Below are 270,988 nucleotides of genomic sequence, written 5' to 3'. Positions count from 1 at the left end.
CAATAGGTCGGAGAGTGCGGCGGATGTAGCGTTTGCCTGTTTACTTAGCCAACACCCCAAATGAGAGAGTTCTCCTAGAGCTTTCGCTGCTGCGTACCAAGGCAGAAAAATGGACGCTGCAACTCTCTTTGCTTTATTCCAATTATAAATTTGGGAATCACAGTTTGGATCAAATTCTGTTTAAGATCTTTTTTGGCAAGCCAATTGTTTTTCATTTTTCCAGTTTATAATTTGGGTTTTGTTGGGGGTTAGTGTAGTCAACTGGCCAAGGCTGCAGGGACCTCCTTTGATCTTCGACGGGATCCCTGCCCACACCCTGTCACCACAAATGAGAAAGACTCCCTTCGGAAGCACTCTGGGAATTGAAGAGGACTTAGATACGATGTTACTAGTGTAATTGCACCAATTTGCAGCATTATATTTCCTATCATGAGGAGAGACATCATTTTTGTTAATATTGTGTGAGCCTGCTGGATGGAATTTGGCTATTTCTGTCCAATCTTTTTGTGTGGGCTGATAGGAGAACCTCACACAGAACATAGCTTTTGCGGAGCCTAGTATGTCCAATTCCTGAGGCTCCTGTGGTGCATGTGGCAATATCCTTGTCCACTCATCCCAGATGTCCACAGGATTGGGTCTTTTACCTGCATAAGGGTAGTCATTAGGTGACAGGGGTATTCCCACCAAGCAAGTGGAGAGCGGATTGTCCACGTTACCCATGGCCAGGCAAAAATTGTCCTGTTGCAGGGACTTTGCAAGTGTGATCCAGACGTTTTCTCTTGGTTGTGGTACCATCCAGCTTCTAGCCATTTGGACCCAAATAGGAAGTATGAAGGTAATGACAGCAGCCATCTGGGAGGACATATCCTGTGTGGTTCTGGTATAATAACAAAAGAAAGTCAATTAATGAAGTTCCACATAAGTTCCCTGTTCCCACTTCTTCCCATCCTTTTAGGATTTTATACAAAGTAAAAACCCATAATTTGTGGGAGAGGGTGGAGGTTCGAGGGAAATGGTAAGAGGGAAAGGAAGGGTAAATTGGAAGGGAAGGTACAGCAGATATATGGTTATCGGGAATGGGGAAGTAGCGGCGGGTTATTAATACTCGGGATACGAGATTGGGTGGCATGGTATTCTTCTTTTTCCGACGCCTCCACGCGACGGAAGAGTCAGGTTGGTGAGGTTCTGGAGCATGTTCTGGCATAGCATCTTCTTCTACAGCGGCGTCCAGGTATGGTTTGACAAACTTCCCAGGAATCCATTTCGGACCCTGCTCTGTAGAAACACATGCATACCCTCTTCCCCAAGTTAACAGCGGATATGGTCCCATGATTTTTCGAGACTCTGGGTCCTTAATAAGGACTGGAGGCCTTTCCTTCAATACCGCGTGGGTGTTATTGTGGAAGTGCCTCAGTATGGGAGGATTTGGCTCCTTTTCCGAGCAATTAAGGTAGTTGTAAACATATATTGCTTTGCACAACCTTTCTACTGGGGTCATCAGCAGGGTATGATCATGTTGCTGTTCTAAGAGCTTTTTGATTTCCTTATGGGTCCTTTCTATAGTTGACTGACCGGTGGGGTTATGTGGAATGCCTGTAATATGGGTAATTCCCCACTGCTGTGCAAACTTTTGGAAGTTTTTAGACATATATCCTGGCCCGTTGTCTGTCTTTATCTTTTTTGGCACGCCAAGAGTAGCGAAAGCCATATAAAAGTGCTTGATTATATCTTTAGTCTTTTCACCTGTATGTAAAGAGGCGAACACCGCTCCAGAAAAGGTATCTATCGACGTGTGAATATATTTTAGACGTCCAAAAGGAGCGTAATGGGTGACATCTGTTTGCCACAACTCTAACGCACCTAGTCCTCAGGGATTAATTCCCGTCGCTACAAATGGAAGGGCAAAGGACTGGCAATTAGGGCATGTGGCAATAATCACTCTGGCTTGTTCCTTGGATATTTTAAATTGTCGAGAAAGTGCCAGTGCATTCTGATGATAAAAGCCATGGCTAAGCCGTGCCTGCTGAAATACATCAGGTAGGTTAGGGGTAGCCTGTGATATTTGTGCTGACATAGCCAGAAGATCTGCTCTCCGATTGCCCTCTGCAATGAAGCCTGGTAAATCCGTGTGTGAACGGACATGCATCACATGGTAAGGTTGGTCTCTGTGGGAGATTAGCCAAATCAATTCAGAGAGCAAGCTGAATAGAATTTTGTTGTCAACTTCTTTTAAAAGTGCGTGTTCTGCTCTTTCTACTATCCCAGCAACATAGGCCGAATCAGTGACCAAATTAAAAGGCTGTTGAAATTTTTTGAATGTTCTCACAACCGCATAGAGTTCTGCAATCTGGGGGGAACCCTTGACTGTTTGGACGTCAGACTCCCACTTCTGACTATCTGGGTCCTTCCAGGTGATCACTGCTTTATGGGATCGACCTGATCCATCCGTGAACACTGTGAGAGCATTTTTAATAGGAATTTTACTTTTCCAGATTTTTGGAGCCAAATGCAATGCATCTTTGAACAATTTATGTTTCGGATAGTGAATTGAGATTTGTCCGGGATAGCTATCAAGGGCAATTTGAATGTTTTCATTTGTTTGTAATATAGTCTCCAATTGATCTAGATTGAATGGAATGTAGATGCACGCCGGATCACACGCTGTGAGGGTTCGGAGGCGAGACCTAGCCTTCATTATTAACTTCGCCATCAACTCGGGTGGAGTTGAGATGGTTTTGTTTGGCTGATGTGGAAGGAACATCCACTCGATGATTATAAGTGGGTCCTTCTGTGTAGAGTCCCATTGAAATAAAAGACCATGGAAATTGGGACACCTACCCAGAATGCAGAAGTTTATGGGAAGGGACCGGACCACTCGGTGCGCCTGACGGGACTTCATCGCATCTGCCACTCGGTCTAAGGCTCTCCAGGCGTCTGATGTCAGTGGACGAGGTGAAGCTAGATCGCCGTCTCCTTTGAGAAGGTTGAAGAGAGGTGCTAGCTCCTCCGTGGTGAGTCCTAGTAGTGGCCGGATCCATGTGATGGTCCCGCAGATCTGTTGGATGTCTCGTAAGGTCCGAGGGAAAGAGTCTGTGGTGTTACGGTCCTTCCAGTTATTAAGTATCCCAAATATTTCCATGATGCAGTCATTTGAATTTTATCTTGGGCTATTTGAAGCCCTGCATTTGTAATAGCCTGTATTGTCTTTGTAAGTGCTGCTTTAAGATAAGTGTCAGTGGCAGCACATATTAAAACATCATCCATATAGTGTAATATGATGGCTTCAGGAAAGGTTTTTCTGACAGGCGAGAGGACCTGTGCAACAAAAGTTTGGCAGATCATAGGAGAATTTTTCATTCCCTGAGGCAAAGTGGTCCACTGATATCTCTTATATGGTTCTCCGCGGTTGATGGATGGTACGGAGAACGCAAACCTGGGAGCATCTCTTGGGAACAGAGGGATTTTAAAAAAGCAGTCTTTAATGTCGACAACTGCAAGCTGCCAATCTCTTGGGAGCATAGAGGGAGAGGGGAGACCAGGCTGAAGGGGACCCATGTCTTCAAGGACCTCATTAACCTTACGCAGGTCCTGGAGCAGGCGCCACCGGTCCTTACCAGGTTTCCTTATTACAAAGACTGGCGTGTTCCAGGGACTGGTGGAAGGTGTTAAATGTCCCAAACGCACCTGCTCCTCAACTAAACTTTGGAGCGCTTTTAATTTTTCTATAGGAAGGGGCCACTGATCCACCCACACCGGCGTACCAGATTTCCACTCTAAAGGTGGGGTGGTGCGCTCTGCAGTGGCCCATACTAAAAATCCCATTTAGGGTCAGGAATATCAAGTCTGGCTCCCCACTGAGATAGAACATCTCTCCCCAACAGCATGATTTCTGATGCAACTACAAAGGGTCTAACTGTGGCAATTTGACCCTGGGGTCCCTCTATGGTTACCAGATGCTTGCTCCTTCTAGAGTTGACAGCTCCTCCCACTCCAGAGATTGTGCCACAAGGGGACACTAACTCCCAGTCGCGGGGCCACTTTGACTGAGGGAGGATGGTGACATCAGCTCCTGTGTCTGCCATCACTTTCAGGGAGATGGACTTTCCCTGAAAAGAAACAACAGATTTAATTAAAGGTCTCTCTTTGCATATGTTTTGTGTTAGAAACACATATGGATGGTGTTCTTCGTTATAGTCCAAGTCCTGAGGGTCTAAAATGTAGAGCAATGCAAAGGGTGATCCTTTGCACAATGAAAAAGGAGGATTAGTGCAGGTGACTGATACTGTAATTTCATTACCTGGGTCTGTGCACACTACCTCAGGTACAATAATCAGTTCCTCTGGGGTGTGTTGGCTGTCTCCTAACAACAGGATGGTCGTAGGTCGTTGATCATACAGCGGCGGCAGGAACCCTGCGGGCACACGTACCAGGTCCTCATCTGGAAACATGATGTGGATGGAGCTGGTGAGGACCCGACGCAGATCTGATTTAGGCAGTTTGTTCTGCGGAAGTAACGGAAGCCATCCCCATGGCTATGCCGGTCTGCAGAAATGTACCGGGTGGGCAATGGTTCTCCTGAATGGTGGGAAGACCTGGGTGCTGTGATGGGCCATTTGTTGTCCTCGCGCGGCCCCTCGTCGCGCTTCGCTGCCCGTTTCCCGGCCGATGGTGTTGATCTTGATGAGGGTTCCTGTAACTGGATCTAGGATACTGGATGTTAATCGGGAAGGGGTGCTCCACCTGCCAATGAGGGCAGTCCGCTCGCATATGACCCAACTGGCCACATTTGAAACATCTGATATTATTCAGATTGACCATTGCTTCTCCAATTCCTTTACTAACGGCTAATGCCACCGTATGTTCAATAGATGCTGCCTTAGAGCATGCCTCTACCATTTGGGAGATGGTAGGTTCAGGGTCTTGAGGCAATGCTCGGAGCACCTTTTTAGTCTCTGTGTTTGCATTGGACATAGCCATTTTACGAAGCAGTTCGTCCCTGGCTTCAATATTGTCTATTTGTCTTTCTATGGCCTCTCTCAGCCGGTCTATGAACCTTATAAAAGTCTCTTCTGGACCTTGTAAAATGGATGCAAAACTTTGGAGAGGGGTATTCCCGTCAGGGATCTTAAGAAGCGCTGTTTTGGCAGCGTCCCTGATTTCATCCAGCAGCGTGTTAGGTAGCAAAATTTGATCTTGTGGGCTGCTGAACTCTCCCTCTCCTGCCAAGGTGTCGACTCCTTCAGCCCCTTCTCACAAAAGTGCTGACAGTTCATACTTTTTGAGAAGCGGTTTTAAAAGCTTCTTCCAGTGAATCTCCCATAAAAGGAGTTCCGTAGGGGAGAAGAGTGCTTTGGCTATGTATCTTAGATCATGCTGGATTAATGTATGTCCCACAACTGTGAGGTCTAATACGTTCTTAAAAAATGGCGAATTGCGCCCATAGTCTTTTACCGCTTTCCTAAGTTCCTTTACCTCCACATAAGGTAGCTGTTCCCACCTAGGCTTCTTCCCCTTTTTTAAAATTACTGGTGCCGCAAACGCTCCTAGATCTCTAGCGAGATCCAGGTCTCCATCCCGAATGGCCTCTTCCCTGATCCGGGCCCAGCCCCCCCCAGGCATGATGATAGGTCGGGGGTCATCACTGTCTTTATCCTCATCGGAGGATGAAGCAGGATGGGCTAGAGCACGGAGCTTCTCTCTTACCAGTGAGTCCCGGTGACGGGAGACTCGGCAGGCCAAGATGGCCCACTTCCGGCAGAGCTTACTTCCGGTTCTGGTAGCGTGGGAACCGGAAGTGGGAGGAGAGGAGGTGTGGCCTGACCCACCCCCCGGGGCGTGGCCTTCCCGTGGTTCTTTCCCACCCACAAGGGGCACACCCACGGGTGTGGTCTGGGAAGCAGGAGGGGAGGGTCCCAACGACATGGGCGTCGACGCAATGATGGAGGAGGGATCCGACGCAGGGGTGGTACCTGACGGGGGAGGGAGTGATGGTGAAGTGGCGGGAACTCGAGTGAGGGGGAAAGCGCCATTTTGTGGTGCTTGACGACCGGCCATGTGGCCGTCGCCATTTTGTGTGATACAATCACTATTTATACAACTGGGATTAAAACTGGGGTCAGGGGTTTTCAGATTGAGGGGAGCGGCAAGAGTCGTTTTGGGGTGGCCAGTCCCAAAACGAAAAGAGGGCAGAGTGGGATGGGAAGCAGCAGGGAGACGGCAGCAACCCTGTACCTCTTGGCAGGGTCTGTCTCCCAACCCACTCTTAGGGGAAGTGGGGTAAGGACTGGGGACGGAGGAACGAGGGGTAGGAGAACCGGGGACCCAACCTTCCCTTTCTGATTTATATAACTTAAAAATAGAATCATATATAGGAAAAAAAGTCCTACTCTAAAATTCCCCTTTACTTGTAAATCATATATATGTTTCCCAACTTTTCCCCAGAATAAAATAGAAGAAGCATCTCCCCAGGCAACATCGGGGAAATGGTCGAAAATAAAATTAACAAAAGCTTTCAACTCCCTCTTTTTAAAGGAAACATTCCCCAGAACAAGGGCAGATTTAACTTGGACATAAAAATCCCGTCTAACTGGAGAGAGGAGATTACCCATTTTCTCTCTCGGTATGAATTCCCCCTTGAAACAAATGAAAATGAAAAAGTAAGAGCCTGGTCAAAAGCAACAGGCAGCGTTGGCTGCACACTCACCACACGCAAAGACACCAGAGGACACAGGCGAGAGGAAAGGTGTTCCGAGGGGGTGGTGGATCTCTGCTGGTCCCGGAGAGTGCAAAGCTTCTCCTGAAGCTACTAGTAAAAATCCACGGGATGTCAGCAGGTCCGGAGCTGACAGTCTTCCGAAACGAAAGCGCAGCCGCTCCAGGGGCTGGTGCCGAATGACGCTTTATATCCTTAGGAAGCCGGGTCACAGATCCGAGGATCCTTTGAAAACGTTCAGGGCTGAATAAGTGAATATTCAGCCTGTTCAGGCGCCAGTTTGTGGCGTCATGGACCTAGGTCCCGCGGGGGAGCCCGCCGGTCGCAGGTCTGCAGGAGCCCCAGATGACTAAAGCTCGAATCCACCAAATAGACGGGTCGGCACACGGAGCGCTGCAGTTCTCAGAGGTTTATTCAAGGCAGGAAAAGGCAGGAAAAGGTAAAAGGAGCAAAGGGAGACAACCTCTTGAGAGGGGAGCTACCCTGAGTGCCTGGACTCCGAGGTCTGAGTGACCAGAGCCCTTGGAGACCCCCCCCCGAAGGAGGGGATAGGGGTTATATCCGAGAGAGAGGAGGTGGGGTCGGGGTACATACCTCCAATGGGGTAAGATCTTGTGGGAGGGATAGGGATAGTACAAACCAATGGGAGATCAGGGAAGGAGTGGTTACAAGGAGGGAACCAATAACAGAACTTAGAACAAAGAACTTTCCAGAACCTGGGATGGTACCATTGCTTAACTGACATTAACTGGGGAGGGTACACCAAATGATGGACATAGGGAACGGCGGGAATCTTATTACCATGCCCCTACACCACAGTAGTTTCCCATGGTAATCCCGGTAGATCTCTTCCGAGACCTCCTCCCACATTTAAAGTCATTTGATACAAAATTGTGAGAAGGAACACATACTTGATCACAGTTTGTTCTCCTTTGAGCAATTTTGTCATTAATACACTTGAAGCTTTCTTAACTTTTTTTAACACATCACTGGTCTTCCAGTCATCACCTAATTTTCTCACCCTGTTGCTGCTACAATTTACCCAGCAGTGAAAAATGTGCTAAGAAAAACTTGAATTATTCTGCTCCAGTCTTTGACAGAAATAAACATGAACATGTCATCAAGAATCAATACTTATCTCTGCAAAGACAATGTATAAATTATTAGATTAAGGAAACAAGTTACATGTTTTAGGGATATTTTTTAAAATTATTTTTTTAGCCATATTAATGAAACTTTGTAATCATTCTAATTGTTCATACATGTAGTATCATTATATATATATAAAATCCCATTTATTTTATTAAAGCAACCTTTTGCTACAATTTGTAAACTCACAAGCAGAGAGAGGATGTTTTGCTCTTAAATGTTTAGAAGTGTTTTTCTAAAAATAATGTTGCTGCTTCAAGGTACAAAATGGACTAAAGCACTGCTTCTATCTGTTTTATGAATCTCTACAATTTTTTTTTAGAAGTCTGTCACACTCTTATGTGTAGAATTAGGCCATTGCACTATCAGTAGCTGCCCTGAAACTGACTCAAATTTAGTCATGTTTTTATCATACTTGTTAAATTAAGGCCAAATTCACAAGTGTTTTTTTTCAGTAGTTTATAAAGAAATCAGCTTTGAAATTTTCACTTCCCTTCTACATAAACTTCAGGAATTTCCAGCTCTTACTGTGCTTACAATTTGTTTCTAGTCTAACTGTAAATATCTTCAAGTTAGGTACCACTAGCTTTGATTTGTTTTAGAATAATGTTAACTCATCATTAGGATTTGGAGTTAATTGTGCTGAAAAGCAGGGACTACAGAACGAACTTGAAAGCACAAGTGATCTGATGGAATTGGTTCTCTTAGGTAAGTGTTTAATTCAAAACCTTGTCTTTTTCCTGGTCCTCCTAGTCCTTCAAGTGAGAAGAGGGTTTGTATTTCTATCTAGCAAGGGTTCACATCTACCCTGCTAAACAGAGCTCAGTACATTGTGGAAACACATGGACTAGCACAAACTCTGCTGGGTTTATACTCCTGGAGGTCACAGTCATCCTACCACAGTTCTGAGCAGTGTGGTTTAATCCCAATGGTATGAAATATATCAACTAGGCATATGTTGGGATGTACCTCCTTCACTCACTCAGCATTTTGCCTGCGCTATACAATATTTGTTCTGTCTCATTTTTCTCAAACATATATGGAAGTATTTTTGAAATAGTAATAGTAATAGTACTTCTCGAGCCATGCAAATTTTCAAGTATAATTTTTTACTTGCCTTTCAATCTTGCCTTTAGCACGATTTCAGAAGAAATACGACATTTGAACTTCTAAGGTTAGGTTATCTGAGTGTTGAATGGATGTAATGTAACAAAGGTAAAACTGTCTGCCTGTAACTTCATGTATATATTTGGTTTATATAGAGAAAACTGGAAAATTTTCCGTATTCTACACTGATAGTATGCATAATATTGGATCTAAAAATTTCTGCTAACAGGACTCATTCTTTAAAATATGAATCTGATTGCAATATCTATTATCTTATGCAAATATTTTTTGAATAACTATTTGTCTTTTTTTCCCACTGCACTGAAGGATGCTAATCTAATACAGAAAAAATATAATATTCTGTGAAATGTCCACCGGCAAGATTTATATGAACAGCAAAACAGTTGAAAATGGTCTCTTATGTATTCTGTACCTTGTTAGATCTTATTTCTGTAACAACATGGTGGACAAAATCTTGATCACAGTGAAGATGATTTGACTTAAGTGGAGGCAAAATTTGCTGCAGGTATCTAGAATGTTCTATCTATTGCCAAACTATGAACAGTATGAGGAAGCTGGTCAGAAGAATTTGAAAATATCTACGAGAGAGAGGAGGAAAAAATGCTGTATTAGGAACTTCTGGTATGGAAAACAGGGCAGGATATGCCTTGGTCTTCTCTTCAGAAGCATCTGAGTAATTTTTCTTGTGAACAACCAGATGATGTTTCTCTCTCGCTGCCCATTCACCATTTAAGGTGAGCAGCAGTTGCTAAAGTAATAAAAATCTCTAGGTTGGCCATTATTTAAAGGATTGATATTTGAAAAATCAAACAAAGAGTAAAACTGTGGAAAGCAGTTCATGCTGTTATAAAAAAAATGTAGGAAGGAGGGAGAGTAAAGAGAAAGCATTTGGTAAAATAACAGTGAACAGTCACCCTTTTCTGCCATGTTGTGCAAAGGTAGAACTGAAATTATTTTATTGGAATTTGCATTTTGACACCTGGAAGGGAAATGATAGCTCCTCAAATTTGTTTCAGATCATGTGGATTTGTATATTTCCTTGGCCATGTTTGGACCTCTACCTTTGGGTGTGTGCCATTTGCTGCATATATACATTTAGCTAAGCTGAGTAGGCACCACTGAGGAGAGAGAAAGCTGGTTCCAGGTAACCTGTTTGTTTGTCAGTGTAGTTAATCCAGGTAAATAACCCCAAAGTTAAACATCTGCACCCTTAATTGGGAATATGTGCAGTTGCATTTCGAAATCTCTGGACAAAAAACACTGCACTCTGTTTATCAGGCAGAAAGAAGTTCTACCTTTTGAAAGTAGTGGCAGATCTTCCAAACAACATTTTCCCATACAATCATATACTAAATAAAGTTTTAACAAAGGTTCTTTTGTGCTTTGGGAACAATCAGTTTGAAGCTTTTAATATTTTTGAAGGTGTTTGGGTTGTTGTTCTTTTCCATTTTCTTGTTCTTTTACTGCTGCCTCAGAGACAGAATTCTGAGGGTTTTGTTCTCATCTCCTGGTCATTAAACTACAGCGTGAGACCTGTCCCACTGAGCTCACACAATACAGGTCAAACTGCTTCTGATATAAGATATACAGCAAACTGTAGCACTGTTTCTGATGTATGAAATTACTGAATAACTTTTGGAGAACTAACACTTCACTTCTACCTTTAAAACAAAGTCAAAATCTTCTGGGTGATGACAATGAATGAATTAACATTTTATGTGTCCACAATCTTTCTTTAGCAGTAATGTGGAACTTCTATTTCAAATTATTTGTATCTCTAGGTCCACTGTTTTAAGGTGCTTTCTTTGTCTTAAGGCTTGGCCAACGTTAATAAAATATAAATATTTATACTGACCTTTGAATTGTTAACTGACTCAAGCAATAGCTTAGCAACTGCAATAACAGAGGAGGTTATCTCTAGCATTCTGTTCTTACCATGCTATTTTGCTGCCAGAAGTGCTATGAAAGGCTTCAGAAAAAATCCAATGGCCAATGGTGCACAGGGACTACAACATTTTTAAAGTTTACTTCTAAACAAACTGGCTTGCAGTGACTCGTGGTGCTGTGCAGTAGTATTCCTATTGTGATTCAGGATAGCCTTGTAACTTGATTTCAGAATTAAACAAACTGATGAAGCTATAACACCATGGGTGTGATATTTTTGATGTTTGCACTAAACCATAAAGCTGCAGACATAATTTTCTCACAGTCTGAGTTAATGGATCTTCATGCTTTAAATGAAACCCTGCATTATATGTGTATGTGTCTTATGACAATATAGATGTGTGTACTTCAGGCAAAGAATAATGCAAATTATTCTCCATTTTAAAGTGGAAGAGACTTTAAAAATAATCTCATTCCAAACCCCCTGCCATGGGCAGGCAGAGACACTTCCCAGTGGACCAGGTTGCTCAGAGCTCCATCTAACCTGGCCTTGAACACTTGCCAGGGATGAGGCATCCACAGCTTCTCTGAGCAACCTGGTCCAGTGCCTCACCACCCTCACAGTAAAGAATCTAATCGTATTCACTTTCACTTTGAAGCCATTCCCCCTTGCCTGTCACTACCTGGCCTTGTAAAAAATCTCCATCTTTCTTGCAGGCTCCCTTTATGTATCAGAAAGCCCCTGTTAGGTGTCCCTGTAGCCTTCTCCACCAGGCTGGACAATCCCAGCTCTCTCAGCCTTGTCTCATAGGAGAGGTGCTCCATCCTTCTAGTCATCTTGGTGGCCTCCTCTGGATTCACCCCAACAGCTCCATGTTCTTCCCATGCTGGGGAAACCGGAGCTGGATGTAATGCACAAGACAGAGTCTCATGAGAGAGGAGTAGAGGTGTATTCCATTAATGCTTTTTTAGTTGATGGAAAAATATAGGCATACTTTCTTTTTTATGGCTTACAGATAAATCTGATAAACACATTCTGTTTTCTAATTAAAAACTCAAAGATGTTTTTTTGACTCCTATGCCTAGGAGGTAGGTATCAGTATCTTGGTAAACTTGAGTTGTGTTTTGTAGAATATTACCTGTGAATCCCCCTTAAAAATTAAACACCAGCACTAATTTAAAATAGTTTTGCACTGTTACACAATCAAGCAGTATCTAGTGCACTAAAAAAGCCTACAACTGTAGCAGCTGTGAAAAAATACATTATTGTGTTTAGCTGGAGATTTGTTTCATTTGCAATATAGAGTTCTGAAGGATAATTTGCGACACTTCTTTTTTTCTGAATGATGTGATGGGTTGTAGTTTGCTGCTAAAGATTTCTTAGGATAATTCTCAGAGGAAGACAGCACAACAATGTGGTGGCAGAATAGTAAAATTATAATTAAGGTAGAGTTTGATTAATACTACTCTAGAATGAAAGCTGTTTTCTTTATTTCTCTCTAGAAGTGGGTTGGCACTTCTGTAGTCAGACTGTAGCACTGATTAATTGACTGCTCTATCCATTTATAAAGTGAAGGAAAGGAAGGGAATAGTAACAACACAGGCCTCCTAGTGCTGGACCTTTTTACACCTCATAGTACTTAATTATTGTCTATTTAATTCAGGTATTTCTAGAGGCCCAACTACTTTGGTCTTTGCGAATTGCCAAGCAGCCTTATGTTACTGCCCTTGGCTGGTACTGCTGGTACTCTGAATATCTGAAAATTAACAAGGCTAGTGCAGGTTCTGAACTAGATTTCAGTTTATGCTTTGCAGCTCCAATTTAGGAACTCTATCAGTGTTCTGGTAAATATGACAGTTTTTTTTTCTCATGTTGCCATATTTAATGTTTTCTGGCCCTGCAAATTTTATCAGTTAATGTCTCTTAAGTGTATGACCTCTACAAAGTGAGTCATGGTGGTTGCAGTAAAGCAAACAGACAAATGTCCAGTCTTCTACCTACAGACTAGAGCCCCTAAAATCATCATTAAAAAAATCAAGAAAGGCTGTTGTGTCCTTCAAAGGCATTTACTCCATCTTGGGCTATGACATGTCATAAATTAATTGCCTGTGCAAATAGTGTATTGATTACTATACTGGGACCACTGCTCACTCAAAAAATAATACTATTATGGTGCTTTCTATGTAAAAATATTTTCCACCTAGAAATGCTATCTTGTAGTCTTAAGCAGAAAGCTGAGGGAAACCGATGTGCCATTAGGGGTGTTGTATGAAATCAGGCTGAAATGTGATGTTTCTTGAAAATTTCTAGTGTTTAAAGATTGAGCCAATTCCAAAAAAAAAGATCAGTGTCAGCTGTACCAAAATTTCAGAAATGTCATTGCTTGCTTTACCAGTTTCTCTCCAAGTTCTCAGGTAATTCACTTGGTACTATTTATATGCAGGGCTGCTACATTTTATTAAAAATTTCTTGTGAGATGAAACTCAAGTTCTTCAGCCCTGAGCTTTATTAAGCTAAGAACAAGCCCGCACTACAAGTAAATTTTTAGCTTTTAATTAAAATTGCTCATTTTCTGCAATAATTCAGGATACCTTTGCTCACCTTCTCATTCAAATAATATCATGTGATATCCTTGTAGACAAACTGACATGGTATGGACAAAGGAAGTGGACAGCAAGGTCCTGAAGGGCTGGACCCATGCACAGGGTTGAGGTCAGTGGCACAAAGTCCAGCTGGAGGCATGTTACTAGTGGTGCACCCCAGGGATCAATACCAGTCCTGCTTAATATCTCCATTAAAGGTCTGAATGATGGGGCAGAGAGAAGCTCAGCAGTATTGCAGATGACACATAGCTCTGAGGAGTGGGTTATGTACCAGATGGATGTGCTGCAAATCAGAGGGAACTTGGCAGGCAGGAGAACTGGGCAGAGAGGACCCTCATGAGGTTCGGCAAGGGGAAATGCAAAAATCCTGCAACCTGGGGAGGAATGACCCCATGCACCAGTACATGCTGGAAGCCCACTGGATGGAAAGCAGCTCTGCAGAGAGGGATACTGGCATCCTTGGTGGCCTACAAGTTGCCCACAAGCCAGCAATGCACCCTTACATCTAAATCAGCCATCTGTGTTCTGGGCTGCATAAAACACCTTTGTCAGTACTGGTGAAACACATCTGGAATGCCATGTCCAGTTCTGGTCTCCCCATGTACAAGTGAGATATGGACTTCCAGGAGCAATTCTAGTACAGGCTGGCAAGGATGGTGAGAGGATAGGAGCACTTCTCATACAAGAAGAGGCTGGAAAAGATGGGACTCTTTGGTCTTGGAGAAGTCTCATCAATGTGTGCAAATATCTGACAGGAAGGCGTTAAGAGGGAGCCCAAAACTTTTCACCCTACTGACAGGACAAGAGAAAATGGGCACAAATTAAAATATATTTTATCACTTGCTCAGGTTTTATACTCCTTGTTGGGCTGAACTATGCACCCACTTCCCCAGTGCTGGTCTGGCTGCCACAGAAGGCTATTCTCTCCACTAGTCACCTCAAGGCATATAACCCAATGATCCACTCATGCGTCCACACAAAGGAATATTTTTCAGTGCCCTTTTTGCTGAGATAAGATTATTTTTTTTTTACAATAATTGGCAATCATTATTTATATACTCCCTGAGATAATTATTCTTTTGGTCATCTCCTCTGATCCTCTGATCCTTTTTCTGTTGCCAGAGGGTTTGAGTCAGTTAGAGTGGTTGAAGATCAGAGAAACTAAACAGCAAGAAAGAACAGTTGGTCACTGAGTAAAATGTCAGGGCTTGAAGACAGATAAGATAATTTTCATTAATATTCAAGTGAAGTAAAATGCTTCAACCTGCAGATATGAATCTTGAAAGCTGCAGCTGCAGATTGTCATATATTGGTCACATTTCCTGTGTCATTTTGCTACTTTACTACCATATTTCTTTTGCCATACTCTGAGCACTTTACTCTCCCCAGTAGTTTAAGTTTTTATCCTAATTTATTAACTTCTAAGACGTCTTAATGAGCTCTGTATTTTTATGGTGCTGTATAGTCCAAATTGGGAAAAATATTTTATTTGAAAATATGCAACAAATGTATTTTAGACATGGGATATGGGGATGTTTGAAACTAACTAAGCACTGGTAATATTTTCCCCAAATGGATAGATTTACTGGCTATTAGATTACATAAATAGATATCAATTCTATAGCAAACAGAATCAAATTAATTTAATTTGCTCAATTCCTGATCTATGAACATGAAGAAAGAAGTTTCAGTTTAGACAGTGTTTATTTTTCTAAGGAAGTGGGGTGGTAGCAAGGTGTAGGTTGTGGCAAGAGAGTAAGAAGAAGATATAAATTAAGTTATTTAACAAGAGATTTATATATATCCCACACACTTGTATGAAAACTCAGCAGAAAGCAAGACTGTTTCTTATATTTCTAAACCAAATCAGAACTAAAATGAACTTTTTGTAGTAGAGTCTTCAGCTGAGGACATGAAGAAAACAAACCATGAAAAAGTAAAGGCATGATTTTTTTACTATAAGTTGTTTTCCAAGTTTAACTTATTAATATTAAATGATCTTTTTTAATCTAATTGTTATTACTTCCACTGTGTTGTGGGTATTTCATGTCATCAGTTCAAGATTATTTTGTCATTAAATAATAATTTTAAAAATCCCCTGTAATTTTGCTTTTCTTTCTAGAAATCAGAGTTTTAGAGCTCTTGAGTGCTGATACATCCAAATTTTGTTGATTTTGAGCTACAGGAGCATTGGACGCTCTTTAAGGCTTCCTTGCTGAACTGCTACCTAAATCTGGGGCTGGTAAAGACAAATTTTCAGGAAAATCTTCAGCTGCAGTATGGCAAAACACTAAATCTCAACACTCAAACTTGGTAGGAAAAGTCAAGATGTGAGCCAAGAATTTCATATAAATATGTGGCTAAAACAGCATATAAATGTGTGGAAATATACTTTTTTAATAAAAAAAAATATATGGAAATATATTAACAAAGAATTATTTTTAACTTATTAGTGTTTCATTAATCTTCATTAATTAGAAGAAGAAGAATTTTTGAAATTTCAAACAGAAAAGAAATGGTGTTTAGGGCATTTTTATTTTTTGTAAGTTTTTATTTTTTATGGAAAGAGGAAAAGCAAGATTTTGGATTAACTGTAAATTGACATTGCTATGTTATTTGATGTAAACAAAAAATATTTACTTTTCACTTAGATAACATTAAGGTTTGATGTTGATATTTAAAACAAAGTTCCAATTGTATTAATTGATCTGGTACTCTCTTTTCCATTAAACAGAATGAATGAAATTTCACTCTTTAAAGTAAATATGCTCCCTTGCATTTCTTTCAATTTTCTGTTTTCCAAAGGTTTAACATTGTCAAAACCTGAAAGCAGAGATAGGGAAAACGTAGCTTTTCCTGATAGGGATGGTAGAACTTTTTTGCAAGTTTGATTTTTTTATATTTCTAAAGTCTGGCACTCTGTTTTTGTACATACAATTTACAGTAGGCTTGAGGAAGAAAATAATTATTTTCAACACCTGACAAAATTATGAAGCTCAGTTTTTGGTTTTTTTTTTTTTTGGTTTTTTTTTTTTTTTTTTTTTGTTCTCAACTGTGTGCTACGGGAAAACCTTACACAGCATAGAGAAAAAAAACAACCTGTATTTTCTTTTCTCAAACTGATGCAGCATTCTGAAATGAAACTGTTAGGAAACATGTGCATGATCTCATTATAACTTTGTGATCATTGCACAAAACAATAACATAATTAATATTTTTAATGAGATCAGAAACATGAATTGCTTTAATGTTTTATTTCTGTTGCTATAGTGATTCTGAGAAAACTCTAATGCAACAACTGAATCAACTTCCTGCCATGGAAGCAATCCAAAAATCAGAACAAAAGCCTTCTACAGACTGGACATGATGTCCTGGATTGTTATCATTCAGCATACATGTCTTAGTAAGCTAGCAACCTTGCCTAGTTCTAGTCCTAGAATGCTGCAGCTTCTTGTCTAGGGGGGAGAGACCAGGTAAGTGTATTCTGGAGGGAATGTGTCCAGATCTTCCATTGAAACTTTCATATTTTCAACAGATTTAGTGGGCAACTGTTTTGACAAAGGGGCATTGCACTCTTCTTCAACAGTTTAATCTTGAAAAATGCAGGGTACCTCTCTGAATATCTTCCTGTAATGAACATTACTGACCTTATTTCCGTTCCCTCTCTCTTCTGGTCTTTGGGCATATGTCCTTTGGCTGCTGCTGAGAGAACAGCTGAGGTGAATGGCACAGGAATACAACATGGCTAGGAAAGGGTAAAGAAAAAGCAAGTTGTTGCCTGCTGTCCTAGTACCCTTGTCCCCCCCAACTGCAGCAGGAAAATTAAGCCAAGCATTCCAGGTCTTAGCCACATGTTTGCCCCATGTTACACCATCTCCTTTTGCTGTTTGCGGGAGCAATTTAAATCTATTCTGCTCATCCTTAGAACAACTACCTTCAATCTTGCCTGGGCTATTGAGAAATCTCGAACCAGTTTGGAGGCAATTTAATGAGGATGCAGTAATAGAATTGATGTCATGGATAGGCAGTTTTTATGTTACTGGTTCTCTAGTAAACTGAGAATTATTTTATTTTTATAAGAGACATACCCATATTTTGGTGAAAAGATTTGCTTTTTAAAAGGTTAGGTGTTGTCTGAAAAATAATTCCTAGAAGTCTACAGCTACAAAGGAAAACTGCAGACATAATGTCTAGTCAATTTCTGTGTTAAAAACAGGTTTGAAACTGTCAAACTATACTGTTATCTTCAATTAAATACCCTCAGTAAAGGGTAAGAGAAACACAGAAAATCACCTGGGTATTGACAGAAGTGTTAGAAAGGTGTTAAATCCATCTTCAGGGAACTTGAAGCTAAATATATCAGTCACAAAATTAAGTGATATAAGTCTGCTGGGGCTTTTTTGCCCCTGGACCTACAGTACCAAGATGGTTTGACATAGGCATAAATATTCTTGGCTGCCTTGATGCTGAGCACTGGCCTTGTGGGTGGCAATGCTCAGAAAGATGCATGTCCCAATAACTGCAGTGCAGGAGGAAGAGGGCAAAATGTGAAAGCATTCTTGCACCCTAGCAAAAGAGAATGGGAACAAAATTCTGAGAATGTGCTCAAAATTTAGATTAAGTTTCGTGTTATTCTGACTAGAATAAAACAGTAGAAGTACTGCAGGGGAAATAATGTGTATTTTGTGGTGTTACAGAAAAGATTTAAACAATCCTTGAGTTCAGCACAGCCTGGAAACGCTTTTTTAGCCTATGCAAGAGATTTCAGTGGGCCTCTCAGCCTAAAGGAATCACTTCATACCACAGAAAGTGAAAGGCATTGATAAGCTCTGGCAATCAATTTAACTACAGCGGTATTTTCCAAAACACTATTCTTAGATCTGATGTGACTGTTTCATGACAAAGGTATTCCAACAAAACAAAATCTTTCTATTCTCAGAAGACCCATTGTTATTTGTTAGTTCTTTATTTTGCCCCTGGTTATTGGCAAGTGTTTGAAAACTCCTTTGTTAAATTGAAGGAGTGTTTCACAAATTTTTTTTTTCAGAAAGAGAAATTGTATGTTTTATATCAATTTTTTCCTACCTTGCCTAGTCCAAGACATACAGAATTGAACAATTACTTTAAAATGAGAAGTAAACAACCACAAAGAAGGTTTCCATGTAAAGAGTGGAAAAACACTGAGCTCTCTGCTTTCATGTTAGCATTTTAAAATACATACTTTAAATCTGTGGAACTATAACTGTTTCTGCATATTCTTCCTACAAAGCAACAAGTGAACTTTCTTTTTTACAGATCTTTGATTCAATATTAAAATCTTAATTTAATATTAAGAAATAATCTTCATTCTGGAGACTCCACACATAAAGTTTTGTAAATGCCATTTCAATCTAGACCATGTTATTTTAACTTTGAAGTTGCAGCAAGTGCTTGCATAGGTATTTTTCTGTAGTGCAAACAGAATTCTGAGAGGAAAAGGTTCCTTTTGTACCCTACAATCTGGTTCAGTGTTGTTTTGTTCACCTATAAATTCCATGTGGCTTGTGGGGAGTGGGGCATTGTTCCCCCAGGAGAATACAAATGTCTGTGTAAATAAGTGGCCAAACTTGTTTCTTGTCACCTGGGTTGCTGCCTTGTTCTTTTGAAAGTATTAAAGTTCTTCTAAAAGTTTTTTATGCTTTTTGATATTCACATATTTTTACTGCAGTTCTCACACATTGTTCATATAAACAATGATTGTTTTGTATTTTTCTCTGTGAGTAGAGAGAATTGATAGACTGTTAGTTTGACCAGTGTAGTTGGAGAGGTGGCAGTTTCACCCTCCAATTCACTGTTACTTTTGCCATTGTATATATAGTGGAGTCAGAAAATAAAGTTTACTTTTTTGAGTTCTTTTTCTTCCCCTTTACATCTAGCATGTATGAGTAATTTCGTGTCATAGTGTAACACTGGGTTGCTGTAAAAGATAAGAACTGTCTTGGCTGTCTCCAATTTTGCCTAGAGGGTGTTGACACACACTGTGGGTGTGTTTGTGCACACTCACCTAAACTGAGTGTATTTTAGCCCACAATGAAATGAAAGTGCACTTTGATGATTGATATTCCTAATAAGTAAGAGCTTTGAGCAGATACAAATGCACTTTTAAACTAGTGCACTTCATTAATTAACAACTTGAACAGTAGGAAGGCTGGCCAGGGAGCAACTGGTCCACTTCCCTGAGCCCTGATTTGGGCTGCTACAGCCTGTTTTGCTGACGATCAAGAACCACATGCTTTGCTGGTTTTCAGTTCATAGTCTTGAGTATAAATTAAGAATTAATCAGAGTAAGTGCAAACTACTTTAGAAGAGTGTTTGTCAAAGTACTGAGAACTTGCAATTACAAAATTCTTATGGAGTCATCAGGCACCTTTGAGAGTATCCTTTAGCTCAGTCTGCCTTTTTTCCTGCTACTTGTTATACTCCACATATGTATGGTGATGGAACAAAGGGGAGCAATTTTCTATGTTATAAGGATACATACTGGGTTTCTCTGGTTGACTTTAAGTACCAGAAAAGCCATTTCAGCCTCTCCTGAGTCTTATTAAAACCTCATGTAAAACTGAGAGTGTGATCATGTAGCCATACAAGCTTTCTTGCCTTAATAAGTGATGCTCTTTCCATGATGAAAAATTGGTGGGATCAGAAGTAGATATTTCTGTTTGCTTGTTCTTAACAGAGACTCATGTGTGATTTGTTCCAGTATCTTTAACTTGGGAAGAAACTTCTGCAGGAATGAAGGAATAGATTTGTACATCTTTCTCCCACATTAAAGGTTGTTGTCTGCAGCCAGACCACCACCAAATGGATAGCAGAGTTTGCTGTGTTAAATATGCCTAAAATATGGGGAGTTGTTAGTGGTCAGTGTGTTGAGGAGTACATTTAGTGCTCATGTAAGGAGTACAGCTTTGAATGCAGCTGCAGCTGGAGCTTCAGGGTAGGCTCTGGGTGTGGGACCCCAAGCCCCAGGCAAGAGACCATGACCTGTGGCCCAGCCAGGTGACTGGATGCTCAGAGACACTTCAGGAGCTGATGACTCCAGACCTCCCACTCTTAGACTATGAGGGTGTAAAAGCCATGGGGTTCCTTTGTTCAGGGTCCTTTCCTGGAGGCACACAGCTTGAACTGTTACTTTGTTATTGCTCCAAGTGTTAATTATTTTAAGGATCTGGACATCAGAGACTCTGCTAAGGGAAACCTGGGGTTCAGCCCATAAGGAATCCTGATCTGACTGGGAGTATGGTGGGTGTAATTGCAAAGGGGCCTTGATCCCAGTTTAGGTGATACCAGAGTGCCTCCTGGATGGTCAGACAGGGAAGTCTCCTTAGCAATTGTCCTCCTTTGACCATCCAACTGTTGACTGAAATTATCTTGTAGCATTAAAAGTTTTAGTGGGTTCTGCAACACTTTACCTGTCATCAGTCACTTTTGCCACATACATAGGCAAGAACTGCTGACTGATTGGAATGGGGTGGAGCAAGTGGATATTTCAGTGAGAAAGATCTGGAGGTATCAAACTAAGAATAAGGTAGTAACAGGTTACTTTGCAGGGTCTTTCCTTTATGTTTAATTCCTTGATATTCTACTTTCCAAAACTGATAAGATTTGCAAGTCCTGATTAGCCCCAGTTAAATGATATTTTGAGGGACAAACAGTGCAGGAGTCACTTGCACATTTTGTGCTAGTGAAGTGCACAGAATTTATCAGCAGGTTACAGACTGCTTTGAGTATTCTCAGTTCAAGCCACTTTGATTTGATTTGGTCAGGAGTTTAATTAATTTTGTCACCATTTTGATGTCTATTTATATATTTACACCATTACTACATGACTAAGATCATGTAACAGCCATAGGAATGTAAGCAAAAACTGTACTTTCTGTGTTGCCCTGCTTTTTGTAGCCCTTGTATCTGCTTTGACGGGGCTATCTGCCAAGCTCTAAATGGCTGGAATAGCCACTGAACTGAAAACTGCTGTCAATGTTTGTCTGAATATGTAAGTACTTGTTGTAAATACCTGTGATGATTGGTTAACTGTAGCACTTCATGCAGGATATGCTAACATTAAGGACACAGTTTACCCTGGAAAGAACTTTTAAAAAAATTAACAACAACAACAGAACAAACGTGTAACTTTGTTTTCTAATGTATTTTTTCTTTAATTACTTTAATATAAATAATAATGTGTTTGTTTTCAACATCTAGGATGAAAGTTTATTTGATTTTTTTTCATGCATTCATTTTTTTGTCTGATTTTTCCCCCATGTACTGTGTGAGTCAGATCTGTTAGTGCAAGGTATGGATTTCTGGCAGTATCTCAAGAAATACATCATGGAATGTCATGGTTTGACACTGGCGTGATGCCAGCGCCTCCATGAAAATGTACTTTTTTAAATAATTGCTGTGAGATGTGATCAGGAACAGAGCAGAGCAGGCCCAAACTTAGTAACAAAGAAAAAAAACTTTATTAAAGTACTACTACTATAAAAACTACAAACACTAAATCCTGGATGAAGACTTTCCAAAACACCCCTCCTCCTCCCACCTAATTTCTAAACAAACTCAACAGTGAGACACCACCCAGGATCCTGATCAAGTTGCTACCCTTCAGATATTCAAATACTCAATCTTTCAAGGGAGACAGGAGTCTCTCTTGTGCCACAGACTCCCCAGGAAACACAATTGCCACCCTTGTGTTTCCATGTCACACATGGCAACCGCCCGGAGAAAATCTGCCATGGTGACACTCTCCTTTCCATGTCACAGCGCTCTCACTACCGTGCATGGACAGACTGCTCATAGGGCTCCTTTAAGGATGCCTTGCCATGGACCGAAAGAGACAACAGTTCAGTTTCTCATTTTGGGACTACAGTCCCCCCCATTTTCTCCTGGGGCTGAGGGTCCAAGAACAGAGGTCTTCTTCTCCTCTTCTTCTTCCTTGAAGATAGAGGGCTTCTCCACACCTTCTCCAACTCTCCTCTGTTCTCTCTACTCCTCTGCTGGTAATCACTGAAACAGGTCTCTTGGCACACCAATGCACCACCCTAAGTGCAGCTTCTGTTAGGAGAATTTGGTTCAGTCTATGGCTAACAAGAAAAGTCCAACCACAAGCCACTCCATCATCTCCTTCCAACTCGAGAATTTCTTCTTCCATCATCTCGGATCCCAGACTGTCTCTCTTCTACTTCAAATCAAGGAGGAGTAATATTTTACAAAGCCCTCATTTCTCAGGAAAGGGTTAAAAGCTCAGACTCTCTGGACGGCTGATATCTCTGCCCAGCAGCCGATTCCCAAGGCTAAGGCTGGGCACCTCCCCCCCCCCCCGCCTTCTCCTCTGCACCGGCAAAGTTACAGGTGCCGTCCGGACTCTCTATCTCTTCCCTCTGGGGGGTGATGACAAAGACATCTCCGCTTCTCTCCACCCTTCCATCCACAGGAGCTGGCTCGGTTCCAGTCCTTCTACCCCTCAGCTCACCTCGACCAGGCCTCATGGCTTCCCCTCCCCCACCCAGCCCCATGGCTGGGCAGGGGAGGTCTGCACAGCACCCTGACCGGAACCAAAAAAAGCGAGCTCTTGGGAGTTCTTGCTTTTAACCCCCTGTGTTCTCAGAGGCGTATCCCTATCTTCAGTGGTCACTTCAGGTGCCAATATCCAAACTTGACCACTGATTGGTTTGACTCAACTTCCTGAAAAAATCACTTCCATGTCAAACCACGACACAGAATCATATGTTTGTTGTTCAACTGATAGCACTCATGTTTTCTACAACCCACGAAATAAATAAGCACCTTTAAAGAATTTTGGTGAAAACTCTTGAGATAGAGTAGATAATAGTTTTAAAGGCAATTTTTTTTGTTTTAGGTGGTTCACAGACTTCTTGTCATCCTATACTTATTTATGCTTCAGAAATATTGCCTGGAAACTAGATAAAAGCAGAACAGCTTGTATAAAAACATGGAGGCACTGAAGTGTAGATCTTATCATTCCAGAATGAGTTTAAACCACAGCCACCCAACAAACAGCTGAATTAAGGTGTGTTCAGCAGTTTAAAGCTATGTATCATATGGATGTCAAAACATCTTTTCATGGCAACTGTTAGAGGTTGTTTCTTCTTTATAAGGAAAGGCACCTGGCAAGAGCAGTACTGAACAATTTAATTACAAAGCCCTTAAAGAAGACAGAAATAAATCTGTAAATGAAGATGTGTTATTTTCAGTTGTGACATTTATTGACACTTGTTTTAATAGAGACTCATCAAGTTGTTTGTTATGAATAGTTCTCATAGCCTTCAGAAGCAGTCTGTAATCAGGGTAGTAATGAGGAGCCCTGACATTTTTTTTTGCATTGTTCTTAAAAGTAGCCCTTGCCCTGTACCCTCTGGGAGTATATGTAGTTTCAATGTGCATAGAAGGAAGAATTATTTATCAAGAGCATGAAGTAAAATTTGCAATCCAACAAATTTTTTCACAAAATTTTCAAGGGAGACCTGAAAACAAACAAATAATTGCTTGCAGTTTTGTTGGATTTTTTAATTAACTGTTTATTGGTGCATTGTATTGTGACCTATTTAGCTCGTAGTATGTTTCTACATAGCTGCCCTTTACTGGTTCAGTATAAATGCTAATTTTCTCTTGTGTATGCACATACTGTCTCTCATGAAATGCTGCTGGGGATATTATTTTTCCAAGAGACCAGTCTGACAGTCTTTTCGACTGAATGGTTGGGGTTTTCTACTGAGCTGTGTCTGGAATTGGATTGCTGTGGAATGTATGCAAAATAATGACAATTTCTCTATAATAATTAATAAAGAGTCCAGCCTAATGTCTGCTCCTGCTTTGTGTGTTCCTGATACAAATAAATGAGGAATTTTTTTAAGGCCTTGTAAAAGCACTAGCCTCTCTTTTGCACCAGCCCCTGATGGCTCACCCTTCAATTACTCAATTGTTTGGGTTATGTTTACTAGTCATTATTGACCTCTTTGTTAACATAGCTACTGTTGACATCACTCCCTAGCCAAGAGAGATAAGGCCTTATGTTCTGTTGCATCATTACAGGGCAGCTGTCCAAGTGCAAATTGTTCATCTATATTTGAAATATTTGTCTTTTGAGCTTCGTAATGAGACTTGTTTACATGGGGGAGGGGAGGGGAAAAATCCTTTTAAATGAATGAAGTAGTCTTGATATTAAACCCCACAATAATTCAGTTAAATAGCAAGGAGAATGTGTTTTCCAGCTGCTGTTTGTAGATCCCTGTTGCTAGGGTGCTTGATATCACAGAGTATAACCCTGTCCCATTGTTATGATCTGCCTATCCTTGCTTTTCTTCACAACAAGGTTAAAGACTATACCCTCATTACTTATCTGATTAGAACCAGCTTAGAAAATTAATGCTAAGAGAAAAAAATCTTATGAAGCTCATGTAATCATCAGGATGTAGGATTTCATTAATGAACTGCTAAACCTGTGAATGACTCATTGGAGAGGTAGACATGAAAACCTGCCTTGCTTGCATTCATTTTATTGACTTTAATTAGGGGAAACATGTCCTTCGGTGTGATAACTTGCTGCTATAAGAACAATGTCTTTGCAGAAAAGGGAAGATTTTGCCCTTTAGAACAAGGCTGGCTTTTTGTGTCTTGCATTAAAAGCATGAGTCATTTAACTATGTAGTCACTGGACAACTGGATCATACATTTCATTGCCTTTATCTATGCTAGTAGCTTGTAGAAGACTGTTCCTTCTCAGTTCACTCAAACATCTCCTTGGTATTGATTAACCAGTGTCAAAATGTGTCATAGGAACTGCAGAAAGCAAGCAAGAGCTTTTCCGGCAAAAATCCTGATACTTTGTGCTCTAAATAAATTAAACAACAAAAAGGAAGAAAGTAACACACCTGTATCTGAAGGAAGGGAAAGCAGAGGTCAGAGAAAATATCACAGGTTTATTCACAAGTTACCAGAATACTCCTTTGGGCTTCTAGTTTTCTCTACTTGGTAATTATGTCCCATTGTCTTCAATGATAAACCTTGTTTACAATTCATGAGCTGAATCAATCCTTCCCTGACCTCATTAGTCCAGCTGTTGGCTGTATTCTAAGCTATGTGGCTGCCTAGTTGCATCTGACATGCTCTTTCTTCTTCTACCACCAGTCAGGACCAGAACAGTTCACAGGGCTTTAAACTCCCAAAGAAATCCAACTGCTGTTCGTAGGGGCTGTAAATCCCCTGGCTTGTTATAATCCCTCAGTGCAGTGACATGCACAGTACTTGAAACTTTGAAGTGACAAGATTGGGGCTGTTATAAAGCTGAGAAATACACATGCAATCAGCCTTTTTAAGATCAGATATTTTGATTAAAAATGCTTTAGTCAGTTTTCTTAGTTTTCATTGCATTGATGCCTTGCCATAAAGAATTTTCATCAATAAATTAGCCTTCTTTGAAAGATACTCTCTTAAAAGGAGATTTTGAACAACATCCAGTTACCTTGCTATGTCTGCTCTGTTTGGGTGTATACTGGCCCCAGATTCATTGTTTGTGATAAGACAATTTCAGGGTTATTCTTGTGTTTTTACATGAGCAGTAAGTGTTCTAGAAATGGCTCTTAAGAATTATTTGTTTATTATGCCTCTTTGGCTATACTTTCTCTTTTTTCTGCTTATGTCAAAACATGGGGGCAGGAATGAGAAACTAAGATTCAGCTTGTCATCTGCTGGTCACCATCATTTGAATTAAGGTGGTTTATTACCTCCATGTGATCACTATAAATCTGACAGATAATATCAGACTGTTATTAAGTTTGTAGTTGTGCATCTGCCATACTGAGCACATTTCGGTCAGAGGGCACCATTGATCCTTTTGATTTTTCGTTTGTTTGGACAACTAAAACCTATTTGAAGAGATGAATAACAGGCTACATCATAATGTGACCTGCACATGAATGACTAAAGAGCACAGACCCAATTGCAGAGGGGACTTGAAAGAAAAACCCTTTAATGGATAAGTACAGGGTCCAGCTTCCATCACTATCAGTGACTTATCAATCTCCTATTATAGATAAACATAAAATGCCTGTAAATGCGCTTCACACATTCTCTTAGCTGTATGTGTGCAATATAAAGGCAAATTTAAAATCTAAGTGACCAGTTCTGAGGAGACAGAATACTAGTCCAGGAGGATCATTCTCTGGTTTGACAGGAATTACTTGAAGATTATCAAGGAACATCAAACTGAGTATTCCACCATGAGGATGCTCTAACTACTCTTAAAGTTCCAGTATTCATGGGCTTTTAAAAAATACTCCTCTGAAAAAGTATAGTTGAAAGAGCCACCATCAAAAACTAAGCAGCTCTGCAAGAAGGCTACCAAAGTTTTAGGTTCCTATAATTTATTAAAATCCTTAGCTTTAAAATGTCCCAATTGCTTACAACCAGTCCAATGTCAAATCATATGGTAACAGAGGGATTAAATTACCAAATTAAATTCCAAAATAGTTCTTGTCTGTACAGATGTGGCTAAAAATAGCTGACATTACCGGTTCTTAGTCTTGTCAGGAATTGTTTGTCAAATTAAGCAAGCTTGTTCTGATATTTTTCCTGACATCCAGCACAAAAATGATAAAGCAGGACCTGTGTAATTCATCTTAGAACAAGTTCACAGGTCTAACAGAGCAAGACATCTTTCTTCAAACAGTGTCTAAAACTTTAGCTATTTGTATTTTAAACAGGAAGAAATGGGTCTTATTTCACACCAATATTTATCCAACTAAACAAGGTGAGAACTTGTACCAGGTTGAAAAGTGAATATATCACATTATTTTTGCTAATTATTTCTTGTGGTGAAAATCCAGCAATCCTGAAAATGGGAATTTACTTTCTTTTCTCCTACGCTCCACACCTGCTGCATTTTTTTCCCAAGGTTTTCCAGACACATTCATGGGCATCCCTCTAGGACTGGCTGGAAAGATTATGCAGATTTCCGTAAGAACGTTATTATAATAATGTCCACTGATAAAGAGTTGTTCTATAAAGAACGGTATAAATCATCTACAAGAGTCTAAAGTCCTCAAGTGGGTTTAACTGAAAAGATATTGTTGTGGCAAAGCACACTCTATTTTTTTCCCATGTGAGATACTTCTTCACTTCCCAGCTCCACTTTTTACTTAAAATTCTTGTTCACACTACCTTTGACAAAATTATTATGATTTGTGCCACACTGCATGTTCTTTGTTCTTAGAAATGACAGAAAAACTTTGTTGAGCTCTGTCAACCCCCTTCAAGTCAATGTATGAGAGAAAAATGCTGCCTTCTCTGCAGCCAGTGTTGTCTTTGTGGGTTTAATGGGTGTTTTTTAATGAGTTCTGTGGGGAAGTAATAAGCATGGGTTTGTATGTTTATTTTGTTACTGAACATTAGTATGCTGAGGGCATGATGCAGCAGATGATATTCTCTGCTTTGTTGCCTTTGGGAAGGACTCAGACTGTCACAGACTGGCAGCCAAACAGTTTATTGGAACAACAGCTTTAGAGTGTGACATAACGGGCTTTCGAATAATTTCTGAGTTGAGTCAAAGGAATAAAAAATGAAGGATTGACCATAAAGAGAGGATTTGCCTGCTGTCAGGTTGCTGAGGGTCTCTGACCTAAATATAAGTGGGACTGTGGCTTTTTCTTTGCAATAGTACAAAAACATCTAAAAAGGGGATTCCACATCCAGTTTAAAGTGCACTTTGGCACTGGTTCTCAAACAGGCTCCATAACCCTGTCTATTCTTACCTAAAATTTCATTTAACTTTATTTTTAAGCTTAGTCTTGTGAATATATTTAGTGTGAGAGAGCAACTGAGGAACTCTACTAGAAATTACATAATTCCTCTGCAAATAATGCAGCAACTATTAACAATATGTCTGTAAAAAATTTCTTGTGACTTTTAAAGAGAAACAGTTGTGGAAATCAAGTTCCTATGAGAAATGCTGAGGTGGTGCTTTGCATTTCTCAGATTCTTCTGTAAAACAACTTTCAACTTCATTGTTAAGATTTGACTATATCATAACTTTTTATTAGCATAATTATGCTAAATAATTAGCATAATTAGCTAAATAGCTAAATATACCAGGAGTTGAACTCCATGATCCTTGTGTGTCCGTCAACTCAGCATATTCTCTGATATAGTTTCCTAGGAGAAAGTAGCATAGATTTTTCTATTGGCAGATAATATGGCACTGGGAGGAAGTGTTTTCAAGAACAGAGCTTTTAGCCATTCTGTGTTCTCACATGAAGATAAAAAACTCTTCTAAAAGTGCTAATTTCCATGCCATTTTTCGTTCTTACTTCAGGCCGGGATTCCTGGTACTCTATTGCCTTGGTGTGCTGATTGCAGCTTTGCTTTCCCTCTGAAATTCAATTTAGAGCTCTGATACTCCTTTTTACCCTAATGTATTCCCATTTGATCCAAAGGAGTGAACTGTTTGGAGGTGATGGGGAAGCTGACCAGTATACTAGGAATGAATTTCAGCAGTAAACTAAATGAGAGAATGTATTTGGGACTACATAGTAGGTAGAACCCATCCTCTTGTTAATGCAGCTTTCCCTTGTTGCTATCAAGGTTTTTTTATGTATTTAAACGATAAGTAAATTTGAAATGTCTTGAAATATTTATATTTCTTCTTCAAGCAGATCTGTAAAGGCACTGTGGCTGGCATCATGCAATAACTGTCTGGGATTTCCAATCTATTCCTGTTCACTATAATGGCCAAGCACACTTCTGGCCACTGGAGAATGGTGTAGCCATTATTGCTGTATTTTGGTCCATGACTTAAACTGGTTTGTTTTTTTCTAATTGTGACACTCCCTCATGTATAGCACAGTTAGATCTTGTCTCCTTTCCTATCTCCAAGGCTGGAGATATGTGCTATTTTTTTATTATATCCTGTTATGTCTAAATTGGCAAATTTCAATGGAGGACCAATAAATTTGACATATAATGTAAGAAAACTCTGTGTGCGACCATACAGAATGGGATGGTGATTTTTATTTTAAAGCTCATCTCACTTAGCTCACTCACTTATATTTCACTCATTCTGTCAAAAGAACCAAGGTGTGTATATTCAATGGTGTGACCAGGATTACTTCTGGCAACATGTCTTGGTTTCTGCTGGGATATAGTTAATTATTTTCCTAGTAGCTGGTACAGGGCTGTGTTTTGAATTCAATTTGAGACTGATGTTGACAACACACCAATGGCTCAGCTGTTGCTCAGCAGTACTTAGCCTGAACCAAGGACTTTTCAGGTGCCTGTGCTCTGCCAGTGAGGAGCTGCACAAGGACATGATAGGGAGCATGGCCAGGACAGCTGACCCGAACTGGCCGAAGGGATATTCCAGACCACAGAACGCCATGTGCAGTATTTAAACTGGCAGAGTTGGCTGGGAGGGGCTGATCACGGCTGGGAGATGGGCTGGGCATCAGTCATTGGGTGGAATGATACTGTGCATCACTTGTTTCTCTTGGATTTTCTTCTCTCTCTTTTTGTTATCTCACTTTTTATTATTAATTACTATTACACTTAAATTGATTTTGATTACTAAACTGTTCTTACCCCATGGGTTTTATCTTTGTTTGATTCTCCTACCTGTCATGGTGTGGGTGTAAGGGGAAGGGGAGTGAATGATTGGCTGCTTGGTGCTCAGTTGCCAGCTGGGATTAAACCGTAACATAGCAGAACAAGAGGCACTAAGTCCTCAGCACACGTCCTGTGTGGTCCTGGATTATTTATTATCAGTAACTATATCCTGGTTCTCCTGAACATACTTTTTGTACCTTTTTAAGTCCATGGTGATTGTTATCATTTGTTTTATTCATCATGTCTTACCTCTGAGTGTTATTAGCATTACTATTTTATTAATTATCCTTTTGCCTCCTTTTCTAACAATAGTTTGTTCTTTGTTAGCCTAATTAGATATCTCTATAAGCTGCATGCTTATGTGCTGACCTGCTGTTCTGCACCAAGATCTAGAGTGTGGGTGAAATGAGAAAGAAGGTGCAGGGCACTTTCTGCAGCTCAGTATAAAAGACCTTACAACAAATGAAATAAATAGCTTAACAAATAAAGCAGCTTAATAAAATAGCTGCTTTAAGAAGACAGAATAAAAAAGGAATATAGGTAGGGAGTAAACTTTTTGTTCCTTCAGATGCTGAGAAGCACACAGCATCAGGTGGACCCTGGGTGGACTTTGGTACAGTATGTTTTACAGATACCATCTGTGGACAGAAGTTCCTCCTCTTTGGTCCTTCAAGATAGTTCATAATGTCTTACAAGTGAGCAGCTTTACTCCTGAAGGTTATTGAGGTGAGAACTTCTGGCTGCACTATTGAACATGGGCAAAGATGTGCAGGTGGAGCAGGAGCTGTCTGCGGGCTTCTCTGCTGCAGCCAGCTGCTGAAGTGACCCTGCAGAGATGAGGACACACTGAAGTGCACAGCACAGCACAGCCTGGGGCCGTGCTGGTGTGCACTGCACAACACAGCACAGCCTGAAGGCCTTGCTGGGTGTGCAGCACAGCACAGTGCACCTCTGTTCCTGCTCATGCAAGCTGCAATGTGGATCACTAGCTCTACCTAAAGCAAGTGGTTTCCCAGGCAGGATAAACGTGCCTACTGATCTAGGTGTCACTAGCACTTGTTGTTTGTTTTTATTTCTCTGTGTTCAGTTATGTATTTGCACTCATACTTGATTCATACCAGTCCCGATATTTCTGTTTCTCTGCAATACTACTTTTGTATGTTGCTTCCGGAAGAATAGTGGAAAATTCTGTCTCTTTCACTCAGTGCTTTTTTCCCCCTTTGAGTCAAAAAAGGTAAGAGATCATGAGCATAGCCTCTGAAGTGTTTTACTTTAAAAAATACCTATTTGTGAAAGTAGTTCTACTTTCAATTAAAAATCACTAGAATCCAAAATAAGAAGCTGCATCCATCAGCATACTCATCCTTCTTACTATCAGAGGAAGCACAAGACTGGTGGCCATGAAACATAGTGCTCTGATTTATTTTATAAAATACTATTCTGTACATGAACTGACAGAGGTGTTCTGAGACAGTCATTATGTAACTTGAGATTTTTTTAGTCACTTCTGGGTATAGTTCAATATATGAAGAATGGCAGGGCAAAATTTAGTGGCTTTATTGCAGACTTATTTTGTTGGGAAAAAAGGTAAAGCATGTTACACATTGTAAACCTTTGCCAAATAATTTTCACAGAGATTTCTCTCTATCATACATGATGCTTTTTTTAACACTTGTATTTCATTTTGGTTTTTTGTTTAGCACTTTTCTGTTTTACCCAACTGGTAGAGCAATAGTGCTTGGAAAACAAAATTTTCCATCTGTACTTAATAAAACAGATCAATATTATTTCAAGCCAATTATTTATGAATCATTAGCTGTAACAATTCACAGAACCAGAGCTTTGGAAACTGAGCTATAGAGCTCTGTTGAGATGGTAGCTGCTAAATCACAGCTTTGAGTACATTGTAGTCAACTGCCTTAGGGACTTTGATGTCCTTAGAAACCTGGAGAAGCTTCCCCTTTGATTCCAGTTATTTTCACATCTCTTTGTCATATGAGACAAAATAATTATTCTGGCTCATATTAGAAGTTCTTCTACTGTAACAAAAGGGTGTAGGAGCATTGAATGAATTTCCAATGTTGAAAGGTTTTTTGTTTGATAATTTAGTACTAATGGGTGGGTTTCTGTTGATGTTTGTGGGCTTTTTTCCCTTGTGGCACATGAAGTATCTTCATTCTGCATCTCTGTGATGCAATCAGAGAACTAGTTACTGTTGTCCTAAATAGGATATACATCCAATACAAAAGTACAAACCTGACAAAATACATCATGTTTGCTCTGAGTAACTCAACTGACATGATTTTAGTGATCATTCAACCATGAGCATTTAAATGTGATCTAAGACTATTCTATAGGAGCCCATTGTAGTTTTGTTTTTTGTCTGACATGACTTGTATGGCTGCTCCGTGTGCACACACAAAAAACACAAACAAAACCAAAGCACTCTCCCCCCACTACCAAAAAAAAAAAGCAAGGACTATACAACAGCATTTGAGGCTTTGAATGCCCTCTAGTAATGCTTGCCTGATTTAACCCCATTTTAATGCATGAGTTCTTTCCCTCCTTATACTAACTTGCTTTTGTTCACTGCAAGATTTTTACACTCCTAGAGCAGAAGTAGCAGAGTGCATTTTCCTATCTCAGATATTCCCATTATTGTCCTGACACAAAAGAATGTACCTGTAGCAGTACTTTGACACGTCAGAGTATAAAATTCACTGTTTGACATGTGGACAAATACACTACTCAGACATTCTGTTACAGTGGTGATAGAAGTGGAGGAAGTCTAATCTAAACACCTGAATACAAGGATAACTTGATCAGCTTCAGCAAAATTTGACAGAGCATGTGTATCGAAGCAGTGTGACCCAACCTCGCGCCGCGGGAAATAACGCATTCTGACTCCATGTTGCAGAAGGCTGAATAAATTGCTTTTATTAAGCTAAATTATATTACATTAATACTATACTATACTAGAACTATATCATACTAAAAGATACTAAAGAAAAACCCGTGACTCTCTCCAGACAGTCATGACACAGCTTTGACCCAGTTGGCCAACCAATCCAAACAACCATCACCAGTATCCAATTAACAAATCACTCTTTGGTAAACAATCTCCATAACACATTCCACATGTGCCAAAAAACAGGAGCAGTAAATAGAGATAAGAATTGTTTTCTTCTTTCTCTGGGCTTTCTCATTGCATCTCACAACTTCCCAGGAAAAATCCTGGGAGAGAGAATCATGTCTCTCTCTGTTCAGAGAATGTGAATACCACATACGCACCTATGAGTTTTAGTGTAGAAAGAACAGTTTCCAGTTCCACTGATTATTAGAAAACATTGTTTTATTAATCATAATTATTGACCAAAAATACTCTGATTTTACTCTAGTTCACTGTTTACTTCATATTTTCTAGTTGCTTGGTTTTTATGTGCAATAGATGAAGACCTAAATTAAGAGTGGGATGCAGCTATTCAGATGCTTCTGAGGAATAAGCACCCAGTGGCCAAATATGACATTAGACCTAAATCACAAACGGCTCAGAATTTGAGAACTTTTTTTGTATTTGACCCTTTGCTTCATGTTGAACCACAGTCCTAAGCAGTACTGAAAAGATTATGTTTTGATGTGGTTTGGTTTGGTTTCATTTATTCAGGATTTAATCTGAGTTTTCTCATTTTTTTTTTTAGGTAACAGTAACTGAGAAGGGAATTGCAAATCAAATGCTACCTCCTTTTATGTTAATGATAAAGGTCTTAAATTTAGGGGGGCTAGAACCTCACCTGATTTTAGGTTGAACTTCAATAAATCCATCTATGGTGCCAGTATGTATTCACATTGATCAGATGAGCTCTAACAAAGATCTGTTTGTCTTAACACCAGTAGGAAAAAAAAGGTATCACAAATAAGTCTGTTGGATAGGCTTATGTTATTTTCTCTAGACAAGAAATAAGATGACATGTGGTAGCTGCTTGGATAACAATCACTTAGTTTTAACACAAATCTACATCTCTTACCAATTCATTTCCTAATCAATGAACACTTGTTAACAGTTATCTGTTAAAAAATGTCACAGTAAAAGAATTCTTACTTTCGCACAAAGAAAATACTTGTGGAATCTAGTGCCAGGGGCAGTCACCAACATTTGAGATGAACAAATTGGTGACTTTGAGCAATGCTTCATATATTTTGTTATTTGCTGACACAAAATGATTAAAGCTAAACTGAACAAAAAAATACTCAGCATCTCAGATTCCAGCAGCTAACTGCTGCAAGTACCTCTTCAGAAAGCTTCTGCTCTGTGGTCAATCTTGCTAAAGTTTTCCTCTTTCATTTTGACTTTCCCAGCTCCCGCTGAAGCATTTGAGAATGTCGGTCATGTAAGGCAAAGCAGTGCTGAAAAAGCCTTGTACTACAGAAACAGCATGGCATGGCCATTTCCATATAAATTCCATCAAGCTTTTTTACCATCTTAACTGCAATGCTGAATCTTAGGTATTAGGCTTCACTGAAGCTTACCCGCTCTGTAGTTCTGAGGTCCACTTCCTGGCCATTTCCCATCCTGCCAAAAAAAGAAGTGTGATTTATATGCCCTCCTAAGAGTATTTTAGGGCTTTGAAAAGAGTATACAATGTCAACAAAGATAGAGTGAAAAGGGGACTATACATGATAACTTGAATAAACCACCAAAAAGGGACAACAAAATGTTTTTCAATAATTAACTGAGGAAGAAAGAATTCAGAGAATTACTATGACTTCAGCAAATACTTAAGTCTTTGTCCATTGTATGAAATTATATGGAATATAGATATTTAGAAATGGCTCAGTGGTATTGGCTTCTGAATGTGTTGTCTTTAACTACAAAGTCAGTGGCTTTAACTACAGTGCCACTTCACATAGAGTTAAGATATTCAGTAGATGAAGGACCTGTCTTGTCCTTGCAACCTCTAAGCCTTACATCCCTGAATTCTTCTCTAATAAGACTTTTCTTTCTTTAAGTAATGACTTTGTGTTACAATATTCTATGTTGCCCAGATTCCTTACTGCAAAATGGACTATCCCCAATTTATGTGAGCAAAACAGGTGCAGAGGGAAACTGAGAATGTTGATAGCTTCTCCATGGAAAGCTTGTACAAAGTACACTACTGGAATCCATGTTTCTTAAATCATGATCCATGATCCAAGTGCTGCAAAGTTTATTCTTTCCTATAGCTGTTCTGCATTGCTCTACTTTTTGTTAATTTTAATTTTTTGGAAGGCATTGGGGAAGTGAATGTAATAGAAGTTGGAACAGCATTCCATCTGAGAGAAAGATCAGTTGTGATGAGTTCTCCCAAAAAGGGTTTATGTGCAACAGAGAAGACTGAGTGAGAAAGAAACCTTACAACTTCTGAAACTCTGATTGAAACTTCACTTTTCATTACAATTTTTGATGGAAGGCTTGGCAATGAAAATTTTATCATGATCAGTATTTGCAGGACTATGCTCTGTACTGTTAGAGTGATCAAGTTATTTCATTAATACACGTGTACATCTCCTGCAGTCTGGCTTCCATATCTGCATGATTTTATCAATAATTTATATTTCATTAAAAGTGATGAGCAGTCCTGATTCCTTAAATATAATCAGATTAGCTTCTATACAAAGTTACAGGACTGCATATAGCAAAATACAGAATGTCCTAAATCAAACTTTCTGTGTATGAGAATGGCTCTTTATGCTTAGCTACCAATTTGAACTTCTGCCACATTCTTCATGCAATTAAATAGTCCTTGCAATTTAATATTTTTAGAAATAAATTTGCACTGCTAGTGGGTATCTGGCAGGTAGCTAGTTTTGCCCTCCTGTAAAGTGGCTATGACTATACATGTAGCTGTACATAAATTGACTGTGTGTAACATAGTATGACATATTGACAATATGTATGTTGCACTTAGATATACAAATGACATTATTTATGACTATCGTTATAACTTGGAAAGCTGTACATAATTCTCACAAGATAGAGTAGGCTTGATGTATTTTCAGTTTCTGTGACTATTCCAACTATTCCTTGGTTAAAAACAAGGAAAAATGGAACAACATCTATTTTTCTAAATGAAGTGACTACTAGACATTTAAGAATTATTCCATAATTTTGATGGAAGTTTCAACCAAATTAATGCTCTTTGATTCTCACAGATTTCTAATTAAAACTTACCATATTTGAAATTTACAAGTGAACTAAAGTGACTTTTAATAATAATTATGTGATCTTGGTGATACATTTCCCTACCCAGGCCTGATGGCTCAAGAAATCCTTTTATTTACTCTTTACTAGTTCTGGCTCAAGACAGGATGTGTCTTCTGATTCACTGAGTAACATAAGATTTATGTAATCTAACATTTTGTCACCATTACATCATGTGTCTCTCAATCTGGGAACTAATGCTGCCCACAGAGTTTTCCAACTCTGGTGGAACTGGCTTAATGTATTAGCAAAGAAGCTGTTTAAGCAGGAAAGAATTCTGTGTCTTGTGGAGAACCAGGCAAGGAAGGAAGAAATAGCAAAAAAAAATTTAAATAACAAAACCTTTGAACAAAATTCATATGAGGATAGACATAGAAATAACAGAAATGGGCAGTAAGTATAGAAGCTTGAAAAGAAGCTGTGTCAAATGCAGGGAAGAGATCTGCATCCCTCCCAGAAGACTTTGTCTTGAAACAGGAATGGCATGTTAGTTGATGGAGAGAATGAAGTAGGGAAATATGTGCAGTTTTATTTTGAATAGATTGGTGTTCTTCTTGCAGTGTTAATTAAAATCAGTAATATTCTTGAATTCAACAGGAAACTGGTTGTGCTTTACTTACTGTGTAGCTCTGGAAAGGGAAAATGTAGAGAAAGTTTTTTACTCTCTGTAGAAAGATGTCTGTTGCCATCAGACCAGAGGCAAGAAAGTTCATCCTTAAACTGCAGCTTGTAGGAATTTTGTACTCTGAAAGTCCCAGTGGGACCCAGACTATAGGCAGTTCCTGCCCTCTGCTCCATTCCTAAGTTCTAAGGATACCTACTCCTGTTTCAGTAGCTTGGGAGTATTTAACAAGTGTGTCAGAGACAATGACATTTGATCGGTCATTTAGTCTGTTTAGAAGAGCAAAAGGGAGTTTAAAATGCTAGGTCACACTGAAAAATCATCAGGTCTCATGGGAATGCACACAATTGGCCTGTGCCAAGAAGAAAAGATGGTATCCTTCATCTGCAGCAACAGCCTACGAACACAGCTGTACTGTGTACTAGCCTCCTGGGGAAGTGCAGCTAATCTTAGGATAAGATAGTGAGATCTCCATGTTGTGGTCAAGGGTCTTTTCTCTTGTGAGAGAATAGACTTCCTGAGGAGACTGAGATAATCAAGAGTTGGACTACTCTCCGGATTTTCTGCGAGGCCCTGTTCTGTGGCAGAGCACTACTGTCTCATCAGTGTACAACTGAATAGATTCTTCTCTGGACTGAGAAAAATCACTCTTTGTGCAAGGATGAGAGACGCCTTCTGGGAACTCTCAGGAATTATTTGTAACAATATAATTCTGTTATGTAACATAAGTGTACTGAGTGCTGTAGAAATCCACAACATACATGTTGGCATTCACATTATTTCATTTTCTGAAAAATGTCCAAGGCACATGTAGAACCTAATGACAACATTCTCAACATAAAAATTAAAATAAATGCAGACAAAGAAGAACTGCCAAATTTGCTTTAAAATATGGAAGAAGTTAATTTCCATACAGGATAATGATGAACCCAAAGTTACATTACTTTATTAAGATAGTGTGAAAATATGTTGGGTTGACCTTGGCTAGCCTGCAAGGCACTCACCAATCCCACTTTCACTTCCCTGCCTCAACAGAGATGTGACAGAAGGCTCATGGATCAAGGTATGGGTAAGGATATGACTCAGCAATAATCATATTGGGCCAAAAGACTCAATGTGGGTAAATTAATTAAATTTATTGCAAATCAAAAGTAGGATAATATTAAATAAATATAAAATCTTAAAACACATTCCGCCCACTGGTCTTTCCTTCCAGGGTTCAACTTCACTCTTGATTTCTTTACTTCCTCCTCCTGAACAGTGCAAGGGCATGGGGAACAGGGGTTCAGGTCAGTTCTTAATGCTTTGTCTCTTCCTCCTCATGCTCTTCCCTCAACATTGGGTGCCTCCCTTGGGAGACGGTCTTTCACAAAATTATACAACACAGGTCCTTCCCATGGGCTACACTTCTTCACAAACTGCTCCAGTGTCCCAGGTTGAAACGCAAGATGTTATTCATTTCCCATCTTTGAGTAGTTTCTTCTTATATTTTCTACCTCCTCCTTATCTCTTGTCTTCTTATTCCCCCCCCCCCCCCCCCCCCCACACCCCCCCCGCGCCCCGGGAAGATATCTGTTGTTAATGGCCCATTCAATGTCACTGCATGACTGTTGAAATCACATCATCCCATTGTGGGATGCTCCGCCCAGAGGGAGGAGACAAGCATTTCCTGACTGAATATAATCTGGGCCCCTGAGACCCAAGACAGCTTCCCACTGGGAACAGCTGGAGTTTCTCCACTGCACCGTCAGAGGAAGATTACACCCTTCTACAAGATCTGACAGAACCACATCTGCCACTTTAGGAAGACTGAGGCCATTCCAGTCTGGACTCTCACCACCAGAGTGTCAGGTTGTATTCTGACTCTGTCAGTGGTTGTTTTCTTTCCTTTTGTATTATTGCATGTCTTTAGTTTTGTTTTTTTTTTTTCCTTTCCTAATAAATTGTATTTCTGACTTGAAGTCTCTCACTGGTTTTGCTTTTCAAACCAGAACATCCAGTATGTGTCTTTTCCACAGGGTGCAGTCCTTCAGCAACAGACTGCTCCAGTGTGGGTTCTCAGATGGAGTCACAGGTCCTACCAGAAAACCCGTTTCATCATGGGCTCCTCTCCATGGGGTCACAGGTGTTGTCAGAGCCCAGCTCAAGCATGGGCTTTTTCTTCTTTGGTTCACAGGTTCCTTCAGGGAGCATCCACCTGCTTGGACAGAGGATTCTCCACAGGCTGCAGGGTGGACGTCTGCTCCATAAGCTGCAGGGCCACAGCTGCCTTACCATGGGCTGCACAACAGGCTGCAGGGGAATGTCTCCTCCAGTGTCTGGAGCACCTCCTCCTACTCCTTCTTCCCCTCCAGACCTTGGAAGAGCCTCCTGAAGAGCTGTCTATACCATTCTTACACCCACCGGCTGCTGCTGTGCAGCACTTTTTCCCCCTTGTTAAATAGACTGTCACTGTGTGCTGCCACCAGGCTCAGCTTTGGCCAGCAGCGGGTCCATCAGAGCCAGCTGGAGCTGACTCCTTCTGGCACAGGGGCAGCTTCTGGTGTCTTCTCACAGAAGCCACCCCTTTAGCCTGTTTGCTACCAAAACCTTGTCAAGTAACCCAAATACGGGTAATCAAAAAATGGGCTTTTTTTTTTTTATACTAGAATTTTCTACTTAGAATTTTATACTAGAATTTTCTAAAAATTAGTTTGGGAGGTGTAAAAGACAAACATCTTGAACAACAAACATCAGTCGAAAAAACGAAATAAAGGCTCCAACATTTTGTCTCATCCCTATCCTGGCCACTTGGGAGGGAGGAACCTGGTACACTGTGAACTGAAGGGTGGAAAGGAGGATGATGTGGATTGGCAGCACATATATATGCCCTGAGGTATTACTGATTTATTTCTGTGACTCATTTGTCTTTGCCAAAACTTCATGATGCCACATTTTCAACAGTATGGTTCCCGGACCAGGAAGTAATAAATAATAAATTACTAAATTGCGTTAAATTAAATTGCTAAATTAAATCTCTAAATAAAAATCCTCTCCATCTGAGAATATAGGGTTTTCAAAGTGTGACCAGAAATTAAGAATTGTTAGATTCTTTGATAAAAAGCTAGTCTCCACACTCTAAATTTGGCACAGAACAACAATATCAAGGAGGGGAACCTTCATCTTTATGGGGAACTTAGAAAAAAGATCCCCTGTCCCAGTCTCAGGATCGTTACAAAAGAGAACTGATGGTCATCACCCAGGTCTGAAACACACCAGATGAGTCTGGATAGGCCCTCCAGACAAACTTAGTGGTTCAAGTCAGGGCTGCAATTGATGCCATTTGGGTTTTGCCTTTTTTTATTTATATGTTCTCTGTATTCTTCACACATATATTTGTAACTGTCACCTATTGTATTAGTTTTGTAGTTAGTTTTCACAGTAAATTTCCATGGCCTTTCCTTAAGCAGAAAGAAAAAACAAATTCCAGAGCTCCAAGCCCTGGAGGGTATAAGGCTCCATGCTATCTTGGTTCTTCCTGGGAACCAAAGCTCAGAACAACTCTTTGAGATACATCTCATGGACAAAGTACAACTAGTGCTGAAGGGGGGGCTCCAGAGAAGGGGCTTGGCATTGGGGGGGGGGGGGGGGGGGCGGGGGGCAAATTACATCCCCTCTTGTCCTCCTAATTGGTGTTTTTTATCAATTATACTGATTTCCTAAACCTATAAAAATGTACTCACCTCTGGGAGAGGGTGGGTGGGCTTTTATGGACATCTTTCCATAACTGTCTCTGAAGGCCTTCAAATAAAGATCCCCTTTTATATCACCTCCTTACTAAAATTATCTCAAGTTTCATTTCCAGGCTGGGCAAAAAGCAACATTATCTAGAGGGTATAACACACACTGTGGGATGAAAGGGAGTAGGAAAATAGAATAGAATAGAATAGAATAGAATAGAATAGAATAGAATGTTCATCAAGTCCAGATGCCTGATGTGACAAGGCTGATTCAAAGTTAAAGCTGTTTTTAAGGACATTTTCCATATGTCTTACACACTGACAGGCACAGGGCATTAGCAACCTCTACAGAAGACCTGTTCCAGGGTATGACAATCCTCTTGGTAAAGAAATGTTTCCAGGTATCAAGTCTGAACCTCCCCTGACATTCAGGGAATCTTAGGATTATACAAGACATCTTTTGGCTGGTGTAGGGGACAAAACTAAAGGCAGAGGAAGGGAGGGCTTATCTTGGCTTGGAGAAAATGGGTCATAGAGGGCTAGGAGGACAAAAGCAGTTGCCCATGTGTAAACAGGTTGCTGGGCAGTATGCTTGACTGGCCATGACCCACACCCATGATCACCTGCTGTCCTGCCTTCTTCCTAAATTCCATTTCTAACTATTTTCCTAAATAAGTGGACTCTGTTGCCTGTAGATGTGATTGTATGGACATCTAAGAGTCAGCAACTGAAATCAGACAAGGGATTATAGGGCTTGCAGATCAGCAGAGTCATCAGCTGAAAAGACTGGAGTAAAAACAAGCACCAACAGCTGCACTGCAGATCAGGGGTTATATGTGTCTGTGGTGGAAGAAATTGGACCAAGTGAGAGTGCAAATATCAAGCCAAACTAGGTTGAGAAGAGATTAAGAGTCTTGGGATGGAAGTATATCCCTGGAAGTGAGGCAATTGGAGAAGGTGACTTCCAAAAGGACCAAGAAGTCTATGCCAACTGATGGAGTCTATGCCAATCTGAAGGTCAGCTGAGAGACTGTACATGTCTCTGTGTGTGTGTGTACATGTGTGGGAAGAAGCTGATCCAGGATGGAAGGAGGGCCTGTCTAAGATATTGGGTGGTGATTGCTCAGGAGAGATCCACAATGTGCATGTTTATGTGCTGCTGTGTGTAAGGAAATCTGTACTGGAGTGGGAGTGTGGGGTCTGGGAAATAGTGTGTCCAGATGCCAGTAACTGGGTGACCTGGGATCCACAGCCAGTTACTGGGTGGACTGCATGTCTAAGCCCAGCTACTGAGAGAACCGTGGTGCACGTCAGTGAGGAGGTCTGCACCAGCCCTTGGAGAGGTGTTCATTTGTGAAGGTACAGCAGCTGAGAAGATTAGAGTTCCAGGTACCAGCAGATCACGGTGTGTGTCTGTGGGTGACGAGTGAAAAGCAGCTACATTGGGACTGCAAGTCTTAGGAGCTTGTATGTCCAGGGCACAGCAGTGGGGCACATTGTGGGTCCAGGGAGAGACTGAGTATCTAAGGTCAGATACTGGAGGAATCCACATTATACATAGCATCTATTTCCTAATAATACACTTTCATCCTGATTAGCCAAGGGGCAACAAGATGAGGCCATTGGTGCTGTTCGTGTTTTTGTGAGTGCTGAGTGTTTCTGGCTGTATTGATCTGTGTAGCTATCCATATGTATATGCATGTATGTATTGCAGAAATTAGTTTGTATGCCTGTGCCTACCAAGAACATGCTTAGTTTCACTACTGAGTACCAATATAGGCTGGGGAATGAAGGGATTTTGAGCAGCCCTGGGGAGAAGGACTTGGAGGTGTTTGCAGATTGATTTGCAGACATTGATTTTGCTCTTATGGGAGATTACAATTTCATTTGCCCTACACTACCACAAAAACCTTCGTTAAAGCCAAACTCCAAACTTAACCCTAACATGAAAGGTCCTTTCAAGTCCCTTTATGACATTCTGGGTCATTTCAATAATTGCCTTAAGTTACTGAAATCAGAGTTTATAAGCTAAGTTTATAATAGTTTGTAGACTATTCTGTAACCTGAAGCAAGTATAGGTATATAACCAACTAAAAAATTAGCCATATATATCTCCTGCATTTGAAAAATTGAGACTCCATTGCACATTAGTATTTTACTCTCCCCCCTCACGACTGTGGGTAGGTTATTTTAACTTCATTCCAGCACAGCAGAAATCAATTTAAAATCCACCAAGCTCTGCAGGGTCATTGGACTCTGGTTATAAATTCACAAATGAGGGTGCATAATGGCTGACTAGATTCCTGCTGACTCCTGGACTGTGTCTGTGCTCAAGGCTTTTGGATGGGGTTGCTCTAGAGTAGGTTTGTGTCTGCGCCTCTCTGCTGTGCCGGCCTCAGGCTGCTCCCAGGCGAGAGGCAAGCTAAGGGAAGGTGAGGCTTTTACTGAATGCCCGTTGCACCACACAGCCCAGTCTTTCACACGGTTTTCATTTACGTCGACGATCCCAGCTTCAAGCACAGCCGAGCGGCCATCCAGACCCAAACCTGCCAGAGCGCGGCAGGGCACAGAAGACATTGGTACCTCTCGGTGCATCGGAAAGGGAAGGCACAGGATGCGCGAACAGGGCGAGGCTCAGCCTGCCGTAGCGCACCTGCCGTAGCGCTCCGGGTGGCGGGGCAAACGGGGATAACGGTGATAACAGGAATAACGGGGGAAACGGGGCGGTCGGGAACGCGGCCGTGCCAGCGGGCCATGTAAGGCAGAGCCGGCCGCACAGCCCCTCAGCCGGCGCGCGGGGCCGAGCGCAGCCCCAGCCCGGACGGCGCGCGCCGCCTATGGGCGCTCGCGGCGGACGGGCGGCGCCGCGCGCCCGCCAATGTCCGCGCGGGGTGGGGGCGGTGCCACGGCGGACACTCTCGGCTGCTCTCGAGTGCGTCGGACGGAGCCCGGCCAGCCCTGCCAGACCTGCCGCCCTCCGCAGCCGGCGGTAAGTGTGCGGGCGCCGCTCCCGGGCCGGCCGAGCACTGCTCCAGCGGGGGTGGGTAGGTGGGGGTGTGAGTCGTGTGCCGTGCCCACTCCCTCCTTCCAATCGATCGCAGCTCGGTTGCCGATGGCGCCAGGGGAGGGGGCGGTGGAGGCGGAGGCGCTGTCGGGCGCCTGGCGGCTCCGGTGCCCCCTCCCGGTGCCAGCCTCCACCGGAGGAGCGCCCGAGCCCGGCGCGGCCGCCGCCGTCGTTATGTAACGTCCGCGGGGGGATGCGGGCGGCGGCGCCGCTGCGTCCCTTCTTGGGGTTCACCTCCGTGCTGTCCCCACGATGTTCTGCGCTCCCCTCCGGGAACCGGGAACAAGGGGCCGGCGGGGAGCGGGGCTCGGCGCTGTGCTGCGCGCCTCTAACTGCCATGGGGATGGGCTCTGTCGACGCATCACCCGATCGCCTTCGAGGAGGGACGCGCGGCGGCAGCCAGCGTGGGACCCGGGCGGCTTCCCGGCGCTCGGCGGCAGCAGGTCTGTGGCTGGGCGATGCTGGAGGCTGGCTGCGGGCGGCTGGCGAGCCCCGCACTGCTCCCGGGGGCGGCTCCCGAAGGAGCCACCTTGCGCGTACACATCAAATGCACCGCAGTCAACAACAAAGGCTCGGCCACCCCTGCTGCTGCTGCTTCATGCGCTTGTGTAGCGGCAGCGGCCCCCTTTTATGAAGACCGATGCGGAGAGGCTATTTGCCGTTTCTTTTTTTTTTTTTGTTTTTTCTTGAAATCCCCAAGCGGTAGGTGGAGGGGCTTCGTCTTCGAGAGCCGCTGCTGTATATCGTCCTACACAAAACCAACATCAGGTGTGGGGTAGTTAGTGCCTGCGGGGTAATACCCGTAGGTATACAGCCATGTACTCCGGGGTGGAAAACAAGGACGAGATAAAATCCTGTGTTTTAATCCATAACCCCGGTTAGCTCGTTTAAAAATAAATACAACCCCTCCTCCACCGGATCACCAGCGGTTGCAAATATTTCTCCAGTCCTGGGTAAAAGTTCTTGTACATTGGTGAAATTATTCCAGGGGGAGGTTGGGTGTATGCTACAAGGTGCCAAACGCACATGTGAATAGCATCTTAAACACTGACAGCTTTGAATCATGTAGGAGATGCTGCTGACAACCAGTTTCCCTGTTCATGTTTTGCAGGCTCTAAACGGGCAGGTTTGGGAGGGGACAGGCTTTTTTCGGATTTTACAGAGGGTTGCATAACTCCTCATGTTTATTTGAAAAGAAGAGGACGAGCGAACCCAAGCCCCAGCCTGAAATGAAACGCATGATGTGAAACTGTCTTTTACTTAGCCATCCTACTCTTTTCTCAGTTAGCATCATTAAATAGCATGCTTTAGGTGGGTTGGAAAGGGTTAGGATGATAGTAAAACATAAAGGTTTGGGGTTTTTTCCCCTCTAGTGCTGTGAAAACTTTGGGGAAAACCAAAGAGATACCTATACACTTTCATAGTCTTAGGCTTAAAATAGCATCACTGTTTATCAAACCTATACAACTTATTTTTTAAATGGCCATGGCCATTTTTTTAATCCTTTAGTGATGAGCCACTTCTTTATGTTTTTAGAGACCCTATCCCAAGTCGACCTTTCATCTTCCCAGTCCAAAATAAAATGATATTTTGAATGCCTTTGTACATTTCTGGGTCACAGTTAAATGCTTTTAAATAGTCCATCATTTGTAACTGCTGAAGTGTATGTCCAGTATTAAATTATAGTAGAGTGTAATGCTTAGACAGCATGACATGCAAGGATCAAATTGCAGATAAAATTCACATAGGAATCTTCTGCAATGCTTGCACTTGACCCTTGTAAATCTAAGAAAATATATTTATAAATGGAAATATACATCCAGCAAGTAGTTCTTTCTGAGTCATGTTTAATCTGTGGCTTGACTGTGGTGAAAAAACATGTATTTTTATTTAATTTTTATAGTAGATATATTCATTCCAGTTACTTTCTGGAGGCAGCTGTGTGACTGTAGTGGTTTTGGTATTTGGTATTTTTATATTAATTTGGTATTGGTAGTGATTGGTATTTTTGGTAGAAGCTATTTTTGCTTCTTGTATCTTGAGCTTAATTTGAAAAAATAAAATAAGGGTCTTTCAAGGAGTGAGGCAGTCAATTATGTCAATTTATGTTAAGGTAAGTATTCTCATTATAGGTAAAAGCAATTAATTGTACTCAATATATCTCATAGCACTTCAGAGAATAAGCCATGCAATGTTTGACCTTGATAACTTGCTCTCAGGTGATAAGCTAAATTACAAAATAAAATAATATCAGATGTTTTTCTTGCTTTACACATTTTAATTATGTAAGTCTCCAGTGTGAGGATGTGACCATACTCACAAGCATCTATCTCTATGTTTATATATTATTGTATATATTTCATATATTACAACAAGAACAGTCATTCTGTGGCATAGTCAGTCATTCAATGATGTAATGTCCTTTTTTATTTGTACATGCATACTGCTTGTAGGCTTGCATAAACGGAATAGATTCTCTTCAGCAAGAAGCAAAGTTTGTTTTTGTCTCCCACCTGAAACCCATTCTTATGCTGTGCCTAACTGAAATTAAATGCAGGTATATAATTTCCACACCTACTGTTTATTTGGTGTACTGGCATGGCTACTGTGGGCATAAGTACTTCTAGAGGTCTCTGCCAGTTAGTAGAAAGGAAATATTTTGCTTACTGTTTGTATTGCCACGGTGTCTGTAAGCTGTGGTCGGGGACCTTTACTAATGTGTTATGTCCAGTGTAGTGGAACAAAAACTTGGACATGGCCTCCTAAATATTATGATCCAAAATAAAGAACAAGGAACTGTGAGTGGTGCAAAAGGGAAATCAAGCTGATGTTAAGAAGGATACATTGGTTTGTGTGTGCATTATCCAGCTGTGTACTTTCTCACGTAAGAGCAAAGGGAATTGTAGAACTTAACGTAAGACTGCCACTATTCTCTGAGGGTTATCCTTGGAACATGCGAATGGCTTAGGTTTGGGGGATTTTGAAATGCATCTAACTTGACTAAGTGCTGAAAACTAAAGTAAAAAATCTACATCAACCATCAATCTCCAGACTATCTAATTTTTACAGTTTTTTGAATCTAAGGTAATATTTTACAATTTTGAAATGGAATTTTTATTTCAATTTCTAGTTGTACAGGAAAAAAATGTTTTTTCTGTATTTCATGTTGTTTTTCCTTTTCCTCAGTGTTTTCCTTAAGCTGTTCTAGCTCTTTCTTCATCTCATGCCCCTCATGTGCCTAACCCCCCCAGAAATACATAATAATAATTACACCTTCAGCTGAAAGGCATTTCTGAGTGAATGCATCACTTTGCTGATCCCAAATTGCCCATACATAGAAGTATTGCACGAATTTCCCATTTCATTGTAGACTGTTTTTTGGGATACTTTGTAATAGTGATGAAAAGAACTGTACAGTGAAAGATGTTACTGGTAAAATATCCCATATATAAATATGCTCTCTAAGTACCCAGGAACTGTACATGTGTTACAGGGTAAGTATGCATATCCTGCTCAGGTTTCAGGATGCTTTTCCTGAGTGGGTGTTTATCTCACGTGCTGACAGAGCAGAACAGACTGATTCTGTGCTACTCAGTTTTCTTGGCTCACAGTGGTATGTCCATCAAAACAGTTGGGAAGTTTTTCTTTACTGTTAGTTGTTATAAGTGGTGGGTGGGCAATCCACTTTGCTGCTGCTAAGAGGGATTCTTAACTCTGTCAGGACTCTGAGGCAGCTGTGGAGAAGCTTAGGCTCTTACTCTTGTTAGTTGTCTTAAGGTTCCCTCTTTCTTTTCGTCCTCACCCTTCTCCTGCCTCATAGTGTCCTGAGTTTGTGGTATGAGTTTACCTTGTCCTGGATGGAAACCCAAGAGGTGGCAGCCAAGAGTTTACAGATCAAAAGGTCAATGCATTATGTGGCTGATAAAATTATAAAAATGAATCTGCAGTATTACTATTTTAAACATGAAGTTAATTTTTGCTCAGATGGCTAATCTCAGGAATATGCTTCTGTGTCAGTGTTCATATATTGGGAGCATTTGATAAAACGAGCACAGAGAAACTTGGAAATAAAAAAAAATCAACGTCATAACAGTTTTTGCTCGAATCTCTGAGGGTTGCAGTCCTAGTTCAAATTCTTAGATTGATCAATGCTAAGAAAATTCTTGCAGTTGTAGTGAAAATGCTAGGAGGTGTTGCTTCTTTTTCCATTGTTGATGACACTCTTTAATTGAAAAATCTGTTTCAGCCTGTCTTTTCTGATTTGAGTATTGGAAGTAGTACCCAAATATTTCATCTTAGAAGTGCTTGTAGATGTGAAAGAACTTACTGATTTAGCAAAGGAAGTATTTTCCTTCTTATTTTGGACCAGGCTGTGGGTGGTCACAAAAAAATCTGTACTTAATGGTTAGTTTATTTCGTGGGTTCAGACAAAAGTGAAGTAGCAAATTTTAAGAACATAAGGGATCTTTAGACAGTCTAACCTGATTCATGTATTGGTTATATTGATTTAGTTATCTGAGAGCAATAACCTAGATTTGGTAAAAGTCCGTCTTTCAGAGATACTTGACTAAATATATCTTCTGTATTAAAGGCAGTCTAATGTGCGGACATGAGGATGTGAAATATTTGCAGTTATTCTTGGGAGTAACCTTTAGTACCCAGCATGGTTGATTGTCTCTTCATAAGGAAGTAATATTTCTAATTTGCGCCGGCGTAGCCTGAATTTTCAACTGTTGAGTTTTTTGATATATTTGATAGATAGCAAAAGAGCCATTTGGTAAAGAGCCATTTAGCAGGTGATTCAGTTTCTCTGCAGAGGTGTTTAGATCTCTCAAGAATTCCACCAATGTAATTTGTAAAGTGTCTTATGGTAAAACATCTTGTCTCATGATTTTGCGTCTCTTGTATCATCTTCCTTTCTTTGGTCAGAGGTGGTGCTTTTTGACTACTAAATCTTACAGTGCTTTTGAGTCTCTGTTAGCTCAGTTTTTCTTAGATTTAATTCTGTCCCTGTCAATAGCTGATTCTCTAGATACTTTTACTTTTGGGTGGTACTCAAAGTCCCCCATCTTAATGGAGTTTGAAGTGATCTTTCTGTACAATCTTTGATCTGCTTTCATGGAGAACATCTTCGTTACTCATGGCTTTTCCAGAAATATTTTGAAAGAGTTCTGTAGAAGTTCCATGTAAAGTCTGGTCTGGGTGGGGATGGTGAGAGGATACAATTTACAGTGTATGAAGAAATGAGGCTAAGCAAGTTTTGTAGTGGAACCTGTACTCAACTAATCAACTAATCCAAAAGTGATGACAGGCCCAAGGTGTTATTTGGAGCTGTAAATTAATTGTATGACTAAGTGCTGTGGAGAGCAGCTGTTGTTTTCCACTCTTTTCGAATCTGTAATTCTAAGTCTTTTTTTGATACACCATTGTCTGAGATTGAAAATCAGGATGTTTTCTATTACCATCTGTGTAGCAGTTGTCTTCTGGGCAGTTTTCCTTATCTCCTGTTAATGGGCCCATCAATGTCTCTCCACATGACTCAGAGATAACACCCTCCAAAAACTGTTTCTGTTGTACAGGTGATTAAGGACTCACCTGTACTCACCTACAGGTGATTAATGACATCAGCCCATTGTGATATGCTCTGCCCATGGGGCAGGAGCTAAGCATTCCCACCTTGATATATTCTGGGATTTTTGGGCAGAGAGGCAGCCTTCCCACAGGTTTCCAGGAGGACACAGCTGGGGTTTCCACTGGATGCCTACACCTTTTCTACAGTTCCACTGCTCTAACAGAACCACGTCCGCCACTCCAAGAGGACTGCAGCCACTCCAATTTGGATTGCTACCAACACGCTAGACAAAGGGGTGTCAGGTTGTATTCTGACTTTGTCAGTGGTCTTCCTTTTGTATTATTGCAGGTATTTTGTCTCTTTTCCCCTTTTCCCAATAAATTGTATTTCTGACTTGGAGTCTCTCTGGTTTTGCTTTCAAACCAGAACATAATTTTGGCACCCAACGTGGGGCCTGCAAGGTACTGAGAAAAGTCAGAATTACAATTTTGTATTGCAGAAGGTACCTGTTCACTATGATGCTTAGCAAGCTTACATGGGTCTTATACCTCGTTCTCTATATTTTCCCCAACATAGGGAATTATCTGGTGATTGTAATGATTATGTGTAGACCAGGGTATGGTATGAGAATTGCTTTATTGGTCTATTATGTCTATCGCATTATAACCTCCGAGGCAATGAACATGATTCGGAATATGTACTCAGTTCTGTTTGCTTGTCCTAATCTAGGCTGCTACATCTGGGGCCTCGACAACCACACCCAGCCCCTGGCGGGAGGGGTTAAGATTGGTTTTTTTCCAAACTTTCAGGCTTGACACAGCAGTTTTTGGAAATGTTGAGTTCCCTCTGGATACCATATTGTTATAAGGACAGCATATTGTTGTTGTTAGTTCTGCTTTGTCTTCTCTGCACAGTCTGCAACATGCTTAGAAACAAAACACTACGTAGTGTGATGCAGCGTCTTCTTGAGGAAGAGGAAATGAAAAGCAAAGCAACAGTGTCTGTGTCCACACTGAATGCCACAACAGCATCCATGTCTACGCAGACTGTCACAGAGGAGGAAGGAACTAAATGCAAACCAAAAATATCCATGTCCACACAGACTGTCACAAAGGAGGAAGGAACCAAAAGCAAAACAACCGTGTCTGTGTCTACGCAGACTTTCATGGAGGAAGAAACCAAAAGCAAAACAATGGTGTCTATGTCGATACAGACTGGCACAGAGGAGGAAGGAACCAAAAGCACCATCAGCATTTCCACACAAACCATCACCGAATCAGAGCAGCCTGATCCAATAGCAGTTGCCCCCATTCAGAAGAAGAAATCAAAGAGCAAATCAGTTCGCATAGTGACTGACGAGGACGCGGCAGGACCCTCACACCCAGCGGAAGAGACAGACCTAGAGATCATCACTTGCTCTCTATCCCTGGGTGAGCTGTGTGGCCTGCAGAACGAATTCACCCACCAGACGAATGAGTCCATCCTGATCTGGCTACTCCGCATCTGGAATGCTGCAGCCAATGACACCATTCTGGATGGAAATGAGGCCAGGCAATTGGGATCGTTGTCCCGGGATGTGGTCATTGATCAGGGGATCGGGAGAACCCAAGAAACTCTCAGCCTCTGGCGGAGACTGCTGACAAGTGTGAAGGAGAGATACCTTTGTAAAGAAGACCTCCAGGTGCACCAAGGAAAATGGAAAACCATGGAACAAGGTATCCGATGCCTGAGGGAATTGGCTGTGTTGGAGATAATTTTCTCAGAAGATGAGAGATTTCCCAAGAGTCCAAATTGTGTCCCGTGCACATTGCAAATGTGGTTGAGATTTGCACGGCTTGGACCAGAGATGTACTCCCATTACCTGGCAGCACTGCAATGGAGGGAAGGCGAGGACAGGGTGGGCGTCTTGGCCAATAAACTAAGAATTTACAAGGACACTGTCACCGCCCCATATCGTACCCATGTCTCGTCCGCAGAAACAAAATTGGCTGAGCAAGTCCTGAGCTTGGTTGAAGAGAGCCATCAGAAACTAAAAAAGGAACTCAAGGAAGAAGTCTACCACATCTTGCCAGAACCAACAAGAGTCTCTGCCATTACGAGCCGGTGTTCCCCAGCCAAGGAGAGAGGATACACTCCACGAGGTAACCTCTGGTTTTTCCTTCAGGAGCATGGAGAAGACATGAGGAAGTGGGATGGAATACCCACCTCCTCCTTAGCAGCCCAGGTACGTGAACTGAAAAGAGGAACATCTAACACAGGAAGCTCATGTAGAATCAGTGCTGCTCCAGTCTCTCATACATAGAATTCTAGACAATATAGGAATGATGATATGACTGATCCTCTTGAAGGAACCTCAAAAACCTATTTATAGGAAGAGAGCAACGTGTACCACAACCAGGAATAGAGGGGCCCTGCCTCTAGCCAGGTAGAGGATAGGGACAATCGGATCTATTGGACTGTGTGGATCCGATGGCCTGGCACATCTGACCCACAAAAATACACGGCTTTGGTTGACACCGGTGCCCAATGTACCCTGATGACATCAAGATACGTTGGAGCAGAATCCATTTCTATTTCTGGGGTAACAGGAGGATCCCAGCAGCTGACTGTATTGGAGGCCGAAGTGAGTTTAACTGGGAAAGGGTGGCAGAAACACCTCATCGTGACTGGCCCAGAGGCCCCATGCATCCTTGGCATAGATTATCTCAGAAATGGATATTTCAAAGATCCAAAGGGACATTGCTGGGCTTTTGGGATAGCTGCAGTAGAGACAGAAGACATCAGAAAACTGAATACCTTACCTGGTCTCTCAGACGACCCCTCTGCTGTGGGACTACTGAAAGCAGAAGAACAAGAAGTACCAATCGCCACAGCAACAGGACACCGCCGGCAATACCGTACCAATAGAGACTCTGTGATTCCCATCCATGAAAGGATCCGTAAACTAGAAAGCCAAGGGATGGTCAGCAAGGCTCATTCACCTTTCAACAGCCCTATATGGCCAGTGCGTAAATCCAGTGGGGAATGGAGACTGACGGTAGATTACCGTGTCCTGAATGAAGTTACACCACCACTGAGCATTGCGGTACCAGACATGTTAGAGCTTCAGTACGAGCTGGAGTCCAAGACAGCAAAGTAGTACGCCACCATTGATATTGCCAACGCCTTCTTCTCCAATCCTTTGGCAGCAGAATGCAGACCCTAGTTTGCCTTCACCTGGAAGGGAGTGCAGTATACCAGGAACTGACTGCCCCAGGGGTGGAAGAACAGTCCCACCATTTGCCATGGACTAATACAGACCACACTGGAAAAGAATGAGGCTCCTGAACATCTACAGTATACCGATGACATCATTGTATGGGGGAGCACAGCAGGGGAAGTCTTCAAAAAAGGAGAAAAGATTATCCTGATTCTGCTGAAAGCTGGTTTTGCCATTAAGCGAAGCAAGGTTAAGGGACCAGCTCAAGAAATTCAGTTTCTAGGTCTGAAGTGGCAAGACGGACATCGTCAGATCCTGACAGAAGTAATCAACAAGATCCCTACTATGTCTCCACCTACCAACAAGAAGGAGGCACAAGCTTTCCTAGGCGCCATAGGCTTCTGGAGAATGCACATTCCTGAGTACAGCCAGATTGTGAGCCCTCTCTACCCGGTCACCCGCAAGAGAAACTATTTCCTCTGGGGCCCTGAACAGCAACAAGCCTTCACCCAGATCAAGCAGGAAATCCCTCATGTGGTAGCCCTTGGCCCAGTCGGGATGGGACTGGAGGTGAAGAATATACTCTACTCTGCAGCTGGGAACCATGGCCTGTCCAGGAGCCTTTGGCAGAAGGTGCCTGGGGACACTCGGGGTCGACCGCTGGGATTCTGGAGCTGGAGCTATAAAGGCTCTGAAGGAAATTACACTCCCACAGAAAAGGGAATCTTGGCTGCCTATGAAGGAGTTCAAGCTGCTTCAGAAGTAATTGGCACTGAAATGCAGTTGCATCTGGCACCCCGGTTACCAGTACTGGGGTGGATGTTTAAAGGAAAGGTTCCATCTACACATCATGCCACCAACACCACATGGAGTAAATGGATTGCCCTCATCACCCAGCGCACCCATATTGGAAATCTGAATCGCCCTGGGATTCTGGAAATTATAACAAACTGGCCTGAAGGGGAGACTTTTGGATTATCTTCTGAAGAAGAGGAGCAAGTGGCACGTGCCGAGGAAGCCCCACCATATGATGAGCTACTAGAGACTAATAAACAATATGCCCTTTTCACTGATGGCTCCTGCCGAATTGTAGGCACTAACTGGAAATGGAAAGCTCCAGTGTGGAGCCCCACACAACGAATTGCACAAGCTACTGAGGGACAAGGTGGATCAAGTCAGGTTGCAGAGCTTAAAGCCATCCAGCTGGCTTTGGATATTGCTGAATGAGAGAAGTGGCCAAGGCTCTATCTCTACACCGACTCATGGATGGTAGCTAATGCTCTGTGGGGATGCCTGAGTCACTGGAAAACAGCCAACTGGAAGCGCACAGGGAAACCCATCTGGGCCGCTGAGATTTGGCAGGACATTGCCACCTGAGTAGAGAAGCTGACCGTGAAGATTTGACAGGTGGATGCGCACATACCCAAAATTCGGGCTACTGAAGAGCACCCCAACAACAAGCAGGTGGACCGAGCTGCCAAGGTGAAAATATCACAGGTGGATCTCGACTGGCAGCATAAGGGAGAACTATTCCTAGCTCGTTGGGCCCATGATGCCTCTGGTTACCAGGGGAGAGATGCAACATACCAATGGGCCCATGACCGAGGGGTGGACCTTACTATGGACAACATCTCACAGGTCATCCACAACTGCGAGCCCTGCGCTGCAATCAAGCAGGCCAAGCGGGTGAAGCCTCTGTGGTACGGTGGGTGATGGTTGAAGTACTGGTACGGAAGCCTGGCAAATTGACTACATCATGCTTCCCCAAACCCGCCAAGGCAAACGCTACGTGCTGACCATGGTGGTAGCAACCACTGGATGGATAGAAACCTACCCTGTGCCCCATGCTACTGCCCGAAACACTGTCTTGGGCCTAGAAAAGCAAGTCCTGTGGAGACATGGCACCCCTGAGAGAATTGAGTCAGAAAACGGAACTCACTTCAAGAACAGCCTTATAAACACTTGGCCAGAGAACATGGCATTGAGTGGATATATCATATCCCCTGTCATGCACCAGCTGCCGGGAAAGTTGAACAATGCAACGGACTACTTAAGACCACCCTGAAGGCACTTGGCGTGGGAACTTTCAGAAATTGGGAGTTGAACTTGGCAAAAGCCACCTGGATGGTCAACACCCGAGGGTCCATCAATCAAGCTGGTCCTGCCCAGTCTGAACGCTTGCACACAGTAGATAGAGACAAAGTTCCTGTGATACAATGAAAGGTATTTTAGGGAAGACTGTCTGGATTAATCCCACCTCAGGCAAAGACAAACCCATCCGTGGGGTTGTTTTTGCTCAAGGACCCGGCTACACCTGGTGGGTAATGCAGAAGGATGGGGAAACCCATTGTGCACCACAGGGAAATATAGTCTTAAGTGAGAACTATGTGTAAGGTTTCATCGTGATACAGATGGAACTAGAGTAAGGGGTGGATAATGTCCCAGGTTGAAATGCAAGATGTTTTCTATTACCATCTGTGTAGCAGCTGTCTTCTGGGCAGTTTTCCTTATCTCCTGTTAATGGGCCCATCAATGTCTCCACATGACTCAGAGATAACACCCTCCAAAAACTGTTTCTGTTGTACAGGTGATTAAGGACTCACTGCATGACTCAGAATGACATCAGCCCATTGTGATATGCTCTGCCCATGGGGCAGGAGCTAAGCATTCCCACCTTGATATATTCTGGGATTTTTGGGCAGAGAGGCAGCCTTCCCACAGGTTTCCAGGAGGACACAGCTGGGGTTTCCGCTGGACGCCTACACCTTTTCTACAGGACCCCTGCTCTAACAGAACCACGTCCGCCACTCCAAGAGGACTGCAGCCACTCCAATTTGGATTGCTACCAACACGCTAGACAAAGGGGTGTCAGGTTGTATTCTGACTTTGTCAGTGGTCTTCCTTTTGTATTATTGCAGGTATTTTGTCTCTTTCCCCCTTTTCCCAATAAATTGTATTTCCCAATAAATTGTACTTTGGAGTCTCTCACTGGTTTTGCTCAATCCGGAACAACCATGAAAAAATACCTCATCTAAATACTTGAGTCTCCTCTTTTGTTGTTCTTTAATTGGTGTCATACTCACTTTCTCCTGTGAAGGCGGTTCTAGGCACTGGCTTATGTCCTTGCCTGTGTATGAAATTGCAGAATGTTTGTGTCCAGATTATTCATCTACCAATGACAGCAGCCTGGCAGAGCTTAGGATGAGTACTTAGAAAGTGGAACTCTCAAATGGAGTAGTGGCATAATGAAAAAAAAGCATAATAAGAGTTCACCAGTACATGTATATATTGTGGATGCCTTATTTATGCTTTTACCTTCATAGTTAAAACCTTGTGTAAGTGACACTGTGGTATTACAGGATATTGTGGAGCTAGTTAAAAGTTAGCTAGATAGAGATTTTTTGTGTACTTTTAAGTGTTGTCAGGTGAACCTGTTTTTTAAAAGAAATAAGTTTCAATGGATCTGTTACTGATAAAGGTTTGTGTGTCTGTGTACAAGTGCTTTGTTTATATAAAGAAGTGATATTTATGAAGCAGTTCTTTGAAATGGAGGAATGTAATTTTCTAAGAACTAAACTTAGCTTTGTATCTTGAGTAACATTGTAGATGTAACTAGCTGAATAGCAATAGTTTTTTAGAAATACAACAGTAACAATTATTTGTCAGCAGTCAAAGTAATCTCTTTGCTGGATAATATGTTTTCTAAGTTAGATCCTTTAATGGCATATGTTCACAGTCTGAAATACTGTTTTGCTGAGGAGAAACATTGGACAGGTTAAGTAGATACCTTTTCTGTTACTCTGTGTGTGTTCTGATGAAGGTCTAAATGTATCTGCGTGATCTGGCGAGCCTTGCCCTTGTCCATAGTGCTAAATTCACATATATTGTTAAGAGAACTCCAGGTTCAGCCATGCAATTCCTCATAAAGCCTGCAAAAGGATTTAATTTTCTTTAGGTAAAGATGGGTTAAACTGTAGATAGAGTTATTAGCTTTGCTTGTTTTGCAGAGGTCTCTGCTCATTTGCCTTCTGTGTTGTATGCTAGGGAAAATGGATGGCTGTCATTCACTTCAGCATCACATGTGGAGAAATATAACCAGAGCAGATCTCTGAAGAAAAATGCTTTAACTCTGGTTCCTGCAGGTAGCTGTGAAGGAAGCTTAAGGTAGGCTTTAAGAGCAATCTAAAGCATTGCTTTTTATTAGGAGGATGTTGCATTTCTCCATCTGTCTATCCTTTCCTAAGCTTGAATGTTTATGCAAAAATGTGAGAAAAAGATTCCATCTGCTGTACTTTGTCTCTGCTGTTTTTATTTGGCATAAATAATTAGAGAGAAAATAAATGAGAATTCCCTTTCATTGTAATTTTGTTAAATTTTTATAAGAAGGGAAGATGGATCAAGTACTAAAATAAACCTGATGCAGTCAGACAAATTCAAATGTCTTGCACAGTTTCATAATGAATTATGTGCTCAAATCATATAAACAATGCCTCCTCTGCTCATTGAAAAGTTGCTTTCTTTTTTACTTGGATTGGTTAGAAAGTCTTAAGAAATTTTAGATGGCAACTATTTGTGGTGTATTGGATAAGTTTTACCAACAGTGCAGTAACAGATTCTGATAAAAATCCTGTCCTAAGCACCTACATGCTTACCAGCACTCGGTGGGCAAGAAAAATGAGCAGGAGAATGGAAGGTGAAAACAGGAAATACTGAATATATAAAACTTATTGTCTGGGGCGTATGGTAGAAAAGATTAAGAAATTAGAGAGGTATCAGGGCTAAGATTGAGACCCTGAACAGATAGTGCATTTTAGGTTGTAGGAGCCTGAGGAATTTACACTGCAGACTTTGATTGCTAGCTAGATGATGGCCTTGATGCTCAGTGTAAACATAACTTTGTGTTGTCATGTTGTGGGTTGCACTGGAGGTGGATATTACACCTGAGAAATAAGGCTGGCCTGGGCAAAAGTGAGTGTTACAGGAAAGAGGAGATGCTAGCAGTACCATTATTGCATTGCAGCTGTGCCATTGTGCTGTTAATTTGCAAATTCATCAATCTTAGCAGTCAGAGGTCTGCTTGATTCTTGAATGAGTCTGCTGTTTAAAAATGTGAATTGGAAGTTTCCCTTAATTCACGCTAGAATTTTGACCTCATTTTAGCAAATTCTTGGTGGATAAGTATTCTAAAGAACAAACAGTTTTAAAATACATTTACTTTTCCACTAACATGAATGTATCTGAGGCTGTAATAATGCTGCAATGTTCTAGTCTGTTGTAACTGTCTTAGACAGTTACATTCATATTCATTTCCATGGCAGTTGATGTTGTGAGATGACTTCCATTTAAACTGTTTTTTAACACTGTTTAAAACTTCCTGCAAATGAAAGCTATTAGAGGTGAGCTAGACAAAGCATATGAAAAAGTATATGGTATAGCATAAAAAAATAGGCATTCAGATTTTTGTATGCTGCTGATAAGTGTATCAGTCTTAAGCTGTGCCAAGGGAAATATAGGTTGGATATTAGGAAAAAGTTTTTCACGGAAAGAGTGATAAAGTTCTGGAATGGCCTGCACGAGGAGGTGGTGGAGTCACCATCCCTGGATGTGTTTAAAAAAAGACTGGATGTGGCACTTGGTGCCATGGTTTAGTTGAGATGTTAGGGCATGGGTTGGACTTGATGATCTTGAAGGCCTCTTCCAACCTAGTCATTCTGTGATTCTGTGATGTGTGTGTATATATTTATTTATTTATTTATTTTAGAAAACAGTTTTTTGATGTGGAGATCCTAAAGGGGTTTAATAGATTTCCAGCTAGTGAGAATATATTTTTATTTCCTTTATCAAGTCAGAGAATGCTGGCTCTTAGAGTAGTCATTACAGTAGTGTAGAATATGGGTTCCAGGGTCGTCATGATGTTCTGAATACTGGCAGCAGAACAGACATGTTTCTTCATCCCTCTTCTTTGGTTTCCCTGTCCATGGCATGGCAGTGATGATAATTTGTGTTACAAATACTAAGCTTTCTGCTGAGCAAATAAGCCATGAATTAGTTGTCCGGGATGGGTCAGTGAAGGTGCTGTGGTGAATTCTGACCTGTTAGGACACATGCATAAGAGTTGCATAAGCTTCTTAAATTGTTGGAAAAAATACTCTGGGATTTAGTAAGTCTTCCTTGCTGCTGAGAGTTGGATTACCTATAAGAGCTATTCCCACAAATTTAAATCAGCGCTATACCAGAATTCCTGCAGTTTGTTGACACAACAAGAGGGTGTGGATAAGTGAAAGAGTGCAAATTAATACAAATCCTTCAGTAGAGTTGGCAGTTGGTTAGTACTGAGGCTTTGGGTATTCACACAGCTCTAGAAATTGACAACTGAAATTCACAGAAACATTTACTTTTTGTCCCATCTTTTATGGAAGAATTCAGGTTAAGTGACTTTATCTAGTGGAGGCCTCCCAGCTGTCTGTCTGCAGATGAGTATATATTCTAGTCTCTGGCTAAAAGGAAGTTTGATGATATTAGAAAAGTTTTTCTAATGGGTTAGGCATGTGCTGAGAACACAGATCTGCACTTTCAGTCTATTTAGCATAAGAATGAAGTCAGTGGCTGACATCAGTTAACATGAGTTTGATCCCTGGCTTAATGTATAATGTGCTGTATTATTTGCCTATTGCAGATTGAGGCAAGGAAGAACTGTTTTTTCATGTTACTAAAGGACTCAGACTCTAGCAGTTCATAACACAGCACCTAACTAACTATTCGAAGTATTCTGTGGATTTCTGAAATTCCATTTTTTTGGAGGATAGTTGTTCTTTCAGAAACCTCCTAAACTCTAGCATGTGCTTGTACTTCTTTCTTATCTGGCTGCTTTTGGTGATGCTTGGTTGGAGCATGCAGTATTTGGAAAGGATTGTATTGGTGACTAGTCCCACCTTCTTTCTGCTGGCTCTTGAGATTGGTATTGTCTAATTGTATACATATTAGACTTTTTGGATGGTGATGAAAGGCATTTCTTTGGTTACTATAATTGTAGTCAGCCTGTACACAGCTCATGCTTTTGAACAGTGGCTTAATTTTGTTTTACTGCATTTCATATTTGGTATTCTAGAGTAATCACTTTCTTTTGTCTTTCAATTATCATCTTACTGTGGGCCTGCCCCAAATTACTCCTAATCTTTACTTCTAGCAGAATCTACTAAGCACCTTTTGATTCCTTTGTCCAGGGAAAAAGGGTAAGGAAGACTCAAAACAGCATTTGATCTTGAATTTTTGTCAAATAGGTTATTCTTTATTTCTGTTTGAGAGATAATTTCTTCAACATGACATATCTCCTTCCTTACCTCTAATCACTAAAAAAAGTTAAAGGAGCTGGCCTCATTCAAAGTCTAATTTCATATCCTGTGTTGTGCAGTTCTTTACCTTCTAATTATAGTATGTTAACAAATATGGTTCTCTTCACACTGTGTTATTTGTAGTGTTAAGAAAGAAAAGCTGAAACTGAGACTAGATAATTGTTTCATAAATCCAGGTAGCTTCTTTTTAATATATTTCATGCTATTACATAGGATTTTAACTAGTAAACTGTAATTATGATTCAACAAGGGGTGTCTAGGATAATATTTGGCAAGCACTGCAGAGCCCTGGTTTTAATCTCTCTTTGACTTTTCACTTTAGATGGCAAGGATTTATTTGAAATGAGTCTGTTTTGCATACCAGATTTCACCATTCAAAACTAAAGCCTTTTCTGTAGTGTGTCTGCTCTGCCTGGTCCAGAACTACTCAAAAAGCCCCAATACAGAGTTCATTTATTAATGAGTGAGAGAAGTTAGTATGGAACTATCTTTCTGAAGGCCAAATATGTTCCTTTCAGCATTTTTCCTATAACAAGTTTATAAAGTTTAAATTTTTCAACTACTGAAAGTAAGTAAAATATTATTTCAGTTGATACAGCTATCATATTAAAGACTGTATAAGATAGTAAAACACGATTCTGCTGTCCTGTGCAAAGTTGATTTATGGTTATACACAACAAAGCATTAAGCAAAACTGGCCAGCAAGGTACTGGCACTGGCTAAGGAAAGATTTTGTTCAGAAGATACTTAAAAATGTAGGCATGCAATTATATTTTCCAATTTCAGATGAGACAGTGGCGCAGATGTTTTCTTGTTTATAGCTTGTAAACTGTGCTATTGTTGTATCTTTTAAAGATACTCACTCTGAGTATAGCTTCTTAAGAGAATTGCTAAGAGCAAGCAGGAGCTGTCCTTGAAAATTTCTTGGAAAGTTTATTTGCCACAAGATAAAATTACAAATTGATGCAAACCATACATACCTTACCATTGCAAATTTCCACCTTCTCCTGTCCTGTTTCTTGCATACAAAGATAACTTTGGTTTTTAATATCCTACACAGACTTTGTTTTTTACTGATCTGTACTCTTTCTCTAGCCAGTTAGTATTAACTTGGAAAATTTCTGGCTCTGTATTCCAGCTCCAGTTGATTTGAAATTCTACAAGCTTGGAAGAGACTTCTGCTTTTGGAAGTCAAGCTTCCTTGAATATAGAGGTACATCATAGATCTTCATGATCTGATTTTTAATGAAATACTCTGTTGTATACATTATGTCAATAGTATTTTTTGGTTTTTTCTTATGTTTTTTTACTACTGTTTTGGTGGCAAAAGAATGTAGCCTGATGAAACAGAAAATTTGATATAGACACATTTTGGTAAAAATATATGCATCTTAATGTTTGTAGTAGGTTTCAATTTACTATGCATGCTTTTTGTTTTAGAGTTTCAGTCGTGGGATGCTTTCAGATAAGGTTTTTGAGGTAAAATTCCTCTTTGGACAGTAGGTAGAATGCAAAGGAAATAGAAATGGGAATTGGTTACTGTCATAGGGACATTGTTCCTGTGACAGGTTACTTTTTAGTGAACTTGACATTTTCAAACTCTTTTCCCCACCTCTGTGCTCCATTTTTTATTTCATGGGTACACATACAATTCTCAAGCCACAGTTAGTAAATTTCTGTCGTAATAATTTTAATTTAGCATTTTGATTTGTTGGCCAAAACTTGTGCTGACTGTGTAAGCAAAACAAAAGGATCCCCAGGCTTAAGATATAACAAGGGATTTAAGCATTTACGTGTTTTCAAAAAAGGTAGTAGTGCTTTGGCCATGCTATGTTTGCTCAAGCATGAAGGACAGAGGTCCTTTTAGTATGTTTTTAATTAAAAGATTATTTCTGATCAAAAACCTCGACAATAACTGCTGCGTAGCAAGTCGCTACGGTTAGTTCTGTTACAGTGTGCAGGAAAGGGTATGTCATAGTTGTTTGAGTGACAGAGTTTAAACAATATAGGAAGAGACAGAATTTTAGAACCCTTTCCCTTGCTGAGGCATTTGTACTGATGTATCATATATAAACCAAAAGAACTTCCTATCTGATGAGGAAATAAAACCTTAACTAGAAATACCTCTGAATATGTTAATCACATCCCACATACAGCTGGGGTTTAGAAGAAAGGCTGGGTTAGTATGATGGGCTTTCCAGCCCTTATCTAGCATTTGCCAGATTTCTGATACTGTAACCATCTCTTTATGGGTTAAAAATTTGTAGCAGCACCACCAATGTTATGATGGTGACAGTCTGTGTGCAGCTTGTTGGGGCAGGCAGGCAGTGTGCCCTGTGCCTAGGCTTTTTAGTGACTCTTAATTCTGCCATGCCAAAAGTGCATGGGCAGAAGACAAAGGTTTCTATGACGTGCTTCTGGCACTTCAAGGTTCGGGGTTATTTTGTGAAGGCACCTGAAAATAGTATTCTATTGCTCAGTTTAAGGTTTCATTTAAAAGGCAAACCTATACTATATGTACTTGGAGTAGTCTGAAAGTTCTTGTCTGCAGTAATGACATCCCTTCTCAGTATGCCTCCATAATGGATGTGTTCATTCCAAATGAATTCCACAGCTACAGTTCTCTGGGCATAAACTTGAGAAATAAATAGTCTGGATAACAGGAAAGACTTGTCTTGTTCTTGTTAGCCCTTACATAACGTAAGGGCTATACATAACGTATTCTAACATTGATATTTTTGTTGTGTTTCAAAAATCTTAATTTTTCAGTAGAAAAAAATAAATTTAAAGTTGAAGTCCAGAAAATATAGGGATATTTATTTTTCCTTCATAAATACAAATACATAGTAATGCCTACAGTGTAAAGGGCATACTTCTATTCAAATCAACAGAGTGACTGTGATGATTACCATTTAAGAAAAAAAAAGGAGCAAATATTAAGTGTTGTTTTGATGGCTGATGTAATGATGGTGAAACTAGTTTTGTGTCCCTAGTTTCTTGCTGTACCTTTTTTTTTTAAATGTACTAGATTTTTTTCCCAGATGGGCAGAGAGTTACATAGTTCTCTGTTTAGACTGCTGTTTGATGGTGGAGGGTAGTGAGTTCTTGCTAATTTTATAGACCCTTTATACTTCATATGGACTTCATATGTTGTGACATGGACTCTAGCATGTAGATTGACAGAAAGTAATCAAGTGCATATTAATGCTATAAGTTTACCCTCCTTTTCTTTGTAGCACAATGGCTGAAAAATCAGTGAAACCAGCAAAACGATTATCCTCAGAATCAAACTCCCATGAAGGAGCTACGGCAGGAGAAATAAGTGCTCTGGAAGAGGCCTTTAGAAAATTTGCTGTCCATGGTGATACAAGAGCCACAGGAAAAGAAATGCATGGGAAGAACTGGTCAAAGCTATGTAAGGACTGCCATATCATAGATGGGAAGAATGTGACAACCACAGATGTTGACATCATCTTCAGTAAAATCAAGTAAGTTCATTTTAGCCATAATTTCATTGTCTTCCTGCTCCCCACCCCCCACCCCCCAGTGTTTTGTAGATACCATCTAAATTTATCGTCTGTTGCTTCTGATGTTGTGGGACGCTGTTTGACAAAATCAATCTCTTTCTCGTTCCTTTACAAAATTTTCTTGCTTGGTCTGAAGATACAGCTTTCAGCTTCTGACCTGCTATCTTAAATTGCCTTCAGTTTCACAGGTGTTATACTATACAAAGACTATGATGTGATCAGGATAAATGCAGGCTATTCCAATAAACTGGTCTGCAGTAAGTGCTGTCAGTATTTCCTGAAAGATATCTGAATAAAGTCAGGATGTCAGGATGATCTTGCCAAAGCTTGGCATCAGAGGATGGAGGCTAAGGTGGGATGTGTACTAAAAGTCAGTATTCTAACAGCAATCATGATGTCCAGCACAGCACCATCTCAGGTTTGAAGTGTAGGGCCATGCCAGACTGATGGTGACCCTTGGCTATGATGAACTAGGGTTGTCTTGGTTGTCTAATCTTATTTTTGTGACTGGAGCTTTTGTGAAACTTTCTCCCCAGTTGAAAACCTGGGCAGACTTAGTCAGAAACTTATCAAATCTAAGAGAAGATATTAAAGGAAATATGTTAACAAGGAATTAATCTGTTACGGCATGTTCTGTATGAAGTCCCAAATAATTTTTTTGGTTTTGCTTTATGTGTAGAATTGGATTCTTTTCACCTTTTGTATTCTCCTGGCATCTGATATGATAATCTTGTCTTTTCTGCTTTTTATTACTACACTAACTGTTTAAATTGTCTCACACATCATTGTGTTGAGGGACATGCTTTTTATAGGGGTCCCTTAATTGTACTTGTAGCCTGTAGGAACACTTACTTGGCTTGTGCACTCAACTGTTGTGATGTAATGCTGGGAGAACATGCAAACTGCATTACTTACAAGGTAGTTGGAAAATCTTGCTACAAGTGCTGACCGTTTAGACTGCATCAAACTGGAGAAAGGCAGAGAAGAAAAGACCTTTAATCTTGAAAGTTGTCTGTTTAACTGATATAGTTAGAATGACCTTACTTATTTGATTGATTTCTTTCTTTGTTTCTTTTCTCCTTGGGGAATCTTATCTAGATAACTGAAAACACTACATATGCAAACTCCCACCCTCTTGTCCTTTCATCAGTCCCTACTTGAATGAAGTTAGGTATACTATTAGAGAGATGGCTTATTTGAAATGGATGTTTAGGCTGTAGGGTTTTGTTTCTTTCTTGATCTATGATAATTTTCAAATTTTCTTTGGCTTTCATCAGCTTAACATTTTGTTTTATTATTTCCTGTAGATAAATATAATCTTAGTGCTTCTTTCTCATATCATTTTCTGGGCTCTTTAGTGACAAGATGACCCCATGATATGGCATAAACAGATGTACAGCCTTAGCAGATATAAAGAAGTATCAGGTTTGGTGACTGTTGGGGAAGAAGGAATCCCATCCTGTTGAGCAAGAGTAAATTGTAAGGTGACAGGTACCTGAGCTTCCCGGGGAATGTTAGCAAATCCCCTTGCTGCTGTTGAATGCTCCCAGCTCAGCTTGGGGTTTCTTGTCTTTGTCTCTTGAGGGGGAGAGCTAGCTCAGCAGTTTCTCAGACCTTGCTCCTGTGACTGCTATTAAGTGTTGTCATTTCTCTTGGAAGAGGCATACCATCTTTTCCTCTATCCAGTTATCCTGGTTTAACCTCAGCCAGCAGCCAAGCCGCATGCAGCTGCTTGCTCACTCCCCCACCAGCAGCACTAAGGAGAGAATTTAGAGTAAAAGCTGGAAAACTCATTGGTGAGATAAAGACAGTTTAATAGGAAATGCAAAAGCCATGTGCACAAGCAAAACAAAACAAGGAATCGATTCACTGCTTCCTGTGGGCAGGCAGGTGTTCAGCCATCCCCAGGAGAGCAGGGCCCCATCACATGTAACAAGTTGGGAATACAAACACCATCACTCCAAATATCCCTTCTCTTCTTCCTTCCACTTTATATACTGACCATGATGTCATGTGGTCTGGAATGTCCCTCTGGTCAGTTGGGGTCACCTGTCCTGGCTGGGTCTCCTTCCAACCTCCCAAGCATCCCCACATTCATTGCCAGCGTGGCAGTATGGAAAGCAGAAAAGGCCTTGGCTTTTCTGGATGTGCCGAAGTCCTGCTCAGCAATAACAAAAATATCGCTAAATTATCAACCCTATGCTCAGCACAAATCTAAAATACAGCCCCATACCAGCCACTGTGAAGAAAATGACCTCTACCCTAGCCAAAACCAGCACTCCAGTATTTAATAGCTTAGTAGATAACTGCATCAAATGCAAAAGTATCTTAGTTTTAATTGTTGAATTTTTGTTAATTCCTCAAGCTGTACCTATACTTATATATTTTATATATTCTTCTCTTTTAAAATTATTTTATTTTTAAATTATATTGCTTAAGTGGCATATGGGAGCTGAGATTTGCTGTCTTTATTAGGAAGGTCTATATTTATTAAATGTATACTTTCAGTAGGTACCTTTCCACATTTTCTTAACTGTTGGGCTTTTGTGGATTTTTTACATTTTTATTCTTGAGTGTCAGCAATTCTTTTTAGTCTAGATCACATTTATTTCACATATAATATTTTAGGTTTAAGTTATAAAAAGGGAAGATGTAATGGCTGTAGGAACTCAAGTGTCAGTAATATGCTTTAACTTATGAGGGCTAAGCATAAGCTGGGTATACAGGATTTCTTGAGCATGTTCAGACAGCTATTTTTCGTTGCTTTCTCTTTTACTTCACATTTAACCCTAAGCTTAAGGAAAATGATAGATTTGGTACCTAATCAAAGCAGGCATACTCACATAAGAAACTCACACTAATTTTTATTTTACAAACAGCTTTTTTCCAGCAGAGCTCTGTGTTTTTTTGACAAACCAAGTTTTTCCCCATCTATGTTAAATGTAAAACCTTAACCACTATAGAAGAAACTCCAACTCCCTCTAAAAAAGCAAAGTGCAGCTTCTATGCCTCAATAAGAATTCTCCTTATGGTTACCAGAAGGCTTTTTGCATCACTCTTGGTTTTGGGCTCTTGAGCTAAAGTGTGTCTCACAAGATTAGCCTCAGCCTGGGATTCTTATGATCAGCCAAAGTGATGGTTTGGTGGGATGGGGCTGGTGGATTTTAGCAGTTGTAGGCTAGCCAGGGAACACAACAAACATTAAAAAAAAAATGTTTACCATACCCAACTACAATTGCCATCTAGCTTGTGTTAGAACTTCCAAACATATTTTCTGTTGGTTCTGTTACTGGGAAGCCACTGTACCTAGCAGGGTTGTTTTCTAGCAAGCTATACTTAGAGTTTATGACAATGGCACATGTTGTTCAGACACTAGAAAATAATTAATCTAATATAAATGTTCTTTGGATTTATGAGTTACTGTGTATAAAGCCCACATTTGTTGTCTTGCTAACTTTCCCTGGCTTAATTTATTATTCTAGTAGATACTGGCAAAATAGGTAGGAACTAAACATTGCTGATAGGGTCAAATAACAAGGCAAATTAATAAGAGATATGTTTACCTATAAGCTACTGAAATATAATGTACCTATAAGCTACTGAAATATAATGTTTTATTCGCCTATTGGCAACTTGCTCTGCTCCAGGAGAGGTTTTACCTCAGAAGGAATGAACATTTTTGTAGACTTAACACACCCTCTTCACCTTTGCCAAACCAAGTGAACAAAACTTCAGAAGTTTTAAATAGTCTGTGATACTTCTTGAAAGCTGGGACCTATGTGTCTGTCTTTCAGAGATTAGTTCATTTGAAGTTAAGTTTAATGTTCTTATAAAGGTTGAAGAAATTCTATTGAACCTTTGTTACAAATAAGAAAATAAGTGTAGAATGCATGAGAATGTCAGGTCAGACTGAAATGTAGTTTGTCTGTTTATCTTGCGTAAAAGGTCTACTGAAGGCCTTCATGTGAGCACAACATTTATATGTATTTGAGGATAAGAAGAAGGAATAGTCTAATGCAAAGTATCCACAGTAATAGACATGAAAGAATTATTGCTAGAATTGCATTATTTGGTAAGAAAATATGTAAACTGGGTGATTTCTCCACTGCCCCACCCCAAATATTTTTGTGTAACAGTAATTTGTAGGGTCCCACAAGTCCTTCCAACTTAGTGGATTGTAATACAAGTTTATGTTTGTTAAAATTGTTAGCTCAGAAAATACAAGAAATGAAGCAGCAAAGAATTTTGCAATGGAATTACTTGAAATGGAAAGCTGAAGCTCACATATGAGAGTAGACACATGTATGAATATTTATTATTTGAGCAGAGTTAAAACACTCACATTTATGCCAAATCTTTGGATTGCATTAATGCAGTTGGAATAGTCTGCAGTTTCTCTAAGTAGTCTGCAGTTCTTTTCTTATTTTTTAGGTTATACAGCATACAATAAAGCCATCTCTTATAATGTCATTAAGTTTCCATGAATCCTGTACTTGGAAGAGCAAAAGAAATTGTGAAGATTGAATGACAGAAGTTCTACCATATCTTACAGGATGAAATCTGTTAAAAAATGCAGCAAAGCCAACAGAAGTGTACATAACTGTAAATGTAATTATGCAGTAAGCTTTCTTTTTTCTAGTTTCATGGTCAACATTTTCTTCATGTGTTCTTTGCACTACATAAAACAGTAACACCATTTGCAGGGTAAATTTTAATTTCAAAGCTAGCCTAAAGTTACTTGCTTAAAGTTATGTAAAAATCCCTTCTGCTAACTGGTACCAGGAAAACCTTTTCTCTGTAAATGGCAAAGGAAGCAACCTCTTCTCAGAAATAAATGGCTTATGGGTTTGTTAAAAAAAAAAAAGCCTGAAAATACTTCCTAGGAAGTGATTTTTTAACTGGTCCATAAATTCAGTGCCATACTTAAAGACAAAGAATAAGTTACAGTCATATTCTATAGGAAAGGAAGTTTTCGTAAATTACTGTAGCTGAAGTATTTGTGACAGGACCAACACTAGTGCTCTGACTTTTTTTGTTACGATAATATCTTCGATTTCCCTGTAGCTCAGATTTCTGCTAAAATGCAGGAGTTTAGTATAAATATCTTAGTCATATTAGATCATTCAAAGCATTAATTTTTCCCATACTCTCTGAACCTTATATAGACATCTTTTTTTTATATATTTTTAAATGAAAAGCGATAATGCAATCTGGGCCCACTGAATTTAGAGACATACAATATTCAGGCATGCAATAGTATTTGAAGATTTGTTTAAGTATTTGAAGTATTTGAAGATGGATGTTTTTCATGACGGTGGGAATTCCATGGGCATCTTTTCAGTCACTGAAACACTTGCCTGCTTTCGTAAAAAATTTCTTCATTAACTGTTTCTTTTCTGGTACTCTTCTGAAGTTCTAAAAGTTTGTAGCCTGTGTGTCATGTATTTTGCTTCCAGAGTGCAAGTAGGGATTTAGTCAGTCTTGTTGCCTTGGAGAAAGCAAGGTCATTGGTGACAGAGGAGAAGGGCACTGAAGAGTTCTGCATTTGGTATGAAAAGCAACATGTGGCTGCATTCTTCTTACTCCAGCTAGATGGTGAGACACAACAGTCTAAGAACTTGAGGATTTTTGTATTAAGGAAAGCAGAACACCCAAGAATAATAGATGCTACTGAGCTTTTACCAGCATTCTGGCATGTTGCCTTAGGAATTTAAATTTCTTTGTTTATTGAGGGTCAACAACTGCTCTGGGAAGTTTGATATGTTAGCTATGCTGTACACATACTCCACATGTTGTATGTTGTTAACATGGTCATAGTAATAGCCCCTATATAAATATCTCTGCTCTTATTTTAGAAGTGTTACCACTCAGCACTGCAAGAATATGGTTTAAGCACTGCCATAAAAATGCTAACTCTATGATATTATTAGATAGAAAAATAAAAATATTTCTGTTTACACTGGCATGTTACTATGGTTGCAGGCAGGCCTGGGTGACGTCAGCTCTTGGATCCATTGTGAGCATTTATTTAGGTAGCCATCTCCATGGAAACATTTGTTTGTTTTGATGTTACTATGTGTTAAATTTTAAACAAATTTTTGTGGTTCTATACTGGATTGTTATTGAAGATTAGTTAAGCTACAGAAACTTTGTAAATACACCTTACTCCCTGCCCTCTAAAATATTCTTGGTAAAAGATTAAGTGGAAGCATAACTGTCTTCTGAAATGCCATTAGTAGTTCCTGATATTGCTTTGACATGTTTTATTGTTGCTGAGGAAGCCATGTATTCTAAAGCCCAGAAAACTCTCTTCCATCTTTTTGAGAAAGGAATGTTTTGTTCCCATGGAGAATCTTCACATCACACTTTATTGTGCCCTGACTTTTGAGCAGACTCACCCATGCACTGTCCTCACCGTCTTGCACACTTGGCTGTTTAGCCTAATTCCCACAGCCTGGATCAATCACGTCTCTGCAAGAATGCTTCCACCTGAGAACAACTGGGCCATAATGCAGCAATAGTTCACCGTGGCTGCAAGACTTGAAATGGGCAATGTTTGCTCTGAGAAGCTGGCAAGAAAACTCTTGGCAAGAACGAGTATGTGCTTTCCCCATTTGTCAACTGTAATATATTTGCTGTCTTTTCTTTATATTGAATAAGTATGATGCTTCTTGCTTTCTTTTTGTATTTGAAAGGACTAGTACTTTGACACCTGAGCTCATTCAAATCAAATACCTATCCATGAGGTTTCTCTGAAGTAAATAGTCTTTAATGGAGATTTTTACTGAAGCCTCTTTTAAATTTTTCAAGAATTTAAATAAGTATGAAGTGGTCTTTATATATAAATGAAGTACCTAGGTATTGCAAGCTGTGTTTTACATCCCTACTGGAGACATTCTTTTGATAGTGACATAGAAAAGGATTTTTGTAGTCCTACTTTATGCATGAAGTAGGCATAACAGTTAATTTTTGTACTTTAGTATGCCTGCATCACGAAATAAGTTTTAAGTGACTGTAGAACAATATGCAGAGCAAAATCTTTTCTGGTAAGTCTCAGGCAAATTGTGAAGTAGGTAGAAATTTTTAGGTAGAAATGTAGGTAAGTTTCAACAGAAAGTGTTCTTTTTTGCCACATCTACATTGTAATTGAAATTAAGATCCAATTGCCTTTTTTGCCTAAAGAGCCAAATGTAATGCTGCCATTAGCACTTTATCCTTCAAAAAGCTTTTCATTTAAAAAAACAAAGGAGGTCTTCTCCCTCTCCTGCCAAGAGGCATAAATTCTTAAAGTAAAACTATGATAGCATATGAGAAGGAAGATGGTTTTAAATTCACTTGCTGTAACACAGGCGTGTTTTATGCATGTATAATGGGTAAATTTTATACCTGTAATGATGTTTGCTGATTAGGATTTTAAAAACACCATTTTGCAGGACATCACATGAAAACCTATAGATATGGTGGTGAGTGATTAATTTCCCAGCTGATATGGAATGCTGCATGATGTCATACACAGTACTGTATATAGCAGCTTGCTTGGTATTTGCCACACTTTGTGGCCTATTCCATGTGTGTGCTACACAAACTTCTACTGGCTTAGAGTAGAAGTCAGTTGTTTTGTTTTTAGTGTTTTTTTTTGCAAGTCAGTCTGTTGCACCATATTTTAAAACTACCTGTTTTTCATTTATAAAAGCAGCTATTTGAAATCTGCCTTAGTTTTACTGACTAAATAAACTAAGTAATAGGCAAGTATTTTCCAGATTTTTAAATATCATTTTTGATTTCATGGATTGAAGTGGAAGATGATTAAGATGCAGAGGACAAGGCAGCCTTGTCTGTGGCAACCAGGTGATTGTAAAGTTTAAGATCCTGAGGGGAATGATCAAGATTAACAACAGAATTACAAACCTGAACTTCAGAAGGGCAGATCTTGGCCTCTGCATTTTCTCTCTGAAAACTGCCCTGGAGAGTAGAGGTGTCCAGAAGAGCTGCTTGATCTTCATGGCAGCTTCATCAGAGCACAAGAACATTTCATTCCCATGTGCAGGAAGTCAGGCAAGCATGGCAATGGGGTAGCAAGAGTAAATGTGGAGTTTCTGACTGGGCTGGACCATGAGAAGGAGGTACACAAGAGACGGAAGCAGGGAGAGGCTTTGTGAGAGGAATTAATCCCATGCATGAAGAAACAAAGTGACCAAAGTTGAAGTTCAGGCCAATCAGCATAACCTCAGTACCTGGGGAGGTTATGAAGTAAATCCTTTTGGAAGTCCTTTCTTAAAACACAAAAGACAAGAAGGTGATTTGGAGCAACCAGCATGGATTTTCTTAGGACCAGTTATGCCTGATTGACCTCATTGCTTTCTCTGATGAAATGACTGACACTGTGGGTAAAGGGGTGTAGTTGGTATACATTGATTAAGGCAAGGACTTGACTCCAGTCACATCATCACCAAATTGGTGAGGTATGGGCTGGAGAGTTGGCCAGCAGTCTAGGGGGCAGCTCTGGAGGTGGTGATGGTGTCAGTGTCGTAGTTTAAGAACCCCAGCTAGAATATAAACCCCATGTAGCCACTCTGTTTCTACCACCAGTGGGATGAGGAAGATAATCAGAAGGATAAGAGTGAGAAAACTCATGGGTTGAGTAAAAACAGTTCAATAGGATAAGCAAAAATCACTCTCACAACTAAAGCAAACTAAGGAAGTCATTTACCCCATCCCATGGGCAGGCAGGTATTCAGCCATCCCCCAAAAAGTAGGGCTCCATCATGCAGAATAGTGAATTTGAAAGATGATCACTCTGAATATCCCCCACTTCCCAATGCTTGTATGCTGAGCATGTTGTCATATGATATGGAATATACCATGGGTCAGCTGGGGTCAGCTGTCCTGACTGTATCCCTTCCCAAATCCTTGCATACCCCCAGCCTTCTCGCTGAAGGAGCAGCAGGAGAAGCAGAAAAGGCCCTGAAGCTGTTTCAGTGCTACTCAGCAATAACAAAAACATCTCTATATTATCGACACTGTTTTCAGCACAAATCCAACACACCGCTTCATACTAGTCACTCTGAAGAAAATTTACTCCAGCCAAAACCAGCACAGACGGGACACTTCTGAAGGTGAGGTGACAGTAGTCCTTGCAGTGAGTTTGAGTTGTGTCAGCAAGGAAGGGTAGCTACATACTGGGCTGCATGAGCCAGTGTGTGGTCAGCAGGTCTGGGGAGGTGATCCTTACATTCAGTTTGGACTTGTAAGACTGTATTGGAGTGCTGTGCCCAGTCTGGGGCTCCCCTGTGCAGGAAATAGATTGATTGATAAACTGGAAGAGGCCTGGTGCAGGGCCACCAAGATGGTCAGGGGCCTGGCTGTGGTACATGGTGACATGTGGAATAAATAAAAGTTTCTTTGTGCTCCTGTATAGGCAGTAGAAATTAACTTCTTGTTCTGAAGTTGGACTGGAAATTTTATAGGGAGAAAATGTGTGTGTATGGATCTAATTTACTCTTCAAACTAGATGTGACCTAGAAATCCTTCATCTCAGAAAGAGGTTTAATATATTATACATGTTACAATTAGATATATTCAATCTGCCTATGTGTGTAAAACTACTTTAAAAATTTAGATATAGTCTGCTTGGGATGTGATGTTTGTAAATGGAAGTGTGCTCCATCTGACGTGGTGTTTATCATTCTTCAACCTTTTTGTTTATCTGTCCTTAAAAAAACAACAGTGGCTTGACTTGGAAGAGCCTAATTGATGTATTCTTTCCATTACCGAGATGTTTAGGAGGACTTATTTGTAACTGTATTGAAGCAAGTCTCATTAAAGACTGGACATTAAATCCTCACCAGGATTAGTTAAAATGGTGTTACTTTCTGGCATTATTGAAGTGGAGGTGCTTATTGTTTTCTTTGGTGTGGGTGTGCCCGTGCACGCGCCTAAACCAAAGGAACACGAATGAAATCCAAGTTTTATCTGAAGCTTGATCTCTGTTTCTGACTTTCTGCAGACTTCTAATGCATGTACATGTATTCCCATGAATTTAAAAACAAAGTAAATACAATTTTGGTATGGAGTTCTGCTACAACGCCCCCCACACCCCAAAAGAGGGTAGACTTTCTCTTTGATTGTTTTTTACCTGTTACAGTAATTTTTTTCTTATTTTTACAAAGGTGGTGGATATTACCAGCAGATTGAAAATTTTCAAAACCTTGCTGAGACTATGAATGTTGGTGCCGATTCTGCGGGCTCCCAGAGCTTTTTAATTGCATAAAGAAATCTCCATGGCAACTTTTTCTAGGAGGATGTCCTGTTAGATAGTGAAGTTTTATGGCTGAAGGAGCAAATGTAGGAAAGCATTCCGTTTCAGCGAGGAAAGCTGGCTGCAGCTGACAGTGTAGCCAGAAGTACTGTGGCTAAGGTGTTGCACCCTTCTGGTGAGGAGTAAGAAGAGCAGCTCACCAACTGCCTGTCACCAGTGTTTGTGGCAGTGCAGGCACTCCCAGCACTGATTGCTGGAGAGCCACAGTCAGTTCCTTGGGCAGGCAGGGACTGTTTCTGTACTATCTGGACATTTGTAATTCAGGAAGGAAAACCAACCAGACAATCCTACTGCAGCGTTTTGCATCATTAAGTTTCTGCCTAAGCTGTGGAGCAGCTTTAAATCTTTGTCAGCGGTGGCAAGCGGTGGAAAATACCTTGAGGCAAAGTTGTTTCAGTTGAGCCAAGAATTCATTGTGAAAGCGAGGGCACTCAGTGTCTGTTTGGAATGTGTGATATTCCTGAAGTCCAGTAGGTTTTCTCGGTGTTTTTCCTTCCCAGGAATTGGTTGCGGAGAGCCTTTTGGGAATGGTGCCATGCTGTGTGCAGAGCTGCCCAGCACAAAGTTCCCGCAAGCTTGCCAGGGGCTGTGGTGCTGCAGGAGTGAGCCCTGTGCAGCTTCAGGAGTGTGGTGCTACACTGCCCTGCTCATGGAGCCCTTTGCACTGTGCTGGGTGCAAAGCTTTTGTGACATTTGCTTGGGTTTTGAACTGTGAGCTTTGAGGAAGGGATGGTAATGTGTGCTGACAGAAAATGAGGAACGCTGCCTTGGCAGCACTGAAATGTCTTTCCTTTTCTTTGCCTCTACTTTCTTCTGGAGGGAGAACTCCTGCAAGTGTGGGAAATCTTCCAGTCTCACACTGTCACCTTATTTGCATGACTGTGGCTTCACTAGTTTCATGTAATGCTTCTAGCCTTTTGACACAAGAGTTGATTTTATGCGGTCCTTTGAGTCCATAAAATTCACACAGTCTTCCTGCTGCAAACAAGCCAAGCCAGTGCAGCTGCAGAGCTTTCAGTTAATATATTTTTCCTTGGCAAACTGCTATATACTTCTGTACTGCAGTAGACAAAATGCATGTTCTTGACTTTTGTGCTCTCATTTCCTTTTTACCGTAGTTCATTTCAGTTTCTTAAGGGTTGATATTGCATTTCTGGAACTAGTTCAAATTATTGAAAATAATGAAATGGATTGTGTTGCTTGCTCTGTAAACTGGTCCTTGATTCATCAGTTATCTTGAGGTAGCAGGCAAAAAGTTTGCAGAGTTGCCTTTCTTGAGAAAGGGCAAGGGAGGAATGTGGCATTTGTTAAGGTTTCCAGAGTTTAAAGACAACAGCTTTCACTTCCTGTCTTTGGTATGAGAGCTGCTTCAGACAGAAGTTGGACTATTGGTAATATGGAATTTGGATGAGATGTTGGATTGTTTTGTGTTTTTTTTTACTTACCTGCAGTGTGGTCAGTCCCTGGAATAAGTTGTCTATGGAGTCTGTGGGACTTTGGAGGTGTTCAGGACTTGACTGGAGAAGTTTCTATGTAAGCCTCTTTGAGCCTTGCTGTGAGCAGGGCCTTATACTAGATAAAGACTCATATTCAAAGGTTCTTTCCAACCTAAATTGTTCTGTGACTTAGTAATTTTAAGTTTTGATAATATTTAGGGACAGATAATCCCCCACTCTTTCCAGGCTTGACCAACCACAGTGGTGAAAACCTCTCATGTGTCTAGTTGGAATTTCATATCTTCCAAATCATGCCCATTATTGTTTACTTCTGAACTGCCTCTGTTGAGGACAGGAATAAGATTTGTCTCTCCCTTTTTAATTCTGAGTCTTTATAAACACATTCCTGTCATCTTTTCCATGTATGTCACATGCTCCAAGCCCCTTGTTATCTTAGCAGCACTTCTTTGTAGACACTAAGACAAAATGAGGAAAAATACTGTATTTCTAAGAAAAAATGCACAAAAAAAGAATAAACTGAATTTGAAACACTAAATGATTATGTTAGTGTACTGTCAATATGATGTTTTTAATGGTGTGAAGATGAAACTGATAGCTTTTATATCATTATAATTTTATACAAGAGAAGTTGTTTTTCTTGCAGTTAACAGGTAACACAGTGATACTGTAACACAATAGTAGTTCATTACAGCACAACTGAAAAATTTATGTGAGAAGACAAAATGTGTCTCTGCTTATTGTCTAGAATCTATCTCCGTTATACAGAATCTCCAGATATACTCATTACAATTCCCAGTGCAGTACCAATTAACCCTGGATTTAGCTGCTTTGTCATAATGGAGGTGTTTGTTACTCTCTGTGGGGGGTGGTGTTTGTTAAACTTCTGAATGGAACCGACTATGCTGAGAATGGAGGGTTTATCTGACCCAGACTAGTGTGAGAGTAATAGAAGAAGCTACTGACTAGAGGATCATAGAGTAGAGGGTTGGGCAGTTCTTACTCATCATCATATGCAGTCTGTATTTCACAGAAAAGTGTTAGGTGTTTGCTTCTGCTAGAATAAGCCTCTGTGGTATGGGCTGCTTAAAAAGTGAAGACTGCAGTATTTACCATCAGCTCTCCCATCGCTTTCTGTGCACGGCAGCTACGGTTGCTGCATGCTTAAGATAGTTTGTGTTACTAGGGAAATACAAGGAGTCCTATTTTGATAGTCCTTTATGGGCTGTATCCCTGTGTTGCAATTTGAAACAGGTAGTAAGTAATGTTTCTTCCAAATTTAGGCTGTTTACATTTTCTTCCTGTCATGGATGCTGTATGGAAATAGGTGCCTGGGGCATTTGTAATCCATCAGCCATCACCAGATCAGCATCCATCAAACTGTTTGCATTTGGCATGGTGCCAACAGAAGGTTTTGTAGGTTTCTAAACAGTATGCATTGATTAGTGTTTTCAGCTCTAAGAGAGGATTTCTAGGGAGGATGTTTTATTTGATTTTTTTGGCATCTTTTGAATTTTCAGCAAAAAAATTTAATAGGTGAGCTGGTATTCCTGAAAGAGCCTATAAATAGGAAAAATCAGAAAAAGGGAGTACTTTGGCATTTATCAGTTCTGTCTTTTTTTTAGTCTAAAGAGCTTTATAGGTTGGGAGATAGGTTTCGAGTCTAACAGAACAATATAAGAAGGTACAGAAAGGTAGTTATAGTAAAAGAAAATATGTACCTCACACGATAGCCACTCTGTTAGGTGATTATCCTGTGTATATCCAGAAATAAAGAATTTTTATTCTAGATGTCAGATGAAAATGGTGGTGAACTAACTGAGATTTGAGTTCAGGACATTTTTAATGCTAATTGTTAGAGATGATGGAGTGGTGTGAATGCAAATCTAAAATGAAGGACGATAATCTGATTAAATGTTTTTTTGTTCCCAGTATGTCCTGGTACTAATTTAAAAAGAACAATGAAGAATATTCAATTTAGTAGATCCTTTAGAGAGCCAGTGCATTTGCCATGTGTTTCAGCAGTTCATCCTTTATTAAAAAAACATAAATAGCATGATTTTTTCCCAAGACTTCATAGTAAAATCAAATATAAATTATTTCTTTACCTTTACAGAAAAGCTGGAGCTGTGCTGTCCTCTTCCAGACAGTTTTCTTTTCTTTCATCACTTCACCTCAGCTGAGAGTAATGGGAGAGATTTACATTCTGCTCAAGTGCATGTCATAGCTGGGAAATCTGTTGAACTAAAATGCACAGAACTAGTTTGATCCTGTTTTTTTTTTTTTCCAAGACAACAGGCTGTTGCCTATTGGGACTCCTCTAACCAGATGGAGAAAGCTATAGAGATGGTACTTGGCAGTTAAATAAGCTGCTTGGTTTTCCTGCTTCTGTACTGAATAGGATGAACTCTGTGTGCTTAACATTCTAGTTTTGAGTCTGACTTGCAAATCCAGGTGACTGCAGCTTCAGTCAACATTGGTCATTCTGAACAACTTTGACAATTCCTTTCCTGATGTAGTTTTGTGTTCTTTGCCCAAGAATACACTGTCTCATGCATGCTTGGAATATTGTTCCTTCTATTTCCCTTTTAGATTTTACACTGTGTCACCCAGTCATTGGCTTCCTTGTCTTTGAGTACTAATCTGTGAAAGCCATAGCCCAGATGGACAGTGAAGTGATGGTAACCTGAGGTAAACAGCAGAGGTATATAAGAGCAATCAGACTTAAGGACTACCCATAGAGAGCAGGACTTCTTTAATGTTAGGGGCATTAACTTGATGTTATTTGACATGACATTTGCTCTTTTTGGAAATTTTTCAACTCCATTTGTCAAAACTTTGAGATAAAGAAGATGACACATATTTTCTGGAGACAGTTACCCAAATAACTTAGGCCAAGTGATGATTAGATTTGTATATGTGCTTGCCCCAGGTGTGATCTCCTAATCTTGGAAGAAGTAATTTGCTGAAGAGCACAGCTTCTGCAACATACACAGTTATTTTTAAAGGGGTTACAGTATTGACTAACCTCTCAACAGCATTGTTAATTGCCATATGCTGTTGTGTTTAGAAAAGGAAACATATAGATTGTACCTGGTTTGCATGTACTCAGAAGATTTCTGGCCAGAATTTTTGCTTGTCATCTTTGTTGAGCTCCATTTGAAAATATGGATGTTTTTTGAGCTTTGAAATGTGAGAGGATTTGGCTTCTAATGCCTCTGAAGGGGTGGACACCCTATAAGTACTGCAGGTTAGAAAGACATAAAGACTTAGTAGTTTTTGTAGCTGTAATCTCAGAGCTTTGTTTGTGTAGGTACAGGGTACTCTGTATGTGTAGGATAAGATGTTCAGGAGTGTGTAAAGCTTGCTTTTATTGTGTTCTACCCTGTCAAACTTTGTTAAGTAATTGAAGGAGAGCATTTGCCTGAAACATTTGCTGTTGAATTTCTGCTGGTTTTGCTGTCCTTACTATGAGACATTAAAATAACCATAAATACATCTGTTGAGAACTTAAGCTAGTTTAAATTGACTACTTCAATAAACATTCCTAATGTAGAGGTTCTGTAATAAAAAAGACCAACGTCTAAACCTGCAAAGATGTTTGTCAGTTGTGTGTTTTGGGAGATTTCAGAGTAGACCTGCATAGGCTGGTACATGCAACATAAAACAGAGCTGAACTGTGTATATATACATGGCATTGTGTTAATCTATTGGTTTTGTACCATCCTATTTTCTTGCAAGAGCCAGTTTGCTTTGTGCTTTATAGGTTGCGAGGATATCCTTGACTTGCTTATGAATAGCATCTACCCTATTGGCAGTGGTGATAGAGGGTGAGACCCCTATATGTTGAGTTAGATCCCATGGAAATTCATCGATGATCTACATTCAGAAGATTTTATACCACAAATAAGTTAGTATACACCTGGAAAGTAAGATAGTTTTCTGACATGCACTGGGATAAGAGCACAGAAGTCTAATACTAATTGCACCATTTCCAATTCCACAAGTCCACTATTTAGAAAACTTGCCCTTCTATACAAAATATTGTGGGAATAGATACACTGAATATTCTTGCACCAACATGTCAGTGGATGACAGTTTGGAGCAATACTTTGTTGCTTCTGCTGGTGAAATCAGAGGCTTTGAAGAAAACAGTTTCAGAATCGAGATAGTAATACAAGAAAAATGGACGTGAAGCTTCATTTTCTGAATGTAAGTAACTGAGAGCTGCTGGAAATTGCTAGTGTAAGAATGTACTAATTTGTGTTTGTAGATGAAACTACCCTTTTGTACAAAGCAGAAATCAAGAGAGCAGCAAATCCTACCCAGCATTGGCTCAATACCTTCCTTCAGTAGGTGTTGGTCTAAATAAGTCACAGATTTCCAAAAGAGGATATGCTTGCTCTTTTATAGTCTCCTCTCTGCTTTCACAATTTATTCCAGCATCTTGGAGTCTTCCCAATTGTTCCTGATCATTTTGGTTTGCAACTATGGGGTTGCAACTGTGTGGGTTGCAATTTCCCTTTTGCATGTTTTGAATAGAGAAGTGCGATGTAAATGACGGAATATCTGTATTGGTATCAACTGTCATAATTTTCTGCCTTTCTTTTGGATTGGTTTCAGTTGCACGAGTTAGCACTGTAAAGACTGATATACTGATCTTTAATCCAGGGGAGGTGCTAGATCCCCATAGAGAATTTGGTCACTCTCTGTTTATAGCTTTCACAAAGTGCCAAGACATTATTGGCATTGACTGTTCTGCAGATTCTATGGCACAACTGAGAGTTCCATTTGGAAAATGTGTTCTCTGCTCTGGACACAGAGAGAGAGGATCAGTCTCTCTCACCCAAGGAGTCAAAATGGCTTCTTTTTGAAGCTGGAGGTAGCTTTATTGTATCTACTTGTTTGGCAGGCTTTCTCTTTCTCTGTAGTTGGGGTTTTTTTTTGTGAGGAGATGGATAAAGCTCTGTGCTTTTCCTATGTTGAATTATTTTGGTCTCTGAGCTCACAGACATGCCTTAATTACTTGTGAGGTATACTGGGGCTTCATACAATTGTTCTTGGTTATGATTAGCAGGGGGATTTTCATTCAGATTGAGGGTTGCATTGTCAATTGCAACAACCTTCTGCTGAGATGAAAAGTGCCTAGAGATTGCTTTTGAGGTATATGAAGTAAATGGTCAGATGCATTAGCTATTTTTTCCCTAAGCTAAGGTAGATATCTATTTCCACAAGTTATGGTAAAGATAAAGGCATAGCAGAAGAACTAATTAAAGAATATTCTCTGCATTGGCAGTAGCAGACAAATGGGTTTGGCTTGTGGATCTGTAGTGGAAATGAGATGCTCTCATGTATAAGTGTTACAGGGGCTTTGCGGCTCTATAATTTAGCCTTACCATTTCCCATCTGCACTTTTTAAAAATAGTATTGCTGTCTTCAAATGCTCTCCTACTCTCATTTATAAACTGTTTGAGAGACTGTTTTGGCCAGAGTCTACCTATTCTGTCTTGCATTTTGTTTTGTAAAATGAGAATGTTGCCAAGGCAGACAATTCCATCTCTAATTGCTGTTTCATAAGAAATGAAGATAAGAGTGACATGGGGAGCAGAGCATCATTGTGGATGTTGTCATTTTAACATAGAGTGAGATCTCCTTTGCAAGGAGACATAGAATGGGAAATTCTCCAAGGTTGGGGATTGTATATTTAGAGCTTTGCTGTCACCATCCATTTTTCCCTTTCATATGGGAAGTCAATCATTCAGTCGGGGAGAAATATGAAGTTTCTTCATTATTTCTATTCTATTTCTTGTTTTCTTTGAGAGTGAAAATATCTGGTTTCTGCTCTGTGCATAACTGCACTCTGGAATCTCCTTTCTTGAAGGTTGTGATTTGGTCCTTGACTGTTGGTTATGGCAAGCAGTTTTGTGGCTTTCTCTGCATGTTGACCTATGACTATGGACTAACACTGTAGTTAGTTCCTCTTTTTTCACTTAGTGTGTCATTCTTGATTTCACATTTTTCTGTCTCCAACCATGGTCAATGACTCTTACACACTGAGATCGTGCTGGCATCAGTTAATGCCAGCTGTCTATTTTTAATGCTGCCACCTTCTCATATTGCCAGCAAAAAATGTTAGCAGATACACATACATCTGTGTTTTCTCTCTGTTATCAGGATCACTGAAACAACCTCTCGCACAAACACGTATGTTTTTACTTAGAGAGTTCCCTATCATTGAGCTGTCACTGGATTCAGAAATTGCTTTTGTGGTTAGATGTGATTTGACATGGAAAACAATCCAACTCTGTGAAATCCTTTGAAAAACTGGAATGGTGCTGTTGTAAAACCATGTGACAATGATATTTTCTTAGTGAGACAATCTGATAAAACTCTTTAAATTTTTTTAATTCTTTGTAATTAAACTCTAAAGGAAAATTCCACCTTGAACTAGAGGATTGCTGCTCTGGCTTCCATAGTTGTATTTTAGTTTCAGCAGTGAGTTGCTTACTGCTGAGCTTGTCTGCTGAACTGGCTGCAGCTCCCAAATATATAAGTCTGTGTTGTTTTGTTTAAATTATGTTTCAGAAATAACAAAGCAAAGCTGTTTTTGAAAAATATGTATGTTGCAACTGGGTTCATCGAGTCCATAGAGGGGTGCAGCTGCTGGTGCCAGGCATGATAATACATGAGTTGGGTCTTTGTTTCAGAAAGCTCGAGAATCCATTTATTACCTGTGGGGAGGAGGGGCGGGATGGAGAGGAACGACTGGGCAAAGGCAGAGTCGTGGGGTTTTTATAAAATAACGCAGGGGTGGAGTTAGGGCTCGGGTCAAGGGAGGAGTTATTAGCAACACAAGAGGGGTAGGATCACATTCCTCTCTCTTAGGAACAGGGGCATTTCCACATATGTATAATATTTCTTATGTAAAATATTAAGTGGTATTGTACCCTTCTTACAAAAAACTCATCGAAAACCAGTCTGCAACTGGAAATTTTTACTGGGAGGGTAGGGAGGAATGTCCTGGAGCTGGTTACCTCAGCTGTCAGACAACACTTTCTGAATTTCTTGGCCAAGAAATACAAGTAAACTTGCTGTGTCCTGGAGCAGTATGGTGATTAACAAACAGCTGCCATGCCTGAACAGTGGACTGAATATGTTCTACATGAATTCACAGTTGTGTTGCTCATCCCTTTTCCTTTATTTTTCTTGTCATCAGCCAGGGACTTATTTTCTTTATATTGACCAGTGTAATTTCTTAATTAGGATGGGAGTTTTATCAGAGGCCTCACTGAAACAGTGATCCAGACACCTTTCTCCATAGGAACAAGCAATAAAATGTTCAAGCTGTACTTGTGGTTTTACTTGAGCTTCACAGTAATTTAAAAACATGTCTCCACAATACTCACTCTTTGCCTTGCCACAATTTTGTATTGTACTTTGTGTGCTGCTCTGATCTGGATTGGCTGAATGTAGGAAAAATGGCTAAAAAATTTAGTAGTTATTAAATTCCCATCTGGGAATTAAATATCCCTCATAATATTAGCATTGTAAGGATACACAGCTAGAGTTTTTGCTGAAACATCACAGTATCTGAGGAGGAAAATAAGAAAGAAATTCCAGGAAAGTCAGTAGCACAGAAATGTAGGGTTTTTGTTTTAATGTAATTTTAAGGAAAAACTGAGACAAATTTTTGAGTAATATGTTGCAAGACAGAAGCTTGGATGCTCGCTCTTGTTCCATAATAAAGAGTTGGATTCAGTTATTATTCTGTCCCTTGTGCAGTAGTTTACTTTCAAAGTCCAGTTCAATTCTCAATGAAAACATAATTTAAGCTATAATATCTTGAGAGTTATGGAGTTAAGATCTTACTATGTCCAGTCCTATTTAATAATGCCATTGTTCTTTGTCCTCCTGAGTTTGAATTTTGTCTAAATCAAGTACGATGTCATACCATATAACCATTCAATATCTAGTTCTTAGATATGAAGCTTTTCTGTTCTGGGTCTCAGTAATAAAAACAGCACTGTCTTATGTAACTCTGTTTTCTATTGTAAAAATTCTGCTTTTTATTCCCCTGTCAAATGTCATGTCCTGTTCTTAGTTAACTGATCTCATCAAAAAAGGTAATGTCTTCCGTGAATGTCAATTCAGTCAAAACACTGATACTGTATGTAGAGAGAAAGCAGTAAGGAAGGCTACTGGTTACCAAAAGCCTGAGGGTGCTACTATGAAAGTTCATTAGGTTATGTCCCTTTTCCTATCTCTGAGTGCCATGTATTTATATAAATTCAGGTTAGTAATATAAATGAAGTCCTGAACAATAGCTGGTAATCTGAAAGCTGTCCTTGAGAATATTTTTCTAGTCATACTTATGAACAATTTTGTATATTTTCTATGGATTAACTGCTTGGGATAAAATGCATTCACTTCTGCTTAGAAGATGTTTGGCCATGCAGCGTTGACCTTACTCATGGTCATGGCTTGTCGCAATATTCTAGAACAGTGTTTTTGTTGGATGTCGTTTCATTATACTTTCATTTGTCTCATTTTTAATCAATTGTTTTCACACTAGGTGTGAAATCAAGAGAGAATCAAAATAAACCCAAATGCTGGTTTGTTTTGGCTTTTTTTTTTTTTTTTTTTGTTCTGGAATGTAAATGAGACATGTCAGCTCACATGGGATTGCTGGTGAGCTGTAGAAGGATACCTTATCTGTGTATCCTACTTTTCTTTCCCTGAGTTACCAGACAGTGTGTTCATGTGCACTGCTTTAAGTGGTGGAGAAAGTACAGGTGATGTTGGTTGTTTGCCCTGTCCTCTCAGCTGTAAAGCCTTTGCCCTAAGCCCCTGTACTTCACCAGCAGAAAGAGCTTTTGAAACTGCAGTGGTTGTATCAGCTTTTTCAGCTCTCTGAAGATAAAATGCTAAGTATTATTATATGAAAAAAGCTTCTCACCACTAGCTTGTGGGGTAAGCTCAGCCTGGGGAAGACAGATGAAGTGATCAGCTATTAAGAATGCTTAGTAAATCTTCAACTATTCTTAACTGCTTTAATTTATTTATTTGAGGCTGACTTGATGGGCACTATGACATTATCCTCTTGTATTTTTGTATTTTGGATATGCTCAGCAGTGTCTCTGGCAGCTGGTCACTATATTGGGCTGTTACACTGTGGTTAGTTTCTGCTCCCTTCCCCTATGGTCTGTATGTATGCCTAGCCTAGTGCATATCCTTCAGATGACAAGAACCAAAGAGAACAGCAAATCATTTGAGCCTTCTAGAGAAGAAACAAGCATAGAAGCCTGATTTTGAGGCATTGTCTTTCTGCTTCAGCACTAGTTTGTCCCCTACCATTTGTATCTAAGACCTGTCTGCAGCCTCTTTTTTTAATTGCTCCTAATTTCCTACATCTTTCTGTACTTTGGCCAATATTCGTGCTAGTTTCACTCACCCCTGCCATGTCCTTTAATGTCTTAACTTCCACCCAAATTGTGCTGTCAAATGGTATCAATCTGTCATACACCCAAGGGATGGATTTCTGTGTTACTGAACGACATTATCTGCAAGTTGTATGTCATTTATTGGATTCTTTCACAGGAGTAGACAGCATTCTAAGGAGTGATAAAATTGTCTTCTATCTGTTGTGTGTACAATATGGGTACAGTCCACAGGACTGACAACCAGAAGGTGGATATCTCTCTTCTATAACAAGGAAAAGCTGAAGTACTCCCAGACTACTTGGTAGCACATGTTTGTATCTTTTTCCAAACTCTGGTCCATGCCTGTCATGCCAAATACACTTCCAAACTCCTTTAATGTAAATTGGGGTGTGTGCTTCTTCAGGCCAGTGAGTTTTCCTAATACTTCTTATCAGTAGCTAACCATTACATGAATCTTCATTATTAAATGTTCAAATGTAACATTATTTTTGTTCTCTTAAACTGAAGAAAACCTCAAACAAATGTGAAATAATTGGATTCTGCTACTCTGTTTAGCTAATTTAATCTATTCCTCTAAGCTGTGTATAGCTATCAGACCTACTGTCTGTTTGGACTTTCTCTTTTCCTCATCCTCTGTAAATCCCATTAAATCTCTTTAACCCCTTTAAATCATTCTGGGATTTGCATTCTTTTGGAAGCTTTTACTTAGTAATGTTTTTGCCAAGTCATATTCTTTCTCCAGTCCCCCTTCATTCCCTTCCCAATACTAGTTTATCTGATAGGCTCATAGCTGTTGGGTTTGTCTGTTTTTGAATTTCATATTTTATTTTAAAGGAAACAAATTTTCACTATGAGTGAAGCACATAGGAAGCACATAGGATAGAAAAAAAGTCAAGAGGAGAGAGGTGTTAACTCAAGGATCAGAAAACAGAGTTTTCATAAGAGAGGCCTAAAATTACTTAAGTTGCAAATCAGCTACTGGTTTAGTGAGCCGTTGATGTCCTCTTGCTTCAGATTTTCATAGTTTAGCAGCTGTCCCAGTTTCAGACACTTAGAATAAACTGGGCATACTCTTCTTTACCCTTGTTCATTAATGAGACAAAAAGCACCAGGAGGGAAAACTGACCATTCCAGGTTCTGTTCCTCAGTAAATGACCTGAGGTGTTCTGCCCTTGTGGCCCACTCCCAGAGAGGTTTCTGTTAAGTGAAGACTATTTGCAAAGATATAGTGAGAGAATTTTGTGCTGCATTTTGCATTGTGCTTGTCTTGTTTTTCTTTCCTAGAAAACTGATAATGGCATTCACTTGTGGTCACGGGGTATATGAAGCCATCTAGTTGAGCTGCTGTACTGTGACTTGGCCAGCATGCTATCTGTCTTAGAGAGAGTAATTGTGAAGGTCATCTGGATGTCTTAATTGTCAGTCATACTCTTCCCGTCAAAAGAATCCACTTGTGGTAAATAGCCATGCATTCAAAGGTGCCTGTGTTCCAGAAGTGACTACTACTTCAGCTGAAAATCTCTGTTGTAGCTTCTTCCTAGGATTATTTTTTTGAAAATATCATCAATGCCTCTTTCCTCACAATTTGCCAAATTACTCCTGCTTGCATCAACATACAGATGTCTAATTTCGATATCCCAGTTTTACCCAATTATTGGGCAGAAGTCTGATGCGAGGTGATTTCTGAAGTTTTGTTACCTTAATTTTGTTTTTTGAACCATGTCTCTTTAGAACTGTTAGTTAGTGCAGTGCAAATACCCTGATAGTATTAAAGTAGCTTTCTTTGCTTGTTCATCGATCCTCAGCTGTATTTTTAAAAGTTATACACAAGCCTGTGATTTGGGTTAATTATACATTGTTCAGTTTAATCCAAGAAAATCTTATCTTTTTAATATTTGAGGGGTTTTTTGCACTGTATATCTAAGGGTTTTTTTTATTCTGTTCTTGCATGATACAGCAAATATCAGACCTTCACAGGATATCTCCATTAGATTGCAAGGTTCTACCAGCCTGCTTAGATACCTAGGGACCTACCTTTAGTTTGGGACTTCTTGGCTATGAATTACCGTGCTGATAGCCCACAGAAATTCTGAGCTGTGTAAGAGAGAAAATGAAAATTGTAAACTACCAAAAAAAAAAAAAAACAAAAAACAAAAAAAAAAAAAAAAAAAAAAAAACAAAAACCAAACAGCCCTGCAGCATAATCTGCTTCTTGGTTAAACAGCCTTGGACTTTGTGGTGATAACATTACAGCAGACATTATTGGAAAAAAATACATCTGTTGGATGAGTGTTGTGTTTTGCAGAGACAAGTACAAACCTATTTTGTTTCAAGGAATTTGAATTTGTATGTGGTACCTTATTATTGTCAAGGTGTGCAGTACAAATACCACTAGCAATTGTTATCAACATACATTATGTTTATAGACCACATCATGGAAACTTAGTGTTTTTACAAGTAGCAATGAAGAGAAAGTGTCTGTTCTACTAAACAAAGAGGGGTGAATGCTCTGGGCTGTAACAGCAATAATAATAAAGTTGCTGCTGTAAAGTGGAAAGTAAGAAAAATCTTTGTATGAAAATCAGTAAGTTTCAGCTGTAGTGACTTCTTGGTGTGGTGTGTTAAGATAAAAGAGAAACAGCTGAAGTGTGAAATCAGGGCTGAATGTTATTAGGAAATATGCCTTTAGTTGGCCCTTAGGATAAAATGCCTGACTAATTGTCTTGTTCTCAGTGTTTATGCCTTTATATGATTAATTTGGATAATTTTCAATGTTTGCTTCTGATAATTTAGAAATGTTTCTTAGTATTAGGAAGACGTAGATGTTGGACAATAGTGGCAAATCAGAAATAGCCTGATCAGGCTTATTGTGCCAGTAAGTCAGAAACTGTGACAAATAAGCTGCTCATGCGTTCTCTTGCTAGCATGGTCCTTCATTCTGTTTTCTGAATGAATGAAACGACCTTGGAAGGGAATAAATATAGGAAGTACCTGAAGTCCTGTTCTAATTTACAAGAAAAGATGCTGTTGAGTTTTACTTGGCTGCTCAGTTGATCAGACACCAAAGTCTCTGGTGAATTTAGAATTGCAAACAAAACTCTTTTTGTTAGTTTATGCAAAAATATTTGTTGGGCTCCCACTTCTAGTTAGAGTGTTTTTAGACCCTTGTTGGACCTGCTATATTCCTTAGACCATAGATGACAATTTCCACAGCAGAACAGTCCTGGTTATCGTATCTTGCCACAATCCTGACATGCTAATCTGTCTCACATGCTAACAAAAATAGAACCTTCTCTCAGTAATTCTACATTTTCTTTCCTATCTTCAATGTAAGAAAATAGAAAAGTGTCATGTTGTGATGGGAATTTGGGATGACTTTTTTGTTGGTTGGAGATTACAGCAGGACCTATTAAGTTGTAGACTTTGTTCTATTAACACTGAACTGTTTTAGTGCTCTGGAGATAAAGATCTCTAATACCAGTCAAGGATTTTGTCTATCGGGTATATGGAATGTAATTGTGTAGCTTTTCAGCTGAAATTGTAGACAACTGTTAATCCAAATAGTATTCAAGTCCATGGTATCCATTTGCAGCAGTACGCTTTCACATTTAAGAACTTGGGGCACTGTTAGTAGTAATATTTGCAAATGAAAGCTGCATCGCTTGCTGTTCCTATCTCCTTTAGGCCAGTGTTTGATACTTTGCACTTTGTTTACTGTGCTGATGTCCAGACACAGAACTGATGCACCTGATATAGGTGAACTTGGGCTTCCAAGAGCAAACTGAGTATTTCAAACTTCAGAATCTCCCATTACATAGTAGCCACATGTGGAGAGACTTATCAAGGAGGGGGAAGTGATGGGAAGCTTCCTAAAATTCTTCTGAGTATGTTCATTCTGTTCCCAAGTGTAGGCATAGATACAGGAGACTATCATTATTGTACCATGAACACAGTTTCTGCCACTAAAGGATGATGCATTACAGTAATTCTGTTTGTTGTAAGAAACAGAGCTTAAAATGGAATGATATGTAAGAATGTATCCTTTCTAAACATGAAGGTTTCTTTGTGTCATAATGAAGTATAGGGCTTTAAATTTTTTTGTTATTAATGTCCCTCATATATTTCGTTCTTTTCCTTGAAGTGGCCAACCTTATGACGCCTAGTTTTGTAAAAACATTTTTTCCCTCCTACCTTCCCTTGTTTGTTGCTATTTTCCCTTTTGTCTTATTTTCTGTTCAGTTTTAATTTTCATTCTGATGCCTTGATTTTTAAGTATTTTTTTCAACATACAGTTTTTTAACTTTCTATGATAACTCTCTGGAATGCTAAACCTAAGACATGAGTGTTAAGAACTTAGTGATCACCCTTGGCATACTTAATTATAGACAAGTTGTTTGAACTTGTATCACTTGGAAAATGAAAGTGAATATATTTGTTTTGTTATTCCCAGGGAAATGAGATATTTATAATGAGCTTTTATAAACAAGTTACAAATATACACAAAGAGGCTGATTCTTTGAGGCAGTTGCTTAATAAAAAGGAATTAGTTTATTTGGGGGGTTATAGGTTGGGGTTTTTTTCCTAAGTTCATGAGGTCTGAAAAGCTGGTATAAGGAAGGGATTTCCTGAATGTGAGCAGGGCATTAAAAATGGTGAAAATGAGCTGGGGGTATGACAGCCTTGTGTGTTATGCTGTGTTCATAGTATTATAATTTTTCATACAGTTTGAGTTGGAGGGAGGCTTTTACATGTCATCTAGGTAAACACCACCACCTCACCCTTCTCCCAGTGAGCAGGGACATATTGCATGAGACTGGGTTGCTCATAGCCCCATCCAACCTGACCAGAGGTGGGCCATCTGTCATTTCTCTGGACAACCTCTTGCAGTGTTTCACCACCCTCCTAAAAATGACTTCCTTATATCTAGTCTCTATCTACCCTATTTAATTTATAGCTATTACCTTGTCCTATCACAACAGCTCTGCTAAAAAGCCTTCCCCCATCCTTCCTTGTAAGCCCCCTAAAAGCTGCAGTAAGATCTCCTGGAGCAATGTCTCCACCAGATTGAACAACCCCAACTCTCCCAACTTGTCTTCATGGCAGAGCTGTTCCTTCTCTCTGATCAACTCTGTGGCCCTCCTCTGGACTCGCTCCAACAGGTCAATGTCTTTCCTGTGCTGGGGACCCTAGAGCTGGATGCAGTGCTCCAAGTGGGCTCTCACCATAGCAGAATAGAGAGGCAGAATCCCCTCCCACACCCTGCTCCGGTGCTGCTTTTGGTGCAGCCCAGGATACAGCAGTTGGCTTTCTGGGCTGGGAGTGCATGTTGCTGGCTCATGTCCAATTTTCCATCCAATAGTACTCACAAGTCATTATCCCCTATAGTGTTTTTATTTACCTGGATTGGACAGAGTGTAAATCAAGGTTTGTTGAAAGACTTTTCTTTCCCTCTCTCATTTCTACCTACTCAGTCAGTGGTCTCCTATACATTCAACCCATGACTATACAGACAGAGGAGAGGGGACCATGCTGTTCTAGTTAGTAATCATGATGACAGCAACTGCTCAGAGCTCTTCAAGACCTGTCTCTAGAGAGAGGACATGATTGCTGCTTGATAATTTAGATGCTGCTTGATAATTTAGATGCTGGTACATGGCATACATGTACCATACCTCACATATCAAAAGTGCAAGAACATGTTGTGTTCCTAGGGTTTTCCACGAGACTTGACATATGTTGCAGCTGTAGAGTTTTGGAGTTAATTATGATGCTTTACAAGTGGATTTGATAATATTGTAATAGATGGGGGAGCAAGAGGGAATATTTTTGGAGTGCAGAAAAAGATAACAAATTTCAAAATTAAAGCTGTTTTATTTAGGAAATTTGGGATATAGTTGCAAAAATTCCTTCACTCCCAATCCTATTTTTAGCATAACTCCAATTAATGTTGTTTGCTGATAAAGAATATCAACTAGGATGCACATTTGTTTCTCTTTTGGGGTTCAGCTGCAATAGTACATTGGTCATATATGTGTCCAGTTTGTGGTTTTACCTTAAGCTAAAAGGGAAAAATCCACGCATTTCCTTGCTCCATGTAAGTGATAGGGAAAAGATGAAATGTGAAAGGTAGGTATACCTGTTTCTTAGACCAAATATTCTCTGTTCCTCTTGGCAGCCATATTTATGTATTTTTCCTTTTAATTTGTACAAAAAAAAAGTTTTGCTTTTCTATTTAATAAGTGTGCAACCAGAAATTCTTCATTTGTTAATAAAACCCTGAGATCAGTTCATTTGTTTAGAGTGTGGTGCTAATAGCAACAAGGCCATGGATTTGACCACTTAAGGGTTGAACTCGATGATCCTTGTGGGTCTCTTCCAGCTCAGAATATTCCCTGAAAAATAAACAAGTCAACATGAATTTCTGCTGGTTTTGCTGAAAGTAATCATTCTCTTTCCCATTGCAATGACCCTGACTCATGATCCAAGCTAAACCTATGTGCTACAGAAAACTGCCTTTGGCAAGGCCTGAATGCTAGGCTTGGCATGAATCTGTAGAGAATTTAGGGCCTTAGGGTGTTGTTATGCTGAAGCCTTACAGTGATTGCCAGTGCTTTCTTTTTCTAAAGGAGAGGCAAAACAAAATGAAGTCTTGATCTCTTGTGCTACTTAAAAGTTCTTGGACATGTTTCATCAGAAGAGGGATGTTAATCCTATTAATGAGAATCCTGGAGAAATTCCAGGTAGTGAATTGCAGTTTATTCCACCTGTCTTTCTGAGTAATGAAGTGCTGGATTATATTCTTTATTTCTACTGTCATGATGTTCTTTTACCAGCTAATTCTGTGAGATACTCCAGCACATGCTTTACCTAAAGCAGACAAGTAGTTGCAAAAAACAATGTTTGGTTAAAAAACACAAAAAGTTTATTTTGTGGGGGTTACTGGCATTAGATACATATGTTGGGCTGCATTGAAAATAAAGAATGCTAGTAATGAACAATTACATAAAGGGTTCCCTTAGTGTTGAATTTTGTTGTGAATAACAGATTTTTCTTTGTTTTAAAAGCCTGGGATAAAATTTCATTTTTGTTTAGTTAATTAAGTAGGAGTCACTTTCTAACTGTTGGTTGCTAAACCAGAAATCTCATTTCCCCTTTCCATTAGTGGAGGCGTCCCCCAGCTGAGAGGGATTTGACCACTGAAGGTATCTAAAAGAAGATCAAAGATTAATCCATGATGTATAGCTGAATTGCTCTTCACAATGGTCTTTTAGACACTTGAATTAAAGTCAGATTTCTGTGTACTTCTTTTCTAGCCCAAGATTTCTGTTGCTGGTGCACACTTTCTCTATCCTAGCATCTATTGTTTATTCCTATGTAAACAGCTGTCTCTGTTGAAAGGACTGGTCTGGGTTGTGTGGTGGTGCTTGGTTATTTTTCCCCCTGATTTGCTTGAAATGTCCTCTAAATTGGCATAAAAATAAATGCTCGAGCACCAAACAAAACTTACGTAGTAGCATGTTTCCCAGCAACATGGACTCTCATATATTACTTTAACTTTGAGAATTTTGTAATGTAAACATTTTCTGCTTTTGAAGATAGTACTATTTAAGATTATATCAGCATAAGTATCAAAACATCTTTTTGAAAATTGTTCTATTTGATCTGCTAAACTTTATTTCAAATTATATGGCTACATTTTGAGGTGTAAATTCTTATTCTAAAGATCAGAGAATCTGTAGTTTACTAATACAAGAAAAGATGTGGTTTGTGTCTGCTGTAATTCATAACAACTAAAAATAGTTGGGTTTTGTTTAATGGTGAGTAAACTCACTATTACTGTTGCTTCATACCTGAATTTTAAAATGAGGAACACTAAAACTAGGTTAATATTAGGGAATTGAGCGGAACAGTGCATACTCTGCAACATTATCTCCTGGCTAAACTGAATATTTTAAAATGCTAGAAAACAGATATGCATTAACCTCCTTTTGGTTAAACATATCACTGTAGTGAATGCTTTGTAAGAATTCTATCAACTGATACCTTTGGTGTGATTGACCAAAAAAGATCTGCAGGAATGACAGTATAAACTGGTGTTTGTAAAGTGTGAATTTTGCATTCATCAGAATTCGCACCACACACTTGTACAGCAAAATTTATGATTTTACCAGGCTACTATATTGTGTTTTCCATGTACCTTTAAATGTCTTTTAAAGATGAAGGTCTACAAAGGAAAACAGGTGTTAAATTTAAATGTGTCATTTAAAAACTTGTCAGTCTTCAATTGAGGAGGAATTTCAAGTTTTTAAATGCTTTTCAATAGTTTGCTTTACGCAATAGCAGAATAATTCTTAATATATTTGTGAATATATTAATAGTGGCTTATAAATAATATGAGAACAAGTTATTCAAAGAGGAATAAAAAGTAGTAAATGCAAAGACTCGCCTAACATGCTTTAGATCTTGTTTTATACATGCAGACATTATAAGTGATCAACCAAATGAGACTATATTTAATTTGATGAGCTGCAGGCATTTTGACAGTAGACCCAGTTGCTTTATTTCCTTTTTATTTCTGAACATTCATCAAGGGAAGTCTATGAAGTGCTATCCTACTGATGTACATATAAAAATAAAGTGATATTCCTGGGTTATGTTTTATTTTACACCATAAATGGGCTGCATGGGCCTTCCTGTTGTGTTGCAATTTTCTGTTGTTCACTGTGGTAAACTGAAACCATTCTGCTATTCTTGAAATGCTTTTTGTGCTCTCTTGTAATTTCTTTCAATTGCTGTGTGTTTCAACAGGGGAAAGTCTGTAAGAACTATTACTTTTGAGCAGTTTAAGGAAGCTCTTCAAGACCTCTCCAAGAAGCGATTTAAAGGCAAAAGTGATGAGGAAGCACTTCAAGAAATGTATAAATTAATTGAAGGAAAAGGCCCAGGTTTAACTGGAGTAACGGTATGTTACTGGTCTAATGGACAGATTGTTTCTACCTGTCCTTTGTTCTACTGCAGTGTTGTTTTGTTCACCATTTCCCTCTGCAATCCACAAATCCAATTTCTATGTGAGCCCAAAGGTAGCAATTGTTAAGCAGAATGGGAGCAAAGACTATGCAACAACTGAGTATTGCACTACTGTGTGTTCTTGTGTGGCACTGTCATTGCTCCTTCTAGGAATTGTACTACCACATACTAGCACCTCAGGAATATCCTGAGCTCTTGTGTATGCTTAAAACAATGAAATGTTCATGAAGAGCGGTGTATCAAAATCAAAAAGAGTATAATGACATTAGAGCCACAAAAAAAAGTTGTAAGATGTTTTGTGAAATACCAAAAAGCAAAGGCATCTTAAAATACATTTAATTACACCATGTGAATCCCAGAACACTGGAAATCTGGGAATAATTATCATGTGGTCTGGTCTTTGTTTCTTGCTTGTTCCAAGTCTGTCTGAGCTATAATGTTCTTTCTTTTTAATTTTAAAATACTGGTATTAAGCTTTGTATGTGAAAAGAGAGCTATAAAGCATTAGCTTGTTTGTCCTTTTAGATGCCCAACCTAGGCAAGCTTTTATCCAGTATTTTAGGAGATACTGGAGTGTTTACCATCAGCTTGAATAGTTCTCAGTTTAGTTCATCTGCTTAATATTTGTGATCCTCCTGAATTTTGCCTGTAAAGATGTGAATGAAAATATAATATTTTCAGAAACTGGTTCTTTACAAATTATCAGTGTAAATATCAAGTGGAAAGATCTCTTTTGAGTTATAAAATCCTGCAAAAAGCTGACTTATTTTATTACTCTTCTACTCTCATTTAAAATAAGTGGTAATATTGATACAGACTTACAATTTGCACCTTCCTTTTTGTTCTTTGCTTACCTTAATAAATTTGAGTAACTTCTTCATCTGTTCAGGGATTCTTTCTTCAAATTGTGTACATTCTTCTAGGCCTCACTCCTGATTCCATTTTTGGCATTTCAGCAGGCAGACATTGAAATGAGCAGTGTCTGCTGCTAAGGGAGTAGTTTCTGTGTGGGGTGCATGGATGAGAAGAGTTTTGCAGATGCAAAGTAGTATCGTACAGGTTCAGCAGAGGTAAATGAGTGTGCCAGCAACAGGGGGAGAAGAGTGGTGGGGGAATATGAGCCAGAGATATGAGGCTTGTCTGTTCAATATGTGCCATTCTGGGGAGAGTTGAAGAAGTTAAGGAAGGGGAATCAGAATATCTTCTTCTGCTACCTGGAAAAGTAAAGGGCAGGAGGCAGAGCTTAAAAAGGAGGGAGATTGCAGGCTGGGAGTGTGTGTGTGTATGTAAAACCAAATTTCATGTTTGTTTTCTCATGTGATTTTAGTTCCTGGATGGTAAAAAAAGACCCACAAACTTAGCAATTAAAGGCATTTAAATAAATAAATGAATACATGGCCACTCTCCTCTGTCCTGCAACCCTGGAGTGCAGATATGAATTCTCTATACAAGCTGTTAATGCTTTGTTTACTTTGAGAAGTCAATATTGTGGAAATTTTAAGTCGTGCTTCTTTCTGTATGGTTAGATAAAGCTACATTAAGCTTTTCTTAAAAGTTCTAAAGTAAGTCAGTCATGCCATGTAGAGTGTGCCCTGCTCTGTAAAACTCTGCTATAGGTCATGTATATTTGGTTCAGACAGAAAAAATTATGTCACTACTGACACATTACTCTAAACATATTAGGGAAGGAGTTGAAAGCATGATTAAGTGACGCTTGTGAATAAGAACACTTCAGCATCATGTGTGGAATTTTGTGTCTTAGCTTCCTCTCATGTTCTGTACTGGGTATTCTGGGGAAGTCGGTGGCAGAGGCAGTATGTGTGGACTAAATGGCAGCCTGGGGAAAGCACTTCTTCAGCAGGACAGTTGGAAAGTTTACCTTCACATCAGACAATGAGGATTTTAGTACATGTTGGGATTGAAGTGATAGAAGATTTTTTATCGTCTTCTGTTTATTTTTTCTTCTCCTTCAGAATGTTGTAGAATTACAAAAGTCCCTGCTTGTTGTTGATGTGGTTGAGAAGGCTCAGCAGCCAGACATTGAAACCTAGTGAATTTTAGGCTGCTTTCTAATCTGGGAACAGAACATGTATGATTGACTTTGTCATACAGGAAGAAAAACACGGGAAAGTGATAAGAGTTAATGAAGCCAGTGGCTTTATTAGCTCACTTGATGGTGATCTCTCAATAGAATACACAGTGCAGGTCAGCTTATAAACAGACATGTAAATGAAGTCTAGGGCCTTTAATTTATCCTTATTCCTACACAAAGGTTATAAAGAGTAAAACAGTTTCTTTCTTTTCCTGTACCAAGAGCTGTGTGCCATAACAATACTGAATGCATTTTTACACCTCCTGGAGAACAGATCCTTGCTTTGGTTTTTGTTTGCTGTTAAAATAAAACCAGTTGAACTTTAGTGTATATTATCAGGGTCCTTGATGTAGAAATGCAGAACAATTTCAAGTGCAAGGAATCTGAGATGATCTCATTCAAGCCTTCTGCTCACAAGAGGGCTAACTTAAAGCCAGATCAGGTTGTTCAGGGTTCAATCCAGTGAGATTCACGGTGAGAGGAGTATGGGTGGTAGAGCAGTACAGCAGCAACAGCACTTTAAAAGCTGGATGCCTGGGTGCTCAGGGAGATGCTGATATGGGCAAGATCATATTCTCACCAAAATGTACCTGTTAGAGCAAGAGCAAGGAAGCTAGAGTGCAGCCCACAGAGTGTGGTAAATGAGACAAAACAGTTGTTGCAGCAGAAGAGCAAAGAGGGCTAGGAATTCCACTTTAGACTATGTGGGTCTGCTTGAAGACTATACAGTGGTAGTGGGAAAAAGCTGCAGGAGATACTGTCCAGCATGTGGACTTCCATTAAGATGTAGAAGTCTGCAGAACTGCTGTTAGCACATCAGAGTCCTTGGTTCTATTAAGAGGAAGTCTTATATCCACCTTGAATGCTTCAGAGAGCTCCTGTGTCTTCCCAGAGGTCAGGGCGGTGGTGGTGGGAGATGTGCTGTGTTGAGGTCCTGAGATTCCAGATGGTGGGAGAAGATGAAGAGGAGACTGACGTGGTATTTGTGGAAAACCCAAGCTACACAAGGTGAGGAAGGAGTGACAGCTGGAGACCAAGTGGACAGAGACTATTGAGATAGAAAAGGCTGAAAGCTTGTGACTTCGGGCAACAAAAAGTTACAGATCAGCTCCACCTGCAGTTGTTCAATTTCAGAATACATATAGTATCCTAAGCACTCATGAGGATCAACAAGACCCGTCAGAGTCAGCTGAGCCTGAATTTAGAGTTCACACAAAAAGGGGAAAATGAGTGATAATGTTGACCAGCACTATCTCACACTGTGGGGACAGACAGGTTCTTTTAAGAATCCTTGGTTGAATGAGAGCTGGACACAGATCTGTAGTTATATCAGGCCTTATCATGAGCTGTGTCTTAGTGAAAATATGGAAGGGAGTTGAGTGAACAGTTACAGAAGATTTTGCCATCCCAAATATCTCATGTGCTATTACACTTCCCTGTTCCATAATGGATTACACTATACTCTGACAACGGTGCTGTACAATGAGTCAGGAGTATGGGTACCAGTCACAGAAAATTACTAGAGATTATTCTCGTGGATGATCAAGGCATGTATTTTCTGATGTCACCTGATGTCTCAGGAGTTTTATTGCTTGATAGGTGCCAGGATCTGGGATTGTTGCAGATGCATGGCCAAGATTTGTCCAGCTTCCTCACATGGACCCCTTCTTCCTCTTTCTCTTCCTTGTGGGTACACAGAGTACTTCTCTGGAGGTAACCTGGTGCATATAAAGAGGAACTGCAGAGGTTTAGGGATGAGGGTGATAGGTAAGGAGCTTAGATCTTGTCTTGCCAATCCCGAGAGGAAGAACAGTTGGATAGAAGTAGACTGTATGGCTTCTGTTGAAGATGGGGCTTTGGCTTCTAGAACCAGAGAAATGAGGACTACTCAGCAGGGATGGAATAAGTCTAACAAAGTGGAACAAGAGTATCTTTACACACTAAGCTTACTGATCTGCTGAGGAGATTATTAGACTGGGTATGGAAGGTTGCCATAACCTGAAGATGAAAGATCATAAGGGGCAGAGCAGATATGTTGAGGTGACAAGCCTGACAAGGGAGGTTTTTGCCCTTCTATAAATGCAGCAAGACATGGGTTCTGTCTCTAACGCCAGCACACAAAAGCATATAGTATGGGGAAAGCAGGGCAAATTAGATGCAGAGATGTGAAACACTGGGATTGTGCAGGTATGTTAACAAAGCTCTTCTGACTGGAGTGCTGCACTGGATGAATAAAGGCTCTTCAGGAATTACATGAAAAAATGAGGAAGAGGCATTGTAGTCTATATAAAGACTTATGTTAACAGCATCTAGCTTTGGACCAAGTCTCATTAAAGACTGATTTTAACAGTAAATTGAAGAAAGATTCAGCAACACCCTCACTGAAAAAAACCAAAAAGCTTTGTAATATATTTCCCTTTCTGTTTTGTCACCACCACCAATGAAAAACTCCTCAGAGAAGTGTTGGCACACTGTTTTTGTGGAAGGTCATATTAATCAGGCTGCTAGATCCCATGAGTTGGGATCATGTAGTGACTTGGACTGTTGCAATGCTGAAGAACTGGAGTTGAGGTTGAGATCTTAGAGAGGAGGAAAGGAAGGGGTCTCTTGTAGCTGCCAAATAACAGCTGATTTGCCCTTACGGCTGGACTTTACATGGTCTTCACTTGATGGAGCTAGACCTGGGTCAGGCAGATTTGACAGATTAATGTGAATTTGTTGCTCTAAGTGGTGTCATACAAAAGGCACCTTTTTCTTGTGTTTTCCCTAGCTCTTGCTGGACTCCTTGTAAGTGTACCAGGCTTAGGTACTGTATATAGAATTAGGACTTGCAGTGCTAAATCATCTGAGTGGCACTCCATGGAAAGTTCGAACCAGGATTAGTTAAAATGGTGTTACTTTCTGGCATTATTGAAGTGGAGGTGCTTATTGTTTTCTTTGGTGTGGGTGTGCCCGTGCACGCGCCTAAACCAAAGGAACACGAATGAAATCCAAGTTTTATCTGAAGCTTGATCTCTGTTTCTGACTTTCTGCAGACTTCTAATGCATGTACATGTATTCCCATGAATTTAAAAACAAAGTAAATACAATTTTGGTATGGAGTTCTGCTACAACGCCCCCCACACCCCAAAAGAGGGTAGACTTTCTCTTTGATTGTTTTTTACCTGTTACAGTAATTTTTTTCTTATTTTTACAAAGGTGGTGGATATTACCAGCAGATTGAAAATTTTCAAAACCTTGCTGAGACTATGAATGTTGGTGCCGATTCTGCAGGCTCCCAGAGCTTTTTAATTGCATAAAGAAATCTCCATGGCAACTTTTTCTAGGAGGATGTCCTGTTAGATAGTGAAGTTTTATGGCTGAAGGAGCAAATGTAGGAAAGCATTCCGTTTCAGCGAGGAAAGCTGGCTGCAGCTGACAGTGTAGCCAGAAGTACTGTGGCTAAGGTGTTGCACCCTTCTGGTGAGGAGTAAGAAGAGCAGCTCACCAACTGCCTGTCACCAGTGTTTGTGGCAGTGCAGGCACTCCCAGCACTGATTGCTGGAGAGCCACAGTCAGTTCCTTGGGCAGGCAGGGACTGTTTCTGTACTATCTGGACATTTGTAATTCAGGAAGGAAAACCAACCAGACAATCCTACTGCAGCGTTTTGCATCATTAAGTTTCTGCCTAAGCTGTGGAGCAGCTTTAAATCTTTGTCAGCGGTGGCAAGCGGTGGAAAATACCTTGAGGCAAAGTTGTTTCAGTTGAGCCAAGAATTCATTGTGAAAGCGAGGGCACTCAGTGTCTGTTTGGAATGTGTGATATTCCTGAAGTCCAGTAGGTTTTCTCGGTGTTTTTCCTTCCCAGGAATTGGTTGCGGAGAGCCTTTTGGGAATGGTGCCATGCTGTGTGCAGAGCTGCCCAGCACAAAGTTCCCGCAAGCTTGCCAGGGGCTGTGGTGCTGCAGGAGTGAGCCCTGTGCAGCTTCAGGAGTGTGGTGCTACACTGCCCTGCTCATGGAGCCCTTTGCACTGTGCTGGGTGCAAAGCTTTTGTGACATTTGCTTGGGTTTTGAACTGTGAGCTTTGAGGAAGGGATGGTAATGTGTGCTGACAGAAAATGAGGAACGCTGCCTTGGCAGCACTGAAATGTCTTTCCTTTTCTTTGCCTCTACTTTCTTCTGGAGGGAGAACTCCTGCAAGTGTGGGAAATCTTCCAGTCTCACACTGTCACCTTATTTGCATGACTGTGGCTTCACTAGTTTCATGTAATGCTTCTAGCCTTTTGACACAAGAGTTGATTTTATGCGGTCCTTTGAGTCCATAAAATTCACACAGTCTTCCTGCTGCAAACAAGCCAAGCCAGTGCAGCTGCAGAGCTTTCAGTTAATATATTTTTCCTTGGCAAACTGCTATATACTTCTGTACTGCAGTAGACAAAATGCATGTTCTTGACTTTTGTGCTCTCATTTCCTTTTTACCGTAGTTCATTTCAGTTTCTTAAGGGTTGATATTGCATTTCTGGAACTAGTTCAAATTATTGAAAATAATGAAATGGATTGTGTTGCTTGCTCTGTAAACTGGTCCTTGATTCATCAGTTATCTTGAGGTAGCAGGCAAAAAGTTTGCAGAGTTGCCTTTCTTGAGAAAGGGCAAGGGAGGAATGTGGCATTTGTTAAGGTTTCCAGAGTTTAAAGACAACAGCTTTCACTTCCTGTCTTTGGTATGAGAGCTGCTTCAGACAGAAGTTGGACTATTGGTAATATGGAATTTGGATGAGATGTTGGATTGTTTTGTGGTTTTTTTTACTTACCTGCAGTGTGGTCAGTCCCTGGAATAAGTTGTCTATGGAGTCTGTGGGACTTTGGAGGTGTTCAGGACTTGACTGGAGAAGTTTCTATGTAAGCCTCTTTGAGCCTTGCTGTGAGCAGGGCCTTATACTAGATAAAGACTCATATTCAAAGGTTCTTTCCAACCTAAATTGTTCTGTGACTTAGTAATTTTAAGTTTTGATAATATTTAGGGACAGATAATCCCCCACTCTTTCCAGGCTTGACCAACCACAGTGGTGAAAACCTCTCATGTGTCTAGTTGGAATTTCATATCTTCCAAATCATGCCCATTATTGTTTACTTCTGAACTGCCTCTGTTGAGGACAGGAATAAGATTTGTCTCTCCCTTTTTAATTCTGAGTCTTTATAAACACATTCCTGTCATCTTTTCCATGTATGTCACATGCTCCAAGCCCCTTGTTATCTTAGCAGCACTTCTTTGTAGACACTAAGACAAAATGAGGAAAAATACTGTATTTCTAAGAAAAAATGCACAAAAAAAGAATAAACTGAATTTGAAACACTAAATGATTATGTTAGTGTACTGTCAATATGATGTTTTTAATGGTGTGAAGATGAAACTGATAGCTTTTATATCATTATAATTTTATACAAGAGAAGTTGTTTTTCTTGCAGTTAACAGGTAACACAGTGATACTGTAACACAATAGTAGTTCATTACAGCACAACTGAAAAATTTATGTGAGAAGACAAAATGTGTCTCTGCTTATTGTCTAGAATCTATCTCCGTTATACAGAATCTCCAGATATACTCATTACAATTCCCAGTGCAGTACCAATTAACCCTGGATTTAGCTGCTTTGTCATAATGGAGGTGTTTGTTACTCTCTGTGGGGGGTGGTGTTTGTTAAACTTCTGAATGGAACCGACTATGCTGAGAATGGAGGGTTTATCTGACCCAGACTAGTGTGAGAGTAATAGAAGAAGCTACTGACTAGAGGATCATAGAGTAGAGGGTTGGGCAGTTCTTACTCATCATCATATGCAGTCTGTATTTCACAGAAAAGTGTTAGGTGTTTGCTTCTGCTAGAATAAGCCTCTGTGGTATGGGCTGCTTAAAAAGTGAAGACTGCAGTATTTACCATCAGCTCTCCCATCGCTTTCTGTGCACGGCAGCTACGGTTGCTGCATGCTTAAGATAGTTTGTGTTACTAGGGAAATACAAGGAGTCCTATTTTGATAGTCCTTTATGGGCTGTATCCCTGTGTTGCAATTTGAAACAGGTAGTAAGTAATGTTTCTTCCAAATTTAGGCTGTTTACATTTTCTTCCTGTCATGGATGCTGTATGGAAATAGGTGCCTGGGGCATTTGTAATCCATCAGCCATCACCAGATCAGCATCCATCAAACTGTTTGCATTTGGCATGGTGCCAACAGAAGGTTTTGTAGGTTTCTAAACAGTATGCATTGATTAGTGTTTTCAGCTCTAAGAGAGGATTTCTAGGGAGGATGTTTTATTTGATTTTTTTGGCATCTTTTGAATTTTCAGCAAAAAAATTTAATAGGTGAGCTGGTATTCCTGAAAGAGCCTATAAATAGGAAAAATCAGAAAAAGGGAGTACTTTGGCATTTATCAGTTCTGTCTTTTTTTTAGTCTAAAGAGCTTTATAGGTTGGGAGATAGGTTTCGAGTCTAACAGAACAATATAAGAAGGTACAGAAAGGTAGTTATAGTAAAAGAAAATATGTACCTCACACGATAGCCACTCTGTTAGGTGATTATCCTGTGTATATCCAGAAATAAAGAATTTTTATTCTAGATGTCAGATGAAAATGGTGGTGAACTAACTGAGATTTGAGTTCAGGACATTTTTAATGCTAATTGTTAGAGATGATGGAGTGGTGTGAATGCAAATCTAAAATGAAGGACGATAATCTGATTAAATGTTTTTTTGTTCCCAGTATGTCCTGGTACTAATTTAAAAAGAACAATGAAGAATATTCAATTTAGTAGATCCTTTAGAGAGCCAGTGCATTTGCCATGTGTTTCAGCAGTTCATCCTTTATTAAAAAAACATAAATAGCATGATTTTTTCCCAAGACTTCATAGTAAAATCAAATATAAATTATTTCTTTACCTTTACAGAAAAGCTGGAGCTGTGCTGTCCTCTTCCAGACAGTTTTCTTTTCTTTCATCACTTCACCTCAGCTGAGAGTAATGGGAGAGATTTACATTCTGCTCAAGTGCATGTCATAGCTGGGAAATCTGTTGAACTAAAATGCACAGAACTAGTTTGATCCTGTTTTTTTTTTTTTTCCAAGACAACAGGCTGTTGCCTATTGGGACTCCTCTAACCAGATGGAGAAAGCTATAGAGATGGTACTTGGCAGTTAAATAAGCTGCTTGGTTTTCCTGCTTCTGTACTGAATAGGATGAACTCTGTGTGCTTAACATTCTAGTTTTGAGTCTGACTTGCAAATCCAGGTGACTGCAGCTTCAGTCAACATTGGTCATTCTGAACAACTTTGACAATTCCTTTCCTGATGTAGTTTTGTGTTCTTTGCCCAAGAATACACTGTCTCATGCATGCTTGGAATATTGTTCCTTCTATTTCCCTTTTAGATTTTACACTGTGTCACCCAGTCATTGGCTTCCTTGTCTTTGAGTACTAATCTGTGAAAGCCATAGCCCAGATGGACAGTGAAGTGATGGTAACCTGAGGTAAACAGCAGAGGTATATAAGAGCAATCAGACTTAAGGACTACCCATAGAGAGCAGGACTTCTTTAATGTTAGGGGCATTAACTTGATGTTATTTGACATGACATTTGCTCTTTTTGGAAATTTTTCAACTCCATTTGTCAAAACTTTGAGATAAAGAAGATGACACATATTTTCTGGAGACAGTTACCCAAATAACTTAGGCCAAGTGATGATTAGATTTGTATATGTGCTTGCCCCAGGTGTGATCTCCTAATCTTGGAAGAAGTAATTTGCTGAAGAGCACAGCTTCTGCAACATACACAGTTATTTTTAAAGGGGTTACAGTATTGACTAACCTCTCAACAGCATTGTTAATTGCCATATGCTGTTGTGTTTAGAAAAGGAAACATATAGATTGTACCTGGTTTGCATGTACTCAGAAGATTTCTGGCCAGAATTTTTGCTTGTCATCTTTGTTGAGCTCCATTTGAAAATATGGATGTTTTTTGAGCTTTGAAATGTGAGAGGATTTGGCTTCTAATGCCTCTGAAGGGGTGGACACCCTATAAGTACTGCAGGTTAGAAAGACATAAAGACTTAGTAGTTTTTGTAGCTGTAATCTCAGAGCTTTGTTTGTGTAGGTACAGGGTACTCTGTATGTGTAGGATAAGATGTTCAGGAGTGTGTAAAGCTTGCTTTTATTGTGTTCTACCCTGTCAAACTTTGTTAAGTAATTGAAGGAGAGCATTTGCCTGAAACATTTGCTGTTGAATTTCTGCTGGTTTTGCTGTCCTTACTATGAGACATTAAAATAACCATAAATACATCTGTTGAGAACTTAAGCTAGTTTAAATTGACTACTTCAATAAACATTCCTAATGTAGAGGTTCTGTAATAAAAAAGACCAACGTCTAAACCTGCAAAGATGTTTGTCAGTTGTGTGTTTTGGGAGATTTCAGAGTAGACCTGCATAGGCTGGTACATGCAACATAAAACAGAGCTGAACTGTGTATATATACATGGCATTGTGTTAATCTATTGGTTTTGTACCATCCTATTTTCTTGCAAGAGCCAGTTTGCTTTGTGCTTTATAGGTTGCGAGGATATCCTTGACTTGCTTATGAATAGCATCTACCCTATTGGCAGTGGTGATAGAGGGTGAGACCCCTATATGTTGAGTTAGATCCCATGGAAATTCATCGATGATCTACATTCAGAAGATTTTATACCACAAATAAGTTAGTATACACCTGGAAAGTAAGATAGTTTTCTGACATGCACTGGGATAAGAGCACAGAAGTCTAATACTAATTGCACCATTTCCAATTCCACAAGTCCACTATTTAGAAAACTTGCCCTTCTATACAAAATATTGTGGGAATAGATACACTGAATATTCTTGCACCAACATGTCAGTGGATGACAGTTTGGAGCAATACTTTGTTGCTTCTGCTGGTGAAATCAGAGGCTTTGAAGAAAACAGTTTCAGAATCGAGATAGTAATACAAGAAAAATGGACGTGAAGCTTCATTTTCTGAATGTAAGTAACTGAGAGCTGCTGGAAATTGCTAGTGTAAGAATGTACTAATTTGTGTTTGTAGATGAAACTACCCTTTTGTACAAAGCAGAAATCAAGAGAGCAGCAAATCCTACCCAGCATTGGCTCAATACCTTCCTTCAGTAGGTGTTGGTCTAAATAAGTCACAGGTTTCCAAAAGAGGATATGCTTGCTCTTTTATAGTCTCCTCTCTGCTTTCACAATTTATTCCAGCATCTTGGAGTCTTCCCAATTGTTCCTGATCATTTTGGTTTGCAACTATGGGGTTGCAACTGTGTGGGTTGCAATTTCCCTTTTGCATGTTTTGAATAGAGAAGTGCGATGTAAATGACGGAATATCTGTATTGGTATCAACTGTCATAATTTTCTGCCTTTCTTTTGGATTGGTTTCAGTTGCACGAGTTAGCACTGTAAAGACTGATATACTGATCTTTAATCCAGGGGAGGTGCTAGATCCCCATAGAGAATTTGGTCACTCTCTGTTTATAGCTTTCACAAAGTGCCAAGACATTATTGGCATTGACTGTTCTGCAGATTCTATGGCACAACTGAGAGTTCCATTTGGAAAATGTGTTCTCTGCTCTGGACACAGAGAGAGAGGATCAGTCTCTCTCACCCAAGGAGTCAAAATGGCTTCTTTTTGAAGCTGGAGGTAGCTTTATTGTATCTACTTGTTTGGCAGGCTTTCTCTTTCTCTGTAGTTGGGGTTTTTTTTTGTGAGGAGATGGATAAAGCTCTGTGCTTTTCCTATGTTGAATTATTTTGGTCTCTGAGCTCACAGACATGCCTTAATTACTTGTGAGGTATACTGGGGCTTCATACAATTGTTCTTGGTTATGATTAGCAGGGGGATTTTCATTCAGATTGAGGGTTGCATTGTCAATTGCAACAACCTTCTGCTGAGATGAAAAGTGCCTAGAGATTGCTTTTGAGGTATATGAAGTAAATGGTCAGATGCATTAGCTATTTTTTCCCTAAGCTAAGGTAGATATCTATTTCCACAAGTTATGGTAAAGATAAAGGCATAGCAGAAGAACTAATTAAAGAATATTCTCTGCATTGGCAGTAGCAGACAAATGGGTTTGGCTTGTGGATCTGTAGTGGAAATGAGATGCTCTCATGTATAAGTGTTACAGGGGCTTTGCGGCTCTATAATTTAGCCTTACCATTTCCCATCTGCACTTTTTAAAAATAGTATTGCTGTCTTCAAATGCTCTCCTACTCTCATTTATAAACTGTTTGAGAGACTGTTTTGGCCAGAGTCTACCTATTCTGTCTTGCATTTTGTTTTGTAAAATGAGAATGTTGCCAAGGCAGACAATTCCATCTCTAATTGCTGTTTCATAAGAAATGAAGATAAGAGTGACATGGGGAGCAGAGCATCATTGTGGATGTTGTCATTTTAACATAGAGTGAGATCTCCTTTGCAAGGAGACATAGAATGGGAAATTCTCCAAGGTTGGGGATTGTATATTTAGAGCTTTGCTGTCACCATCCATTTTTCCCTTTCATATGGGAAGTCAATCATTCAGTCGGGGAGAAATATGAAGTTTCTTCATTATTTCTATTCTATTTCTTGTTTTCTTTGAGAGTGAAAATATCTGGTTTCTGCTCTGTGCATAACTGCACTCTGGAATCTCCTTTCTTGAAGGTTGTGATTTGGTCCTTGGCTGTTGGTTATGGCAAGCAGTTTTGTGGCTTTCTCTGCATGTTGACCTATGTCACATGCTCCAAGCCCCTTGTTATCTTAGCAGCACTTCTTTGTAGACACTAAGACAAAATGAGGAAAAATACTGTATTTCTAAGAAAAAATGCACAAAAACAGAATAAACTGAATTTGAAACACTAAATGATTATGTTTGATTTTGTTGTGCAAAGTAAAACTTTCTTCCTAAGACAAAGGGGTTTTTTAAATAAAATATTGAAGTTCACGGGCACCTTCTGTGATATGCAAACTTTGTGGTTAACTGTATGTTCAAATAAGAGATGGAAAATGAAGGCTTCTATGGTCTCAGAGGGAAAAAAAAGTGAGCAAGTTGGCCCAAGGAATTTATTGCCTTTAGAATAATGTAACTAGAGAGATTATATAACTTACTCTCGATAGTAAACAGTTCAAGCAGAATTGCTATATGACAAGGCAGAATCATTTGTATGTGATTCATTGTGAAAAAGATTGCTATTGTGGAAGCTGTTCTCATCCAGCCCTTTGTGCTCTTCACTATATTTCTTCCTACATTTTTCTTCACTTAAAAAGGATCGTCAGCTTTCTCACCCCACACCCCCTTTTTTTATTTGCCTCCCCTTACCCTTATACAATAATGATGGGTTGTAGAGAATGATCTCAAGGCCCCCCTTTCAATTAGTTTTGCCTTTTGCTCAATACGCAATTTAATCTGCATAGTTGATTTTGTTCAGAAACAGAAAAAAAAAATTATAAGAACAGTTGGTTGCACATTCAGTTTATAAAGGCTGTTCACTAAAAATAAGTCATCAGCTCATAGCGGAATCTTTATGGATAAACTTTTCATGTTAAGACACTGAAAGGAATGGTACGGCTAATCCTAGAAATCATATCCAGGCACATGAAGGAGAAGAAAGTCATCAGGAGTAATCAGCATGGCTGATCACCATGGGAGAGTTGTGCTTGACTGACCTGTAAACTTCTACAGTTAAATGACTGCCCAAGTAGATAGAGTAAGAAGAGAGTACTACAGTGTCTACCTAGGCTTCAGTAAGGCCTTTGATGGGGTCTCTTACAAGAGTCTCACAACCTGGTGCTGTAGTGGCTGAATGAGCAGACACTGAAGTGGATTGAAAACAGGCTGAATGGTTGGGCCCTGAGGGTATTGATGAACAGTACAAAGTCTAGTTGGAGACTGAAAAACCTGATGTACCCCAGGAGTCTATATTGAGTTGAGTCCTTTTTAATATCTTCATTAATCATCTTCATGATAGGCTGTGGTATACTCTCAGTTGAGTTTGCTGATGACACAGAGCTGGGAGGAGTGGATGATAGGTCATCCAGATGAGATGGTTGCCATCCAGAGGGACCTGACAGGCTGGAGATCTGGTCTGACAGGAACTTCAGCAAATTCATCAAGCAGTGCAAAGTCCTGCAACTGGTGAGGAAGAGCCCCACTCACCAGTATGTGCAGGGGGCCATGCAGATGGGAAGGAGATTGGTTGAAATGGACCTGGGAGTGTTCATGGACATCAAGCTGAACATGAACTGTAGAGGTGTTCTTGCTGTCTGGGATGTTACTGGTATCTCAGTTGCATTAGAAGTATTGCCAAGCAAACAGGGTGCTCCTTCCCCTTTGCTCAGCACTGGTGAAATCTCATCTGAAGTCCTGCATTCAGCTCTAGGCTCCCTGGAGAAGACTGGTAGCCTACTGGAGAGGGTCCAGAAAAGGACCATAACAATGATGGAGGGACTGGAGCATCTCTCCTATGAGGAAAGGCTGAGGGAGCTGAGACTGTGTAACCTGGAGAAGAGAAGGCTCAAGGGTGAATCCCATATCCACGTATATAAATACCTGAAGGGAGAGTGCAAAGATGATGGAGCAAGGCTCAGTAGTGCTCAGTCATAGGACTTTTCTATGACTCTGTGATATATAGCGCCACTAGCTGCTTCTGGTTGCTCCTGAGCCCAGGATGGTTATGAAGCTGTTGTATATTCTACTCTGTATTTACAAAGACTTTTTTGAATGAAAGCATCTTAGCACAACTTTAAAAAGAAAGGAGTATTTTCTTTTTCATGTGTAGATGTTCATCATAAGAATGATGGAAAAGAAGGAAAAGGAGAAATGAGGTGTTCTGCATATCCTTGTAGTGGCATCTTATCTCTGATCTTTTATGTAGATACATCAGTTCAGGGAGTGAGAGCATAACATACAAGGAATTAACATTGATTGGATTTTTATTGTTGGAAACAAGGTGATCCTCCCGTTTTATAGGAATTTTGCCAACAGCAAATCAACACGATTTCAATTGTAATAATCTGTCATATGTGGGAAGGAGCACATCAGTGACTTGACATACAACTTAGGAAAAGGCTGCAGTTCTTACTTAGTAAAAAACAATTCAGAGAAAAAATGTTCACCTTGCAGCTAATGCCTTTAATGTTCACTTCACATTTTAGGACTCCTGTGATGCAAGAAGTGTTCTGATCCATCTTGGGCTGAAAGACCACCAGATGTGGGATCACTATTGCTCTTGTTCTGGATTTGTGCTGTTCGTTGTACTGTGGTTTTAGGTTTTGCTTAATTGTTTTTGGGGACAAAAATATAGTATTCTTTAACCTGCCAAGTTGTTGCCCATCTTCAGTTTTCTTTGTTGGTTTGAAACGTGTCTACATATTAATAGGAAAAGGAAGGACTTGTGTGGCACGCTGCTGTCTTGTTGTAAAGATGCACCTTATAAGTCATGTGTGTTGAAGTCTTATCAGAATGCAGGTGCCTTGATAAAAACACCACATCTCTCAAGTTTACCACTGGGAATAGTTTTCTGGGAACATCCTTCATTATTGACATGAGCCATTCTATTAATCCTTGTTTTACTGTTTCTTCTTGCATGTTAATACATGTGCATTTCCATCCACTCATACAAGTTTTAGTATGTATGTTACTAAATATGTTACTGTACAAAAATTCTTGTATGTTTTTATTGTAGTTTGTGTATTGAGGAAAACTTCATACATTTCATGCCACACCTTTGAAACAGAGGAGCAGAAGTTGTAGTCTTTCTTTTTCAAAAAGTGATTAAGTTTACCATTACAAATTCTCAGAATAGCAGTCTGTCCTGAGAATGAATTTGGTAAAGGAAAGGGCAGTCAACTAGAGTTTCTGAGACTTCTCTCTGTGGATGTGATGGTAGAGAGTGTATGCACATGCAGATAAAACTGATTTTCTGTAAAGCAATGGTTTTTAAATACAAGGAAAGCAAATATGATTTAAGTTTAATTAACTACATATTGACTATATTGCCCTTGTCTTGCATTTGGAGTTTTCCTGGTTAAAAGGTGCTACCAGGTCAATGTGAACAAGTAAACTATGTATTAGACCAATATTTCTTCCTAAGCATTGTCTTGATACCTATTTTTTCAGTATAGAAAAATAAGCACTTCTGCAAATAGTACTCATAAGACTGCAAGACAGAAGTCCCTAAAGGTCATTTAGCGATGCTGTTTTGAGCAAGGAATGCTCCAGTGTTCATTTTCTTACAGATAGTGACAGGTGGTGCACATAAAAAAAAAACTCAGATTTTGGCACTCTTTGTTCATTTTAGCTCAAAAGTCGTGTGTGTTTTTTCTTCACCTGATTTTAAAATATAAATTTAAGGATCTGCTGCTGCAGAGGCTGCTCCTAGTCAGAGCATGCAGGTTATCATGCTTCTATATTGTAATATGAAATAATTTTTTTTCTGTTTCTATAGTCAAATTTGTTTTGTCTTGATGACAACAAAATTTATTTTTGAAGAGCCTGATATGACTCAGAGGAAGGAAAATCTTTGTTCAATGCCATTTAATAGACTGCTAATTTGCTAATATTAGAAATAACTTTCAGTCCTTCCAGTTTGTTACTTCTCTCATGAATCATGCAATTTAGAATTAAATTGTCTATTGAAGCAATGAATTCTAGTTGTATTAGAGTACTTTTTCTATATTGGTGGAGCCAAGCTTTTATGCTTTCATGCTGACATCATGGATTTTGAAATGGTTCAAAATGTGAAGTCAAGATGAAACTTCTTCATATCGTTGGTGCTTAGAACTTGATTATTAATCAAAAGTATCTCATACTGAAAGTCTCTTCCAAAAGGTTTTGACGTAATTTGTGCTATTTCCTTTTCTGCTATATTATTATTGTCATTGTATGTAATGGCAAGAAACAAACATCTTTTGCATCCTATTGCTGGGAATTAGTAGGTATTTGCATAGTCTTTGTCATTAGCAAAGATTTAAATCTTGGTAGCATGTAAAAGTATCTGTATTAAGAACAGCTGATTTCTGATGTGGTTTTTTGTTTTGTTTCTTTTTTTTTCTTCCAATAGAAAACCGTTGCATCTCCAACTGTTTCACGACTTACAGATACTTCAAAATTCACGGGTTCTCACAAAGAGAGATTTGATGCCAGTGGGAAAGGAAAAGGCAGAGCTGGCCGAGAAGATTTGGTGGATAACTCAGGATATGTATCTGGTTATAAGCATGCAGGCACATACGATTATAAAGTACAAGGAAACAAGTAAGGCTGAGGGTTTACAACACAGAGGGGGATAGAGTATGTATTTGTAAGGATGATGTTATGAATCCCACATGTTTCAGTTATTGTGAATATTGAGACTGTTGTCAAGAAGTTGTCTTCAGGAACTGGAACTGATTTCAACATCTGCTGAGCTACTTGCAGCACAATGCCCTTCATTACATTCCTCATGCATATATTGGCAAAAATAAATAAATATGTAGGTATAAAAAATATATTATTTTGTTGAGCTTTAGGAAAAAAAACCCCAACCAGCAAACAACAAAGCCAAAGTTAAGAACAGTTATACCACACTTTGTCAATTCAAGCAAAAGATCTCAAACATTCCTAGGTTGCCCTGATGATGTCAAAGAGAACCTCTTGAAAAGTGGATCTTCTGTAGCAGTCTTTCTGAACAATATCCCATTACTTATGCAGTTTCATTTCACTATTGTTTTAGTTTTTTTTTTTTCTAAATGTCTTATATGGGATCTAGCACTTTTCTTAAAACATTCAACAATAAACCATTTGGAAATAAGTGGTAGTGAAATACTAGGTTCTAGCCTGTGATTGTCATATACCACTCATTGGAAAACTGAAAAAAAAAGCTATTTCTAGGACAATATAAGCTCTAAAGTATTTTATGTCAACAGAAAGAGTTGGAAAATACCAGCCCTTACTTTCCTCCTGTCTATACTTTGTGCTTGTTCTTGTGTGTACTGTAGCATGGTTCTGACTGGCTGGATTTGGATGGCGCTATTGTACTAACCTGAGAGGTGAGGAACAAGACATTACTAAGAAAGTATAGTTAAGGATTTTCACAGTCTGTTTTCAAATTTGCACTGCCTCACATTGGAAGTGAAGGGGGCATTAAGCTAATAATGCTTTAAAATATTGTTTATGACTTAACACTGCCAGTCAGATTGCTATTAAATGAATGTTGTTTTGCACATATGTTGGCACATAGGCCCTTTAAGGAAAGCTTATGGCCTCTTGGAGTAAGGACATTTACAATTAATACCTATGTAATTAGGTGCAATTTTCCCACAAAGAAAAAAATAAATATAACTGGGCTACATTTTATGATAGATTAATTTGAATCCAAGGGACAAGGGATTTGATTCCCTGTTCACTCTTGTTGCCAGACTTGGGCGTAATAGTACTGCTGGGAACGGCTTTCCAATGTTACCAGGTTTAATGTACAGGCAGCTGAGTGTGACCTAGCTGGTGTCCAGAATGCCAAAAGAAATTAATTGGAATAAAAATAACTTTTTTTTAATATTGGTTGAAAAGGAGAGAAAAGGCTGTTTCAGTTTTCTGCAAGAGCTGAACAAGTACCTTGATGTATTACTCTGTTTCTCTAAAATTATGAAAGATAGGATGTTCAGTATTCGAAACCAGCTCTTTGCAGTTATGCCTTGCTTTCTTTCAAAAAGAGCTTGTGCCCTGATTTTCATGTTCAACTCTTAATAAAGGTTAATAGATGTATTGCTCTCCCCGCACCCGTACCAGCATCCCACTCAGAGTACATTAAACATAGGTGAGCAGCGTGTGCTGTCATGTGCCATGAAGGTGAACAATCTGTATTTGACCAATGTATGGAAAGGGAGCACTGGTTTTTAGCCCTTAAACTGTTCATGTTTTGCCTGCTGACATTGTGTGATAGCCTGTCCTGTAACTTCACCCTCAGTGACCCTTTGAGCCCATTCATCAACCTAAAACCAAAACAACAATAGCAAACAAAAGGCAAGGGCTTCCTTGTGGACTTGGACATGCTTTTGTTTGTTTATAATTCATTTTGGTGTTTGTTTTTAAGCGGGAGGGAAGTTTGCCAAAACAGCACATGCTCTTGTAAAGATTTAAATGGCTTTTCCCATGGATGGCCTTGGTTACCTGGGAAGAGTTTAGCTTTATATAAAGATGCTCAGGATGCTAAGTGTTCAGCTTTGTGAACCCTTTCCAAGAATTACCCAGTGTTCTTGAAGAGTGAAAGGTTATCCATTCCTGTGTTGCACTGGAGACCTGTCACACTCCAAAGCAGAAAATAGAATACTTGATACCAACAGTGGCTAAATTATTCTGGCATGGTAGTAAACTGTCTAAATGTAAAGAGCCTTCTTTGTCACTGGTGCCTGTGCACCTGAAGACGGCTCCAGGGTAGTCCTTGGTTTTTTTTTTAATGAATAAAAAGGCTGAGCCTACAACCCTTGATAAATCATTCAACTGAGTTACATGCAAAATCAGTGAACCCTGTTTTTCTTTTTGACTCTAAGACTTGACTAATAACTCACTGGTAACTGAAAAGTTCTGGACCCAGCCTCACTAAAGGGTGAAGTCCAGCCGACTGCAGAGTCCCAAAGCACACTGTTGACCTGGGTGTTTGTTTCTTGCTAGCTATTGTCTGGCTGGCACATTGGGTGACACCTTGCTTTTAGGTACACAAAGGACAGGCTTTCTCAGGTGCCCAAATACAGAGTTTGTAATGCCAGGATGTTTCCATACAGGAGGAGGTTAGGAAGATTTTAAGATATAATTAGGTTTTAAGCTGTTAGTTCAAAGTGAGAGAGATCAGCACACTCATATGATAGAAGGCATGCAAGGGAATTGAGAGTGCGGACAGATCCAAGCTGACACTGTCTAGAAATTGAGTTATAAGAGACTGATGGAATGAGCTAAGGTTCTGCCAGAGTTTACTTTGCATTGCTTGTGCAGTATAAAATCCCTGTCACGAACCAAAGCACTTTATCTGTACATGATGTAAACTTTGAAATTCTTTCAATGGCATAGTAAGCTAGGGATCAGAACCTAAGAAGATGGTTCAGACAGCAGTATTTTATTTTGAGGAACGCACTTCTTTTTTCTTCTTTGTTTCTTCAGTCTGATAGTTTTAAACCTCAAAGTGATACATGAAAATAAATCATTCTGATGTGACAGTTACAAAGGAAAGTTGTTGCTAGGAAGATAGTACTTAGTAAAGGTTTTTCTCGTTTGCTATGCTTGGTGCGAAAGATAATGGCTATGAAAAAAGCATCTTATGCAGCTGTGTATTATGTGTTCACTACCTACTCAAGCTCTTACTAGTCCACTAATACTGGTAGGAAATTAAAAGCCTAAATACTTGCTTGATTATTAGCTCTTAAGTTCCAGGCCTGCTTGGGAATGAAGCAAAGTACATTTTCTTACTCATCTGCTATTCCCTCAACTCTCAGGACAGTAAGAACAGATTATACCTCAAAGATGACAGGAAGGGATAGCTGAGGAGGTGCCCCATTTTCAGCCCTTAGAGTGTTGTAGAGCATATTGTCTTCTGATGCACCATGCTGCAGACTGTAACTAAATGTCATGTCTGAAGTAAGGACATGGGAACTTAATAAGGTTTACTGTCCTCTCTTTTTTGGGGGGCATCTCAATTCATTCCATCTAAATTTCCAGCTTGATTTTCAGTATCTTCCACTACGTAACGCTGTCTTATGTAGTATCTTCTATAAAACGCTGTTGTTCCTAGTTATCTTTGCTTTCATTACTACAGTAATGCTACCAAAAGAAATGTGATCAGAAAGTTCAGATAGCTTTTAGAAATAACTACCTTAAAGAACAAACTCAAATTTCATTTAAATATGGTGGCAGTACACAATCCTTACCTGCGTGTCTACTGAAGTTTAACCTGACCATCAAAACCTGACAAGACTGAGGACAAGAAATGAGAGTCCTTACTGAGGCAAATGAATAGGCATTACAAATAATTTTCTAAAAATAATGTCGTTTTTTAGTAAAATATGCAGCAGTCAAAAGGGATTTTCTTATTAAGGCATGCTTACTAATTCTGTTTAGTCACTCCATGAGCTTTAGTTGAGAGTTTCCCTGGGAGTTTTGCAGCCATTAGTATGGAAATACCAAAACCAAAAATGATTGGCCTGCTCTTTGTGGTTATCAAAGCTATCACAATAGCATTACTGAGAAGCAGACATTGAAAAACACACATAGTTTCATGGATCCTATATGAACAGTTGTAATTAATTGTAGTCAAATATTTGGAATCCCAAGGGAAATGTTGAGTATTAGACTACAGCAAAAATTTAGCCCCTATTTTTTAAAACCTATAATACTTCTTACCTCCTTTTCATTTAGGGAAGGGAAAGGGAGATTTCAAAACTACTCACGTGTCACAGCTTGTGTTTTTCATCAGCACAGGGGTTGTCTTTCAAAGATATTTTGAATTGAAGTATGTATTTTACTGACCTTACCTAAATTAAAAATTCTGACAATTAAATTTAAAAGTCTGACATTTTTTTAGCATTATACAAAGCTTTGTCCACAAAGTACCATTTTAGTCCTCCATATTTTCCCTCTCAATTGGCTCAATTAATATTTTTTATAGTAGCTAGATTTAGGCAGAATAAAAAGGCAAATGACTACTATGGGTTTGACTTGCAAGTGATAGGTATCCCAGCCATCTGTAACCATCTGTAGAGAAAATCCTCATGTATATTCCTCCAAAACCAACACTTTAAAGTTGTAATTGATAGGTTTTTTCCTCAAGGCTTTTCATAGTTATGAAATGAATTTTAATTCTTTGTGCCTGCATGTATGGTAGTCAAAATATAACCCTGCCTTCAGGGATGCATGTATTCTGGGGGCACGTGCCTGTCATCCATGAATAAGAATTCTCTGTTTGCACTGGCCAAAAGCAAACCTTTTACCTTCATGATAGAGCAAATGTAGCATTGCACTGGTATGTGTCCTCTTAACTGACTGTCAGCCTTGCGTGTATGACAAAATAAGTACACCTTTTTGTATGTTGTTTGTAGGGTGAATATTATGTTCTTGGCTTGTCATTTAGTTGGTATTAAGTAATGTAATGCACAAGACTTGTGTAGGTTTGTGTGTGTGCACACATGCTCTTTGGATCCAGCATAAGTAATTAAACTGTATAAATGTTGATGAAAAAATTAAATTTTATTAGGGCCAAGCTCTAGTCCTGCAGCCAGTGTTGTTCAGCTTGGCTGGTTGGGGGTGTTGTCATTCTCCCTTCATACCATAAAGGTAAAGATCTAAGGAGGCTTTTATGGTTTTACCTGTCTACCCTGTTCTGAGAGAAATCACTCTTCAGCAATTGTAACATAGATTTAGTGTGACAAGAGGAGTTTCTCCATGGTGAGGAAGTAGGAGTGAGTAAGCGTGAAAGCAAGCTTTCCTCTGAGTACTCTTAAGAAACCAGTTAAAACTGTGCACTGCATGGGCCCTGTATTTTCCTTTGCCCCAGCTTTGTGAAGCAAGGTGACACTCACTGTGTAAACACACAGTTGTTCATCACCTGTTAGTAAGTATAAAGCTGTGGTACAATGAGATGGGAACAGGAAACAGGAGTGTCATACATTGCCTATGGACTCATGTCTTGCTTGAACCTTTATACAATTAAATACCAGAAGCATAATGACAGCTTATAAACTTGTGTGAAATTTTAAAGTCTGGAGTACCTCAAGTTAATAGATGTGTACCTCCTGTATTTGGAGTCTTTGCCCATAAAATATCATTTAGCATTCAGTTGCTCATTTTGTGCAACCCCAAAGTGCCCATTTGGCTTACTTAGTATTACCTGGAAATGATGGTCAGGGTTGTTCAAGTCTTCAGAATCCTAGAACTACTAAGAAACCTGTAGTTGAATTCATGCTGGTTCATTAAACTCAAAACCAATGCTTTGAATGATGTCCCAGCTAAGAATAATGCTTCTAGAAGTAAAAGAATATTGCAGATAGAACCTCCATGTCTTAATTGTCCAAGTAATTTATTTTTTTCAGGGAGATATATCTGTTAATATATTTGGTTTTTTTCATGTTTTTCAGTATATTAACCTTGGTATATTGCTTTAAAAACCCTATGGAGAAGGTGGATTTCAAAACAAGTTTAAGATACAACTCTTGACTTAGTTGTCAGAAAATGTTTGAATTGGCTTATTTCATTCAAACTAATTGATCATCCACTCAGGATAGACTTTGGCAGGAATAAGTCTGATCATAAACAAAAGGGGGAAAATTCCAGCATTCTTGACAGACATTTGCAGTTGTGGTAGTCTGAAACAATTTTTTAAAAACAAAGTTATCTTTTGTATTCATGCATATTCACACATGCATGCACACAGACACTGCCTGGGGACATGGATATACAAAATGGATGGCAAAACTACAGAAGAGACCTTTTTTTTTTCTCTTTAAACCTTGCATTTAGAAATTGCCATTGAAATGCCCAACTGACTAACCTGATTTGGAAAAACGGTAAGCTACTACCATATTCCATTGCAACTAAATAGGCAATGGATTAATTTTCAAATACAATAATACAGCATCTCTTTTTTGTGAGTTACTGTAAAGCTTATGGCACTGTACAAAGTGAGTTTTGATGTAAACATTTGGAAAGGCCTCAAAGATAATGCTCATGATAATTTGCCCTTACCTTCAGTTATCTTTATGCAAGGTTTTTTTAGTACTTTGCACATTTTTCAGAAAACATCAGAAACATGAGCAAAGCTACACTCAACTAAATTAAAAATGTGGCCGTAAAAATACACTCAGTTCATCCATATTTGCATTTTGATCAGGAACTACATTATAGATGAACAACAAAATAAGAAAAAAAGATGACAGTCTGAATCCCCACAGTGGTATATTATTTTAAGTTCCAGTTTACATTAGTTGAGTTTCTATATGCTTGCATTTGCTCAAATGCTATTTTTAAACAAAGTAATTAAATAATGTGAAATAATGCAGCCTGGGCTCTATTAAATAGGGTTATATTAATGCAGCTGAAATGCTGTGTATGTCTGTAATATTCAAGCTAAATATGTACTAGATCTTTACAAAGGCTTTGTGTAAAGTCAGTTAACCTACAAACTGATATCCTGTATAAAATTGTGTTGGCAAACTACTTTTGTTAGCATTGTAGTGTGTGAAAAGGTAAGATCATAGGCAAAAACAAGTTATAGGGTGCAAAAAAGAGTGTTTTTAATCTTTGTGCTGAGTTCAGAATATATCGGCTTTGGCAAATTCTTGCAGCAGGGAAAATTTTGTGCAATGCTTATAATACAAAGTAATTGGTCTTTACATTCTGTAAAGCAGAGAAATGGTCAATGTTGGATAAGTATATTGAAGTTTATTCTTAGCAAGGTGTTATATTTCACAGATTCAAATATTAGAGGAGAAATATATATTTATACAGAAGTATAATTTTTGAATGAGATTGATTTTGTTCAGTCGTGAACCTTTTATTTATCCACATTATGCTTTATTCCTTTGCTAGCTTATTTATCAGTCCATGCTGTTCCAACATCCATTTCTAATTCAATTTACATGTTTTGATTCTTCATTTGCACAAATCTGGATTTGCATGCTGTCAGGACCTGATCATAAAGGGTATAGGCCAAACTGTTTTGTCTTTGATTACCTAGAGCACTAATTAAAATTTAATTGTTAAGCAGTTGGGGTATGGAAATAGGTCTTGGCATAGTTTTCCTTGGAGCACTGTATACTATTTTTAAAAACTTCAGTGAAGCTTACTAGGTTTTGTTCTTATTTTCATTTGTCTTTCATCAACCAGGAAGCTGCTGTGTGCTAATAATTACCTGCAATATTTCGAATTGCAGACATTGCAAACATTGACATGCAGCTGTACTAGCCTACTGTGTTCACTGTGAAATTCTCAACATACTAAAAAATATTACATGATCATTTAACCTTACAAGTTTACTTTTTCTCACTAGTTTAACACTGAATCTTCTTTTCATTATTGCAAATGAACAACTTGAGCATAGCATTTCTAAATCTTAACTATAGTAAATAAACATGTCCTAAGCAAAGATTTTTAACCACTTGATGAAGGGGGCCAGACATCATCCAGTGCAAAGCACACTGGGCAAAATCTTATCCCCACTGCAGCCAGTTCCAAAATTCTAGCTGGTGTTAGCAAAAATAGAACCACCATTACCAAGGGGTTAATATGCTTAGTAACCATGACAAGAGGTTATGGGGGAGCACAACAGTAATTCTCTTATTTCCATGTCTTTGTTTCTGTTAATTTAAAACTACTACTCTTCAGTCTTTAAAATAAGTAAAAGAAACTTGAACAGGGATCATATATTGCTAGTTTGTACTATGTTTTTTCATGAAAAGGAAACAAATTTATATATATATATATGCAATATATTTTTACACTGTTTATTAATGCTAGAAAGTATTAAATGTATCACTTTATCTTTGTGAATGTTAAAGTGATGATAATGTTACGGATGTTTTAAACCTTTTGAAGTTGTCTTGTTAAATTCTAAACCCACATTAACAATAGAAAAGCTACTTTGTCTGCAGCATTATTGATGTTTTAGGGGAAAAGTTAAAGAGCAGCAGTTGTTTTCATTAGCACTGTAAAAGCTTAGCTTGACAAGTTATAGTGAAATCTATATTTTAAACACCATTTCATTAAAGCATAGCTTCTCATAAAGTACGTTATTGCTGTTGACTGACTGTATAAAATTGTATTTTTAGTTGGCAAAGTGATCAATAAATGTGTTACTACATCAGTTCTGGGATTTATTGAGTAAATGGTATTTGCTGATAAACTTTGTAAGCAACAGTTATTTTACAGTTTAGATGTTAATTTAGTTGCTGATGAATTTATAAATTACATGAAAATACTCTCTGAACATTCGGCTGTCTGATTCTGAGCAGAATTGATTTCTTCTTTACTGTTTATTTTCCTAGTTTGAAGAATGACTAAAGCTGATCATTAATATTTTGAGGATTCTAGTATGATGCTTGAATAGCCATCATGATGGTGATCCACCAAATGATATCTGTCAGGGATGAAGCCATTTGTTCTTAAATTGCTACCAAAGATAGATTGATCCTCTGTGCAAAAGCCTGAGTTACTTCTTTCAGCTTATTTTAGTGGTGTTGAAAATATTTTACTTTTAAGGAAAGAAAGAAATTTGCTACATAGAACATTGTTTTAATGATGTTACATCCAAAAGCAAATATGGACCTTTTGCTTATAAATAACAACATCACTCATTTTTCCTGTAGCAAAAATACCATAATTTTATTCAAGAAGCAGAAGACTGAAGTATTTAACTCACAACATTGTAATAGCATAATTAATAATGTGACCAAAAAGATGTCAAGAGTGCTGCTCTAGAAATGTAGCAGTGTCAATTGACAATTTGTCAATTGTTAATTGACAAAATGAGCAGCCAATTGCTAATCCAGTGGTTAGCAACTGCAAGGAGACATAACTAAACAGCTTACAGCTACCCTGTCTCTTTGTCAGTTGCTCTCGAACTGGAAATGGTATTCCTTGTTCTCACACACTAGACAACCTTCTTTAGAACAGCCTTTTAAGTGAAATCTAATGTAGCCGTGTCCTGAGATAGCTTTTCTTCCTGCATAGAGGCCATAGACTGTCCCTCCTCTACTCCTTTTAACTCTCAGCATGTATGGTTACTGAAGCTGTAAAAAACATAGTGAAGCAGAATCTATAGGAAAAATCAAATTCTTTACCATTCAAAAAGCCTTTAAGATAGGCTTATTATTCTCTTCTGCCCTATGAGAATATAATACACTAAGATCTGTATTTTCAAAAGAGTTAAGGATTTTTTATTATTTTTCTGTAGGGCCTCTAGAAATGCCCACTCACCCCTACACACCACTTTGACATCATGACTTTAAAATGAAAATAACCCCCTTCTGCTAGGATGTGTTCTCTTTACTCCAGGAATACAATTATTCGGGCTAGTTTTCAGTCTGTGTAGCTACTCTTCCAATAGCTACGCACTCCTGCTCTCGTGTCCATACATCACGTGTATTCTGATCTTTCCTGCTTCTGTCAAGCTGTTCTACCACAGCCAGGACTGCACAGACAGAGGTGTGGAGGCAAAGGCTACGTCTGCCAAATCTGAGACTTCAGGGGACTTAACCTGGTCTTATAATTAGCCTTTTTTTTTTTCATTTCTTCAACTTTCTATATAACTCACTGCATTGATTTATTAATAATGGGAACTACCCCAAGCACATTGAAGGGTCACATACTGATTGATAAGTGTTCATTAAATCCCCTCTCAGTCATCTCCACAGCAATAGTGAATTTGTATGGAAGGAGCTAAAGGCAGGGATGTAGTTGGTCTAGGGAGGAACAAGCACAGGAAAACAGGGGCATAATGGACTAGTCTCTGGTCCATGCAATTATTTGGTGATGTCCTGGATCTCCTATGTGCCAGCTGCCCTGTCTTATTAAATTAAATGTCTAACTATTTTCTTGGATGAGTGGATTCTCTGTTCTGTGTACATATGTGTTTATGGAGTCATACCAGCTGCCAGCTGGAGTCATACCACGGGTCACAACAGCCAGTGTTACCTGTGGTGCCAGCAACTGGAGTGGAGTCTGTGGATGTGAGGAACCCATATGCCTGTGTTGCCAGCAGCTGGGCCAAGTGAGGGCAGGTCTAGCACCATTTGGCTGTCAGCAGATACTGAGCTGAACCTAGACAGCAAGCAGGGGCTTTATTTAGCTCAGTTACCAAAGCATTTATAAGACTGGGCCAGATACATGTATGTCTCTGAGACAGCTGGAAGCACATACCAAAGGGACCAGGCAGTCCGTAACAACTGCTGGGGAGGCTATAATGTCTGATGGTGTGTGTGTCTCTACACAGGAGATGATAGAATTTGTGGGATAGTTACTCAGCTGGCTGTACATCTAATCCCAGTTACTCAAGGGATCCAGTATGTGCTGGTCTGCATTATGTGGGAAGGGAATGATGACATGGGACTGTACCAGCAGATGAAGTGTAGCTGTGATATTCATAGACTTGCAGCATGGGAAAATAGTGATCTAGGCACTAGCCATTGGATAGGCTGTCTGGAGGGAATCTCATTAAATATACACGTTTCCTACTAGCAGCCCTTCATCCTGGTCAGCCATAGACAGGTTGCTGGAACTGATTTTGGTTTTTTGGTGGTGCTGGATTTGTTTTTTTTTTAAGTGTGGAGGATTTCTGTCCATCAACACTACCATCATGAAACAACTTTGCCTTCTTTGCAATGGTACTAACATCTCTTGTTGCCTGTATTGTTACAAAAATGTTGATTTGTTGTGTTTCTTAACTGATAATAGCTCCCATTAAATTGCTCAAATTGAGTCTCAAGGCGTGAGCATGTCTGCTAATTCTTGATAGAAATTAAATTTCTTTACAGTAAAAGAATTCAGGCAACCAATTTTGTTCATTACCCCAGCTAAATTAAATTATTTTTTTAGTATTTCCTTTCAGTAGCATTTTGGTAGGTTTATTCTATTTTAGTGCTACTAATTTGAACTTTTACTACAAAGCAAATTCTTCAAAGGAACATTTCTTATAAGTTTCTTACTGGAAAAAATTCTTGTAGTCATACACTGACATTTATTCAATGAGAGTAGGTTTCATATGTTGACATCACTGGACTAGATGGAGTATAAAATATGAAAAGTATAAATTCAGTTATTTTAATATAAGATTAAAATTTCTTATAGCTTTATATGTTGAACACATACACACACACACACACACACACACAAACACATATTGAAATTGGTATGAAATGTTTCCCTTTATTTGAAACTCCATCTCTGTTCTTAGGTACTGTCAGCAGTATGAAGTGATGTTATATGTTAATTTTGGGATCCTGCTTTAGCTATTTGCCATGACACAGACATCCTGAAGGATGTAATCTTCTTTTACTGAAGTAAATATTTTCTGCCTTAAAACACACCACAGCGTTTTGTCCTATGTGCAATCTTTGCTTATCGCCTTCTCATTCTCATAATCCTCATAAACAGCACTTGACAATGGCTTTCATCTTGAGCTTTGTCTCATTCTGCTCTTCTCAGTTTCTTGTCTGTCTGTTCTGTGATGTCCCACCCTATGGGGAAGGAAGCACCCAAGTCTGGTAAATGTGGTCAAAAGGAATGACAAAAGTGAGAGGGCCCACAAAGTTTCCTTAGTAAATTACAACACTTGCTATGGAAACTGATATGTTAGTCACTGACCTACTCTGTAAGCCAGAAGTGGGGTTTGGGTGATGAGATAGGGTCAGAGGGAAGAGAGAAAGAAAGAGATTAATTAAAGAGGGGAAGAGAAAGAGAGAGGTCATCTGTTTGGCCAATGGGATGGTGTGTGCCTGGGCTTGATCAGTTTTGCCTACCCTGAGGACAGGTTTCTTGCTTTCTATGCAAATTAGTTATCATTTGCACTCTGTTCTTTCAGACCTATCTGGACATAGTTTAGAGAGTCACAGGGGTCTTGGGTGGTTTCATATCCTCCTGCTGGATTGCCCCTTGGTAGACAGTTTATGTCTGATTCTTCACTGATGATGTCTTTTGTTTGCTGTGCCTCTAGGGAGTAGAACAAGGATGTTTGTCCCTGCTCTACCTCCACATGGTCCTGTTCTCCAAGCAAATCTTGTTCCTGGCACAAACCGCCACGGCTGTCCGGTAATTGGTGTTTGAGACATACACATTAGCGCCTTATCGTCTGAGCTTCTACATACTCCTGGGCCGTAGCTTGATCTCATTTGAAATCACCTCAGATAATTTTGGATCAAGTGGTGTTTCTAATTCTTTCTAGAAGTAATATAAGATTGTCTTAAAAAATTCATTTTAACCAAAATTTTTACTTCCTTGCAGAAGGCAGACCATATAACAACTCCTGTTTTAATTACCGAATAAGTAGCCATTTTCCTCAGATATTTTACACCAGCCAGAATGCCATTGTTAAAAAGAATCCAGTAGGTGGTGCACAAGGCATAGTAAAGACAGGCATTGTTCTGGAGACCTAACTGCCACCTAGAAACTGTTTTCAATTAAAAAAAGAAGTCATCACAAAGAATCTAAAGTAATCCCAAAATCAAAGTTAAAACCTTTGATAAAAAACCTCAATGAGAAGTCCAGGATACAAGCAAATTTAACTTTGCCAATGAAAGTCTTCTTGCATTTCTATGAAGATTCAATGACTACATCTGTAAGAAACCCAAATCTTACCGCTAAAAAGACAAAACCTTTTGTCCTAAAGCCTGCACCATATGATATTGCTAGAGTAGAGCAGGGCGAGTTTGAACTACCAAATACCTAATGCATGACATTGAGCTGAAACCCAAAGGTCACATCCATTTCTCCTTTCACACAGGAGGAAGGAAAAGGCTTGTGGATCAGTTCCCTGTTATTTCCACCGCAGGATATGTGTCCCTTATGTCCAGTATTAGCTCAAGATACTCTTCTGTACGGCCCATGTGCATGTCTTCCTCCACAACACTACCTCCAGTTATTAAATTCCCTTATGTTTACCTAAGCCATTACCTCCCTGTGCCCCAGAAGCACTCTCACACACACTGCTTGCTAAGCAAGAGGCAATTTTTGGCCAGCATGCACAAAACTTAGCCAGCCACTCACCACAGGTATACACAAATTAATAAATGACTAAAGACTGCAGCCTTTTTATCTTCATTAAAGACACTATCAGAAATTTCTATGACTGTTCTTGTGTTGGTCATCTCTGTATTGCAACTTCCATTTTATAAATTGGAGACATCAATCATAATTTTTTCTGACTTACAGTCTGTGTCATTTTTCACCACAGTTCTGCATGTGACTCCACTAATCCATATTACACCTTCAGAATAGGATTTAAATTAAAGACAATTATGCATTTGATAATTTTCCAACACTGTCTTCAGAGAAGAAATCAAATTTAAAATACTACACTGTATGTAACTTGCTTGTATCTTAGTTAAAATCATAAAATAACTCAGGCTATAAGGGACTTCTGCATGTCCTCAATTGTCCAACTTATGCTTAAATGAGCTCTCTAACTTCAATGACAACAAAGGTGCTACTCAGTGTTCTGTTGAGTCATTTTTCAAAGTCATCTCTAGGTGCTTGATCAGTGGAAAAATCTTTCTTTTATGTCCAGCTGGAATTGTCTTTGTTCCCCTGGAAATGTTAGCTGCCTCTTGTCATTTTACTGTGTGCATTGGTAAAAATCTGGTTTCACCTTGTCCCCCATATGCCCCCATGTGGAAGACAATAATTAGATTCTCTTCCTGCTCGCTTTTCCCCAATTCTTCTTCGGAGTAAACAAAACCATATCTCTCAGCCTATTCCTAATGTATGTTCTAGCCTATACCATCTTCCCTGGACTCTTATGTTTTATAACCTCTCTTTTACATGGGGAATCCCAAAGTGGAATACAGTACTGCCTCCTAAGTGTTGAGTAAAGGGAAATAATTTCTTCTCTCAGTCTGCTCTTGTTAATAAAGCCCAACTTGCACTACAGTCATGTTCAACTCATTACCCAGGAAAAGCCCAAATTTTCTGCAAAGCTGGTACATAACCTGTCACTTCCTGTACCTGTTGCAGGAATTTATTCTACCCAAGGTACCACTTTGCATTTGTCTCTGCTGAACTCAATTGTCTGTCAACTTCTCAAGCTTGGTTAAGTTCCTTACTAACAGTAAGCCATGTCCAGTTTGTTCTTTGCTATACATTTGTAAACACAAAATTCCTTGCAATTTAGAAATTATCTTGTTGCTTTGGGATTGGAATAGGAAAAGTAATGCAAGTTTATCCAGAATACATTTATTCAGAATAACTTGCTCTATTGACTCACCTTTTTAAAGATATCTATAGAATCACATGATCATATTATAAAACAGTTATAACTGAAGGTGATGGCCCTGAATATAAATTGATGGGCCCACTTTAGACACCTAAGTTTAAGCATGCTGAGGAATGTAATTTTAGTAAATGACAGTGTTTTTTTCTTGTTCCACAATTTTCTGCATGTGCAGAAAAGCAAGTTCCTAAGATGAGCAAGAATAGAGATACTAGAGTTCATGGATTCTCCGTGTGAGCAAGTTCTACATAAAACAGGTGCTGGAGAGGCATTTCAGCTGAATAAACACTAGACAATACAAGTTCTTGTTAGAAGGTTTATATTGCTTAACTTTCTACATGCTATGCATAACTTTACAGAAAGGAGGCTGATAAAAGTATTTCAGACCTTGACAGGTCTGGTAAAAATGATGTAAAGCCTTTAATTTATTTACAAGTAAATAATTGTGAGAGCTTTTAACATGTAAGACCAAAAGCCTGATGAGTTAGCCATCTCCACAAATAAAATCAGATGGCTAAAATAAGTCTGCTAATTTAGACCAGTTAATGGCAGCATGGTTTGCCTGAGAACAGCTCAGAAAGCTGAAATCTGCTAGGTAAGAAGGAGACAACAGAGCACTGCTGAACTGGAAAACACTGGGCAAGCTAAAAATTATATTGTGTCTGTATTTATGTGAGCATACATATAAAAAAAAGGATAAAATTTTTAAAAATTCACAGAAATAACATTAAAAACAAAATACCAAAATTTCTCAAATTGCAATTACTATATTCTAATACTGTATCTTGGCATAACAAAATTATAGTACCAAAGCTAACATTCAAAATGTAAAATAAATTTGGTTTTTATTGACAAAGGAGTGCTTAAAGGCACAATGTGCAGGTACATAAACACAAAGGACCAAGAGAATGGAAATTTAAATGCAACCAAAGAACACTCAAACCAGATATTTCAAAACAGCAGACCCATTCTGAATACATCAGAAATCCTTTCTCCTCTATGCTAACTAGAGATATTCAGTTCCCAAAATGCTTGCAAATCCATTCCAGATTTCCAAACAAGCTAGCAGGTACATAGGATGCTAGTGTTGAAAATTATTGTCTTAATGAATCCACCAATGATGTATGAATGTCAAGAGACTAATTGATGACAGGGGATGCCAACTGAAAATGCGCCTCCAAAAGTGAATTAATGCACAAGAAACTGACAAGACTGTCTCTGCTATATCTGTGCTGCTGAGCATGCTGTAAGACAGCTATTTTTAAATGAGACATGTGATGTACCAGAAACATTCCAGCCACTGAAGCATAAAGCTGTATGTAACCAGTTCATCATGCTGCAAGGCTGCAGTACTATATGTGTAATTATCTTTCCAAAATATTTAGGCAAAATTCAAATGGTGAGTGAAGTCTTATAGGTTTTTTAAGTGTTTCACTACAGGTTTTTACTGAACTCTTCTAACTGTACTATTCACTTTTGAATGAAGCTCAAATTTCCATGACAGCGTTGCAATGTCACCGTTTCATTTAATGCATTTGTACCTTCAACTGTTTGATTCTGTTGCTCAGGAAAACTAATTTTAATGCATTATCTGTAGTAAATTGCACCAAAGATGCATTTCACTCAATTATCACTCACTGGAAATCGTCTACAAAAGGAATTGATAAAATTAGGACTTGTACAAGCGTTCAAGTCAGGAAGTTTGAGTAATGCAACAAAATATTTTGGATTTTATTGATAAACTGTCTTTTAATTCAGTAATGTCATGAATCAATACTGAAGTGGGTAATAAATGTTAATGAAAAAACTAAGTGCACTCATGATAACATTTTAGGACATGAAATCGATGCTAACATAGTAACTGTACACAAAACCATGACAAATTATGTAAATCTAGCCATTTTTAAAAGGAAAGAAGATTTTAATTTTTTTAAACTCCTGTGTCAGGAAAAGGTTACTTTGTGATGGTCATTTTGAAAAAATTCATTATGTTACATAAGTTGCTGAAATTCATCTCCCATTGACAGTACATGTTAGAGCTATAAAGAAAGCATTAGGAACAAACTTGCTGACTTTATGCTAATTATACTTTTAGAATATCTAGGAATATAAAGAAAGCATGACAAATTTAGAGCAGCAACATGCAACAGCAAGGCATATAGAAAATTTAGGTTGGTATTGAACAGTAAGAATTTTTGGCAATAGGCTTTATGGCCAAAATTGATGACTAATGTCAGTAGCATTGGGACTTCATATACAACTAGGAAAGCTTCTGAATGCTATTTGAATATGATGACTGTCCTTTAACTTAGTCTTACACATGAAATGATGTGATTTCATTCACACAAAGGTAAGCATGCAAACTGTGTGCTTTGAAGTTTGGTAACAGGGTAGATTGAACAATGAAGTTTACTTGCAAAAAATAGTACAGAAATAACTTTACAAAAGTCATAGAAAACAGGAAGTTATTTCCACTCCAAAAATATCTCTTGCTATATTATTTAGTCAATTAATAGTGGTAGTTATACCAGTAACTATTAATAGAAGTAGCTATCTTCACTGTGGCCTTTGATATTGGTGATAAAGCAATAAACTACAATATGGATGACAGATGGAAGTTTACAAAGCAATAATATGGCAATTTGTGTTGCAGCTCCAAAGACAATTAAAAGCAGTCCAGCTTCCCAGGGGAAACAGAATCTAGTTTTCTTCCCTGATGCTACTGTGAGCACAAGATAAGACAACATTTCCAAGGAAAAAGAAACAAAGCTCTCTCCTTAAAAACATTTGTGTATACCTGTGAATACCTGTGAATTAATCAAGTCATATCCTCATAGGACAGTAGTATAAAAGCTTAAGTGCAAAATATAGTACTGTTTTGTATTTCCTGAGTTTTACTTCAATGCCTACTTCAAAACAACTGTAGCCTGAACTAATTTTATATTTCCAGAATACAGTCTGGAATAGTAGAAATTTGATATTTTACATAAGCCAGAGTAGCCCAAAGCAAGAGCCTTTTAATTTAGATGATCATAAAGTTAGGAGAGAAACAAGACTGAATTACAAATTCTGTTCTCCTTTAATATTGGCATTCATCAACTTGAGACTGAGACATGTCAAGATGACCTGATCTAAAAGCTCACATACCATGAAAGAGAGGGAGATGACAATCCTTTCCCCCTGTTTTTTCATTCTCTTTTTCATGCTTCCAATCAGAGGTTGCCAATGCACATATTTTTTACCTTGCACAAACTCCTGGGTTCTCTGGATTCCTCTGTGAGCTCACATCATATGTCAACTTGCCAGAAAACAAGTTGATCAGGAAAAAGAAGACTCTCTTCTCTGCTGGATTAATGAACTGAACTGACTTGAAGAATTGCCTGATGAGTGCCAGAGGGACAGCAAAGGAATGCGCAGGACTATGTGGCCAGGAGCCATGGATCAGGGAATGAGGTAGGATCTCTGCCATGACAAGGAGGATACAGGAATAAAAGCTATTCTTTGCTGCATCAGCAAGGCATTAATTTCACTCATTTTTTTCATGAAAATATTGTCATTGTTACAAACCTGGAAAAAAAATATTTTTGTATTACTGCAAAAAGTTATAAAAAGTAGAACTAGCAAGTTTCATTTTAATTACAAAAAAAATCGTAGTGTAATGCATGACAACCAGATTTTAAAGCAGTATGTGAAACCTAAGTGCTATTTCTCCTTTGCCACTTCCAGTCAATTGTTCAAGTTCTCACACCATTTTTTACATTCTATCTTTTGAATATGTCAGGTGTTATATCACTACAGTTAACTGGAAAGGTGATCCGGTTGAAAGATAACCAACTGGGGTATTTTTTGGTGTTCAGATGTATATATAAATTCTTTTAGATTTATTTCAGCCTTCAGCCATACAAACATCTTAGTGTTTGTGATAGGGAATCAGCAGATACATTTGTTTTGTCAACACTTCTGCTCAGCTTCAGTTCACATACAGACTTAATTGCTATCCCACCTGAGTCAGAAAAACTTCAAAAGTAGTAATATAGTAATGCCATTTTTTCAATAAAAAGATTTAGGACCTAAAAATAACTCTAGAACAGAAAGTGGTGACTTTTCCTTGGTCCTAAAACTTAAGACAGGGTTAAGGGGTAAAGGGCTTTTACTTTGGTGTTTAATAAGGATCTTTACAGTGCACCACTTCGCCAAGGTGGAATGTGTCAAAATGCACACCCCCAGTGCATGTATACAGTTTTATAGACCTTGCAAATTAGCACATTTAATAAAGATGCTTCAATGAGAGGCTTGAATGAATAGTGTGATATCTCTCCATCCCGAAGAATTCCCCCCTGGATGGGCCTAATTCTAATTTACAGGATGTATTTTAAAGAGGACCTTGGTTTCTCAAGATAGCATAGGGCCTTCCAGCCTCTAACTGCAAGACCTCTGGGATGTTTGGTCTAACAGAATACCAGAATTATGCTAAGTTACCAGACTTAAAGAATTACAAATATGCATGCTAAGAGTGCCTAAGATACAAAAAAGGTATATAAAATATATATTTAAAAAAAGGTGAAAAATCATCATGGCACCAAAACAACTATACAGGATCCCCATGTAAAGCACCTGGGATTCCCATGATGCTGCCAAGAGTTCTATGATTTGCTGTGTTTGATTTCCTGTGAAATCACATTTGCTATTAAAGAGAAGTTCCCTCAAGTGTTGTCAGTTCAACATGCAGAGGCAGTATGTTCTTCTGCATACTCACTCACTGGTGCAATATAATCTTTGTGAAAAAAAAAGTTTTAAATACTTATCCAAGCTTTAAGTCTACTTCACTCAGACTACTGCCAAAGGTTGGTTTGTTTCGGGTGCTCATTTTGAAATAGACTAAATCCATGCATGCATTCTGAAGTGCCTTCTGAATAGCTACCGGCAAATATGTTTTAGATGCTGATGGATCAAATCCAGAAGTACAGTTATCACCTCAGCATGAAACCTACCCACTTCTTAGGATACATGTCTCAGGAATCACCACCTTATTTATAGTGATATGTTGTAACTGGAATTAAGCACTGAAAGTTGCTAATTTCAAAAATGCAACTATTGCAATGTTGCTCTGCACAGCTGACACCGTCCTAACCTTGTCTTCCATAGGCTTTCAAGACTTTGTGTGTATTGGTTTCATCTTTCTTAACCCTAGCTGTTAAGAAAACTCTAACCAAACAACCAACCAACCATCCTTACCTCCAGACTAACCGATGCATTATGAGAGAGATCTAGGGATTTCAGGTGATTGATTTTTTTCAGACAATTTCAAAAAAGAGTAATTTTTTCCTGTGAGAAAAGAGCAAGGATGGCACATCACCAACTTCAGACAATAGGGCAGGCCAGGTGGGGGCATGACTGGAAACATCCATAACCTCAGCATATTTATAAGAAAGGCAAGTAATATCTTCTACATATTTTAATACTTAATTGGGTTAATACAAAATGCATAATGAAGCTATTCTGCAGTATATCAATAATTCAGTATTAAACAAAAATAGGAAACTTTAATTTCTTGTTGCTGTTTGAGGGGCTTTACTGGTGGTTTCTTAAATGGTAGAACTAGTAATATTAATTATATGGTAACCATTGCAAAAGGATGCTAGAAAAAAATATTGCGTCTTTCAAATGCCACTTAATATGAAACCAGCCCTTGCTCAATACCCTGCATATGCACTCTCCAGGACAAAATAACCTCTATGCTTCCAGCTTTTCTTTGAAAACAAGTATTTATAGCAGGTGCATATTATGCAAATTAAATCACTCTCATATATAGGAAGAATACACAGATCTGAGTTTGATCTTTCTTAGGAAAGAAGCTATGGAACAATAAAAACTCAGTTTCTAAATATATTAGGGTTTTGCCCACAAAGAACATTTTAGATGTGTCATATGAGTCATATATATATATATATATAAATTTTTTTATTTTTTTTAATGTAGAGGTAATTTATGAGAGAGAAAGCAGATTGTGCATTCCCTGGGTTTTGTGGTAGTCCTGGGCATATCTCTGCTGAACTCCATGACAGTATTTCTTTAGGAACAACTGTAAAGAAAAGGTATTAATACAGTGCAGGAGGCATCCAGAGTAAAATCTAACCAGGATACAAGAAGCAAAGAATGTATTTCTAAACTGGGAACTCCTACTCTCAGTCTGTGTATCAGGCATTATCTTTATCCCTCCTCTGATTTAACTCCACATGTAGCATTTTCTTTTCTGAAGAATTTGTAAGCCTTAATGAGCTTAGTTTCCATATCTGAGAATGCTGTTTCCAAGTACCCTGGGATGTTAGAGCGTTACATCATTTTCGAAAACTTCCAGTTTTCAAGCACTGAATTATGAAAAACATTTTGTATTTCATATTATTCAAAGTTCAAGAAATAATTCAAAATTTACTGAAGTATGTCAGTGGCACATCTAAATTAAGTTAGATCTTAAACTCAGCCGCATCCTGGGCTGCATCAAAAGTGGTGTGGCCAGCAGGTAAAGGGAGGTGATTTACGTTTGCTCCAGCCGAGATTCCACATGGAATGCTACATTCAGCTCTGGGGTCCTGTTTACAGTTCCTGTACCAATACCTAAAATATATGTTGGACAGTGTGTCCCTATCCTAGACCAATAGAAAAGTGTCACTATCACATCAAGACATGGAGGACAAGAAGAAGGAAGAAAAGGCAAGGGCATGCCCAGATTCCTCCATCTTTACCCCTGAATTACATTCTAAAAAAACCCCAAAATTCTACTTTTTCACCTTGTGTCAGTTCCCCTATTACACTACTAAAACCCTTTTGGTTTGTAATTCCTCATATAAGGTTGGCAGCCTCTCCCATGGGCTAAAATCGAAGCCACAGGTGTTTTTGACTTCTTGCCAAGGTCCCTGAGCCCCCTGCCAGGGTCTTGAGGGATATGGGGCAGCCAAAGGGATGCTCTGGACTCTGACACATATAAGCAAGACATTTTTTATTATGACGGTGGTGAAACACTGGAATAGGCTGCCCAGAAAGGTGGTAGGTGTCCCACCCCTGGGAACATTTAAGGCCACTTTTGGGCAGGGCTCTGGTCCTGTTGAAGATGTCCCTGTTCATTGCAGGGGATTGGAGTAGATGAGCTTTAAAGGTCATCCTTTAAAGGCCCAACCATCACCATTCTGTGCTTTTATGATCCATAATCTACTAATATAGGTAAAGGTAACGTCAGCTCAACCAAAACAAATAACAGCTGCTGCCACTACCTGCAAGCAGATGATAGGAGTTTGGGAACCAATGGAAATTCCTATGCAGGAATTCCAAGCATTCTGGCATATTTAAAGGAGAAAGATAAGGCAACCTGAGGGGTTTTTACCTGCAGCCTACAGTTGGAAACTTTAAAATCCTGCTCCTCCCACATCAACCTTCCTTCCAGGTATGTTCTCCTGTTTCTTTATTCTGCATTGACTCTGGCAGTAATTTAATAAATTTTCATGGAATAACAGACAATGAAACCAGAATTATGCAAGAACGTTTTGCTGGATTACCAAATTAATTTTAATACTACATGAGATAATAAACACCAGAGATGGTGCAAAGTAGAAAGATACATCACTAGAAATGAGGAAAAGAGAAAGAAGAGCAATAAGGAAAGACAACAAAAACAAAACACCCCTGTATACTAACTACCTTTTAATTTACCATATTAAGAAAGCAAATTTAAGGGCATATTTCTCTCTTCCAGTACTTTTATGTGATACACGTACATCTGAATAAGAACTTACACATTCTGATTTTGGAGAGATTTACATCCCTTGAGCACACAAAACAAACTTCCAGAAATGCAAGATGACAAGGGACTTAATGAATCAGCAAACTATAACTATTCTGGTTATAGTTATATTCTGGTGTGTGGTGTACACAGCAGCTAAAAATCAGTGTGTTCTTGTGGTGTGGTTGGGTTTTTTTTTTTCCTGGTGACTCTTAACCAACAAAACACTATCTGCATTTTCTTCTGGTTGGGAGCACGTTTTACTTCCTGCACTTGTAGGCAAAACACAGAACATTGCTTACGATTAACTACTCAGAAAGGACAGTTATCTGTGGTACCAAAACCCCAAAACTGGGTTTAATGGTCTGCTGACATGAACCACTGCGGTGCCATTTTATCAATGCATGAATTTTTGGTCAGGGGAAAGCGACACCAATTAAATTTTCCCGTATTACATTAACTGCGATCGCTCAAGTTTGCAGCAAGCGGGAGCCGAGGGAGCACTTGAGTAGCACTTACTGGTCTCTGCTTCGGCCCGCTGCGAGGGGCTGTGTGCGGGAACGCCGCATCGGCCACAGCCGCTCCCTCAGTCCCTGCTTCACCTCCCGCCCCTCCCCGGGCACTCCCGGCCGCAGACACCGCCCGGCCCTGCGCATATCCGGCCCTGTGCGGGCAGCGGCACCACGGGGCTAGCGGGCTCCCCTCCTGCCGATGCTGCGCTCCGTGCGGGGCGGGGGAAGCGTGTGGGCTGGGGAGGAGCCCGGCGCTGGGGCCGAGATGGGCAGGACCGGGCCGAGAGCGCTGCCCTGGCTCCGGGCGGGAAACGTGAGCGGCCCGGTCTGCGCCTTTGGAGGTTGTCGGGCCTAGGACGGCGCTTCCAGCTGCACCAGCAAACTGCGGCCGGCCGCCAGCCAGTGCGGCATCCCTGCCCTTGTCCTCCCTTCGGCACACCTGCGTGCTGCACTGCTACCCTTTGTAAACTGTTCACTTGAAATGTTTTGTTTATTGATGATGAGAGGGTAATTACATTCTGGTGTAAAGTTGCATTATGTCAGAAAATAAAATATGTTTTAACTTGATGGACATCCTGAATTTTTTAAACTGCTGTGAGGACATTTTGAGCTGTAACATATTCATCAGCTGTGAATGCAGCCAATCAGTTTTTTATAGTTTCAGTTTAAAACAGCAAACTTAAACCCAGTGTTTCTGAAGAAGTCTGTAATGTCCTCTAAATTGTAACCATGTTGCATTACTATCTTCAGCCTTGAAAGTGTCTCATCTTTTTACCTGACCGTACTGCCAGCCTTTTAAAAAAATGATATAAAGACAAATTCTCTTGAGCACTGATTGTCTGACTGGTTTTATCTCTGTTGATCCTCCCAAAATATTTACATCATGTTGACTATGAATCTGATCTATTTCCTTTCAGTATAAATAGGGAGTATTTCTGTTGATTTAAAGGGAACTGGATTAATGATAAAGAAGAGATAAAAAGCCTGAGTGGTGGTGAATTTCTTAAATAGAAAATGTGAAAAATGCATATTATATGGCTCTACACAGATATTTACTATATGTATTATGCTAGGTTGGAAAGTTATGCTGTAGTAACATTTTAATAATATAGTAAATGTAGTTTTGTAGTTGAAATTAAGCTTCAGTAGTTAAAATAGAAAATATGTGTGTGTGGTATTCTTTTTACTCAAGAGAAGGAGAAGATAATCAAGAAATTCTTCACACAGAGATAACAATTACAAAAACCCCTAAATCTTCCAGAGGAGAGGAATTTATGGCTTTCCTTATCAACAAAAAAACCGAACTTCTCCAAACTCGACTTAGACTTCAAGGCGCCTGGGATTAACAGGAATTCCTCAACAAGTACCAGACGAATTTCTTGTTTTAAATAAAAAATATGCATATCCATGAAGTGATTTGTGTATGCAACAGGTTACCCCTCTTAAGGAGGGAATTCTCTTTTATCGGGGTCCTTCTCCTGGCTCACTTTTGTCCAGAGAGAGGTACCCAGCCCGGGCTGTAACTTTTTGCTGTTATTGTCTCTTTAATTGTCCTAACTCTAATTGTTTAATCTTTATTATTATACTTGTATTAATTTTTTTCCATTTTATTTTTAGTAAACTTTTATAAATTTTTAAAACAAGTGATTGGCGTTTATTACAGAAAAGAAACCAAATCTCCTCACAAGATCTGATCTTCTCACATTATCTTCTGCCTTAAGAACTCCTAAGTGTAAAATCTGTAGAGGTACTGTGAATTGGGACAGAGGACCTGAATGTACGTAGTTATGTTAATATGCAGATGGGTTATTACTATATTCCTCTATAACTTGAAGTATGGGTTATACAGTGTATCTTTGGCTGTTATGGTTTTTACGGGATACTAGGAAGAAGGAAGAAAAGACACTCAAAAGAGCAAAGTAGTTGCAGCATCAATATCAGTCATGGTGTTAAACATCTGACTTGTGTGCTTTTTTTCTCTTAATTCCTATACATTAAATAGCCCCTTTTTTGGATTATACTCATGTCACTCGAAATACCCATCTAGCAAATCCAAACCCATGGAATCCTTGGATATCTTGATTTGGTAGGAACCCAAAATGATCGTAAAGTTCAGCTCCGAACTCCACACAAAGTAGCCTAAAAGCTGAACAGCATGTCAGAGCACTGTCCAAACACTTGCTGAGCACTAACAGGCTGGGGCCATGACCACCTCCCTCAGGAGGCTGTGCCAGTGCTCGGCCACTCTCAGTGACAATCTCTTCTAATAACCAATCTGAACTTCCCCTGACACAGCTTTATGCCATTTCCTTGCATCCTACCTCTTAGCATTCTTTCTGCTTTGTAGGAGATGTTTTTTAAAGATTATTTCCTTAATTTCATTTTTCGTAGTAAACATAATTGTTCCCTATAATACAAGACTTTTTGTAGCTCAAACATCTTACCTTTTTTATTTGATCTGCTTTAGGCTACCTGCCATTCTTTATGTTATCTGTTTAGAGCCTAATTTTGTCACCATTATAATATATGGCTGACTATCCATGTAGACTTTTTGCAGTTCTTGTTCAGTTTTTTTTGAAATTGGATAGTATTTTATTGCTAACAGAATATACTCATCAATGTATTAAAGCCATTATTAGTTACTTTGAAATTAGTGTGCAAGACAAAAGCTCAAAGGTGAAACTTGAAAAGCATCAGGGTCAATGAAATATAATTGCCCTTAAATAACTTCTTAGAGTCAGGTTTTTTTTCATCTTCAAAGCAACCAATCTGACACTTTTTTTTGCTAGTAAGTCTGGGAAGGATTTCTTCTCTTTTCTTATGGTCAAAGAAAACTTTCAGAGTTTGGATGACAGTTTTAGACACTAACTAAGTCAGACAGGAGTCTTTTGGCAGAGATCTGTCGAAGTTTTGTCCAGATTTTAGTCTAATGCTATTCTCAATTCAAGTTCTGTAAGTATTAAAGTGGATGAAAAAGAGTGTATTTTCTATGTACATTGCTCATTCACCCTAAATTTAGGTGTATTTTCCCCCCATTTTATTCTAACCATACACATTTTCCCAAGAATGAGAGGAAAAGGTTCTATAAAATAATGGCTATAAGTGAATATGCCAAGTATACTGGGTATGGTAGTCAGCAGCATTTTCCTCTAAAGGTCTCCTGATTTTCAGCAATACTTGATCATGTAATGTAGCCCATCTGGTTTTTCATCAGTGGAAATGCTAATCTAATAATTTTTTTTTCATGTTCAATGTTTCCATGGTTCATCATAGTAATGGATATGAAAACTAAGAAATGTACAGATCATTAATATTTTAAAAATTATTGTTGTTTAGACATAGAGAGAACAGTAACTTATCTCTACCATTACAGAATTTTGCAATACAAGTTTGTTAAAACAAAAACTACTCTCACAAGTTTAAAATAGTATAGTTAGTTCCCAGAGTGCCTTCAACTGGACATTAGCCAGGGGAAATGAAATGTTACTTTCCCAAAATCTTTTTGACATCCAAATCCCTTACATTCCCATTAAAAACAAACCCCACTCCATATAATGCTACTAAGAAGTCCCTGCAATAAAACAGTCAAAAGAGGATTTTGAGTAGCTGTTGAAAGTTGCTGATAGGAAAAACAAGATTCACAAGAAAATAAAGTGGTTTTATGCAGTTCTTTTTTTTTTGTTTGTTTGTTTTTAGATTGACTCAGAAAAATAAGTCACCTCCATATGTGTAGAAATTGCATTCTGCTCATATACTGAAGGGTTAATGTGTCTAATCCAGTGGGATTTTTTTTCATTAATCATAGTTGTATAAATAATGTAGATTTTAAAAGAAATTAATGCTTGTTGTTCTGTGAAGGAAGCACAGGAGAAAGTATTTTGAAGTTCTGCCAGTATTCAAAAGTTTATCTTTAAATATAGTTTTAAGATTATAATGTCTGGAATTGTTTATATTATCTTTAGTAGGATTTCTACAACAAATACATAGGAGAACTCATTGTTTTAAAATAGACATTGTAATGTATTTCCATGCATTGGGAAGATTTTTTTTTCATAGTGGAAATGTGTTTTTGCAAGCATACACAGTTCTGAACTAAGTGCCAAATGCTAGATTTTTCAGAGCAGTACAGACAGTTTGTCTATAACAGTCAGAAATTTTTATTGCAGGCAACATATTATCAACTTTAAATAAATTATGGCAAAAAAAGGAATAGATTAATTACATTGCCAATGAAGTGACTCAAACACAGCACTAAGTACCCGAATTTTCACCGTCTGAACATCTCATTCTAATGTCAGTTATCTTAGTCCCAAAACAACAATCCGTTGGTTGTGCTCATGTTCCCTCTGCTGAGGACAGCTGCTGTTCATGAAATGCTAATTTCCTATGTGCTTAATTTTTTGTTCAGCTATCAAGAATGATGCATAGCCATTAGAAATTAATCTCTGTCTGTTATTCTAACATTCGTTTGCAGGTCTCATGCAAGTGTATGCAAGAAAATTTCCAAAGGCATTGCTGGAAAGTGGGACCCAATGGAAAATACTTTTTCTTGATGACTGATTTCTTACCTGCTGTTTTTGCCTTTGAAAAATGTGCCCCAAAGATTTTCTTCCTGTAGAAGGCCTACAGGAAAACAATTTCTGAATGGAGTTGTAGTAAAGCTAGAAAATACATTGTATTCAAGATAAAAGACTACATTTTTCTCTTAAGAGTCTAATTTAGGGGGAAAATCAAGAACATCCTCACCTCAGATTTATTGACCAGATGAAAAAGAGAGAATTGGAAGGTACTGGGTAAGGTTAAAAAAGTCTACAAAATGTATTTGAAAAAATCTGTGAATTGAAAATATTAGCATTAAAACAGCTACAAATGTGTTACCTCAGTTTCAAACTCATTAAAATGTTTTTGATCAGACATCTCATGTTCCAGGAAACAATTACCAATATGGATTGGAAAAAGAAAGACAAGAAGATTAAGGACACCTAAAAATATCTGACACTACATAATCATAAAATCATGCTACAAAGTATAGCAACTTTGAGGATTTTGTAAGTGAATGGAATTCACTCTTTTGTCTGTTTCTGAGGTTTGCCATACCAGACTAGGAGCCAGTTCTTGCTTTGTGTGAGGCTGTTTTTTGGATGTCATGGAAGGGATTTCTTGAGGCGATGTGCCCAATCCCCATCCCCCCCGGTTCAAGGCATGGTTGGCTAAAGCAAGTTCCTTAATACCTCATCTGGTCATTTCTGAACATCTCCAAGGATGGACACTCTGCAGCCTCTCTGTGCAACCTTATCCAGTGTTTGACCTCACCATAACAATGAGGTTTTTTTTCTTATGTTTAAATGGTGTTTCCTGAATTTCAGTTTATGCCCATTGCTTGTTGTCCTTCTGCTGGATACCACTGAGAAGAGTCTGGCTTGGTATACAGTGGGATTCTCACTCACCAGTTTTGCAGATGACACCAAGCTGAGTGCTGCAGTTGATGCAGGAGGGGAGGGATCCCATCCAGAGGTACCATGACGGGCTTGAGCAGTAGACCTCTGTGAACCTCATGAAGTTCAACAAGGCCAAGTCCTACACCTTAGTGTGGGTATTCCCCAATATTAACACAGACTGGAGAATGAAGGGATTGAGAGCAGGACTGAGAGCAGAAGAAGGATTTTAGGAAAGATACTGGTAGATGAAAAATAGGACGTGACCCAGCAATGTGCACTTGCAGGCCAGAAAGCCAACCATGTCTTTGTCTGCATCAAAAGCAGCATGGCCAGCAGGTTGAGGGGGTGGTTCTGCCCCTCTGCTCTGGTCTCATAGGATCCCTCTTGAGTACTGCACCCACTTCTGGAGTCCTCAATACAAGAAAGAGATGGATCTATTGGAGCAGGTCCAGAAGAGGGTATGAAAATTATTAGAGGGAGGATGGAACACCTCTCCTGTGGGGAAAAAAAAAAAGGGCTGAAAAAAAGTTGTTCAGCCTGGAGAAGAAAAAGTTCCGGGGAAATCTTTCAACATATAAAGGGGGTAATAAGAAAGACAGAGAAAGACAAGACTTTGAGCAAACAGATCTGGTAAAAGAGACCCTTCCACTGGCAGAGTGGTATCAGATATCTGAAGGTTCCATTCAACCCAAATCATTCTATGGTTCTATGATTCTGCGATTCTATACAGGCAGCCAGTAACAGGACAAGGGGCAATGGCTTTAGACAAAAAGAGGGCATGTTTAGACTAAATGTTAGGAAGAAATTCTTTACTCAAATGGTGGTAAAGCACTAGATTAGGTTGCTCACAGAAGTTCTGAATGCCCCAATGCTGGAAGTGTTGGAGGCCCGATTGGGTGGGCCCCTGCAAAACCCGATCTCGTGGGTGGTATCCCCGCCCAAGGCAGTGGGCTTGGAACCAGGTGATCTTTAAGGTCTCAGCCAACCCAAACCATTCTGTGATTCTATACACCATTCAGATATACATCAACACTTGATAACATCTCCCTTAAGCCTTCTCTGCTAAACTAAATCCCAGCTCTCTTGGTCTTTCCTCATTTAAGTATCAATATATTTTCTTGACTCAACTGATACAAGCCTTCATTTCAATAAAAAGGGATATTTTTGCAGGTCAATGATACAGTGCCAAAAATAACTTAGAGACTTGAGAAGTAATTTTAGAGTTCTAAAATCTTCTTCCAGATGCAAAGCTAAGTGTATAGCTTACTGTGTTGTGTTGGGTGTCTAGAGAGAAATAAATCTGGAATGTTGGGGACTAATTCTCAGTTCAGATCTTTATTCTCCACTGTGGTAAAAATTAGTTAAAAATCAAAGTGGGGCGTTTTTTTTTCCTCTCTTTTTCTATTTTTTAAAATTTCTGTAAGTTTAGTATGCCTTATTCATCTAAAAATCTCTTAAAAATCTGAATTTCATTACTGAAATCTTACAGGAAATTAGAATTCACCAATTTCCATTAAATTCTGACTTCAGTTCTAGTATGTACATATATATTTTATATGTGTAGATGTATGTAAATATAAATCAATAAAATCCTCATATCTTTTCATTGTTATTTTCTCTCGAGTTCTTTGGCAATTTCAGTTGCCTGACAGAGATAATACTTTACTTTGATAACCGCTGATGAAATTCTATATACTTTGATAAATATGAAGTTAGAATTTATTAACTTGCTTAAAGGACTGAATACATTTTGAAGAGTGAAGTGTAAAAAACCAGAAAGGAGTGGTATAACTGGAGTATTTTAACACTTTTTTTTTCTAAATATTTCTGCTAGATAAAATCCAAAGGAGCTGGTTATCCAAATCAGCAGCATACCACAGTTTTTACTCCCTTTTTGAAGTAATTTGACTTAAGCTGTAGGCTAATTAAGGCTATTTATAAGGAACTAAAGCAGGTCATAAGAGATTTTGTGCATATTGCTTCAAGATAGAATGGGAAGGGAAAATATTTCTTACTGAAATTGTGAAATAGATGGTTAGAAACAAGTGTCACCCTAGAATCAGTTACACTAAAAATGCTTGGGTCATTTGGTCCTTGTGGCAAGGATTTTCTGTTGTAAATGTAGGAATCTGGACTTGATAAACACTGTTCTTATCTTGAAAAATTATAGCATTTGAAAGGTAAAGTCATATCTATTAAAATCTTAAATCTCAGTAATAAGGTTTTACAGATATCCTGTGTTGTGGAACAATCAAGAAATCCAAAGTAGGTTCAAATAAATGTTTGTCATTTCTGTTTCTTCATGCAAGTTTCACCATTCTACTCTGCAGAACTGCTGCACCTACCATCTAGCAAACACAGATACAGTGATTTGTGAGTAGTGACAGTCTCATCTTCCATGTGAGAAAGGTGTTTTTCTGCTCAAGTCATATGCTGCCATCCAAGCCAACAGGACACCATGTTTAGCTCAGTGTTGATATCATTACCAGGTGGGTTAATACACTTTGCCTGTCAGCACTGCCTTAACTGAAGCTGTGCAGCATTAAATCTGTAATCTGAACTCTGAGTGGTGTGTTGTGTTCAGTGTCTTTTGTTTTGCAAATGAAATAATTTCATACCACTGCATTTAACCTTATGGTGTTTCTGGTGTTTATTGAGATAATGAATAAAGATCTGGCAGATTGGACCTTTGTGAGGAAATATCTAAATACCCTTAAATGCTGTAGCAAGCAGTGGTGGTTACTCAGCAGAAGCTGCTCTTTTGATCCAGTTAGTTATCAGATAGTGCCATGTCAGGACACTCAGGTGTTTTGTTTTTTTTTTTTTTTTTTTTTTTTTTTTTTTTTTTTTTTTTTTTGTTGTTGTTTTTTTTTGTTTTTTTGTTTTTTTGTCTCAAACAAAACCAAAGTCCTAGTTAAAAACCTGATCAGAGAATGGAAAGTGTATCTTGGAAAATAATAATAATTTTAAAAAATTAAAAATCAGATCCTTATGTGTAAGACTGACCACTGGAAAATTTCTACTTATAGCCAGAAAGAAACCAATTTATGACTGTCATGCAACTAGTAAATTAAGAAATTGATTTCCTTGGGAATACTGTAACATGAGATACTTGAGATCCTGCAGCATTTCAGTGTATAAATTTAGATTCTCAGTGTCCTAAGTCAAGTGGAAATACAGGGATGATAGGCAACAGAGTAGCAGTCAGCGCAGCTGTGCGATGCAGAGTATGGGCATGAAAGCAGTTACAATCACTTGGTATTTTAGAAGCAAACTTTAACAACAGTTCTGAAATTGAACTAAGCTAAAATTCTTTCATTTATACTTTCATACCTGTAATGCATCTGGATCTAAGCTAACAGGCCCTGATAATATTCTTGTAGCAGTTTTCATATGCAATAACTTGTTGAGAATTCATTTCTAGAAAGGATATTGTACTCCAGATCCCTTGCTGGCAGTATAATGTAATTTCTGTATTTTAATAATTTTTCCAGTAGATGGCAGTAGCCGCTTATTGGCTGAAGAATGAACACCATCATAGTGCACTATATGAACATACATCAGTAAAACCCAAATATGTTCCTATGCAGGTACTTAACATACAACTGATCTGTAATTGTGTCTGTTACAAGTGTGTCACCTCTTTGCTGTATCTGAGCATGAAATGTTTTCTCAATATTTTCCTTTTGAGTCTGTTAGTTTGCTTAGTGTGAAAAATGCAGAATGTATGGCTCTACGCAGATATTTACGATATGTATTATGCTAGGTTGGAAAGTTATGCTGTAGTAACATTTTAATAATATAGTAAATGTAGTTTTGTAATTGAAATTAAGCTTCAGTAGTTAAAATAGAAAATATGTGTGTGTGGTATTCTTTTTGCTCAAGAGAAGAAGAAGATAATCAAGAAATTCTTCACACAGAGATAACAATTACAAAAACCCCTAAATCTTCCAGAGGAGAGGAATTTATGGCTTTCCTTATCAACAAAAAACCAAACTTCTCCAAACTCGACTTAGACTTCAAGGCGCCTGGGATTAACAGGAATTCCTCAACAAGTACCGTAAGAACTTCTTGTTTTAAATAAATATATGCATATTCATGAAGTGATTTGTGTATGCAACAGGTTACCCCTCTTAAGGAGGGAATTCTTTTTTATCGGGGTCCTTCTCCTGGCTCACTTTTGTCCAGAGAGAGGTACCCAGCCCGGGCTGTAACTTTTTGCTGTTATTGTCTCTTTAATTGTCCTAACTCTAATTGTTTAATCTTTATTACTATACTTGTATTATTTTTTTCCATTTTATTTTTAGTAAACTTTTATAAATTTTTAAAACGAGTGATTGGCGTTTATAACAAATGGTAGCAGAGGATGGTTCTTAATACCTCGCTGTGGGTGCTGTAGGAGAATTAGAGTGAGAAGACGCGTCCTGCCCTGATTAGGCAGCCTCGCTCTGTTCCCCTGGTGTGACCACAGACCGCAGGTTACGATCCGATGGACAAAAAGAGACAATAAAGCAAAGAAAAGGGAAAGAATTTCTAAACCGCGGTAATTAGCCCCTAAGACCAAAGTGTACACGAAGAACAAAGACCCAAGGACAACGGATAGGTAAGTATTTGTTGGGATGAATGTGTGAATGGGGTGGATAAGGGGGGATGAATGTGTGTGAATGAGAGGCGGGCTGGTTACCCCAGACCTGCTAAGTGAGAGCGGTAGTCTCCTATGCTGCGTTTCCGTCTTTTTCGCGAGAAAAGCGGCCAGTACAGAGACGAAGCGAATGATAAAAGAGTGAGAGAATCCCCCCCAGGGAGGTTGAATTGAATGGGCTGGGTTGAGGGATTAATATTCAAGAGGACCCAGGGTTGCTGCTGGGTTGAGATATTAATCCTCAAGAGCACCCAGGGTTGAATTAAAAGTCTGCTGGGTTGAGATATTAATCTTCAAGAACACCCAGGGTTGTTGCTGGGTTGAGATATTAATATTCAAGAACACCCAGGGTTGAATAAAAGTCTGCTGGGTTGAGATATTAATTTTCGAGAGCACCCAGGACTGAGTAAAATTTTGCCGGAGTGAGGGTACACCCGAGAGAATCTGGGGTTGGTAACAATGCAGCCGGATTGAGGGGTATCCAAGAACACCGGGACTGGCCAGGGACACATAAAGGTGTAATAGGTGTGTTGAAAAATAAAAGGTACCTTGTTGTTGTGGTTGTTTTGTTGTGTGTGTGAGTAAGTGAAAAATAAACTTGAGCGAATGGGGACGAATGAAAGTATACGTAATGCAGATTGTTTATTTTAAGCTTTGTTGTAGTTCCTTGGAGGAAAGTGTGTTGTGTTGAGGGGTGGTGAGAGAAAAAGGAGGTTTTTTTTGAGAGTGTAGTCGAGGAAAAAGTGGTATTTGAGTAGGGGGAGGAAGGTGGAACAGAGGCAGGGGATGAGTAGATAAAATCTTGAAAAATGGGACAGAAATCCAGTAAGAAATTATCAACAGAGATACCCCAAGATAGTCCCCTGGGAGTTATGTTAGTCAACAGGGAAAAAAAAACCCTTGTATAAGAAAAAAAGAACAAAGTAAAGATGATACAATTTTGTATGCCTGAATGGCCAACAAAGGAAATAAGATCTGACCACGTTTATTGGCCTAGATATGGTTCTTTTGAGAAATGGATTTGTCAGGCTTTAAATGTATTTGTAAACTCAAAGGAACCGTTTAATTCAGAAGAAAGAGAATATGCCACGTGTTGGACAGGGGATTTTAGGAAAGTAAAAATCTTTACGGTATCAGAAATCCCCGAAACAAAACAAGAAAAGAAAAGAGGGAAAGAGAAGGGAGGGGAGCAAGAGGAAAAAAGAGGAAAAGAAAAAGAATGGGATCCTTTAGAAATGTTACCTCCTCCCTTCCCATTCGCGCCTGCACCGCCTGCGGCCCCAGCACCGGTTTCGGGTCCCAGCGAGCTGCTCCCCTCAGCTCCGCCGGTCCTGGTGCCGGTGCCTGTCCCGGTGCCTGCGCCCACCCCGGGCTCTGGCTCGCCGCGTGTTCCTGCCCCGGTTCCCGTGCCCGCGGCGGCGGCTCTGCGGGTTCCCGTCCCGCTGCCCGCGGCGGCCCTCCCGGTCCCTGTTTCACCGCCTGCCGCTTCGGTACCGGCCCCCGCCTCGCTGCTCGCGGCTGCCCGACCGGCCCCCTCCCCATCCTGCCCGGTTTGCCCGCGGCTGGTCCGCTGGCCGCGCCCGGCGGGCTCCCGTTAGTCCCGGCTGTCCCGTCTCTGGCCGCTTCTCCCGCAGCGGTTTTCTCGGCCCCATCCCCCGCGGCTTTGCCCATTCCGGCTACACTGGGCGCTGCCGCCGCTGCCCTGCCTCCGCCGGGAGCGGCCGGCTCAGCCGCCGTGAGCCACGTGGAGGCTGACCGCACTGCCGGGCACTTCCCGGACATGCTCCCCCTTCAGCAGCTCCGGCAGCAAACCCCGCCCGTGCTCCGCCTCTGGAGGACCTGGCCTCTATGGTATGTCCTCCTCACACCGCCCTTCCTGCCCGGAGCTCCGTTCCCTTGGAAACCGCAGCTCCGGCTCCAAGGAACTCCCTGTCCCTGGAAGATGCTCCTTATAAAAATACTAGCGGTGCAGTTAAGAGGCAGCTTTCTCCTGGTTTTTCCTCACCACACGAAAATAAAGCTGCAGAAAAACATTGGAATAAAGAAATTGGTCTATTTCCACTAAGAGAGGTCCCGATAGGAGGGGGTGGGATTGGATTTGTGAATGCTCCCCTGACTTCTTCCGAAGTCAGAAATTTTAAAAAAAGAAATCAAAGGGATTTTAGAGGATCCCATCGGCACAGCTGAACAACTTGACCAATTTTTAGGTCCAAACGTTTATACCTGGGAAGAAATGCAGTCTATAATGAAGATACTATTTTCTCAGGAAGAAAGGGAAATTATAAGAGTTGCAGGCATAAAAGCCTGGAATAAAGAACATCCACAGGGGCCCTCTGGAGAAGACATAATGCCAACTGAACCTCCGGGGTGGAGTCAAAATAGTGAGGAGGGGAGAAAACTTATGAATGACTATCGCAATACAATAATCAAGGGAATAAAACGGGCGGCACCTCGAGGGCAAAATGCTAAAAAGGCTTTTGAAGCACAGCAAAAGAAAGAAGAGACTCCAACTGAATGTTTGGACAGACTTGGGAGAAATATAAGGCAACATTCCAGAATGGATCCTGAGATTGATGTGAAAAAAGCTTTGTTAAAGATTAACTTTGTGCTTGGCCAGATAATGGAAAAAAATTGAAGATCAGAATGACAAATTATTAGATGATTTATTAAAGGAGGCTCAGAAAGTCTATGGCCAAAGCCAAACTAAAAGCAAGGATTGTGGCAGTCACCATGTGAGAAAACAATTACAAGAAAAAAATCAAAAACACACAAACACTACTCCTAGATATGACAGTAGTAGAGACAGGGGAACAAAAAAAAAAATAAAACCCCAATACAAACCAAATCTCAGGAGCATTCCAGGAATGTCTGCTTTTACTGTAAGAACAAAGGACATTATAAGAGAGATTGTCCTAAGAGAGCAACAGATCTGAAAATCTTCTGAGAGGTGAGCAAAGAGGAAGAATAGGGGTGTCCAAGGCTCTATTTTCTAGGGGACAGATACCATCTAGAGCCTGTGATAACTTTAAAAGTAGGTCCCCAAGAAGAAGAATTGGAATTTGTAGTAGATACCGGAGGAGAAAGAACCTGTTTGTTAAATATTCCAAAAGGTTATAGTGTACCAACAGAAAACCTAATACATGATTGTCTAGAAATTATCCAGTACCAGAAAAAGAATGTCAGGGTATGCAGTAGTTGATGGGAAAAACATGCAAACCATTGAAAAGGGGAAATTACCTTCAAACTGGTCAGCTCAAACCTGTGAATTATATGCTCTAAAAAGGGCACTGGAATATTTAGCACACAAGAAGGGAACTATATATACTGATTCAAGGTATGCCTTTGGAGTAGTACATACCTTTGGAAAAATTTGGGAAGAAAGAGGATTGCTTAATTCAAGGGGAAAAGGATTAGTACATGAGGGGCTCATTTTAGAGGTTTTAGAAGCATTAAGATTACCAGAAGAAATAGCTGTAGTACATATTAAAAGTCACCAAAAGGGAGTGACTCCAGAAGTAAGAGGAAATAATTTGGCAGACCAGGAAGCTAAGGATGCAGCAGAAAATGGAACTGAAAGAGTTATGCTAATATTAACTCCAAATGAGGAGAAATTGGAAATTCCAAAATTTAGTGAAGCAGAGGAAAAAGAATTAAAAAAATAGGAGGTTTACAAGATGAATCAGGGAAATGGAAACTTCCTGATGGAAGACAATTACTTAATAAAATACTTACTAGAAAGATATTAGAAGACATGCATCAAAAAACTCACTGGGGTACTCAGGCTCTGTGTGATCACTTTCTAAGGAACTATGGGTATATTGGGATTTTTGGGATAGCAAAGAAGGTTACTGAAAAATGTATAACTTGCCAAAGGATAAATCAAAAGGTAATGAGAAAAACCACATTGGGAGGTCGGGAATTAGCTCTAAGGCCATTTCAAAGTATTCAAGTAGATTTTACTGAACTCCCTCAAGATCAAAGATGGAAGTATTTATTAGTAATAACAGACCATCTAACTCATTGGGTGGAAGCAGTTCCCACTGCCACGGCTACAGCCAACGTGGTAAGTAAAACCCTTTTGGAACAGATTATTCCAAGATATGGAATAGTTAATAGGATAGACTCAGACAGAGGAACACATTTTACATCAAAAGTGTTACAACAATTAATTCAGACCTTGGGGATAAAATGGGAATTACACACCCCATGGCATCCACAGAGTTCTGGCCGAGTAGAGAGAATGAACCAAACTTTAAAAAGAACTTTAACTAAATTAATAGTTGAAACCCGAATGTCATGGGTACAATGACTACCTTTAGCCTTACTGAGGATTCGAACACAACCCAGGTCAGACCTGGGAGTGTCACCTTATGAAATGATGTTTGGATTACCTTTTTTGACTACTCTACATGAAAATGCTACCCATGAGGTAGGGGAAGAAAATGTTAAAAAATATGTGACCACCATTGCAAAAACTCTTAAAAATTGGAAGTTAAAAGGAATAATCCCCCAAACCACACCTTTAGACTTTAAAATCCCTAATATTCACCCAGGAGAATGGGTGTTGGTAAAAACATGGAAAGAACAATCTTTAACTCCACAATGGGAAGGTCCTTTTCAGGTATTGCTGACGACCAAGGCTGCGATGCGGACCAGAGAACGAGGGTGGATCCACGCCAGCAGAATCAAAGGACCTGTGGAAGAACCTAAGGAGTGGACAATAACATCTGAACCGGGTGATATAAAATTGACTCTTAAACGGGGAATGGGTGGTAATGAACTGGGAAGACCTGAATGATCCAAGAAATATACACAGGATCACACCTGACTGGGAAGTAAGACCGAGTTACATCAGTAGTTTCAAATACTGCCTGGACAAACTTTGAGGTGCCTCCGGTACCCTCCTTGGGAAGGAATACTGCCACCACAGACAGGAGGATCAGGACTGTTTCGGACAAAAAAAAAAACTCCTGTATTTTGGCCTTAGCCTGTGATTTATACAAAGAGGAGGGCGGATTACAACCTCAATCAGTGCCACGTAATATACCCTGTTTGATTCACCCAAATACTGGGCATGTTAGTTGGGTTAAATGTAAATGTTTGAATTGTGGGAATAATTGGTATTGTAGTTCACACAAGCGACGCCCCCATTGCAAGAAGTGTCGAGTGTCAACTAAATCCCCTATCCAAGCAGAGCTCGAAACAACTGAAATAATAACTTTATTTTGTGGATGGGAATTATTAGTGCCTGTTGAATGGGAAATAGCTGAGGAACAGTGGGAGACCACCGTTAAGGAGTGTCAAAAACTATTTGCCTGGAAATTAGCTAAGAGAAAGTGACAAAAGAAGAGAGGGCAAGACCACATTGGCCTCTATAATCGCCACCAAGAAGATCACATACACCTGCTGTGAGTTGCAACCCCATAGGCATGGGAGGTGGGAGTATAAGCCATACTGGACCTCTCCTTTTTCTGTCACTCATTTTCTGTCTTTTCCCTTTTGGGATATTGACAAAGCCATGCTACAGGTGTTACCAGAAGCTGTATATGGAAAGACACCGAGGCTCCTTTTTTTATCTCGCACACTCATGTCAACAGTCACTGTTATAACCCATCCAAATTAGGAAACTGCATGCACAGTGGACAAAAGTACTGGATTACTGAGAATTTAGGAATAAGTGGTAACAGGGCGAGAAGTGAATGCCCAAAAGGGGAAAAATGGATTTGTTTCACATACGCTATTGGGAATAAAGCACAGGATCTGGTAAAATAGCAATTGATAAACAAAAAAGCTAAGCCAGCACCCCCACCTAAACCTGTACCAATCTCACTTGACAATTTGTATACCAATGCTGAATACTAGCTGGTGGGATAACGTGTTGGAAATAGAATGGTGGAAAAAGCTAGGCTTCTTCCTGTTATGCGCTACAGCTGGTCTAATATTCCTTCCTTGTTTGATCCCCTGTTTCATTCGACTCATCACCAGTGTAGTTCAAGGCATGCAATTAGTGACCATGGATCAAAAATTGAATACAACAAAAACGGTGCAAAAGATTATGGTATTAAAGAAACAAAATAATATAGAAGACCCCTTTCAAGAGGCTAGATTGATTTATGAAGAAAATGAACGAAAAGTGAAGACTAGAAAGCAGTAAATATTGCTCGAGCCAAAATAATTATAAAAAGAAAGAGGAAGGATTGTGAAAAATGCAGAATGTATGGCTCTACGCAGATATTCACGATATGTATTATGCTAGGTTGGAAAGTTATGCTGTAGTAACATTTTAATAATATAGTAAATGTAGTTTTGTAATTGAAATTAAGCTTCAGTAGTTAAAATAGAAAATGTGTGGTATTCTTTTTGCTCAAGAGAAGAAGAAGATAATCAAGAAATTCTTCACACAGAGATAACAATTACAAAAACCCCTAAATCTTCCAGAGGAGAGGAATTTATGGCTTTCCTTATCAACAAAAAACCGAACTTCTCCAAACTCGACTTAGACTTCAAGGCGCCTGGGATTAACAGGAATTCCTCAACAAGTACCGTAAGAACTTCTTGTTTTAAATAAATATATGCATATTCATGAAGTGATTTGTGTATGCAACAGGTTACCCCTCTTAAGGAGGGAATTCTTTTTTATCGGGGTCCTTCTCCTGGCTCACTTTTGTCCAGAGAGAGGTACCCAGCCCGGGCTGTAACTTTTTGCTGTTATTGTCTCTTTAATTGTCCTAACTCTAATTGTTTAATCTTTATTACTATACTTGTATTATTTTTTTCCATTTTATTTTTAGTAAACTTTTATAAATTTTTAAAATGAGTGATTGGCGTTTATAACACTTAGAAATATGTACTAGTACAAAACTAATAAAGTTGTTACAGGGCTACAAAGGGTTAGGGACAAATAAATCTCAAAGTGTGCTTGGTCATTGGATTATGGCTACATTTGAAAACTGTTGTGGGTTACTCTGAGTTGATTAATTTTACAGTGTCTTACATTCAGATTAAAATGCTTTATTGTAAATTATCTGACATTAAATGGTGCTTTTATGATTGAAATTTTACTCAAATAATATTACAGATTTTCTTCTGCCAAAATCAGTATGGATGATTCTGCATTGCAAAATTTGTTTTGTGCTGTTTAAACACTGATCTGAAGAATTTTATGTGGTCATGCTGAATTCATAAGGAGTTCACAAACCAAAGCTCTTGGTGCTTCATCTGCCATATATCATGTTGGATGGAGTCATAATCTGAGAAGCTTGGAGAGAACCTGCATTATTTTAACTGATCTGCAGTTGTATAAACAGTCACCATTATACAGATGAAGGAATACATGGGATTAAATCTCGTTTTGCCAAATATTTCAGAAGTAGAGTTTGGATAAGAATTACAATGATCTGGTGTTTTTATGGAAAGTTTGATGATACCTTAGTAAGTGGACATTAGCAGTCTCAGTAACACAAACACGAGAATGTCAAACACACTGCGTCTCAGAAACCCCTCAAGAAATATGGGGAACTAGAAGACTCTGGAAAACACTGAAGAATCAACCTGAAGCACAAGCAGAGGACAAAATGAATGCATAGGGTCAAATCCAGTAAATAGAAATTAATACAGTGATATTCAACTTCAGTGTAGGAGGGTAGGGAAGTTTAAATAAGTTAATGGAACTAACACATTTTTCCAGCCTTTTTTTGTTTCATGGATTAATTGCCTTGCCTACTACCTTGCTGGCATCATGGCTTCTGTTCAGCTGTACTGCACACAACCTATTGTCAGTTCCCCATTTCTCTAAGTACACACTAGAAGAAACAGTGTCCCACTCTGTCCCAAATCATGATGCTTATCTCTTCCTTTCTGCCGAGTTCACTCTGAATCTCTGAAAAGAGTGTTGTTCAGGTGACAGTTCTAAAGACACACTTACAGAGAAGGGTGAGTGATATCTTTGAAAGCATCAAAGAGCACACGTAATTCTCAGCTTTCCACTAATACACTGTCAATATGTATGTTTACAATATTCACAGGAGCCTCCAGCGTATCAGTGGTCATTAATTTCTCTGGCTTGGCAGTGCTATCAGTTTTTACTGTGAAGCTTAATATCACACCTGGGCAAGTGGCTATGCATGTGAGGAAGGTAATTTTTTAACCTTTTTTCCTGATAACTCTAATGCCATGAAAAAGAAAGGGTGGGGAGCAGGAAGGGGTAATGAATGATGATGCAAAGGCCAACAACTTCTTCACATATATACCAAAGTAGTCACTTGAATCTACATAGTGCTATGAAAGCCTGCGACAAGATTTTTATAAGATAAGTTAATTTTTTGGTATTGCTATCTGATGAATAAAAGACATTTTCATCTTACTGTTTTGAATCACTGATCCCCCTTTTATTTCATCATCATAACATATTCAAAGACACTGAAATAACATGAAAACGTCAACCTTGTTGCAAGATCTGTATTACAAACTATTCATGAATGTGCAGAAAAATAACATTAAATGTAGTAATACTTGTGAAATCTGATTAAACTATAATAAACAGTACACTGAGCCAAGAAGACATGTAGCATTCCTAAGACATATCTTATATGAAAAAAAATGTATACTGATGAAAAGCTGAAATTAGTATCAATATGTGAGTACAATACATGTCTCAGTTTTTGATTTTATCTCATTTTACTTAGTTCTCCTTTCTGAATTACCAGGCTTGCTTTTCTCCTACTCCCTTTGCAAGGTTACTTGCTCTCCTGAGCTTCTGCAAAACACATCCAGCAGCAATCAAAGGGAACATGGTTTTGGTTTTTTTTCGCTTCTGGAATCTTGGTCTTTCAGTCTTGGGGATGTGGCACTGTATTACATCTTGGTCTTTTCTATATATCTCATTATTGTAGGTGAATTTTCCATATGCAGACCAAACACTGGTATACCACAGAGGAAGATTTTTCTCTGTTTATGAACCTTGGGGTATAGAGATTTAAAAAAAACTCAAGCATTTTGACAATCAATAGACTTCTTTGATTTAGAGAATGCCAGCTCTGTAAAATAATTTGTTTTTGATTGAGTCTGAAGCCAGGCTTTACAGGTCATTCTTGAAATGAACAGGGCTAATGCCTTTATTATTGTTCAGCTCTTTATTAAAAAGATTAGCTGGGCAGGGGGCCCGACACGGAGCTCGTCCCTGCTGTTGTAGCTTTCCCAGGTAGCTGGAAGGGAAGGAAGCATGCAGAGTCTGTCGCTGAAGTCCAGAGCAGCAGCTGTCCCTTCTTTCCTTGTGGCACACCAACAGTCGAAGGGTGAGGAGACGTGCAGAGTCTGTTGCTGAAGTCCAGAGCAGCAGCTGTCCCCTCTCCTTCCCTTGTGGCAGCCTTCAGAAGTTCTGTCTTTCCATCTCCACTTCCCACAGCCTACTCTAGTCTAGATGTTTTTAGGTGATGGCGGTGGGCAAAAGTTGATTAGGGGATGTGTTTGTCCTCTTCCTCAGCTAGGGTATTTGTCTAGCCCCCTTCTATTGGATTTAGTTCTTTATTTAGGGGTGTCTTTATCCCCTAAAAATACTCACATGATCCCAAGACCTTTTTTATTTGCATTTTAATCCCAGACTGTCAGCTTGGATGAGAGAGCCAGGTTATCTCCAAGTAGTTTAGAGAAAAAAACAGAGCAATTAGCTAATTAACATTTCAATATTGGTACTCAGCTAGAGCCAGCAGCCATTCCAGTGTTGCCATGGGAACTAAGAAGGTCCTGTCCGAGTCCCCAGGGAACACCTGGGAACTTTGTTCATTACAATCCTGATTCACAAGTTACTCTCCACTTGTGTTGGCAACAACTACCCGTATCTGTCGGGTCTTGATAAGCTTGGAGACAGAGGAGCCCCTTTATCTGGGTTCTTTGCATCTCCTGGTCTTCTCTGGCATTGTCCTTTATGCAAGAAGCTTCAGAGATTTGCATTTTCCTATGCCCTTTGTAGCATGGCAGAGGTTTCTCAAGTAAAAGGTTAAAATTAATTTATTTTGTTAATTCAAGTGAACTCCAAAAATCTCTATTTCATCTGGATGACTATTTCTGAGTCAATGACATATTTCTAGTGAACACTGTATCTTTGAAGTTGTTGTTGGACTAAAAATATGACAGGTCATTGGCTTCTAGACTAGTCCTTCCACACACTTTCTACATAGTTGGCTGTCTGACCTTCCTGACACTGGTAATGTGAATTTCCTGAAACATGAAGAGAACTCAAGCTTTGGCAGACACCAAGAAGTTATCCACTGCCACAACAGACAGACCTTTCCCACCCTAGGTAAGTATTTATCTCATGTGCATACAAGTCTTGATTTCCTGGAAGGAATATTTAGATTACATGTAAACTTTATTGGAATGCACTGTTTTTCTGGAGATGATACATTTCTCTAGGTGTATAAATCCATGCTTTATGTGTAAATCGCTTAGCTGATGAGATAATCAAGTAGGTTACTACTTCTAAGCAAGAGTAGTTGGCTCCTAGTGGTCAGCTAGATCCTATTGCTATTTAAAGTCTCTAAAATCTGTTTACAGAGCTTTTTGTATGAATGCTCCCAATCCTTTTCATTCATACGTTTTATCCTGATCCCATCTGAGCTTGTTTTACTGTGAGCTTTACACTCACTGTGGAGTATGGGAAGAAAGATACTGTTACAGGGAAAACAGAATTTCTTATTTTCCAAAGATTGGCTGTGTGACAAACATTACTTAGTCTGAACTAAAAATTCTGTCCTAGTGCCAGAATGGTATGAGTGCAAAAATGCCATAGAAGTATTTCATCATAGTAATTTGAAAAATTAATTCTGGTCCTTTTTCTTTGCCCTCAGAAAAAAAAAAATCATTCTGTGGCAGCTCTGAGTAGTTTTGTGCTATAAAAAGATGGTTTATTCCTAAATATCACAAGTAAAGTAGACAAGGCAGAAGGACGGCTTGGCTGAACAAGGATCTTCTCTTGAAAATAAGATGGAAAAGGAAGGTTATGTCCAGTGGAAGCAAGGTCAGGTGACTTGGGAAGAATACGGGGATGTTATTTGCCAGAATTAGGAGAAAAATTATTTGGCCAAGGCTCAGTTAGAGATGAAGCTGGCAAGAGCTGTGGAGGAGCAATAAAAAGAGGTTTTTTTTCAAATATGTTAACGGCAAAAGACAATAACCCATTGCAGGATAAGGATGGTCATCTCACAAACAGGGACAAACAGAAGTGTTTAATGCATTCTTTGCCTCTGTCTTCAGCATGGGACAGGAGTTGGACTCAATGACCATGATGGTTCCCTTCCAACTCAGCATATTCTGTGATTCTATGATTCTAAGTTTTTCTGTCATTCTGTGTATCCACCTAGCCCCAATGTGTGGAAACATAATGAACAGCTCTATCAGCAAAAAACACTTTACAGTGTTTTTCAGTTTTTCTCTAATATGTTTTAAGATGAGGAAAGGACATGAACATACCAGAGTTCTATGGGGCATAACTATAAATAATTGTGATTTGTGAGTGATTGAGAGGCAGACAAGGGTCCTGTGATGTATCTGATATAATCTGCTGCTCTTTGCTAAAGCATGTCTCAGTAGATGGAAGCACTCATTATTGAACACTATATATGTGTTAATTGTGCTATTTGCTGTCACATAGTTCTTTAAAAACCTATTCAGACACATTGGGACCAGGGTAATTAAGATTGTATTGTTCCTCGTTCATTGTCATGAACTCTGGAGATGCCCAGGAAACTGATAATTCCTAAGCCAGAGCAGCTGTTTTGTTCCTACGGTCCTTGCAAATGGATCTGGAGCCTTATCTAATCTAGTTTTTTCCTTGACCACAGAGAATTCACATGGGATAGTTCAGAGATGAGCATTGTCTTTCAGGACTGTGCCATTCAGTTTGAAGGCAGATTCAGCAGGTGTTAAACAAGTGAAAACAGCTCAGCTGACAGCAGTTGCAGACTTAATGAAATAACAAGTGGGAAAAAGGAGTATTTCCCTCAGTTAAAACATATGTTTCGCTAATCACTTAACATAACTGTGAGGGTGTGGTATTTTGTCAGCAAAGAAATTAGTGAGACAAGTTTCAGGCAAATGCTGACTCCTGAAGAAGTAGATTTGTCAGGTCATGTTATTAACTTCTATCCTTTCAGGAGTTAAGGAAAATTCCTGCTTTTGTTTCTTCCCCCGTAGAGCAAAAGGTTATTTTATTTAAAAGGAAAAAAAAAAGTTGAATTGATATTCAAATCAACTAGTTAAATAAATCAATTAGTTTGTTAAATCCAAAAGCAGCCAAGGACTTCTGTTTGAGCTATAAATTAGAGCTTTTCTTTCATTGTGAGATTCACATGTTCACAATGCTGCAACACTGATTGGAACTATATTAGGGTTTAAAGAGCGTTTCTCTCCATCTCTATGTGGATGGGAAATGTATGATTTTTAGTTTTGTTTAACAAAATATCTTTCTTTAGCAAAATATTTTTCAGCATGATCATAACTACAGAAATGCTAAACAAACCTGGTATTGGAGCTTTTCATCAGAACTTGAGACTTTGACCATTATTTTTCCATCCTTCAACAAGAGGCAAAGTCTTATGAGCATTTCTCTGTGTCAGATGTCTGGTTTTGAATCAGAACTTTTTGATTTGGTACTCTGAGCAGAAAAGATCCAGCGGTCCAGACATCTCTCCTAGTAGAAACTTGGGATCCTAATGGAAACATTCAACTCACAATGAGATTTGATGAATCATGGTGCTGGAAATTTGATGGTCATTGTAATGAACAAAGTTCCTGATACTCCTGGGCAGGGCCTTCCTAGTTCCCATGGCAACACTGAAACAACTACTAACTGTAGCTGAGTACCAATATTGAAATGCTAATTAGCTAATTGCTCTGTTTGTATTCTCTAAACTACCTGGAGATAACTGTCCTCCCATCACCCCCCATGCTAATAGTCTCTTCTTTCCCCTGCTGTGTCTTAAAAGCCTTTTTAGCATTTTGCCCTCGAGGTGCCGCCCGTTTTATTCCCTTGATTATTGTATTGTGATAGTCATTCATAAGTTTTCTCCCCTCCTCACTATTTTGACTCCACCCCGGAGGTTCAGTTGGCATTATGTCTTCTCCAGAGGGCCCCTGTGGATGTTCTTTATTCCAGGCTTTTATGCCTGCAACTCTTATAATTTCCCTTTCTTCCTGAGAAAATAGTATCTTCATTATAGACTGCATTTCTTCCCAGGTATAAACGTTTGGACCTAAAAATTGGTCAAGTTGTTCAGCTGTGCCGATGGGATCCTCTAAAATCCCTTTGATTTCTTTTTTAAAATTTCTGACTTCGGAAGAAGTCAGGGGAGCATTCACAAATCCAATCCCACCCCCTCCTATCGGGACCTCTCTTAGTGGAAATAGACCAATTTCTTTATTCCAATGTTTTTCTGCAGCTTTATTTTCGTGTGGTGAGGAAAAATCAGGAGAAAGCTGCCTCCTAACTGCACCTCTAGTATTTTTATAAGGAGCATCTTCTCGGGACAGGGAATTCCTTGGAACCGGAGCTGCGGTTTCCAAGGGAACGGAGCTCCGGGCAGGAAGGGCGGTGTGAGGAGGACATACCATAGAGGCCAGGTCCTCCAGAGGCGGAGCACGGGCGGGGTTTGCTGCCGGAGCTGCTGAAGGGGGAAGCATTTCCGGGGGATACCGGATGGGAGTGCGGTCAGCCTCCACGTGGCTCATGGCGGCTGAGCCGGCCGCTCCCGGCGGAGGCAGGGCAGCGGCGGCAGCGCCCAGTGTAGCCAGAATGGGCAAAGCCGCGGGGGATGGGGCCGAGAAAACCGCTGCGGGAGAAGCGGCCAGAGACGGGACAGCCGGGACTAACGGGAGCCCGCCGGGCGCGGCCAGCGGACCAGCCGCGGACAAACCGGGCAGGATGGGGGAGGGGGTCGGTCAGGCAGCCGCGAGCAGCGAGGCGGGGGCCGGTACCGACGCGGCAGGCGGCGAAACAGGGACCAGGGGGGTTGCTGCGGGCAGCGGGCAGCGGGGCGGGAGCCTGCAGAGCCGCCGCCGCGGGCAGCGGGAACCGGGGCAGGAACACGCGGCGAGCCAGAGCCCGGGGTGGGCGCAGGCACCGGGACAGGCACCGGCACCAGGACCGGCGGAGCTGAGGGGAGCAGCTCGCTGGGACCCGAAACCGGTGCTGGGGCCGCAGGCGGTGCAGGCGCGAATGGGAAGGGAGGAGGTAACATTTCTAAAGGATCCCATTCTTTTTCTTTTCCTCTTTTTTCCTCTTGCTCCCCTCCCTTCTCTTTCCCTTTTTTCCTTTCTTGTTTTGTTTCGGGGATTTCTGATACATTAAAGATTTTTATTTTCCTAAAATCCCCTGTCCAACACGTGGCATATTCTCTTACTTCTGAATTAAACGATTCCTTTGAGTTGACAAATACATTTAGAGCCTGACAAATCCATTTCTCAAAAGAACCATATCTAGGCCAATAAACATGGTCAGATCTTATTTCCTTTGTTGGCCATTCAGGCATACAAAATTGTATCATCTTTACTTTGTTCTTTTTTTCTTATACAAGGGTTTTTTTTTCCCTGTTGACTAACATAACTCCCAGGGGACTATCTTGGGGTATCTCTGTTGATAATTTCTTACTGGATTTCTGTCCCATTTTTCAAGATTTTATCTACTCATCCCCTGCCTCTGTTCCACCTTCCTCCCCCTACTCAAATACCACTTTTTCCTCGACTACACTCTCAAAAAAAACCTCCTTTTTCTCTCACCACCCCTCAACACAACACACTTTCCTCCAAGGAACTACAACAAAGCTTAAAATAAACAATCTGCATTACGTATACTTTCATTCGTCCCCATTCGCTCAAGTTTATTTTTCACTTACTCACACACACAACAAAACAACCACAACAACAAGGTACCTTTTATTTTTCAACACACCTATTACACCTTTATGTGTCCCTGGCCAGTCCCGGTGTTCTTGGATACCCCTCAATCCGGCTGCATTGTTACCAACCCCAGATTCTCTCGGGTGTACCCTCACTCCGGCAAAATTTTACTCAGTCCTGGGTGCTCTCGAAAACTAATATCTCAACCCAGCAGACTTTTATTCAACCCTGGGTGCTCTTGAAGATTAATATCTCAACCCAGCAACAACCCTGGGTGCTCTTGAAGATTAATATCTCAACCCAGCCCATTCAATTCAACCTCCCCGGGGGGATTCTCTCACTCTTTTATAATTCGCTTTGTCTCTGTACTGGCTGCTTTTCTCGCGAAAAAGACGGAAACGCAGCATAGGAGACTACCGCACTCACTTAGCAGGTCTGGGGTACCCAGCCCGCCTCTCATTCACACACATTCATCCCCCCTTATCCACCCCATCCCAACAAATACTTACCTATCCCTTGTCCTTGGGTCTTTGTTCTTGGTGTACACTTTGGTCTTAGGGGCTAATTACTGCGGTTTTAGGGAATCCTTTCCCTTTTCTTTGCTTTATTGTCTCTTTTGTCCATCGGATCGTAACCTGCATCTGTCGGCAGCACCAGGGGAGCAGAGCGAGGCTGCCTAATCGGGGCAGGACGCGTCTCCCTCACTCTGACTCTCCTAAGGCACCGGCAGAGAGGTGTTAGTAACCATCCTCTGCTACCATTTGTTATAAACGCCAATCACTTGTTTCAAAAATTTAGAAAGTTTAATAAAAATAAAATAGTTATAAAAAAATAATACAAATGTAGTAATAAAAGTTACACAATTAGAGTTAGGACAATTAATGAGACAATAACAGCAAAGAGTTACAGCCCGGGCTGGGTACCCCTCTCTGGACGAAAGTAAGCCAGGAAAAGGGGGGGACCCTGTTAAAAGAAATTTTACTCCTTAAAAAGGGTAATCTGTTGCATATACAAAACACTTTATGAATATGCATATATTTTATTTAAAACAAGAAATCCATCTGGTACGTGTAAAAAAATTTCTATAATCCCCAGGCGCCTTCCAGTCTAAGTCCAGCTTGAAAAAGTTCGTTTCTGTTGATAAGGAAAACCATAAACTCCTCTCCTCTGGAAAATTTATGGGTTTCTGTAATTATTATCTCTGTGCAAAGAATTTTTTTATTATCTTCTCCTTTTCCCCAGCTAATTAAAAGAATACACACATAATTTCTATTTTAACTGCTAAAGCTTACAAAACTACATTTACTATATTATTAAAATGTTAATACAACATAACTTTCCAACCTAGCATAATACATGTAGTAAATATCTGCGTAGAGCCATATAATATGCATTTTTCACACACATGAACTGCATTTAATCATTGCCAAGTCTGCACAGACCAGCTCTTGATGATCTGAGGGTTTCATTGTTGTATGAATTGTTACAGGGTTCTCTTTTGAGACCACAGTGTATGCTAGTTAAAATATCAACATGAATATGTTCTTACATTCTAGTATCAGAAATATAATTTACTGATGTCTAGTAAGACAATCGACAGTAGATTCAATGATTCAGGCAGTAAAACCTGCTCCAGAGTTTAATTCTTTCAAAAAGAAAATACATAAATATTAGTAACAGGAAACTGTTGTTGTGCAAACACTTCTATAACCTCTGCAACAATTAAGAGGTAAGAAGCACTTAGGATTTTACTCACATGTGCACATAGAGACACAGGCACATCCCCTTGTATAAGAGTCTAAAGGTCCTAAGAATCTTTCCATTTTTGGCTCAATTTGTTTCAGATGCAAGCTTTGAATACCCCACCTAACTTGCGGGAAATCCTTTCTCTGTGTTTACAGATGGGGGGTTTTGTGTTTACATCATCAACAAACCGAGAACAATGGTGACTTTTTTATAATTTGTTTTATCTCTTGGAATTGTTAGAGGTCCCATAGCTCTGCTGTCACTAGGTCAGTTAGATAGTTTAGCTTTTCCCCATTGTGTATACTATGACAGAGCGCCTCTGCTTCCATACTTAAGGTCAGACTTCAAAGGATTCATCCACATCTGAAAGCTGGCTGAAGCATTGCATTTTTATAGAAAAAGTAAAAAAACAATATCCTGTTCTAGACACAGTTTTTCAACTGATATAACTTTACCAGAATACCTTGGCTTGCTCTCCTAAAGTGCATAATAATGGCAGAGGGATGCAGTTTCACTTGCATTTGGTGACAGGGATTCCTGCTATGTGTCCTGCATTAAGTTAAATGACAGGGATATGCTTCTGCATTGCTTAAGACCACAGACACATCCTGAATGCAGCCATCCCTCCTTAGGACCTGTAGTTTCATAAGCAATGACTGGCACAGGGAGCAGGTCTGGTCTGCTCTCAGCTCATTTTTTGAGGTAGCCAGTGAATTTAGGCAATCTTCTTTATGTCAATGTATCTTGATTTGCAAATGATAATGATTTAGACCTCTTTTAACAGCGTATTAACAAATTCCATATAAGATCTAAGTAAGAGTATTGTTCAGTTTCTCTTTCTGTAAAATCTTAGGGTCTAAGTATGCTCATCATAGCAGTTACAGACATTTTTTATCCCAGGTACTTTATGTTAAATGAAATATAGACATAGGCAGAGACAGAAACATATCACTCAGACACTTAGATTCTTTAATGATCACTTTTTAAAACTTTGATTTTTAATTGGATTGTAATATGAATTTGGCTAAAACATGATGTGATGTGTATAGATGATGAATGGGAAAATGCTTGTGTTCAGAAGAGCTTGTCCTTTATACAAGAACATTTACAAGCCATGGCATACATATAACCTTGTGCTGTCACACACACTCAGAGTCTGTCTGAGTGGCCCAGCTAGATGGGCGCGACAGGCGGCAGTAGGCACTCATATGTGATCCCGCAGGTTTCCAGGTGTGCCTCCAAAGGAGTGATGGATCGCAACCACTGAAGAAAGGAGGCTGACTCTCCTCTGGGGTTTATAATTCAGAAATGTATTGAGAGCTCTCTGGAGTCCCAACTGCTTCCAAAGAAAACCAACAGACGAGAGCCCTGAAATGGATTCAGCAACAACTTATAAACGGGGGTGTGGAAAGAGGAAGAGATTATCTAACAACCAGTGGGGAAAACTTGGGGAGTGACTCTTGGGATGAAAGGCAGGGACAATTATGTATCAGAGGAAGCTAGAGGAGGGGCCCCTGGCCCTTACCCAATCACTTGACGCCCTTGATGGAAGCTTACAGATTGTTGGGTTGGGACGCCGGGTAATGGACAAGGCAGCAGGGAGGAGATAAGGGAATGACTCAGCTCTTCTGCTGAGTCAAGGGGCAGACCTAAGAAGGATAGACAAGGGTAATACTGTTAGGATAAAGCAGGGGTACAGGAGTGAACCATTTGTCAAACTCAACTGTACAGAACATGATAACCAAAATACATGAAACACAATGCAACAACCTTGCAAGAAATAATTTGTTCGAGTTTAAAAAAATCATTTATTGCTCAAGCCGATTTTTTTTTTTTATTGCCAGTAATTGTAGGTATAGTGCTAGAACCTAGATCCTGAAACAGAAGTTCCAATTTTTGTTCATTCATGTGTTGGTGAGCAGTATGGTGCAATTCATCCAGGAAAATGGAAAGTGATCTTAAAACTTTCTAAACTATTAGTATCTCATATACTTTCTAGAAAAGTAAAAAAAAAAAAATAGCTGGTCAGCAAATGTGTAAAGATGACCCATGTCTTTTACTTGTACTTCAATTTTGTTATGAGAGAAAAACATAATTTTGTGAGATGATATTTAAAATATATTTAACATAATATACATTATTTCTCCTGCATAAAATAATAACTTAGTAAATGCTGCCACCGAATTTTTTAAACTTGATGTGCTACCTGAGCTATGATTTTGCTTGTGTGTTAGTGCCTGGCAAGCTTTTTTTTGTTGTTGTTATTGATGATGCATTTCGTCTTAGACTTGATATTATGGGGGTTTGAGTATGTCTTAACTGGTTTTGAATCTGGTCTGTTATTTCGAACATGTTATTTTTCCTTTTATGTAACATCTCCTAAGTGTGCTTGATAGATCCAAAATATGGGTCTGGTGTGGTTTTCATGGCGTTTCTGTTGTCTTTTCAATTCTTCATCATAAAGTTTGCAACAATGCTAAACAATAATGAAGAGAGGTAAAACTGTATTAACTTTGTGATTTCCCATGGAAATATTCTGTTATCAGGTGGTTAAAACCCTACAAGTCACTTTACACATCTGAATATGATGATATTGATGGATTGGAATTCCACAGACCTGAAAGTCCATGCTATAGGACTTCACAGGATAATGCCTTCTGAAAAAAAATCAAAATAGGTGTTTGGGTTAGCTGCCTGTTCTTTGAATGTTCTTAGTGTGAATTCCTGCTAATAAACAGCATGTTTAATATGCAGTTAAAACAACAACAGTATCTCTGTTTTCAACTTGTTGTGAATTTTGTATGCTGTACATTATTCTTTTGTGCAACAAGGGCTATCGAGATTTCTCTCCAGTTGGACACAGTGAAATATCCTTTGCTAGATATTCGATCAAAGCTTCCAAGTTTTTTTTTCAATGAGCAGTGGGTCCCTCTTTTCAGATTTTACTCAACAGTTCTGTCAGATTTAATGGTAGGGTGGCTGCTTTAAAATCACTTTTCTCTTTTTGCTTCTCTGTTTATCAGTTTCTTGATTGCAGTCTATTGTTGTGGTCTGCAGTGGTGGTGGGTGTAACCTCCCCCAAGAGTGTCTTGCTACCAACAGTGAGTGTTTTGCTACCAACAGATAGGGGCCATGAGAGCACCAGCATGCACACACACACAGGAAGCAACTCAAAAGTGAAGACATGGGAGGGTCCAGGCATGGACTTCCAATAGGGGTTTATTAGGGTCCAATGCTGAAGGCGTTCAGGGACCAAAGACAGGGAACAAAGGAGGATCCAGGGTATAAATACAGGAAAAGAGAGGATGGAGAAGAGCATCAGCGATCCAATGGTCTGAGGGCTCAGGGGCAGTAAACAGAGAAGGGACTAATAAGAAATGCCAGGGTAGATGGGTGGGGTTACACACCAATGGGATTACAGGGAGTGGAGAACTTACTAGAACATGAACATATTAGGTAAAAGGGGTCAGGAAAACCAACGGTCCAGTGGGGAGGACAAAACTGGGACAAATTAACATAGTACTGCAGAGCACCATGGGGAAAGCTTCTTTCCTCCCCTGAGCAGTCAGGAATGCCCAGAACCTAAGGTGATCTCTCCACAGGATTGCTATTGTCTTCTCCCCAGTAGGCTCACAGGCCTCCACAGTCTATATTTCTCATATTTCCACTAGACTGATGGTTCATGTATTTTACCAATACAAGTAATGTGCTGAGTTAGTGGACTATTAGAACTCCTTTGAAATGCTGTGCCCATGCACTTATCTGCTTTATCTCAATTATGAGTAAGTTAATGCTGACTGAACAACTGGTTATTACCAGTAAATACATGCAACATGACTTCTCTCACTTCTTTTAAGTGCTTGGGTTGTACTGCTTCAAACAGCAAGCAAAGATGAACTTGCAAAATGGTGCTTTCCATGGTGTGCTCAATAAATGGCTTGTTACGTGGGCAATAGTCTCCCCCAGATAACAATGCAGTGCAATGGAACCTGACTTGGATGGTAAAGCAGACCCTTCTGTCTAAAACCCAAAACTTTGGGTATGTCTCCATCGTAGAGGGCAGTTTTACACATAAAGCTGGAGCTAGTTCTGAGTAAGCTGGTGTGTCTACAGAGGGCAGCTCAGTCCCATATGAAAATATGACCTTTGACTGACAGCTCAGACTCCACTCTCTCTCCCTGCTTCACAGTTAGAATAACTGCACAACAACAGAGCTTTACACTGAGGTAGCCACAGTGCTGACCCCTTGGCCAACTAGTTTTATAAATATCTTGGAACGCCTGTTCCCTGTGCTGCAGAGAGGTATTCTATACTGCAATGCTTATATATTGTATCATCTTGGCTTTTTGAGCATATATATCAGAAGGATATGGGATAAAAGTGTAAAACTTCCCTAACTAATCCAAATCTACTTGTAATTTCAGACTTAAAATATTTCCTGGAATGCATCTCTTAAGGAACATGCTGCTTCTTGTCAGTGCTGGTAAATAAGTAATTATTCTTCCCCAGAAACAGCATGGACTCAGCTATCACAATCCTGGATGGGCAGAACCTACCTTAATTTCATTAAGGTTGCAACATGCTATCTTCTCACTGCTCAGCACAGGTCTATTCTCTGCTCTTTGCCCTGAAAATAGTACAGTAGTTGTGCTATACTCTGACAGACATAGCACTTAAAAGATAAAAAGGATTGACCTTGACCTCAAGCCCTTGGAGAGGATTGAGCTTTAAGAAGTTGCCTATGGGAAGGTAAAAGAAGAGTTTTAGCCTATTATCTTATTTTTGAAAATTTTGTTATCAATGTTTCAGGAGACACACTTACTGAATACCCTATTAACTGCTGTGTTTTATGTGCATTTATTTAATAAGCCAAGGGAGCTGATAGGTGCTTTGGTGGTTTTGTGTAACTCTGCTTCTCTATTTTGAATATTTATTTTCACAGTTTGTCCCATTAACAACAAAAGCTCTTTCCCTCTGCCTTTCCCCATCTAAGCTCTTTATAATCAGCACAAATGACTACAGGTTTTTTCCCATTTTTTAGAAAAAAATTACCAACACAGTATTGGCTTACATGAAGTGCATTCCAAAATAAACTGGCAAGGATCTACTTCCATGCTTTTGGCACTTGTTGGATAAAAAAGAAAACAAATTCCATCCAAATCTAGACAAGGTTTTTTAATGCAAAAACTATGTAGCCAGACATATGATAGTAAAATCAACAACAACACAGTGCCTTGCTCCAGTTATAACTTCGTCCACAATAAGAAGTTCAGCAATAGTAAGTTTTCATGGAGATTGTGTGTTTTTATGTGTGTGTCTAAATTGGTATCACCTTGCAGTTGATATCTCTGTCTCTGTGCTCTCAGTTGTGTAGTTGCTCTTCCCAGCTTTTGGCACTACTTCTTTGACCACATGCTAAGATGACTCAATTCACTAACTGAGCAAAAATATGTGTGTTTAGCTTGAATAAGTTCACAGTGTAAGCAGACAAGTGCCAGTGTTAACAGAAGATCAAAACAGTGTGTGATTCGAGAAGGAAAATGGAGGAAAGTGAAAGTGGGATCTCTCAAGTGCTGAAAAAAAATATTAATTTGGCTCCCTGTAATAACACCCCATATTTAGCTATACAAGTAGACTGCAAATACAGTGATGATTCTGCAGAAACAAGAGAGCGCACTCTAATGCACATTTCTCATTTCTTTAACTTGCATGCTTGAGAATTTATAAAACAAATTTGCATAATGGCTCAATCATTATTAGGAACAGGCCAGTTTGAACACAGTTCTTCTGGAGGAAAGTTACACAATAAAAGTTCAGTTATTATAGTTAAAATCCTGTATTTTCATCTACATCTATTATATATGGCATTGCAAGTATTGCATTCACCAATTGGCAATGAACATAGGCATGAATTAAATGCCATTAGGCTGCATATTGCTAAACACTGTTTCGTTTTTTCAGAAAAAAAGGAAGAATGTCTGCTGGGGTTCCATTTCTAAAAATTATCTCCAGAACTTTTGTCTTTAATTTTTTTTTCACAAATCATTTTCATATCTGAAGTAGAAAAATATGTAGACCTTTCTTTGAGCAACCCTACTATAGACAGCAGAATAATGATCAGAAAATTCCATCTAAATTGAGTGTGACTGTTCACTCAAATCTTGCTCAAGTTTTGACTGTCACACAGCTCATGCTAAGGCCATGCTGGGAGCAGTGCCATTAGCTCAGAATGAGGGCAACACGTAGGCGGGGTATGTGTGGCAGAAATGGATAAAAGTAATTGTGCAGCCACTGTCAACCACAGCTTATGATCTCCTGCAGAACCCTTGCATTAGTAGTTTTCTGGAAGTTTCCTCAGAATCCAGTAAAAATGCATGGAAATAGACCAGACTTACAAACTGGAAAGTATAAATACATCCATTTGCCTCACAAAAATTTAAGGTGGATCCAGCAGCAACTGGGCTCCCAAAGTTTTCATGCTTTTTGGTGGAATATAGGGAGTGCCTGCATCATGGGGAAGGAAGAAGGATAAGCATTCTTACCATCAGCTAGGTAACTACTTTCATAGGTGCATGAGTTACAAGTTATGATTTATAGAACATCTGAGTTAGAAACTTCATTAATTAAGTAATGAGTTAGTGAATTTCTGTGTTGGACTATTCTATACAAATGAGATTGAACCCTTGTTGGTCATGTTTATTAGTTTTCTTTCATGGTGAACTTATAAGATAAGGTTTGTTTTACAGAGTATGTTTTCCCCTTACATGTGAGAGATCTGGACAGAAAGTGGCAGATGAGCTAAGTAGAGCTCAGGGACATTTGACCTTACTTTAGAAAGGTCACTGGCAAGTGAGGAACAGCAGACAGATATTACAGAGGGAAGTAAATTTATGTTGAAATGTGCTGGACAGATCTGTTTGAGTCTGACCAAGTTCCACTGTGTACTGGTGTGATCTTGTATCCTGTAGGGCAGATAGCCAGGTAAGACTATATGAAACACTGCTGTTTCCATTGGTGGAATTACAGGTCAAATTCCAGTACTTGTAGGTAAATCCCTTTAGGGACAGCATGTCTGGATATTCGGAAATAAAAGTTTAGCAAAGAATTTTTTTAAGTCATCTTATCTTTAAAACACAAAGATGCACCTCATCCTAGTCTGATTTCACTTTCTGTGTGAGCCCAGATTCTCAGTATCTTAGATCAGAAAAAAATCTCTTGCCAGCAAGACTTTACTTCCTTTATCACCACTTTAATTTGCCATCCCACTGCTTCTCAAGCATAGTCCTTCATGGAGACATCCATCTTCCTTGCAGTGTTAGCAATACAACTGACTGCTGACAATTGTCAGCAATACAACATGTTAATTGTTACAGACAACCTAATGCATACATTCAGCATAAATTACAAGATGACATTTCTAATTTTATTCAGTCTTTTTCTCCCTCTGGCCTAACCTCTTCTAATCCAAGCCATTTTTCATAGTATAAGTGTAGCTGTAGGTGCTTCCCCAAAGCACTATATTCTGACAATTCGGAACACTCAGTGTTGAGTTTTACTTCTTCTTATCCAAACTCATGTACTTCAGGTAGCTAAACTTAACGGTCCCCACCCCCCCCCCCCAAAAAAAAAAAAAAAATCAAACAGTAGAGTGATTATAGCCTGACAATATGTTTTTACTTATACACCTCTATAAGAGAGAAGCTTTAAAGCAGAACAATAATGGTTGGAGTTCAACATCTGCTTATCTCAAGACGGCAAATGAATAAAGAAAATTCTGTCTTGCTGGAATTTGAATAGGGATATGATGATCTACCTAATGGAAGAATCTTGGTTACCAGTCCATTGTGTGCTATCAGATCAGGCAAAGTTTAATCTATTACTTCCTGTCATGAACCAAGTCTGGTATGGGGAAAAGAATTTTTGTCTTGTAGAAAGACAAATAAATGGAAGAACAATCCACTCACCCAAATGTACTTTTGGTATCTATATTTATACCTGGAGTGAATTAGACACCAAAATAAAGACTATTTTGAACTTTTTTTCTGGTCACAGATATGAGCATAATAAAACTAGTGTTAGTGAGTCCAGATGAGGGCCATGAAGGTGATCAGAGGGCTAGAATAGCTCTCCTAAAAAGACACGGTGAGAAAAGAGGGGTTGTTCAGCCCTGAGAAATCTCCAGAGCGAGCTTTGATCAGCCTTTCATTATGTGAAGGGGGCTACAAGGAAGTTGGAGAAGGACTTTTCCCACATATTAGAAAGAAATTATTTCCTGTGAGGGTGGTGAGGCACTGGAATATGTTGCCCAGAGAAGCTGTGATTGCCTCATTTCTGGCAGTGTTCAAGGTCAGGTTGGATGGGATTCTGAGCAATCTGGTCTAGTGAAAGATGTCAATGCCCTTGGCAAGGGGTTGGAATGAGGTGGTGTTTAAGGTCCCTTCCAACTGAAACTGTTCTATGATTCCATATTGCACATGAATTACAATAATAATGTATTGTATACATTTTGCATTCAGAAAGAGGTTATATTCCCATGTTTTACTTGAGAAATTAAAAAGTTTCAGAAATGGATCAATTAAAGGTGCATTTCTTAAGAATGGTCCTACTCCAGCAATGCCCAGACTTGTAAGTTCTCCCACTTCAGCTAAGTTGGTAATCTCTTGAAAATAAATAACAAAAGGTGTCCTTCCTCAATTGTTGTTAATGGAGGTCAGCAGTTTACAGAAATTTTTTAAAAAAAAACAAGATTCTAAATTACCTAATTATAAAGCCTGTCCTCACCTATTGGTTTAAAATCACTTTCATAACTATTATACATATATATAACTTTTCATAACTATTGCAGTGCCATAATTGTACTTGTTATCCAATTGCCATGAAGGCTGTATGACAGGAAAACCAGCAGTTTCAATCAGTCTGAAGTATATTTTGTTCTGGTACAAATATGAACATATATATATATATATGACTAAACGAAGCCAGGTTTATTCATAACAATTCTATTCCTTTTACAGATTTAGAAGTGTCATATGATAATTTGTGCAAATAAAATTGATCACATATTTTATATAGTCATGTACTGTTAAAATATACTCTTATCAAAAGTTTTTAAGAAAAATAAAAATGCACAAACCAGAGAGGGGGATTGCAACACCATGTCGAAACCACCTGGACAAAGGGGGAGGGCTTCATTTGCAAAGTAATAGACATGGCCAGCCCGGAGATGGATCATCGTCAAGGTGGTCAAATGCTGGAAGGACAAACACACGATAAGTATCCGAGATAGAGATAACCAGAACCATCAGGGAGATACATCTGAATACCGAACTCTGGGAACACAATCACAGGTGATCATCACTCTCCGGACAGGTTCTGTTCAGCTTGCCACAGTGAAAGAACTCCACATGAATAGGTGCAGTTCAGAAAAAAAAGAGAGGGACTTTGCCTCAGGCAAGAAAAATCAGATAAAAATCGCTCAGACAGAGCAGTCCACGTGAAGCATAGGGGAACCTCTGCTGCAGTGGTCGAACCTGTGTCTCACCCAGCACTGATACCCAGGCTCGGCACTGGCCCTTTTATATAGTGGCTTTTTCGTTTTCATTCTCTAAATTTCTGTTTGGATCATTTAATAAATTTTCATTTATTAAAGAAAAATCAGATAAAAATCGCTCAGACAGAGCAGTCCACGTGAAGCATAGGGGAACCTCTGCTGCAGTGGTCGAACCTGTGTCTCACCCAGCACTGATACCCAGGCTCGGCACTGGCCCTTTTATATAGTGGCTTTTTCGTTTTTATTCTCTAAATTTCTGTTTGGATCATTTAATAAATTTTCATTTATTAAAGAAAAATCAGATAAAAATCGCTCAGACAGAGCAGTCCACGTGAAGCATAGGGGAACCTCTGCTGCAGTGGTCGAACCTGTGTCTCACCCAGCACTGATACCCAGGCTCGGCACTGGCCCTTTTATATAGTGGCTTTTTAGTTTTTATTCTCTAAATTTCTGTTTGGATCATTTAATAAATTTTCATTAATTAATAAATTGGAGCATTTAATTTATAACAGAAGGAAATTAAATTGTAATATCAAACCATATATTTTTTCCATATATTGTTAGGTTAAAACTTTAACACAACCTGCTATATTGTACTTGAGATTTTATGCCCCCTCTGCATTATTTAGCTCATCAGCTATTTTCAAGTTTCAAAGGATAAGAACAAGATAAGGAAGAGAATGAATAGGATCAATAGAAAGAACAAGGAAGGTCTAAAACCTTCTGTGCAATTGTAAAAGTGAGTGAACACAGTGCATCTTGAAGGGAGCCACACCTAGGTGAGACAAGAGCAGTATTCCAAAATTTCAGAAATTACTTGGACTTTAAAAGAATCATAGAATAATTTGGGATGAAGATGACCTTGAGAATAACCTAGTTCCATCTACCTGCTATGAACAGGGACACCTTCCACTAACCAGGTTGCCTTGAACACTTCCAGGGATAAGGTATTTGCAATTTCTCTGGAAATTTTTTCCAGTTCTTTACCACCCTTCCCAGGAAAGAATTTCTTCCTAATATCCAATCCAAATCTACGTTCCTTCAGTTCATAGACATCACCCATGTCCTGTCATTATCCCCTTGTAAAAAGTCCCCTTCCAGATTTCTTGTAGGCCCCGGTTAGGCACTGGAAGGCTGCCACAAGCTCTCCCTGAAGCCTTCTCTTCTACAGGCTGAATAGTTCAAATTTTCTCAGCCTTTTCTCCTTGGAGAGGTGTTCTGTCCCTGTCATCATCTTCGTGGCCCTCCTCTGGACTCACTCCAATATATCCATGTCTTTTCTCTTCTGAGGGCCCCAGAGCTGAAGGCAGTATTCCAAGTGGGCTACCACAAGAAACTAAAGCAGTGATAGATTTGAATCCCATTGTATTTGGGCCAAATTTTGCCCAGGAACACATTTTGCAAGTCTGTAAAGGAAGTGCAGTTCAGGAGAATGAGAAACTCTAAAACTAGTGACAGGTGTTGAGTTCTATCAAAACTTAGTATAGTAGGAACAAGTCAGAGAAACCAGTTCTTTAGCTGAGTTTGACCCTGTCAATCAGTAAAACATGATAGAAAGGGAGTCTAAAGTCAGCTTATTCTTAAAGGAAAAGGGAAATTGATGTGTACGACTTTTTTGTCCTAAAACTTAATTGAATAGTTTTGCTTTCCCTTCTTCAAATTAGTTTAAACCGTAAAGATAATGCAAGTGGACTACATCAAATTAAAAAAAAATAAAAAAATAAAAAAAAAAAGGAAAGTAATTCAGGTTTGATAAAAAGAATTGAAGTACCTTCACTGTCTTTTGGTAATATAGAAACAAGTTTTTCTTCATGGCAGGAGAATTTTTATGGGTTGATGAGTTTCAAAGTGAACACCAAGCAAAAACCAACACAACAAAAACTAAGGCAAATTTCTACATGCTAAGGTATCTGGCTGCATTTGGAAAAAACCTTAGTTAAAACAATACTTCTAGGATTCTAACTATTTCATGAGTTCTAGTGTAGTAGGCAACCTTCTATGACCTTTCTCTTTTATTTTTCAATAATTACTTCTTCCTAAGATATTGCAAACTACTTTTCTAACTATTTTTACACAAAATAAAGTCCAACATATCAATTCTTTTGAGGTTATTTATATAAAACAAATACAAGGAGCAGAGCAAGTGTGCTTTTCTTCCCTCCAAGCCTTTTTTGATCACCCTTTTTCAGGGTGTAAATACTGCCTTCTATTCCTTTGCCTACAACTAGGTAAAATAAGGAATTACAAAGAAACAGTAAATCTAAATTATATAGAAAAGATTAATAAGTACCATAAGGAAATGCCAGAGCTTGTGGAAAATGTCTGTAAAAAATCGGTTGGAGATTCAGTTCTCTGGTGACTTATCTGTGACTTTCACTTGTGAAAGTAATTGTGAAAGAAAGACTGTCTCTTACACACTTCCATTCCTTTCTGTGTGCAGGCAACCTTCCATGGCAACATTCACAACCTTCTCAGAGCATAGGGACAGTCAGAAAACATGGAAGAGAATCAGTGTAAGCCTCACATCACACATGCTACAAGATGATGGGCAATGCCACTAATTGAGTAGTACATTATTACCCCCCTGCAGCAATGAGGAAATAATGTATTTAAGTTTTGCCCCTGAGGTGTGGCTCTGGGACACATTACCTCATGTGACTCCCACACAGGAGGTAATGTGTGGAAGGTTAAGCACCAGCCTTTGCTTAGGGCTGTGTCCAAGGGTATCTTTTGGAAGGAAATTCAGGCTTTTATTTCTGCTCTTAGCTGTATGCAGTCAGCCAAGAAATGGAGTGGTGGCCCTGTCTTCTGCTGTAAGGGTGCAAAACAAAGCGTGACCAGTATTCCGATATTCCTGAATCAATTTTGCATCATTGTACTAGGTTGTAGGTGAAATGCTGTGGCTTCTGGAGCTCTTAGTTTTGTAAAGATGCAAGATGACATTTTAGTTTCATTGCATATTTTTTGGCTGCTTTGGCCTTTCCAGAGGTGGGCTGAACTTTGAATATAAAAGAGGAAGATAACTGATGTAAAATGATGGTGGTAACCCAGGCTGCAGAAAACTTTCCCTTTCTAAGACATATTCTCTATAGGATTCATAAATAAAAGCATAAAGCATTCATGGTTTGGCTGATGGGCTTTCAATTTTGCTCTGCTTTCTGTATGTATGTGGTTGTGGAGGCTAAATGTAATTAAGTATCTTGACTTTTCCAATATTTTCTCAGATTTTAATTTGGCTGCTAATGTGGATGTTGTAGTATATCTTAGTGCCATTGTATAGTACCGTTAATTAATACATCACATATGGGGGAAGTCCTTCTAGGAGTTTTTGATTGACTCTATATGTGGCCAAATAAAGCTCAAAAATAATGTGAATGCATTCTGCCCATGCTTTTTGTTACTTACAGTATTCAGTAATAATTACTTCTTTGCCATAATTTTCTACAAGGTTTCTGTGGGACCTTTCTATGTTATAGGAATTTTGCTGTGCAAAAATATGTCTGCCTGAAACTAGGAAGCATGTATAGGTATCTGACTTGCTTCAGGACTCATTTTGTCCTGTTTATTCTGTATTTCAAAGCTACTGTATGGCTTGGGACAGGCATTAGGAAGTCTTGTGTCTTAATATCTGCAGTATCACTGGCAATTTGGATGTCCTAAGCTGATGGTCACTGAAAGCAGTGGAGTTAATACCCTGTATTTTTCACTTTGCACATTTCTACCAGGTGTAGTTTTTAAGCTTTGGGGCACATCATAAGTATTTTTCTTGCAAAGTAGGCTGGAGAGGACTTCACATAATATCATGTCTTCTGAAACAAACAATTAAGGAACTTACAGGATATAAATAGATACAATCAATATGAAAATTAGCATCCTAGAACTTCCTGAAAGTCGTTATTAAACCTCCACATGTATTACTTCAGTTAGTTTATTCAGAGAGAGATTTCCAGGTAGGAGCCAAAGGTTATAAAATGGCCCTTTGTTCCCTCTGGTTAATCATAGGCTATGGCTAATAGGACTCCCTGATCCATTGACAACATTAATATTCCAGTGTCCTGAAATACAGAAGATAATGAAGTGGTAAACAATTTTGCACAGTGGTAGGTGATAATACACAAACAGAGACACGTCCCTAATGGGAATATCCATGCCTTGGTCTTTTACAGCAGCTGGAGAGCTATTTCTTATTATTTTGTCTCACTTTGATGTCAGAATAATTATTAAACAAGTAAGTACCCCCATTTGGCAAATGGTCTTTATAGCAAGTCTACCCACAAATATGAAAGGGTGAGAGTGAATGACAAATATATTTATCTTCTGTACCAGTTTGTGCAGATTTGCTCAAATACCAGCAGAAGCCCACACGAAAAGAAACTGTAAATAGTCTGTTAGCAATCCTCTCACAAGAAAGAATGCGAGTGTGTCTATCAAATGGGAGTAATTTTTAGAAGTGACTCACTCCACAAGAGCCTTAGTAACAGATAAATGTGGTTTAACAACAAAGACACTATGGTTTCATGTCCTCCTTTGGCAAGTTACTGACCAGTTACTAATGGGTACTGAAAGAACACATTTCATCTGTCGATCTTTATTCAAGGGTCCTGGTATTAACTTTAAGAAAAGCAGTAATGTGTTTTGTCTGGTTTATGTGTACTTCTGTTCCTGTAGAAATAATGCACTAAAGTGTTTTCCTCCTGGGCACAGTATAAAGACAACCATACATGTTCACAAGTAATTCCCACTTGTTTGTTAATGAGTGGTTCACAGGAGTAGGATATATGGGCACTAGAGATGAAATACAGCACAGGACCCAAATAAATAGACTCTGCTTGTGCTGGTGTACAGTTCTGTCTGCACCCAGCATTGCTGGAAACAGATGTTTTGAGCAGCACAGTGCAGGGATACAGTGAGAGTTCTGAACAGCATTAGCTCATCCAGTTTGTTCGGCCTTGGAAGCCAGAAAGTGACAGTAGCAGCCCTGGAGCTGTGCAAGGTGAAGGCTCACTTCAGGAAGCTGATCCCAGTGAGATGCAGAACACTGGCAGTTGCTTTCGTATTCGATAAACAGATTTAGAAACTACAGCCTGAAACTGTGATCATGTTGAATGGTGCTCTAATGCAAGCAGCTGTGTGGCTTATCTCTCTGACAGTAACCATGTTTTTCCTTTTTCTTTTCACAAATGTAAAAGCACTTGTCAGTATTTCTTTGTTCTGCAGTTTGAGAAAAAGTTTCTCCTTCTCAGTTGCAGATTCTTCCAGCACACCTACAATATGTCAAGACACTTTTACACATTATTTTTAAGGAAAGGTTTGAGTGTACATGAATACCAACATCAAAGTGCTTTAATTTGTCTAGGCTTATTGGAGCCAAAAGACTTGATTTGAAGTAATTCACTCAAAATCTCAGTCCAATTAAAATACTTCCATAATATACATCTAAAGTTGTTTTAAAAGATAGATTGACTTTGTGGTTATTTGAGCTCTTAATCTGTTACAGCAAGAGGTGGGAAACATCACCACTGAAAAAGGTTTAAGTGAATGGTTCTTAGTGCTATTTCATTTCTCTTGCAGCAGACCATGTACACACCTCTCTTTCTTTAGTGACAGTAATTTCTTTTTGTGCTGCTATTTTTCAAAATTCTGACTTGACTATGATGAATAGGACATGTCAAATGAATAGCAGGAGTCTCAGGAGCAACAAAGTTTTTGCTTCTGGAAAAGCAAAAACATAGTGCAGGCTTTGCCTAAGGAAATTTAAGCTAGTTTTAAAAAGAAAACCCCTTAGACTGAAATGGATGGGTGAACAGTGACCAGCAAATATCTGTACTTGGTATTGTTTGTGCTGTAAGACCCCTTTTTATTTGATCAGTGAGTAGTAGAAGAAAGGATAATTTAAATTTTCTAATGTTATTTTTGTAATTTCATTTTTCAGTTTTACAATTTTTAATAATAATATAAAATTCATCCTTTCATTGTCTTGATCCCTTTATAATTGATGCTATCCTGTTTTTGTTTTGTTTTGTTCTTGTCTAGAAATTGTTTACTCAGGTAATTTTTTCTGTCCAAAAAATGTCTACCTGAAAATACCAGATTGGTGGATAGCTGTGGTACTCAGATATGCAGTTTGAACTATTCTGAAAGTGGCAGCTAAAAGGAGTTTAAACAACAATGCTTGCTAAAGATGTGTTCTCATGTCTATGAGTAAACCAGCTGGAAAATCCCAAATGCAAGTAAACCATTCACAAAATACAATGTGTGTGAATGAGATGGCTGAACTATCTTGCTTTCATTAATGGACTCCTAATGGGCTCCTGGGCTACTTTAGATATGAACCACAGCTGTAGAAGAAACAGTCAGCAAAGCCTACTTGTCTAATGCAAACAGAAGCAATTCAGTTCCAGGAGGATGTTAAATAGAGAAGAAAGACTGGATGGAAATACTATAAGCTATTGCTGTTAAGAAATCAAAGACTGGAAAATTCAGTAAGAAGACATTTTCCTATAACATAAAACAGCACATTGATCAACCCTCTTGAAAACAATGAAGTTACAGTAAGCTCAAATTCATATAAAAAAGAAAGAATCAAATATGTACGTACTGACTTTTGAAGAAGACTTTTCTTCCTCTAGAGTATCAGAAGTAGTATGCAACTTCTCCTCGTAGAAGACCAGTTTTGTATTACTGAATCCTGCTTACACCTTTAAAAGGAAGTGTGATTTCTTGGGTGCTAAGAGAGTTTGCATAGATAACAGGATTCATCGAATCTGTCAAGATTTTCACCTCCTCCTTTACATTAATGACAAATAAAGTAAAAGAAAAAAGTAAATAAAGTAAAAATCAACCAAAAAAAGAGATTTCTCTCTCCCATCTAAGTCTGATAATGTGATATGCTCCTTCAGCTGTAATAACTGGACAACAGTATCACAAACCTTACAGTGAAAGGAAGGGAATGGCAAAAAACATTTCTTTCTGTTGTGTCTGCCTCTGTTCTCAGCTTCTGCCTCTAGCATTGCAAAATTTACCATCAATGACCTACTGAGAGACTAGAGAGCCATTCCAGGTACAAGAATCAGTATAAAGGTGCTTCCCAGTGAGATCAAATTATGGACAGTCATCAAGACATAAAGTGTGTGCCAGAACCATGGTCATTAGGCTGCCACACACACTTCTTCCTATTTCAGGCCATTTTCCTGCTGTCCCAAGCAAGTGTTTTTCTTTTGCTCTGTGTTCATCATGTCCCTATTTTTCAACTCAGGTTTTTCCAATTTTCTTCACTACTTACACTGATTATACTGTACCTTCCCTTAATACATGAAAACCAGGTTTCTGACTTTCTCTCATTTGTATCTTTCACTCTTAGAAGTTTTGTAAATGAGCATCCTGTGGCTACATCTTGACAGCAAAAGCTGGGGTCATTCAAGCTAAGAACTACCCTAAAACCTGGGATGTGTGAAAGTGAGAATAATTATATTCAGTTAGTCCCATATATCCAGGCTGACAAAACCTGAAACGCCAGCAAAGCTCTTACTGTACAGTAGTTATTGAATTGTTAAATAATGACACTGTGATCATTTCTGCATCCCTATTTCATAGAGATATCTCACTATTCATAGGTGATGTGCTGTGGTTTTTCAGTGTGTGAAGAGGTGCAAAAGAATAAGCTCAACTTTCCTTAGTAGAGAGGAACATGCAGTGTTGTCTTTTCCTGGGATCTCTTGAGGAAGTTTCATAGACACTTCTCACTCACTGTTAAATCCTCTTTATATTACTAATAGTAATAAACCTTACAGTGAAACAAAAATTTGTCAGAAAATATTGATTTCTTGATGAAGAACATCAGTTGGCTTTTTTTCCTTTGGCACTGAAGAGTCTAATCTCCCTCTACACTCTCGGGATCATGAACTGTTAGTGTAGGTTCTGTGAGTCTGAGGCTTCTGGGCAGCCTGCAGATGGGGTCTACCAGGTTTTGATACCCACACAACATGTTGCCCAGAGAAATTGTTGTTCCTGTCAATTCTGATTATTAATTTGTTAGAAGAAAACAGATAGCTGCTGAGCTTTAAATTCCTTGAGAAGCTGGAAGGCACCTGAGCCACTTTCCTTACAGCTTCAGGTTCTGTGAATACAAGTAACTGAAGAGAACATCAGACCTTTTTCAACCAAATGTAAATAAGAATAAGCAAACTTTGCTTTTCAGGGAACTTGACAACTCCTTGTACTTCACACCTGCTTCAGAACAGAGTGTGTTTCAATAGTCTGGGCAGCAACATTTTGAAATTAACTTATTCTGTATTATGCTAAGTATTAGCTCACTTATTTCTTCACATGGTAAGTGATATGTGTTGAGGGATCAACATTTGGAATTAATATAACAGGAGTTTGTTTTCCAAACATTACTGTTCCTATTGATCAGTGAAATTTCATTTATTTTCCTGTGTATTACAATCAATAACAGGAAAACTTCATTTTCCACTATATCTAGGGGAATAATACTGGAACACTTTGAGTCTTAATAAATTTCAATTGCCAAGAATGAACTCAGTACAAAGCAATCAGCTTCCAACCAAGTTATCCCACAATGGTTACAAACAAGTGGTGAAAATGAAAAAGGAATCTGGGTCCTACTCAGGTGTAAGTTTGTAATCAGAATCTATCTTATTAATAGATAGACACCAAAAAGCTAACACTCATGGCAGGAAAAGGATAAAAAACAATTAATTCTGTTTTCAAAAATTTTTTAGGGCAATTCAATAGAATGATTATTTTATATATGCTGACCATTTCCATCTTTGTTATTTATAGTTAAATATGACATGGATTATTTTTTAAGGGAAATTCAAAGGTAACCACTAGAGAAAAGCCCTAATTTCTAGATACATTTATGATCCCAAGCAAAAGATTGCCAAAGGCTACAAGCAAAAATACTGCTGTCTGCCTTCACAGAGTCCCAAGTGCAGAATTTGCTTTCCTGCCATGAGCTATCAATCTGCTTTCAAATGTACTTTCTATAAAAAGTATTTTAATGGTCATGTTGGAATACATGTGTGTGTATATATATATATACAGTATAAAATTAAGTGCAATAAAACACTTTTTCTGAGGAAGTGTCATAACAGTAAAGTCTGATTTTTCTTTTGATTGGGAGCTTTCAGTTTCTGCTAAAATATTTCAAATATGCTAGGTAACAATATAGCTTCAAAGGGATAACATGTAGGAGGAAAAAGAAGTCATACAGGTAAACAGATCTTTTTGCTTAGTGTGTATTCCCCACTCCTCTGTGATATCTTTGGTGGGGTAGTTACTGTATTCAATTTCCTAAAGCAATATTATTTACAAAGACCCCCAAGAGGGAGAAGAATGACCAAGATTACATTAGGCTTTGTGTTTGATATATGGGAAGTTACTCAAAGCTGCAAGGAAGAACAACATGTAGAAGTGGCTTTGTTGTTGTTGCACTTGTTACATTGCCAAAATTTGAGTTTACTGAGGACTTCGGTTTAGTTTGCAAACTAAAGCAATGTCTTATTTGATCTAAAATAGGATCATATTCTCATCGGTTCAAAAGAAAATACAAGTATTTTAGCTTTGCAAATAGTGCTTTCTATTTCAAGTTTTCAACTCTACTTAAATTGCAGTAACTTCCAATTTAATACGCTTTAAAATATCCAAGTGACATTACGTTACAGAAACTAGTCAGGGAAAGACATAACTGTGAGGAACCACTCAGAAAATTCTGAAGCAAATCTTGTCATCTTCTTGACAGGTTTTATATAATCATTTCTTGGCAACTCAAAAACCACCCCCCAAATGAAACAACCCTGGCAAGCATGTAACAGAAATTAGAATTATTTTTAAAAATAGGAAAAGGAGAAGAAAAAGAGAAACTACAATCTTATTTGGAATTTTTTGTTCGCTATCTTTGACTTCAGTCCACATTCTTCTCACATAATAAGAGTATCATTGAGATAGCTGAATTATGAAAATAGACCACTTAACCCTACTTTTAACATTAAGAGGCATCTCCAAAAAGAAGTTAATTTTTATTTTGGAATATCCTGAGTTTCCCTATGGACTGCCTGTGTCTTTCCATTGATTAGGGAATGCTGAACTGAGTATGGTCTTAACTTTAGTGAGATATATAACATAAGGTTAAATTAAATTGTATCCCACTCCAAAATATTGATGTAGTAATTCAGAATGAAGCCACACTGAGGAATCTGGGAAGCATGGAAAAATATTTGCATCTAAAAAAAAGGTTCAAAGCATTGTATAGTTTAAGAGAAAAGTGAGTAAGAGTGTATATGCTAAAGACACATGGTAGAATAACACAGGAAACAAGACAGCGAAATCTTTTGTTCTTCCTATCAATAACAGGAACAAGGAAATATTCTGTGAAATTGTAGAATAATAAACTCAAAACTCATGAACAGGAAAAAAATCACTCAGTCCATAACTACAATCCTAATAATTAGAGGTAGGAGCATCAAAGGCGTTAGTCAGTTCATGTAGGCATGGTTCACATTATTTCAAGTAAATAATAAAATCACTGAATGTTCTGTAAATATAAATCTTGCATTTTAATTTTTTTTACAACTCTCCAGGCTTTAATGTCTCCTAATTTTATTAAAAATTCTTCTTGCTTATGTAAAGTTTAATCATTCAAAATATTGTCTAGACTCAACCCTACTGAGAATTTTAATTTTTTTTAAACTGTAGTGCTCATACACTACTGCTTTCTATTTCAGAAACTTTCTGACCTTTCAGAAACCGCCCATGTAATGAGAAACTGACACTGTTTAGCTTCTTTTTCTTTTGTTAGATTATTTTCTAGGTCATGAAGCTTCATGTTAAGTGCTACTGATAAGCACCACTGCTAGAGCTAAATGAGATATAAACATAAGAATATAAGAAAGGTCACCCTGATTCAGACCAGTCGCCTAGTTCTCTTACAGTGGCAAGTACCTATTGCTTAGTGAGGAGTTCAAGAATGGGATAATTATGCTCCTGGTATTTCTTGTTGGAAAGAAACTGTGTGTTTATTCCTAGAGTTTTGTTTGAAGGTTGTTTTCCAATTCCTATTACAATTTTGAGCAGCCAGCAGGTTTTGAAGGTGCTTTGATAGTAGTTGACTGGGATTGACTTCTTTCTCTGTAGCTTATAGTCTAGAGAATATTAAAAGAATTTTAATTATGTACTTCCACTGAAATACATTTGGGCCTCTTTCTCTTTCCTCTCTCCCACAGCCTACAAGTCATTATAAACATACTTCCATTGATATAACTGAAAAGTAAATATGATTTTAGGAATAGTACCCCATATTAATACTATCAGCTAAATCATGATAAACCTATTTATATATAAAGAGAGCAAAATTTAATCTACCATAATTTATTATGTGAGACAAATAAAACACATTTGTTCAAGAGAAAAATAATAAACAGAGATGTTTACTAATATTTCTTGTATATCTACCACTATTGATAATCCAGAGTATTCAATCTTATCTAAAGACTGTATATACCAGAATAAATAAAGAGATGATATGGCAAGCAGTTTAATTCATCCTTAGATTTGGTGATCAGCCTATAGTAGTCAAGGATGCTGTGCCCTTATGCACTATATTTTGTAACTAGTAATTCATCCAAATTAATTAACACATATTATTTGATGTAGAAGAGAGATGCGTTTTTATCTTACACTACTTTCATTTTGATATCTGCTTTTTAATGCCACTAAGGTTCTATCTAAGGACTCTAGCAAAGGAACACAACATACACATTAGGACATCATAATTTCTCTGAGGAAGTTGAGATGTCTGTTCATTTAGGGCCAAAAAATCAAATAGTGTCCTTTGATTAACAAATATGTCATCCTTGAGGTTTCAAAAATATTTAGCTGAAGAGTGAGAACTTTAGTATGCAGCTGGTATGCGCATCTATATGGGACAACAGTTCATAGTGCATTAAAGATCCTAAGCTTGCTTACTTGATTGCTTTAGAAGGTACCTGTTGCCTCAACATGGTTGTGGTTATTTTCACCCCTGCTTTGACATGGAGGAGTGGGATAAAGATAGTTGTCAGTGGCACAGAACATGATGATGCAAGGTGATGCAAACTGATTGAGAATAAACCAAGATTTATTGCCTGACCTAATAGATGGACTGTCATAGTTGTTGTACAAGGCAGTAGGGAAGTAAAAACTTGTAGCTTGTGCGGTTTCCTCAGATACAGAATACTGCACTGTTGAGTGGCATTCTCCCTGTCTTTTTGCCTCTCTCAAATGAGTAGTTAAAAAAAAGGTAAAACTGGGCATGTAAAAATAGATTAAGGAAATTTTAAATTTGTTTAAGAGGAGAAGTAAGTAAATCACATAGAATACTGAGATCATAGTTTCAAATGTTTTAAAATTATTTTACTGAATATCAATAAGGAGCATTAGCTGTACTCAGTGATTCCTCTTTTCACAGCAAAAGTTAAGTGAAACAAATAAGCAGAAGAAAAAATGAAAAGTTTAATTATGCACTATTTCCTACTCTGTCTTAATATTTATATTAATATCAAGAACAGTAAGTCTATAAATGTATCTGGATCTCTAAAATAATGTTTGATGCTTACTTTGATAGATACTTATGAGCTCTAGGATTCAGAGAAGGAAAAATTAAGATACATTTATGAGACAAGAGGCACAGGGAAAAGTAGAATTTTTTTTATGCCCAAGTGTGATCCTGGTTTCCCACTCTTGCAGAGAATATGCTTAGGACATGTAAATATTTACCTCAGCTTGATGCAGGTACACCACATTCTCAGTGTTCATCTTGTCAAGGTGCTAAGCTGTTTTTTGTAGACTGCAAGGATCTGTGGGGACAATTATTGAAAAAGCAGAAGGAGAGTCATGCTGGAAGAAGACCCAAAGAGAAATACCTCAACCCTACAATTTGCAGCCCATCTTGTTTCATATTTTCATTAGTGCTTTTGACATCCACAACTGATTGCTGATAATGCAAAGTTTGGAGTCCCCATCCATATAAAGGAAGACTCTATTGAAAGGACATGGTGATACGGAGGACTCAGGTAATTTTAATATAATGAAAAGAAAGATATACAATAGCAATACAATAATCAACTAGCTATAGGTTCATTCATTGGAATTCATGGAAAAGAGTAGGACTTGCCTATATTACTGGATTTCGGGGTGAGCATTGTGATTAGTTCTGGGATGTAGCCATTGAAAACAAATACCATTCACTTGTGCTTCAGGCCATATTTCTGTGATGAGGAAGTACTGCTGCCAGCCTACAAAGCTTAGCAAAACTTCAGTTGTGTGTGTCCTGGTTGACTCTGTTCAAGAAGGATTAATTAATACTTCTTTTCAAGTGTATTTTTACCCTTTTAAAGGCTAAAAGCAACAGAAGAAGAAACAGTAATAAAGGACAATACTCATACAAGAATAAATAAGTTATGAACTTTCTGATTAAGTTTATGCTAGAAATTATATTAATATGCTTAACCAGCAGAAATTATTTGAGATAAAGTTTTCAAGACAATGTGTGGTAAATGTATGCAGGAAGTATGCAACATGGTGCCTGTAGTCCCAGGAGACTGGATTTAGTGACCAGGGCAGTCCTCATAGTCTCATCTTGTACTGCTCTTCATAGCATTATCATGTATGTCTCTTCAGTATTACCTGCATTTCTATGGGGTTTCTTTTCACATTTTAAGATGAGAGTACAGTTCATATAACCTGATGGTGTCCTGAACCAAGATTAAGCTAGTGAGGGCCTTTCAGAACAATTACCTCTGATTTTAGTGTCATCTCACTTCAGCACTGCAGTGAGAAATGGCTTATCAAAAGGTCCAAAAAGGAAATAGAAGGAAAAGTGTGAGAATGTGCACCCAGGGGCCAAGTTATAGGATTGAATTCTTAGTCCCAGGAAAAAAGTTTCCAGCAGCTCCCAAAACTGGATGCATGCCTGTGTCATCATATCAAACAGAGTCAACAAGGTGGTACAACAGGAAAAATTTAGAAAGATTTCCCAAAGTATGTTTTTACTACGTGGATTCTTATTTTCATGTAGGAGATGAAACTAATACTTCTTCTCTGCAACCGTTCAGCTTATTTTTCTGTATTTCCAATAATGACACTTTGTAGGAAACAGCAGTTTAGAACATGTTAGTCTGACAAAGCCTGGATCCACTGCCTAATTTTTTGTGCAGCTTCATGAGAGTAACATTCTCATAATTTCCTTTCTTGTTTTCACTTTAAAGTTATCATGTTTTGATTCTAAACAGTGTTCTTGTGTCCTGGCTTGTAAAATAAGCATGTATTCTATTTTTGCCATCTGTTGGGAGTTAGGCAGTTTTTCTTATCTCTTTCAAGAACAATGACACTGCCAGGAAGATAATCTCCTGTTAATGGGCTATTGAATTACTCACTGTGGCTGGTAAGACTAGTTACATCATCCCATTGTGAGATGCTCCACCCAGAGGGAGGAGCCAAGCATCCCTGCCACCATAAAACAAGCATTTCTGAGACAACAGACAGCCTTCTTCGCCGGATTTCCCAGAGGAATCAGGAACCAGGCCCAGCTGCTCCTTCGCCGCATCTTCAGAAAGGACCTACACTCTTCTGCAGATTGCCGCTCCAGGAGGAGCAGCCACCATCTGGCTGGACTACTATCAACACCCTGACTTCTCAGGGTGTCAGGTTTTTCTCACTCTGCCAGTGGTTTTTTTTTTTTTGCTTGTGCTAAATTGCATTGTTATTTAGTTTTTTTCCTTCCTAGTAAAAAACTGTTATTCCCATTCCCATATCTTTGCCTGAGAGCCCTTTTAATTCTGAAAGTGTGATAATTTGGAAGGAGGGGGTTTACCTTTTCCATTTCACAGGAGGCTTTTGACTTCCTTCACAGACTCCTGTCTTTTCAAACCAATACAGATTTTGGCGCCCAACGTAGGGCTCGAGGGCATTGAGAAAAAAAGGGATTAACAGTTCTTAGGTAATTTAATTTTTAAGTACCACCATGTGGTCTATTTTTTCCTGGTTTGGGTGGCATGTGGTCGCAAGTGTATACTTCCCATTTACAGGCCCTTATCTAAATATGGGTCCTATAACTAAGGCTACTGTGTCTGTTATCAAGTTTGTCCTCTGGGTGAAGGATTCATGGATCTTTAATTTCCTCTGGATGGCAGGCACATGGATTCAGAGCTATCACACACTAACTGCATGTTTTTGGAGTTACTTTAATAATGGTACCTACTGTGAGGAAATGACACGGGGGGAAACTTTCTCCCAACCTTTTAACCATCTTTTTGGGTCTGCTCCACCAGTTTTCGAAGGGTTAAGATCCACTCTAAGTGCTAATGATATCATACAATGGGTGGTGTTGCTGATATGCCTGTTATGTTTAGCACTCAGAGATAAGAGAAGATTAACCTGGATAACTACCCTGACACCTACACCAGAGACTAAAGATGCTGCTGCAGAGACTGACACTACCCCAGAGACTGGAGATGCTGCTGCTCCAGAGCCTGACCCTGCCCCAGAGCCTGCCTCAGAAACGAACCACCCAGATTGGGTGAGGGTGCTGGTTAAGGAGATGCAGGAGATGCAAGAGATGCTGAAGGAGTGCATTTCACCAGCTGGTGAGAAACCCGCCCTTTGCCTTGAAGAGGGACAGTCTAATAGTACAGCTGTGGAACCCACAAATGTTACAACTGTCCAGGTTCCAGCTGAACCACAAAGGCAGTCACAGCCAGCAGCAGTTGCCCTGGTAGAAACAAGGAGGTCTAAGATGAAAGCAGAGCACCCAGATAGGGGAGGGCCCTCACAACCCACAGGGGAGCCAGAGGTTGCAATCATCACCGAGTCCCTGACGTACGAAAGTCTCCGTAATCTGCACAAAGACATTGTGCGACGAGGGCGTGAGGCTTATACTACCTGGTTACTCCGGGTCTGGGACCTTATGGGTACAGGCGTGCAGCTGGACGGTGGTGAGGCAAGGAACTTGGGACCCTTAACCCAGGACTCAGGTATGAATCAGATTTTTGTAAGGGAGCCAGGATCCCTTTCTCTCTGGGAGCGGCTTTTAATGAGTGTCAGAGAGAGGTTTGTCCACAGGGAGAGAATGCAGGAGCACCACCATAGAATGCGCTGGAAGACCCTGGAGGAAGGGATCCAACAGCTGAGGGAAGTGGCAGTATTAGAGGTACTCTTTGGGAGGGATGGACAACATAATAATGACCCCGACAAGGTCAGGTGCACAGGGCAAATGCTGTGGAGTCTGGCAAATCTTGGGCCATCTCAGTACACCACTTTCATTGCAACAATTGATGCTGACACTAACCGAGAGACAGTGGGCTCTGTTGCCAACAAACTTAGGAATTATGAGAGTATGATTAATGGCCCAATGCAGGCTCATATCTCAGCTGTGATTAAGGAGTTCAAAGAAGAGATGAGGGAGGAAATGAGGAAGGTTAATGCAGCACCCATACGAGTCACAGGCCCCAAAGTCAGACCCCAACATTCCCCAGCTAGAGAGAGAGGGTACACCCCAAGGGCTAATCTGTGGTTCTTCCTGCATGACCACGGGGAAGACATGGGGAGGTGGGATGGGAAACCCACTTCTGTCCTGGCAGCACGGGTCCGTCAACTCAAGGAGGGAAACTCTAACCAGGGGAGTTCCACCAAGGTGAAGGTAGCCTCAACCTCCCATGACCAATCTTTTGGGTACGATCTGTCAGATCCCCTTGAAGGGACCTCTAGTATGTATACCCAAGAGAGGAATAATAACCAGTGTTAGAGGGGCCCTGCCTCTAGCCAGGGAGAGGCACGGGAAAACCGGATCTTCTGGACGGTGTGGATCCGATGGCCTGGCACATCAGAGCCACAAAAATACGATGCCTTAGTTGATACTGGTGCACAGTGTACCCTGATACCATCGGGACATGTGGGGGCAGAGCCTGTTTCCATTGCTGGTGTGACAGGGGGATCACAGCAATTGACCCTGGTGGAAGCCGAGGTGAGCCTGACTGGGAAGGAGTGGCAGAAACATCCTATTGTGACTGGCCCAGAGGCCCCGTGTATTCTGGGCATAGACTTCCTTCGGAACGGCTATTACAAAGACCCGAAGGGACTCAGGTGGGCTTTTGGCATAGCTGCTGTAAAGGCAGAGGACATCAAGCAATTGAACACCTTGCCTGGACTGTCAGAAAACCCGTCTGCAGTAGGACTCCTGAAGGTAGAAGAGCAACTCGTGCCAATTGCGACCTCAACAGTGCACCGCCGGCAGTATCAGACGGATCGAGATGCCGTGATCCCCATCCACAGGATGATTCGTGAGCTGGAGAGCCAAGGGGTGGTTAGCAAAACCCACTCACCCTTCAACAGCCACATCTGGCCTGTGCGCAAATCTGACGGAGAATGGAGATTGACTGTGGACTATCGTGGCTTAAATGAAGTGACTCCACCGCTGAGCGCCGCTGTACCGGATATGCTGGAACTCCAGTACGAGCTGGAGTCCAAGGCAGCGAAGTGGTATGCCACTATTGATATTGCTAATGCGTTTTTTTCCATTCCTCTGGCAGCAGAATGCAGGCCTCAGTTTGCTTTCACCTGGAGGGGCGTGCAGTACTCCTGGAACTGACTACCCCAGGGGTGGAAACACAGTCCCACTATCTGCCATGGACTGATCCAGACTGCAGTAGAAAAGGGTGAGGCTCCAGAACACCTCCAGTACATCGATGATATCATTGTGTGGGGGAGCACAGCGGCAGAAGTGTTTGAGAGAGGTAAGAGGATCATCCAGATACTGCTAGAAGCTGGCTTCGCCATCAAGAAAAGCAAAGTCAAGGGACCTGCCCGAGAAATCCAGTTCCTGGGAGTGAAATGGCAAGACGGACAGCGCCAGATTCCCACTGAGGTCATCAACAAGATCACCGCTATGTCCCCACCAACCAGCAAGAAGGAAACACAAGCTTTCCTAGGTGCCATAGGTTTTTGGAGGATGCACATTCCCGAGTATAGCCAGATTGTGAGCCCTCTTTACCTGGTTACCCGCAAAAAGAACGATTTCCACTGGGGCCCTGAGCAGCAACAAGCCTTCACCCAGATCAAGCAGGAGATCGCTCATGCTGTAGCCCTTGGCCCAGTCAGAACGGGACCAGAGGTCAAGAATGTGCTCTACTCTGCAGCCAGGAACAATGGCCTGTCCTGGAGCCTTTGGCAGAAGGTGCCTGGTGAGACTCGAGGTCGACCATTGGGATTCTGGAGCCGAAGTTTCAAAGGGTCCCAAGCCAACTACACCCCAACAGAGAAGGAAATCTTGGCTGCCTATGAAGGAGTTCAAGCCGCCTTGGAGGTGATTGGCACGGAAGCACAACTCCTCCTGGCACCCCGACTACCAGTGCTGGGGTGGATGTTCAAAGGAAAGGTTCCTACTACCCACCACGCCACCGACACCACATGGAGCAAATGGATTGCTCTCATCACACAGCGCGCCCGTATTGGAAACCCGAATCGCCCTGGGATTTTAGAGATAATTACGAACTGGCCAGAAGGTGAAAACTTTAGTCTCACTGATGATGAGGAGCAGGTACAAGCAACAAGAGCTGATGAAGCTCCACCCTATAACCAACTACCAGCAGAGGAAACACGTTATGCTCTTTTCACTGACGGTTCTTGTCGCATCGTAGGGATGAACCGGAAGTGGAAAGCAGCCGTATGGAGCCCCACACGACAAGTTGCACAAGCTACTGAAGGAGAAGGTGGATCGAGCCAACTTGCTGAACTCAAGGCCGTTCAGCTGGCCCTGGACATTGCTGAAAGGGAGAGGTGGCCAAAGCTCTACCTTTATACTGATTCATGGATGGTAGCCAATGCTCTATGGGGCTGGCTGGGAAGGTGGAGGAAAGCCAACTGGCAACGTAAAGGAAAACCAATCTGGGCTGCTGATATATGGAAAGACATTGCCTCTCGGGTGGAGAAACTAACAGTGAAAGTCCGTCATGTAGATGCCCATGTCCCCAAAAGTCGGGCTAATGAGGAACACCGAAACAACGAGCAGGTAGATCAGGCAGCGAGAATAGAAGTGTCAAAGATAGACTTAGATTGGCACCATAAGGGGGAGTTGTTCCTGGCTTGATGGGCTCACGATGCCTTGGGTCATCAGGGCAGAGATGCCACCTACAAGTGGGCACGAGACCGAGGGGTGGATCTAACCATGGACAGTATTTCTCAGGTTATCCACGACTGTGAGACATGTGCTGCCATCAAACAGGCCAAGCGGGTAAAGCCCCTGTGGTATGGGGGGCGGTGGTCCAAGTACAAGTATGGGGAGGCCTGGCAGATTGACTACATCACACTGCCCCAGACATGCCAAGGCAAGCGCTACGTGCTGACCATGGCGGAAGCCACCACTGGATGGCTAGAGACCTACCCTGTACCTCATGCCACTGCCTGGAACACCATCTTAGGCCTGGAAAAGCAAGTCCTGTGGAGACATGGCACACCTGAGAGAATTGAATCTGACAACGGCACCCATTTCAAGAACGGCCTTATCAACACCTGGGCCAGAGAACATGGTATCGAATGGATATATCATATCCCCTATCATGCTCCAGCTGCCGGCAAAGTTGAACGGTGCAACGGACTCCTTAAAACTACCCTGAAGGCACTTGGTGGGGGAACATTTAGAAACTGGGAAAATAACCTGGCAAAAGCAACCTGGATGGTCAACACCCGAGGATCCATCAATCGAGCTGGCCCTGCCCAGTCTGAACCCTTGCACACAGTAGATGGAGATAAAGTCCCTGTGGTACATATGAAGGGTATTTTAGGGAAAACTGTTTGGATTAATCCCACCTCAGGCAGAGACAAACCCATCCGTGGGATTGTTTTTGCTCAAGGACCTGGTTACACTTGGTGGGTAATGCAGAAAGATGGGGAAACCCGTTGTGTACCACAGGGAAACCTGGTCTTAAGTGAGAACTGAGTATAAGATTTCATTGTGACACAGATGGAAATAGAATAAGGGGTGGATAATGTCCTGGCTTGTAAAATAAGCATGTATTCTATTTTTGCCATCTGTTGGGAGTTAGGCAGTTTTTCTTATCTCTTTCAAGAACAATGACACTGCCAGGAAGATAATCTCCTGTTAATGGGCTATTGAATTACTCACTGTGGCTGGTAAGACTAGTTACATCATCCCATTGTGAGATGCTCCACCCAGAGGGAGGAGCCAAGCATCCCTGCCACCATAAAACAAGCATTTCTGAGACAACAGACAGCCTTCTTCGCCGGATTTCCCAGAGGAATCAGGAACCAGGCCCAGCTGCTCCTTCGCCGCATCTTCAGAAAGGACCTACACTCTTTTGCAGATTGCCGCTCCAGGAGGAGCAGCCACCATCTGGCTGGACTACTATCAACACCCTGACTTCTCAGGGTGTCAGGTTTTTCTCACTCTGCCAGTGGTTTTTTTTTTGCTTGTGCTAAATTGCATTGTTATTTAGTTTTTTTCCTTCCTAGTAAAAAACTGTTATTCCCATTCCCATATCTTTGCCTGAGAGCCCTTTTAATTCTGAAAGTGTGATAATTTGGAAGGAGGGGGTTTACCTTTTCCATTTCACAGGAGGCTTTTGCCTTCCTTCACATACTCCTGTCTCTTCAAACCAAGACATCTTGAAAATTCACTACTAATATATCTAATCAAGGCTTCCAGATGCCAGAAAATTTGTCATAGCAGAGTGATATAGTTAATTATAAAATATAATAGTGTCAAATTATTTTGCATATTTGGACAACATCCCTCTTGCTTGTTTACTTACCCATTTACTGACCTTAGTCAGTTAGTTTATGGCTGCTATTTTGGTAATGTGGAAGTGCGTGCTATGTATACTCTGCACCTTGTGGCCTTTGGAACTTCAGTGAGATAAGCAGCAATCCAGTTCAGATTCTCTCAATTCAAAGTGGAGTGCCCTTTGACTTCATAGAATCTCTGTCAATTTTTACACCAGTAGCGACAGAACGTCTCTTCTCATTCTGCACCGCTACTGTCCAGTGGACTACAAAACAAGTACAGCATTCCTTCTAAATTGATATTTGAAATAACACTGGCAAACTTATTCAAATTGATTGTAACTTTTAGTGAAGATTTGTGTAATAATGTGAGAACTGTTTTTAATAACCCAAACTGGAGGAAAGGGGTTTTTTTCTCAAAAATTTATGTTTCAGCAATTGCTTTTGCTTTGGTGCAGAATAAAATAAAATCAGAACCATGTTAAAATCTTCTGAGTCATGATCAGGGCATTCACCTGAAATATATGAAATCCAAGTTTATGTCTTAGCACTAAACTAGGCAGATTCTTGATGTTGTCAGCTCTGAAGTTTCTCCTTCCTCTGTGACTTTAGCCAGGAATACCATTCTGATCCTGTGAAGACTTCCAAAGATTCATAAAAATATGCATGTTCCACTTAAATGTTTGGATTTTAGTTAGCTGGAATTAACTAATAAAAATCCCCACTATATCTAATGTATCGTTCTTAAATAACAGCAGGTTTTAAAGAACATGTCGACAACAAAGTAGTATCACCTGCCATTTGTGTCTTTTTTGTTGATAAAATTGCCATAATCAATACCTTAAGCCATAAATTGTGTTGGCAGATTTTTTTTTTTTTTGCATCGTTATTAATTTAATTATTTGACTCTTTGGTTTATGTGATTTAAGTTCAAAGGAATTGCTAATTATTATAAGATTATTGCCTCTCCTCAGCCAAGGTTCACTTTTCCCTTTATCACAATTTAGATAAAGAAAAAACATATGAAATTTTGCACTCACAAAATCTCAGCTGCCTTGAGACGTAGAAATATTTTAGAGGAAAATCCTTTATGTGCAGTGAAAGAGAGGAGACTTAGGTTGGGCATTTGACGTTGGGAAGCATCCTAAAGGAAGGAATAGATTTAAACTATCATCAGATCCAAGATGCTTAAGGAAACTCTGTCCTCCCATGTTACTGAGTGCCCTCAAGCCCAGGTAGACCACCATCTGCTGAAATTAGCTTTGGATTGCAAGAAGGAGATAAGTTTATTCATGTGTCTAGTTTTCACATACTGGTTAAATTGTCCACGTCCACCCCATGGCCTCGCAGTTGAAACAAGCATGAATCACTACAGGACAGTGGCTGCTGCCAGATAAGCAGACCTCAGCACATAATTCATGGAATGCAGGGACAGCAGGGCGGCCTTTGGCGAGGCTGGCAGGGTGTCTCCACCTGCAGGTGTCACAGGTGATTTTGAACAATCAATGTGCCTGACGAAACAGGAGCACTGGGGATGGTGTATTGAATCTGGAGCAGCTTTAGGTGAAATCAGCTGAGCTTTTTCACGTGAACATGCACATATTTAACTAGGCAGGGGAGCATGAATGATGGATTGCACAGAGGCATGGTAAATGAAGAATCAAGAAAAGTAAAGATTCCCTCTCCATAGATCAGCCAAAAATTAGGACCAAGAAACATCAGAGCCTACTTATAAACATAAGAAATAAGTGTAAAATTATCATGCTTGCAATTGAAATTATCTACTTAGCTGCCTTTGTTATTTAAGAGTCTTTCTGATTTTCCTAAGAAATTAATCTGTTTTGCTTTTCCTCTCAGGTTAAGCTACAGGAAGCTGAATACTTGTACACAGAAACAATGCCGAGATGCACCTTTATTTTCCTTTTCCCCCCACTGGATCTCTGAAGTCTGTGGTTATCATTTCTGTCCCAGTCTTCCCCCAGATTTTTTAGCATAAAACAAAATGTTGATTTTTAAAGATCAGCTAATACAATCTCATTATGGCTTGTGTATTGTGTCTAGTATAAACATTTTTGTTGGTCAGGATGATGTGAGTACCCGGAAGGGATATATGTGGTGAAAAATGACAAAGCTGAATTAGAATGGATAGAGAGAGGATAATATCTTAAGTATTGGGTTGATACATCATACACAAATTGCATTTTGAGTGTTCCTTAGATCTCACTATTAGGGATTTTTGGTGAGTATTGACAGAAGGTATGCATGGAAAGGGAAGACAGCAGAGACATGGAGGGCAAAGAACAGAGAAATACACGTGGGATACCAATAACATGGGAATGAGGTGAGTACAAGACGGAAAGTGTGGAAGATGCAAACTGTCACAGGTGGAAATCTCTGTGGCTGTCTTTGACTAGTAGCAAGCCCAGAAGAGTCCTGATAAACAATAGAAGAATTTTCCTTGAAATTGGAACTGAAATAAAGAGTACTTTTAATACACATAGCATTTTGTAAAAATATGTGGGTTTTTTTCCTGAACATAGATGATAAAAAGTATCTGGTATCTGGTGATATGTAAGAACTACTTTTTCTGTCCCATTCCCTTTTCACTGTGCATGGCACTGAGAGCTCACACAATCCCTTATGGGAGGGCATAATAATAATCCCTTATGTGGGGGACTCTCCTTAGTGAAAGTCATAGGCTGTGTCAGTTTGTCATTTGTACTGTCCCACTCCTGCTAGATTAGCTTCTAATCTGATATAAATAGGGGGATTAATTAAAAACAGTAATAGCAACAACAACACAACCTCCCAATCTGCCTAATATATCTTCCAATTTCAAAAATATTTGAGTCTAAATATGAAGGTTCTGGGAAAAATCCCTTTCATTTGCTATCCTTAAAGTGAGTCTTGTCTTGAAATGAGTCATGAAGAATTCAGCTATTTCCTCTTCCACCCTACTTCCTAGAAAAATCTATTTCCAACTATCTGTCTGATTAATTCATTCTCACCCTAGTCTTCATCTTATTCACCTTAACTGGTAGTAATGTGTGTGGGCTGAATTAATATACTTTCTAATGTAATTTCAGAGGTTCATATTTATAATGTTGTAACACAGTGCTCTGCAACATCACTTAGTCCAGCACTATTTGCCCAACTCCTTGCAGCATAAACTTGCACAGCAGCGCTCATTTCACTTGGAGAGCGGTTGGCAAAATGTCAGCTGTTGAATGAAGTAAATTCACTATAAATTTGTGTGGTTCTGCATTCATCTGCCTTAATTTTCACAAAATTGTGCAGTTTTATTGGTACAATGCCATTCACAATAATTACTGTTCTATTTAACTTTGTATACAGTTGGCATTATGGCATAAAAATATATACTGGAACTATATTCAATTCAAATATTAACCTGCTTACGCATTTAATAGACATTAATATAAAAAGAGTGCATTTTCTTGAGGAAAGACAGGAGCGATAATAAGTGATTTATGATGGTTTATATTGCATCAGGAGATTTTTCATGCTTCACTTGCCAAATATTTGCTATTTATTATTTTATTTTTCCTTTCATGAGATTTGTCAGTTTGACAGGGATGTGCTTCTTAATTTCATATCTCCTTAAGCAGTTTTTTGGCAAATGCTAATATTAAAAGTTAATTGTAGCTTCTACATCTAAATTAGCATAACTGAAATGCTGTGTGTGCTTTCTGAAGAAAACTGATACAATTTTAGGGATTTTTTAACTGAAATTGTCTTTTACCTCAGCTTTGAAAAAATTGCCAAGAAAGAATCTTTACAGGACACAGGTCATGTGAAGAGTATATAAGATACTTGTGTAACACTTAGATACTCATAATTCTTTTATTTAAGCCATTATGTACACAATGTTTCCAGAAATGACAATGCTGGAGTTCAGCCATTTGCCCAAAAAAAAATTAAAAAAAAGAAGGCTCAGGACACAACACCATTATTTTTTTTCAGTAAGCAGAAATTTTCCTTGTGCAATCTTTCTGGAAGTCAGGAAGTATCAGCTGTTGTGTGATATGATATCTTTATTGCAAGCACAATACTCAACCAATGTTTTTTGTTACTGATACAGAGTCTGGTTATTGGAAACTATGTAAGAGCTTCCATAAAGAACACACAAGCAAATGGACTCTGATAATAAATACATATATGCAAATGTATTCTTGTACAAGTACATATTTTGTACATGAGCTCATGTGTACTCAGTACTCATGTGGACTCTTGGTTTATTGTACATGTATTGGAGTATCTATTGGAAATTCACGATTGTCAGTCCCTTCCTCTGTTCTCCCTCTGTCCTGCTGAAATATTAATGAATCACACAACAATTCCCTGATATCTACAGTCATTTGATACCCTGTCAACTAAAAAAAATCCATAAGCAGTCACAAGTACACTTTGAACTATTAACTTGTTGTTCTTAAAAGAAATACAGTGTTGGCATTTTAACAGTGTTATGAAAAAATGTTTCCAGGTGTTCCCCAGAGAGGCTGACAGGCCCTTCCTAGTTCCCATGGGAACACTGGAATGACTGCTGGCTACCGATATTGAAATGTTAATTAGTTAATTGCTCTGTTTGTTTTCTCTAAACTACCCAAAAGTAACTTGCCTCCCCCCCACCACACTGACATTCTGGGATTGACATGCAAATAAGAAAACCCCCTGGGATCATGGGAGTATTTTTTGAGGGTAAAGACACCCCTAAATAAAAAACTAAACACAGTAGAGGGGGATAGACAAATGCCCTAGCCGAGGAAGAGGGAAACACAACCCGTGATCAACTTCTGTCTGTCACCATAACCTGAAAACGACGAGACTGGGGTGGGCTGGGGCAAGTGAAAATGGAAGAGACAGAGAGCTCTGGTGCTGCCACCAGGGAAGATGTAGGGACAGCTGTTGTTGTGGACTTCAGCAACAGACTCTACACTCCTTACCCTTTGGCCACTGGTTATGGCACAGGGTAGAAGAAGCACAGCCGCTGTTCTGGACTTCAGTAACACATCCTGTATGCCTCCTTCCTTTTGGCTACCTGGAAGAACTATAACAACGGGGGTGAGCTCCACTTGGGACCCCTGCTCAGCTGATCTTTTAAATAAAAGAGCTGAACATTAATAAAGGCATAAGCCCTGTTCATTTCAAACAGTGTTTTAAACCTTGGTTTTAGAAGATGGTTCTGACAACTTTTTTTTCCCTAATACCGGTTTCCTCCACCAGCAAACTCAGAATTGTCATGTAACTTTGGTTACTGTTGTCATGGGTAGAACATTGCCTACAGGCAATCAGAGGCATGATCTCAACTGCTGCTCCTCCAAGCCTTTTCTTATCTCTATAAAAGATCCGCTGGAGAAGGTTTTCTCATTTTTCTAGCTCTGCTGCAGGTATTCTTGATCTATGACACATTTAATAGTAACCATCTGGACAACATGGCTAGCTTCAGCACTTTCAATAGAAAGATTTTTTCTAATCAGTCAGCAGTTTTTGGAACTGGAAACGAGAGGAATCGTGAATATAAGATGGAATACTGGCAGTTGTGGTGCCCTTTTATTAGCTGCAGCTGAAATGTTTAATTGTGGTATGAGGATACTTGGAACAAGTTGTGTCAGTAAAAACACTGCCGACAGTTTGTCTCTACTGAAGTTCGTAGTTCTCCTAATAGCAGCAAACAGAATTCATGTTAATGACTAGGAACTAATACTCTCCATGGGGGTCAGCAACAGGTTACACAAGTGATCAGCAGCTACCTACTTCCACCTACAGTTTTCTCTCTCCACTGGCAATCCACAAAAATGTTACTTAGGCATTGGCTACAGCCACTTGTAGAACAGTCACAGAACTTAGAAGCAAATTCTAAACAACATTTGGGTGCCCAAGTCATGCTCTGAAAAAGATTAAAAAAAAATGTAGATGGAATTTGTTGTTAGACACTGAAGAATTCTTCAGGTCTTTGTCTACAACATTTACTGAACGTGAAGGAGGTATTTTCCTATCTGTCATGCTTCCTAAAAAGACTTGCCAATTCTGTCTTCTGATTTACTCCCACTTTAAAAACTTCCCACATAATTTCCTTTCACTTAAATAATGAAGAAGGAAAGAAAGTCCCCAAGATGTTTCATTGTTTGAAGACAGTTGGTCCAATTTGGGGCCTGCATTTGCTTTGAGGTAATAATGACAATAACATTCCATGGAAATTTATAGATTTAATTAACTAGCTAATTTATTTATAGAGTGTCTGTGCAGGACAGATGACTATGAAAAAGTGTGTAGGTTTTCTCCTTAGTGATTGAAATAATAAAAATAATTTCTCTGTCTTCCAATAATTTTAAAGGAGTTAAAGGAGTCCTGTTCATTTTTTACCCCTAATAAAACCAGCTGTTATGTTAGAAAAATAAAAAGGAAGTGTTTTTCCACAGAAAGTCACAGAAGGAGCAGACTGCACACAGATTATTTTGGAGTACACAAGAATGGAGAGGAGTTGCTGCTGCTGTTGGTGAGGTGTGTGGAAAGGCGCCCTCAGCTCTGCCTGTCGGAACAGAATGCTTTGCTGTCCTTTTACTGCAAGCTGATGATTATCATGGGTCGTCTGCCTGCCGCACCATGGACCCATGATAACATGGACCATCCAAGATAGCAGGCAAATGTTATCTGTAGGCTTTAAGGGGAGAGTAGAACCTCCTAAAAGGTCTCAAGGTGTAAACATTAAAAACAAGCAAACAAACAAACACAAATAGCGTTTTTAACGCAGCACATCTTCACAAACAGCTGCAAGCAAACCTAAGTGGAAAGCCTAATGTTGCCTGCTGGTGTCCTTTCCCCGAGCACCGTGGGAAGAGGTGCTCTCTGGTGGACAGAAGGAAAAGCTGGTCTGAGAAACATGCTGCTGTGCCCTCGGTGAGCTAGATCGACCTCAGAAGGGTACTCGAGTCTGAGAAACATAAAAGAGTGCGTTTTCTCTGTGACAATCTGTCGGGAGAGTGGGGCTTGGAGAGGGAAGCTGATACAAAAGCATCCAAAGTACCCGAACGGAGACCTGTGGACGTCCCGCGCACCCGGCTCCGGTGTGGGCGCGGACACCGGGCTCCCCATGGACATGCTCGCGGGAGGGTCCCAGCCCCGGTTCCGAGCACCAGCAGCTCCGGGCCGCTGCTGTTCGCTGCCCAGCTGCCCACGGCCGCACGGACACAGCCCAGAGCCTGCGGCCGGCCCCGCGGCCAAACGGAGCTGAGCGGAGCTGCCCGGCGACCCCCGGGCGCTCTGTCAGCCAGGGCGTCGCCGTCCCCGCACGGCAGCCTCTGAGAGAGCGGCGGGAGGCTCCGCCTCCGCCCGATCGGGAACAGCCTGATAAAAGCAGGTGCGGGCGAGCAGCGGGACCCCAGCTCGAAGCATCTGCTTGTGCACGGAGCCCCTGACCTGTCCTTCGCCACCCCGCGCAAGGCGACGCCTGGGGCAGCCGGGGCGGGACAGAAGGGGACCCTGCCGCCACCGGCCGCGCGCGCCGCTGTCCCGCCGTCCTGAGCCGTCGGGCTCGTCTCTGCGAAAGGACAAGGACCTCGCCCCCAAGGACCTCCGAAGAGGCGGGATCTCTCCGGGAAGGGGAAGCAGGATTTCGTAGTGTGCCTTGAAGATGAGGCAGGTATCTGTAGTGGTGCTCCTCCTGGGGCTGATGGCTCTCCCAGCGGCGCTGGGACAGAGAAGCTCGGAAAGCCATAAGAATAGCAACCAAAGCTTTGCCATCGTCTCTTTCAAATGGGATCACGTCAAGGAGCCGTATATCATTGCACTCTGGATACTCGTGGCCAGCTTGGCCAAAATCGGTGAGTCTGGAGTTACATATTAATACATGTCCTCTCCCTTTCCCTTCCCCTTGCCCTTCTCCCACCCAACGTAAATGAAGAAAGCTTATCGTAGGTCCGCTGACCCGTTTTCAGGGGGTTTACTGTACTCTGTCCTGATTTCATAATACTGCCCTACACGGTGCTTAGCAGTGTGATTCTCACTAGCCTCGAGGGATTACCTAGTTCATTTTCACCGCCCACGACTCTGGCTTCTGCATCTGACTCCTTGTAAACCCCTTCAATTCCTTGAGACCTTGCATTCCTCTTGCTCCCAGGAAAAACTTTTTGCAAAAGTGAAACAGAAATCGGGCCTTACTGCTTACACATCTCTTGCACTTCATGATATGCTTTTCTCCTGATTATGGTCGTTAGCTATATCAGTTGGTAACATCAAAAATAACCAGTGCAAACTGCACATATGAGCTTAGTGTTCTCTGTTTTGAAGTGCATTGCTGGATTAGTGAAAGAGTTTCCTTTATAGAGAAAGGTAACACGTATTATCAGACCATCTGATGTAGCTGAAAAAAATGTAAGCTTTAGACCACCCAGAATTTTCTTCAAGAAATTGGAATAAGTGAAAAGCCAGGACTTAGCCTAACTTCAGTGTGGTTTAAATGAATTTATATGAATGGTGCAACTCTTGTGTTCTGAACTTTGTGACTTTTCCAAAAGCGATCTTGTATCAGTAATGCAGTTTGCTGAATGAGAAAAGTCACTGTTTGATTAGAATGTGTTTTACTTGATTGATGCTATTACTTTCAGACCTTTTGCCTCTGGATATCTAAAAACACCTCTCCAGTTTGGCTGATACTGTAAATGCCATTTTCATTTAAAATAAATATTTTCTATAATCAGTGTCATCTCAGAAGGTCAGCTGAAAATCCTACTGAGGACTTTTCTAAACTTGTACTGTTAATACTTATTTGGTATACCAGAATCACATTTCATAGATTTTTCATGCCACAGAGGATGAAAGACGTAAAAAGGTATACTTAGGTATATCCTGTCTAGCACATAAGAGAAGCATAGTAAGACCTGAATGGAAAATGCTGTCTCCAAACCCAAAAAAAGCATTTTAAAGAGTAGTGTGTTACAAGTTGGGGTGATATTGTACATAATTTTCCAGCAGTATTCGCATCTTGGCTTTTACTTGATTAACCATAGATATATAACTAAATTCCTTTATCTGAACCTGTCTGACTGCACTCTGCAAATAGTTTGTTTTCAGACAGCTGCTGCATCACCTAGATTACATAAGAGGCAATTATGTTTTAATTGACTTTTATTGATTAATTCTAGCAATTAGAAAGCTGGGGAAACCATATACAGGAAACAACTGACAACACTGAGTACCTATAAAATTGTGCTGAACAAAGTGATAAACAGGCTACTCGTTTGAACCTTCTTTTTGAGACGCTCTTCTAAGTAAGCATAGTTATTAAGGCCTCGTGCTATTTAGGCTTTGCTGTTCGGTACATGTGGCCCAGTTGTACAGTGTAATATTAGTGGTGCACAACCATATCAGTTTGTCTCTAAAGCCACTGATCCCAAGAACAGGACAGTTAAGATTGCACTGTATTTAAATTGCAATGGCCTGGATTGAGATTAGTTGAGATTAATATGAGCCATTTTACCATGAAGTCCTTGATATAAACTCTTGATAAAGCACTTACTGTCATGAGCTGAGTGGTGCTGATACTGTTTTTAAATTCTTTGTACTGCTTTCACAGCTGCACAGAGCATGTCACTCAGTAGTAGATCATACCTATCATCAGCTCCATCACTTTTCTTCCCCAAAGCTCTCAAGCTTTGTTTGTTTCTCTCTTTACATTTGTATTTTTGAACCTACACTTCTCTGGGCATAGTTTCTGAAGAAGCAATGGATAACTGCTGTATTCCCCTGGGAGCCTACGAATGTCTATGCTTTCCCCACCAGTCACAAACAACACACAGAAAAGCAAGAATGTACACTCACTGTTCAACACCTTCTTAATGAAATCACGAAGGTGTTCATGTAAGCAAGAAAGGGAAAAAATAACTTTTCAGCCTTCTGTCTGCCTTAGTGTGTCAAGGGTTCTGGAAAGTAGGTCAGAAATCTATGAGATGATTTTGAATTGCAAAAGTCCTGTGCTGGATCAAAGAAAGTTTACATTTTCAAAAAGCAGACAGAAAAGAACCGAGAAAGAAAATATAGAACATCTGTCCTTGGGTTTCTTTACTACCTGAAGCAGGTCAGTTGTAGTGAAGTGAAAGTGCTGGTTTTGCTGTGGGTTTTTCAGCAGGGAAGGAGCTGATCTTACACATGCAAGCTCACTTCTCCATGGCTACAGGGATTGGGAGTTATTTTACTGATGGATGATAGACAATTGGGTCAGCAGAAAGTGTTCTAGGAATTGCAGCTGGTACCTGGGGATAAAGGTATATGAGAATACTTTGCTTTCTCTTGAATTAGAATAACATTAGTGGTTTTGTGTTTATTTGAGGTTTTGTTTTTTTTTGGGGGGGTTTAGATTTGTTTTGTTTCATTTCCGTGGAAGTTCAGGGTTTTTGTAAAAAACAAGTTTCAGTTCATGATGTTATATGACTGGGGAAGCATTTTGCATTAGGAGATTTTTTCAGATTTTCTGGGGCTTGATGTTCATGTTGTGTACAAGGTATTCTGCAACATAAACTATTATATGTTACATTTCATAAGTATCCCAAATACATGAGGAAGTGCCTAGTGTTTTGGGCTTTTGGAGAAGGAAATGGCTCTTTTAGTTTGGTTTAGTTATTGGTTAACTCTAAATATTGCTACAAATGAAAAGAGTCTTCACACAATTGGCTTTCATGCATTATAGAAAATAAAAAAATTGTGCCTTCCACAAAACTTCTGATGCATCTTGGTCTACTGTTTAACATATTCTAATTTATTTGATTTGACCCTCTTCATCGGAAGCATTCCAACTCTTCATTCTTCCACTTCAAGTGAAACATTCTTAAGGTTCACAATGTTCTGCTTTGGCTAATGATCTTTATTTCCTCTTTTGGTAGGCTGTCTTATCACTACAGAGGAGTATCCTTGTGGGATAGGGCCAATAAACTACTTACATTTGTAAATCTAAGTCAGAAAGTCATCTTATCTACATAAAGAAGGTACATGAGGTACAGCTGAGGCCCCTCCTAGTGGACTTCAGGAGTCCACGTCCTGGTATCTCAGTGCTCCAGATGAAATAAGCAATACCACTGAAAAAGAATAACCTCCTAATGCACACATGTATGCCTTTATAGCTACAGACAATACTGACATTTCCTGCTGCTCTAGGCAAAGGATGTACCATTTTTAAGCAACATGCTTACACAATATAGGTCTGGTTTATGATGAAAGACACTTGTATGCTGACCAGACTCTCACATTCTTTCTAAGCTCACTTGGCCATGTGCTGTGCCTCTTCTTTATATGTCTATCATGGATAATATCTTGGAAATAAACTTTGAATAAATAGATGCATGGAAGACTCAAACAATATTTCAGCAGGAAAGTCTCTACAGAAAGAGGAAGAAACAGGTGGAAGATCAGAAAATTTTGGAAACAAGTAGAAGAAGGGAAGGAATAATGAGCTCAGAAGCTAAAAATGGCTCAGAGAAGATTTTTTTTAACACTGACCGTTGTATACAATTTTGTCACGGTATTTCTCAGGCTATGTCAATGCAAAAAAAAAATGTATGCTTTCTACTTGGGGGATCTCTAGTACATGTTTCTATACGTGTTCAGAATCCCAGGAAACAGAGAGAGATTGTATTTATATCTTCATTTGAGGTTATATTGGGTAAATTGTGAAATTCCTTCTTGCAGGTTAAATCCCTTTCTCTACTCCAATATTCTTATAACATTTTTTCAACATTTTTACAGAAGAATAGGTAATTGTCCCAAAGTAAAAAAAAAGTCCTACAAAGTAGCCTTTCTGTCTATCTGGCCTGCTGGATTTGCTCAGTGTATGCAGATAAGCAACTGGAAGAAATGGTGGGAGAATGACTATGAACAGGAACGAGGAAGGGTACATAGCCTTTTCATTATCTGAGTCAAACCTCTTACCACTGTTTTCGTTGGCATAGGTTATGCTGAGGTTTTGGGGTTTTTTATTAATTTCTGTGTAGTTGCATATAAATTCTAATTCTAAAGGCTTTTATATAAGAAATTAAAAAGTGGGAGTGAAATTTCAGTCCAGGGCAGCTGGTAAATCTGTCCTCAGGAATGCCACAATGCTTTGGAGGAGGGGGGACGAAATTATTTAGTAACAGTGAACAAACACTTAGGAGAAGGCTGGTGAAGATACTGTGTCAGATGGACTTGTTGAGTCCACCAGCTCTTGAGACCCCATGAGGACACGAGCTGCAGAGCACAGTGCATCTCTAAACCCGGAGATATAGGTCCCCACAAACAGTGTAGTTTCTGCATGCCTGGGCTCCTTCACAGTGTCTCAAACTACCCTGAGAAAGGAGCTCTTTAGAGTATTGTGTTAACACAAACAATTGCTGTGGAGAATTTTGAGCATGTCAGGGATGGGCTAGAGACTGTGAAATGCAGGTCTAACCACCCATCTAATTTAGACTCCTGGGGCAATATTTTCTTTGAAGAAATCGATAACCCCCCTTCCAAAGCAAACTGTCAAAACAAAAGCCCATTTGACTCCAAAGTTTCTCCTCCTGGCACTCTAGCTACTGAAAAGTGTCAGTTACACAGAGAAAGTGATTTAGGGTATTGTTTTAATAAAATAAAAAAATGTGAGACTAGCTCTTCTGTTGGCAATTCTTCAGTAAATGACATAGTTAGAAAAAATGTTGAAGTGTGCTTAGCAGAATTTTACTGGGTGTATTGAACTGAAAATGGAGTCAGAGATTCAAAGGTGATGATATCACCAGATCCTGCAAAGTTTAAACTACCAGCCTCCTCATGATTGTAGATCTTGTTAAAAGTTGCTTTCATTAGCAAGTGATAATATGGAAAAATTCTTTACATTGTGACTTAAGAAGTCTGGAGTTGGCTATCTTCCCCCATATCCTGACAAAGATAAGAAGGGGAAAATGCTTCTTTTACCTTTATTGTGAAGTCAGTAGAAGCTGAAACAGGTTAGCACACTTAGAACAGAGGCATATGCATTTTCTCCCCAGATAGTCATAGAAACACTATAAAATTGTGCTGGCAACTGTTATATATCTGCAGTGTCTTCATTTCTGTATGATGCTATATTTCCTTTTCCAAAGTGTTGTTTAAAATACCTGTGAGCTAGGAATGTTAAGTTCTGTAAAATCTCTATCTTTTAAAGAATTACCTTTTGTATCTAATATTTTATAAGTTTTAGGCATCTGAAAAGAGTATTTCCAAAACTGAATAATAGCTTTGCATTTCCAATGGTAGGAACAACTGTATGAACCATATTTTTATTAAATTTATCATCTGTGACTGCCTATTTCCACATTTTATTTCCATTTTATTCTTGTGCCTTAGTCATAATTTTCCTATACTTCCTGTCTCCCTGTAACACACATCTACTTCCCCCTCCCCCTCCAAGTCTTGCAAGTCTCAAGTCTTAATTATTTAGAGCAAGGAAGAAGATATCAGGATAGTATAATTTGACAAGATTCAGATTACATGCCCTGGCAAATAGCAAATGTACAATGGCAACTTGTGTGAATTACATAAGAAAACAATGGCATTTTGAGAATGGCCCTGAATTGAATGCAGTTCAGGCATGCATACCTAAGGAAGGATCTCTGCCATCAATTACTTTCAGGCACCTGTGTGCAAAGTGCTCGGCGTTCTCTGCAGAACAATGGAATCCTTTTAATACTGTAGTCTTAGGATTGCTGAAACCATTGATTTACTGTCTTCAGAGCTCAAGCCACTTACTACCAAGAGCGATCCCTCAAGTGACTGTAAATCTCTTATGTGGTAATGCAGCAGACCACAGCCCCACAAGAAATAAGACCAAGCAGCAAATCCTTCTAGATGTACAGAGGTTCTTCAAGTGAAAGGCTCTGAGGTCCCCCTTTGTTTTTGTGGACCTTTGTGTGTTAGAGATGCTTAGCAGGGAAGCTAGTACTGGAAATCCTGAATTATTACTTTGTTTGACACGTACAACTAGAAAACTGTCAAAAATCAGTAGTTTTACTACAAGTTTGCTTTAAGAAATCTTTGGAATCCAACTAAAAGAGTTTTCCTCCTCTATTTACCAGAGTTTTAATTGCTCTGAATTAAAAGGCTAGTGGATTACTTAGTTCTTCTGTATCTTTTGTATGGCTTGCTCTATTCCAAGATGAAATGTTGACTCCAAAGTCATAGAAGAATATTTGTTATCTGAATATTCTTTTTTCTTTCAGGAAAATGTCTCTGATTTTTCTCTTCTCTCTGCAGCAGTGAAATTAGACTAATAGCCTGAAGAACTAGAATCTCTAATTGATATTCATTTTGTTGTCAAGTGGCAACCATTTAAAAGGAGAGACCATTAAAAGTCTTGGTAAACCACAGAGCATGGTGGATTGACTATGTTGCAGTACTTTATTTCCTTTTGTAAAGCAATTTGCAGAGTATTTACCCCTGTGGAAAGAGTGACTTGATACCTATTGGCTGCTATGTAAAGCACTGTAAAGTCATAAATACTGAAACTACAGGCTGACATGGAAGAGCTGATCAAGATGGAATGCAAGACATCAAATGGAAACGCTTTTAATTAAGGCACGAATATTTAATGTTCATTCATGGAAGAAGAAAACTGGAAGGTATTCTGAAAGGCCTGCACAATAACAGGGGTTTTAAGTACTTGGATCTGGAGAGTTTTCTCCTTCCATTAAATGAAAATAAAAGCAGTAATTCTGGATTCATTAAAATGTGCCTAGGAGAGAAGTTCAGCTTTTATCTATTGTAAGAAAAAATGCCTTGTTTTTTACCAAAGCCAAGTATAAAATAGCAGTAGTCACACACCAGGAAAGGAAATATCAGTGTAGAATGGCGATTGATTTTTCAAAAACATATAGTTATGTTTATTTCTGCTTCAATTACAATTTTTTAAAAAGCGGGGGGGGGGGGAAGTTTGAAGTAGTATCTTTAAGGATTCAGCCAGTTTCATAAGTTAAGCTTTGAGGAAAATATTAAATATTAAGAAACCAGTAAAGGTCTTGAGACAGTGAGATTTCACAATGAAAATCTTCTAGGTGCAAATAGATTGTAAACTGATGGAGAGACTTGCTAGCTCCTTTATTAAAATTAAATTATTCCAGGGACTAGGTGATACCAGTTAGTATAAGATAGCTTTATGTTGATGTTATGTTAATGTTAATATTGATACATTAACAGTTGTACTGGAGGTAGAGTTGTTATGTGATCATACATAAAACTAAATATAGGTATAGTTTGGAGATACTACAATCCTACTCCAGTGAAATACCAAACTGGTGAATATCTAGATGTAAATTTTCAGACCTTGTCAGCTTAGATATGTGCTTAGGAAATTCAGTTAATAAATGCTACTTAGTGGTTTAAGTGGTTAAAATATTCATTCCAGAATGACTGAAGCAGTCTCTGAATGCTTGCTCTTCTGTCTATGCACAGTCTAGAGTCTGAAGTGCTCTAAGACATGGTTTTAATTAAATATCCAGATTTCTGACTCTAAGCTATTCCATCCTATTTAGTTCTGGGAATGAATTTGGGACAGCAGTGAGCTGGGGAAAAACGTTGGATACTGGGTTTTCTATTGAGTTCACAGAATCGTAAAATAATAGTGTCACAGGCTTGTTGAGGTTGGAAGGTGCAACATCTGGTCCTATGCTCCAGCTCACCCAGGGTGACCTACAGCTCATTGCCACAATCATGTCCAGACAACTTTTGATTCTTTACAAGGATGGAGAATCCACCTTTCTGGGCAACCTTTGCCAGTGTTTGGCCACCCTCACACCTCTGCCAAGCTGCTCTGCAGCTGGGTGGCCCCCTACAAATACTGGTGTCCGGGGTTGTTCCTCATCAGTTGCAGGACTCTGCACTTCTCTTTGCCAAACTTTACAAGGTTCCTGTCAGCTCATTTCTACAGCATGTCAAGATTCCTCTGCATAGCAGCCCCAACCCTCTGGCCTATCAGCCACTCCTCCAAATTTGTGTCATCAGCCAAATTGCTGATGGTACTTTCTGCCCCATCATTCAGATCATTAATGAAGATGTTAAACAGACTGGACTCAGTATAGACCCCCCCGGGGTTCGCCTCTAGTTGCCAGCTTCCGACTATAGTTTGCACCACTGATCACCACCCTCAAGGTCTGTCCATTCATCCAGTTTTCAATCCACCCCACAGCAGCCCATCCAGCCCCTACAGCAACAGCCTGAGGCTGTTCTGGGAGGCAGCGTCAAAGGCCTTATTGATGGCTCATTAGAAACTCGTCAGACACTGCTCTCCCCTCATCTTCCACGTGCATCACTTTATTGTTATCAGGTTAGTCAAGCACTTTCATGTAGTGAACCATGCTGACTTCTCCTGAGAAATTTCTTGTCCCTCATAAGTCTGTTTACCGAATTAGTTGCTCTAGCGGTTAGATCTACAGAACCTTGGATTAGCAGTGGTCATACATAGGTGGACCTTTATCTACATCTTACCTGGTCAAAGAAAGCAACATTTTTGTATGCAGTTGGTACACTTTGGTTAGCTGGTACAAAATTGCACACTACAAAGAAGAGAAGAATACAAGGTGGTCATATAGCGGCCACATGGTCATGCCATCATGAATTAAATAAAGGAATGACAAAGTACCAGCATATTTTATCTCTCCTCTAAGCTAGGTACTCTCATCAGAGTGGCTTCAATTTTCTGTTATGAATGGCTTTCACTCATGTCACTCACCCATCTGCCTTCTCTTACCTGATACAGTGTGAGTTGCATCTCTTATTTTAGCCAAAGCTTTCTACAGGATGAACTGATATTCTAATGAATAGTATTGCTTGATGGGAACATGCAGTGACATCTGTTAACTGGTAGTACCAAGCTCAAGCAGCTGCTAAATGAGTCAGCAGGAACACGTGTAAACTCGGAGGTGGTGTTTGTAGTGTACCCTGTTTCCTACAAACCCATCTCCTGCACACAAGCTGTATGCCAGAAAAGCACACCTGTGTGGTTCTTCTCTGTACTATGCAGCTCTCTACTATGCAGCTACTTCTGTGTCTTCCACTTGCAGCCCTGGTACTTTGCAACCTCGTCTCAGTTTGTCCTTTTTTAATGGGCTTTTCTCAAGAAGACTGCCTTTGTCCTTCTGAAAAAAAGAACCCTAAATTATGGCCATAATGGTCTTCTATTCCTTCCCAAAATTATACTCATTTAGCTAACTTCATTTCACTTCACAAAGAACTGTGTAAACTCTGAGTTTGGATAGGATGACATTTCAACTATTCAACTGGTATTTTGTCTAGAAACATTACTGAATTGTAGATAAAGATATTTTGAACTCATTTACTTGGTCAGATCAGCTGCTGTGGATGATCATTAGTGGAGGATAGTGTAATTTTTTTTCTAAGTAGAACTACTGCTTAAATGCTGTGTTTATGCTCGTGTTTCTCCATTGTTTCTCTTGCCACCATAGAAGCCATGCAGAAAAGAAATCACAAATAACTTTATTGGCAAAAAACTATTTGAACTTGCGTGCACAATCTTTCTGGTGTAAGGAGCTGAGAAAGATAGTCTACATCTAAAACAATGAACACTTTTGAACTGAGCAGTGTCCTGATCAAGAATGAAAAAGTATGATAAGAGGTATGAGAAGAAGGGCAGAATGGAAGCCTACAGATGAGGATGTTATTATATAAGCATTGGAAACATTGGAATTTTATTGTGAAAGAACAAGAAAAAGAGCAGAAAGAATCTCCATATTTACATTCAAAACATAACAAACACATAAATGTATTCATTAATTTCTCAATTCCTGTTACTTTATTATCACAAAGATAAGCATTTTACTGTCATTAAAGGTTTTCTGTTAAAATATTTTCTATTCATTTAAAGGATTTTGTCATAAACTACTGCCTGACAGATTCAATCAAGATGTCTGTTAATCATGTCTTATCATGAGTTAGCAGTGTAAGATTTTTCGGACTTTGCTCTGTAGAGCTTCAAGAGGATTGCTTTTGCTCTTGGGCAATCTGTCCTCAGGAGGACTCATCATGAGTCCTGAGGACAGATCTTCATGTTATCCTGTGGTGTACAGTGTATTTGCTGTACAGGCAGCATTTCTTAGAGAAGATGAATAGGAATCAACTCACTGAGCATTATTTTCAGCTCACTGTCATGCTAAGTATTCTTTCAAATGAGGGAGCCACCCTTCTTCCTGCTCCCAGAAATTCTATAAATCTTCTGGGATATTTGAAGCTGGATCTGCCAATTGCCGCATGGAGAAAATCTTATGATTCAAGGCAAGAATAAAAGATAGATTAGTAGCTCATTCAGGCTAGATATCTAAATGGTTGTGTAGCATCTATAACAGAGACTGAATCTTTTACCAGTGAAAACTTATATTACTTAAGCAGTAGAAGTGCCTGGAAAAGGAAGGCGGGTTTTGTTAATTTCTCCATGACAAAATTTAGGAAAAAAGTCAATACTCCTCCAAAATTTTTGCTAGAAATCAAGAACATAAGTTCAGAAAATTCAATTTTTTTTCGATATGATAGATACAGCACCAAAGTCAGTGAAAAGTAAAATTTTGTAATTCACCTTCTCCCTCCTCTGCTCAAGTTAATTCAATCAATTTTCAGACATTCTCTGATCTGAGGGTGAGGTTATTACAATATACATGAGCTTAAAAAAAGGACTGTCACATTTACCATGGACTTAAGGAGAGCAGCAATTACTTAGTACATAATACATTAATCTTATTTGAACCTTATGTTCCCTAGCCTTTCAGTAAACAGAATAATATCTTGTTTTCACGTCTTGAATATTTGTACTGAAGAAAATGATAATTAAGAGATAAGCTAAATTTTTTTTAACAAAAATTATTACTTTCGAGCACTCAATAAGGCATCTTAATTCTTTAGCCTTTCTTAAGGAATACAGCACAGTTGACCTTACTAAAGACCATAATTTTTAAGGCATGTTCATTTGAATAATGCTGTTTGGTGTTTGAAAGTATGAGGATGTAAAAACAGCAGGAGGAAATATGAAGTTTCCTTCTGTTTATTGTGATTTATGAGTAAAGATTAAAAGCAGTCCAAGATAAACCTGCCACTGCAAGTGGAAATTCAGCTTATATGTGGGTACTGAAGGGCTTGTGTCAGGAAAGACCTATGCAAATGTAAAGGAGAATGGTCTTACATTTTCCTCTTGCTGCCTGGTCTAGCATGTGTTGTCTGTTGCATTTTGGAGGACCCCAATGTGTTGAAAGTCAGTAGAATCTTGTTGATATGCCCTCATGTGATAAATGCTTTCTGATTATAGGGAGATGAAGAAGTACCACTGCCAATGGTAGGGTTTCTGCTGTAGTGCCTAAAACACAGAATTCTGGATCCAGCCAGGGCAGGATTAATTTTTGCAGTAGCCAGGAGGGGCATGGCTAGGAGGTGATTCTGTACCCTTTAAGTAATTTTCTGGGGAGGATGGGAGGGTTCCCACTCTGGGTTGGGTTGTGAGGCAGAGGCGGGTCAGGGTATTGCCAGAGGTTTTCTGAGGGGTGGACAATAATGTGTGAATCAGTCACCTTTTTTCTTTTACTGCTCTGGTATTGGTATTGCTCCTTAATTTATTTTATTGTTGCTTCCTGGGCTGCATTAAAAGCAGCATGGCCAGCAGGTCAAAGTGGGATGATTCTCCCTCTGCTATGCCCTGGTGAGAGCAGCTGTGTCCGCCTCTGGGGTCCTCAGCAAAGGAAGGAAAGGGACTTGTTGGAGCAGGTCCTGAGGAAGCCACCCAGATGACCAGAAGGTGGGAGCACCTCTCCTATTAAGACAAGCTGAGAACATTCAGGCTGTTTAAGAAGAGAAGCCTCTGGGGAGACCTCATTGTTGTCTCTCAGTATACTTAAAGGGCGCCTAAAACAAGGACTGGGGCAGACTTTTTAGCAGGCCTGCTGGGATAGAACTAGAACTAATGGTTGTTAACTAAAAGATTCAGGATACATAGAAGGAAGAAATTTTTTATGACGAGGGTGGTGAAACACTGGAGCAGATTACCCAGAAAGATGATAGATGCTCAGTCTCTGGAAATATTCAAAGCCAGGTAGGATGGGTCTTTGAGCAACCTGGTCTAGTTGAAGGTGTCCCTGCTTGTTGCAGGGGGATTGGAGTAGATGACCTTCAAAGGGCTCTTCAAATTGTAACTACTTTAGGATTCAACTGAAGTTTAATTCTTATGTGGTAATAAAAGTAAAAAAGAGGCACTACTCTGGATAGTTTAGTAATATTTCTTTCATACTGAATTCTTACTGCTCCCAAAATTTAATTTCTGCACTGATATTTTTAAGAATATATGCAAAATCTTTCCCATGTTGGAAGGCTTCTAACTATATGAAGCACATTCTTCTACAATGAAAAGAATGTTATGTTGATATGACTTTGTACTATATATCATACAATAGGACAATAGGATCATGCTTAGTCTGGTTTCTACCTTTCTTTTTTCTTGTAATAAAGAGTCATCTTAAGTACCCAAAATATTTGAGTTGTGAGCTGGCCTTCAAATACAGCTTTAGCCAGTTGTTTTGTTCCCTTCCTTTTTATTTCTCCACTGTGGAAAGTAATGTTAAAATAATCTCCTTTTGAACTTCTTTTTGCACACTATCCTTTCTCATTTTGCCTGTGTGTGCATTACAAAACACAAATGCATGACTAAAAAAACCAGCTGTCTTACCACCTTCCTAGTGCATTTCAAAACATCAAAGCTATTTTCCATGTACTACATTTTGCAGTATAAGGACCATAATTAAAATACAGTTCTTCCCGCTGCTACCATTGTGTACATCACCTCTCAAATGAGATAATGAAGGTATGAGAGTTAACGTGTTACTTAACTGGAGAAGCTGTAGGGACAAAAATCAAAAGTCAAGTCAAAAGCTAAAGCACGTTGAATGATAGCAGTATCTCAGAGCCATTTGCAGGATAAAATCAGAGTGATATAAACTAAAATGCATCTTACCCTTAAGTCCCAGGGAAAATAAATTATGTATCTAGATTTCTGAGCAAATTTGCTTTCTTATGTGCAGGAATGAGTGCATTCAGTAACAAAACATGCCGCATTTTTTGTTTTCTGTTGCCTAACCCAGAAACTTACAGGCTGATTGGTGAAAATGGTCTTTTCTTAATAGAGTACTGTGTAACTATTGTAGCATGAGAATTGTTGCCTCTTTCTTTCCCACAAATCACCTTGCTCAGTTCTTTACCATATTCTTTCTGCCTAGTACTACTAATGCTAAAAGAGCTAGTCTGTCATGAAATAAATTCTGTAATGTATTCTCCATAATAGTATATGGAGATACAGGTAAGTGACATGTTATGTCTAGGGCATTCTTAAAGGCAGAAGTTTTTACTTGCTTCTCCATTTTCTGACAAACATCTGGGATCATAAACCATTCACTGATATATTTCCAAACCCCTAAAAAATTAGAGAACCATGGAATCATAGAATGGTTTGGGTTGGAAGGGACCTTAAAGATCATTTTGTCCCAACTCTCCTGCATGGGCAAACACATCTTCCCCTTGACCAGGTTACCCACAGCAGCATCCAGCCTGGTCTTGAACATCTCTAGGGATCAGGAGTCCACAATCTCTCTAGAAACCTATTCCAGTGCCTCACCACCCTTACAGCAAAGAATTTCTTCCTAGTATCTACCCTCCTTCAGTTTAAGGTAATTTTCCCCTTGTCCTTTCAATATGTGTCCATAGGAAAAGTCCCTCACCAGCCTTTTTGCAGTCCCCCTTTAGCTACTGTAAGGTTGCTATAAGGTCTTTCTGTAGCCTTCCCTTCTCCAGGCTGAACAACTCCAACTCTCCCATTCTGTCTTCATAGCAGAAGTGCTCCAGTCCTGTGATCAACTTAGTTGCCTCCTCGGAACCTGCTGTAACAGGTCCATGCCTTTCCTCTGGTGACCTCACAGCTGGATGCCGAACTCCAGGTGGGGTCTCACCAGAGCAGAGTGGAGGAGCAGAATATCCTCCCTTGCCCTGCTGTCCATGCTGCTTTGGATGCAGCCTGGGATAGAAGCAGATTTCTAGACTGTGAGTGCACACTGCTGAATTGTGTTGAGCTTGGGAAGAGACTTCATCTGTTGTCATTCTGGACACCTTATGTCAAGATGGAGTGTTTATCTTAAAAGTATTTCTAACTTTTTGGTTAAAAATCTCACCTAGAAAATCTGAGATGACCAAATTTCTGGCACATATAAACAATACATTTGAGTCTCTGAAATTATATACAAGAGTTGTAGTCCACCATGGAACTCTTCTCTTCTCAAGCTGCTGGAGACTCTCTTCTCCAACATATCACTGGCAAAACTTTGAAGCTTTTAAGGGAATACAGTAGTAGCTACTTGACATATGTGTGTTTGCTTGGTAGGGGTTTTTTTTTTTTTTTTGTCCATGGGCATCACTAGTGAATTTGAATACCATAATGCTTATTTAATTTACTGCTGTAATCAGGAATACTTCCACTGTAATTCCATTCTATTCCACTTGTATTAATTAAAATCTTAGCAGGGTGGAATGCAAGGGACAGGAAGCAAGCCAGTCTGCCAGTGCCTGAAAAAAAGTACTTTCCTACCTCATGACTTGCAGCAGCCTTCATAGCTATTTGCCCTAGCACTTAGGGTTTAATTTTGTCCCTCATGCCCTTCCTATCTGCAACAATCCTTACTAAGACTTGCTGGAAGCAGTACAGGGGAAGAAGAGAAAGTCCCTACCATATAAGGATGTTTTCAGAGTTTCAGCCTACTATTAGTATTCATTAAGTTATTTCTTCTTCATCTTCTTTTTCTTCATTTACTGTAGACCTCAACAAGGGAGAACTGATTCTGGTTTTCATTCAGGCTTTGGTAATTCCTTACATAATTTATCATACAACAGAACAACTGCTTACTATATTACTAGTAACCCATTTCCATGTAGTTTTTTATCTGTATGAACAGATGCCAAAACATTCCCATGAGGATGTCTTAGTTTCAATTAATTTACCATATAAAAATGAAGGTTGAAAGGAAAAAAAAATTAAAATTCATAGTGAGAAACTCACCTCTTGGCATTTTTTTATTTAACCCATGTTACTGGAAAATAGTTTGGTATTTTAAATCTAAAAAAATGCTTCCAATATCTGTAGATAACTTTCAGTGAATCTTTGAAGACAATTTTAAAGCCGGAGCAGTTGCAGTATATTGCAACTTAATTATAATACCCTTACATAGCAGGTGAAGCAGTTTTATGATTCTTTTACTGTCCTGTTTTATATCCTCTACTATACTTCAAGGTTTTTCTAATGCGTACTTTGCTCTCATTTTGAAATATTATTTTTGACTGTTCCCATTTTTCTTTCAGTGCTGTTCAGTTCCATAAGGGCCAAATACTGCCACACTTTCAGTGCAGTGGGACTGCCCCTTCAAAAAAGAACTATTTAGCATAATTATGATAAACTGTTCCTGACTGTTTAAACTTAATAATGTTCTAAGTGCTTATAGAGGTAATAGTTGCTTACTCACACACTTCTTTGAGTTTGGCTTGAGGCTATCTTACTATGTTATGACCTATCAGTTGGGAACCTTGACCTGTATGTTGGTTACATTTTTAATTGCTAACATATTTTGTTAATTGTTCACCTACAGAGAACAGCTACCTAAAATTTCCTCCTTAATGAGCTCATTACAATGCTGTACACTTTGTAAATGGTGACCATTACATGTGTGACAAATAAAGAGAGCTTTCTTGAGCTGGATTAAACCAAACTCAAACCAGTCCCTCCATATGAAGGACTTTTGTGCCTTGCTTAGGAAAAATATGTCCAAGATTAAGTATAAATAAGTATTAATAAGAATGCTCACATAGTATATTTTTAGGCAGTACCAAGATCCAATCTAAAAGTGGCTTTTACCTCTTGTTGTACAATATATGTATATTACATCTCTGAGTTTCTTCAGATATGAAATAACTCCCAAGTTTTTTCAATAAATCTCTCTCTTTTTTTTCTAGATTGGGTAAAAGCATAAGGTACTGATTAATAAAATAATTTCATGTCTGTCTAAGGATTATTGATAGAAGAAATCCTTACAATCTTTTTTCTTAAGAGATTTTTGCCTGTTGTATATAAACAATTCAAAATGGTAACATCAATTCACAACACTTGTTTTGTTGTTACAAGGTCCACAGAACAGAATCCAAAGGACTATAAAATATGCTTATCAGTCCCCTGAGCAGGAAAAAAAATCTGAGCACACTTTGTTCATAAATATTAGGAAGGCAAATATAGAATAATAATGATCAGCTTCAGTTCTGACAAGCCTGCCCAAACACTTCCTGGACAAACTAGAAATGCAGTTCCCTAATGCTTTTAATCCTTGCTTCAACTGAACCACTCTTAGAACACAATGGATTTTTTCCCCTTTAATTTAAGCCTAAATTATTCTGCAGATAAGACAGGGTAAAATAGTTTCTGTGTGGATAAAGAAAAGATGAGATAAAAGTATGGAATTATAAGAGGATTATTTTTCAGCCACAGGAAGTCACTAGAGTTTAGGTCTTGGACAGGTGTTAGGCAGGGCTTTGATTTTGCTCTTTTTTTGATTTACCACTACACAGATCTGGGCCTTCCTGCTGAACGTTTCTGATGACACATTTCTGCAGGCATTATCAGTATTCATGTAGATCTGGCTATTGTACAAGGAAAAATACATACTCCTGAGTACTAGGGGAAGTGATGTAATACAGTAATACCAAGGGCAGTTTCACTCAGATGCCATGACAGGAATTGACATGAGAATGGGAAGGGGAAGAGAGGTACACCTGTACAAAGTGAATACAGGGTGACTGTGAGTCACCAGTGTGATAAAGAATCCAGGATGTAGCTGAACTATAGATTGTGATAGAAAATTATTAATGCTGTTGGACCTGCTTCTACTATGACTCATGCAGAATGCAATCTATATTTCTGATGGCTCTGAATCCACAAAGGTGAACTCAGATTGAAATAGACAGAGCTGAAGACTGAATTAGGGATTATTATTAGGGCAAACCAGCCATTTAAGAAAATTGATATCACTTCCACTAAAGAAAATGGACATAAAATATCTGTGAATGAGTTCAGGCTAGAAATCAGAATGAAGTCTCTGTGATGAGGGCTGGTGGTGTACTTTCACATATTATTGCTGGAGCAATAATCCTCTGAGATGAGGATCATTAAATATGATGGTGTGATAATTAAGGTCTGGATAAGCAGCCAAATAGCCCTTCTAGTATTTATGGTTCTTGATGAGAATTCCCAGATACTCTGTGCAGGCTACATAAGCAGCTGTAATTAGTTGAAAGGTGTGCCTATGGCTATGCAGGCAAGAAATGCTGTGTTTGCTGAAGTAGGAAACTCAGGAAGTCAAGTCATGAAAGACATGTTAACAAAGAGATCCAGTACAACTGAGGTCTGTGCACAGAAGGATGCAAAACCAGTGCATCTGTGAAAACAGTAAAAATTACAAGGATAGAGCAGAAAATTGAAGACCTGAGAGTATAAAGAAGTCAAGTATAGCATGTGCAGGAAGTTTATTGGGGAACTAGTAGGTAGGTATGACTTTTGAGAAGTAAAGGGTGACATAATAAAAGATAGGAGAATTATAAACAAGTAAAACTTCTTAAACAGGAAATGGTATCAAAAACCTTCTCTTAGTAAAAAGTGGCGTAAGTAGAGATTAGATTTAACAGCAAAACTTCTGGAGACATTTGAGATTAAAGTGGTAGTATAAATAAATTTGCACAATAAACAAAAGAGAAAGTAACTGTAGCATTGAAGACAGCTAATAAAAACTGCCAACATGATTAAAAATTAAACCAAAAACAGTCATTATTGTTAAGCAATTTTCTAAACCGTTGCAATGGGGAAGTTTGCTAAGGATTTTGTGCTGTCCATTTTATAAGGAAAATTCACTGTTAGACTGGACGAGGTGATGTGCAGACTGGGACTGACATACATTGCCTTCAGTATCATGAGAGGACCACAGCACACACCAGAGGAAGCTAATTAAACTCAGTGATTATATGAGACCCTTGGTAAACCAAGAGTGAGAAGTAATTTTAAAACAGTGACTGCTTAGCTGCTTTTTAGATGTCAGGGCTCCTACTTAAACAGCTTAATGGTAAACAATCTCCTAACAATCTAATCTAATCTGGTCAAATCTGATTTGATCTAATCTAATCTAATTAGTCTGTTAAAGGACTTTGCAGACTAAAAAAAAGAAACATACAAAATACACAATTGTCTCTGTCCCAGCATCTACACACAGTTCCTACACCATGAATGCTGCAATCTCTTGCAGGGGTGTGTATTGGCTGTATGTATTTCTACAGCACTGCTGCTTCTTTCTTGGTATGGCAGATGTAGCTGGTCAGTCTGAGCTGTGACCTGCTACCTGGCTGCAACTAAAGTGTGGGGCTATGGAGCAAGAGTGTTCCCAGGAATCCATGCCTTTTAGGCATGGGAGAAGCAAAATGATCCTTTCTTTAAAATGCATGCTCTATATTATATTTTAGAGGGTTTGGCCATGTCTTATTCAGGTAAACCAACATAATAGCAATGGATCAGGGCTTTCCAGAGTCTTTTGAACTACATTACTGACCAGCTACAGTTGATACAACTGAAATCACAAACCAGTATTTGACTATACTTTGAGCTATTATGAAGGCAAGATAATGCAGATTTTTCTCCAGGTATGCTATAGGAATTTTTTGGTGTGTGTATTAAATAATAACATATGTCTACAGAAGGCACTATTGAAAAAAATTGCAAAATGGTAGAACTAAACCGTTTTTGAATAGATGCTTTATAATGCTAAGGAGAATGTGAACAGGTAGATAAGATACAAAAATTTCATGCTTGCCGGTCAGTGTCCAACTACTGGAAAATATTTAGAGGAAAGAGTTCTCTTTGGGCAGAATATTCTTCTGTGTAATTTATTATGTCTTCTCTTAAAAAGTTTCTTGCACTATTAAAAAAATCTGATTGTGTGCTGCCTTGGAGATACTGTTATTTGCATCGCTGAAAAAGTAAAGAAGCCCAAAGGGTCATGCAGTGTTTTGCTTACAGTTTGGTCAATGGCAAGGGTTTTCACCAGCTACAGAGAATAAATTCTTGGAGCTCCAATTAGAAGCACCCATGGCTTGATGAAGTATGATTACTTCAACTTTATAAGTGAAATAAAGAGTCAGAACTGGAAAACAGACTAATAAGGGAGTGTCAGTGTGTGTTTGAACAACTAGTGAAAATGCATATGGGAGACATTATGCCTGCCACTAACCCTGATAAGAGGAGCTTAGAAATGTTGGCAGATTCATATCTATGCTTTCACAGAAACTATGGAAATGATAGGCTCATCATATTTTAATTTTCTAAATTATTTTATGTGTCCTTGGATTTTATCCAAAGATACATAGGAAAAAATCAGCAGATAATTATCATCATTATTATAGGTCAATTCTTGATTTCTCTGCATGACACATTGTGTACTGTGCACGTGCAGTATGTTTTGTGATTGACTGGAACAGTGATACTAGCTGCAAAAATAATTTTACTGTTTTCAAAGACTTGATTTTACACTATCAAAGTTAATGTAAATGTAATTATTAATTTGAAATAATGTTGAAATGACTGCATAAATCATGAAATTTAGCAGTATTTTAAATAGGTTTCAGATTTTTGTTTTTGCAGTGCTGTATTTTCAAAAGGTTGTAAATCTATCTTGAATTTTTCATTTCACCTGAAAATAATGCAAAAAAATCTAGATCTAAGCTATTAAATTAGTTTCTTTGAGAAGAAAAAATCACTATTGATTAAAAATAGGTTTTGTTAGAGATAATTAAAAAAAATAAGTGGAAACCCTACTTCAGAAAAATTTTTTAGGTGTCTACAAATATTACAACTTGAAGATGAATTGTACAATATCTCTTCTTTATTATTTTTAAATTGATTTTTTCTTTCTTTTAGCCAGTCTTCCAGACTTAATTTCTTTGAGTAAGTGAGAAAAAGCTTATTCTGTTGAATCACTGTTGTTGATGTCGGCGAACCCAATGGGAAGAATGATGATGTCTGACTTATTTCAGAAGGCTGAATGATTTCTTTATTATAATTATGCTATGATACATTAATATACTATATAAAAGAGGATACTAAAAACTACATGCTACTCTCTCTATCATATCTAACTCCCCCCACAACTCGTGACCCTGTTCTCCAGAGTCCAGACACAGGTGGATCCGATTGGCCATCAGGCCCAAACAATCCACTGTGATCCAACCAGGCATTCGCTCTAGGTAAACAATCTCCAGACCCATTCCACAAGAGAAAAACAAGGAGCAGAAATAGAAATTGTTTTCTCTTTCACTTCTCTCTGTGCACCTTTATAAAAATCCTGAGAGAAAGAGAAATGTGCTTGCCACAAATCACATCTTCCAAACCAGTCACAGATGGCATTAGAAAGCAAGATATACTTCACCGAATGCTGTAAATTCCACAGAATGATTTAATCTAAGTTACTGCATTTATAAGAGGCCATCAATCCCAATTTACTTCTTAAAGTATGTTTCATTCTTTGAGTCAAAAGAAAGTGTTTCCAGCCACCACATCATAGATTGCTAACTTGTTTTGTCTTTCTCATCAGATAGCTTAAATACCACAGGCCCTTTCCCTAGATCTTAAAGGAAGCACCTGAAAAAAAAATCACAGGATGTTCATACTGTGCAACTGTTTCTTAATTTGTAGAAAGCTTCTAAATTGGTGATGCTCAGCTTGAATTTAAACACAGTTTACCCTGTAGCCAGTCCAGCCCACTGTCAAACCAGGTATAGCATGTACTGGAAGAGAGGCGGATGTTTAACTTTTTCTTTAAATATTGTATCTAGACTTAAGTAGAAGAATTCCAAATGCTAAATGTTAAAATGTTAAATGCAAAAATTTATAGATCACAAAATTGGCCTGTGCACAGTTATTTCTTCTATGCCATGAACTATCTACAGGTCCTCTTCCTTTTAGCCTTTTCCTCTCCTCATTAAAATATATTAATGTATTTTTCTTTATTAACAGTGGTGAAAGTAGACAATTTCATTTCTGGGTCTGTAACAGAGTAATTTATCTGAGCAGCACTGCATGATATCCTCCTTCCTGATATTTGAAATTTCTTTCACATCAGAATCAAAATAAACTCTTTGTCCATTAGGGGTTTACAAACCTTGCTGGATTGTATTTTGCTTCTCAGTCAGGTGAAACACTGAGTCATGCTACATTTAGGTGTAATTAAAGCTTCCAGTTACACCTTGTCATGGGGACACAATCAATTTGTGGGACAGTTTTTGGATCACTTTTAGACAAGTAAAGGCAAACTTTATGGAAGTGCTATCATTGTGTGAGTTTGTAATACTCTCAGAAATATCAGAGACATTGCTTCAGAATAATGAATTACAAAAATAAACAGTGATTGAATTTGGAAGTAACCTATCTCTATTAAATTCCACAAATGTAATAACTACTCATAATGTACAATCTTGATTAAATATATTTTATACACATAGCCAGAAAAAAAATCAATCTGTGTAAGTGCCAATATGAACTCAAACATTAATCTAAGTTCCAATTGCATTTCAGTCCAAAGCTATTTTATTTAATTTCATCAGTTGTGGTATTTTCCTTTTACTTATTTCTATGCTTTTAGACATATTTCTGTTAATGATATAGCATGCTATCTGCCTGAAGAGTTAGCTAGGCAGTTGTCTTAAAACAAATACAGTCTGGTTTTCAGATTTTGCTTGGGCCAAATACAAAAATGAAAGGAGGCTTCTGTAGACCCCATTAATGCAATAACTTTCCTGTCCATGGCCTGCATCCTTAAAGTAGCAGAGTAGAAGAATATATTGCTGATAGTATTAAAATCTGGCACAGATAATCAGTGGCTTGGAGTTAAAGGGGACGGAGACATAAGACAGAGCAGATTCACTGGGAAAATGCAAATTTTAGGAGGAGACAATGTTATAACCAAAATCAGACTGGCTTCTCAGAATTCAAAACTGGTTTTAGTTGAAAAGGGGAGAATTCTACAGAATATGAAATTTTAGCTGGGCATTGTTTTTTTTTTTTTTTTCTAAATGCCTAGTTTTGAAAAGTCTTCACAGGTTCATTTTAAATTTTTAACTTTAACTTGTAGTTATGGCTTATCTGCTAACATAAGAGTAGGAAAAACAGACTTTAGTTAGTAAGACTAGCTCAGCAACATTCATTTTCAGGGATAAGGAGATAATCCCCTCTCTGTGAGGTGATAAATTAGTTGATAATTCACTGACTGCAAATTAAAGGAATCAAGAATGACTAGTAGGAAGGACTTTTGAGAAGCTAAATGCCACAATTTGTACACATGGAATAGTAGCTAGTTTACTTTTCTTCATTTAATTTCCTCTCTCTTCTTTTTTAATGCAAGCCCAAGGGATTTTATAACAAAGAGGGGAAATGTAACAGAAAAACCAGAGTATTTGTTTCTGTGAAGTGTCATTCATCTCTTCATTACATGACACTGATGACATAGAAAGCTGGCATGGTTTAGTCAGCTTCACTTAATGCAGTTTGTTTTTGTGTCTGATTGCTTTTGTAGTAATCCCACTTTTTAGCTGTGTTCCAACATGTTTTCAAGTCTTGTCTGCAAACACTCAGGAGCATCTACATTCACGCTCATTATTGGCTTAGGGAGGCTGTGGTCACTTTTATGTTTTCTATTCTGATGAGACCATTAAGGCTCTATAGCTTAAGGAAACACATTATTGTGGGGCTACTGTAATGATGATGGTGCCTGTGTAGATGCAGCCAAGGCAAAAGCTGATAGTTCAGTACTGGGGTCCTTAAAACACCATAAAAGGTAACTAGTAAATGTTTGACAAGGACAAATACTTGGATGGGAGGAAAAACAATGGTCTTTCAGTAAAGTAACCTGGCCTAAGATCTCTGCATGGTCATTGGAAAGATTCTTCCACTATGGCTTAATAGTCCGGAATTCATAATGATGGATTTTTGTCCAAGCTAGTTCTTAGCTAAATTGCGTTAGCACTGTAACAGCTTCAACACAGCTAATGTTCAAACCAGGAGAAACTTAGTGGATTTTACTAAAATTTTCTTTCTGAAGTGTAACTCTCATTTTCAACACAAAGCTATGTAAGTAAAGCCACGTTTATTGGGTCAGTTTCACAAAGTACCAGAGTTCAGGTCATCTGGGACACATCATTACGTAGGATAAACTGAAGGACAAGCTTACAGAAATCCCAAGAAAGTCAATGAAACCATTCATCCTTACTTATTATCAAACATTTTTGCCTCTTCCTCCTATTTTATGTAGACTTGACTTCTCTTCCTCCTATCTTTTTTTGTAGAATTGACTTCTCTCTGTTCTTGTCTCTGCTTTTTTATTTTCTTTTATCTGATACCTATTGTTATAAATGAAAAATGATCCAGCCAAATTAAAAAAATAAAAATAATTTGTTTTAACAATAGAGATCTAACTTAGCCAGCCACAAGGAAAAGGACAGTGCCGAGCCCAGGATCGGCGCTGGGTGCAAGACACAGATCAGCCTTAGCAGAGGTTTCACTCTATGCCCCCACCTAGTACATCCTGGTACAAGCGATTTTTGTAGGGAAAATTTTGCCTGAATCTAGGATTTCAGCATTCAGTCCTTTGTTTCATTCAAATTCCCATAAGTTGATGAGATTTCCTTCTCGGCGACAAGGCAGAACAATTCGAAGTCTGGTGTAGTGGAAACTCTTGTGAAATTTACGGGAACAGAGTATTCACATGTATCGGCCCGGGGGGATGTTCCTGATGATGATCAGCGCCTGGGTGTCTCCATATCGCCTCAGATAAGGCCCATCTCCTGGCGAGCTACATCCCCTTGCTTGTAAATCAGGTTTCAACGCACACCTGGTTTTGCCTGAGAAGGGGGGCTTCTAATGCCAAAGGGTACATTCTAACAACTATTTAATATTATATATATATATCATGCAAAAAAATGGCGCGAATTATACCTGTTACATATAACACCTATCAAAGCACTATTATTTCTTTTATCTGATACCTATCAAATGCATGTGTTTTATCTGATATCTATCAAATGCCTATGTTGTCACATCTATTTGCATTCTCAGTTGTGTTTCTGTCACCTTGAACAGTGTTGTTTTTTCTGACTGATCATGCCATCTCTCTGTCTCTTTAGATTTGCTCATAGAGCTCAGTAATTTTCCCTCCTTCTAATTATTGGCTAGTTTAATAATTTGACCACACCATACTGTTACACATTTTGCTGTGATAGATACCATATACTGATTGTCGTTATTAACTGATTTTACATACTATCATAACATACACATTTTGTGACAACTTATACAAAAGAAAGCAGCCTACTGCAGAACCATTCCCCACAAATACATATTTGAAGGAACCACTAAAGACTCATTTCTTTCAGAAAGCCTCTGAATTATGAGAAATCATTATTAGAGTTGTCTTGAAGAAAAGGCTCAAAAGGGATCTCCCATGATATAAGCTTCATTCTTTTTCTGCTGCAGGCTACATTATCAGAATATTTATACATTTAAAAAGAGTTGTCTTGAAACTAGTTTTTCTTTCAGCATCCTTACCATATCTTCCAATAAGCCTGTTAATAAATGGATCATTTTAAAAGACAATAATTAGGAGGCTGGGTGTGTATTTTTAGTTACAGAAATAAACCATAATGTCATCCATTTCCAGGACTTCTCCATTGCTTTTCAGCCTTGCACTTACTGCTTTGCTCAGAACATCATCTTTCCCTAAACAGATCTTGTTAAGAAAAGATAATCCAATGAAGGATATAAATGTCACAGAATATTGTCTTCAGATATGTTAAAATATGCTGGATAAAATCTGAAGATCGACTCCTTTTTTTTATTCTATAAGTGTCTGTATCCCAAACATTCCACGTACGCTTTTGGGTCTAATCAAAATGAAAGCAAAAAGTTTGTGTGGAGTCAAAATTGCCAGATAACAACAGTCATTGCTCAAATTGTTTCTCCGTTTAATTTTTGACTCACTGTTTTTGTGTTTCCTTGCAGTTTTCCACTTGTCCCACAATGTCACTCAGGTGCTACCAGAAAGTGCTCTGCTGATTGTCCTTGGTCTTTTCCTTGGTGGCATTGTATGGGCAGCAGATCACCTTGCCTCCTTCTCCCTGACACCAACCGTATTTTTCTTCTATTTGCTGCCCCCCATTGTTTTGGATGCTGGGTATTTTATGCCAAATAGATTGTTCTTTGGAAATCTTGGCTCCATCCTTTTGTATGCTGTCATTGGGACAGTATGGAATGCTGCCACAACTGGTTTATCTCTCTACGGTGTCTATCTGACAGGAATAATGGGTAAGTTTGATCTGTGAAGACAATTATGAATGCTACTGTATATACTATTAGATGGGCGATAAGTTACAATGTAACAACTCTTTCCAGCAGAAAAATTCAATTTTAATGGGAGCAGTTTGTAATATTTTGATCAAATTTAAGAATGATCTTTTCCTTAGAGAAAAATCTTCCCTAAGGAAAGTATAAAAGCAACTTGAATCCATGTCTCTTATATTGTCCTGCTCTAAATCCTGAGGGTGTGCACACACCCTAAGGATAAAGCTCAGGATTCTTTCTGCTAATTGACATCTGGACAAAAAATACACACTAAAGGGCTTGTTTCTTTCTGCTGTGATAGAAACCTTATAAGTTACTCTGAAATGAAAGTGTCTTCCTGAAGTCAGCTTTAGTATTATGTGTTATTTTTTCTACTATTTAATAATAGATGTTATTACTGTATTTAATGTTATTAATGCAATTAAGAGTTATTTATAATAAGTGTTATCTAACATAAAGTGGCTACTGAGTGGGTATATATACATGACCCATCTACATATCTCGTTTGCATTTTCTGGGTCTGGAAATTGTAACTGAAGATTTAGTGGTTTTATAAAATGAAGTAACAGATGTCTTACTTAAAAAAAAAATAAAGAAAGAAAGGAAGCCATTTTAATGGGAGCAATCCAAAGGGGTTTGAAAGGGTGGCTGATGCACAATTTCCTAGACCACAAATCCAAAAAGTGAGTGTTTCATATTGCTTGTGCTTTCCCCAGGGGAGCTGTGGATGGCCCATCCCTGGCAGTGTTCAAGGCCAGGTTGGATGGGGCTCTGAGCAACCTGGTCTAGCAGAAGACATCCCAGGTGGTGGTACTGGAGGATGTAAGAAGTCCCATCCAGCACAAACCATTCTATGATTCTAAGATATACTTTGTCTTAATTACACTGTGATGTAAGGGCACAGGTCTGCTAGAAGAGGCACAGACCAGCAGTACTTAATCACTACTTTCATTTAATACTCATGTTATGTAATTGCAGTTTGTAATATAGACAGCTATGATGGATATATTTTAGATATTTACCTTGTTATAAGTCGTATTTTAGAAACAATAATATTTTCTTAGGAAGACACAAAGGTGACAGCTCAGATGCAAAAATCTTTGACATTTTTAGACAGATAAGAGGTTTACTGTGCTTTAAGCAATGTATTTCATCCACAATATAACATTTATAATTAAAATCAGGTGTTCAGAAAGAAAATATATGACAGGGATATTTCTACTGCAGATTGGAAAAGGATTTCTTTATTTAAATATCCAAGATGCTTGGACCAATTTAAAAATATGACCAAAAATATTTTCATAAAAACCTGTTCTCAGAAATATAACATATGATAATTACTTTAAAAATATGTTGCTGTAAGTCATTAAAGGAAAAGGATTGATTTCCTTACAACACATGAAATAGAAAAGTTGACTGCTTTCCAAAAAAATTTTATTTTAGGAGAAAAATTCACTTAAATTATTCTTCTCCTCCCAATCTGTAAACAGCTCATGACTAACTGCAAAAGCTGGGTTTGATGGTTATATGTTCTATTTCATCAGTATGCAAATCTTTTAGTGACAATGCATACTAGAACTCTGAGCTTACAGCTACACAGGACAATCAGCCCCTACCACAGGTCATAGCTAAAGCTGTACAAGAGAAATTTGGGATGTTAATAAAGATGAACAATAAACTGACATGTCTGGCAGACTTCAATGTTTATAAAGAGCATTATTTGTGTACTGTGGGGACCTGTGTTTGCCATGAAGATCTACTAGAGTTCTAATTCCAGCTGTGAAAAAGGCCAGATAAGGCTGTCCCTGATTCAAAATATGTCATTCTCCAGCAAAGCTGAGTAAGACTCTATAATACCTACATGGCACAGACTTACTAATCCACTAAATCTATTGTGTTGACCTCTTCGAGGTCAACAAGGTCTAACCACCACACTGTGAAAAACCTTGCTGTTGTTACTTGCTGAAGATAGGAGAATGTTGAGTTGCTTAGTTTCTAGAAGAGTTCATAGTGCCTTCTGGTTGAAGCTCCATGGCATATATTTATTTCTATCCCGCTTGTTCTACAGCTGAAGTGAATAATCATAAAAGTAAAATCATTAAAATGTAGAAATGTAAATTCAGTACAGACTAAGATGAACTAAAACCAAATGACTTCTACCTTTGCCATTCAGTGAACTTGTAGTACTGTCCATCAATATAAGAATGCATAATCCAAACTGGATTGCATAGATTTCCTACATAAATAAACATAAAAGCAACTCTTTGTTGGCATTCAATACCCTTGAGATATAATAATTTGCAGAAGGAAAATGGAGAAGGTGGTAATGAAGAAATCCTTCTTTAGAACTGAAATAAAAAGACTAGCACATTAATTGTTAACCATCAGTCGTATCAGTCTGCTTCCACAGAATAGGAAGAATTATGTAATTGCTGATTGCAGTGAACTGTTCACTGGAGAACTAACACTTGCAGTATTGTGGTTGTGACTAGTGCTTAGAATAGTTTTTCCGATACAATCTAGGTGATAGCTGCAACATGCTGAGTGTGTCTAAAAGTCTTAAACTGGGCCCAGTGAACTTAGCTTGGTTGGGTGTCACTGATAAGCTGGACGAAGCCATTATCATGTTCCAATTGAAAATCAATGCTGTTGTTACTCTAAATGAGTCTGATTTAGAAACTCCAGGCATCTTAACAGTGTTTTGTAAGAATAATAGATGTGTCCTAATCTCCCCATAAATATTTGCTTACTAGATTTGCAAGTCTTCAAAGAATGTACCAATTATTATAATTGGTAACACATAAAAGAGATAAGCAATCTCAGTGAGCCAATTTATTTTCAAATCTTACATTCTATTATACCATGATATCTGATAGTTATTGTCATTGGGCTTGTTCCTTCCTTAGGCCTGCCTGAGAAGGACAACATTTGGTGGAACCATTGCTTAGATTTAGGTTCAAGGCTGTTCTCAGAATTTTTGGCACAGACTTATAAGGTCACTTCCTCAACCCCACTCACACGCTAAAACTGATAGGCTCAGTCCTTGTTCACAGCCTCATAGGTCCAAGTGTGAACAAGACTATTTATGTTCTTGAAAAAATAAGGTAGTTATACATCTGTGCAAGCTATGAATTTCTGTTTTCAGGGCCATACCCCCTACAAACTGTATGGAAACCTTGTAGATATTCTGATTGGCAGATAGTAGCTAAGAGAATATATACTTCTGCAGCTCCACCAGAGTACTGGGCACTGTCACATATAACAGGGTGTTGTCTACTCCTGTCTCTGACTGCCCATGAAAGTATCCTTTTCTTGAGTAAATAAGCCTATGCCATTTTGCATCAAAATTATTTGGAATCTGGTTTCTGTTTCAATTACATTCTAAGCACAAACCATTTTGAATTTGAAAAATTACCTTTCAGAGTTCTTTCTAGAGGGGCAGCCATGCTCTTCTGGAAGTACCTTACAGGCACTACTGATCCTGTGGCTGTGGCTATGGCTACTGACTGTCATTGTCTGACTCATGCTTCAAAACCATTTAATTAGTTGAATTTCTTCTTTACCTGTAGAAGTCATGCCTGAAAATTGTGGGCATGGGCTTCTGCATTGTGTTTTAATGAATGAATTCTCAACCTGTTCCTTCTTTGCTCTTCGTCTTATAATTTTTGGCAACATCACTTCTTAATGAACCTTGCTTCCTCCATCCATTAATGAACACAAAGGGAATTTTACTGCTCAGAAATCTTTTCCTTAGAAAAAAATTACTGTGTTACCACTTTGATTTCATGAAGAGGGTAGATTTTACTAGGTATTTAGGAAGTTGAGCGAAGCATTTTTTGTGGCTATGCTTCTTTTCTTTTTCTGCTACTTTTAAAATGACAATGAATGCTTGTCTTGGTCTGTTCGCATAACTGAATAAAATAACCTTAATAACTAAAAGTAAGTTTAAAAAAATACTGGGTTACACTGTCACCAGGGTTTTGTAGCTTCAAAAATTTTAAAATCATTGCCAAAATTCCTTGGGGCTGCAACACAAACATGGTGAGGTACATTTTGGTCCTTCATCTATTTTTACGGTCCATTTGCAGACAATTTAACAGCCTCATGAATCCTAATTTGGAAACAAGTAGCTTAACCACACCTATCAGCGAGTAAGGAGGCCACAATGGGTATTCAGTTGTACTGAGTGCAGTTAAACACCACTGTAGCAGTTCTTAGTGACCAAAAGTCAAATTTGACCTGTGACATGAAATATTTTGGAATATTTACTTCAGAAGTGCTGGTATGGCCCTCTTAACATCTTGTGAGTTCTCAGTTATCCTGGGATAATTTAGTCAAGTTAGACAAACCATGCGACACACAAATAGAAAGCTAGTTTAGATCTGGAACTGTCTTGTCACAAGAACAGGCTGGTACTGCTTCTGCTCCCAGAAGTAACATTGATCCACATGGGCCAATGTTGAATCCAACAAAACTTGTAGGATACAACATGACTCAGTGCAGAACTTTTTAAGTAGTCACTGTAACACACTTTCCAGTTGATACGTTGGCATCTCTATTTTCCAATATTTGGCATTACCTGTAATATCCCAGTCTGTCATTACTATTGCTAATACAGAGATTATTCTGCTTATAATTTGTTTGCTTTGTTTATGAAGGCGAACTGCACTCTGGGCTGCTGGACTTCCTCCTCTTTGGCAGCTTAATTGCTGCTGTGGATCCTGTAGCTGTTCTGGCAGTGTTTGAAGAAGTTCACGTCAATGAAGTTCTATTCATCATTGTTTTTGGAGAATCACTTCTGAATGATGCTGTAACTGTGGTAAGTAAATTATATATCCCAAAGTCAATCTGACTCAAGGGGATTTCTTCTGAAGTGCATTTTTCCCTTCAAAGAAACATTTTACACTCTGTGTGTATCTACTCATGGGCTACTGTAGTGCAGCTCATGGTGTTTTCTCTCTTGCTTACAAACATTAGATGTTTGAGCTTGAAAGCTATTTGGAGCTGGTAAGTGACATAAAATGCACAGTCCTGAGTTGAACACTTCAAATGAAGTTTCAGGGGTGCATGTTCTATATGCCTTTGCTGTTTAAGTAAGGCTTTCATGACTTAATGAAATCAGTTCCAGGGGTTTTAAGCCTTACTTTGCTGTTATTTTTTAATGCACATACATTTTTCTCCATATTTGTATTAAGTTCATAATTTATATGCATACCTTAGCCAGAGAGAGAGAGAGAGAGAATACTCTTCAAAGTGTTTATGCCTGCTCCCTTAGCTTTACTTTGATCAGATGTTTATCAAACAGATATATAACAGAGCCAGTTTGGAAAAAAATTTTGTGATATTTTAGAAAGTTTCTGGGGTTTTTTTTTGCAAACATTTTTTAAATTTAGAAAGCCTGTAATAGATGTAAAATAATCCCATATTTCTACTGATATTTTGATTGAAACACCTTTTCTTTTCACACAATTTTTTTTCCCTAAATAAAATTGTCAATAATTTTGTAATGCAGTGCTAGTGGTCAGGGACCAGGAAGTCCTAAGGCAGAAAGATGCTATGCAAACAAGATGCTGTGCAGCTTCAGTTCACTTTTGGATCATTTCCTATTCCTGCTCCTGCCTATCTTCAAGGGAGGGTAAGACATGTTCATGAGGCTCAATGACAATTTTTTGCAGCCAAGAAAGCAAAGCACTCTAAAGTCATTGACAGCAGCCTAACTGTTCATATGAGTTTGAAAATGACAGTACTGCTTCCAGAGAAACCTAATTGCCCTTGGATACTGGTATCCCTAGTACTTCTGGGGTAATGCCAGAATTAAAATAAACCTCTGATGAACTTGAGTATCAACATCACTGGCTTTCAGAAGAAAAGGAGATTTTGTTACTGTGAAATTAACACAAACAGTCTACAAATAAAAGAAAGTTTGATTGTTCATTGATGAAAAAAACAGAAGAGCAACTATGATCCAGAGCTACAAAGCACAGCCTATGAGGAAATTTGAAACAGTGGAGTTACTACCTTGAAAAAGGAAAGACTGGAAGACAGAAGAAAGTGGATGGTATAGCATTCTTTAGACATAAATATGTAAAAGACTACTGTTACAGAAAAAAGTAACCTGTATACCATGACTACATGAATACAATAAGAATTATCAAGTTTAGCTGCAACAAGGAAAACAGAGAAAGCCTCATTCACCACTGGAGGAACTAAGAGCAGATTAAATTGGCATGTCTCAAAAATTATATTCATATAAGGATAAGGTGATGGATAAGGTGAATTCATCACTTTCAGCTCAATCACTGTTAGTCAATTATTTAAAGAGTTTTAGCACAATTATTGTATCCTCTCATGTTCAACTTATATATTTTCAAAATATTTCAATTCAGTATCTTATTATTAGCATCTTATTACTCTCTTATTAAGTATCTTATTTACCTTATACATGTGAGTAAATGAATCTTTCAAATATTTGGATTTTACAGCAAGAAGTGCTTTAGAAAACATATATATGTAACAATGCTTTATAGGTGACATATTGAAGAGAGAAATGTATTGTTGTGAGGTGTTCTTTTTTTTCAAATTTTGTTTCTTCTAGGCCCACTGCATTTCTTATATTTTGAGAAAATATAAAATTCTCCCTCCAGACAAAATTTCCCTCAGTCAAACACAATTTCAAAATTCATAATGTTGAGGCCCCTAAGGAGATTATTTTAATAGGCTCAATTCAGGACCAATTATTAAATTAGTCTACTTTTCTTTCCAGGTGCTGTACAATGTGTTTGACTCTTTTGTTGCAATAGGTGCAACGAATGTGACGGGGATTGAATGTCTCAAAGGCATAGGTGGGTAGAAATGAATTCTGTGTCACATAATTGGTTTATATATGCAGTATTTGAAACAAAACATTATTATTATTGTTGTTGTTGTTGTTGTTGTTGTTATGCTATTGGCAACTGTTGTTTTTCAGCCCTTTCCATTATTACTCATATTCACACACTCATGTGGCATAGGCAAATGTCTTAAGAAAATAAATAAATAAATATTTCTGAATATTTGGGAAACTTAATCAGATCTGTTTTCTTTTGAGGACACTCAACAGATGTGGAGTTCATTTGTTGAGAACACCAAACCTGACAGCTATATATATTTTCTTTTTATTTAATAGCATTTCCTTAATTTCAGCCTATGGTCTCCCTGCATTCCAGGAAAGTCAAGATAGCATACAGGCACTGTCACTCCTTATCACTGATCATCATCAAGCAATGTTTGCCAGTAGCTATCAAGAAATTTTGCCTGAAAATTTAGTCACTATTTCCCATTCTAAGCATTGCATGAAACGAAATTATCTTATGAATAAATGTTTTAATAGTGACATTGTCATATTCTATAATATGCTTTTGTAAAAAACATTTGTTTACAGAACATGGGAAAAAATATTACAAAGAAATGCAGTGGGTTTGAATAAAAGTAAAACGGTGAAGCTTAACTTCTTTATTTACTTGTTACTTACTTGTTTGCTTACTTGTTTACTACTTTACTTGGTTTTCTACAGAAATAAATTTGACATGTCCTCCAAAATTTTCTGTGATTTACTGGCCATTTGCTGTCCATTCTCTGGAAGAGAACTAGTTCAAACCCTTATATTTCTATGGTTTATGTTGTGTTAGGTGTTTTGTTTTTCAGTGTCATTCTTCGTGGTGAGCCTCGGTGGGACACTGGTAGGCATTTTCTTTGCATTCCTGCTCTCATTGGTCAGTCGTTTCACCAAGCACGTGAGGATCATTGAACCTGGATTTGTGTTTATCATTTCCTACCTGTCCTACCTCACAGCAGAGATGCTTTCTCTTTCTGCCATCTTAGCGTAAGTCTCTTTTTATTACTGCCTACGAAGGGGATGAGAAGGGAATATGGTTTTTAAAACATTGAAAGGAAAACCTAAATTATATGGGACAACTCTATATTATATCTATCTATCTAAATTAAAATATATAATATATTTTATAGATATATATACATATATAATATTATATGGGACTCATTAAGTTTACGCTGGATAATACTGTGTTCACACTGCACTAGATTATAGTTTGCCAATCCTGTCATTCAGCCTTGAAAAGGAATGCAAGTTTTCCAGTATCTGCTGAGCAACAGGAGAACTCCTTTGCAAAATACAGACATGACTCTTTCCTCTCTGTTATTAATAATACTTCAAACTTAACAGTTGTCCATTTATGACGACATCTTTCCCTATAACTTGAAACTGAAGCAATATTTTTCTAAGGGACTGTGTGAGTGTCACTATTCTCTGTTCTCTCTCTGTCTTGGCTGACCATTAAGATTTGCCTAAATGTTGCCTGTTTTGGCTTGAGTACCTCTGTAGTCTTTCTTCTCTTAGTCTCCATTGATTCCCAGCAAACCTTTCTTCTCAGTTTTGCTTGTCATGTTTGTAGATGATATAGTAAGTGTATTCAAGTTCTGAAAATCTTTTTGCAAACAGATCATTAGTTTAAGATTATGTCTAATGTAAACAAGGTTCAAAAATTTGCATTGAAAGCAGTATGGTAATCCAAAGAGAATTACAGTCTGTTATGTTCTAATGAAATGCTGTCTTCAGGCCACTTGAGGTCACATCAGCATGTATGTTTGAGATATGCTTTTTACCAAGGGAAGACTACACAAGTGCTCATTAATGTATCTTTTCTTAGGAATTAATAGTGGATTTTTATTATTATGTGACAGACAGATGGAAATAATATTAAATGTTGCAACACGTATTTTCTGAACAATTGCTTCTTTTTCTAGGATAACCTTCTGTGGCATTTGCTGTCAGAAATATGTCAAGGCTAACATATCTGAACAGTCTTCTACAACTGTAAAATATACTATGAAAATGCTAGCCAGTGGAGCAGAAACTATTATCTTCATGTTCCTGGGTATTTCAGCTGTGGATCCAAATATCTGGACTTGGAATACAGCTTTTATTCTGATGACTCTGGTCTTCATCTCTGTATATAGAGTTATTGGTAAGAGAGTGACCTTTCTGTCCTTGCATTGTACTGCTGATGCAATCACATATTCTTTAGCCCTCTCCCCAAAAAATATTTGGAGTTCTATGTTTATTCCATTTGAAACATTCAATTTATTTTAGTTGAATTTATTGCTGGATTTGGGTTAGAGTAGTAGAGTAAGCTCTACAGTAAGTTCTGTCATATGCTGAAAATATAGCAGGATGTCATTTTTGATGATGTGTGAAGATATGAGTAGCCCAGCAGTTAACATGAATCATGCAGTGGCTAACCTTTGTTGACCCAGCAAATGGTATTGGCAAAATCTCCCAGTAAAATGGACTTTGTTCTTTAACTTGCAGCCTAACAAAAGATGTGACTCTTGTCAGCCATATCTTTTCTTCTCTTCAATATCAAGCTCTTTCAATTTGGCACTAAAGAGATTGTCTGAAGCTAATGTTATGGTTGACTTCAGGTTTTAGGCACACAGTGATATCAGACCATGCATAATTACACTGCAGGTTCTCCGTCTTAAGAAATAATTTTCAGGGACTGATGAAAAACTGAGTAAATAAGGCTGTGGCAGGAAGGGATTACCTACTGTCAATTTACTCGTTTTATATAAATTTGCAAATATTTCAAAATGCCAGTGATGATATGCCCAGCTACGTAGTTCGGCTGTAATTTTGCTAAAATTGCAAAAAAGGTGTAGAATGAAGTACTTGTAGAGAGTAACACACATGGCAATTTCGTGTATGTACTTACGCCTGGGAATAAGTTAAACCAGCTTATTTGCCTGTTTGTCTTGACTTAAATTCAAATGATAGGTCACACATCTATCTAGCTGGCAGTTTTCCTAGATTCTGTGTTCTTATTCTGTCTAGAAGCTCCTGAACTGAATGAAGTGCCTAGCTCCTTGCCCTCCTTTTCTAAATATTCTGCAGGCATTGTTAATTTAGCTGCCTCTCAGTAAATGCAAATGCACCTGAGGTGTTTTAAAAGTGTCTTGTCTTTGACACTTCTTGTATTCCTCAAATGAGTGGTTAATAATCCTGTAATAGATAAGTAGATAGTAAATATTCAGCAATAATGATAAGCACCCACTAAAGTAATTGAACTTAGACATTGACAAATTACTAAATACTTGATGATATTGGGCATTACATAATTGCAGTTCTCATTCGGTGGAGGAGTCATATTGGTAACATTTCCAAGGTCCCCTCACCCAGAGGCCCTCCTTACAGTTACAAGACCCTTCTCTTGGCACAAGTTCAAAGTTCTTTAAAAAGAGAGGAATCTGTTTTGCACTGGTTAACAGCCCTGGCTTGCTGCAGTGGGACACATATGCCATGTCAGTCACAGGAGTGGTGAAGCTGTTTTCCCTCTGTATGGAGGGAGTTCTAGGATACATTGAGACAATTAGAGCCTTAGGTCTCCTGCAGCAGGCAGCGTCTCACCTGTAGGTCTGGAGACCATAAGACAATGACTTACACATAATTTTCAGTGATTTGCAAAAGGGTACCACACTTACTCCCTAAATCAATGCTGGTTTAACCTGTTTCTGTTAACTGACCCTGTGCATATCACTGGTTACAGTGCCAGACAACCTATTCTTTCTTAACGAATTTCCAAGGTCAGCACATGGCAGAACTTTCCCTGGAGTGCCTGTGCCAGAGGGCAGTACTCTCAGAAGAGCTGCTGGTTCACAGAAGCAGCTTCACGTAATTCCTTCAGCTTGATGTAATGAGAAGGCACCAAGTGGGCAACACAGTGATAAGAGGTGTGTGTGGGGGGGGGAAGTAGATGGTGAAGATTGATATAAAGGCAGTCTGGTGGCATCATTTCTGTTACTCAGAGCTGGGATATTAATATTCCATAAGGGTATTTCTAGACATACTGACATTTGTGTGTTACAGGTGTCATTATGCAGACGTGGATTCTTAACCGCTACAGAACTGTCCAGCTGGAGATAATAGACCAGGTGGTGATGTCCTACGGTGGGCTACGAGGAGCAGTTGCTTTTGCTCTTGTTGCACTTCTGGATGGGGAAAAAGTAAAAGACAGAAACCTGTTTGTCAGCACAACTATCATTGTTGTGTTTTTTACTGTTATATTCCAGGTAATTTAACTTCTTAACCATGCTTCTTGCAAGGAGAAGGAGTCCCTCAAATGTACTGAATGCTTAAAGCAGTTCTCAGCTGAAGGTTGCATATTGTTTCACTAAACTGAAAGCATAATTGAATTTGTAATTTTAGTAACAAAGATCCAATTTTATGTTTTCATGTGGGACCACATGGGGCAAAACACAATTTCCTCTGTGCTAAAAATTGTTCAGTCTTAGCTGCTTGGAATTAATAGTGCCAAGTTAATATCTGATTAAACATCCTTCACCTCATGTGAATAACTATAAGGAACAGTGCTTTTAATGGGCAGATACAGTCATTAAGCTGATCTACCTGAGCCTCAGTCCTTGTTTTAAAAGTAGCAGCAAGCAGTGGGGCAAGAAAGTATTTAACATCCAAACAAATAGCACTTTCTGGATGAAAAAAAAAGAAATTTAAATGAAAACATGTCAGTAGATAGCAGCTTACAATATTTTCTGAAGTGTATTACAGAAAGTTTAGTTGTGTTCACAGACTCCTGATTTGTGGAGAAAATACCACATTCAGTGGCATAGGAAACACTTCTACTCTTCCACTACCATATTTTTCCTATAGATGATATATTTTTCCACTGTTGTCTTTTCAAACCTTTGTAATAGGAGCTGAGGGTACTGTATTATTTTATCTTCTAGAAGGAATAGAAATCAACTGAGAAAGTACGAGAACCACCAAATAAAACACAAATGTGCTTTATTTCTGTTTAACAAGCTGGAGGAAAGACTAAGAGCACTTCCAAGCATTTATTGTCGTGTTTCAATCCTTAGGGACTGACTATCAAACCTTTGGTACAGTGGCTGAAAGTGAAGAAAACTGAACACAGAGAACCAAAACTGAATGAGAAACTTCATGGCAGAGTAAGATATTTTAAAAAGACCTCATGGTATCTTTTGCATTTTTACAGACCACCTTAAGAGAAAACAAAATTGTTAGTGAAAATGTCTTTTTTTGTAAGGGACAGGGCTATCAAATTTCAACAGCAAAATCCTTCAAACATTTCAAAAGTTATTTGTGCATTGCTGTTTTTCTCTTTGGTTGGAGTCCTATGAGAGGATATTCATATGAAAGTTCTGGTCTTTCACTTGAGAATTCAATGGGCCTGTGAGTACTGGGGAAACAGCACAGATGGAATATGCTGCTTTGTCTTCATCTAAAAGAGGAGAATGACTGATGATTGCTAGGGCAAAGCATGTCCAAAAATTTTTATTTTTCCTTCTCAAAAACTCAATTTTTGGAAAAGGTAGGAAAGTAGGCTTTGTAGCTTGCATATTACATAGAAAAATACTCTGCTACCCAGTACAGAAAAATTATATACTGACATTCCAGATTAATGACAACAGTTTTAATTCAGTGTGAATGTTGTATGTCCCAGGATTTCTCTGCCCTTTTAGAATATTTTGAAACACAAACTCTTCCAATTGACTTTCACATCACATTATAAAGTTTTCATTCATTAAAAGAAAACATAACTTTTCAATATAAATATAGGTTAAAGGATGGAAGAGTATAAGACATCATAATCATCAAGGTTGGAAGAGATCTTCAAGAACATCCTGTCCAAACATCAACACATCACCACCATAGTCACCCCTAAATCACATCCCCCAGTACCACACCCAGACAACTCTTGAACACTCACAGAGACAATGACTCCACCACCTCCCTGGGCAACTTATTCCAGTGCTTACCACTGTTTCAGGGAAAAGTTTTTTTTCTGAAATCTAATCTGAACTTCCCCTGGCACAACTGAGGACCATTTCCTCTTGTCCTTTCACTTGAGACATGGCAGAAAAGGCCAACACCCACCTGCCTACAACATCCTTCCAGCTAGTTATAGAGAGTGAGCCTCCTTTTCTCCAGGTTTAACAACCTCAGATCCCCCAGCTGCTCCCCACAGGACTTGTGTTCCAGACCTATCCCCAGCTTTGTTGCCTTTCTCTGGACACGCTCCAACACCTCAATGTCCTTTCTGAAGTGAGGGGCCCAGAAATGGACACAGGACTAGAGATACAGCCTCACTAGTGCCAAATGTCAGCCCTGCTGTTCCAAACCTAGCACCTATATATATATTCTGCAGTAATCATTCCAATGTTCAGAGTGAAATGTTAATAACCATCTACAGAAAAAGGCCAAATTGTTCCTGCAGCTGTCTTGGTTTGAATCAAGAGTTATAAGCCTCCAGATTTCTATCAGCCAGCTAATATACTCAGTATGAAATTTTGCCCTAGATATTATAAGAATGGTTCCTACTTCTACTCTGAGGGGATTATGAACTCCTGAAACATTTAAAAAGAATCATTGTGGAAACTGCTCAACTGAAATAATCACCTACACTAATAGTGGCAGATGTACTTAATAGGGCAGAAATGGAGATGATAAAATGAGTCCATAACAACTTTAAAATTGTATGTTAAAATGGAGGTTTAAGTACCTTCTCACTGAGACCCTTGTAATTCAAGAATACTAAAGTGAATTTATGAAGAACTGGTTAGAAAGTTCAGGACCTTTGCAGAAAAGCTTATAGTTGTTAGTACTTCTGTAAATGGGGGGGGAAAGTTTATAACAGCCATAAAATTATTCTCCATAGTCACTTGGTATAACTTGAAATAAATTGAGCTATTTTCTATTTATGCTTTTTAATTTCTGTAAGGACATTCATTCCACTTTCACTTTCCTAGGCATTTGATCACATTCTTTCTGCTATAGAAGACATTTCTGGACAAATAGGGCATCATTATCTGAGAGACAAGTAAGTAGTAACCAATTTAGAACCTTGAAATACTGCTAGGAAATATTATCTGTACATTATAACTTTTTAAGCCTGTAAGCTTAGGGAAGGCAAGGATGCTAAATGTAGTTAAAGAGGTTAATTACTGAAAATAGTGGAAAAACTGTCAAAACAGTGTATTTTTTCCCCTTACATCTAGAATCTTTCCTTTCTCTTCCACAGTTCAGATTATGCCTTTGCAGGTGCCTCAGTTCACATACAGGGGTCATTCTCTCAAGATTAGAGAACAAACTATTTGCAAAAGTTTTCACCTAGAAGGTTATGTTGGTTTTTCTTTGTACTACTACCTTTCATGAACTATTCATCCACACTATTTATGTGTGGATGCACTAAAAATCCTCACCAACAACTATGCTAGCTGTTTATCCTATCTCTACAAGGATGTGTTCAACACCTCTGAAAATTATGGCAGAGGGTGCTCCGAAATTACTCTGACAGTTTCAGCCTATTAGTCTGAAACCAATAGTGAACCATCCCCTCTGTTTATAGGTGATTCATCTAGAGAGAAGTAGAATTACTCACCTGGAAGATACACCATTTCCTTCCGACATGTGAAGATTTACCTTTGTGATGAACACATTTCCATACCTAGATGAATAAATGTGGAAAAAAGACATTAAATCTGGACAGCCTTAAGAATGTTATTTCAAGTTAGGCCATTCTCTCCCTGAAGTCAGGTCATTTCATAGGTGAAAAGAGTCAGTTTTGACCTGCTAACCTCTTGCTGACTCAACATGCCAATTCCAGTCCAAAAGCCATGTTGTTGTGTTACCTTTCTGCAGAGCACACCCCTAATGCTTTCTGAGAAGCTGAGTCTGTTATCTTAGGTTTAACATTATCTTGCAAAACAATACAGTTCTTAGGCTGAAACTAGCTTGTACTGGAACTCAAGTAGAATTGCTCACCTGCATCCGGTTATAGAGACAATCTCCTTTCCTTTTGATCTTCATTTATTTATGCAGTAAAAATTTTTCCGAGGCACTACAGACAGAACATCTTCTTTATTTTGGTCTAAGTTTATAGTTTACTTTTCGGGAATAAATTTCAGTAGGCTATATATAATACACGCACAAATACGTCTCTAGTTTTGATGTATTGCCTCAAAGACAGAGCTATATTTTTAAAGTGGCAGATTAGCATGTGAGTTCTTGCATGTCAGAAAGCAATCCCCTTGAGTAAGAACAGAAGGAATAGCTTAATGTAGATTCATGGTTGAGTATGTGGTTTGATGATGAATGTATTTTGAACGAGACCATCTTAAGCCTGCCTTTTGGACTCTATGTACATGAAAGTGCTGCTTCCATAAAGAAATGTCAACCCCTAGCATCCTAACTGATGGGTTCAGGTGTGGCAACCTGAATTAGAGCCTTCTGGTCAGATGTTCTGGCCAGAGAAGAGGAATAGTTATCAATTATGTGAATAATATTTAACACAAAAAGGTTTAAGCAATCTGAATCAAAAGCTCAAAATGGCCATTGGGCAAGATGGATAGAGAAATTCTGAGCAGTAGTCACCGAAGCTGCCTCATGCCCTTTATATGAAGTGTTGAGGAAGTTGGAAGAAACTACAACAGCCTTTAATGTTTTGGACCCTAAACATGACAGGGCAGATATTCTACTATCAGACAATCTTGGAAGTGTAAATCATTGAAAATACACATGGCTACTATCCCCAAAGGCACATCAGTGCATGAATAATGCCCTCTGGTAGAGGTTCTGGAAGGGCACTGTCATTCTGAACTGATTTTCTGGTCTGGCTGTCCTACAATATACCTGGGAAAAAGCAGATTACTTTCTCAACAAGGGAAGAAAATTAAACATAATCAGAAGTGAAAAAATAAGGTAGCATAATATCCCAAAGTATAAAATGTATTACTGACTCCAAAATTGGATGCCGTAATCTAGCACTCTTGCAGTAGTGTTGGGTAAGTGAACTGATTAAATGCTTTGTGATAGCTGAATAAGTCTGTAGCAGGCTTTTCCTTGACTTTCATCACATACTAATTGAAAATCTTCAAAACACAAATCCCTCACATTCCATTGTTCACCTTTTTTTTCAAAGTGTTTAGCTAAAAAATATAATTTATGCTAAATTAAAAATGCTTTGAAACTAAAATTGCTTGTTGCCATTAACACAGTTTGTTTAAATTATCAGGTGGTCCAATTTTGATAGGAAATACCTCAGAAAAATACTGATGAGAAGGTCTGCTCAAAAATCAAGGGACCAAATCCTTAATGTTTTCCATGAGCTCAACTTGAAGGATGCAATTAGCTATGTGGCTGAGGTACTTATGAACATTTGTTGACACATTATAGCGTCATTTGGAATTTGTTTTTTAAAATTTGTACTTTGACCTAAAGTTGATCTATTGCAGGAGATGCCTAAAGGAAAGGAAAACTATTTCTATATCAGCTTTGCTTTTATTTATTTTTTTAATGTGTTTTGAGTGTCAGTATTTCTGGTTTGAGAAGCTGTAATTCTCAATATTGTGCCTGATCACCAAATGTTAGTTTATTGTACTTACTTCAGTGTACATCTCTGTTGCATTTTACTGAATATCTTTACTTCTATATTCATTACATGAAAAAAATACTGTAATTCTGGAGGGGTGTTATCTTTCTAAATGTCAACAGGGTCTGGCTCCTGCAGGATAGTGGTTCCATGTGATGACAAATCTGATTTGAAGAAGCTCGCTTCTAAATGGTGTGCATATGTGACCAAAGTGTGGGACTGCTAATCGCAATCTGCCAGATCACTGTAACATGCACAAAAGAAAAAAAAATATAAAAAAGAGTAACTTTAATTCAATGGAATCATAACCCCCACGAGTCAGTAATTAGGGTAAAATATACTACAAATATCAATTGCAATCAAAGAATTGTGAAGTTAGGGAAAATTTAGACTTGCAACAGGAGAAGTTTTTGAAGGAGATTTGAAAAAAGTTTCTGACCTTCTGCAGGAGTACTGTGGCAGTGTTGCTCAATTGCGTAAGAGTTCCTAATCTTCAGTATGAAACTAGTCACCTCAGTTCAAACAGCCACGAATGTGCAGTATTGATACAGTGTAAAGGATAGTTTTAAATGGAATATTTTTAAAAGTGGTCTTTGAAATTATAATCTATCCATGCCCATAATCTCCAATTGAATTAATTTTCACAGTTAGGTGATACATCAGTTAATTATTTTAATTTAAATAAAAACTATTACTATCATTGGTACTACTACTACTAAGCTTTTTTTTTTTTAATGGGCTACAGCCAGGCAGTCTTCAAATGAAACATATAATTTTGGTGATTGAACTGAGAAAACAAGATGAAATTCAGAAATTATGTTAGTATGGAAGATAGAGAATAGTTCAACAAGACAAGCAAATTTTGAGATTTTGTAAGTTATTCATTTGGTTTTTAGACCATCTGAGCTCAAGAACTAATTTTCTTTCTTGTGATTCTTTGTGGGTTACACCTCAGAGGAAGAAAGTTGGATAATGACTTTGAGGTGGGTGGCCACGATATTCATGTTCAGATTCATTGCTGAATCTGTTCAGTAGATTCATTATAGTGTTTTTTCTCTTTAACAGATGCAAAGAGCTTTATAGATCACTAATACATGCAGATTTAGAGTCAGATTTTTTATCCAATAATGTCTTTGATCCCATATATTAAAGACAGATTTCTAAAAATTCAGCTAATAATTTTTTAGGAGATGAAACACAACAGAATTGCTTTTTGTTACCTTAGTCCAAATCCTATTTGTGTATATTGTTTCTTGCAGATAAATTCTGTTGGGCAAATGTCTACTGAGCTGATAATAATAGAAAAAGAAATTGAAAGTTCTCCAAGTTCTACAGAAGTTTTGCAATATATTTTCTTCCAGCAAAAATTAATTATAAGTTGTGAATCATAAAGTAATTTCACCTTTCTTACTTTAATATTTTCTTCAATGATACATTGCTTTAACAACTAAAAAGTTGTTAAAGCAATGTATCAAAAGAATGTATTTAAAGAAAACTTCACTTTGCAAATATATCTTTGAACTAAATATCTGTGAATTACAAGCTGACATTGAAATTGAAGTTATTTCTTCTAGTACAAGTGCGCCTGGCTCTCGGCAGCCAGGGATGGAGGTTTGCCGGCTCGCTGTCCTGCTTGTGGCCGCAGGGCAGACACGCGTGTGGTTGCCCCCGAGTCTCTGCCGAGACTGTTGCGGGTGGCGATGATTGTTGTGGTGTGGGTAGCACAGCAGAGGCACAGGGCATGAGGAAACTGAGGCAAAGGAATAAGGGAGGGACACTTGTCTGAATCTCCAAATGTTTAATGTTGAAGTTGGGGCAAAGCAAGTGAACCCAATCTGAACCTGAAGGGGCTACTTTTATAGGGATGGGGGGAACATGGGGAGGACACAACCTTTGACCAATAGGAGGGCATTAGGGGAGGGGTACAGGGTAAGGACTCCCCAGTAGAAGCCAACATGGGGAGGGAGCAAACCTTACAACCCAATTCTGCTTTGAGGAAGGGATGAAGGACAACTCTCCAGAACCAAAGGAGTGTGCTATCTTTGACAGACAGGGGTAAGACAAGGGAACAAGGGAGATATACAGATGGATTGACATCTGGATTGACATACATTTTGTCGGGGAAAACTGTGGCAAACAACTCAGGACTGAACCATTAGGGAAGCCAAATGGGGTACAGAGACTGAACCATTACAAACTTATAACAAAGAATATTAAAACCTACTACAGAAGAACCAACTGTAAAATAACAGACTAGTAAAAGACAAGTAAAGACCTGCCTCCCCCAGCTACTCACTCTCTTCTTACTTGCAAGAAACTGAGGAGTTTAAAAATTATTTTATATCTTTGTTCAACTCTGCTGCTGTGGTGCATCTATATAATAAATAAGAATTGAGAGAGTTCAGTCACTATCTAAGTAAACTCCTTACAGTTGAGGGGAGAACCTAAGCCAAGAAAAATGAAAATAACCCAGAGCAACTGAAGAGAAGTGACTTAAAATACTCATGGTTCATAACTTGTTCTGGCTAAAATACCTTCACTGATTATTTCGTATGATGTATATATGAAACATTAAACTTGATTTGAAAAGAAAGTCAGATTCACTTAAGAAAATGGATGGGATTATGTTCTCCCAGAATTCAATGTTATTAACCTCAAGTTTTCTGCCTGCAGAGGCCACAGTGTATTTCTTGATGCCATTGGTAACCCACGTACTGCAATACGTATGTGGGTTACCACATCAAAAGAAAACTTTTTTTTTGTTTGCTCCATGAATATGAAAATGTAAAGGGAACACAGTACAGTTAAAGTTGGAGAAATGTAGATAAAAACTTTGTTCTGCAAGGGCGGTGATTTTTCTTGATTATTACTGCTTAAAATCTAGAGACATGCTATGTGATTTCTCTCCACTGTGATTCAAAACCATAGATGTTTTCAGCCTGTGTAACCACAATGTCACCCAAGAGATACCTTTTAGCTAAACAAGAGATTATTTAAGGTGTAGGGAAAAGTATGAAGACATCAACTGAGCTTTTCCGGTAGTTCACTTCTGTGGCATCAGTTTTAAAACTGAAAGAAAAATCTCATCTCTTCAATATCTCATCTTGTCATGCCATAAACTCTTCTTAATAGTCTTGTAGACTTCTATCACCACGTAATATTTGCTGCTTCCAGTCTGGTAGAGAACAGAAAACTTAATGTTGTGTCTTTGAAAATGCTACTGATAATGTGTTGATGTGTTGAAACATAAACATCCTCCTGGCTCCTGGCTTGCAGCATTGTACAAAGTAAAATTGCAAATCTACTGAGGCACAGGAATTCATTCACTTCTTTAAAATCAGTTTCTAAGAGTGGAATAGATTTTCTTTTTGCTTTGTTTGTTGGGATAATGTCACTCAACGTAAAGAAACCATAAAACCTAATAATGGTTTTTATATGTTACCTAGATAGAGCTCCTCCCATGTTTCTTGTGCCATTTGCATAAATACAGTCTCACAAATTATCTGTGTTCTGATACGCATTTTGTCCTAGGTTTTGACAGCTGTAATATGTCTTGTTTCTTTCCATGACCAGGGAGAACGTAGAGGTTCACTGGCATTTATACGTTCTCCAAGTACAGACAACATGGTAAATGTGGATTTCAGCACTCCACTCCCAAGCACTGTGGAAACCTCTGTCTCTTATTTATTGTAAGTAAAGTGGACTGACGGGGTGGTATATGAGAGGAAAATGAAACACTGTTAAATGCAAATTACAGGGGCTTCAGTCACTACTTTTTTGAACTTTAATTAATATTTTCTCCCACAGAAAATGGGTATATATGGATTTATAATGTCATATTTTACACACAATTTTTTCTGGTAAGATGACACAGACATCCACATTAAAGTCTTTTCATTTGCCTTTGGTTCACCAACTGTTATATACAGGGCTAGATGTTATTTCTGTGTTTGGTCCAGAAAAAGTAAGGAGAGCAGCAAGGAAAAAAAATTGCCCCTTCCTTAACTTTTTGATGAATCTGTTACTGAACAGACTGTGTCATGTAAACTGTGAAGTTAATTAATGCTACATCCCCCTGAAAGACAAAAACCAATGACCTTTTCACATTTCCAATTAGACATTTACTCAGTCTTTGTCATTTAGCCTGTTCTTCCTCTTCTTTTTTTTTTAAACTTCATCTTGTTTTCTCCTTTTCATTCCTCATCTTCCTGTTTTTTCTTCCTTTTCAGCAATCACTGATTTCAAAAACCACTGTTTGTGGGTTTTTTTCAGGAGAGAAAAAGCTGGACCGGTTTGCCTTGACATGCAAGCTTTAGAGCAGAGAAGGAAAAGTGTCCGGGACACAGAAGATACCCTCGCTCATCACACTCTACAGCAGTACCTGTATAAACCCAGGCAGGAGGTAAGAGCAAGAGGCTAGCATTGGACTGTTTTCTAGTCTAAAACTAAGAGGAAATAGGAACCAAACTTGCGAGTGAAACTCAAAAGGAAAGAAGCCACTGCAAAATCCTCACCCTTGAGGGAGACAGGCTCTTTGTGTGATTTCTCATTTAAGAACATGGCATTTTAAAAGAACTAGTGCCTTTGAAATCACTGGGGGCCGTGGAATGCAGAACTGTGGACAGCAAAGGTTCTGATCAGGATTAAATGAAGTGTATCAGCTGAAGGGATTCAGACACTTATAGGGGAGAAACTTACTTTGAATAACAGTCGACTCTTACACACTTAAAAATCCTGGACCTGTTTCATGAAGAAAAAATTGAAATGGGAGTTTCATTAATGTCTTCAGGCTAGCCTTTAGTTCATTCTTTCTTACAGAGTTGTGTACATTTTCATGACACTGATTGAATGCATTGATTCAGGGCTTTCACCTGTATTTCTAAGTAAATGAATATTGTCTTCCCTTCCTGGCCACAGCACAAACACCTGTACAGTCGACATGAGATCATGCACAGTGAAGATGACAAACAAGACAAGGAGATTTTCCATAGGACAATGAGGAAGCGCTTAGAATCTTTCAAGAGTACCAAACTAGGAATAAACCATTCCAAGAAGCTCAATAAAGTCCACAAACGAGACCGGGGCCAAAAAAGGGTAAAAATACTTTCACAAGGACCCAGATGTAGCCACCTATTATACAAACTAATGGGTAGGAAGGGTAGGGAGGATTCTGAAGGGTCATATGTCCTGCACTTATCTCTGTCCTATAGAATTTCATTAATTTAGAGGACCTAAGCAAGAAGAGATAAAACTAGGAGGTAACTCAAGGGGCTTCTTCTCACATTCTGCACTTCTCTATGCTTTGGGACTCTTCTTCTGAGTGAGAGATTTCTGATCACTTGAAAAACAACAGACCCTGAATCATGCTACTGCACTGTGGGGAGATTTTGCAGAATAGAGGTAGCAGGATAGCATGGAGCATTCAACCAAGTTTGTGTGAAACTAAGAGAGAACACACAGTATGAAAAGAGCCAAAGTTTCTTTCTTTACCCTGTCTGTACACACTTCAAGTGTAGGTGGGAAATTAGTGGCATCCATATTGAGTCTCAAATAAAGATTACAATGGATTTTAGGCTTATTCTGCTGAACTCATAATTTCAAAGGTTGTCACTGCCATTGCTATCTGATGACATTAGCATTTTTGGTCACTTTTTGTCTCTTTTCAGAGAAATAGCAGTGTCATACCAAATGGAAACATTCCTTCCAAAAATCCAGTACAAGATTTTGCTTTGAAGGAAAAAGGTAAAAAGATTCTTAGACTATTTTCATTGACTGAATTTTACTAGCTACATTGCCAGTAAGCATCAGTAAAAGATTTTGTGATATACCATAGCAAATCTGAAAGTAAAAAGGAACTTCTAGTCATAGTTCAGAACTTGGAGTGGTGATCTGATTCATGCCTAAATATAGTGTTTAGAAGTTGGTTTTTTAGGAATCTGGATGACAAAATTTTAGTTGGCCTTTTTGCTCACATTTTAAAAATATCACATTTATATTCTGTAAACAAAACAATGTAGGGGCTACAATGTTAATGAAATTTCAGCTTCTGTTTGGATAAGGTACACAGAGCTGCTAACATTTTCATCACATATGTCTGTCTAAAACATCAGCCATATAAAATTCAGTAGCTGAGATTGCATTCTTATCTGAGTTCAAGTCCACTGTTTTAGAAGGGTCTGAATCAGAGCTGAGGCTAAGCAAGGAAGGCGTAGCTTTGGAAGGAACACATAGTCAGAGGTCAGTTCCAGCACTGCTCCACTCTCTATGAACAGATCTATCACACGGATCAGGCTTGGAAGTGTAACTGGAAGCTGACCAGCCTGGGGACTATCCCTAACAAAAGCTGGTTTTGCATATAAAGCCCAAAATTCTTTCCTGTTTTAGCCATTTTTTTGGCACTGGTGTCAGGCATGGCAAGATGCGATGGGTGCTAACATGTTTGTCATACAATTATAAAATAATACATGTCACTTCAAAATTTAAATGTGGTTAAAAGCCACTGAACTAACTTTGATTTGTGTTCTTCCCTCTGTTTATGCCTGTAACTCCTTGATCTCAAACACAACTCAAGTAAAATAGAGAGGGATTTATCTTTTCTCAGTACCTCCACGAAAATACATTTTTCTTTATGTGCCTTCTTTGAATTATTTATTGAGTGTTATTTTTGTTTGACTGAGAGAAGCAGTACAGGTTGGCTCCCCAAGTGTAATATTCTAGAACTACCTTGGGAAGAGCCTTCCAAATACTCATTAGTAGGTCACTCAATATTGTCTTATTAAAGAACTCTGCATAGAGATGCCATCATCTACTTAACACCCAAAAAATTTAATTGGAATACAGACTTAAAAAGTGGTTTAGCAGCTATTGCAAAACTTATTCTACTGCAGTAAAAGCAGCAATGACCTCATTAGGTTTGAAACTAGTCATTATACTAATGTTGACCTGTGTCAAGTGAAGAAAATCCTTGTTAAAGATGTATTTTTGATAACCATGACAGCATCAAACCAGCAGGAAATAGCATTTTCTATCAGAACTGATAGAGAAGTCTCTAATGAAATTGCATTTTTTTTTTCTTTCCCTCTAGATTTGGAGTTTTCTGAATCAGAAGAAAATAATGATTATGAGACTTTGCATCTAGGCAAAGGAGTTGATTTCCTGGCTAATGTGACAAAACAAAATTTCACTGATGCTCCTGCTGGTAAAAATATTTATTACCTACAAAGATTTTTTTTCCTCAAATATAACAAAATGTACTAGAAATGCTGATGACTTAGCCTGGGTGGTTATTTTTGTTTTGTTTTGTTTTTTAAATTGAGTGATTTTACATGTTCAGTCTGAAAATACAGATTTTTGGACATCTGGAGGTATGGAGAACATCACATTTGAAACTGACAGCAATTGTGAACATGACTACCTTTAAAACCAGTTTTAAAGCCAGTAAATATTTCTTGCAGCAGGAAATGTTATTTTAGAATTGTCTTACCTCATAAGACCAGTCAATACTAATCCTCTGGAATTGTTTTTCACTTGCATTGGAACTTCATTGTGATAAATTTGTGATAAATGCCTGTTCTTCTTATTTCAGGCAAGATTTCTACTTTTATTTTCACAATCCCATCAGATCCTTTCAGGCTTATAGAAGTCACTGAAAAGGGCAGATTGTAGCATTTCTGGAGCACTCAATGCCCTTGATTTCCAGCCCTGAAAGACTCCAAAATATTAGATTGGAAGCTTATAACTATATATAACAGGAACCATATCATATGACTTATGTAGTTTTAAAATTTATTATTTCTCTTTAGCCCTTCTCTGTTTAAATTTGTACAGCATGCCACTGTTTGCTTCATATGTAATTGGTACCTACAGTGAATAAAAACACTTGTGTCCATACTCTTGTGGCAAACACCCTTAAATGCAGTTTATGCATCACACTGTTCCATGATAAATTCTATGTTTGAGTATGTATAAAGACACCTAGAAATAAGTGGATGGCAAGATGCAAAATGTTTATGTAAAAGCTTGTCAAACTTGATAACTGTATGAACAAGCTCCTGTATCTTACTTTTGACTGTTTTGTGGCCTGCCATAGCTACCTCACACTCATCTGTTTATGGAGCTGTGAAGTTGGGGTTTTTTGCACTTTTTTCCATATCTTATTTCTTTTTTATGTATTTGATTTGAATTTTTTTGCAGTTATTTTATGCTGTGCTCTTTTTTTTTCTCTTGCTTACCACTTGTGGACTGATTATATCTTTTATTGATTTTATTTTTGTCTCAAGATATCCCTAACATAATTGCAAATCTGATGTGACAACCAATTTTTCCCCTTATTGAAATCCAGTATATGTCTAGCTATAACCAAGGTGTATATGTGTGTGTAATGGTCTGTGTATTGACTTAGTGACACACATACCAGTGTATCAGCCCATTTTTTCCCAACAGCCTTTCTCCTTTTATAAAGCATCTTGCTGTATTATCAAGAAATTATTTTGATTACTTTTATTTGTCACTCATGAAATTTTTTTTAGGAATTGATAACCCAGTATTTTCAGCTGATGATGACCAAAGCATCTACATGAAGTTCTCACCATGGTTATCTGGTGAAGACACTGTGGTACCATCACAAAGGGCCCGAGTGCAGCTCCCATATTCTCCAGACAACTTCAGACGACTCACTCCAATCCGGCTCAGCAATAAATCAACAGATTCCTTCCTGCTAGCAGATGGCCCAGAGGACCGACCCAGATCTTTTCTCCCAGAATCAACACATATGTAATATTTTAAGAGATAATATCACCTTTATTTTTTAACCAGACTTCTTATCAATCAATCAATCAATCAATCAGTAAACTTATTCTTCTGTTTTTTCTTCTTTCAGAAAATGTCTTTCTTTCCTGATTTCTTTGTACAACTAAACATCTTTTATTTCCCTCTGACTTAATTACCAAAGCACCTTTCTGTTTTCCTTCTGCAGAAGAGCTGTTCAGCTATTTGGGGTCCAATGCCTTGCTACTTTTACAGCACATAAGGGCCATTCTCTTTGTTTTCACTTGAATATATTAAATGCCAAGAAAATAGTATTCTAAGTACCAGAATATTGGTCATACGTTTTCAAAAGGCTTCAGGTTTCCTGGTTAGTCAGTCCTAGATGATAAAATTGGTAAAAGAATTCCCTAAAATGAATACAATTTTTTTATTCTCTTGCTAAGAAGCCTCGAGTTAGCTGTGAACATTTTTCCAAATTATTTATCCAGTGTCCAGGAAGAAAAAATGCCCCACTGGTACAATGCAACTATTCAGTGATGCTACTGATGTACCATTAAATTACATAAGAAAGGGGTTTAAAATTAATTAGATTTACTAAAATGCATCAGAGTCTCCTTGTGGGGATAATTACACAACAGAATTGTGGAGAAGCAGATTTCTATTTAGAGCTTTATCCTTAAACTGTGAATTTACCTTAATCCATACCTTATGTTGAAACTAGAAAAGGCTTAGCTTTCTGATGCAGCAAATAACTTGTTGCTTCTAATGTGTTAGAGGCTTAAAATTAATTGACTTTGGGTTTAAATTAATATCCCAGTTGCCCTTTAACTTCTGCTGCATGGAAATTTTCCACACCATACAATCAGCTTTCATTTTTATAATCAAGTCAGGTAGTGCTTCAAACGAGGTGGGTCAGGTCCACAGTTCAGTTGTAATTGAATGGAACACAGGGCACTTCAGGGACTGTGCAATGAAATGCACAAGTCAGTGTCATCATGAATATACTTTTGTGGAATCCATGGTCACAAATACATGTCACAGAGTGTCCTCTGTGCATCAATAAAAAAAGTAAGCTGAAAATATTCTGTATCTGGTTGATGAAACTTTGTTCAGGCAAACACCTCAGGCTAAGAATGAATACTACTAATTTTGACATAAGAAGAATTTCACAACCTCTTAAGAAGAAGTAAAAAAGATAGTTCTATTTTTATTCTGTTCTGGCTTTTGTCCCTCCAGAAGATGTGCTAGTTCAAGGGTAATTAGAGGAAGCACATCACTTTCTTTACTGGAGTGGCCTGTAGGTCTGTGTTTGGTTTCAGTACTGAGTTTCTTAATAATGCATCTTTGTTTATTTTTAAAATGATGTTTTAAATTAAACACTGGATTAGTTAAATGACTGTGAATTACAGTCCAATATCCTGATTAAAAGTGTGAACAATGAGCAGCATTCCAAAAGGAAAATTTCACCTTGACACTTATCCACATTGAAATTCTCTTCACTTTTTCTTCCCCACTGAGAACATTGTCACAGAATAATGACATATGAGCTGCAGAACATTTTCTTGCAAGCCATTGTTCTTTTCCTCCATTTAATTACTTTATTTATAATTCACTTTATTATTAGGAAATGGTAAGTGTAAGTTCATTTGTGGGTATCTTTGATATGTCAAAATCACTGGATTTTTGACTACTGTGTTTCTTAATAAGTGTTTTGCAAAATTAGATTTCCCAAGCTAACAAGCATACACCTTTATTACTGTCTGAAACAGTCCTCTGAATGATCTCCTTTAAAAAATTCTCCCAATAGGAGGATGATACTAAAACTTCAATTAAAAGGTTTTGAAAAACAATGAAAACTGGAAGCCAAGAGTGGAAATGTTAAGTTTCTCTACATACCTAATGTATACAGAAAACTGATCATAGGTTCTGATCAATAAAAGATTGATTCCCTGGATTCCCTCTGCTACTTGATTGAAAGAGAACATTTTTTTTCAAAAATCTCTGAAATATTTCCTTGCTGAGAATCAGGACTGTTTCAAGATACACCTTAGTGACCACACAATGGCTCCATCTCCTAACTATCTGAAACAGGTAGTTGTTCATCTAAACATTGAGCTAAGTTTTGCCTGACATTCAGCAAGGATAAGAAGTTTAATCAATTCACTTCAGGTTATCCAAGATAGAATTGGATACAGAGTAGAGTTCTTCAGGGAAAAAAAAATCTTTAACCACTCACTTTTATAAGACTTGCTAAAAATAGCCAAAAGCAAAGCTCAATAGCCAGCATGCTAATAGATAAACTGTGTACAAATAGAAAACAAGTGTTTCTATTTAATTGTGCTCTGTAGGTGATATGGACCACAATGTTGAAATGACAGAATACTCCTCTTCAGATGATCAACTAAACCAAAATGGAAGTGTTTCAGTGAATCCCCTCCACTTCTTCCCCTCTTGCCTTCAAATGCCTTGGACACAAAACTATTCTTCATTGGAAAACAGAGGGAATATATCTCTTTCTGCTGTCTCTGAGTACATTGTTTCATGTGACCCAAATGTACCTGATCTCTTCTGGGAATCAGGTACAGATATGAATAACAAAGAGACAGTAAACTCAGGTTATTGTTCTGAAGTTAGTTTCAAGTCAGAGAATTCACAAGAAGAGAATACTCTGCTTATGTTTGAAGGGCTGGAAGACTCTTACATGAAGGAGCCCCAAGAGAAGAAAATGTTGCTTGATATAGAAGGGAATTACAGGTCTGCTGCAGCCAGACGTGCACAAAGCCGACGTTCTTTCCACAGGCCAAAACCTCTGCATCACCCTAAGCTTCAGAAGCTGGCATCTCTTCCAGCATCTTGCCATGTCCCACCACATACCTTGGAACAGGAGGAAACGCAGTTGTGAGCAAGGACTTAATTGAAAGAAGAAGATGAACAAAGGGCTTTTGTAAAAATAGAAAGCAACCTATTGGTTCATAGGATCTGCTCTCGGATGGCTACAGATGGAAAGGGAGTGGGGTCCTGTGATGTCAGAAACACTTGAGCCTTTCTGCTGCACTTACATTTTTAAGTTCTTATTCATAATGAAAGGGTGCATAGTGAGAGGAAATTATGACTTTTTTTTTTTTTTTCATGTTGACTGTTACAAATAATCTACTATTTTTGGAGGGCTAAACCAAGAATTTCTTCAAATGGTAAATCCTTGATGTTTTTTGACATGGAGATGGTTTATTATGCTATTATGCCATATATACATTTAAAGGAATAGGCTGCATTTGCTGCTTCAGTAATGTAATTAAGCATTTATGCTATATGAAATTAAAGTAGAAGAAGCCAATGGTTAGCCTCTCCCCTGCTAAGTCTACTTTGATTGAAATGGATCAGTGCCTTTTATAAGTGCAAGCTACAGAAAAATACTCTCCTTGAATATTTGTGTCACTGAGTAATTGTGGAATATTGACTCTCATGTAAAACTTTCCAGGGAGAGGAAAGTCCTGGAATCTTGAAATTTAATCAAGTACTCCAGGAAGGCCATTTCCTTCCTTCACCTTCACTCCCTCAACTCAGTAGCACTGGAATGAAAGAACATCCCGGATTAGCTCAGAATTTTACTTTGCATGGTCAGAAGCAATTCATTTCATATTCTTAATCAAGCTGCTCTATTTTAAATAGCCTCACTCAGACAGAAGTGTAAATATTTGTCATTTTTACTGCTTCTTTGGAAGACACCTTCCAAACACTGTTAGATTATCATGTTAATTTATGTATCATTTTCAATACCTGATCAGGATAGTGGTCTCTCAGACGGTGTTCTGCATTTTGCCACATGGTTTAAGTGCCACAAAGACTCAGGATGCTGATGGTTCAAAGTATTGTACAGAGGCAGTTTGGCTACTGTGCATGTATATACCTACTTGTATGAGGAATGTCCTTTATTTTTGTACGTGGTTTTCTGTCAAATGATAGTTATGGTTGCACTAGACACTTACTGCATATGAATTAGATCTACATCACCTTGAAGATAGATAGAGACATCAGTGAAAGCCAATTCAGATGAAGACTAAATAAAAGTGAAAACTCTGAGACCTCTCATAGATGTATAATACTGCATGTCTGTGTATAGTCCTCTGGCCTTTTTGCCTTGGATGATTCCAGTCTTGAAATTTTGGCTTGAAATCTTCAGTGGTATAAATTGTAAAGGTTTTATGACATTAATAGAAGGAGAGTGATTAGCCACGTCTGTGGTCCTAATGTGTTCCTACTTTCTATTTAATATCAATGTAAAACATTTGTAAATGAGCTGTCATCTTCAGGGAGGTATCTGAATTGTTTAAGACTGGATCCTGGACAGTGGCTTTATGTGGTAAATTTTACTTTATCTATAGAAATTAATTATTATTTCATTTGACCTACCCAGGTTTTGAATGGGTTTCAGATTATTCTGTGTCAGATATCAAAACCGAGATTTATCCTGACACCCAAGAAAAGCAGAGCAATGTGTGAAAACTCATGCCCATGTCCTTTTTCTATCTTTGTCCTGTATCTGAAATCTGTATGTCAGGCTGGTGCAAATTGCAGAGATGTGATGGCAAATACTGTATACAAACCTAGACAGATATAAAACGCACACCTCTAGAGACTAGACTCAGAGATAAATGGTTCTTTTGGTATCAACCCACAAGCAGCTGCCGGTTTGGCTGTCATCGTGGGCAATGATTCAAATCAGTGTCCCTAGCTGGAAAGCTTCATCACCCAGAGGTAGTCTTGTTAAAATTCAATAATATAAATACCATTTTTGTGAAACTGAGTGCATGTGAACATAATATTTTGATGAAGTAGAGCATATTAATGCCATTCTACATAATATAATTGGAACAAGTATATTAGTAATTGGCATAGATATGTAACAGGACCATGACTGATCCCAAATGTTAGTACAGGCAAAGTGCAATGTGCCAAAAATCTGCCCTTCTGTCTCATAGCATAATGCTGAAGTACCAACACCAAAATTGGCAAGATACTCATCAGGTGTTGGCTTTGAAATAAAACTTTCCTTTCTTTTTGGTATCATACAGGTCATTGCTGTGCTTCAGTCAGAAAGAGAACTACACTGTGGTCTGTTTTCTGCATGTTTTTGAGACCATTACCAATCTGGTTTTGTACACCTCAAAGGTGTACCTCAAAGGTAGGAACCTCAAAGAAACAATTGTAAGTTGTCATCAGCAGATGGGAGTTTTCACCACATAACTGTTGCACAGACAAGAGTATGCGATTTGAAAATCACAGGATATGTTTTTATTGTTCTTGTAAGTTTTTAGCCCAAAGAAAAAAGGATCCATAGACATTACCATATTTACAAACACAGCAGTCTCTGTGAAAAGTCGGCAGGACCCTGTATGTTTTCAAGAGGGCTGTGGGCTGTAGTATTATAAAACAGAAGAATATCACACCATTTCAAACAACAGAAATGGAAAGACACTATATACAAAGGGCTTACATCACTGTTTCAAGGGCCTTAGGCATTTTCTATATGTTGCATCACTACAGCTGAACAAATGAAGAATAAAACAGGCCATTCTGATAGCAAAGAGACCTTTCCCTGGAATATCTTGCATAATTCCTGAAGCTCTTCTGCCCCGGAAGATGTTTTCTAGTAGAATTGATTCTACAGCAAGGTTTTGTTTGCCGTAATTTCTCAATTTGAAATGTGATGAAAAAAACTTTCATGTCCCCAGTTTCCACATTTGAGAATGTACCCATAGCTCATAATACTCATAATAGTGAAATATAATTCCTTTTTTAATCACGGGCAATTGATAAATAGACACTCCCACTCTCTGCCAGGGTAAATACAAAAAAACAAGTTATAACAGTTGATAATTTGTCATACTTTTTTCTTTTTTTTGCATACTCTTTTCATTGTACATTCATATTTCCCGTGGTATGTGTACCAGTGGGTGAAAGTGTTTGGTTATTTCTTCAGCACGCCTTAATCAGTCAAGGACCACTAATTTCTATCACAGCAATATAAATTCAGAGCTGTTGAGGATATGGCTGTAAGTATCAGCTATTTTTGGCCTGGTTTATTAGATTGGAATGATCAGTTGACAACTCATTCACTTCTGATGAGGCCAGTTCAGTTCTTACTTCCCTGAAAACTCTGTCTCTAAATTTTTTTTGTGACATGCTCTGTCAGAAAAAGGAAAGCTTGGCATTCCACAGATGCTATTTATTTAGTAAGTAACTATGGACTACCTTCTTGCAAAAGCATGAAATGGAGAAATATTTTATGTTCCTTCTACATATTTTGCTCCATGAATGAAATTATTTTTAACAATGTTTATTATGCACCACTATGGTCTAGCAATGTTAAAAAAACCCAGGAGTGTTGCTTGCATTGAGATGAATTCTGTCTCTCTGAGCTGTGAACCTACTTATTGAAATATATGAAATTATGTTTTACATATACATGGTCTAGTCAGAGATTTATGTAACAAAGGCTGCAAAACAGTCATGTGCCTTAAATTGTCACTCTTTAGAGTGCTGTTGTTTGGAGATACTTGTGTGTACTTTCCAAAAGGTGTCAACTTACTTCATATATTTTTAAACAAGTCAAGTTGTTCTGCTAATGTCTTTATAGAAATGTTTTAATACTATATCAGAATGAGAAGTTTGGCAATAAATTGTATCACTTTGGTGGAATCACACTGCTTTGGTAAGTGATTTAGAAAATAGTTTATTTATTACACTTAGAAAAGACTTTGCATTCAAGACTTCTGAGAAGTATGTATTTCTGCTCCCAAATCAAAGTTAAAAAGGACAACAGAGTGCAGCTGATAATTCATGTCGTTTATAAAACACAAATCATTAAAAGCAGCAATTAAACTGGTAGATTTCCTGAGGCTCATTCTGACAGCTGTAACACTTTTTGTAGCGTTCTAGTCCCACTGTAGTCAATGACAGAATTTCAATTGGCTTTATAAGCCAGTATTTTCATCCATAGAGCATAAAGGCACATATTTTCTCAAGTTATATATAGAGCTATAATAATAACAATTATTTATAATTTAAATTTTACACAAGTGACATATGACATTATTATTAATATTAATAATAATTTAAATATTAATATGCACCTGGATCAGGGTAATTCAACATCATAGAAGCAAAGTTCTGACCAGTCTTAGAAAATTATTTCATCAGTTTCAGCAAAGTTTCAGGGAAGCTAAGTGATAAACACAAAAACCTACTGGCTCTAGGAGGTATTTATAGTTTATTTTAAAGCATGATCCCCCAAGCGTTATCAACAAGGGAAGAGGCTTTTCATCCCCATCACTGAATACTGCAGTACTTTCAGGAAGCACACACGTGCATGTAGAAAAGGGATCCTGGAAGGTAGAGTTGCTGTACTCATGACTGAAAAAATTAAGAAAGTCTGAAGCAGAAGGATCACTTTAGTGCTGCTAAGGTGTGAGTAGCTAAGAATGGGGAGAAACCTTATGTGGACTAAGTATGTGCATGTGAATACTCACAATAGAAACAATGAAAACTGAAATGGGTAAAACTGACCTCAAAGGAAGATAACATAGAAAGGTGCAAAACACACCTATATCACTTGCCTAATAACCAATGCTTAATTCCTACCTGCACATACATATTTTGAAAGGATAACTCTACAACGTGCAATTCTAGCTGACATCTTAATACTAACATTTCCTTCAGTGTAAAAACAGTAGAAATGCCAAATAATGTAGTCACAAATAATCCTGGATCTACAACCCAAGATGCGAGAAAAATAATTCACAGAAGTTTTAACAAGGACATTAAACTCACTTATCTAGTGACTGCAGGAAGGTACCATGAAACAACAGGATGATTACACAACTTGTGATCATCCCATACTGACTGGCTCAGAACATTTCTGTATAGAGAGAGTTTCACCTAGGAAATAGAAATGGATTTTGATAAGATAGGATAGAATGCAGTGACCAATTGAAGGGCATGACCAGATGAGCAGACTGACCATCAACCTGTTCACATGCAACCAATCCCCTAAATACCATCATCTCTCTATCTCCTTAGAGTTGTTCACCCTCAAAAACAGCTTGATTTCCTCCTTTCCCTGTCTTTGCTTCCTATTCAAAGCACCTTATACAATACCTTGCAGAATCCCAAGATGTATCCCATAGGCAGTAACCCTCCTTGGTCTGTAAGCTGATACAGAGAGCCCATCCACTTGACTGACCTCAATGGCTTTCACCACACAGACAATGAGGCTGCTTGTCCTCCTGTGACAGCCCTGAAAGAAGCCAGATTAGAGTGCCCCAGCTTCTCTTCTTCAGTTGTAAGGGTTTCCTGATTATCACTGTCTCTCTGTGCTCCTCTGTGTGTATGAAGATGAACTTTGTGTGTCATAATCTAACAGTTTCATTGTAGTTTCTGGGGGAAAAAAAAGTTCTGTTTCCACCTGCTTAGGTTTTGTGTGTGATAAAAAGTATTTTTTGAGTTGCTGGGATTATCAAGATAAACAGTGTTACCTGCACCAAACTGGTTTCTGTTAAAAATTGATGAATACTATCCATCACTTGACATGCATAAAGAGTAACAGCATCATTTCAAAAATGGCAATTATAATTTAGTCAATTAGCCTTTTTAGATAAGAGTTTCAGTAATACTATTTATAACATCACTCCAACAAACTCCTATATCTTTGACAAGTTTAAAAGCCAGATCAAGCTGACAGGTAATGTACAACCCTAAATATAATCCCCTGAACACTGCCTATATTTCTTAACATAATGAAGCTATTTAGACATTCCGAATCATAGAATCATTTTGTTTAGAGAAGAACCTTAAGATCAATGATTCCCACTGTTAATCTAACAGTTTCAAGCCCACTACTAAACCATGTTCCTAATCACATGTACAGGTCTTTTAAATACCTCCACAGATGATGACTCAAACACTTCCCTGTGCAATCCCTTTCAGTGCTTGTCAACCCTTTAAATGAAGAAATTTTACCTATTATTCAATCTAAATTTACAATCTGCAGCCTCATAGGACAACTTGTTTTCTCTTGTCCTATAACTGAGGAATGAGGCCAAAATGCTAGGCTAAAAAATGTTTGAGACATAGATATGTTGGAAAACATCAAGTGTAGGATGATTGTAAAGTCTTGTGCCATAACACAGGTAGGTCTGCTGTAGAAATATATTTCACAGGACAAAAACAACACCCAAAAGTGTCAATGGAAGAAGATCTGTGTTAGATTCATCATTGGAGTGATTGCTGAACCACATGGGATAGGTAACCTTTCTGGAGCATTGTAAACTGATTTTTTGGCTGCATTGGCATGTGAACGGTCTAACAATAGATGTAAGCATGCTGAAGAAACAGCTGAAGTGAAACAGCCTTTATCATACAAAAGTAAGCAAAATATTGAGATTATACATAATGATAACCATATGGATACAAAAATTGACCTAATCTGGACAGAAGATAATGCTTTTCTCCAGTGCTGCAAGTCTTTTTACTGCTCTTAAACAATTTTTACATTGCATAATTCCTTCTTGTTTTGGAACAAATACACCTTCAAGAAATTCTAATTCTTATACAAATCTTTAGGGGACAACCTTGTGTTGCGAATACTTTATTTCTTTAACATTTTCTTTATTTCTTCTTTACTGAGGCTTGCACAGTAAAAAATTTAGACATTTTTTTAAATGGCAATTTTGAAATTACCAGAAACTGTTTTTGCTTATGATTCTGCTTAATATTAGAATGATGCTTAATTCTAACATGAAATAGACAGGAGTACAGAGATAGTTTAACATATATCTTCCCATGCAAGCACTGCCCTTCTAGACAACTAATTTCATAAGGTGGAAAAGAAAGAGGTGGCTGTCTTACCCTCTTTTACCCTCCCCTATACCTTGAAACATGTAATAAGTATCTCCAAGAATTTCCAAATCATTTGGTGATTCCCACCTGACAAGAAATCTGAATGAATTTGTCCATTTGTGTTGGATCTGGATACAGTCTGGACAGGCCTAGAAGAAAAGAAAATTTATTATGAAGGAAGGTAATGGTACTTTTGGTATACATTTAGTAAATATATAAAGAGATAAGCAGTTACTTTTCTGGGAGCAACTGAGTGTGACCAATAGGCCCTTTTTTCTAGATTTCACTAGGATTCCTAATACCTATCTATAGCTGTTAGCAACACTACCAGTTTGCAGGAATGGAATAATGAGTTTGAATAGCCATTGACCAGCAAATCAGATGTTGTGACAGTTTCTAGGAACCTTTGTACAGCAGGATCAGAAAAGGAAAAAAAAAAAAAAAAAAAAGACTGAACACCCAGAACTACTTTGTGTAAATTATCAACTTAAATACCTGTCATGAGGGAATGCAGGCTCTTGACTGTGGCACATTTCAAGCATTCACCTGACCCACCTGAGCTCTGAGTCCACTTCATGTTACATTCATGTTCTTATGTACGTTATGAATAGGTACATAGGAAGCAGTTATGCATTAAAAAACTACCTACATCTAGATTATGTAAAGCAATTAATACTTAGGCATTTCTGCAAATAATGAACCTAGTTCCACATCCTCATTGTCAGTATTTTCTTTCGCTTTATTGGACTTTTTAGTTAGGCTCACTTTTCTCCCCAGCTCCAAGTGCCTGATGGAGAAATGGACTCCAATAATAATATTCAAGTAGAGCCACATGCCATGATTATGGTACTTCTTGCATATACAAACAACCTGACCACCAATCTTTATGCTGTCATCACTATAGAAAACAAAGTTCTCTTCATACCGTAAGCCCCTGAAAGGTGTGCTCTGGGGAATTACCATCCTGTGTTCTACAAAAAACATTGCTCACCAACTGTTAGTTAATAACATTAATTTTTTTCTCCCCTTAAAAAGATAGAATCATTTAGAGTGGAAAAGATCTTTAAGACTGAGACCAGCCATAAACCTAATACTGCCACTCCACTAAAATATGTCCCAGATCACCACATCTGTGGATCTTGGAAATACCTTCAGAGACAGCAACTCCACCATTGACTTCCCTGAGGAGCCTGTTGCAGGGCTTGACAACCCTTTCAGTGAGGAAATTTTTCCTAATATCCAATCCAAACCTCCCCTGGTGCAACCTGATGCTGTTTCCTGTCATCCTATAATATTTCTTATTTGGAAAAAGAGCCCTAGACCTGCCTTGCTCAATAGGTAGAGAGTGATTAAGATCTTCCCTGTGCCTCCTTTTCTCCAGGCTGAACACCCCCAGCTCCCTCACCCACTCTTGATCTCAAGACCTTTAAACAATTTCATTGCTCTTCTTCAGACACCCTTTCTCAAGTTTAATATACAGATTTAAGGCTATTAGTTTTTATGTTTAAACTGTGAAAATCAAGAAATCAGAGCATGCCATGTCGGGTTGTTTTTTTGTTTGTTTGTTTGTTTGTTTGTTTGTTTGTTTGTTTGTTTTTTATATTCTATAACCTGGCTATTTTCATTTTAATTGCTCTTCCCCTTTGGCAGATTACCTGTTCTTTACATTTCATGCCCACAGGTTTCAGTCAAATCATAGCTACCTCTATTGAAGCTGCAGATCACACACCTTCAACTAGTAAAAATAATGTATTTTTAAGCAGCAGACCAGAATGTGAATAATTTACTAAGATGTCAGTAAAACAGCACAGCTCCTTTTGACACACAAGACTTTCCTGCACTGCAAGAATTTCTGCTCTGCCTGAAGCTTTTGCATTCCTGGCACATTTTAAACTCTCCTTGTCTTGCTGAAACTTGATAATAATGAAGTTTATTGATCACAGTGCTTCATTCTGCATTCTGAAGTGATTCAGTTATGAGATAATCACTTTCCTCCCATCTTTTAGAGACCCTTTTCATTTTGATTTTTCAGTTTTTATAACCTCTTTTATAACCTTTTTATTTTATAACCTATGTATATGATTGCTTTCATTCAAATAAATCTTTTATTTTTAGTGTCTTCTAATTACTTGGAAAGTAACTATAGAATATACTTATAAAAACAATCTAAAAGTTTGAACTGTAAATTACAACTGAATTTTAATATTTAGTACTGTAAAAGCACCCTCGGACCTTGGTCCTGCAGGGGAGCCCCTACTGACCAGTCTGTGGTAGCCCAGATAGCCTGAAATCCAACCCAGCAAATGACGGGAGGACACTCAGAGCGCTGCTGTTCTCATGGGTTTACTGCAGGTGTAGCAAGGGAAGAAGGAAGCAGGAAAGGTGCAGGGAGACAACCTCACAAGAGGGGAGCTGACTCTGAGAGCACCCCCCAGAGGAGGGGTCGGGGATTATAACCGAGGGTGCAAAGGGGGGGTCAGGGTAAAAAGGGCCAATAGGATAGGATGGGGTGATCAGGGAAAACCAATGGGAGAGGGGGAGAGGTGTGGCTTCAACCAGAGAACCAATAACAACACATAAAACAGGGAACTCTCTAGAACTGGGGATGGTACAACAGGATGATAGACATTGACAGGGAAGGATACAACTAATGACAGACATGAGGAAAGGTGGGAACCCTAAGGCAATTACACTATTGTAGCATCCCAGGGCATCCCTTTTGGATCTTCCCCTGGGCCGCCTCACACACAGTATATCTAGAGTAACTCAAAGAACTAACCAAAACCTGCCAGATTTTGTAGATTTTTGTATTGCAAAATGAATCTGTACAATGACTGATAAACAAATGGGTATGATCGGAAAAAACATTTTGTTCCTTGAAGTAATCTTAAGTGGTAAATAGTGAGTGGCAAAAGTATGAAAGCCTAAACAGAGGTATCTATATTGTGAAAAATCAGATTAATGGAATAAGATATTAGGCTAGGAACTGTAAGAGGTAATTATATATTACTTATTCATTCACACACTTGGTGTGGAGGGAGGGTATCTTCATTTTAGTATAATATAATTCTATGTGCTAGTTTGCAATAGGCTTTTTTAAAATTCCCAGATATTTATTTCTTACATGATAATGTACCTTTGGTTATTGAATGGTAACCTTGCATCTTGGTTTTGCCAACAGGTTTGACTTTGTTGCTGAATTCTTAAAAAAAATTACTGTAAACAGGATGAATAGTCTAAAACAAAATTTTAATTTCCTTTTCTGAAAAGTACAACTTCATACACTATGATGCATATTTTTAGAATGAGTCTATATTGTGATGCAAATCTGTTTCTGTTCCATACCATTGACACTTATAGAGGATGTTATGTGTCTGGTAATTTTTATGTCATAAAAGAGTAAAAATTTTGATGAAGGCTTGTTGTATTGTGTTTTTATATCTTTGTAACAGTTCTGTAATGGTTTGCCCCTTCACCCCCTATTTTCCCCCAATGGTTCCACCCTGAGCTCTCCCACCCCTCCTCCAATGCCACCCCTCCCTGGTGCCTTGTCCATCACGCAGCTCCTAATCCCACCCTCCCAAATTTTTCCACCTTGGGCATCAAGTGAGTGGACAAAGGCCACAGGTCCCTCCCTTAACCTTCCCCCATTGGTTTGTGTTTCTGTCTGTCCTCCTGCCTTCCACTCCCCCGAACTCCCCCATTGGGCGGTGAGCGTCCTTCCCCCTTGTCTCCGCCCCAGTACTTAAGGTGATTACGAAAGCCCTGTGACTCACTTTCAGCTGCAGGGACATGGAACTCAGAGCTCCTCGGAGCTTACAATAAACCTGAGACTTTTTCCCCAGCCTTGAGTCAACTCCCTCATTACCTTCTCGGACATTGCCTCTCCTCCATACAAGGCAGACAGTGAAGTGCTCTGTCTTAGCCACTCCCCGAATTCTGCCACAAGACACAGGGGAGTGTCCTCATGGCTGACCGTGCCTCTGCCGGGCAGGCAAAGCCAGGGGGCTTCAGAGAGAGCACAGCAGCAAAGGTTGAAGTTTAGCTGTCCCATACCAAATGAAAATGTAATACATGTAGATGTAACATGTTACATAGTTTGAAGAGTTTAAAGTGCAGTTATGTTTGTCACTTAGGTATGCAAGGGAAGGAAACCAGTCTTATGTACAAATAGTGTTTGTTGTGACTGTAGAGGAATACTAACAGAATTCTAGAATAACTAAATTTTCAGTGGTGGATTACAGATGTGATGTGGATTTGTTTTATTTTTATGTTCTAACATCAAGCTTCTAGCTTAAAAAATGTAAAATAAATTTGATTAACTTTGGTGCCTTCACATAAAAGAAAAACTGTTACTGATGTACACCCAAATTGCTCATATTGTAGACTGGATAACAGGTTTATAAGACTGGCCAAATTTTTCAGATGAAAGTTTGTCATAATTTGATAGCATAAAATCCAACTCCCCACCGTGTGACTTAATATTCGTCATCTTTATAAAGTGGACAAAATCACACGCTTAGTGATAGTGAAAACTGTTATCTTCCATTTTCTGATTGCTACATTGCTCTTGGATCTTGGAAAGATTTTTGTATCATTCCCACCTGAGGCCATGTTTAATGCACATGCAGATGCATTTCAAATGCATTTGCATTTTGAGGCCAAATTGATTATTTTATCCATCCTGTCCCACTCAACTTTTTCCTGCCCTTTCTCTTTCACACTCCCCTTTGTCTATCCCTTTGCCTTTAGCCTTCCCCTACCTTTAGCCTACCTCCTACTATCCATCCCCCAGTGAATCTTTTATCTCCTGACCAGGCAGTGGAACAGCTGTTTGTTGTTGTTGCTATCTTGTTTTTGTTTGTGGTGTACTTTTTTTTGGTTGTTTGTTTTGGGGTTTTTTGTAACTGAGAAAGTTATCTCAGCATGCATCATGAAGCAGTAGAAGAGCATTTTGCAGTATTTGGAAGCAGTTACTCTAATCTAGTGGAGGTGTGTGTGATTGGCAATGAGGAATGTTTCCTGGGAGCACTTAGTGTTTATAAAACTACATAAAGAAGGGTGGTGTAAGCTGAAAGACATGTCAAGTGAAATTTTGAGTGACATGTATATCAGTGCTTTTCATTGTCTTGACAAAGTACCATTTATGCAATTGCTTTTTGCATTGAAATCAGGATGGAGGAAGTCTCAAGATGCATCACCAAACCCAAGCTCCAAAGACAAGTGTTGATAGCTGTTGAAGCATAAAGGTATGTTGAATGTAAGTGCAGTCAGGGAAGTGATAGCAGATGTGTGTGCCCTCAAAAAAGACAACAAAGTGTTTTGATGGATGTAGGTGATAATTTTATTATTATGATAAGTAATCAAGAGGTTCAGGTAGCATTTGATAAATCCTGCATTTTGTATTCAGGTTTCCATTCTCCTGTGAGAGAAAAGCAAAATAAATATGAGTAAACATTCACATTCTTCAAGAATAACTAGGTCCCTATGGGTAAGTTCTGAGGGAAGGGGCAACACAGTATCCTTCCTCCTGCTTTTTTTCCTCAGCTTTAGAACTGAGTACATTCAACAGGCTGCTTCTCACTTTCAAAAAAGAAAATGGAGATTTTCAAGCCTGATTCAGTGTATATTTTTGCTATACAATATTTGCAATGAGGAAAATTCAGCCTCTTCTTTTATGCATAAGCAAATTGCTGTTAAATAAAAATGCAGAGAATATCTGTAGTGATCTTCTGTGGGGTCACAGGGAAGCTCAGCAACTTTCACCTTCATCTGGTACACAATGGGGAAGACAATATGTAGCAAGTTTAAAAAATCTGTCTGTCATGCCTGTTGAGAAACAGCTGAGGTATAGCAGTACTCTGTTCAGTGGTTATACTCTGCAAGCCCTCTGTTCAAAATCAGTTCAGCATGGGGGACAAGTTTAAGTTCAGTAGATCGTTCAAGAGAGAATTGGAACATTTTGAACTTTTTTTGGAGTTCAACAAATGTCTTGCTATGAAGACTGAACTTACCATCTTATTTGTCTTATTTCCCTTTGAGCTTTAATCAGAAGGTGAACCAAGTTTAATTCCTACTGCTTTGACACATGGAGACTTCTTGGGGCAGTGAGTGAATCTTATTCAAGTGAATTGTATTTGATAGAGTGTTTTTTCTGCTTTTTTGTGCTAGTAGGTAGAAACAACTGGATATCCTTGTAGAATGGAGGCTAAGTGGATTGAAAAAGTCAGGCAATCAAAATCTAATTTTCTCTCTCAAATACTATTGCTATTTGTGCATTTTCAGATTCAAAGTATGTGCTGAAATAGCTGTAAAAAAAGACATAAGATTTAACTCTAGAAAACAAATCAAACTATTTCTTTTGCCTCAAAGGAAAATATTATCTCAAGATCAAGCCTCATTCTAAGGTTCAAAAATGACTCTGTTGCTAGCAAATACACAGAATTACAATTAACTCTGAGATAAACACAGGCTCAAAGATGCAGCTGATGAGGAGATGGATCCAAGGGGTTGGAAGTACCTGAAACACTGTGCTTTGAGAAAGGCTAAGTAGCAACACTTGCAACTGTTTCTCTCACTAGTACTTGGTATATGTCTATAAAGGTTTTCACTGAAATATGGGGCTGGCATAATCTTGTATGATTATCTCCAATCAGTACACTCCAGTTGCGTGTGGAATTCTTTGGCATGCATGCCAATGAAAATAAGTACAATCTGCCAAAAGGAATTGGGAGGTTTGTGATTGTCTCCTTTTTTCATCCTGCTTCCAGATGAGTGAGCTGGTAGGAAAGTGAGCTAAAGAAATTCTTGTCTTTTCCTGTGACTCTTTGTAAGGCAAGCACCACTCTCAGGATCACTGTTTGCTCCTCTTTAAGGAAGAGAGATCCTGAATCTTAGCAACTGCTTGGAGATTATTGCTTCCTGAACAGGTGCTCTTTATGGCCTGTGTTTCCACATTAATAACACCATCTGTCCCTTTATATGTTAAACCAGAAATGATGAATAAAAAAACAAATTCTGGCATACTCTGTGTGCTGTAAAATATTCTGGGGAACACAATCCTGGATCACTCTACTTCCTGTGGTCCAGTTTTCTGACTTTAAAATGGGACTTGTAAAGCTCATCAGAAGATTACAGTGCCAGACCAAGCTCACTCTTTTGTGAAACATCTGTAAGGCTGGGCAGGAGAACTCACTACTTCCAGCCTGACCTGGAAGTGATGAATTCATTACTGGCTGAACAGCAGATCCTGGAGGGTCATGATCAGTGGCACAGGAACTAGTTGGAGATCTGTCATTAGTGGTATCCCCCAGGGTTCTATACTGGGCCCAGTGATGTTTAACTTGTTCATCAGTGATTTGGATGAAGGCGCAGATGCCTCCTCAGCAAGTTCACTGATGACCCAAAGTTGTAAGGAGTGTCTGACACCCCAAAGAGCTGTGCAGCCCTTCAGAGGGACCTTGACAGGCTGGAGGGATGGGCAGAAAAGAACCTACAGAAATTCAACAAGGGCAAATGCAGGGTCCTGCACTTGGGGAGGAATACCTGTGACCACAAGTACAGGCTGGGGCCCAAACTGCTGGAAAGCAGCTTTATGGAGAAAGACCTGGGGTCCTGTTGGACAACAGGCTGTCCATGAGCCAGCAGAGAGACCTTGTGGCCAAGAAGGCCAATGAGATCCTGGATGCATTAGGAAGAGCATTGCCAGCAGGTGAAGGAGGTCATCCTTCCCCTCTACTCAGCCCTGGTGAAGCCACATGGAGTGCTGTGTCTGGTTCTGAGCTCTTCAGGACAAGACATGGAGCTCCTGAAGCAGTTCCAGGGGAGAGCTACAAAGTTGATCAAGGGTCTAGAAAATCTCTCTTACAAGGCAAGGCTGAGGGAGCTGGGCCTGTTCAGCCTTTAAAAGGAGTGATTGAGAGGAGACCTCATCAATGTCTATCAGTATCTAAGTGAGGAGTACCAGAAGATGGAGCCAGGCTCTTGTCAGTGGTGCCAGCTGATAGGACAAGATGCAATGGGCAGAAATGAATGCACAAGAAAATCCACTTGAATGTGAAGAAGAACTTCTTTGCTATTCAGGTGACCTGCTGAGCCACTTAGATACTCAAAAGTCTCTTGGACCAGATAGGATTCATCAAAGGATACCAAAGAGCTGGTGGAAGATTCACTAAGCCTCTGTCCATCATTTATAATCAGTCCTTGTTAACCAGGAGGTCCCAGACAACTGGAGTTTGGCCAACATGATGCCCACCCACAAGAAGGGCCAGAAGGAGGATCCAGGGAACTACAGGCCTGTCAGCCTGACCCTGGTGACCAGAGGGTTGTGGAATGGATCATCTTGAGTGTAATCACACAGCACATACAGGACAACCAAGGGCTCAGGCCCAGCCAGCATGGGTTTAGGAGGAGCAGGTCCTTCCTAACCAACCTGATGTCCTTTTATGACCAGATGATCCACCTGGTGGATGGGGGAAAAGATGTGGATGTTGCCTGCCTGAACTTCAGCAAAGCCTTTAACACTGTCTCCCATAGCATACTCCTGGAAAAGCTGTCAGCCCATGGTTTAGCCAGGTGCACTCTTTGCTGGGTTAAGAACTGGCTGGATGGCTGAGCCAAGATGGATGTGATGAATGGTGCTACATCCAGTTGGTGGGTGGTTACTAGAGGGGCTCCCTGAGCCTCAGTATTGGGCCAGTGCTTTTTAATATCTTTATTGATGACCTGGATGAGGGGATCAAGTGAACTCTCAGTAAGTTCACCAATTACATCAAGTGGGAGTGTTGATCTGCTGGAGTGTAGGAAGGGTCTACAGAGGGATTTGGATGGGCTGGATTGATGGACTGAGGCCAATTTTATGGGGTACAACAAGACCAAATGCTTGATCAAACAACCCCATGCAGCTCCATGGGCTGGGTGAAGAGTGACTGGAAAGCTGCCCAGTGAAAAAGGACCTGGGGGTGTGGGTTGGCAGCAGGCTAACTATGAGCCAGTGTGTGCCCAGGTGGGCAAGAAGGTCAAGAGGGTGTGGCTTGTATCAGAAATAGTGTGGCCAACAGGACCAGGACAGGGGTAATCTTCCTGTACTCAGCACTGGTGAGGCTGCACCTCAAATCCTATGTGCAGTTTTGGGCCCCTCACTCCATGAAAGTCATTGAGGTGCTGGAGCATGTCCAGAGAAGAGCAGTGGTGCTGGTGAAGGGTATGGAGAATAAGTCATATAAGGAGCATCTGATGGAGCTTGGGTTGTTTAGTCTGGAGAAAAGGAAGCTCAGGGGTACCTTATTGCTCTCTACAACTGCCTGAAAGGAGTTTGTATCTGGGTGGGGGTCATTCTTTCCTCCCAGGCAGCCAGGAACAGGACAAGAGGCTTCAAGCTGCATCATTGGAGGTTCGGGTTGGACATCAGGAAGAAGTTATTCCTTGAAAGAGTTGTTAAATATTGGAACGGACTGCCCAGGGAGGTGGTGGAGTCACCATCCCTGGAGGTGTTCAAGAAACAACAGGACCATGGCACTTAGTCCTATAGCCCTTTCCACCTCAAATGATTCTGTGACTCATTGCTCTCACTTGAATACAAAGAGCATTAGGAGATGCCATAAATATGCAACATTACAAACAAACTTTAAACTCTCTGGATAAAGTATTATGTTATTTGGATTTATTTAAGAGTGATTTCCCAGTATGATGAAGCAATAAAGTAATTGGAAATAGGTGTTAAAAATCACGTGTATGTCAAATGAGAGGAAAAATAATGGGTATGTTAATACATAAATTATATTGGGAAAGTTGTGTGGAACTAGAAGTGTGTATTTTTTGTCATGCAGAACAAAGCCATATACAGGTGTTACGTTTAAAAGCAGTATCTGTCTGAAGAGAATTTTAAACTTGACATGTCATTGGATGTCTTTTGCTGACAGTGTAAGTGGGAATATAGCTTTTTTAGTAAGCTGGTGGTGAGACTTACTGGCTATAAACATTAACAGCCTAAGCCTAGACTATATGCTTTCAGACAAAATAAAAGACATGGATGATGAACTACTTTAAAACTTTCAGTGTTTTTTCCCTTGCAAATGTTTTCAGCATTTGTTTTTGGGCTTGCCACCATCTCCGAGCCTGGGAATCTTGTAAGCCTGCACAGCCCATCTGTTCATTCTCTCTTTGATCCTTGGAACATGAAATGAAACAAGTTTTTCTGGCCAAATTAGTTAAAGGTAATCAGCCAATGTATTAGATGATTCAATGTCTGTCTCACTGCCTAGATGAGAAGACAGTTCATTCTATTGGTTCCCAAAAAAAACCCAGAGACAGCAAAATATTGCAATCGGGGAAGAGCTGTGATTCTTTGTGTTCTTTGCTTTGCCCTATTAACATTTCCAAGAAAAACTCTTTCAGTCCTTCACCTCTGTTGTTCGGTGTTACTGGTTTAGTGTTCTTTAGCCTCTAATTCATGCATGATCCAAGAAGAAGCAGGATGTGGAAGTGCACATTATCATGTAAGCTCAAAGCAGGAGAGAAGATAGTGGTCAAAGTAATACATTATTGAGACTCTTGCCCTGAACTCTTTGAAGAGTTACAGACTGCTATGCTGAGCTTCCCTTTGTTACAGAAGACTGATCTCTGAAATGTACCATGAATATGAGGATAAGACTGTGGAGCACCAATAAATATAGCTGCTCTGCTGCCAGGGACTGAAGCAGCACCCCAGACTATCTAGTAACTTGGAAATGGAGCACTGTACACTGCTTGGAGAAGTTGCTATGGCCACTGAATACGAAAAAGCATTTTTTCCTGAGTGTGAAAATCACACCCACTCAAATATTCCTGTGCCAACTGAAATACACAGCTGTAGATCAGGAAAGATGAGAGCGAGCTCTCTCTCTGTCAGCACTCTTACTGTAAGGGAACCACATCCTCTTGTGCAGGTAAGCCAAATCAACCAGCTTAAATAAACATTAGAGGAAAAGATTAGCTAACTCATACAGAGGTGTAACTGAGGGATGAGTGGTTATTGAAAAAAAAAGAAAAAGAGACGAACTAAAGTACTGCAGCTCTAGTTTTTGGCTCTAGTTAGTGCATAAGAGACTATTGTTGGAATGAAAATGTTCAGAAATGTGACATCTTTGTGAGACCTGACTAGATATCTTATTTTTGACCCAGCTTCTGGGTTTTTCAGAGCTGCTGTCTACTCCAGCATAAACAGTAGGGGCAAAGGTTCATTAGGAGTTAAAGTTCTGTCTAGCTATTCAGTTTTCATTGTTTCTTTCTATGGATGGGCACAGTATGAAGTGCCATTATTTCTTCTTTGGTATTTCAGCTTAATGGG

The 270,988-nt window shown here is 39.0% G+C and overlaps 2 protein-coding genes and 3 long non-coding RNA genes across 9 annotated transcripts; 2 read left to right on the top strand and 3 right to left on the bottom strand.

Moving 5' to 3' along the window:
- Nucleotides 1-38,102: 38,102 nt before the first annotated feature.
- LOC137481285 (uncharacterized) lies at nt 38,103-39,321 on the bottom strand. Its single transcript, XR_011003427.1, has 2 exons — nt 38,982-39,321; nt 38,103-38,408 (listed from the first exon to the last, which is right to left on the bottom strand). It is a non-coding gene; the product is annotated as an uncharacterized lncRNA (long non-coding RNA).
- Nucleotides 39,322-43,612: 4,291 nt separating this feature from the next.
- On the top strand, nt 43,613-128,488 carry TPPP (tubulin polymerization promoting protein). Of its 4 annotated transcripts, XR_011002552.1 has the most exons (7): nt 43,613-43,695; nt 63,130-63,381; nt 93,441-93,594; nt 110,832-111,022; nt 111,745-111,795; nt 125,364-125,464; nt 128,356-128,488. XR_011002552.1 is itself a non-coding variant. In XM_068200492.1 (6 exons), the coding sequence occupies exons 2-6, from the start codon at nt 63,134-63,136 to the stop codon at nt 128,439-128,441; spliced, it is 780 nt and encodes a 259-aa protein (XP_068056593.1). In that variant the 5' UTR covers nt 43,613-43,695; nt 63,130-63,133; the 3' UTR covers nt 128,442-128,488. The 4 variants fall into 4 exon arrangements, 3 of the variants coding, with proteins under 3 accessions (XP_068056593.1, XP_068056603.1, XP_068056617.1); XM_068200492.1 differs by lacking the exon at nt 111,745-111,795; XM_068200502.1 differs by lacking the exon at nt 125,364-125,464.
- A 10,043-nt stretch (nt 128,489-138,531) lies between these two features.
- LOC137479862 (uncharacterized) lies at nt 138,532-140,350 on the bottom strand. Its single transcript, XR_011002563.1, has 2 exons — nt 139,828-140,350; nt 138,532-139,632 (listed from the first exon to the last, which is right to left on the bottom strand). It is a non-coding gene; the product is annotated as an uncharacterized lncRNA (long non-coding RNA).
- A 58,217-nt stretch (nt 140,351-198,567) lies between these two features.
- On the top strand, nt 198,568-252,414 carry SLC9A3 (solute carrier family 9 member A3). Of its 2 annotated transcripts, XM_068200347.1 has the most exons (17): nt 198,570-198,881; nt 224,198-224,500; nt 229,195-229,355; nt 231,300-231,378; nt 232,220-232,397; nt 233,339-233,559; nt 235,458-235,660; nt 236,468-236,557; nt 238,379-238,449; nt 240,643-240,772; nt 244,573-244,688; nt 245,272-245,401; nt 245,917-246,093; nt 246,666-246,741; nt 248,084-248,197; nt 249,528-249,771; nt 252,114-252,414. In XM_068200347.1, the coding sequence occupies exons 1-17, from the start codon at nt 198,692-198,694 to the stop codon at nt 252,115-252,117; spliced, it is 2,487 nt and encodes an 828-aa protein (XP_068056448.1). In that variant the 5' UTR covers nt 198,570-198,691; the 3' UTR covers nt 252,118-252,414. The 2 variants fall into 2 exon arrangements, with proteins under 2 accessions (XP_068056458.1, XP_068056448.1); XM_068200357.1 differs by lacking the exon at nt 252,114-252,414 and having other exon boundaries at nt 198,568-198,881; nt 249,528-249,775.
- LOC137479786 (uncharacterized) lies at nt 236,377-238,766 on the bottom strand. Its single transcript, XR_011002510.1, has 2 exons — nt 237,507-238,766; nt 236,377-236,850 (listed from the first exon to the last, which is right to left on the bottom strand). It is a non-coding gene; the product is annotated as an uncharacterized lncRNA (long non-coding RNA).
- Nucleotides 252,415-270,988: the final 18,574 nt, after the last annotated feature.

The sequence above is a fragment of the Anomalospiza imberbis genome, chromosome 1 (assembly GCF_031753505.1).
Source record: "Anomalospiza imberbis isolate Cuckoo-Finch-1a 21T00152 chromosome 1, ASM3175350v1, whole genome shotgun sequence".
Classification (NCBI taxonomy): Eukaryota; Metazoa; Chordata; class Aves; order Passeriformes; family Viduidae; genus Anomalospiza; species Anomalospiza imberbis.
Note: the sequence above shows the minus strand (reverse complement) of the source record. Positions and strands in the feature narration are given on the sequence as shown.

Coding starts and splice junctions, on each gene's coding strand:
- SLC9A3 (XM_068200347.1), top strand. CDS start 198,692: ATGAGGCAGGTATCTGTAGTGGTGCTCCTCCTGGGGCTGATGGCTCTC. Junction 244,689..245,271: donor ACCTCTGTCTCTTATTTATT/GTAAGTAAAGTG, acceptor GGTTTTTTTCAG/GAGAGAAAAAGCTGGACCGG. Junction 248,198..249,527: donor TTTCACTGATGCTCCTGCTG/GTAAAAATATTT, acceptor AATTTTTTTTAG/GAATTGATAACCCAGTATTT.
- TPPP (XM_068200492.1), top strand. CDS start 63,134: ATGGCTGAAAAATCAGTGAAACCAGCAAAACGATTATCCTCAGAATCA. Junction 93,595..110,831: donor CAGGTTTAACTGGAGTAACG/GTATGTTACTGG, acceptor TTCTTCCAATAG/AAAACCGTTGCATCTCCAAC. Junction 125,465..128,355: donor AGGAATTTATTCTACCCAAG/GTACCACTTTGC, acceptor TTTGTGTTGCAG/CTCCAAAGACAATTAAAAGC.